This window comes from Stigmatopora argus, chromosome 19, assembly GCF_051989625.1.
Source record: "Stigmatopora argus isolate UIUO_Sarg chromosome 19, RoL_Sarg_1.0, whole genome shotgun sequence".
NCBI classification, from domain to species: Eukaryota; Metazoa; Chordata; class Actinopteri; order Syngnathiformes; family Syngnathidae; genus Stigmatopora; species Stigmatopora argus.
In genome coordinates this window covers 6,764,515-7,019,335 of record NC_135405.1, presented here as the reverse complement: position 1 = coordinate 7,019,335, position 254,821 = coordinate 6,764,515, and the positions used below count along the sequence as shown (strand labels likewise).

The following is a 254,821-nucleotide window of genomic DNA, read 5'->3' as shown; positions in this document are numbered from 1 at the left end:
CCTTTGGCTACAAGTAAAGCAAAACATTATAACAACAGAATTTAATTGTAATCCAAGGAAACTGGCAAAAATGTGTTGTCTGTCTTATATTTCAGTCAGTAACTTAAATCGCTAGCATGACCCAAAGAAAAGTTACACATTTTACTTTGTTATTTTTCACACCATAGGTCTAAAGCACCATTGCGCAGAATCTAAATTGGGATTCAATCTATCTCACTGAACATTAATGTTACCAGAACCCTGACATCCAGTTTGGATTAATTTGGCTCTCTTTATCCGTGAATTATTTACAATTGGTTTTATTATAAATAATACTAAAAATTGAATAATTTCTTTATTTTTGGAAAAAATGTTCTCATAATAATAATCATCATAATAAAAACACTACTTCCTATATGATTTACAAATTACCCAGCCCATCTATCTGGTCTAGAAACCTTGGTTCATCCATCCCAGAATAAAACATGCTGAGGGAGGTCGTTGAGAAGAGAATATATCTTGAACAGAGTTTGAAGAGGAAAAGCTGTAACTTCCATACATGCCCAAGGTAAACATTTTCAGCTTTATAATACACCAGTACTGAATTTTATCTTTAAATTCAATGCATCAACACATTTTAATCTTGTGTTTTCTATCTTGCACCTAAAAGTATAAATGCTGTTCTTCCTTACAGCAGATTCATGACCAAATGGATTCACCATCATCCTTTGAGGGGGAGCAGCGGGTGAGGTACTGGTCCAGTCATAGATAAGAAGGTGAATGCTGACAACCTGTTTCTGCTTTTAAAACCTACCATAGCTGAATTGCCGTTTGAGGTTTTGCTCCATTTTTCTGCGAGCGAGTTGTGCTGCGGCTTATCAGAATATTTACGAGCACCCCGAGCTTTACCTTGAGGGGTGGATGGTATGGGCCTAAGGGCACTTTGCTTGCATGCCTCCACATGTGGAAAGAGATGGTCTTATCAGTAATCTTCAGACTGTCAGGAAAGTTCGGTAATGTGCTACATTTCCTCCTTTTTCCATGTCAACCTCGGTTGAACTGAATGACAGCTCAGGGCATTGTTTGGGGTTAAAGAATTGGGTCAAATCATCAAAATCATTAGTAGTGTATGGTGGATTGTACCATCCATTGGTGCATTAATCTCTCTTTAGGCTTTTTAATACAATTAACTACATAATAAAATATATACGTTTTCTGTGATAAAAAGTATACCACAGAATATAAACACGAAGTGTTTATCGGGATAGTAAAAACTGAATATTATTCTCTGTTTTGGCTATTTTATACTCGGTCATCCTTTGGTTCAAATGTGTGATTGGTATGAAAGGCACTCGTGTAGGATGCCTGTCGTCACCCTCAATCTTGTGTGAGAAATCCGTTCCAATGCATCATGAAGATATTTTGAATGGCATTACTGTCATCTACTTGCTTAACTGGCTAACATGTTTGTCTATGGGTAGGGCTGCAAAGGTAATAGCATGCAAATATGCATTTCCCGTTTGTTTGAGAAAGTCTTCCGCTTTGAACAGCAACATTTCACACAGACGGGCTAACAGTCTGTCTAGCTGGTGTTCCCTGAATGAAACCTGAGCTTTCTGCATGACAGCAAACAAATGCATACAGTACCACCAGCAGAGCAGAACATAAGGGTATGAAAAAGATACCTCTGTGTGTCAATGGTGACTACATGTCTCCTCTTATCTCAGCGGAACTGCCATTTCCACACACTTGATAGCTCAGTCAACCATGGGAACCAAAACGAAAGGGCAGTAAACTCAGTCATTGACACTCCAGATTCATCATTTGCAGCGACACTGGGATGTATACATTAGAAACAAGGACATTAAATAAGGATGCGGGCCGTTCCCCTAAAACGTAAGCTTGAAACAGACAGATTAGAAAACAACCACAAATCGCTTTTTGCGTGAAAGAGGGGAATTTTAATCATGAGCCACTGAGGTTTAAACAAAGAAGAGAATCACACTAAATGATAGGAAGTGATAACGGCAAAAGAATTAGATATTGGTGCAGTGGAAACTGCTAACTTGCACCCAGGGATTTTGAATTTTAAGACAAAATTTCCAAATTAAAATCATCGGAAATAAATAGATCTGTTCTCTTCTCAAATTGTCTCCAACTACAATCTTAAAAATACATTCAAAATTTGTAATGATGAAACTCCCTGAAAACTATCGCTTCAAAGAGAAGGTACATGATGTGATATTGCATCACAATGCAAAAAGTCATGTTTAAATCTATTGAAATTAGAGGGACCTGGAGTTGACACTTGTAAGACACCAGAAATAAGAAATTAGTGTGCTAATCCTTTTCAAACTGCAACATGTAACATAATTATTGAACTAATTTGATCCAAGAAGATGAGGGACATAAAGTAGATTGCAGAGTTGACAACTCTTGAACACAAGTCAAACACTATTATGTTATACTGTAGACCTAATGACATTCAAACACTTCATGATGCCACCTTTGACCTATTTACATGAAGTCTGAACCTTGTCATAAGAACCCCCTTATTGTAAAGTGGTAATCTCTTCACAAAATAAGAAGTACAGAAGAAACAATATAACAATATAGTGAAGAGGAAGGAAAGGAGGGGGAAAACATGAAATTACAAAACAAAGCCACTCTATTATTTCATTCTTTCACACCACAATTTTGTCGCACATGCTATTGTGCTAAAGAGGGGAAGGGTGGTGTTGGGCAGGAAACATATATCAATGATGCTGAAACCTACAACCCTGAGGTCAACACTCAAGGCCATTTATTATTCAAAGTTGAATTTATTCACAGGGGGAATAAACTGCTTTATGGTTCAAATAGTGATGCTTGAATCATTTTTTTTTACTACTACGACCGGTTGAGCCGAACAATACAATGCACCACCAACTCAAGGTTATTTCTATGAATTATAAGCAGGATTATAATTTAGAAACATGAGAATCTTTGCATGAACCTAAGCACATCTTGCCATCATTATAGGAAAAACCTTCTACCAGACAGGAGCACACACACCAACACATGGGCGAGTCCCCCAAAAATGGAGGAGATAAAAGAGAATGGGCCCCATCACTCATATATGTACACTCACAGAGATCTGAAAAGAGAAAAGCCATGAAAAATGAATGAGGTAAGACATCCACTTCATACCCCCCTCCCCATCAACCACACAAACACACACACACACACACACATGCACATCAGCATGGTGAACCCCCCTACACGGTGCTCCTAGTCATCATCCTTCCTTCTCTTACATACACATCAATGTGGAATACTGTATTATATTGTATGCATTTATAATAAGTGTTACATATATCTATGTATCATTCATTTTCTGCAATGTGAAATAGTACTTTACAACATGTAAAATAGTTAGCGAAGTTATCAGTTAAATATACTGTCATCTACTTTTCTAAATCCTTTGTCAAACTATGGGTTTATTATCATGGAAGCCTCAATTTGACAGGTCTGCAGCTTGAAAAAAAAAGTTCACGTTATTGTTGGTGGCCCCCCACGCCTTTTCTAAGTGAACGCAATGCAAGATATTACATGTTGTGCTAAATGATCCAAATAGGTCTTCTAAATAATCATATTAACTTTCACTTCAGTAAAAGGCATGAATAATTACTATAGTTTGTTTCACGAGAGCCTTTGTTTATCAATTTCAGCTGAGTAAAATGTTTCCAGAGAACTATGCCTTGGTTATGTTGTGTTTCCTTGAACACGTTTTTGTTTGTTTGCAGACTACTTCCTGGTTCATGTATGATCACAACAGATGGGACTCGCCATGGAATTCTGCTGGGGTGGACCGCACCATTCATAGCAAAATGACTAAAATATTTTGGGTATAAAATCCAGCATAAATGGCACTTTCTTATATGTTGATTTGTCAAAGTAGACTTCCTAAACTCCTCATGATTTTAAAAAAATATTTCATGCATTTGTTTCCAGGGTATTTAGTAGCGACTTATACTACAACAATACCTCATCAATATTACACAAAATGCGATGTAACATTAAGTCATTGTGTTAGGCTTATCCTACTGGAGGAGGTTAGATGAAATATTTATCTCAAAATTCAAGGTGGATAAAGGTCTGTTTTATTAGTCTTTTTACTTTCTCAACAGACCAAACAATTGTTTCATTGTGAGCACCTATTATACTTGGATTTCCTCAAGAAACAGTCCCATAGCTCAACTAATTCCAAGTTACATTGACCAGCACTACTCAATCTGAAGGTAATTGAAAGGCAGTACTACAATTGTGCCATGTTTAACCACACATACAACCCGAACCAGAAGACGTTAAATCCTACAAAATGAATATAATAGGCTAATCAAATACAAGTAAATAAATACTCCAATGGAAAAAAAGTTTGCTTTGTGAATGCAAGCTTGCACTTCTGATAGTTCTTTACTGGCCCCAACCTTGCAACATTGGATGAATGCATGCTAAGCAAGTGAATGAAAACCAATATGTCGATGGCATATTTAGCGGAATCACGAAAGCCACACCTACATTGTTCCTCAAGCACTCAAAGCCAGGTGTGACAGAGTTTAAGGCACTCTCATGCACTTGTGGCTGTGTGTGAAATGTTCCAGTTAAAGAAGCTGCAGAAGGTCAGCCTATTGGTTGCATTCTTTAAAATTTACCTAACAATCCGGCAACCTTACAATGAGCTGAAAACACATATGTAGTGGATTTGGGGGAGGTGTTTATGTGTGTGCAAACATTTTAATTGAGCTATTTTCCCTAATATAAGAAGCTCATCTACTATCATCGTTTGCTTATTTAAATTCTGTTGAATATTATGTTAATATGGTGGTTTTGAGATGCACACCTTCAATTATCCCCTGTCTACTCATTGATGAACAGTATAATTAAGAGCAAGAAGACACACATGTGCTCATTTTGTTTAAAGTAACATTTGTTTGAAGGTTTTTATTTTAAAATTAGGGTAACATCTATAATAACTTTCATCTGTTTGTCATTTTATATTGCATGTTACGATTAAGCAATGTGTATAGATAATTTTGTTAGTGATTTAATTCAGAAGAGGGCTGTTTTTAAAATTGGAGTTTGGGAATCAAGGTGTTTTACAGGGCTGCAAATGAATAATGGCATTCCGATTCATTTCAATTGGCCAATACATTGTGTGATAAGAGGTTTTGAGATATGGCTGTGATCTTGAACAGGTTCAACTTGTATATCAAGGCAACATTGTTTAATTCTTTGGAGGGGAGAAAAATTCATTCATTTTCTGAACCGCTTATCCTCATGAGGGCTTTTGGGGGTGCTGGAGCCTATTAAAAAAACTTTAATAGAGCCACTTGCTTTACACATTTAGGAACAGCATATTGTAAGATATATTTATAACTCTTTTATGTAAAAGGTTTTTTTATTTGAGTTCCATCCATGCAAAATTCCTTCCCTCTCACCATTTGCCATTTGTCATTAAAGGCCTGTTCAACTGGCTATAGTGCAAATATCATAATGAAGTCTTGTCTTTGTGTATTTACAGTATGGATAAAAATACAGTGTATGTTTTACACGTGGAAAACGTCCAGACTTTTTGCTGCAAAGTGCTGCTCAACCAAAAGAGAAAGTAGGTAAATATTTTAACACTTTTTATTTACTATTTAACATGACACATTAATAATATGAAAAGCTCAATGTCCCACATTGCATAGGGACAAATGCAAAGTTGCCACATCAAAGTTTGACCTAAATATGTTTACTGATCAGATCACATTCTGATCTTGAAACACGTCTTAATAAAAACAGTAGAGGGCGCTCTAAACTGAAGCAATAGAATTTAGATTTGAATTGAGAAACTAGGGCTCCTCTCATAAATCTGAAATATAACTAAAATTAAATTCTAACAAAGATACATAATCCGTTAACAATTACCTGCTATTGTTATAATAAATTGAATAATCTGGGGTTAGAAAATGCTTTAGAATACCTGTTTTGTGTGTGTATATTATAGTTTGCGATGATAAAATGCTGTATTTTATCACCCAAAATGTATTTACGTATACATTTCGGCTTTAATGATGACAATCCACAAAAGTTTTAGCATTAGTATTTATTTTAAATTGGGGAAAAATAGTGTTCTATCCAACGGAAATAATTTCATGGGACGCTAATGGTCCCTGGTTTGGACTTTGGATGCTTCTTTTATAGACAATGTTCAGTGTGATTTAAATATGGCCAGTTATGTTCAGAAAGAAAATTTCACTGATCAATAAGAAACAAACTTTTGCATCCTAGTAAAAGTTGACATTCTTTCTCTTTTGACCACAGTAAATCCACCCTGTGTGTTATTATTGAATCAAGAACTTTAAATAATTTTCCTAAAGTAACTCAAAAATAGAAATAACTCAAAGTAGCATTGTCTTGAACACTTTCTACTATTTGTAGACAGCAAACCTGTTCCAGATAAATACTCAGTTTTCTTCTAAAATACAGTATTACAACTCTGAAACTGTACATATGGATAGTTTTCATTGACAGTCACACTGAGAATTTCATCACATTTGCTCCATTTGAAGTCTCTTAAGCGATTTTTGAACCCGTAGTAATGTCAAATGTTCATTCATTCATTTTCTGAGCTGCTTATCCTCACAAGGGTCATAGAGGGTGCTGGAGCCTATCCCAGCTAACTATGGGCACCAGACAGGGACAGCCTAAATCGATGGCCAGCCAATCGCAGGGGACAAGGAGACGCTCATACTCATACCGGTGGCACAATTTAGAGTGTTCAACCAACCTACACTGCATGTTTTTGGGATGTGGGAGCAAAGCGGAGTCATCCGGAGAAAACCCACACAAGCCCCGGGGAACATGCAAACTCCACACAGTGAGTACTGACGTAGGATTGAACACTCGACCCCAGAACTGTGAGGCGCCGGGATGCCGAAAATATACACAGAAAACATAAAGAACAGAAGTCAAACAGAGATCAGAGGATGTCTTAAAATTTGTGCAAGTGGTAATGTAGAAAATCTATAAAGATAATTTATTCTCGGCTGGCCACCAATTCAGGGTGTCCCCTGCCTCTGGCCTGGAGTCAGCTGGGATAGGTTCCAACCCCCCCTGCAACCCTAATGAGGATGAAGCGGTTCAGAAAATGAGATGAGAGATGAGATCTTTTATCCTCACTAGGGTTTCATGTGTCTAGATGTATTTAAAGCAGGATTATATGATTTATTATGAAAATATCAGACTAGTTGGAGGAATAGGAATAGAAAAAAATCGAGTTTTAGGGGGAGCAAGATTAGGATGGTTGGGTGGGTGGGTGTATGGCTGGTGATGCGTCGGAGGGGGGGATATTCCTAATGTCCGCCCCTTAATCCGGTTGGTTGTCAACCTGCCCCGTGGCCAAGCGCTGAGAGGTTGGCGCAGCTGTCAATCAAAAGCGACGTCCTCTCCTCGGGCTTGTCGCTCTGAGAGACGCCTCAGTCACTTCGCTGTGTACAGAGAGCTCGGACAGAGAGGAAGAGAGCCCACTCGCGTGAAGGTTGTGCGTGGACCATCACTAGCGCGCCGCAGCCTACCCGCCCCTTGCGCACGCGTGTTCTGCCCGGCGCGTTGCGACCGAGACACGCGTGTGATTTTTTTTTGGTCCTTTTTAAAATAGATTTTTTTTTCTAATTGAAGGGGGGCTTGTTTTTGTTATTGTTGCATGTCAGAAGGCTCGGAGCTGCTGTTCGCCGGCTCTGCGGCTGTTTGTCTGCGCTCGCCGTGGCCCCCCCTCCCTCCTCCTATGGGACTCTAATTAATCGGAGGCATGTGGACTCGCACCAGGATTAGACATCGCTTCCTAATAGTGTGCCTGCTGTTGACGTTCTGGGCCAAGGTAAGACGCTTCTCTGTTTCGCTTTGAACAATAAAACATCCATTTAGCACGGCCACGCACGCGCACAAGCGCACACATCCAAGAAACGCTTTGGAATCAATAAGGCAAAAGTTGGGGGGCGTGGGCCGATTTGCACCTTTTTCGCATCCTGATCGTTGCTTAATTGAATAAGACAGACGTCAATCGCCGTGCATACGATCACGACACCTTCACGCGCTCATGTAAAGGAGATGAATTCTAACCCAAGCGCGACCTTTTGCTTTCAATTAACACACAGCATTGGTTTTTATTCATGTTAATTGGCCTGGGCGACCATTACATTGCACCGATTGGCTGCCGCAGCGTGCCAATTTACACGAGAGGACACCAGACGTTAACAGTCACGATCTAACACTTTTCTTTTCATTTTTTTCTTTTGCTATGCCTCATCATGGAAGATGCACACGCGACCAGACGTAATATTATGAGCCCTTGCACAATATCATGACTGTTAAATGTGGTCATGATGTTGTGGCTGCTTGCTGTTAGTATTTACAAATATCTAAAATAGACCAACCACATGGAAGCCTATTTGATTGATCCTTATGAAGTTTAACTAAATTGTACATTGTTTTTCCCCTCCACATTCTGTTAATGCTTAGATTGTAATCATTTTGCATCAGATTGATTAAGGCAAAAGCTTATTTCAAGGGGAAAAAATTAAAACAATTTACACTGACTGTTTATAGGTTGTGATAAACTGTACTGGATCATACTAAAACAGGTTGTAATATTGTTTCATTTGGGAGAGGGCTGTGTCAATCAAGACTGATTGTTTATTTAGAGTTAGCTATTCATCAAGGGCTGTTTTTTTGGATATTGTGTTGCCCAAACTCCGGTTTCCTTCCACATTCCCAAAACATGCATTGTAGGCTGATTGGACACTAAATTGCCCCTAGGTATGAGTGAGTGTGCATGGTTGTCCGTCTCCTTGTGCCCTGCAACCGGCTGGGCACCGATTCAGGGTGTCCCCCGCCTCTAGCCCAGAGTCTGCTGGGATAGGCTCCAGCACCCCCCGCGACCCTAATGAGGATAAAGCGGTTCAGAAAATGAGATGTGTTGCACAAACTTAGTCTCGGGTACACCTGGATTTAAAAGCACATGGTGTGTTTCAAAATTGTCTTTATGGTGAAAGCAGTGCTTGCTTTTGGTTGGAACTGATATTTAACTCTTAATTTTTGTGGATGGAATTTGCAATCTTATGGGACTGAATTCACACAAACTATGAAACAGTATTTAAAACATTTTAAATCCCAACTTTCTGCAGGGCAATTGGCTATTCTGATTTTAATAGAAATGTGATTTTTCTTTCAATTAAAAAATGCTTTTCTGTATACAGTGCATTCCAAGTGCATTCCAATTCAGCTGCAAATGCTGATATAACAATCAACCCACATGCGGATGCCTAAACCATTGACATTTTACTGTCATTAGATCTCAATCTTGCTGTTTACGTGTTTGCATTGGCATTAACACGTTTGTGTTTGATCAGAAAGGACTTAAATGAAAGTTGTGATAGATTGTATGTATACAACTTCATACATATCAACGCGCTCCCTATGATTTTTAGCCAAAATGAGTCACTCAAGCAAAAAACTGAATTCCTTTTCAAACGTGCATCCAAGTCACCTTCAAGTAATTAAAATATTAGAAATATAGTTGTTAAAATTCAGTTTGCAACTGCTATAAACAACTAAAAATAAACCAATAAGTAAATTGACAGCAGAACGGAGCTTTGTTTAGTCTGAAGGTGGTAGCTCTCGTGTAATTGTGGGCATTTCTATAACGTTGTTTCCAGGCGTCCCAGTCAACAGGCTATTTTGAGCTGCAGCTGATCTCTGTTGAGAATGTGAACGGCGAGTTGGCAAGTGGGGAGTGCTGCGACGGCTCCAGGAGGTCCCTGGAGGATCTGAGTTGCGTGGAGGACGAGTGTGACACTTATTTCAAGGTGTGCCTCAAGGAGTATCAAGTGGACATCACCACTGGGGGGCCCTGCACCTACGGACGTGGATATACGCAAGTCCTTGGTGGAAATATGTTGAATTTTCACAGCGCAAAGAACAAATTTGACGAGGCTGGCAAGATTCTCATCCCCTTCCAATTTGCATGGCCGGTAAGAGATTGATTTATTTCTCCACTAAAAGCTTGAAGGTTAACATGTCTGTGTTCTTTCTTTCTTTCTGATGATGATGATTCAGAATTGGGAATGTTTCAAGTTCATGTCCTTGATTATGTATGTGTGCCAGCCGGCATTCTTTCACACCGCTACAGCCATAATTAACAAGATGAAAGCTAATAGTTAGTGTCACTGAAGAAAAATGGTCTTGCAATGTCAATGTTGAAATGTATGAATGGCTTTTTCCCATCACTGGGATTAGAAATTGATTCTTTAGTGCCTCTCGCATCTCACTGTAATGTTTGCCCTCTCAACCAGGTTGCGCGCAATGTTTAGAATGTCAACGATTTCACAGTTAATGGGGTTAAAAAAACACTTGCTTCTGGGAGTGGTGCAATTGAGATCACTTGACCAAAAACATTAGTGATAATTCCATCGGCATTTGCAAGTCTCCTCCCTTGTCCTTTGTTAATTCTAATAGCTACCTTTTGATATATATTATTTTGTCAAAGCTCAAAGTTGAAAATGGATCAAATTTATTTTGTATTCAGCAGACACCGCTTTCACAGACACGAAGGCTGAAAATCCATCCTTGCCCCTCGAGCTCGCCACTAATGATAAGCAAAATAAATTATGAATTAGTTATTTATAATCAATGTTTGCACTGCACTCCACAATACAGCAATGTTGAATAGAAACACATCTCAAAGTGGAAACCACAATTGGGGGTTTGAGACGTGTGTCCAAAACAGGTGGAGCTTGGAAGGGAGTCCAGTTTGACAGCCTTAAAGTACTGCTTGCTTAAAACTTAAATTGACCATGCGGTTTTTGGTGCGTATGAAACTTGGTTTACCACACAGGTCATTTACATGCTTTGGTTTATCCTCCGCTTCATAAAATGCACACGGAGACAAATAGCTCAGTCTTGGAAGGCAAGCGCTAACATCCATCTTCGCAAAATCTGCAACAAGCGAACCACTGCTGGCTGTGAAATTGAAGCATTTTACTGCAAAGTGTTAAAGATATGTCTTGCAATTCATAGAAAATGTGGTTGATTGGTTCATTCATGGCAGGCTTAGCCCAGGGCCATAGTTAGTCATTTGGAGGGCTGTTATACAATTCCCTCAACAACCACATTAGCTCAAGAATTTATCAGTTTTTTTTCGAAATAAAAGATCAATAGAAGGATAAGTTATTTGTGTTATCTATTAAACATTCTCTTTTGTAATGCATAGCAATCTCATCTTGATCAGTTTTGATTCATTAGTTCTTAACTTGCATGAATAATGAGTCAAATCAACATTTAGGAAACAAATATAATCTAAATGTAATTTAGAGTACCAGCCAAATAATGCATAATGAAGAGGAAAAAAACAATATACAAGTCACAGTGGAGTATAATTTGCAGTGCATTTGTTTTATTTAATCAGAACCCAAAAATAAACATTAAAATAACAATAGTAAAATGGAGAACAGAAATGGGAATCTGTTAACATTAATTTTTCAGATAACCATCCTAAAAATAACATAACAGGCTGTACATGGTCAGAGGGAAAACAAAATGATATCACACTTGAGTTACAGAACCTTACCCAAACTATGAAAAAAGTGACTTCAAGTATATCATATTAAAGGCGTATCGCCCAGTGGGACTCCTGTCTGAAACTAGAAACTGCTAACATCTACATACGTGATGATATTCCATGAAGATTTCAGGAAAATTGAGGGAATAAAGGTTTGACATTTAGTTCACGGGTTAGGATTGAGATTGCCAGCTCTTCTCATTGTCACATTGACTGTGGTGAAGGAGTTATGAGACATATTGCGCAAAAACCCCTAACAAAACCAGTTGCTTCTCTATTCATGTTTGGCAACAGCCTTATATCACTTCCATGTCTACAGACAAGAATTTGCAATTGGAATTTTTTTTGCAGTTACCAGTTATAAAATATATTCCCCCTTTACATCATGGATAATTGCTCTGTACAATTGTTTAGAGAGATCGTAGGATTTGTTGATCACTGTGATCAGAAGGGAATGTGTCCAAATGACATTTTGTTATCAATATTTGCACAATTGGCTTTAGATTGTTCTTTTTTTCTGGGGAGATGCTCCTTAAGCGTGTTTTCTTAACGCGCACAATTACTTCGAGCAATGCTGAAGAATGCACACCTTCCAAGGCTCTTGTTTCAGCCACCGTGCGTGATAATTTCACCTGGGTCGTCTTCTAGAGTGGTCCCGATATATTAGGTTTGGCTTTATTCCAGTGCACCACTAAGCACCTGCCAAGGCCATCAAAGGCTAATTGGGCAGGGGGACATGCTTCAATATGCAAACCCTGAAGTAGATCCATCTTGCTGTTTCTACCCAAGAGTGGGTCATATTCCTGGATAAAATAGCATCATTTAACAGAATAATGGTATTTTTAATGATTTTGATCAACCTAATCTGGAGTTTTATTGGTTGATCATGTGTTGTGAGTGAGTCTCTGGTTCGAGTGCCCCCTTCTGCATCCCACTGCTTCCTCCCCTGCTGTGGGTGGCAGGTGGCCCCTTCAGGGCAATTAAGCTAGTCCCATAGTAGAATGTTGATAGATGATGATTTAGTGAATTAGGTGTGCATACTTTGATTGTCCTAGTTCTACTTGCCCAATTATTGTAGCGAGCAGGGGGAGATGCACCCATCTCTGCGTCTTTGATAATGCGATGACTTTTATATAGATTTTGGAGAATGTCATATTGTTTTGTGATTTATTAGGACCACTACACATGATGAAGTATCCTATTAGATCTGATATAAACAGACTGACGTAAACTAAGTATTGAAACTTAAATATTTAAAGCGCAAGAACATTTGTGATGATAAGTCTTTCTTGGATTGTTGAACCAATTGGAGCACTAGGTTTCATGGAAAATCTATTTTTCTTTCGTTTATGGGACTAAATGTTGTAACATTAATAAATACTACTCTGAAAATAAGCCATACAATCAGATAGTTTTTGCTGAAATATTGACATAACGATTGATTCGATTGCTGTTTCCCAATGGAAAATGGCAATAGAAGCTGTTTGAAAATGCATAAAATTGTGCCTGGACAGTAGAAAATTGATTGACCACCCACATTTGTTTTCATTTGAGGCATTGCCTGACACTTTTAGTCACAGGTGAAGAGGTTTATTCTTGGTGTGACCTGCCAAGTGCTCCTGGCTGATAGCACTGCAGTATTCCAGTGACAGATGTCACAGCAAGCCCGTTGGGGTCACTTGCTGTGTGGCGTTGTCACATTGCACACTGAGAAAACAAAGATGCAGTGTACCATTGACTGTGTCATCTGGCTAACGGTCCGTTTTACACATTTGACACACTGCTTTGCCCCTTTCTGACATCACCAGGCTGTAGACTCATCAAGTTTAGTGTATAATAGTTCGTAACCCTCTGACAGTTATGAGGTAGTTGTTGGTAAGAAAATTGGACAAACAATAGCTTTTGACTTCTGATTTTAAGACAATTACATGACTCTTCTAAAGATTGAGACCAATGGCTACTCTGCCTTTCATTTCTATATACACTGCCACATGTTTTTATTTTATTTTTTGTGCCATGTCCCATTCAAAGGTGGTAAAATTAACTAAGTAAGCCTCAGATTACATTTTGCAGACATACTCTTAAATACAGTAAATATATGCTGGTATCAGATTGCACTACTCAGCTTTCATTTCTGGTAAGAGCTGCTTGTTCCATGCTGAAAAATCATCACTTCGTTTTGGTGTAGTGACCAATCGTGATGCTTTTGCTCATATCTGATTGGACTCAGATTGCATAATGTTTTGGAATTCAATTCTCCAGTAAGGCTCTAGTTGTGCCTTTTGTTTTGTTTTTTAATGCGTTTATCTGTGACCAAGGCACCCTGAGATCGTGGATTGGAATTCATCGTAAAAGCACATACAAAACCCAGAATATTTTCACAATGACCACTTTGAGCCCAAGTACACTGAGTTTTGAAAATTCCATGATGAATTCCATAATGTTTTTTTTGTTTCGTGTAATGAAACTGATCCTTCGGGGAAACTTTTTTTGCTTGAATTCTGTCACGTTTTAAAATATCAGTTAAACGTATAACGTCATTATTTCTCCAAATATATAATACCCTTTTACTTAATCAGCTACTTGGGGAACTTCTTAGGCTATTGACTCAAAAGCATCAGTTAAAAAAAGTACTGATTAGATCATAAGGGCTGAAATTTCAAGGGATTCTTCCAGTCAATTTGTCCAAAAAAAATTCTGCGACATTTCAACTTGAATCACATAGCGTTAGAACTCAACTGAAGTGGTGCAAAGGTAACATGATTGGAGAGAAGAACGGTATGAGCAACAGAGTAGTTTAATCTAGTAATCAAATGGTTTTCACTGAATTTCTTTTCATGTGAAAGCCTTTGATGGGTCCCCACACCGATTTCACAAAAAACACTCGTCATGTAGCCAATTTAATACAAAGCAGTAATTAATTTGTTTAAAGGGGTCTGAAGATACAAGTGCTATTTTCCCCCCAGTGTAATTGTTATTTTGGTTTACCTTGTACACCTAGTTTGCCATTCATTCAACCTAATGATTTTGGCATAAACTTCTGAGCCTCCGGGACATGCATGATTGATCCCTCTAGATTCTGCCAAGCAACAAGTGTTCAGCCAAATATTTGACATGCATGAAATGTATTCCATCCATTCTCTATATACTGCCTGCTTTCATTATGGTGGCATGTGAGATTTAGACAACCCCAACTTTGGTTTCGTGGCACACCTTGTCTGTTCACAAGTAGATGCTGGGAAATGTTCACCTGTGAAAAGAATCACATACTTTTTGTTATTTAGTAAATGATCGTTTAAAGATAGATCAAAAGTTAACACACACTAGAAGTCAAGTGAAACAACTGCAATGACAGTGATACTCAATCCAACTTTGTTGTCCATATGCTGATTAAATGCTACTGTTAGTGCTTTGAACAAGATGTATGGAGTAAGTAGATACATAATGTTGTTTGAAGTTATTGTTTTTATTTTATGGAAGCCATAAAAATTGACAGGCTAAACCTTTTGGCCTAATGTTTACATTTATTGCGATATTTTCACATAGCCCCAGGATTCAATTATTAATTGGTGTGCATTATTTAAAAAAAGGATTCCTATTGATGTTGCAACATGATGCATTGAACGCATTAAGCAGTTTCACTTTCATACAGGATCTGCAGCATCTTGTTTTTGAAGGGGTCCCAACAAGTAAAATAATTCCTAGCATCCAAGAACATAACTATAACACAACAATATCCAACTAAATGTATCATATGAACCCTGCTGGCCTAAAATGTAAATATTTGTTCTGCAACTTTACACTATTTCAGCTTCCATTGAACAAGGACAAATGCTTGTCATATTGTCACAGAAAACATTGAGAGTGATACTTAAGGGCAGTTACCACATAATGACAGAGTTGGTAGCAATTTCAGGGACACAAGCAAACAGTTTTACATGATTATGAAAATAGAATAGACATGATCAAGATGACTCATTTCATCATATAGCTTGTTTTGGACAATAACAATTTGTAAAAACTGAAATCAGGATCGTTTAACCCCTTATATCTCATACTATAGCAGCAATTCAGCAGACCGGTGGGCTGAAGATGCTAAAATAACTTGCTTCTAGTAGGAAAAGTTAATTAGGGAAGTACATTTTCGAAAACTTATGATTGCATAGGTATGTTTGAAAAAGGAATACATAAAAATAACTTGGCAATGAGTTATTTATAGTAATCTTGGCCCATTTACGGCAAGGACAACAGGGACAGTACAGCTTATGGCCATATGTCATTTTCAGTTTATAGTGCAAATGCTAGAAAGTTGATTGCAAGGGTGGGCCCACACATTTTTGACTTACAAGTCACTATTCAAACAACCACGCAAAATGACATGCCCAAACAATACGCAGTTTTTATAAACTGAATTTTCTCTGTCTCCAATTTCATTATCTCAGCTCCCTCTTTCTAATTAGTATTAGTGTTATTAAAGTCTCAAATGTAGCAATATTGTCGGGGAGAAAGTAATGGCGATGAGCATGAATATGGTGTTGTAATTCATGAAAAAAAACTTGCTATCAAATTAACGTCAATCAAAGCTAGATGGCTGGTCAAAGGGGCTGTGAGTTTGACTATTTGGAAAAAAATGAAATATCAAGGAGAGATGGATGTATTACTGGCCTTTTTGTTAGTTTTATTTTTTAAACAAGAATGCACTTGAATGACACCACCTTTTCATTCATTCATTTTCTGAACCGCTTATATACATAAAGCCTCAGATTTTAGGACTTGGCTGGACCTGTGGTTTGTTAGGTGAAAGGTACCAATCTATACACAGGATTCCAGCTTTAATTTTCCCTTCAATTGTTTTAATTAGTTAGGATGTATTTCAAGGTTCCATTTTCTCGATTACTTTGGCCGATCAGTTGATGAATGATGTAATGACTGGTGGTTTTTGCACAATTAATTGACTCCCACGATCAAGTAAGGCTTTCCATTACATTGATTTATTACTCAATGTGTTGCTACTGAATGGTAGTACACAGGGAAACTACATTAAAGCCATTAGATACGGTATGGATTTTTTTCCTAACCTGTGAATTAATGTCAAACAAATAGTAGAACAACAGGAAATTAACGCCTTATTTGGGCTTGCTGCATCCTCAAATTGTTGAACCTTCAGCAGGTGAAGAGATGTAGGGTGAAATAGATCTTACTTGCATTTTATCATTGGCGAACACTTTGATTCACGAACGTGACCGTATCAAAAGAGGAAGTGCTGACTTGTATCAAAACCATGTGCTAATCTGCACGGACCTGTATGAGACTGCCTTTACTGGATGGAACTCCAACTATTTGAATGGGTTTGGCTTCCTCCTTAAGCCACGTGTCCGTCAAATGCACGCGGCGTGCACTTTTAAGCAGATGCAGTCAAGTGCAGCCAGCCATGCGTGTGGTTTTTAAAGTGGGAACTGCGGACTACACAGAGTAAACTTTTGACTACTTGCTGAAATGTGGCCGTCAAGTTATACGGTACTACGTTTAACTGTTTTATGATTCGGACACATACAAAGGTTCTGTGCTTTAACTTTCACAAAACAGCTTCAGTTCTGTGTATTTGACGGATTCGGTCCAAATATATTGGCTTTTATTTCAATCTATTCTTTTTCCAACTATTCTTCCATGTACTTGTGAAGCAGACTCTTATCATTGCGTACACAGTGAATCTTTTGTATTTTCATTGATCAGTCTTCAGGCCAGGGTGATGGACCAACCTATTTTACCATTCTATAACATAATGGGTGTCCAAGGGCTGCAGTGGGTGAAGGTTTTCATTCCAACATGGTCAACCAGAATGTAATAAACTGCTTGAAAACCATTAATATTTATTTTCGGGCGGAGATTCTTAAAAATCGAAACAAATATCTTTTTCTATCAGCACCCTTTTTTGTTAAAGGCTGATCATGAGATCGACCTCCTTAAAATAAATAAAATAGTCTCATCTCAAAATCACCCAGCCCTACCACGGCGAACATAATTAAATGTTGTCGTTTCTTGCAAATAAATAGAGCTTTAAAACGTCATAGAGTTAAGCATGTTCAATGTAAAGGAACGAAAGCAACTTCAGACGTCAGCAATATTAAGGCCAAATACCTGAAAATTAATTAAATTGGTAGTGACTAGACAACAGACATCAGGTATACGGCATACTGGGGAGATTGCCAGCTAAACACACCTAGACAGACACACTTGACACCATTGATGGGTGGGGACTGATTCCTTGGTGATTGCAAGTCGAGCACCGGTTATCATGAAATAGGATTATTTTCCTTGAAGGGTGTTTATTTGTTTTCCGAACTGTATAGAAAAGATAGCATTTTCATGAGACTGATGTCCTGAACTCCTGTGCAGACTAGTGTTCTTGACCAAATAGACTATAGAGGAGGTTTCTATGGCTGTTTCTCAACGTTTTGTAGCCAATCTCATGTCGTCCTACTTTAAATCCTAATTGATGAATTGTTAATCAATTTAAAAAAAGAAGATATTGAAAACCATGTGATCAATTAATTGAGTAGGTTTTATTATCAGTGCACAATATAATCTCGGGGAACAATGTACCAGGAAGTTAGGTTTTATTATCAGTGCAGAATATAATCTCAGGGAACAATGTACCAGGAAGTTAGTTTCACTTTTGATTTCCATCAATTGAGTGGTGAAAATGCAGCCATTTTTCTCTCTCTTTTCTTTAAATCTCGTCTTTAATATTGAAGGAATTTCAGGATCTCTTAAAGTAGAAGGAAAAACATTTAAAGCCAGGAGTTTTATATGTATAAAGTCAATATTTACATTCAGGTCAAGAGCCAGTTCATTTATTTTGCATGCACAAGCGTGTATGGTGAATTGTATTCGACCAGGCTATTCTGAAACATATCGACAACATACACATGCGTTATTATACAAATTTACAAGCACCGTATAAACCCTGATTCTCTAACCTTTTATTCACTTTCTTGGAGATCGTGCTAACCTGTGAATAATTTATTACTTTCAATGAATGAAAATGTTAGCCTTAAACTAAAGTCATCACCCAATGAGTTTATTTCTCATTGATTGAGCACTGATTTTTGTTCCTTTAGCCGTCTATGTTAGAATATGAATAATCCAGGAGTAATCTTCAGGTTTTTAGAACATGCAACATGAGCATAATCCAGTTTGTGAAAAGACTTCTTGGTGTCACGATTACTGTGCGCAACTAGGTTTTTGATAATATTCCAGTGGTGAAGGTTTACGGATTGGCATGTAAAAGAAGTTACTGTTTTGTATTCTTGACTTGTACTACTGAGACATCAATTTAGCCAACATTGTTTTAAACATTCCGCAGACCGTAAACAGAAGTAGTATTTAACAATAAGTCAGCTCTACTTTTAGCTATACCGGCCTGTTAAGTGCACATATGAACACGCCAACTGAGGCCGCGTGGAGGCGGCCGTGGTTCAGCCACACCTGATATGGAGCTTGTCAAAAGCTGTTGCTAGGAGACGACTCCATAGGCCTGTGGTAAACAATTATCCTTGCTCGCCACGGTGCATCCCTCCCCCATGCAGTAGTGTGCAAAACCACTCACCTGTGGTTTAGCCCAGCATTGAATCGATCATCTAATTGCCTGGATGGCCCGAACTCACGAGGCTTTGAGCTTAAAGCAGCATAAAAAAGTAGGGCTTGATCCTCTGGTGTTTGCCTTTGATCCTAGACCTTGGAAAAGTAAAAACTCAACCCTTGACACTGCCATCTGAAAATTGAAAGTATAGTTCACCTCTATATTTGAGTGATATTTCAGCCAATACTCATGGCGATCGTTTGGTTATGGTTTTACTGTAGACAAGCATATCCTAACCTTCAACCTTAACACATTTTATTTTGCAACAATGTCTCCTCACACAAACAAATAAAACTGTCCCCTAACAATTATGTATAATTTGAGCAATGCCTATATAGTACTAGTATAGTATATAGTACGAGTGTGTGTCTACATTCTTGGTCAATAAAAAAAATCAAATTTTGATTTGATTTCCTACTAGACACCTGATCTTTTGGAGTAGATTGGTTTAGAAACTCCCTGTTAGAGAGAGTAAAAGAATTTATTGCCTTTGCTTTGTAAAGGTCAAGTCTCATATACCTGCAACGTTTTGTGGGGTTGCAGCCATAGCCTTTATGAATGGTTGGCTTTGATTTATTCATACAGAAGAGTTATCTAAAAAGAAGGAACAAGCAAAATCAATCCAATTGAAGAAATCTTCCCACCATAAGATTCATCTTTGTTTAAGGGATGCCTGGGTAACTATCAGACTTAATGAATTGATTTGAATGTTTTTCTTTTAGGTGATGTAAAAAAAAAAAAATTGAATCTCCTCGCTCAGTTTTTTTTCCCCAGCACGATGTACTCAATCAATTCATTAAGTCTGATAGTTAATGTTCTGTAGCATCTACATAGGATTCTCCTGCCCCTTGGTGCCACCAAGCATTGATACCACATAAGTAAGGTTAATGTCTGATGTGAGCCATTGAGTGCAAGCATCATCACTTGTCGGCTCTTCTTTATCACTGGAAGTTTGATAAACATAACGTTATAGTCAGGATCGTGTACACCTCAATTTTCATTAAATTGTATTCTTAGAATGTTTAATATTTGTTTAGCTACTTTGTACCTGTTTTGAGTGTATCAGCATTAATGTGCTGTATGTGTGTTGTGACTGGCTTCATGCTTGTCACACGGTCTGTGCTTGCAATTTTTTTTGTTTAAACATTATTTTATTTTTGGTCAGAACACCGCAATTTGTGATGTGCATATTCAAATTCCTGAGCAATAATCTTGCAAATGCTCATTGATACCAGCGGTTGCCTTTTCCATTAATGCCCTTTTCAATAAAGGCAGCAACTGTGGTTGTCCATTGATTAAGTTGACTTTTATGTTGTTTTTTCTTAAATTTAAACTCTTCACACTTCATTTGGACTTTGATTGCAGATACTATTATGTCACTAATACCAATTGTGGCTATTCCATTAATAACTAGCTAAAGGTATTCATTACATGCAGCATTTATTTTTAGATCAATTCATGGAAGTGCCCACCCAGTGTCTGCATGCTTTCAAGAAGCAATTCAAAAATAAAATTGGTATCCAGTGGCAAAGTTGTATGGAAAACCAAACCTGCCCAGGTTGGTGCCCAACCTCACTCGAATTGGCCTCGGTTTGAATATGTAAACCACCATTCAAAGTGGTAATGAGCTGTCATGGATACTTCACTACAGAAATAAACTTAAAGCTGGGGTAGTGGGTCTTACTGTCCAGTCTATAGTGTACTCTTGTGGGCTGGCCGGTTCCATTTTTAGAGTTTTTATAGCCGCATTGTGTTGACACCGGGTAAAGATGCTGCGAGGTTTGTGACACGCAACAATCAGCACTGCACTGTTTGAATTTGGCTCCTTGCATTGACCTACCTCCAAATAAGTTTACTGCATTTCATAAACACGGTAATTCATGTCTGTAACCATGTTGTGTACCTAAGCACGGTCATAGTGGGCCCTTCCTCCTAACAGGTGTGCATGTGTAACGGGATTCCGGGGTAGGTAATTGATGCATGTCATTTCATGGGCAGTTAACTCATCACTGTGCTGTTGAACCTGTTTGAAATGATAATGCGTCTCGGTGGTGCTCCATTTCGCTAAGGCCATTTGTTACTTCGGATCAGGAATGAGCTTGTTAATGTTTGCCGAACGTGTCCATTGCTGTGGCAACTCTTTAGTGTCTTTAGGCAAATGAACCACCTTTGGGAGGTAATGGAGCAACAGCCACGCACACGTTGCATTTAAACATAACGTTGTGAAACCTAAGGCGACCATATTCTCTGGCTCTGCATGTCATTACAGCTTGTGATGAAATAGAATAATCATGAGAAATTATTGCAGAGGCATTAGTGACATTTTGTACCGAGTGATCGGCAACATTGCAATATTTGCCCAATGGGTTTGTCTTGAAAGCAATGTTGGTGCTGTCAAGCGCCAGCGTATAAAAAAGGCCTTATGTGATGCTAATTACTAAGATAACATAGTTTCTGGAAAGTTATGTATGGTTAAAGTTTGGGACTTGTTGTTAGAGCGTTTATTTATTCATTTTGCTTTGGTAAAATAGCATATTGTTTTACATTCAATTACTTGTATGTCATAAAAGTGCATGTCAAGCTATGTAGTTTTTCTCGCTGCAAACATTTTTTTTGTTGTTTTGCAAATTGCATTGTCCTGGGATCATGCTGGTTAATTAGCACCAGAGTGTGTTGAATTGGAACTGCATGGTTAATGACCCTCTTGGCATCATAGCAGCCTGTTCAATGGGCCGTGTGTTCCTGTGAGTTGGTGTGTGCATGTGCACAGCCGGTGTACTCCAGTGAGCCAAATGCCTAGCCTTTGCTATTGGCACCCTTACAAGCAACCTGTAACATCAAATAATTCATTTTCTATCTCTATGCTAAGGAGTTAATTCATTTATTGTATATCACGACAGACTTACTAAATTGATTGTTTCGCTTCCATCCTCATCAACCCTAAAATCTCATGACCGATTTTATCTTTGATTTAATATTTCCAAACCCATTATAAAAATATTCCAGGACCGCTTCACATACAGTAAATCAATGAAATAGTTGGTCCCAATATTCTGACAGCAGTGTTTGAATTATGCATGAGAACTGTGACTATTTTTCCCCCCATTTGAGCAATCCTCAGATATGTGGGGAAAGGGTATCACAAAATGAAACCCGCAGGTCTTTCGATCCAGCATAGTCGATGTGGCACATTGCCCTCACTGGGATAGTGTAGACTCAGCCCTAGTAAAACTAAAAGCTGGGATTGACATCACAGATTAATGAAGATTACATGTAGCGATTACTGGCCACGGGATGAATCGTGATGACCTCATGTCCCATCAAAAGGCAATAAATCAAGAAATGTCAGTGACACTCTGCATGGAGTGGCGGAATGTTTGTCTTTTGGGTCACCTTAAGATGTCACATGTTAAATTAAGAGATCTTTGAGTTTCCTCTTATTCTAAATGGAAATGTAAAATGGAATGGCATGGTGTCATTGTGAGAGCATCAGCCGAGATTCAAAATATTCCCGGCAGAAACAAATGAGTCAATCAGTCTGCTGATCCTCATCGCAGACGCTCCCACTGATAGCGGACTGTTGGCCGACTGGGATTTTGCATGGGATTACACAACAAGCCTGGATCTCACATTCTAAGTATTCTTCGAATGCAAACACGCACATCGCCCCACATGCAGAGCGCTGACCCCTCTTTAGAAAAAGAAGCGTGCAGATCCCCATGCTTAGTGACCCCAACCTGCCTCGGCTTCCACTTCCCACTGCTGCCTCCCTCTGATTCTCGGCCCTTTTGATTGAAAACAATAAATGACTCTGCTTCAGCAGCAGCCGTGAAGGCTCCCACCCACAAAACCATAAACCACTCATCTGGTGAGAGAATCTATACCTGTGGCTCTCTGAAGCGATCCGTTAAATCACTTAATTCCAAAGGTATGGGACCACCTGAATATGAGAAGAAATGTTGCAATTATTCCTTTTCAGTTCAAACAAAGTTTTAAGTCCTTGCAAGCCTATTCATCAGGTCATTGACACATTAACAGCCTTTTCCCCCTTCGTAAAAATACCCCATTCACGTGAAAACTAGGATTTCTCTTAAAGTAAATCCTCTAATCCATTTGGGATAGGGCAGGGGAGGGATTTTTTGGGTGGAGATTTGACTGACAGCAGCTTCTTCTTGCTCTCAGATAAAGTATTTGATGTAGCCACCTGAAGATCCAAACAGGATAATTTTTTTTAAAACTGGCAACATTTTTAGACTTATTTTAAAATCCACTGAACAGATGTGTGCCTCAACCTCATGGAATTGTGTTGTCTTTTTTACTGTATCTTACTAATCAGTTCTGATTCGCTGGTGCAAATGCAGATTGCTAATTGTCCTCAAGCGATGGTCTCATCGCGGACAATAGTTTTGATTGGGATGGGGGTGAGTTACGGTATTGAGACAAGGGTCTTTGTTCAGTAGCAACTCTCCTCCCCCACCCCCTCCCCTTTAACCCCCCTGCCCATCATCTATCTTGTTCCGACCATTTGGGCAGCTGTCACTTAATCCAGCTAATCACAGACTGGGATGGTCTGTGGGAAACCAGACTAGTGGCTTTGCTCAAGACCAACACACACGGACTGTGCAGACTGTTTATCCAGGCATTTACAACATGCAGCCGGCATGTAAGGAAGTCACTTAAGGCACCTGTTCATCAGCCATTGAGTCTGAATCATTTCAAAGATTTAACGGTTTCCAGCCCAATGAGTGGCTTATGCACATGGTGCCACTTATAGTACCTTCTCTATGCATTGGTATACACACCCACCCATGCACATGCTCAGACTAGCTCGCTCGATTGTGATGGGGGGGAACGGGAGGGTAAGTGGAAAGGTCAGAAGCCGTGCTACATGTCGTGGGATGATCCACGTTCATGTCAAATAATCCATCTGTGCGAGGGTGGCTTCATTCTGGAGTGAATGGTGTTGGTAGACCAGTTAGTCACCAGAAATCCCAAACCGTCTTCTGCCAGACCTTCGACCCACCTGCGGAAGTATAAAAAATGGAGACATTTCCAACAAGGCCCTCCGTAACTTCATCTTCTATTCTCTCCCATTCACCCTGTGTTCTCTCCACAATAACAAGCCCTCCCCTTCCTCCCGCCACCACCCATTGCCAGACAAGCCAACTTAATCCTGCAGCCCAGCAGCAACCAGGCTACCAGCTTGTTGGTCCCCTTGATCAACAACACACACACATTTGACAGATCACCAACCTCCTCCCCAGATTCTCTTTCCTGCTTCAGTTGACCAACCACAAGATCTAATACTGGTCTGATGGCCACTGCCAAACTCCTCTGGGGTCTTATGTTCCATCAGTGACATTACAGTAGAGGTCACATTGTGGCTACTACAACTGTCTCTTATGGTGATGTAATGAATGCTATTTAGGTCAACTGGTTGCCTAGCAGTGTCCCCTGCAGCACACCAGTTAGATTACGCTTATGGATTGTGCATGTGCCCACACGAGCACGCACCATTAACACATGCATAATTTTCTAGATTTTGCTCTGTCATTACAAACATCATAGTTGCCTAGTAACAACCTGATGTCAACATAGCACTGAAAGTAACACAATAAGCAACTTACCTATGCAATTGTATGTCCTCTTTAAACTCGGTAAGGTTATTCCTCAATTTTCATGGAAAGAGTAGTTCTCAACCAAAATGGTGCAATGGTGAAATTTCCACATCAGTCCAGATTTTGCCAGCATCGCAGGGTGTGTTCGTGCAGTACATATATTTTTTCTTATCCAGACCGAATGAGAAAATGGCATAATGCCTTTTTCGGTAGATCTATTAGCATTACTTACAATAAAGTAAAAATTTGTTTGGAGCAAAAGTGGATGGACTACTTCTGATTAGAGAGAGCGACCAAAATGTATCAACCATTGCAAATCTGCATCCGTTTTAAGTCTGTTATAGTAGAATGTCTGTACTTCTGTTGTGGTCATTTTGATTTCGTGTTGCAATTTATTATTATTTGGTCTTCACATTTTATAAAAAGACGGGCATTATTTTCTTTTGAATCTACCTTCTTGGAGGTAAAAGGAAATATTCTGCACCTGGAAATGTATTTTCCGTATTGTTTTGATTTCCATGGAAGGGATTGAAATCGGCTGCCAATTCCGTTGTCGCCGATTCTGGGGATGAGAAGTAAATGGTACTTTCCCTTGCTGACTTTAATTTCACAACTCAACCGTGGAGCAGGAGTGTGTGACCATGCTTTTTTTTCTAGCAGACTCAGTTGGCATGTTTGTGCTGTATTCCACATCAAGAACCGTTGGGTGTGTTACCTTTACACAAATGTTGACATATTCTATCAACAAGATATGATATTGTTGACTAAAGTACAAACTAAATCTTTTTTAAACCGCAAAAAAATGATTTACAAAACATTTTGTGTCGCACATTATAGTAAATCAAGGGACCCTATACGAATTTGAATAAGTTTTGCACAACAGTCACTCTATTGAGCACACATCCTTTCATTGATTTAACTGCATATTACATTAAAAAAGGCTGGGAGTGTTTATATTAATCCATTGCATGATGTGTTCGGAGCAAAGCATAACTGAAACAAGATAATCCCATTAGCTGCTTATTTATTGTAGCACAGTGTCTGACAAGGACAAAGCCAGTCTGATTTTAGCTCTCATACTGTAGCTAATTATGGCAAAGTGACCTTTTTTAATAAGGCCTAATTTTTTGAAAGAGTGGATAGTTTCCCTTTTGAAGCATGAAGATTTAAGGTGTTTTTGACCGTGTTGTCTTAAAACATTTCATATTAGTGTGTTTGGTAGTGTTGATGTGTAATCAGTCAATATTAAACAAAATTTATCTACGTGTAAAAGAATCTACTTTTATGGCATACAGTACTTGCTAGTCTTGTACACTTATTGGGTTATATGTTTTTGTACCATTTAAACCTTAGTTCACACATTCATTCGTTGTCCGAGACGGTTATCCTAACAAGGCTTGCACAGTTTTTTTATTCTGTTTATTACAGATTGTGTGAACTGGCAATCAGAAATCTTTGAGAATTATACTGTGCTAAATTGTAATTACATATGTTCTAGTACCTGCGATTGGCTGGCAATCAATTCAATCCTTTTAAGGATAAGCAGATCGGAAAACGAGTGGTAGTCAAGGTTACTACAGACAATTTACAGTGAAAAGAAAAACATTGGTTTAATTCCCATGAACCCCACCCACCCAAATTTGACATGGAAATCACATTTATTCATACATCTGTCATACGTGTCCACATTGAAAGTTGGTATATTGACACCAAAAGACATGTGGCTCATTTTCCTGTAAAATTCCATAGATAAACCATCCTGGATTATAAACCGCTGCGCATATTGAGCTACATTTACTTAGTCATGGTTTGGATTTAAGGTGCTGATGATTGAGTCCGAATTCAGTGTGTTTCTAGAACCAGCAGAGGCACTGTCAATTCAAGCTCTGCTTGCCAGCTATTTCCCCGATTGGTATATTCTAAAAGATTATCCATTCTAAATGAGAATCATGCCCAGAAAAAACCCAAAACCAATGATTGATTCCCCTATTGCATAGCCCCAATGATCAGATAAGGGATTCAAATAACCTCCTATACTGGCTATGAATTTTATGTTTATATCAAACCTGAGCTTCTCTGGAGAAGAAAGGGAGCTTTGACTTTATCCACATATGTATGGTTGCCAAATCTTTTTAAGATTGTTACAGGATATGGCCCGTTCGTTTATTAATGCACACAAGATGTGACTATACGGTATTTCAATGTGTATTTTTGTGAGTGTATGCACAAAGCTCTCTTTAAAAAAGAAGGGGAAAAACATGGCCTTCAAAACACAAAAACAGCAGTAACAATTTACCCTAATGATGTCATCTTTTGTCTTCTTTCTTCAGCGGATGTACACCTTAATTGTTGAGGCCTGGGACTGGGACAACACTACACGGAACAGTAAGTGACATATTTCAGCGTCAATTGTTCAATGAGAGTTTAACAAGTGTTTTGGCAAGATAACATTGAGTTGTTGTTTTTAACAAAAAAATATATTACTTATTGTGTTTGCCGCATTTTTTCACTTGAAGATATGTAGCATTGGATATATTGGCCTCCCAAGAGACCCTATATACAATACAAGCAGCTATGTCGGTGGTCACTGCTTGACCAGCTGTATCCTGTTTTCATTCGGAAATGTCCGTTGGCTTGACTCCTGTACATCCCCTTTTTTTCACTCCCGTTTGAGCAATAGCCGGAGGAGGCCATCTTTTGAGTTCTATAAATGTTGTGGCACCCTTGATCCCATGGCATTTTTCACAAGTCTCAAATACCCTTGGTGTGTGCATGGAAATGTGTGTGAGGATGGATGTATTTCCATACCACGTTGTCTTCTTTTGTCTACTTTCCTGCCGTATTTGTAAAAAGCCGTCACATCCTGTTTAGCCCATGACATCAAACATGCTCATGATTGAAGACAATGGCGAAGAAATAGAATTTGACATCATACCTCCGATTAGCTTCTTGACCCAGTCGCCGGTTTCTTTGGGGGAAACCACCAGTAAATGCATGTATCGGCAATGAGTCAGGCGCTTTTTATAGTCTACATGTTTACGTACAAACTTTTGTATATGGTTTTGTATTGGCCTTTCATTTAATATATACAACAAACACCACTTTATATTGGGATTTCAAAAGTATTTAATGACATTATATAAATGCATTGCATCAAGATAAAATGCCCTTCCCACATCCCAGGCTAATTATATATTACTAACAATAGTCACCTGGTTGTTAAATGAAATACCTCTGGCCATTACGTGAAAAACATGGCTGCTACATTGTAATCATGACGTGTATATATATTATTAGTCTTGTAAAACACTAAGATTTCTATTTTTATCCCCTGGTGTAAAACATGCAAATTTGCTACTGCATTTGATAGACAGCAGCTTTCCCTGTGACTCCATTCACGACCAATTATAGCAGTGCCACCTATTTCCTTTATCTTATTGCAAAGAGGTGGCCTGTTAGTCTGTGAAATAACAGCACATGAAACAGATTTGCTTTATGATCTCTAAGAACAAATCTGAGATCAAACGTCAACCTATCGCTTATACTATACCCAGAGAGATGAGTTAAAAACAATACAAATGAAAATTATGATGTGCTCAATGCATTTATTTTTAGTTCAGTAACACAATATCCATTACTTTTTGCTTGAAATACAATAGAAAGTGTGGTGAGCATAGATTTCTGCTTACATCATGATTTGGAAGACAATTGTTAGACATGGTTTGACAAATTATAGTATTTGGAATGATTTCCTGACATTAAATTATCAATCGGATAGCTTTTTCTTCAGAAAAACACCTTCAGTTTGCACAACTTGGAGCAAAGCGTTTGCAAAATTCCCAAACAGGTGCAGTGAGACGACAATCAAGTGGGTCTATTTTTGCATTGGAGCACAGCTGCCCCATCTATGAAAATAGATTCCAAAATGTTACTGGTTTGATGTTGTTGTTGTTTTATTTTTATTTGGTAGTGTACAATCAGTAAGATTAGTATTTGAAGTGATAAAATAGTTGAGTAGAAATAAACTGTTAACTTTGTGGGGCTTCAGGAATTAAAACCCTGTGATTGAGGTTGGTTTATGACACGCAAGTCTGTTTGGCACAGTTAGCCCCTCTTACATACAGCATATTTGTGTCTACAAATGGAAATAATCCCATTTCTATCACAATCTTCATTCATTTTAATCCCAAATGATTTAACATGGTCTTTTTCAACTGCACTGCCACTGCACTCTACTTCACCTAATTGATGGAAAAATGTTTTTTGAAAAGGAATCCGCAAATGTACTGTTAAGTGTTTTGTTCTGTGTCAACGGTCGGTAAGCGCTTCAGAAAATGAATGGGTGAATTAATGTCTATATCATTAGGTAGTAACAGATAATTAGTTTGTATAATGATGTGTCAGGTGGAGGTGATAGTGGCATTGTGGCTAACCTCTAGCGATAATTAAACGGTGACAAGGAAGGAAAGGTTTTTGTAATGGAAAAAAAAACTGGAAAAGGGATGAAATTTTGAGTGTTCATTATAAAAGAGTAAACACGGGTGTCTTGCAGTTCATTGCGATTTACCATAGACTGTATAGAAAAACCTGAACAGAGTGGAAATAATTTTCACCCGGGGAGGCAATATATTACTTTATTACAACAGGTACTTATGTCACACTGAGTGAGTAATAATGTGATAGTAAAGTGTTTTTATTTGTTAGGCTAGGGCAGCTCTGCCCAGCATCAAGGCGCCCCTATGCAGTGTCTTTTCCATTTTTCCCTGTGGTGGTGTTCTTGGGATTTTTTGTTTTTCATGAAAAACTGTACCCTTGGTCAAAAATAGGTTGAAATGCACTGAAATAAGAGATCATTAGTTTCTAGTTGCAGTGTTTTTAGCCTTGTGCACTGCATCAGACCCATCAGCTGACTTCAATTTTAGCATCAAGATTTAAAGAGATGGCTTCAACAAATGTTTATTCCTTCTGTACATAATTTTTAAAGAGTTTTTCTTATGTCAACCAGATGCAAATAAATGTTCTTGTTGCTGTACTATTACAGCCTCTGTTAAAAACTGCTTTAATGGTTATATCCAAACAAATTATTTTTTTAAAGCCACAGTGGTGTGCTAAATTTTAATTTAAGAGAATGTTTAATTCGTTTTTTGTGCACTTGTGGCAATAATACTATTGATGATTCCACAAATAATGGAGACACGTCTAAACTCTATGTTGCGTTTGGAATCTTTCTCCCCTTTTGTTTTACAAATATTTTACACCTATTGCTCCTTGACTATAATCCCATTTTCTTCTTGACTTTGGGTTACAGTGCCATCTGTTGATTTGGATCATACTACATTTTTTAAATAAATGTCAATGCCATTCAAGATATTAAGTTTAATTTGAAAATGAATTTTATACCATGTATGCTGGGGCATATTCTCTATCTTGAGAGATCGGAGTGGATTCCTGGCCTGAGTCAGCATCCGCCTCCTAGCTTGTCCTACGTAAGAGCCCGCCAGTATGTCAGTGAGATTCCTCTCTTCCAGCATCACATCCTCCCACTTGCCTCTCTTCCCTAACACAACCCCCCCACACACCTCCTGCGTCCTCAGGAAAGGCAGTGGGCTGTTTTCCTTGTGTTTATCGAGCAGGAAGTGGAGCGGACTAGGCGGCTGGGCTCGGTGTTTAGACACCGAAGTAGCTGAGCCTGCTTGGGCCCGAGGCCCATTGTTCTCTATCTGGCCACTGCCGGGGGTTCTATTTGTTATTGTTGCTTAATTCTGTCTGACATTGTGTCAGACCCCGGTAGAGGAAAATGCACAAGTGTGTGTACATGTTTGTGTGTAAGAGCTTGCTCGCTTCAAAATTGACGATAGTTGAGAGCAAGTCAAAACTCTAGAGGAAAGGAAATCACTGGCCCTCCACATTCACAGTTTGTTGACCAGTTGCAATCACACTATGATTAATTGACTACCTTTTTGGGTACTTTGTGCTACAGTGCGACCAACAATGAGAGAAATTTGCCTTTATATCCATCCTTATGATGCTGCTGACAATAATCTGTGAGGCCAATTCATAACGTCATGTTAATTGATGCACTAATGGCATCTGTACATAATCTGTATACAAAAGCCTAAACTGTTTCTACTCCCTAATTTGTCAGGGAGTTTTCAATAAAATTGTATTTAATGTCTTTTGTTGTTCATTCCAGAGGAGGACGACAACATGATTGAGCGTTATGCTCACACTGGCATGGTGCTTCCTGGTGACCCCTGGCAGACCATCCATCATGATGGGCCTGTAGCTCGCATGAACTACCGTATTCGGGTGTCCTGTGACGAGAATTACTACGGCAACAAATGCAATAGACTGTGTGTTCCACGTGACGACTACTTTGGCCACTATCGGTGTGACCAGTCAGGTGCTCGAGTTTGTCTTGAGGGCTGGATGGGTCCCGACTGTAAAACAGGTGAGCTACCAGTCAGACAATAAGCATCACTTTATGTGGTTTATGGTGGTACCGGCATATCAAATTTTGTGATTATGCATGATCTGTTATTTTATAGTCTTCCCAACAGTGAAATCGCTAAGGCCAAGATTAGATCACAAATTCGAGCGAATACTAAGCTGTGAAATTGTGGGGGCTGATTGTATGTTTACCAAAAGAAAGTTTAATCAAACCGAAAGTGCAACATTACTCACAGTAACAATATATTCTTTGTGCTTCTTCTCTTCTCATTGTGCTGTTTCTACATCTGTTATTGATACTGCAACTCTAACTTCAGTCTTGTCTGTACTCTAAAACTGCTTAAAAATACTTTGCTTAATTCGTTTTTTATTAAATAGTACTCGTGCCAGAGAAATTATTTACATGCGTTGGAAATTAACCCTTTAACATGGCTTTTTTTATATGTTATTGTTGTAAAGTGAAGTTTATATATTGTCTCATTCTTTCAACCACTAACTCATTTCAGAGTAACATTAATCATGATATTCCGTTGCACTTGATTTTTAATTAACCACCCTCTGACCCCCAAACTTGTTCTCTAAATTTGTTATTTCTAACTAACTTACTAAGCATGTCAACAAAATTTTAATTTTTACATTGTCTTTTTCTCTCTTTCTTAGCAACCTGCAAGCAAGGTTGTAATCTGCTACATGGTGGTTGCTCGGTTCCAGGAGAATGCAGGTAAAACAAATGAACTCACTTATATAATGATAGCCTTCAAATTCAATTTTGTCCTAACAGGCACTTTTTGTGGTCGCTAGAATGCTCAACATTGTCCCAAATAGTACATCACTGTATATAGTTTAAACACAAACCTGTACCACTTCAAAATAGAATTAATGTGTTGTTTGACAATGCACACAGATTAGACAATGCTCCTCTTAACACTTTAAGGTCCATGTCTTTGTCCGATTTTCCATGTTTTTGATGTTTCCTTTATAATTTCAAAAAGAGTCTTATTTGGGCCTGGTTTGGTCCATTTTTTTTCTTCAAAAAAACATAACCTACTTGTCCAACTTGTTTTTTTCCCCACTCGTACTAAATATATCAATATTTTGGGCCCATAAAAACAAAAGGCAGGGTTATTCATCCCATCTCAGTTTAGGGCCTTGCTTAACATATATTTTTTAGGCAGTCCAAATCCCTTACAGAATACCAAGCATCTCATCAGTTTTTTTTACCACTTGAGCCAAAGACGGGGGTTGTCAGTGTGTGCGCTGCAAACGTGCTGAGAATCTCCGTACCCCCTCTTTTATCTGCAATCCACTTTTCTTTTTAAGAGCAAATAAATACTCATTAAAAAGATACGGAATGACCCTGGAGGTTTTCTTAATATATAAAGTATACTGTGCATTTTATCATGTCACCTTCTGCCCCTTGGATGTCTACATAAAATTCAACACTTGCTTTGTGTTATTATTAGTATAAACTATTATTAAGAGGAGACTTGACCTGACAGTATTCTCACTCCAGTTAGCGGCACAGAAAGAAGCGAGGCATCTTTTCCTGAAGTATCAGATCCCAGCAGACAGGAAAAGTGATATGAGTAGAAGAGTAGCTGTAAAGATTCTTCCTGCTCTGGCATGAATTTAATGAAGCCTCAGGTCACAGAAAGCAGGCAATAAATCCCTTGTGATCTCTTGGTACCCTTTCATTCCGTTTATTTCATCAATTTTGTGGGCTTTACACAGTCCCATTTTGCTAGAGGCTTCAGTGCGTGTGTGGCTGCGGCATTGAGGATTTTATATCGGCACACATTAGACATGTTCTGACATATTTGTTGAACTCTTGGTGTATCCTGAGCTGCCTTTGACAAGTCACAGTGCCAGAATCGAACAAACGCCTACTTGCAGATGAATAACGGTTCTAGTGTGTCCTAGATTTTATCCACAGAATCCTGTAGAGAATTGCAGCCTCAATCCACTTTTACATTGCCTGTATAAAAGTGGGTCTTGAAATTCCTCTTTTAGGGATTCTGTTCTGTACAATCAACACAAAATGGAATGGTGGACTAATTCTGCCTTGCAGTTTTCCTTATCTGCGGAATTTCAAAACCATAATCCCTTACTCAATTTCCATGTTCAATGTTGTTCCTCCACATAGTCTATCACACCTTCAACTGGTGTGATGAAGTGTAACCATATGCAAACACAATTCACACATTTTTATAAATATTTTTGTGCACATGTTAAATCAATATTCCAAAATTATACCATTAAACGCTTCTAACTTCCCCAACTACAACTTTTGTCCAATATTTCTCAATTTAAAAAATGTAAGGACTAGTTTTATTTAATATCCTTACTATAAGTGGAATAAGAGGAGCTTCACAACTAATGTATAGTCATGTATTCCTTTAAGGATGCGGCCTACTTAATGACATTAGTCCAATTGGCCCACTTGGCAGCCTAGAAAGCATGTGGTTATAAGTTTTGACCTACTCTTGCAACTTGCGTTTAATTAATATTTTTTACCATTTGCGGTCTCCTGTTTTGTAACTCAGATATTGGCTTGCGTCCCAAGACAATGAAACTTAAAAATTGTTGGAAAATCTGGAGTTTACATACCATTATGTGACTACAGATTGAAATTAAAAGGAGAGCAATATGCCATTTTGCTGGCTTTTGGTGCAATTTAGGGGAATCTGATTAAAATAGCCTTTATCAAAATAATTGACGTTAAATCCCATGAAGCTGATCAAATAGTGGCGCAAAGCATGTCAAGTATTCTTCGCCCCTCCCCAGCCAGGGACCGTTCAAAGACTCTCCCATTGGCAGCGGTGCTGTCTGAAGGAGCCCTGGCTCAAAATAGGAGCCAATTGACAAGACAGCTGGCTCGACGACACCACAGCCTCGGAATAGCCGGGTGTTGTCATGAAGTGGCAGGCGCGTGCGCAGCCTCTGTAAACACACGGCCGTCTCCAGACACCCTCAGAACCGGCCGCACCACCGCCATCATCATAGGCTTTCAGGCACCCCCCCCCCCAAACCCGGTCCAGACAGGAGCCTGCTGGATGTATTCTTAACCCCTCCTGCCCTGGAATGTCACCCAACACTAAGTTTAGTTGTTTGGGGTACTTGGAATAGGTTCACCTAAAACGTGATACTGTAACATGTTTGTGTTTCAAAGGTTACATGTTTTGTGAACATAGCTTGTATAGTTATGGTTTGAATTATTCGCAGGAATTTTTGGTTCACAGTTAGGCTTCGTTCCTTTGTTAACAATGAGGCTCGCTGTAGTGGGTTTGGGGGAAAAATACTTACTGTGGATAAAAAAAAAAATCATCACAAAAGCCAAAGAATGTTATACAGTATATACAATATTGAATATATCCACAAATGATAACTGACTTTTTCACAACACAAGATGCAACTAAATATTAATTGCACTGGCACCAAATGCGTAAAGAAGAGGTGGGAAAATATGTCATGAGAGTACCGTATTTTCTGCACTATAAGTTGCACTTTTATCATTGTTTGGCTGGGCCTGTACTAATACTCAGGTGCATAAATTGTTTGGCTGGTGCGACTTATAGGCCAAATAGTATGGTGTAAGTCATTTTTTTAGAGGAAAGGGCAACTGGAAGTGTCAGCATTCAAGTAATGACAATAAAATGAACAACAGGCATCTGTTAAAGTAATATATTATGTTATTCCGATAACAATAGTCTGAACCAGGGATCCCCAAACAGTTTTCCAAGGGCCGCTGGGGGTCCTGGTTTTTGTTCCAACCAATCCAGCACAGGCAATATAATCAATAGGGTTTCTGGTAGAACATGAAGCATGTGACAGCACCTGATCATTACTACATCCATTAAAGTCTTCATTTCCAGTGTTACTTGTGTGCCTCTGTCTAATGCCTAGCATGCCCTGGCCACTAGTGTTGTTCCGATTTGATACTCTATCGATATCGGTGACTTATACAGCTCTTTTCGGAGTAATGAAGGTGGTCACAAAATTGGGTCTGATCCAGTACTGAAGTACTGAGTCTGTTTTAACATTGTTGTGCTTTTTAACTGCTGTGAATCAAAGCACCAGGCCAACATGTGGGAATACTTCATTTTAGAGACTAAATGGCAGTAAGAGTGTCGTGTCATGTAATATTTGCAAACGAAGCATTTCTCAGGGAGGTGTCAGTGAGGTTACGACCATCATTATCATTATAAATGTATATGTATGTGCGTGTATATGTATATATGTATGTGTATGTGTATATGTATATATTTGTGTGTGTATATATACATATACATGCACATATATATACACATATATACATATATATATAGGTGGGCAGAACTTGTCATGATCCCCCTCAAGTCAGGTTTGTGTTCAAGAATGGGTGTTTTTCTCTGACTGTCACAGGGCTGCTTTCAAGTGCTGACATGCTCGCATTTCTCAACACAAATATCTAAGCCTAAGTTTATTTTGTTATCGGTTGACTTGCACATCTGAACAGGATGTGGGGTGAGCTTCTTGTTCCTTTGTTTAAGCAAGAATGTAATGTTTAAATGTTCAAAGGGTTGGAATATCATTTATTCTTGGATAAAAATGTAATAAGGAACTGTCCCTATGTTTTTCTCCTCTGGTCACTAAGATATTTACCGTATATTATGTTACGTCTATTGTAAAAAAAATAGCATAACTTTAAGTCTGAGAGGACAAACACTGTATTTTTGTGCTATAGGTGTAACTACGGCTGGCAGGGTCAGTTCTGTGATGATTGTGCCGTGTTCCCCGGATGTGTCCATGGCACTTGCAACAACCCCTGGCAGTGCAACTGTGAAAGGAACTGGGGTGGCCTCTTGTGTGATAAAGGTATGCAAAAGGTTTTGTCATCAACTTCCTTGCTTCCAAATTTGGCACAGACTTCCTGCAAGTACCCTCAAGCGATTATTCCTGTCCTTTATTCCTTTCAACACACTTGTTGCCATTTTTTTTTTGCCTTCGAGACATACTGCACATGTCGGGATCTTGTCTAAAGAATAATCAATTCAATAATCAACTAAGTTACATTGTATGACTTTGATGTGGAACAAGATGAAAGCCCTATTCTGAATCTCATCAAACCATTTTTGGAAAAGTTAACCAGAGGGCTAAGCTTTCTCTCATTTCTTTAGATGTAGTTAATAGATTTGTATTGTACATGCGTCCCTTAACACTAACAAAAATGAATCTCAGTCACTATATCGTTCCGCAGTAGTGAGCTATACCTTATGCAATGTGACAAATTTCGGGGGGTATTAAAAAATCGGTAATATAAATGCAACAAAATAGTATTTTTTCAAATACCTATGCAAATGGCAAAAAAATGCAATTTGGCTAGACAGAAGGTAGAAAAATGAACCCGTTTCTGCATAGTGTTCCGTGAGCTTTGTTTCGATGTGAAATATGACTTCGCTGAATAAAGGTTAAGAAACGCTGCTTTAGGTAGATGTTGTTTGTATGTCAAGGTACTTCTATGGGGTCGCAGACGTCTTCTCCCCCTTCTGTGACTGGAAAACAGCAGCTGTATAGTTTTACTGCTCGTGTGATTTGAGCACTGGTAGGGACACTCGATCCCCACACATCCTCTTCGTCACTTGAGTGCACTTTGGGGGATGAGAGTGGGTCCTAAGATCCCCAGTGAAGACTCATCCCTGTTCATTTATTTAACAGCCTCGAGTGTGACCCGTCGTTTAGGCTAACACAGGTTCTCAAGGATCAAATGTGTTCAGTTGAAGTGTTTTTTATGTGGAAAAAAAATACAAAGAAACGATCTAAGCTTACGATATCTTTTTCTTGAATAATTAGGATTCCGTCGCTGTTTAATAATTGAAAGGGAGACGGGGTTCTAACTCCTAGAACACATCCTGTAAATCCTGTGCGCTCGCTGTCATGGTTCCGAGCAGCAGAGTGGTTGAGGAAACACTCAGTGCTTCCCATCAAACTGACAGCTGGTGCTCTATACTAAGAGAAGACTCCGACATGCTCCCGCGGACTCCTGGCACTGAGCGGATGAATGTTGGCAGCCAATTAGCAAAGTTGAGGATGCCGTGGAAGCTGATATCGCTCCAAGAGCTTGTCATGTTCAAAGAGAAATCTTTCTCTGCTTTGAATGTTCCCGACACACTCATAACTTCAAAAGCTTTGTTTGTTAAAATCAAAGAAAAATTATAGGTTGCGTTTAGCCACATGTTGCCATTAATAATGCGACTTGAGTTATGTAACATTAAATTGAAACATGAGGTGTCTTGGCCGCGCCAATAATATTAACAGTATGTATAGACTCGTCTGTGTACATATTCTGGGGTTGCCTTGGCAATTTCCGCATATAATCAAAAAGTCCTGAAGTGTCACTATTGCCTTCTGACAGCATAATTGCACTTTGAGAGGAGTATGTATTTCCTTATATTCATGTTCTGGTGCTGACCTAGGAAGACCTTATATGTACTGCTCATATGCATCTTACAAGTAATGTAAGAGTGATGGAAAAAAACATGTTAAGAGATTGCTTACAAGAAAAAGTGGTGGATATTGTTCAGAATTTGTCTTATGGTTGTCTCTCATTCATATGAAATCTATGCTCTTTGGTCTCCTCCAGATCTGAATTACTGTGGTCGCCACCAGCCGTGCATAAATGGGGGCACGTGTATGAACACCGAGCCAGATGAGTATCACTGCGCCTGTCCTCAGGGTTACTCTGGAAAAATGTGTGAGATAGGTGAGTGTTTCATAATGATGGCCCCCTCTTCTGGAATTTATCCCAGATGCTCTGAGATGAAATTGTAAGCCATTTCCACCATCTTAATGCTGTTTTATATATCGTTGCCCCCATTAGCTGAGCACTCGTGTGTTTCCAGTCCTTGTGCTAACGGCGGCACATGTCAAGAGGGTCCATCAGGTTTTGAGTGCCAGTGTCTACCAGGCTGGGAAGGGCCTAACTGTTCAAACAGTGAGTTTCTATTTGCCTTTTGTTCATATTTCTGTCTGTTGTATTGCAATTACCGTATGGGTCAGACTATAAGTGGCACTTTTTTGTCATAGTTTGCAACTGCAACTATTAAATGCAAGATGTATTTTTTTTTCTCGCTGACCACCAACCGCCTGTTTTTTTTAGGCTATCGTTATCTGAAAAACGTATTTTATCAGATGCCTATTATCTAGACGTTTCTTGTGAATGCTGTCGCCACATTGAGTATTTTGTTAAATATTAAGGTCAGATTCTACTTCATAGTATGTGAAACTAAAATATGACAACACCTCCATTATATCGTGCACCTATACTAGATTGCATTTAAAACCCGATAACAATATAGATACACCTTTCTTCGCCAATTTTCAAATCTATAAGAGCAATAATAAACAGTTAAATAAATACTTAATTTTATGTTGTGTTTTCAGATTTAAACAACTGTGCTTCCAATCCATGTGCTCGGAGTGGAACCTGCATCGACCGGGAAGATGGCTTCGAGTGTGTTTGTCCACCTGAGTGGGAAGGAAAGACTTGCCAGATTGGTGGGTACCAATGTCAATCTATGATAAGCGCATCTCCTTGCAATTGTGTGACCTATTTTTTCCTCCCCCTGTGGACCATCACTTCTTCCTGTTTGTATAAAAAAAATACATATCAGCAAAATTACTCGCCGTTCTGAATATTTAGATTCTTGCATGGGGGAAAATATACAATCACTAACTACCTTTTGTAAATACTCTGTTAAGATGGCAGCTGCCTGCATTTTTTTAATGAGCTAACATTGGGTCTATATCGGTCTGTTTTTCTATGGTTCCTGTCAAAAGCAGGCATGACAGGCGTAAAGTCAGAAAATTTACAACTGGTAAATAAAGTCGGGTGCGTAGGCCTGTGTGTTAGAAGAGGGTGTGGGGGTTGTCCAGGAAAACGATCCCAAGAGACCTTCTCATTTTACCAGCTTAGATCTCATCTTACAAGCAGCAATCGGCTTCCAGTTTTACCTGGCCTTGAGTGTGTGCATGGGTGTGTGTTCTCATGTGCATTTTAAGTGTAGGGTTTCAGAAAAAAAGACAGGTGTGTGTGTTTGTGAATGTGCATGTGTACAGCAGGACCCCCTGAGGACTGCCCACCCCCACTTCACCATGCCTTTAGATATGTGAGCAGCAGTGCTTTGTTGTTCGTCTTAAAAATGACTGTGAAGGTAAATTTCCTTTTGTTGTTTCCCAAGCTTGTAGAATACAATTTATGATGCTGGGTTTATTACTCAGAATGACCCCATAAATATCAGTGTTATGTTTGTATTTAGTTTTTGCTTTCCAAGGAGATTTAAGCACCAAACTATTGGGTGGTCTGAAATCCACAAAGAAGCAAAATAACATCAGTAACTTTAGTAATAAGGTCTGATCAACCACCAATAGAATATCAAACACGTTATACTCATTCCTAAATGAAATATTAAATGAAAATCCAAATTTTGAATTTGAAATGGGTCTCAAGAGAAATTACTGTTGGCTACTCCTAGGAAGGATTAAAAATAATTTGACCATAGGGACATGTTTAACCAAGGTGTGTCTTGTCATTAGCTTCACAGGGCTCTTCGAACTTGTAATCAGTCAGTCGGTCTGTTTTAAGGGTGATGAGTAGTCACTTTGCTGTTTCTTGGTTGACATGTTATGTACCACACTTAACAAAGACAAGAGGAAGCAAAGGAGAGTTGTTTCAAGGAGATTACAAGAAAGAGAAGAAAATTATAGACAAGCCTGTTAAAGGTAAAGACCATCCTCAAGTACCTTGATGTTGCAGTTACAACCGTTTCCCATATTGTTCTGAAATAGAAGATCCACAGGACTGGAGCTAACCTCCATGAAAGGTTCAACAAGAGGAAAATGGAGGACATTTTGATGAGACTCATAACACAAATGGTGGCAAGATACCATTAAGGGCTGAGATTTGGATGGAAAGTTAGGGTTTTCAATTGTAGTATATTTGCAACTGAAAGCATGGAACGCAATTTTTGTCAGGCCAATAAAATTAAATCAAAATTTGCTTGCCATTTCATCCACCCCTACCTCTCTATGGCCAGTTATATGTTTAGGGACAGCCCTCAACATTGCAACATGAAATGTATGCAACCCGATTCATTGCTGTCCTTATTTTTAAGTTTACTTAAGCTGCAAGTGTGTGTGACTACAAAACTGCATTATGCGACAAGCTAGGTCTTTTCACCTGACTGGTTACCTTTTTTGTGCACAGAATATCTTAACCAATGTACGCTGGTACCTTTCCTGTTCTTTTTATGATTGAAGCTTCATTTCCATGGTAATTGCTGTTCTTTTGGCATGGGTGCCGTAAAGTCGAAATGTCATTGGTTGAAGAGATTGTGACTTGTGGTATCCCTGTAAGCACCAATCAGATTTAAAAAGAATGGTTTTGTGCGTGTGTTTTGGTGTAAAGTTAACGATATTTTTCGACATTAAATGAGTGTAACTCTTAATTTTTAAGTATGATTTCACCTTGGCGTTTTCACTTTTCTTTCAATGTGAAAAATGGGCAGCAGACAAAATACGATCATTCTAAACCATAATTCCACTTCTTATCCTTGGACTTTACTTTCTTTGTCCCAATTTATGGACGTTATGTCCTTCTACTTACTGCTTTTACAGATGCTAATGAGTGTACAAGAAAGCCTTGCGTGAACGCTAAGTCTTGCAAAAATTTGATTGGTGGATATCACTGCAACTGTTATCGGGGATGGTCTGGACAAAACTGTGACATCAGTCAGTATTTTCTTACATCTTAGTCACCGCCTTCAAATGTTTGTCCCTCCAATCTTTTAACAGGCAGTCTCATCTTTGAGTTGCTGCTCTTATTTAAAACAAAAGAAAGTTTACATTTTTTAAATGCCTTGACTCACATTCTGGACTCACAACATAGGTGAAGTTTAGTCTTATTCATTCATTCACATGTGACAACTTGTTCCTCTCTTGTCTTGGCAAATCAAATGCTCCTGTTCTGTCTTCACGAAAGCAACTGCATGCCCACTGGATTGAATGCATGAACAGATCCTAAGCTTTACCCGTATCTCTACCTTTTTACAAATTTAGCCTTGACTATAAAGATACTATTTTAAACCTATGCTGATATGTTTTTTTTATTGCTTATCAGACTTGAGCAGCTGCCATGGTCAATGCCAGAATGGAGCAACATGCAAGGTTTGTGATTTAGAAAACATCTCATGTGACTTACTGCATTGTTTTCTTGGATTTAGATGACACCATTTTTTTTCTTGTTCCTTTTGTCTCTATTAGGAAGGCCCACGCGGATACCATTGCCAGTGCCCACCAGGCTTTGTTGGTTCTCACTGTGAAATCCAAAGGAATAAGTGTGACAGCAGACCCTGTCAGAATGGAGGCCAATGCCACACTTTGTTAGGTGGCTTTGTGTGCCAATGCCCAACACAGTTTGCAGGACAACTATGTGAGGTACACATTACATTTTGATTTGGTAGTAGAATTCATTTTAAGGCATACACGCATCATAGTGCTGAAGTAACATCTCTTTATACTAGTTGAGGAGAAAATTGTCTAAGGCATGCTCTTATATTTAGGACACCCACCAATTAAATTAGATTTCACAACTCAGATGCCCATTGGAAATAATGCATGTTGAACAAAGTTCTGCTACCTTGAGCCTTAATGTAGGCAGTAGCAGTTTAAAATATGTCACTATCAGCCATGCAAATGCATAAACTTGTGCCAAAAAAAAACATTCCTGCTAACCTGTGCTGTTTTGTCTTTACTGCGCAAGCATGTTATAAAATTTAACCAGAAAACCACTGCCAGTTTAGTGTTAGAGTGGGTTAGGTACACCTAATTATGCATAAAGACAGGGACTATGGCAAAACCAAGCCACCTGTCCTGGGTGTACAGACATCACTATCACATGATGTCTCTGTCTCCTTGCTGTAATCTGTTATATTTAGTGTGTGTTTGAAGCCAATGTAGGTTAGCTGTGAGGAAACTGATTCTGTTCTGCTTCTCTTGGGGGCTGAATGGAGGACATTGCTGGTCAGGCGCCAATCCTGATTTAGCTTCTCCACTATATACACCAACCTCGCTCAATGAGGTGACGCTGGGTTGTTGCCGGCTTACTACAAAACATTCAAGTCTGCTGTGGCATGGTTTAATTACCTGCTAAAAAAATACATTTATGAGCAACGTATTTAATTACTCATTTAAATGCTGATAGAAATAAAAATACCACTACTACATCTAATAATAGTCGTAATAATGCTAATAACAAGCAATTCAAACATAATGGTCAGTAAGTTAACTGTAATAGTTTAATATGCCTAGTATGTTTTTTAAAGGTTTTTTCTACATATACTTCTAAATCATTTTTGTTAATGCATTACAATGACTATAGTTATTATTTTTTGCTTAAAACTTAATTCTTAAATCCCCCAAGTATCAAACACCAAACGTGCAGTCTCTTACTAGAAGTGGTTAGCTTGTGGCTGTAAGTGCTTAACTAGAAAGCACCACAATGTTTAAATCAAAATAAACATGTAGGGTCGTATTGGTGTTATAATGCCTTTATTTACCAAACATGTTAAAGTAACAATAGTAAAATGGAGAACAACAGGATAAATGGGTATCAAACATAACAGGCTGCCAGTGGCCAGAGAGAAAAAATGGCATATATGTCGTGCTAAACTATGAAAAATGTGATTTATAATCTAATTTTATAAATAATTAAATAGAATTTGACATTGTCCTCCAAAATGACATTCATAATGTGAAGAAATGCAACAAAAACAGGAGAAAAATGCATATATGTCGTGCTAAAATATGTGCGATTTATAATCCAGAAAATACAGTACTCTGATTTAAAAAAATATATTAAAAAATAGTATTTTACGTAGTCCTCCAAAATGACATTCATAACGTGTAGAAATACAACAAAAACACTCGAATGGAATGATTTAGTTCTCCTTGCCCTGACCACACACATCCAAATAGTAAAGAAAATTGGTATGTGCGCATGACACTTGGGTTAAAATAAACTATATGCGACCACAGACTTCACTCACTTTGCTGACCCACTAAAACGTTCCTGCTCAGCACCTTAAATGGCAGCGGCTACAACCCAGCTTGTATGTAAAGTAGTGATGTTTACAAAAACCTGCAGATTTTTCCCTTCAACCTCGGTAATGAAAAGTGAAAAAAACAACACGCCGCCGTAGTTACTAGCAGGGTGGTGGTTCATTGTCTTAACTTTGTTTACTTGTCCTGCCAATACATTACCCTACATGTCAGTGAGTAACATCTTCGTTTTCCCCTTCAAGCCTTTGCCTTGGGTTAATTTAGCATTTCAGTGATGTTTAAACAAGAAAGTGACTCTTTTTGACGAGTTCAGGATAGGATTTTGAGTCTTACTTTTAACATTTGTCTTCAAAAATGAGTAAAGCTGAGCAGCTCGCTGGCCAAACAACCAGTTAGGTCATGTGAGCATAGTAATTGTGTTCGCTTCTAACTTTACTACATACTATTCCTTGTTTTATTTTGACTTAATTCTTTCCACACCTTCAAAGATCCAGATCTCCCACCATTTGGACACATGCAACCCCAATCCATGTGAGAACAATGCCAAGTGCCACAGTATGGTCCAGGACTTTTACTGTGCATGTCCTGAGGGTTTCGAGGGAAAGACCTGCGAGAAACTCAAGGAGGACTGTAAAACCACCCCTTGTCAAGGTGACTATAATCCTCCATTTAAAAAAAAAAAAATCAAAAATCTGCCATGTGGCAAAATCCCCTATTATCTTCAATCATTTAAACTGAGAAAAAAATTGGCCAAATAGAGGAAGTAACTGTTCTTTATTTGCTCGCAGTTATCGACAGCTGCACTGTTGCCATAGCGACCAACGACTCCACAGAAGTACAGCGCATCTCCTCCAACGTGTGCGGACCTCGAGGACACTGTGTGAGCGGGTTAACAGGGAACTTTACCTGTATCTGTGATCCAGGGTTTAGTGGCATCTACTGTCATGAAAGTACGTAGACCGGCAAAGCTGATTTGGACCAGTACCAACAAATTGCTGTGGTTTTCTAGTTTTTATTTAACCCTGGTGAAAGTCTAATCTCAGACTCGTCTTGATGTTTCAGACATTAACGACTGCCTCAAAAGCCCGTGTAAGAATGGAGGAACCTGCATTGATGGCATCAATTCCTTTCAGTGTTTCTGTTCAGACGGTTGGGAGGGTCAACTCTGCGACCTCAGTGAGTTACTAACATCTACATTTCCACTGTCGGTGAACACTAGGGGTCAGATTTACTAGGATACCAAACAACATATGTTAAATTTTGTGTTATTCTGATCGTTTTGGGCTTGCCCGCAATCACCCAACAGACTCATTTTCTTTTAAGACACCCAAGTGTGTGGGAATTGAATGTACAAGTAGGTCCTCATTGCAAAAGAGCAACACCAAATGTCACTGAAACAGATTTTTTTCATAAGGCATGACTCATTCTTCTGACTGGATCGAAATGATGTTACGTTTCTAATTTTTTGTATTTAAGAAAAATACAAAAGAAAGCAGTTCTCTGTCGTCTTGTCCCTCCTTTTGCGTAGCCACTCCATTTTCAGCCACCTTTGAGATGCAACAAAATAAGCCATCCTTGTTTGTATCGGGTTTCATTAGTCACATTGAATGTGCTAAATTAATCTATTTGAACATAATGACTAGATGACATTCCCCAGTTAGATTTCCACATCTGGTATCATTGTGCCTGTTTTTTGGCAAATATAAACCACGCGTAAATAAGGCCTGTGGTGATTTATCCAGGTCCAAATGTTGTAAAAGGACCTTTTTTACTGCTTTTCTCAGATGTCAACGAGTGCAGACACAACCCATGCAAGAACGGTGGCCACTGTGTCGACCTTGTGAATGACTTCTACTGTGAGTGTGCTGACAACTGGAAGGGAAAGACCTGCCATTCCCGTGAGTAATGCGTTTCGCACTTGCCAGTGGCCTCCAGCGCTCTGTTGTTCATCTTTATGTTGGACATCCTTTTGGTGTTGTGGATGTCACATGCGTGTGTGTCTATGATATGGGACAGGCGAAAGCCAGTGTGACGCGACCACATGCAGTAATGGAGGTACATGCTATGACCACGGGGACGCTTTCCGCTGTGCCTGCCCACCTGGCTGGGAAGGAAACACATGCAACATAGGTGAGGATTTTGGAGTTTTCTTTTTGTTTCTAGTGGATCTGAATGCGAGAAAATGACTGAAAGCACAGTCAATTTTTTTGACTGTTTGTTTCTATTTCTGATACACAGTCGGATTTCCACTCTATCGATTTTTCATTTCATTTACTAAAAAAGAAAATCATGAGTTTTTGCGTTAGTGTCCATGTTTTTTTCTTTGCCATCAACAAAAAAGAATTGCTTTTTAGAGAGCATAAATAAAACGCCTTTTTTTGGGCAAAACTGCCATTTTTTAAAATCTGGCGCTTTTTTTTTTGCCCCATTGCAATGGCATCCAAACCTTTTAGTTTTAGTGTTAAGGCCATCCATCATTGTTGACTATTTGCTGTATTTGTTGCTAATTACCCCTGCCTAATGAGTAGACTGAGCTTCTATTTAATTTAGGTTGTGCACACATTGCTTGTTAGTGCAAGGCTTTTAGCAGTAAACACTGAGAAAGATGGCTTTGAAACCAAATTTCTCACTAAAGACAGTTAACATGTTTGATAGTCACTGCAGAAAACCCTTTCTGGGATTTTTGAATGAAAGAATTTGCCAAACCAACCGTGTTAAAAATGTATACATGGTTTCTTTTTCACTAAGCTTTGGTCTGTGAATCTTTTGACAGCCAAGAACAGCACATGCACCTCTAGTCCTTGCTTGAATGGTGGAACCTGCGTGGGCAGCGTTGAGACCTTAACTTGCATCTGCAAAGAAGGCTGGGAAGGACTCACCTGCAACCAAGGTAGGTTATCTTTTTCCATTTATCTTTTGCAAAATGGCCCAAATGAACCCAACAATGTGAGATGTCTTAACATCTTTGCCAATGTAAAAAAAAAGAAGCAAATTTACTCTTCCTGTTGTGTTCCTCCAACAGATATAAATGACTGCAACCCTCATCCATGGTATGTATCGTTTCCTGCCTCACACACTCCCATGGTATCGTCAAAGCTACCCCACCCATCCTCCTCTTCATTTATCCCAGCCTCCCTCCTCTGTGCACTTCACACAGGCCTCACAAGGCTCTCAGGGGTGCAGGGACACCCTAAAAGGAGTGGAAGTTGTCCTTAAATCAAGCCTCAAAGGGCCATCTCGCCAAGCAGAGAGCTTTGGGAATTGAATAGGACAGGGAGAGGTGGAGTAGTACCAACTACCCCGCGGTGAATGCAGGTGGGGGGTGGAATAGGCAGAAGAGGAGGAGGTAGTGCACATGGCCCTTTTCTTTCTGTGCGACCTGGAGGGGGAAGCTGGGATGGGCTTTGAGGAGGAATGGAAGAGTGGCATGATGAGAGGAGAGGAGGGGAGGGACTGGACACGCCTATTAGCATCTGAAAGGTGGAAGCTTGTATTGATGAGTTGAACTGGGCTTTGTAACCCTCCTCCCCAAACACACACACACAAATGATGGGCTTTGTTGCAAGTAGATGTAGATTTGCACACTCATCTAATCATCATTTATGTCTGCCCTCTCTCAGTTACAACGGTGGTATCTGTGTGGATGGAGTTAACTGGTTTAGATGCGAGTGCGCCCCTGGCTTTGCTGGGCCCGACTGCCGAATCAGTGAGTACCGACACATGGTTTATCTAATTATACAGCACACTCATCAGTCCAGTTCAAACAGGACTCCTTTGACTATTGTGGGTCACATCAACACCAAAATCCAAGCCCCGGATGGCGCCCTCTCGGCTTTTTCTTTGTCCTTACATGCCTTGAGGGGTCAGGGGTCAGCCCTCCTCTATACTCGCGCAGTCACACAAATGCCCACATAAGACAAATTAACCAGTGACCCTGAAATTCTTCTTCTTTTCTCCTTTGTTAGGGACAGAAAGTGTCCACCTTTTCTGTCCAGCTTGAATTTGAGCTTTTTCATTTAGACTGTTTGTGTGAATTTCAAATGACAATAGCCAGTGTTCTTACTGATCATGGGAGCCACCGCGGGAAAATAGGAATGAGATGTGAACTATAGTCTATTGCTTCCAAAAAGCTTAAATTTTAATCGCCATGGCTTAGTTTGTGTAATTAACTCATTCCTTGCAGATTTGAATTGTCAAGTTTTACTGTTTTTTTTAATGATGGCTAGGTATTCTTCTAAGGAAATTCATATTACAATTTGGAAATGTGCCACACGATCTATTGACACGGACAAAAATGTTAATGACTCATATTTCTGTCTGATCTTGTCTCATTTGCAGTGTCAAATTATTTATTTGCAATTTAACTATTAAATCTAAGTTAACATGCTCCGACACTTATCTTCCTGTCATATCTCATTATGGTTGTATGCAATTTGTTGTGCCTACACTGTGTAAAGTTCACATACCAAAGTTCAAATGCCAGGATTTCTATCATCTTTAAAAACCCAAATAAGAAAGGCTATTATGTCAAAATTTAATTACAAACATAAAACCTGCTTACTACAATGCCGGGATGCGCAATTTTCCCAATGCATTTGACTTTAACACCTTTTTCTTTTTCCTTTTGTAGCAAATGCTGTTTACACACTAGTACACACTCTACATTTTAGCCTTTTAAAGATGGTCAAAATACACAATTGAGATTGTTGTTAAACAAGTGTGCACACCAGTGATGCCCGGATGCGATATGACTATTTTTTGAATATCGGATTTGGTCACAAGATCGGATCCGATCCAGTAGTCGTGCTTTTTGGCTGCTGTAAATTAAACCACTGAACAAACAAACTGCTGAGTGGAGTAACATCTCCTTAGAAACTAATGACAGTAACATATCATAAACAAAGCATTACTTGACTTTACTACACAACAAAGCGATTCAACATTAACTAGTTACATTATATTACAATATTTTTACTGGTCTAAAAATAGGGACACCGGTATCGGCAAAACATATCTTTAGAAAAATTGGACTGGATCAGAAGTATAAAAGTCGGAATCAGGACATCTCTGGTGCACACCCCCTTATATGTGGGATGTGGCTTTGCTTTGTTCACAGTACACTATTCACATTTAAAAGAATGTCAAACGAGTTAGCCAGCATTCAATGCAAACTCACTGACTGCCATAATGAGATCCTCATGTCAAATGTGTCCCGTTGTCCCTCAGACATCAATGAGTGCCAGTCATCCCCCTGTGCCTACGGCGCCACCTGTGTGGACGAGATCAATGGGTTCCGTTGTATTTGCCCAATTGGTAGAACAGGAGTCAGATGTCAAGAATGTAAATATCCTTTTTTTTTTTTTTATTCTTGTTTAAGACAATTGCATTTCAGTGATATGTTGTTTCATTCATTCATATAAACTTGATTTTGACTGTCTATTTCATGCGTGTGTGTGTTAAGTCATAGGTATTGGCAAATCGTGTCATTATGCCGGGCTGCAGTTTCCTCATGGCAGTCGCTGGGAGGAGGAGTGTAACAACTGCTACTGTGGCGACGGAAAAGTAGAGTGCACAAAGGTAGTATGTCCGTATATTCAACATCTTTAAGTTCGCAAGTACGTTTATCAACAATCTATTCAGTGAATGAGGTCCAAGCTTCCATTAAAAAAAACTCTGTCTCCAGAATAGAACGCATCAAATGAGATGTATAAATAGTGCACATGTATTGCAGCATAGTGACTCTTCCAGTGCCCTTGCTATTGATAGATTTCCAATCAGGGGCCTGAAAGCTGCGGTTTGAGAGCTTCACATGGCTCTTGTCATTCTTCTGGTGTGAATTTTTATTATTCTGATTATCCATGTTAGTTTGACGTGTTTCACGGTCAATGGCAGCCAATGAGTTAAGTGTATTTAAAACCATCTGTACTTGCTACATGACTGTGTAGCGTTATATAGTACTCACACTATTTATAACAGGGACTCCCTTTTTGTTTGAATGAATTGGAATTGTATGGTAGACATTGGTAGCCAATGGATTAATGCCTTCAAATTTCCCCTTTAGTTGTAAAGTTCATTGTAATCTGGAGCTCATCTATGGGCTACAAAACAAGGTTCAAGAAGTCCATTTGCTGTGCCCGCTAACCCACACTAGAAAATTGGAAGGGTTGAATTAACCAAGTCTTAACTGGAACTTCCCTTATTTGTCTTAATATATTAATAGATTTTGTTCTATTTTTGAGACCAAATGTGTCCACGTCACTGCAATTTTAATCCATGTAAAACAATGTGTAATGACAACAAACTTGACCAAAATGTTCATTTAACAACTTTGACCAGGTTCAGTGTGGTCGACGTCCATGCCGCCTCCAGTCCTCAGACCGAGACCAGACCAGTCAGTCCTGCCCTGCTGGACGCGAGTGTGAACCACACCGATACCTCACATGTTTTTCAGCCCCTTGTCATCAGTGGGGGGTTTGTTCTCAAGCACTGACACAAACCACCACCAAGTGTCAGCCAAACAGTGGGCACCTGGACAACAATTGCGGCCGCATTACACTGGTTTTCAACAAAGACAAAGTCCCACTGGTGAGGCCGGTTGTCCCATGCAGTTTGATCTTTTTTAGTTGTTTTGAAATTTCCAGGAAGGTTTTTTTTTTATACTATTGCTTCACTATTCCAATGTTTTAATGCTTTGGTCTCAGGGAACAACCGTTGAGAACATCTGCTTTGAGCTGAGGTATCTTCCTGACACCAGAACTTTGGCAAAAGATCACACGCTCCTTCTTCTTTGTGACCTTTCTCATTCCAGTCAGGATGCTGTTGAAGTAGCCATAGTAAGTTCTTGTATGATCACTCTTAACCTTGCAAGGTCCAGTCTTATATCTCATTTTCTTATTTACATGGTGCAAAATCACTAGTATCTAGATTCTATAATACATATGCTATTTGAATTAACAGTTAGATGTTTATAATAAGCATGTCTGTGACAAACTGGACTACTGTGATCAGAATTTGCAGTGCATTCTACTATTATTGCCACGAATGGCTTCTGTTACTATGAAAATGAAGGTGATTTAAAGAATAATAAATACAAAAAAAGTCAACGCAACCTTAGCTCAATTTTCACCCAAGGAAGCAGCACCATATTTACCTCGCATGTTTACTAGTATAGCCGATAAATGCTTGCTATTGTTACTTATCATAACACAAGAAGAACTTTTAACAGTATTTATCAAAAATCAAGCTGGAACCATGAGTTAATTCATCAGAAATAGTTGAAATATTAATGTGTTGCACAAAAATATTTGAAAGCACTTTGCAATAGTATAGGTAACGACTCTGTATATGAACATTCTGACTATATCCCCAACTAACAGTTTTTGAGATATTCATTTAAGCAACTATAGTGATTTGATCTTTTGAATATATGCTCTTAGTTCCAATCATGGGATTCACAATTTTTGCATATACTCATTTGCTTTTTAGTCTTTTCAGCCCGAGGATCTCACAGACCACAGTCTTATACAGCAGACGGCCAACACCATAGTGGACACCTTGTCAAAGAGGCACAACAGCTCCATCATGTTGGCAGTCATTGAGGTCAAAGTGGAAACACAGGTCACGTCCCATTCACTCGGTCAGTACTAAGCAACTCGCGTGTGAGAGTTTTTGAACCACATTTATTAGACAGTTACTTAAGGCACTTTCCATAAAAGGGTTCAGGTCACTTGATATGTAATGACACGGTTTGAAATCGTAATACACTAACTATCAGAATTTCCACGCAAGTCCAGTGCTTCCTCAAACTTTACTGTACAAAGGTTCATCACAACCCCCCAAAAATGTGCCAAACTGCTTTTATTAGTAAAGTTTGCTTTTAATTTGATCTTTTTGGGGGGAACCGACCCATGGAAGCTGCTTACTGGATCTGTATGAGCGTTTGTTCAAGAATCTCTTGGGATATGCAGGGATGCATTTTAAATTATATGCAGATCTAAGTTCTGTTCTGGACTCCTGATTCTTGTCTGGGGCTCAATTTTATACAAAGTATGAATAATATTGTTTCATTTAACTCAAAACTTTACTGGCTTAAACTGGGTATTTTTGGCTTGAAGACAAAACTATTGTTCTGGTATATATTTAGTAACAAAGCTAATGTCAGGTTATGTCTGCTTCTTTCCATCCTGTATTGGAAGAACTTGACTACAACAGATCTTGCCAATGTTAAAGCTCTACTATTTTTTTTCCCCCAAGCTGTGTTTTATTAGGACAATCATGGTGACTTAAATGTTTTAACTTCACTGACTCCTTATTTTATGTCTGTTATGTCAACAGACTACCTGGTGCCTCTACTGTGTGTCATTTTCAGTTTGCTCTGCCTCTTCTGCATCATCGTTTGCGTTTGGTGGACTCGCAAACGGAGAAAAGAGCGGGAAAGGAACATACGCCTGCCGGCCGACGACAGCGTCAACAACCAATGGGAGCCGCTTCGGTCCGTTGTGGGACGTCAGCAGCAGCAGCAACTGCAGCAGCTGAAAGAAAACAACAGGGAGGCCGAGCAGGAGCGTAAAAAGCTCATGAAGCCCTCCTATCGGACGTGTGATGAAGGTGAAGAGGAGGAGGAGGATGAGGATGATGAGGAGGAGGAGGAGGAGACGGAAGGTGAGCTGGAGGAGGAGATGTGCGGAGCGGAAGCGGGAAAACAGCCAGTTTATAAGTACTCAAAGACTGCAATGCAGTCAAGTGGGGGGCTAATCTGCACCACGCACAGTTCCAATTCGCCCCTCAAAGCACCCCATCGGACCCCAGGCTACAGCCCCAAAGACAACCGCTGGAAAAATGTCAGTGCCGTCATGACCGGCCAAAAAGACGTCAGAGACCATTGTGTATAAGACATTTCAATTATAGACTCGCAAAGTGGAAGCGAGAAACTGTGAGGCAGTTTTTTTTTTTCGTTTTTTTTTTATTTTTTTCTGACTACCTTTGGGAAGGAAACGGCTTTGTGTTTCAAGAAGCCTTTATTTGCTTTGTGAACATCTTGTTTGTCACTGTCCCCTGACATTTGTATTTTGCGTTCAGGCAGCACAGTGTATTGTTGTTGGAGTTTTTTTTTTTGCCTCCATTTTCTTTTTCTTTAATCATCTGCTGAACTGAAGTGTAACAATTTTCAGTAGGTGAAAGAAACCCATTGCAAATTTTGTTTGTTAAAAAATGTTTCAGAAAAAAATGAATCATGTGAAAGTATAAAGCAAATCTGTATAGTTTGTTTCTTTTACAGGCTGTTATGACTTTGAGTAAGTCAGCAGGCGTCGATTTGATGTCTATGATGATGCAATGGGGACAGATACAAATTTGAAGGGCCAAGAAAGGGTCTTTTCTGGGTTGCTGCTGTCAAAACTACAGAGGAAAACCCACCCTCGGCTTTACCCTCGAACCTGCCTGAGGCCATCTCACGCCAGCCTTACCAAAACACTCGGCTTGGGGGTGGGCACAAACCCCAGGGCCTACGATGTGGCCTTCAATAATTTTGTCCTGTCTCACTATTGTCTTGGCTGAAAGCTCTGTTTGAGAATTTCTTTTGCAGTATTTGAGTTGGTAGCAAGTGCCTTTCTACGAGCCCGTTCCAGGCTCCAAGTCGCGCTGCCCAGTTTGACCTCCTTGTTTCCCAATCTCAAATGTCTTCGGGTGCATTTAAAGAGTTCCATTTCACAGCAACGCTGTTCAAGGTATTTGATCCAAACAGAAATGATTACTCTGTACATATGTGTAAATAAATAAAAAAGGAGTCGCTGTGTATATTTGAAATAAGTAACTTAAGACAAGTCACACATTTTTATTATTATTGTTATGATTAATATTATTTGTATTTTTTTTTTTTTTTACAATGCCATTCCTTTTATTTATGCCGGTCAAAATAGGCAGGTTTTATGTCATATACAGAGTCACACAGTAAAGAACCTGTACAATGAGGTACCGCTGATAAAGGACTTTTTGAAGGGTTTAAAAATGGTTTGTTAGAGGGACTGGCTTCACTTTTTCCCCTTTCTGGGTTTTGTTCACTAACTTAATTGTGAATACTTTACTACTATTTGAGTAATACCAGGCCAAATCATTGCTGTTTGTCAACTTGGACTGCTTAAATGTGTGCTGTATTTTTCCACGTTAAAGTTTGATCGTTAATTTACTCCCAACTCCACACTAAAAGTGGCATTTGTCATTTTTGTCTTTTGTTCTTTGAGGATTTAGCACAATATAGCAGCCTTTGTGATTCACCATTGCAACACAAACCATTTTTAAGCCCATCGTAAACCCTTTTTGTTTCAGGTGCCTTAGTGTATTGAGTGATTCATTATTTGTGTAATCGGTTGTCGTCATTTTATGTTTTTGTTTTGTTTTCACAAGTAACTCTTTAAACATGGTGTGTTGTATTGTGGCGTGTTTTATTCGCCTTCGTAAAGTGCTTTTCTTGTCTCACTTTGCTTTCATGGAGATTTCTGGCTAATATGACAGAATTGCAAAGGAAGAAAGAGAAAAAGAAGAAAAAAAACACCCGCAAAAAGTTTCAGAAATGTGGATAGCTGTATGTCAAATGTGGACAAAAAGCATCATTTTCATGTTTGGTTTCAAGGCTTTAATGAAGGGAACAATGTTTGCAGATGCTACCTTGCAGGTGTGTTTCAGTTACCAACTCAGTCCAAAAATGGATCATATCCAAGTTCAACTAAATTTTTCATATCATGTAAGACCATCCATCATGCTTTCTGTTAATGGGTCACAGCAAAAATAAAGAATTAAAGCAGCATCACTGCTGGTGTAGAAACTGAATATTCATATTTTATTTTATTTACTTTATTACAGCCCTCGTAATCGAATGATCTGGGTTGTCCTGAGACAATTTTCATATAAGCTGGTGTGCAATCAACATGATTTTAAAGTTATTAAAAGCCATTTTTAGCATAATTGTGCTTCAAACAGGCCCAGAAAATAATATGCTTGAAAGCGTTTAGCAGTTCTCAGTTTCCCTTTTTGCTATGATCAGCAGAATTTGATCCACTTTGTCTAGGTCCCCATGATTGTTCATATATATAATTTAATTCATTGGTCACAAAAGGACTACTACTCTGTGTTTTGCAAACTATTAATGTTCAACATTGAAATTACTGTGTCGAATACGCTTGAAATTCACCGTTCTAGCCCAATCTATCACGTCAAAAAATATGAGGTTGTACATCTTAGTTTTATATGTGTAAAGTAGAACTGGCCATCTCCGTATTCATCCTTGCCCACGTCTGTGTGGGCTGACTAGGCTGAATCAATCGATAGGAAATTGCTCAGCAGCCTCCCAGTAAACCAATACAAACTCATCTCCTGTTCTGGGCCCATCCTGTCTCCACCAATAGAGAGGCTGGCGTGATGTTGTGATGTTTCCTGGTCACATGAAGATGTGAATGTTTTATGAGTAATATTATAATGCTTAGCAGGGTGGGCTGCCACCCCCACGGACTAATGGGACCTCCCTTTGTCGTAAGATCAACTTACATAGAGCATTATGCTTATGGGAATAATGTGTAATGGAAGTATTTGGATGCCAGAAAATGGTTTCACTCATGATACTCAAAAGGTATCAAACTAAAAGTCCATTTATTGTTGTGGTTGGAGTTGGCTCATGTCCTGTCCCAGAACAACTTGAGACATCCAAACAAAAACCATCAATTCATGTTTATTTATGGTCATTTCCTGGCACAAAAGGTTCTAACTCCTGTACATCCTGCTTGCATCAATACACCGCACTGATCCCAGACTGCATCAGTAAACTGACACCGGCGTTAAGGGGTTGCCAAGGACTCAAGGTATACACTCTACGCCTGTAGTACTACTCTGAACATGTACCTACATGTATCATACTATTTAATCTTTAATTTACTCATTTATATTACATTAAGTGTACATTTTATAACTTCGACTTGTTTCTGTGTTCTGTGTTATTTACAGTACATGTTAACCATGGGAGTCATTTCATACTTAGATGACAGATTTTGTTGCACTGACAACAAATAGGGCAAGGGGGTAAACAAACTGTGAATTTGCTACAACTTTCTATCCCATGTCCCCAGTTCGTTTCTATTAGCATGCACAGGCATGTTGAAATGTACACGCATATGCACCCAAACACATACACTACACTTCCTTCAATTGGTCAGTTGAACAATAAATGGAGAGAACATAGTCTATTCAGTTATTAAGACACGACGTGGGAATACTAACAGGCAGAATATATTTCTTCTCAGTTTGTTTGTTTGTTGCTATGTACTCTGCACATGTCTGTTTGTGCTTGCTCAAATGTCAGTGTGCAGTGCAACCCAATCCCTTGTACAGTGATATGTGGAAGGTCAATTTGCACCTCTTGAGCTTGACTGACATTAGACCGTGTAAAAGCTCTGAGGAGTTCAAAGGAGATGAGTTGTCTTCACTTCAAAATAATTGATAATAATAAAGCCAAATTGTTGATATCGACATAAGTTGAAATAAATGGTTATATAAAGCAAAATGTCATACCCTAAACATGAATCCTAAAATAAAATGTAGATCTGGAAAGGGCTAACACTTTTTTTTTGTAATTTACAAATATAAAAACAAAGAGAATAATAACAAAATAGGTCTTGGTCTTCATCTTTTAAATGCAGGCTTTGTGTTTGTATAAGTCTAGCATCTTCGACCATTGACAAATTGTGAAGTGAACTTAAATAGGATAGAATACAATTGGCACCTAAACATATATACTTAGAATGTCGCCAAAGTTATTCCCTTTCAGTCGTTTTAACAGGTTTGTGCGACAATTTGCATTGAAAATGCCCACAATATCCTTTTACACGATTTTAATTGGCCCTTTTGCCTGGCTCGTATTTCTCATTAATACGCAGCTGACGGAATTGAATTTGAACATTTATTGCTTAAAATCAAACTTGGCACTATGATTGGCCATTGGCAAGTAGAAGAGTTGAAGAGTTCACTTTAGCAACATTTATATACCAAATTGTCCAGACAATAATTTGCACACAAGTGCAACTTAAATATGTTTTATGGTTTCTGGCTATAGTTATTTGAAAAACTGTTATTTTAACAGATGCTTATTTAGTCTGTTGTTGTCTATTTCACTATGTTACTAGTAGTTTAACATGTTTCTGGTGAAATACAAAATTATGACTCAAGTGCGACTATATATTTTTTTCTTCTCTTTTTCATTGTGTATTATTTTCCTGGCGCGACATATACTCAGATGCGACTTATAGTCTGAAAAATACAGTAGTTAACATTGCACAATGTACTGGTTAATCAATTTATTGTAGTATATGTGTGTTGCTAACCATTTTGCCACTGATGCACAACCATCCATCCTTCCAATCCTCCGATTATCTGAGGTTAAGTCACGAAGGCGATAGTTTCAGCAAGAAAGCCTAGACTTCTCTATCCCCAGAAAGTTTATTCAGAACCTTCAGGTTTCCTAACCATGTTCTGGGTCGACCTCCTCCTGGTGGGATGTGCCCAGACCACTTTACCGGGTTTATCTGAGCCCATCCTGGATGATCGTAAGGGTTAAAACGTAGCTCCTTTACCATGATGGACAGCTCCAGATTGTAGACGCTGACTCCATTCATTTCCTTATTATGAAATAATAAAAGAAGATTTTGCAACAGAGCACATTCCTGTGTTTGTCAGGACATGTCAGAGAGTTGTGCTACGCTATGTGAACAAATGCAGTACGTTTGACTCATTCGACAAATAAGCCACACTAATGTCTTAGATCTGCGTTACTGACTTTCTGAATGACATAAAAATTGTAGAGAAAAAAACTTGTGCCCTCCGGCGGCTGTTTTACCCTTCATTAAATATTAGGTTTGTCACAAAAGGGCTAAAGAAATGGAATTGCTCAATTTATTATTTTAATAACAGCACTTCATTATATTTAATGGTTTAGCAGCTTGCCCACAATACAAAAAGGCAGTAAACTTTAATGCCCACTCAATTCTCTTTCTGATTATTTATTCCACAAAATTCAGATATATTTCAACCTTGACTATTTGTGATGAGGCTCAATTATTAGACTAATTACTCTAGTACAAAAAAATGCACATCAAGTGGTGGAATAAGAGATTTTGTAGACCATATCTGTTTTTTAAAATGCTGTAGTGAGACCAAGTGGGGGAGGAAAGACTGCATCAATAAAAAGGAATCCCATTTGATCCTTTAATCAATTGGCCCAACTTGACACTTGACAGGAATGACCTTGCAAAAATGATTGGAGGTCAACTCCATCTGTGCTTTCTAAATTTAAATAAAAACGAATAAATTGGGAGGATAATGAAAAGATGCCATTTTTCAATTATGAAAAATAGCCTTTCTAAACATGGGCTTTTTTCTTTTATCCGTGTGATAGAATGCTATCAAGATCACTTAATCCCAATTTTATTTATTGGGGAGAATGTAAAATAAAGAGGTGGTTTGGGTCCTGAACACAACTAGTTAAGTTCTAATAAACACTATCATATCCTTCTATCCGCCTTTTCTATCCTTAATGATATATTTCAGTTACACCTTGCCAAACGGTTTTCCATAAAGCAACTGAGTAAACAAAGGTTGATAAGAGGACATGGAGGACATCCCCCTCCTAAACGTAACCGTCTGCCTGAGTTCCTGTTCCCGTCCACCTAGGAGAAGCGCAATGGCTGGAAATTCAGAGTAGAAAACACTTTTGTTTTACGACATTAAGGGAGGCGACTATGTCACAAAGCAGCCTCGTCTGACAGGGAAATTGGATCTGGACTTGAGAGGGGGAATCTGATACAGTTAAAGACATCATGATAAAAGCAGCAGTAACAGCATTTTGTTCTCCATGAAGTTCAGACTGACTGTTGCCGTGTGGCCAGTCATTATGGAAAAGTTCATGCTTGTGTAGTATTTGCATGTGGGTGTCATGTGTGTCTACATTTGTATGTCTTGTTGTTGATATTAAACTTCCTGTTGATCCATAGGTATTTGGACTGGAAGGGTTTTCTTAAATGTGACTTTAGAAAACGACACATTTGATTTGAAAAAAATATATATTTATTATTTTTCCCCTCTGCTGACTTCGAGCACCATTTTCCATACCTAGGGGTAATTTAGCCTACCAAGGATGTTTATGGGGGAACATGAAAACTCCACAGATGGCTATGCCAATATTTTGGGCGCTGGAGTCTATTATAGCCATCGGGTGAAAGGCAGGGTAGTCGGTCGTTTGGTCGCCGGTCTTTTGGTCGCCCGGAAGGTTATTGATAATTACCATTTAAATCGTTGCTCAAATTCCCTAAATACAAACTGCAAATTATTATTTAGTCATACTTAATGCCCTATTAATTATTAGGCTAAAGAAAAGCTCCAAATTTCCCGTACTTTTATTGTGTTTTGTTGGAGAACTTGTTAAGACCCTGACTGACATAGCTTCTTAAAGGGACAACGCATGTACATACAAACTCTTATACACTCACCTGTCGGCTCGAGTGAAACTGCTCATGACCATTGTTGGCTTTTATTGATGCGTAGACCGTGTTGTTTTACCTTGTTCTGTCGCCGGTCTTTTGGTCGCCCGTTGTTTGGGTCCGGGCGACCAATCGACCACACACGGAAAGGCAGACTACACCCTAAACTGGTCGCCAGTCAGTCATAGGGCAAAAAGAAAGATAGAAAGCCATTCGCACTCACAATCACACCGCCACCGAGTGGGAATCGATCCCATGCTGCCCACACCGAAGTCAGTCAAAAGAACCACTGCATCATTGGTTGTCTTTGCCAATTACAGTAGATTTTGTATTATTTTTGTTAGGCTGCATGTTGGCCATAGATTTTGGTGTATTGATTTTTTTAAAATTTAATGGGTGAGATTGTCCTGTGTTTGCCATCATAGATTCAGGCCTCCAATTGTATGAGGTTTTTTTTTATTTTTTATTTTTATAGCTTATTATGTGTCCTCCAAAACGACGGTATGTGTTCATGTTCCGTTCAAAACAATCTTAATAGCTTCTTGCCAAGGTCAGCGCCTTAACTGTGCTATGTGTGGAATGAGCAAAGTCTTGCGGTACTCTGCCTTCAGACGACTCCAGAGAGTCGCTCTCATTGTGTGGCAGTCGAAGGGGAACAAAGACATTTCCACTGGAGGAACTTTGGGTTCCTGTTGATAAGAAGGCAGCATTCTGCGCCTGACTGTGTTTACATGCAAGCATACAGTGAGGGCCCACAGAGCAACACAGGCCCGCAGTTTCCAGACAACAAGTGGTGACTGTACTGTATAAATAGTTACCCTTGGAGAAACATCAAAGGGGGGGACAAAATTCCAGCCCAACATCAAGATTCCCAGTTTAAATTAAGCTGGTGTATGGGCATAGTTTACCTAAAACTTGTTCAAAATGAATCTGCTTGGGGATGCAATTTATGTTCAACACATTTGGAGTGTCCAAACTACATCTCTAATACTGGACGATATTGAGGAGAAATTTTGGTTGATTATGAGTGGATTTTATACGTCAGAGAGATTATTTTGTTTTTGTCTTGGAGACGCTTCATCATTTGCAGCTCTATTAATTTAAAGCTATCTTGGAATACTGGTGATCTGTGTCATTTTAGACGACTAACATATTACTGCTTGCTAAATATTTTAGAGTTTAGCATATATAAATCTGTAATTCCATTTAAAATTATATTTTATCGATCAGCTAATATTCATTTCTATGTGTACAGTATATGACATAAGTTGTTGAGCCTTCGATATTGAGTGTCCTTTACACATGCCATAATTAGAAATACTTTTTTATTATGAGTGTAGAAGCTTGAATATCTGATAACAATAATGAGCTAAATGTGATCCTTCTTTTGGGAGGATTTTCTGACGTTGAAATCTCAATACTGTGGTGTAAAAAGAAAATGTGCTTCAAAACTGAAGCTTTCTTCTCAGGCATATTAGAGATCCTCAAGAAATAAGCTATTGACTGGTTTGGGATGACTTTACCTTGTATATCCCTGAATTTAGATGCTGTTAGACGTGTGATGTCTGGCTTCCGTTGTGACATTCCCACAGTCTGCTGCCTTTCCTGTCCACTGATCAGCCACTAAATGCAATAATGTGGATGAAACTACATTGCATTTCAACCATGCGTTCACTTTTCCTTTTAAGTTCCTTTATTCCCACGGCCGGCCGTGGGACTTTCCTAACCGTGCAGACAGTTTGGATTGGGCATTGTTAACACAACTACACTTGCATATTACCTCGGAATAGGAATTTAGATTGCGGACAAAGGATTGGAAACTCTTGACAGTAGCTAGTATTCTTCTGTTCTTACACACATTTTATGATATGTATGGAAAGGATGATAATTGATATATACCCGTGTGTATCAAGAACACTCCAATTATGATTAAATAAAAAGAAATGAGGCCAAATGAAGTCTAATCTGGTCAGACATAGTGCAATCACAAACTATTCTTCACACTTCTTCCACGATTCTTGAACGTGTTGTAGACGCTTACATTTGCCTACTGTCTCACTTTAAAAAGCGAGGTGTGAAAGGAAACAAACACGACTTCGGTGACACCGAACCCACAGCTGACACCTGATAAAGAGCTTGGACACCAGCAGGCGTGGAGCCAAAGATAAATCCAGGCCGGCATATTCACGGTGAGGAAAAAGCGTGCTGAGAGGTAGAAGGCATGTGTGGAAAGGAGAGAGACTCGTGTCACCCACAGAAGCCTATCAGAGGCTTCCTGTGTCCATCCACAAGCTACAATTTAACTTACTTCAAAGACAAAACAATAATAGTTCTCTTAGCAGCATCTTCTGGCTTTTCACCAAATACCGCTTTTTGCAGCACATCAGAAATTGCCTGTGATATATTTGTCAATTTTGCTCACTAGAAATCAGCAAACTAACTAAAGAACTGTGAAGATGTGCAACACATTTTATATTTGACAAGCTAAAATAGTGCTCAATTAAAATTTAGGGCTTTGACAGATCAAAATGCCACGCTATATCCTATTGCTCACCAAACACATATCAACATATCTGTAAACGTTTTATAATTCTCCTATACTCAGTGCCTTTTGTGACCCTAGCCCAGGGGTCGGGAACCTTTTTGACATAGAGAGAGCCCTAAACAATTCATATTTTCTAATGTTATTTCTTGAGAGCCATTCTCAGAATTTAAAAGTAAAAATACATGAAAATGTGTGATTTTTTTGTCATTTCACCACTTTTAAAGTACAAAAAAGTCTCTGAATTATTTTGACAACATTGTTATGCTGTTGCTAATAAATCAGTATCAATTATATTATGCACGGGACTCAGCTCTCTCACCAGTGATTTCCATATTTTACTTCACAGGTTAGTGAAGAGCCATATGCACCCATAGAAAGAGCCACATATGGCTCCTGAGCCATAGGTTCCCTACCCCTGCCCTAGCCTATTGAGCTGAAGAAATCAATACATCAATGTGAATGACTGCTGCTGGAAAGGGGGTCAGTAATTGTAGAGGCAAATGATGGCATGGTTTCTACAACACATGAGACATGGGGGCAAGGTGAAAGCGTCAATAAGATTTTTATATACAACCATACTTTCCCTTTTTGGTAGCAGTTTTGAGAGAAAATGGATTACGTACACGTGGCTGCCACATTTAAATTTTTTGTCACCTTGTCGAGTTTTTTGCTCATTTGTGCATTGAAGAGTAATATGATATGAGATATTTCATTTTTACATTTAAAAATCAACAGCGTGGCAAATGTAAAAACCAAAAGAGAAAACATTTAAAACAGGTGGTGATAAGTACTGTTATCCCCCGTCCTCATTAAATACTTAAATTTACTACAATTTTTCTGTGTACATGAATAGAGGCATATACTACATCTTTACTACACTTGATAATACTGCCCCCTACTGCCGCAATTTAGCCCTAATTATGTTCAGCACTAGGGTCAGAGGTCAAAACATTTAGATAAGGGTTTGGGGGAAGATCAAAATTGGAAAAAAAGGGGAACATTTACATGAACTCTGCATTTTTTATGTATATCTCTGTGTTATACCCTTACAGGATGAATAAAGTTAATCTAACTCTAAAATTCAATATACATTCATTATAGATAATTGTGTGTATATAATGGGAGTAAAAGAATAGCTTAATAATTAGCATGTTCCTCTATGAGCACAACACACGATCCAATCAATAGTGTTCAACATTCCAGGCTTTTATTCTACTGGACAAAGGGATCCTTTTTGGGGGGATGCAATAAATTAGTGACCACCATCAATCCAATGACAGTGGAGCACAAGATAAATCATGCCACTTTGGCAACGTCAGCATCACAGATCCGTGACCTCCAAAGTTCATAGCCTTTTAGGGTACCCAATAGTGTCAACTGTCACATTAAGCATGACCATAGGTTAACCGTTTACTAGCATTCATGTAGGCTCTTTACATACTTGATTTACAGTGGGTGGAAAAAAGTCTTCATACATATTAACAAAGCTCAATTTCTCAACACATAACAAAGGAAAAGTGTGTTTTGAACTGCAAAATTATCATGATATAAACATGATCTCTGTTTTAGGAACCAGTGGCTGGCTTTGCAAGTTGAGGAGTACACGTAAACATGGTGGTGACAGTAACCTTATGTGGGGGTGCGTGATTGCCGTGGGATGTCAATTAAAATGTTACTTTCCAAAGTAGGTGTACTCAATTATGATGTGGATTGTAAATCAAGTCCAAAATGCAAACGTGTAAGGCCATAATTACAAGTCAATTTGTTGTTTTCCCAATTGTTCTACAGTGATTTGATGTTAATGAAAATAAGTAATACACTAAGATTGGTTGTTCACAAAAAAGGGACAATTTTCAATTTATGGGCCTTTTAAAACGAAAGGATAAGCTCGCTCTCAGTGGTCTCGTCTTCAGAACAAATGTGTCATCCCACTGAGCGTAAGTTGTAATCACAACAGGCAGGTGGTAAAAGCTGCAACTCACATACATCAGACAGGGGGATTTATGGCCCAGCTGGTGTCAGGGTCCCACTGGGAAGCATCACACATAACTCTCTGCATAAAGGCTAAAAATTAAAACATAAAACTGTAGGAGCAAATATCAGATGGCAAGAGATTGCACCAATATGCATTAACAAGTTGATCATTTTCAACTAATTCAGGGTGTCCCCTGCTTACTGCCATAATGAAATAGGCTACAGCACCCCCACAATCCTTGTGAGGATAAGCGGTACAGAAAATTAATGAAGGAAAGACTGATTCATTGTAAAATAATCTAATGAAAACGTGAAGAATATTACATTAAAATGAAATGTTTATTTTTATTCATGAACAGTTACAATTTAATTAGTTTGGAAATACTTTTTACCATGCAAACAGATGTTTTTATTAGAATGAACTATTACACATATTCTTTATCTTGACCCACATGGGTCTAGTCCATTAACCATTTTTTAAAAAATCAAAAGAAGAATTTAATAGACAAAAATGTAGCAAAATTCAGTCCTGCAACTCTTCCCAACCCTCAAAAAAAGGAAAGACTAAAAGAGATTAATAGATGTAAAAAAAATGGTAAGTGTTGGGAAATATGCAATACACTGTTTTTTCAAATATACTATCACAAACGTACTTTATGGTAATTCCATACTGTTCTCCACCACTGCAAATTACAACAGAATTTGTGTAGTCAAGTGAAATGTTATGAAATAAAGGGAATATACTGTTAGGAATGAATCACTTGAATTTCAAGGAAGGGAAGAGATAGAATTGTTAGAATAATAAAGTGCTCGTCTGACAATTTATTGGCTTACAAATGATTTGTACTCATTGGAGCTAATGACTGTGGAAACAAAACATAGAGGCTGTAAGTGATCCACAAAATGATGAAGGACTAAAATGGAGGCAAACAGCAGCAGATGGGAGAGCACTGCGTACACTGGGGGGAGGGGTCTCAATTTGGGGAAGCCAGTGGGTGTCTGGTGATGGACTGCTGTCGTTTCCATCAGCCTCATTAGTAAATTATATTGTCAGAAATCCCATTAGTGTATCACAGTTCACTGAACTTCTCCCTTTGTATCAACATCTACTCCAGAGTGTGCACGCGTTTCAGTTTTTAATCAATTTTAGGGTTACAGACCCTAACAACTATAAATTAAAAGTCCTTGAGCGACTGTATTGTCAATAATTTAAACCTTTAAAAAAAGCTTTAAATCAAAAGGATCATATGCAATGAAATATTTCTCATCATGAGGTGTTTTTTTAATATCACGGATCATAGTTATGTGTAGTGTTTAAATAAATAATGAGTAATGTTTACTCAGCCAAGATCTAATTTAAAAACACTGATTAGTCTTGTCTAGTGATTAATATATAGATTCACCCATTTCTGAACATTTTTATTGTTAGTTGGCAGAGTTCATTGCTGCTCTTGAGTGAAGCATTCATAAGTATAGTTAGACTTCAGATTAACAATGAAACAATTAAACTATTTATTAATTATCATAATATCAAATTAGCATTTTTAAAATAAAATTATAAGTACAATGTTAATAAAAACAAATTAATTAAATAAAAACAGAAATATACTCTAGTTAGGGTTAAGTAACAGCCAAAAGTTGATTTTCTGCTCTTCAGGTTTCAGCACCATTGAGGGGGACAGTCGTCCAATCTATTTTGACTGAGATGGTCGAATAGTGTGCAAAAAAGTCATTCATAACTTGTGCATGAAAGGGTTAATTAAACAATTCAATTGCATCAACCATTGTTGTAGAAGTCACTTTCATTTGTCTTGCATTGACATGTTCATTATTATTGTTTCAAATTAATTTATCTATGATTATTTTTCCTATGGACCATGGCTCAATTGATGGTGGAAAATCCTGTGATTCAGCACCAATAAAAACATTCAATTCAATGTAATACAATTCAATTCAATTCAATTCAATGAGATGTATATCCATACATCATGACATGTATTAAATTGATCCAGTTGTATACAACTGCAAAACACTACAACAATATCATCAACTTCAATCAATACAAGGCTATTAAGCAATAATAATATCTGCTGATAACCAGTCTAAAATGTAAATGCCTTCTCTCCTAAGTCTAAACAGAGAAACAGAATTAAGGTGCCAGACCCCATTGTAGTGTCCCGTGTTGCTGTATGTGAGAAAAGTTACCACTGGAGGGCAATATAACACAGATTGTGCAACATGAGGCCTTAACTGTCCATCAGTCAGTTTTAAAAACATTTTCAACATTTATTCATTCATTCATTTTCTGTACAGCTTATCCTCATAAGGGCCACGGGGGTGCTGGAGCCTATTCCAGCTAACTAAAGGCAGCAGGCAGGGGACACCATGAATCGGGGGCCAGCCAATTCCAGGACATTTAGATGATTATTGTTCATCAGAAAGGCCTTGTAGACAAATAATAATACAAATAATACAAATAGTAATAGTAGGAGTAGTAATAATAATAATAATAGTGATGATGATGATAATAATAATAATAATAGTGATGATGATGATGATAATAATAATAACAATAATAATAATAATAATGATAATGGTAATAATAATAATAATAATAATAACAATTATGATAATAATAATAATAATACTATAATCATTTCTGCCTTTTTCTAAGGTGGAACAAATTTGCTAACTAAACAGTAAAAAAAATACTTGACAATATTCTCTGTCGCGGTTGAAAATTATTAATCAATTTATTTTTATATACATTTTGAGTTGTCAGTGAGGGGGTGGCTATACTAGGGAGAGAGGAGTAGTACACCCTGTACCTCATGATTTCCAGCCAATCATAGGTTATAAATGAGCAAAATGCATCCACATTAATCTGAAGCACCCTTTCTTCTTCAAAAACCTAACATGCATTTCTTTGGAATATGGGGGGAAAAAAACCCACTCCAACATGTGGTGAACACGGATCCTTCACACAGAAAGGCCAGAGTTGACGTTCAAACCTTGAACACCACCACCTTTATTTATATTCTAATAGTTATCAACGTTATAGTTAGGTCTGATTTCAGAAAACCATATAAATAAAGTTGATAAGAGCATTCTAGGCACAAAATGTTTCTCATAAGCTTGAGAACAATAAAAGTATTGACAGTGCAGAGCCTGGATTCACTTCTGACTGTTTTTTCCTGGATGATTATAATTTATCATGACACACATAATGTTGTCTGTTTATTAGTGACGCATAGTCTTGCGTTAATCTGCGTCTGAAACTGAACTGTGACCAGTATACTTTAAATCTGTCAGCCCGCGTCAAAACAAAACCTCGTAAACACGTCCCGCGTCTCCTCGCTGACGGCGTGATTCATTTGCAAGGAAAGTCTCAGCCAAGCCATTAAATGGCTTTTAAGTCCAGGCATAAAGAAACACAATCGCTACATTTTATGAATTCCTCATGCAGAAAATCAGTTGAATTTTCTGGTTAAGTGGTTATGCAGTCGGTTATCTTATCCTTGAACTTTATTTCTGTATTTTCAGGATATATCTGATCAGAGGACGCTTCTAGGTTACCAACTAGCTCATCTTCACATCAATAGGGAAAAGTTCCTTCAACCAAACTACATAAAACTGACTGTCTGCCATTATCCACCAATAGAGTCAGTGTTACAATTCCTGAGAAGAGACGAAAACCAAAAGTACATTCTGGCTTTGTCCACTACATCTGCATAATGTCCTTGTTTGCTCTCTTCAAGGCTGAGTTGTAAATTTCAACAAGCTTTTAGGGAAGCAATTGATGGATTTTATGTGATCTCCAGTTCAAAGGGTTTGAGTTCGTTGGGGTCAAAGGTCTAATGTGTGCATAGTTTTCTACATTTTCAACATGTGTTCAAAATATGAATGTCTCCACACACACACGTATAAAATCTCCAAAAGAAAGATACATTTCAAAGGTCAAGTATGGGTTCAGTTGCCGCTTTGTGCTCCTTGTCAGATAGATTTATTTATTTATTTGCATTTTGAGAACTCTTTTCTTATGAATTGGGGTATCCTGCAGAGAGAAATACTCAAAGCTTCAAAGGCACATTTCCAATCTCATCACAATGATTGGAATTAGATTTTTCAGACTGCAATGACCTCCTCTTGTATAAGTCATCAACCAAAGACGGAGATCTATTCACATCTTGTGACTCTCAGTAATTTAAGAAGCAATCCTAGTACCATATTTTCCAGATTATGAAGTGCATTTTTCACTCCAAAGTTTAGGGTCTGCTTTTTATACCAGGTTACAACTTATAATGTTTTTGTTTTCCACATTGGTAACGCTCTACAGACTTTTTCCCTTTCCTATTTTGGCGTCTTTCACATTTTAAATTTGGCTGAAAATGTTAATATTTCACGGGTGTGCCACAGTTTTGATAGATTTTCTTTGTTTTGTATGCAAAGAGTGAGTGAGGTGGATGATAGAGAGGTTTTGGCTTCTTAAATTGTAAGGTTCCTCCAGCACAATCTTAAACAAAGTCTATATATAAAGACATGGTAATATAAATGGAATTTTTCTAAAGTAAAGGGTGTCTACCTCCTGGAAGGAGAGACAAAAATGATTTCCCGTGCGAACGTGATTTCTGTGGAATAGCTGATTTTGATTTATTCTCATTGGCTTTGTTTTAAGAAAGTGCAATAAAACTCTTAAACCCACTAAAATAACAGTCTTCAACCTGTGAAATAAAAGAGCTGAATATAACTTCTAAGAAATCAAACGTGGAATAATGTGTGGGTTGTGTGGTTAGTTTTTTTTTTTTAATACTGTGGATGGTTTTAATTGCTTTTCAGTGGAGCTGCATTACTCCCACATCACAACATGTACCAAACGAGAATGTTAGGCACGCCGCTGTGCGGCAATAAATAACCTCTTCAGTCTATTGCAGGACACAAGCGGTATATATCCAAAAAAATGACATGCAAATCTCTCCTCAGTCTTTCTCTAACATACACACTAACACACTCGCCCTCTCCCACACACTCGGTGAACTTTTCCTTCTTTGTGATCAAAATGCTGGACAATTATTAATGGACTGTGCATAAGAATTGAACACTGGGTGCCTTACCCCAAATTTCAGAAACTGGACTTCTTCTACGTACATTTAACGTGTAATACAAATGCAAATGTTTTGTAGGTTTAGGAGTTGAATTGTTGTTTTAAAAGAAACCAATGCAGCAAAGGAGTTGCCATCCAGGATTGGATATCTAAAATTTAGATGAAGAGTGCAGCTATTGAACTGATATTATTAGGAGATATTTACATTGCCAAAAGAGGGCAATGTGAAAAGTAGAGGGCCTAAACGTCATCTCTGCAGGATACCAGTTTTCTATTGTTGCATCAGCCAAAGAATAAACAATGAAAATAAAAATTTATATGTATCTAGAGTATAAGTCACATTTTTGGGAGGACAAAGCCATCAATCAAATCAATCATAACTAAGGGCACGAGGCGGGGCATATCCTGAATCAATGGCCAGCCAATCACAGGGCACAAGGAGACGGACAACCATTCACACTCACCCTCATACCTAGGGGCAATTTAGAGTGTTCAACCAGCCTACCAAGCACATTTTTGGAATGTGGGGAGAAACTGGAGTAACCACAGAAAAACCATGCAATCCCCGGGAGAACATGCAAACAAACTCCACACTGTTAGGTCGGAACCCACCTGGGATCGAACCTTCGACCACAGAACTATGAGGCTGACGCACTAACCACTCGTCCGCCTTCCTCAAAGTATTAAAATGACAATTTATTATCTTCTTCAGACCGCCCATATTACTTTTTAGAAGCTTTAGTCATGGTGCTTTTTTGATGAGAGCAATTGATACGTTTAAAAAAACATCAATGATGAGCCATAAGATGTTTTTTTTTTTAAAAAAGGGATATTGTAACAGGATATTTAAAAAGCATGTGGTGGGATAGGAGTTGGTTTTGCATTTGGAAAATTAATCATTAAAATGAAGCATTTTTCTGTCAAAATACTCAATAATAGAACCACATGGGGCAGATCAAATGTTTTCAATAGCCATTTATTTTACATTTTAATGTGGATTGCAAACATATGATACTTAGTTTTATTGTTATGATCATTATTTCTAAGGGTGAGAAGTTTTTTTTTTTAACGGAGTAATATTGGTTATTGACCTTTTTTACTTTCCATATTTAATTCCATCCGTTTTTTCGATATAGCTTATCCCACAGGGTCCCCTGAAGCCCCTTTCCAGATTTTATCTGCTCTTTGGACAAAAGATTGCAATTTGTGCGGCCCAAATCAATTCATATGCCAATAATTCCAAATGTATAGTATCATTGTTGGGCTTTACTGATAAAAAAAATAATAATAATTGACAAATCTGCCAGGCTTATTGTTGTGGTTCATCAATATGTTATGTTTTCTGAATTTACTCAGTGTGATAAATCTTAGCATATCTGTTATGTGAATCAAATGCAGTACACAATGCACATCCAAGCAACATAAAACATTTCAGAGCCGATATAAAGTTTTGGGCCCTGTGGAGAAACAAACAAAATTCTAAACCATCCATACTTTATGGATACAGTGTTTGTTTCTTCAAATTTGCGAAAGGACAGTTTTAGAGCGAAAAAAGATTATAGGTAGTCATGTTCCAGCTGTTTAAGTGCTGGGACATAAATCTGTGGATCACAGTTTGGTCTGGCCTTGACTCGTGTGATCAAAAGAATTCTTTGACTCTTTCTCTTTCTTTCTTTTTTTTAAAGTTTAACTATAGCAGACGGCCTTTTTCTAAGACGTGATCTACTAATAGTGAAAGGGTATCCGTACGCATTCAAGCATTTTCTTTGAACTTTGCTTCAAGATATTTTTGATGTTATTTTATTGTTTAATAGTGACTGCTCAATGAACCTTATCTCAAGGCCAATTATCACAAAAAATAAAAAATAATAATCACCAGATCCAACTGAGTATTGATACACAGGTTTTGAGTATATAAAAAATTACATCATGTTGCAGTATTGTTTTGCAACTTAACATTTAACAGGAAACACGCTACCATCTGTAAAACTACAACAACTATTTAGTTTTTCTAATTTCATTGTTCCAGTCGTTATTGGTGAGTTATTAAAATTGTGGTCAGACCCCAAAGTGAATTGAATGTACAATCTCTGCATAACAAGAGAAATATTCAGAATGGACAATTTCTTTATTTGTCTAAAACCTAAACGCAGTTGTTTATGATAATAGTAAAACAACCTTGCAAAATGGTTTGAATTTATTCTCACATATATTTATATACTGTTCTTCTGCTGATGTTTTATAGTTCTTTTCAACAGGGAATAATACCCTTGCATCATGGAAAGTCTTTGTCTAACAGCTCAAGATTTTTCATGACTTTTTCTTGTTTTAATGATGCATACTGAAGTTTTTCTTCAGCTTTCTGCCAATAAAATGAGGCTTGAATCTTTAAAAAAGTGCTTTGGTGTCATTCTGGAGTACATCAATTATTTTATTTTATTACCCATAATAACATATCATAAATTTGTCCTGCAGTTTCTCTCAAGCACTTTGTTTTTATTTTCCATTTCAACTGGCCACATTGGAAATTTCAAATCATAGTTGCAAATAGCAGGCAAGGTGAGTATCATGCTGTTGCACACAAAAGGAAGCACTCAGAATCGATCAGATGTAATATTTGTGACATTAAGAGGAGAGAAGAAAGAGGGTGAAAATCAGAGTAGGAAGCAAGGAAAAATTGCCTAAAATGCGAAACAAAATATAAAAAATCAATTTTAGCAGTACAATAATCATCACCGGGTTTAACTCATTGAGCTTTAATTTAATACAGTTAATTAGCATTGGACAAAAAAATACTATACTACTAGAAATCTTAAATGAAGGTTGGATGCAAACAGTCAGTCTTTTATTCACAATTGACGTCTGTTCCTCACCAAAATTAATTTAGTTTTTGTCCATCCACCAAATTTAATGGAAGCCAGTTAAATAATATTCTCATAGCAGCAGTGGCGGGCCATCAGGGCCTTCAAGGCCTTCTCTGCTGGCCTAAGAAATATCTGAATCATATATTATATTTTGTCCATCAATACTTATTAAATAATTCCAAATTGTCTGTTAGCTTCCTTTCATTGCTTTTCCCCCTGGTTGCAATGCTTCCAGATGTGTGTGTTTTCATATTGAGGAATTTAACCAATCACATTTCAGCCATTATTTGTTGCCAGGGTCAGAAATCTACCTCAAGGCCTTCACAATCAGTTCTACTGGTTCTGCTGCATTAAACAAGCGTCGATAAGACTGTTGTTTTAACCAAGCAGAATTCAATTTGGTGACACCAGGCCTTCTCACAGGTGTAGGGATACGTCATCGCTTTCACCAACTATGATTGGCTAGTGACAGAGGAGGCGGGCCAAAGCCAGAGTGAGCAAACTCAACCTACAATGGCCGACGGAGGAAAACAAATGGATTTGTTTGCAGATTTGCTGGCAAAGCCATTTTCAAGACAGACTTTTCATGAAAAAAAAGCTGGACATCATTAAGAAAGGTCGGACAACCACAAAGTAAGCAAGCCCGTCGCAACCGGGAACGAACATTTTCAGCACTAAATCAAATAAAAACGTATGCCAGAAATACGACAGGACAGGCTCAACTTTCAGCATTAGCTTCGATGGCGATAGAAAAGAAGGAGGAAAGAAAGGAGGATGGATATTGTGTACAGTTAAAAAGGATTTTTGGTGCGTAAAATATGGCTATATTCCTAAATAATATTTCAATTCCATGAGGTTATTATTGATGATTTTTTTATGTGTCGCAGCTGTAGCTGCAGTACAGGTTTTATAGCCATAAAATAGTTTTTGAGGGTTGGATTGATTCGTTGAAGGCGCTACGGGAAAATGTAAGGACCGCCACTGCGATAGTTGTCATTTTAAATGAAAATATCGATAAATGGCTTGCAAAGCTAGTCTAATCAATCATTTCTTTTTCAATCAAATCCTGCTATTTCAACCCAGGACTTTTCAGAAGATGTATTTTTGGATGTTGCTTTTCTATAAATAAAATTTTTGAAATGTCATATTTAAACCGGTTTCGCTCAGGATTACTGATGATCTGTCACGGTACACTGGTTAGGAATGCATTACAGTGGCTGGCAAATGGGAAACCACAGGGGTCTTTGTTTGAGGCCAGCTTCACAACAAACAGAGCTGTGCCCTCACTGTCACCTCGTGTGCCAGATCACCAAAATATGAGCAATAACTTCCCACTCTCACTTCTACAAAGCTGGCATCATGTGATGCTGTGCCCTGTCCAAAGTCTAAAGGGTCAGCATGAACCTCTGACCTTGTCCTGACCTTGCCAACCTCCAGGTCAAGCAGTTTTAATTCCTGCTTTTGAGACTAACCCTTTTTCAAAGCATCAAATCTGTTTTTGTTTACAGGAGGATGTTTTTAATTCATAGCCGGACACTGACATCACTTTCTTGAACATTTGCTTTGCAATGTGAATTAATAACATTAAAGTGAGTCACTTTGTCAAAGGTATTTAGATGGGAAGTCCATCATATTTTAAACAGCGTAGGGCTCCAAAATTAGGCGTAATGGAGGGCAATTCTTTGGGATAATGAATATGAAATAGAGGTATAATCATCTGTCTTCCTCTTACTGATGGTTCCATCTCCCTGTATGGGTACACAGGACTTCTCCTTTCTCTCTGCCAGCTGTTTCCGCCCCGGAAAGCCCAAAAAATATGTAATAAATAAATATGGACATCAACTCTGTTGAAAGAGTGCATTTTGACAATTATGAAAGAGCCCTCACTTACAATATATGAATTGTGCATAGGAATGTTTTTGTTTTGCTTACAGAATTATGTTTTTGAAGATTTTTTATGATTTTGTAAAGTGGTTGGTACATCTGCCTCATAGTTTTGAGATCGAGGGTTCAATTCTGGGCTTTGGATTTGATATGTGGAGTTTGTATGTTCTTTCTCTTCTCTAGCATCCCAAAAACTTGCTTATTAGGGCCATGGAAAACTCCAAATTGGCCATGAGTGTTTGTATATAATTGTGGCCTGTGATTGGCTGCCACCCAGCTTAAGGTGTACACTACCCTTTGTTAGCTGGGATAGGCTCCAGCCCCCTTGCGAGCCTTGTTAGGGTAAACGGTTTAGAAGAGCATCGATATGTGGAAAAAAATGGACTCTTAACTAGAAACAAATCTTAAACCGTCCATTTTTTTTCCAAGCCAATTGTTAAAATCACAAGTTGAGCAGAAAATTTCCCATCAGAACCAGATGACGGGTGACAAAAATTGCTGCCGCAGTGACTTATAGCACAATTTCGCAGCTCCCAGCTAGGGGAGTCCAAACGTAAAGACGGGAGTCCATTACGTGGCCACGTCAGATGAGCCACTGGAGCAGCGACAGATTGTGCAACCACAAAACGTAATCATCAAAATTGGCTTTTGAGAGGTGAGAAATGAGTGCATCGTAATTTAGAAAGATTATCTTGGCAGGTGAGGTGGTGGTCCATGTTCGGTGGGAAATTACAAGGATGAAATGCTCATTTAGACACACATCATGACTTGTGGTAGTGAGTAAGCGTGGAGTGGGGAAGTGCAGCAGAAGAGAGTAAGTAATACAGCTCATAAATAATGCATTTTTATCCTTATTGGCTGGGATTTTTTTTCATGGCTTGATTTTTCTTGATAAAATTTAAAAAAAAGAACTGCATTTATATTGTAATTGTTTTTTATTTCATGTATTTTACACACACTAAATGGCAAACAGCAAAATTTAACAGCATGCCCGTTTATGGAAACTCTCTACTTAATAACAATGTTTTAATTTCATGCAGTCTTGGCTGGAGTATCATTGGCAAATTTCCGTTCTGCATGTTGGCCAATGAGCTGAGAGGAAAGTAGAGATGACCGTCCACTTCAGCTCAATTTGATTATTCTTCCGGATGAGTAATAACAGTGTCAAAATGAGATATGGCACCCTCTGAAGGAAAAGTGTGCATTTTATTTGAGGAGGATGAATGGTTTATGAATAAAGTCAATAAACACTGTCCTATTGTAATCTTCACATTAAGATTTTCAAACTAAAGCTCAGTTGGTCAGCGCTTTTGTAAGGAAAACTACTTATAAAAGGCCTCTATTTTTTTTTAAAGAAAATGTAGAAAAGTTCATGCTAAATGCAATAGCTTGAGCAGCAACATGGTAGTGCCAATTATACATAAATTAATATTCTATTATTGTTATTCATATTCTAACCGGTTTATCTGAAAGTATTGTTGCCCAAGAAGATAATAACATCGGTGATTTTTTTTAGATTGAATCATCATGAATTTTCTCAACATTGAAGTATTAAAATAAATGAATACTTTTATTGGATTTCACCCTGATTCACAAATCTACAGTGTTTGTAAAACCCAAATTATAGACAGTGAATTATGAGGTACACCTACAATACCAGTAAAACCACCCAAAAAATATTTTGAAATTATCTAAAACAATTTGTAATTATACTACCGTTTGCATGGGTACTCTCATTGTTTTCCTGTTCACGCCAGACTTCCCACGTTTACAGTTATGAACAATTTAGCGTGTGCGTAAACCTAACATGCTATTTCGATTGAAGGAGGAACCGGGACCACCCGTACCAGTTTTCATGTTTATGGCAACACAAAGAACCTTGTGGGTAAGTCTTATTTTCATTATTATGTAAATATCCGCCAATCCATTTTTTTTCCTAGTACTTTCCCCCATTGGGGTCATGGGTGAGTTGGAGCCAATCCCAGGTCTTATTGTGCAAGAGGCCAATCACAGGGCACATGTGGGAAAACAAACATGACATCCAAATTCATTATTCACAACTTTAAACAATTCATAGTGTTCACTGAGCATAACAAACTTTTGGACGGTGGATGGATACTAAAGAAACCCCTAGCCAACTCTCCATTGGATTGGAAAAATGAATTGGACGGCTATCGCTGTCAATGGCAGTCAATGAGTTAATACGTAAAAATACATACATTTATTTTCAAAATCTGGGAAGGTTTGTGGTTTTTTAACTGGTGCAAAAAATTGTGAACCTTGTTAGAAAACTAAAACTGGAAAGTGTCAACAGGGAGGGTGTGTGTACAGTTGCAAATGATTCTAAATGATTCTAACACTGTAATAATACTGTAAAAATAATATAGTAATGTAATATTAATAAACACCTTCAAAGTGAATTGCACATTAGACAACTTAAACAGTCTGGTACTATAAAATGGGTAATAAATCGCACTTTGTTGAGAGTGGATGAAAAAAAGAACTGGTTCAACAGCTCTGCCCTTTGAGTGGGGGGCACAAGCCTTGTAGGGGGTGGGCACTGGCTCAGATCCATACCCCAAACATTGGGACTGATCTAACCTGGTTTGCTATGATATTATTTCTAGTCATAAAACACCCAAAATGAAACGCTTCAAAGGCATTTATAAGAAAACAAGTTCATCTGTAACTTGGTATATCGTCCAAAAATAAATTAAAAGAATATCATTCCATTTTAAAAACGCTGAGGCCAAACTTTTATTTTGAAAGAAATAGCCGGTTCTTACGCAATTTTCATCTGTCTGCTTGACCAGGTTGCATTTGCCCCCCCCTTTTTCGGAGCTCGAATCAGTCGCTCCTTTTTAACGCAGTCGCTCTTTTTTTTACGCAGTCTTTCGGTAAACTCCGTCCACTGACTACTTTATCCTTCACTTGAGCTTTTCGACAGATTTTGGAGTGACTCGTCCTGGACAAGCAAATCAGTGACAACTTTGCGCTAAGGTGAGTGTTGTTGTTTTATTATGTGCAATGTAAAGTCCTGTTCCAGATTACATGGACACCACGCAGGAGTAATGTTCCAGCTGGGCAATCAAACATTTTCGGCTCAAGCAACAAGTGGAAGGCCTTTAATTACATTACATTTTAACGTCAACATTCAACAATAATATTTAATATTCCATAAGAATATTCACTATTCAGCTTCTGATTTCATAGTAATAATAATTCATGGTGTTGATTGTACTCTGCGCAATGCTGCTTTATTCGAATTTTAAATGTTCTTTTTCCTGTATACACGGTGATCCTTGGGTGTAATGGCAATTTTTTATATCTATAAAAACATTCGGGAGGAGTGTAGGGTCATCCTGGATAAATTTCAACAAGTACTTATCGCTGTGGGTAAACAACAGTCTGTTATCACTCAAGCACACAGGAGATATAAAAATTATTTTTTCTTCTCATACTTGGACATTTCGTGGTCCTACTTTTTCAACTAATGGTTAGTTGTGTATATTTTTTAAAAAATGATCACCATATTTTTGTAATCATTTGACTGATCTATGTTAAATACAATGCACATGCTCTCCTTATAGTTGGTTTTTATAAAGATTTACCCCCAAGCGTCACGTACGTGTGCACTGTTATGGCTTGCAAGTGTTTTACCGTTATTTCTAACTGTTTGGCAAGATTAAAAGCATGCATCTTTTTTTTGGGACTATATCTGATACAAATGTTAATGTTATGTCTGCATATCCTAGGCTCTCCGTTGCTTAATAAAAGATTATTAACCTGTACAATGTTGGTAGCTCACAGAGTATTATGGCATGTCATTCATGCAATCATTTTTTAAAGCAATCTTTTTCATCAAAGTAATATCATGGTGATCAAGAAGTGTCTTTGTGATGGCACTGGTTTATTCTATGACTACAAGGACACACACAACAAGATACTTTGTGAACTTTACAGTTCAGACTTTGAGGTTTTTGCACTTTGTACAAACCGTGACGAGACTTTTTTTTTAAAATGTTTGTTCAGTTAGCACACACTGTTTATTCATTAGCTTAGTAACTTCTGACCGAGTTTAGTGCATTAAAATACGTAATTTCTTGCTGTGGATTTAACAGATATCAAGTATAGTTTTCTTTACGAACTGGAGTCAAACTAGAGTGTAAATGTCTTTTTTTCTGTTCTAAAAAAAAGGCACGATGATGACAATTTCAAACTGCATCCCGCTCGAAGGGCGGTGAACCAAAGTCATGCTTTACTTTGCTTTCTGTTTTCAATAGGTTAGTTTTTCCTCTTTATTAAAATTCCCACTATTCACTCCCACTGGCACAGTTCAACATCCACTCCTTAACTGAAGAAGGCGCAGCTTCTTGATGCACAGCCGTTTCATATCCGCGATATTGAGGAGACGGGAAGGGTTTTTTTCTTTTTTGGAAGGGGGAGGGATGGATGGGAAATGGCAGTGGCCTTGAGCTTTACTGTTCAAAGCATGGAAGTGTCTTTAATGGCTGGGAAAAGTTTTGTCATTCATGGCTTTGTTTCATTAGGCTTTGACCTTTTGTGCACGTGGTGGGAGTGTGTGTGTAAACAAAATATTTGCAAATGTAATTAATGGAGCATGCAGGTGTTCAAGCTTGATTTACCATGTTGTAATGTATATCAAACCCTTTTGCAGGAGCCTTGTTTGGATACGAGTGGGAATTGGACATTATCCATGGACTGCAGTGGTCGAAAGGAACTTTATATTTTACTCACCAATTTAGGTATTGAATTTATTTCATGATCTGGCTATAACAAATGTAATAGTCTCCTTTGAATACACACATACCGACACACAATGCAACTATGACAAGAAGGGAGGCTAGTTTAAAGTCAAGGTCGAAGCTTCCAATGTGGGCGGTAAGTCTTCCACATCAGCGTTTACCCCCAAATGGCAATTTAAGAAGGACGGTCCCGCCTGCCATTTTTTCCCCCCTCATTTTTTTTTTCTTTTACTTGCATGACTCCTGTGATTTAGTAGTCACGCTGATTAAAATAGTTTGAACTTGAAACAATGGAATAAGGCCGTTTGGTTTTTCAAAGTCGAAGTGGAAACCCTGGTTCTTGATTTATTTCAATTACCTCTTAGCTCCAGTGCAAAATAGTGAGCTGTCCGGCAAATTTATTAAACATCAAGCCAAGTGCATATCCGTAAAAGTTCTGGTGTTCCGTGACATTTGTACATGCCTTCAGAAATGCTTATGTATCTGAAATAAAGCTAAAATCCAATATTAATATGCTGTATAGGGATGTCCCCTATCCGATAATTAAATTGAATTGCGCCTGATTTTTAATCACAAATTTCAGAGGGTCGGAATCAAGTAGAAAAGATTGGGTTTTTAAAAACGTGTTCATTTGCATTTTTAAGTATATTCCCTCAGCAGCCATTGATCGTGAGAGACGTCCAATAGTTTTTTTAACGGAGTGAACGATTGCTGCGAGGCCCCCAGTCAAATTGTATTGGACGTTTCTTGCTGACAGACGAGGGGAATATATAATATATCAACTTTACTTTACTTTGTATATGCATGCCTACACGGAACACTGGAAACACGAGCACATGACAAATTTTCACATCAATTACTGACAGACCCTCTGGAAATAACCAGTGGGTCCAATTCTGATGTCAAGTAGTGACTCACAAATGAAAAACATTAGTTGCATCCAGTTGGATTTAAAAAAAATAGCACATACATTAGAAATGGTTGTGACACTCATTCAATTCTTCAAACTCTTAGTGGTTGCTTTTCTTGCTATGCCTAGGAAAACCACAAATGTGCCATTTAGATGGCAAAACCCCCTTTTCAATAAAAATGTGTAATAATTATGTCTATTAAAATGTTATTTCCCAATTAAAATAATATGGTGTTACTCCCTCTTCAGTGACGCAAAGTATTCTCATAGTGAAAAAGTTAATTCAGTCAAAAAGTAATGGATCCCTGCTTGTTGGCTCTCTTTATAAACTATATCTATAGTATATTCTTGTACTTTTATGTGACCTATGTCAGATATCATTGCGTTTACGTGTATCCCAAACACTTGCCAAAAACATATTTAAACAACACCAAAAAGAAATGGATAAGCATCTGGAAAAAAAAAATGTTGGTTGTCCTAAAATTGATTTTTCAGTTATTTATTCAATGAATTCTCTTTTTTTCATACTTAGCTGTTCAGTATGTTAACATTAGCATACACCTTTAAAAGTTCAGCCCTACTTATTATATATGTATATATAATGTATATATGTGGAAAAAGGTCCTTGTAAGAGGTATGGGGAAAAAAATAGAATTTGAAGGTCAGAGGTTAATTTAAAAACAAATCTTACAACTTGGAATGAGTGTTCCTTACTAGTAATCAGTGATTACTTCTCAGGGTCGCTGTGATCTTCGAGTGTTCTGAAGTTTAATTCCAATGTCAATGTATAATAGATTTGAGCATTGTCCCAAATGATGCTGGCAACTCATTGTGAAGCTCGGATAGATAGATAGATCACTCCTTAGTACATGGTTAACCTTGACTCGTGTAGAAATAAGATGACAATAAATGAATGCGATGCCAAAATGGAGCAGAAAAATGTTCTCCAACTGGGAGTGAAGACGAGACAGCTGCCACCCAGGAATGATTAACTCTGCTGGGTATGCTGTATCAGATGTTGTAAAAGCAAACGAACATGTCCTCCGCTTTCCTGGGATCTCGTGTGTGTGTGTGTTACCTATTGATCGAACCGGTGAATGTCTAAAGTACATTATTAATCATATTTCCTGTTCTGGCTAACGATGCTAGTGGATGCAGCAAGTAAAATATGCAAAGTGGAGCTGGCAATTGAGCAACTTATCCATACTTGCACATTGATTTTTGAACTTTTAACAACATTAACTTTGCCAACATTGCATGTGGTTATAAAATGGATTCATCTGATTCGTCAAGGCTGCATGTTTTTGGCCAAAATAATAATCATGATTACAATTGCCCATGATTATTAATTAAATAATCACTTTCTGGAAAGGTTCTTATTTTATTGCACTACTTTTCAACGAACTATGTTTTCAATGCAAATGTACTAATCATATTTTTGGGAAATTTATGCTAATAGAATTATTAAAGAAAGCACAAATTGAAACTTTAATGAATGCCAAACTATATGTTCAGAAATTGCTTGATTTGGCAGTTTCATTTTAAATGTAAATATTGTTAATAATCAAAGTCATCCTGACAGCTAGAATCGTTAAATTTTGCAACCCTAATTCAAATAGTGTTCTATTACAAAATAATTTTAAATATTAAAGTGTCATAGGTAAAACTTCAGACCCATAACAGTAACAGTACTGAATTGTAGTAATAAAAACAAGGGCATTACAGACATTTGGAGAAGATCCTTTTTCATTGAGAAATAAACTTAATAGGTTGAGCGTATTTAATGGAATTTGACGAGTAGTTTTAATGCACTCGTTCAGACGAGGGAATCAATTTATCCACATTTAAATTTCCTCTCACAAGGGCTAAGAATTGGATATGACAAAAAATACAAAAATTAAAAGATATGTGATGTATAAGAAAAGTTATGAGTTCAGGTGGAACTAAAGAAATAAAGCACAATTTTGTATGTTTTGTTCTGTCAACAATGTTTAAACATTCACAAATGTGAAAATTGTTTTTAACAGAATATGCAAATATATTGTTCACAACCTGCAAATAATATTTATACTGTAATCCACAAGTGCACTGACAGTACTGGAGTTCACAAGTGTAAAATTTATTTGGGTGTGTCTTTTGGACATCTCGTGGTTTTTATAACGATTCATGTTTTGTCTTTGCAGGGATGTCCTGTCTGTTTCAGTGACTCTTCCTCACGGCTTGCCTAAACACTGAATTTCATCCCATCGTTAGTGTAGACTGGACATTTCTCATAGTTCTGGGATATTTTGGAACATCAATCCAAGATTCTCTTCATTTGTACAGAATGCATGGCAACACTGGAATACCTCAGCGAATGTAATCAAGAAAAAAACAGTCACAGGGCAATTGGAGCTCAGTCTTAATATACTGTAATCACTTTATAGGTCTAATCATAACCAATTGAGTGTTTACACTACTGAAGTAGAAAAGTTTTATTTAATTCTAGAAGAGTTTACTCTACATGGATGTATATGATGTAGAAAATCCATCAATAGAGACACATCCCGGTAGTTCTGATGGCCACCGACAAGGGTCAGTCCCTCGTTCAGCTCCAGGAGGTAGACTCCAGCCGAGTGGGCTGTCACGTCCTCTCCCCGATCCTCAACCCTTCCTCTCCGGGTCTGTCCCTCGAAACCAGCCAGCCCATCTGTATCCCCTCGCCTTACACCGAGCTGAGCCATGACTTTCCCACCATCCCTTTCTACAGTCCAACTATCTTGTATGCCGGGCCAGGACTTTCAGAGTGTTCGCCTGTGCACCAGACCCTTAGACCCTCCTTTTTCTGGCCCAGCCACGGCCACATGGGCCCGTCTGGATCGCTGCACCCCAGCGAGGTGCGTCCGCAGCAGAGCCAGCCTGTTCAGAGTCAATGGGTGGCGCTGTCCCCAGGGGACAGTGAGTTAACTGTAAGGTAGGACACTACATTTCTTGTCCATTATGGTTCAACAAGAGGAATGAAATCAGGTTCTGATGCTTCACTGTATGTATCACCATATGCAAACAGCAAAATAACAGAATTTTATTGGTTATCTATAGCGAATGTTTCAGAACACGTCGAAGTAAAATGTTATTATCTCGTGGCACACTTTAACACACTAAAATATGCTGTTTTCCAGTAGGGGAATCATGTGTACTGAGACACAAATATGCGTCATAAGTTTTTCATTTTTCCACATTCGTCAACTAAAGATTTGACCAGCAATGCTGGAACCCTGCTCATCTCCCATTGCTATTCTGCAGTTCTACACATTCTACAATCCTTGCCCTTTCTCTGTTTATTTCACACTTTTTGAGCAAAAACATTGATTTTGATCATTGATTTGATACTAAGGTGGTATCCATTCTACATTGCTGGAGTTTATATCCAAAGGTCAAGATGCTTATGGTATTTATCTCCTCTATCTCTAATTTCAACCATTATTCACTAGTGCCAGAACTTGGTTGATTTGAATTCCAATCCAAACCCATCTGAGAATGGTCATATTTCAAATCAGTCTATTGACACGTCCTAATTCTTGCCAGATTATTCATATTCCTCTGAGCAAATTTACGGTATCATATCAGGCAATTAAAACTATTACATCTGAACACTGATTGAAGATGCTAGGGTAGTAGGGTCCAAAGTCAAGTCTTTTCATATTCATGGTGGCCTCTCTACTGTTTGTTCCATGATATTGAACCACCTCTGTGCAAGAACTGTAATGGCTTTGAACAATGTTCAATGCGAGATGTTAGTCTACAGAATTGCACTATGGTCAAATGTCAAACCAATATATGCTTTTGTCAGCACATTAGTGGTGTCCTTCTTTAACAAATGAAGCACCCACGTGTTTAGTGTTGCCTACTATAAATCTGTACTGACTCACGTGTTTGTTAGTAAGCGCAGGCGTTCCCAGGAGAGCGAGGAAGTTGTGGTGTCGTCAGGTGGAAAAGCAGATCTTCACTTCTGTGCTGTTTGCCAGGACTACGCCTCTGGCTATCATTATGGCGTCTGGTCTTGTGAAGGGTGTAAGGCCTTCTTCAAGAGGAGCATTCAAGGTTAGGCAAAGAGAAACATTTCTTCATCTACTTACGATTGTTTCAACATAAAAAAAAATCAGGTGATAAAAAGCTTTACGTATTTTATTGTTATAAGATACAATAATTTTTCCAAGTCACGAAACACCACCCACCCATCACTTGGCCACAATTGTGAGTGACAATAGAGAGAGCAAGTTTTCCTATATTTTTGCATGTATACATATCGAGGTGGGGAAATTCCACTGTTGTTTTTATCTTGTGGTTTCAAAAAGATAAGCAATAAGGCACTTTCAAATGTTACAATTATTGTAGAATTGCTTGACCTTCAACTTACGTATTTCATACAATGTATCATTTTTAAAGGGTTTATAGTGGCTAGTATTATAAATTGTGGACCAAATTATGATAAGTCAATATAAAGTATGCCTCTACTTGTGACAAGTCCAATTTACAAAAATAAATTCTAGAACCAATTAATTTCGTAAGTGAAGGTACCATCTGTATGTATATTAAGCAATGATTGTTTGGGTTTGAATTTGCCCTCACTAATTGATATCGGTGATCTGTTTTCTCATTTTTTATTCAGGCCACAATGACTACATCTGCCCAGCAACGAATCAGTGCACCATAGACAAGAATCGCCGTAAGAGCTGTCAGGCGTGCCGTCTTCGCAAGTGCTATGAAGCCGGCATGACCAAATGCGGTGAGGCATCTTTGTGTCTTTTACCTGGGTTTCTGTTAACAATGATCTGACATACTGTGGTTGTAAAGATCAAGCAATGTACCAGTGTTTACAGTGACAGTTTTTTTAATTTTGCATATTTTTTTACGTTTATGACTGATTCATTCTATTTTTTACAGTAAACTAGTATTTATTAGCCCCCCGATGGTGCAGTGGTTCTTTCACCTGACTTCAGTGCAGGCAATGTGGATTCCATTCCGCTCAGTGATAGTGTGGTTGTGAGTGCGATTGGTTGTCTCTGTGTGCTCTACGCTTTACTGGTGACCAGTCTTTGTTGTGGTCTGCTTTTTGCCAGAAGTCAACTGGGATTTGGTCCAGCACCCTGCGACCCCATCAAGAATAAGCAGTGTTAAAAATGAATGAACAAATTATATTTAGAAAATGTCATAACACACAATTTTGTACCATTTACACACACATTAAACGCACTTTCAAAAGTATTCTTGATCAAAAAAATGTTCATTCAAAATGATTGAACTTTATTACCACCTGCTCTAATAACAACACAGAGCAGGAACACACAATAATTATGCCTTTCCTGTATCTGCATTATCACCCTCTTGCTACTGTCACAATGAAATTTCCCGAATACGGGATGAATAAAGTTATCCAATCCTATCCAATCCAATAATCCTCACCAGTCTATTGCATATTCTCTGGCTTCTGTTTGAACAACGGATATGCAAAATGGCAAAATGGAATCCACTGAAGGTGTGCCCTCTTATCGTTCTATTATTTGCCTTGCATTTATTCATGTTTTATCTTGTGTTTGCTGACTCAGGTATGCGCAAGGAACGTGGAAACTACAGGAACCAGCAGAGGAGGCGAGTAAGTGCTTTGTCCACACACAGCAAGACTCAAGGGGCAAAGGCGTTAAGTGAACCAACAGCACTACCTGAGCTCCACCCACCTGCGCTAACTCCGGAGCAGCTTATAAAGCAAATCATGGAGGCGGAGCCTCCTGAGATTTACCTAATGAAGGATATGAGGAGACCCCTCACTGAAGCCAATGTCATGATGTCTCTGACCAACCTCGCTGATAAGGAACTGGTTCACATGATCAGCTGGGCCAAGAAAATCCCCGGTGGGTGTGTCTGATTGCTCTATAACCAAGTATGGATTTTTGCTCTCAAAGTGGAAATTTAATCTCAATCAACTATTCTGAATTAGTTTCTTATGCATAAAACAGCATGTTAGGAAAGAGTGAAAAAGCAGATCACAGGACGTGTTCAAATGTCATTTGCAGGTGCCTAAAATAATTGCTACTCCCTCCCCAAGGTAAAAACATTTGCTTTTAAAAAAATATATATATATTTCTTAACTTACTAAAAATGAAAGTTTAAAAAAAGACCAATAAAATTCAGCCAAACTAATAAAACAGGCCTAAAAAAATTCATATTTCATTTTAAACTATATTCTAAGTGTCACACAGGCAGCACATTATCATTTCTAGTATAAAAGTGTGAAAGTGTCATAGTGCCACATGATGCCTGCCACACTCCTGCCCCTTATCTCGCTTTCATCAAACAGTACTAAGGGAAAAAAAGACACTAGACATGCTGTCTTTTTGTTCCCGTTCCCTGGAATAGTGGTATTATAGGCAAAAATGTGTTATTAGTCGTTCGCTCCATTTACTTCAATCGTTTCATGAGTCTGGCACATTCAGTACGGGAGACATTGAGATGTGTTGCAGTTAAAAAGCCAATCCTATATGTTCATAACCAATTCACCATTTCTTTTTTTTCATTTATTATGCGGGTTTACGCTGTCATTTCCTCAGTTAGCCTATTTAGCAGTTTCTCATTTGTGAAAGCTTTTTATTCTAAATATTGCTATTATACAGACCCAAATAATACTATTAGTTATTAAAATACAGATATTGCTGTATTTTGTGCACCACCAAACCAACAAGGTTGATTTTTACAAGCGTCTAAAGATGCACCTGATTATTATAAGGAGCTGAAATTAGGAAAATGTTGCCTTTTTGCCTTGACTGTTTAGGATGTTTGACATGGCTTAATATGACACACATGCTATACTGTGACATCTTCAGGGTTTGTGGAATTCAGTGTATGGGACCAAGTGCACCTCTTGGAGTGCTGCTGGCTGGAGGTGCTAATGATAGGACTAATGTGGAGGTCTGTCAACCACCCAGGGAAACTCATCTTCTCACCCGACCTCAGTCTGAACAGGTATTTTTTTCTCCATAAGATTTCAGGATGTAATTTTAGCCATTGTTTTAAAGAAAAGAAAAATCGACAGGCTGTTTATTTTTTACCTTTTGTCATAGAGGTTTATAAATACTGCGATCGGCTAGCCACCAATTCAGGGTGTCCCCTGCCTCTGGCCCGGAGTCAGCTGAGATAGGCTCAAGCACCCCTGAGACCCTAATGTGGATATAGTGGTCCAGAAAATGAGATGAGATGAGGTTTATAAATATTCTTGCGGCTACAGGTTGTCTTGGGTTATTGCTAGAGGGTTCCATAATACATGGGGTATTTAACTTGAATTCATTTCACAAGCAATATCATCCCTTATTCACATCTCTGATTTTTGTCTAATTTTTAAGTCTTTAGCGTGTCGGCCTAACAGTTCTGAGATTGAGGGTTCAATCCCAGGTTCCGAAATACCTGTGTGGAGTTTGCCTGCTCTCGCTGCTTACGTGGGTTTTCTCCGGGTACTCTGGTTTCCTCCCACATCCCCAAAACATGCAGGGTAGCCTGGTTGAACACTCTAAATTTCTCCTAGGTATGAGTGAGTGTGAGTGGTTGTCTGTCTTTATATGCCCTCGATTAGCTGGCGACCAATTAGGCTCCAGCACCCCCGATGAGCCTTGTGAGATACGGAAAATGAATGAATTAATATATGAATGATTGATTAAAATATTATTCTCAATTTACTAATGATAAAAAGTTGGGGAAATTAAGTGGCCTTAAGTGTGTGTTGGTATATTATATATCAACAAAACAATAAAATATCTCTCAAAAAGAATTTTTGGAACTTGATGTCGGCAGTTGGGGCGTTCATAAGTCAAAGTGCCACGGAATTTTTTTCACCGTTGCATTGTCCATGTTACTTTCGTTTCATTATTAGGAGGAAATAACAACGGTTTTGTTTGTGCGGCAGAGAAGAGGGCAGCTGCGTGCAGGGCTTTGTGGAGATCTTTGACATGCTCGTAGCCGCCACATCCAGGGTGCGAGAACTCAAGCTGCAGAGGGAGGAGTATGTCTGCCTCAAGGCCATGATCCTCCTTAACTCCAGTGAGTCAACACACTCGAACACACACACGCACACACACACACACACACACACACACACACATTCACTGCTTCTCTTAGATGTGAGTCAGACCGTGCCCCTTCCCAACGTTTTTGTGCACGCTGTGGGCCAGGTATAACAGGACACAACTGCGTATGTTTGTGTCGGTGGCAATCGGGCGCGACTACAAGGTGAGCCGTGTTCACAGCATTACCGCCGAGCTAACAAAACTGAACAGGCAAGGTCCGTCTTTTTGCGTCTTCTCCTCCAGCACTGCTTTCATCGTGTCTCATCATTTGTGTAATGGCCGTGCGTCAGAAAATAAAATGAATACGTGTTACCGGAGCTCTGTAGAGCACATGTAGCACGATCCCCGGGAAAAAAAATGGACATGATTTAATGAATATCTGGGCCTGGTTTTAATGGCTCTTCCTGTTGCCGCTTTGACAGCTCTCGGAGGTTCAGCCTGGCAGACAAACAAAGTTGGGTTTTTTGGAGCATAAAGAAACAATTTTTGAAATGGATTGTGAGACAAAGAGAAACTTTGTTCAAACACAAGAAAGAGGGGCTGGAATAATACTAATAGTACAATGACAATGCCACGGAAATGCCGCAACAAATGACATTGTTGAGTGATTTGAAGTCATTTTTCAGTGCAGATTCTAAGGTTTCATCAAAAATCACATGAAATAAACAGAGATGATTGAAATGCTATAGCTATTGAGGTTTTTGTAAATTAAAAAAATCGTTAATGTACATATTGTATTAAACTGGTACCATGAAATGGATTCGAATCATGACACACTTGATAATATATCGGCAAATATCTCAAAAAATCGTTGTGATTCACACCCTTAGTAACGATTTTAATTAGCCCCTGATGTGTAACAGCGAGGTAAAACTGCAGAACGGTTCCCGCAGCGCCACATTTATAAAAATAAGTACATAAAATATTTATGCGGTTGTTTAATTTTACCCTTGTTACGTTGGCACACGTGCCGAAGGCCCGACAGTTTGTATGCAAACAATAAAAAGTCCATTTTATTTTCATATGAAATCCAGCTCTTGAAGCGGAGACGTTTATTGAAGTTTTGAATGAAAAAGAGTTTCTGTGAGGACTTTTTATGGCAAGCGATATATCAAATGTCACTTTTTATTAAGATTCGTGGTTTCAACATCTTATTTTACAGGCCCAGTGAAGTCATTAAACAGGCCGTTTTCACTCTGCAGTTACTGTTTAGTGTCTTTCAGTTCTGCTCGTTTGGAGTATTTGAGGAAAAATAACTCCAACTCTCTACAGGTGGTGTGAATGCCCATAAAAATTATTTGATATGGGCATTCTTTAGTAATATAAAAAAAAATGTGAGCATTTTTTTCAACATCTTTGGAGCTCAAATACAGTAGTTCTTGTTTGACAGGAAATAGTGAACAGTGTACAGAGCTAATGACTGAATGGAAGATCCTCTGATCTGTTTAGCTGCTGAAAGGACGGAAGTGTTCCCTCGTGACTTGACGAAGACCAAAAACAGATGTTGGATTTAAAAGAATCTCCATGTGGACATTAAAATAAAACGGAATTTGAACCTGCTAAGAGATAACATCTAACTTTCATTGTTCCAGTTCAAATCGGGTGAAAGGGAAGAACAATTCCAAACACAGTGACTCTTTAATCCCTTCATTTTAAATAATTTTGCTCATGTTTCGACTTTTGAGGAACATTTACTTTGTACATATGACACAAAGAGAACTCTTCATTTTAAATTATATCAACCACAAAGATAGCTGGGGAACTTGCAGTTAAATTTTGTAGAAGTACTTTTTACTTCCTGGAATTCTAGTGATCAAGGTCAAATAGTGACTATCCCTTTTCAGTATTCTATATTTAACCAGCAGTCCTCAAATCTTATCAGTGTTGTGGGAAAAAACAGTCCATCGTGAGCTGCAGTGGTGTCATACATGATTTGTTTCTTTTCCTAGACATGTGCCTCGCCTCTTCTGAGGGCAGCGATGAGGTGGAGAGTCGCTCCAAGCTGTTGCGTCTTCTTGACGCTGTCACCGAAGCCCTGGTGTGGGCCATCGCCAAAACCGGTCTCCCGTTTCCACAGCGATGCACCCGCCTGGCTCATCTTCTCATGCTGCTCTCGCATATCCGCCATGTCAGGTGAGAGACAACTTTAAAGGTATAGGAAGATTCTTTCGTGTTTTACTACCTGCTATTATACACATGGGAAAATATGGGGAATGGAGTCAGCTTTGAAACAATTAAAAAAAAGGTCTCAGTTCAGATTAAATTTAAAATAATGCCCTACTTCATCCTTTTGTTTTCATGACCAGCTGCCATTTACTGAAATCAGATTCAACAGAGGATAAACATTATGTTTAAGAAAAATGGACAAATCAACCAAACCATGTTTTTGTACAATAATCTGACATAAAACTGTGTCAGATGAGTAAGGATGAAAATTGATTGAATGTTGTTCTGTAAAAATCGATTCTAATTTTAATGTCTGCCCACCAACCATCAAATATCACGTTTTTAAACGTTTGATAGTAATTGCACAATGTTGACCTCAATTTATTCTCTACTCCAATTGATATTTTGAGTGCTTGGAAGGAGTTTGACTCACCACAGTTCACTATGGCCTCCACATCATAGTTTCCAGTTGAAACTCCATCTGAGACTAAATGCGTGTAATAATTAAAAATAAAAAAAAATTGTTTGCTTCACAAAATCTTCATCTCTATTGTTGATCATGGCCACTCATTTTGTCATATCGCATGCTGTGGGGCTTTTTTTCATCTGGTTGGATTGGCACTGAAGCATTTTTGTGATCTATTTTTAAAAAAATAGGAGTTTGGGCATTGGGGAGGCACAGTTGAACAATAATTTGCGTTTTTACCTCTTCAATGCACAGCAACAAGGGCATGGACCATCTCCACTGCATGAAAATGAAGAACATGGTGCCTTTGTACGACTTGCTGTTGGAAATGTTGGATGCTCACATCATGCACAGCTCTCGGCCACCCACCAAGGGTCCGCAACAGGAGACCTCCGAGCAGGTGGAGATTTGCGCCAAGCACGAGAGCTCTAGTAGCGCCTCCTCCAATAGTTGCACTACCCAAAACGGAGGTGATACTCAGTAGCTATCAAGTGACCTCTTGTCTTTCAAATGCGTCGATATGAATCTCTTTGCCTAAAAAATTGGTTGAAAAAAAAGACTGTGATAATGTTTATTGAATTCCGTCTCGTGAATGTAGATGCTCATAATTTTATTTGCACGACACATCGTCCAAAACATAACTCATGCAGTACTGTACTGTATTTATTGCCGTACCGTATCGAGGCCTGTAAGTACTTCTAGATGGCAACTGGTTCCATTGCGAAAAAGATCAGCTTTAGAAGTAACATGCAGACAGGTCGTGCAAGACGAAAAATATTGATTAACAACATTGTTTACTCAATCACATATTTATGCCCAAAATGGATCCAAGCTGGTGCGATTTTGGAATTCTTTTTATTCTAGGCCAAGTTTTTAATTAGCCAATTATTGATTTTTCCATGGTGCTGCGGTTTCTCGTGTTTATTATTAAGAACACACTCGTTCTTGTATAAAAAAGCATCATCTGGAGGTAGTGCCTTATTCCCTGCTACTTAAAAAAAAGAACAAAAAGACGATGAATGAACCCAACATTTGCCTTAATAATTAAGACAAGCGAACAAAGTAGAAGCTCCAATTCTATGGAAGAAAAATGTCTGGGACCAGATATAGAAAATAGAGGAGACAGTGAAAATTATATTGTGTGTGACTGTGGATGGAGTCGAAGGCAACATTTACCGAACGCACAAAATATGCTTAAAGAAGGTCATCAAATCAGCTATGATTAGAATGGCACGTATAAAGAACAATAGGCTGAGTTAACATGTGGTAACGATACGGTTCCTTTTTTTAAAAATCATGTATAAAGTGTAGATGTAGCCTCAAAACCTAAGCCAATGTGAAAAGTGCCTTAAACCTGTAGAATTGTCCAAATTGCCAGCAGAGGGCGACCTCATTAATTGCAGTATGAATTAATTACTCGTTCAATCAAGTTAGTTGACGTTTTCCATGGGAAAAAAATTAGTGTATAACCGATAATTATGGATAGCCCACACAATATAACAGGTTGAGCCGTAACGTCTTTCTGGGATGGTAAACAGAGGTTCATCTCACATCTCTGATATGCAATGTTCCTTGATGCGTTCAAGGTGAATATTGGAGTTATTGGTGAAATTCAGCCATGTAGATAATTGATTTTTGGGCCATTCTGCGACACGCTTCAACAAAAAGACGTCGGCTTTGTTAGATGGCGCCATGGTGGAAGGATTGTCTCTTTTCTAATGACAGAAAGCTGGGAGGGCTAGCATGGAAACATAGGATCTGGAAACGAGGACCTAGGAAGTTGTAAATAGAGACATGAGATGAACCTTGAAGTTACAAGCATGTGCCAAGTTTTGTATAATAGTGGAAAGCTCAGCTCAAGTACCATTATTTTTCAGCTTCTTCTTGCTTCAGTGATCTAAGAACATAAACCCATCATTCAATTTGACAAGGGGTGTGCCTGTTTGCTGCTAATTAATAAGAAGCATGAATCGCCAAATGGTGCAAAAAAAGATCTTTTTCATGTGTTGGATTAAAAAAAAGGAAATAAGGATCTGTAGATGCTTTTCATTGGACAGCAAAAAAAGGGCAGTTTGTCTTTTTGGTATTTTTCACCACGTTCTTACACCGTGCATATCTCACAAAAAAATGTGTTTAACTAGGCTTTTTTTATTTTGGTCAGAATTGTGTGACTAATTCTGACAAAGTTGCACTTACCTGTTGGAATTTTGATTGAAGAAAAAACAAACTATTTTTGTATATTGTTGCTAGCGCTTGTTGTATGCATTGGTAAAATATTGTAATGTTCACTGAATGTTTTGTGAGAAAAAAAATCAAAGTTGTTCCAACTCGTCTGCGTTGTGCTATTCTAACGTGAATTATTACTGCTTCATATCTGGTGTTCACATACTGGACCACCATGTGTAAACAAATAACAGTTGAAATGAAAAGACTGCTGGGCAATGTGTTAATCATGAATCATCTCGCAAACACATTCTTTGTTGTACAGTATTAAGACCTTTAAATGGCAAGAAAAGTGGTTCTTTTCACAATGATTGGCTTATTTGTCTTTAAATAAGCTTCATCTTACAAATACTAGTCATGCTATGCTATTCATGTTCATAAATGTAAACGTGTTTTTTAAATGCACATAGTACACTTAGACAATAAATGATCGTTTCCTTGGCAACATATGATTTATTAGTACGTCTCCAAATTTGTTACCACTTATTTATCAGTGTTTTTGTGGTTCATCATGTTGGGTTGTGGCACAGTAAGCCACCATCTTTCCCACATTCAATATGGGCGTGGTTACGCCTATTGCCGTCACAGCTGCGTAAATTACGCGCATGCGCAGGTTCTCGCCCTTTGGATCAGCCATTTTTATGGTGATGGCCGACGAGCATGCCAACAAGGTAAGGCGCTGAGCAATTTACTGGCCTAAGTGCATTTTTATCACGCTACCGGGAGATTTTTTAGGAATCAATTGAGCCCAAAACGACAACAAATCTGTTAGTTTAATGCCGGGTTGGACACACCGTCGACAATTTAAGTTTGAGCTCCCTTTCCCCACCCGGCTGTGTTCCGCATGTGACTAGGTTAGCTTAGCATTAGCGTCACGACGACGCTTTCCATTTGACTTAAAAGGCATGTTGCTCGTTTTCTCTTCATTATTGAGTCGTGTAGAAATACTTTTAATTTAATCCAACAAAGCCTAGACATCAACGGACAGTTTGCTGGGTAAAGGTTCAGTCCAAAATGCCATCTAGCGGCATGACTTCGTTTCTGGTGTTTTGTATTTAAAGATAGATTTCACTCCGAGTGGTAAACGCCCGTTTCGAATTTGTAATTCTTCTGATTTCACAAAAAAATCATTGATACAAAAATTGTTAAGCCAACTTCCTCCTAGCTGTTAACATCAGTCTGTATATTTAATCGCCTTGTCTGGAAAAGGGAAACGAATAACATGGAGCACTCAATAACTTATTTTCATTCTTTATCTTGAGCGTATATTAAATTTCTTGTAAGATTTCCCTATCATGTAATCATTGTTTGGCAACTCCCAAATAACCTAGTTAAATCAAGTTTTCCCTGTTAAGCAACAATATGCAGTTCTTCCTTGAGGAGACTGGGCCAGAGCAAGGTAAAACTACACTTTGGCCTATCTGTTGAATCTCTGGTCTTTACATATATGATAACTTTTGCTTTTCCCCCCACCAAGATTTCCCTATTTAACATCAACTTGCAGCTCTTCCTGCCTGCCCACGCCGTTGAAGTCACAGAGCAAGGTAAAACTACTTTTTAAAAAAAGAAAAAACAAGCCTATCTGTTGAATGTCCAGTCCTAATATATGTTTACTTTTGCTTTCTTCTTTGCACGCATCAGGCCCACGTCCAGACGATCTTCCTTGCAGATGGTGTGGCATATCTGCACTTTGGAAACTGCTGGCAGGCTTCTCAAAGGTCAATGTATGTTTATTGCATATTATCCAAGTATTCATTCAAACTAAATAAAAGATCAAAACATAATCTTGTGAAATCTGATCAATTTTTAATGGTGATATTTCCTCCAGCTCTCTGGCTTATGCCACTCATGTTTACATAGGAAGAAATATCAACTTTTAAGTGTAAGGGGAAAAAAAATCTTAAAATTGTACTTAGTTTTTTCCCCCAAGATTTAATCTGAAGTGTAAAATCTGTTGGTGCAATTTTAACGAAAAAGTACCTAAAATTGGACTAACCGATTTTACACTTAAAATTAGATCTTGGAACACAAATATTAGTGATAAAACAGATGATATTGCACTATCTGTTTTATCACTAATATTTGTGTTCCAAGATCTAATTTTAAGTGTAAAATCGGTTAGTGCAATTTTAGGTACTTTTTTGTTAAAATTGCACCAACAGATTTTACACTTAAAATTATATCAGTGCAATATCAAGTACTTTTAAGATTAAAGGAACTTGATAATAAGTACTTGATATTGCACTATCTGTTTTATCACTATTATTTGTGTTCCAAGATCGTGATCTTGGCACACAAATAATAGTGATAAAACAGATAGTGCAATATCAAGTACTTATTATCAAGTTCCTTTAATCTTAAAAGTACTTGATATTGCACACTGTTTTATCACTAAGATGTTAATGAACTTTAAATGTCTTGTCTACAGGTGGAGAAGAGACTTGCCACATGAATCAACACTTCCATGTGATGACAACTCATTAATGTGCTCAAGTTAAAATGTTTTGTTAATAAAAAAATGAACCTAAAATGGTACTTGCATTTTTTGCTATATAAAGGAAAGACACGAAGAATACATTTAACAGCATTTATTTTTCCACAAAAAGGGCCTTCCAAGATAGGTTTCTGTTGTGCCTTCATCCACTTTCAGATGGACAATGAATCTTTCTGCCCTTGGGTGAAATTCTGGAAAGAAAAAATAAGTTAAGTCAAAATTTGACAAGAAAAAAATGCTACTAAACTAACTTGGCAATGTTTTTTGGTCAAAATTTGACCAAAAAACATTGCCAAGTTAGCTTAGCAGCAATGTTTCTTTTTCCTATCAACATCAAAAAGATACCCGTCATCGGGAAGGTCACACTCAAGTACCAGCTCTCCTTCATTCCACTGCAAAAAGAAAGAAAACATTAAAGATAGGAATAAAAATTAATGGAAATATTAGACCTACCCCTCTGATGACTGACGCTCTGTGGCTTTTTTCTTTTCGGCCGCTACAGAGGCAGAGACTCAAAAATAATATAACAGGGGTCTTCAAGGCCAGTCCTTGAGGACCCCTATCCAGCCTATTTTCCATGTCTTCCTCCACCAGGACAGCTCGCTGATTAGTTGATTCAGTGGTAGAGATTGGAGACCCCTGCTCTATATCGTCAAGTAGCTGAGGGGATGTTGGTGTCAAAGACTCACCATTCTTCTATGTCCTCATATACCAGCAGCTCAGTGTCACCATTCTTTAGCACAGATTTGGGAAACATGGATGAACCCTGAAGAGAAGCAAGATACAAAATGAGTAGGTTTAGCACACCTAACATGAAAGTAATAAATAAAATACCCTGAAACACTTCAATCCGGCCTTGACTTCTTTCAGTTGATTTTGACAACTTTCACCTCTTCCATCATCTCCGTGGCTTTAAATCTCTACAGCAGGGGTCGGGAACCTTTTTGACAGAGAGCCATAAACAATTAATATTTTCAAATGTTATTCCTTGAGAGCCATACTCAAAATTTAAGAGGAAAAATACACTAAAATGTGTGCTATTTGTAGTAATGTCACCACTTTTAAAGTACAAACGTTCTCTGAGATCTTTTGACAATATTGTCGCGGTGTTGCTAATCAATGATAACCAATGGGAGTATGCATGCAGAAGAATCTAATGGAAAAAAAAGTTTAAAGCCGCACTAGAAGTAGTGTCGGCGCCACAATGATCACATAACGCTCCTACTGATGCATTGAGGACTGAGCTCTCAACAGTGGTTACCATATTTTACTTCACATTTTAGCGGAGAGCCGTATGCACCTATCAAAAGAGCCACATATGGCTCCCGAGCCATAGGTTCCCTACCCCTGCTCTACAGCATGATTAAGTGCTTATTTAACCATTTTGAAGCACAAATAACCCACATTCATTACCCTTATTTCATCCTGGATGAATTTTTCAGTCAATCATTTCAAATCCATTAATTTTTTTAAATTAAAGATCCCAAAAAGTCATTAGTTCTGTTTTTCTCATCATACACCAAGGAAAGAAACGGTTATTTTACCATATGTTTAAACTCTAGTCAAAATATGACCCCTGTGCTATTGTTGAATGAATGCCTTACCTAGGTTTTGTCAAAACCACATTTAAAACTAAAAATGAAAAGGTCCAAGCCCTAAGGTCTTGCTTTAAGTGAAGGGAAAACAAGCTCAGGGTAAACGTATATATTTTATAAGTGTACTTTTTATTCCTCACATATCCACTGGTGGCACTTCTGTGGGTGAGTTATCCACACAGGTTCTTGCTATTAAAAATCAATACCAGACCAGTTAAAATGTGCTTTCATTCAAAATAAGATTGTATCATAAAAAACGAACTAATTGAGCAAAGCCTTAAATACTGAACACTGACAATTGTTACACGGATCGAGAAAATAAACTATTTAAAAAAAATACTCACATGGCTCACAAACATTTGTTTGTTATGGCGCCGACACCCTGCTACTTTTTGGCAGTTTCGGCCACATTCTTGATGTTTCCCAACAGTCTGTCCTCGTTGAGCAACTGAAACACACAATGGAATGATTTATTTTCAAACAAAGAACGATCGGTAACGCAATGAAGCCAATTTGTTTGCAAACATTTTGCTGTCTGCACACACATGGGGCTACATCACGCTAACGAATCATGTTACCGTCAAAAAATCACTCTTAGGACGAGAACTGGGGCTTCGAAATGCCCAAACGACAACGTACCGAATGTGCTGCATCGTCCTGGGAGAAGTTTGTCAGGCTTTCTTCGGGAAATCGTCACTTTTGAGCTGCTCTGCAATGCACGTCCGCTCTGCCTCCTGGCTCATCCGCCATTTTGAAAAATGGCGGAAATGGCGGAAGCTATTTGAACTCTGATCCCGGATATGCATATTTAAAATAGCGGAGGCTATTTGAACTCTGACCCGGACATGCATATTTAAAATAGACATACAAAAAATACATTGTTTTCACAATAACGCGTATTAGACTACGCAATACACGTTATTATGAAAACAATGCAATTTTTGTGTCTATTTTTTGTGCATTTCACAACTCCGCCTGAAAATGCCAGTTTCCTGTTGTGACAGGCTTGAATAGTGTCCAGCTTTTCTTGAAAAGTCCATCTTGAAAATGGCTTTGACAGTAAATCTGCAACCAGATCCCCTTCTTCTCCTCCTTCAGCCATTGTGGGTTGAAAAAAACACTATTAAATAATCTCACCCACCGCTTTATCCTTATTAGGGTCGCGGGGGGTGCTGGAGCCTATCCAAATCCCCTTCTTCTCCTCCTTCAGCCATTGTGAGTTGACAAAACCACTATCAAATAATCTCATCCACCGCTTTATCCTTATTAGGGTCGCGGGGGGTGCTGGAGCCTGTCCCAGCTGACTCTGGACCAGAGGCGGGGGACACCCTGTTTCAAAATACCATGCACACTCTGGATTTGAACGCAGGACCCCAGAGCTGTGCGGGATGTGAGATTGCAAAGACCTACAGGTAGATTTCTGACCCTGGCAACAAATAATGGCTGAAATGTGATTAGTTAAATGCTTAAATATGAAAACACATTTGGAAGCAGCGCAACCAGGGGAAAGCAATGAAAGTAAGCTGACAGACAATCTGGAATTATTTAATAAGTATTCATGGACAAAATATAATTAACATCAGTCTGTGATTCAGATATTTTAAGGTCAGCAGAGAAGGCCTTGCAGGCCCTGACGGTCCACCACTGGGTATGAGAGCAATTCGTTTCTTTTCTCATATCAGATCCCTTTTACTGCAAATTACAGTTGCAATAATAAACAACCAGTTATAATAACCCTCTACAGAACATATTTTTCACAGCTTAATTTACCGCCCAAATAATGCCATAACAAATAGTTGTTAAAAATACAAGACCATAATCCATCAAAAGTGATGATAAATTATATTATTTCTGTACATTATAAAATGTAAAACTCCCCAACTCTTTAAACTTTAAGTCCAATTCTAATATATCATCGAGTATCAAATATCTCCTATATAAAAAATAACCATTAGAATGTGAAAAACTACTTTTCCTTGTAAATGATATTGGTAAATTATACATCATTCAATGGGCATACTAGTAATGATCATAAACATACCAGGAAACCTTAGAAAAATAATTCCAATAGTGCTCCACTGTTTCTGTTGCTAATTTTGGTATATACACCAATACATGAGCTCCTTGTAGAATTAATATGTACAAATAATATTTGTAAGCTTTGGATACTTTTGTTTGGGGAAAAGCTACTAGTTCGTCACTCTGATGCCAGTTACAGTAAATTACAGGTGCCAGTGTAGAAAAAGTTCATTCCAAAAAACGTATTTCGTAAAAAAAATGCCAGGAAAATTTCACCTCATATTCAGGTGGGCGGAGGTCCATTTGTATAGTGAAGCATGGGATGAAAAGATCGGGCAAAGTTGTTGGCGACAGTACAGTTTGAGTACCTCTCCGATTGGGGGAGCAAACACGTGAGAAGCAGCAGGAACAACAGGAGAAGGTGAAATGGGAAAGCAGCTCGCAGGACCCGCCTGAAGAAGGACTGAGATGGAGCCGAGTGCCCGCTTTCTCTGGTGGCACACACAGATGTGTTAAGAAAATTGGCTTCGGGAATAAGGAGCTATTATACTAAGAACATTGAACCAGAATGTTTCAAGGGCATTGACATACATTTGCGTTTAAACTGGAAAAGTCCCATATGGAAAATGCTAATTCTGCTAAAAGTATTACAGGCATCTCTGTTCTCGTGCAGGTGAGACGTGGCCAAAAAAAGGGGTAATATCGTGCGGCATAATTTTAAGATGTTTCAGATCAACCACATGAAATGTAATGCCATTTTAAATTCATGTTATCAAGATTAGTACATTTACTGCACAAATGTGTAAATGAGTCCGTTTAAAACTTAACCTTTTAGCCACAGATTGTTAATATCTCCGCCCCTTGCAAGATTTTAAGGGATTGCGAGGAGCCTCTTTGATTGGCAGTGAATGAAGTTGGTTGTGTTATGCTCACAGCATAAAAAAATGGTAGTCAAATTGCACGTGGCAGCAAAATGACCAACAGCGGACTTGTGCCATCCACGAAAATCAAGTCCCAACGGTTAAAAACAATCAACTTTCTCAACAACACTGACTTAAAACTGTTGTACCTTTTAGTGAGAGATGTCATTGCTTTTGTGACCTCCTGAGACGAAACTGTACGGATATCTTGACCTCTGGAATCCTGCAGAAACGCAAAAGTAATATAGTTTCAAATTTTCATATAAATAACCATGAAAGAGATGATACTAGGGTTAAAAATGTGGTTGTTAAGAGGTTACCAGACACTGTTGCAGGGTGCTTAAGTCCTGCGTCACATCACTCAAAAGTAACTTGAGTTTGGATCCCGTCACGTGGATCTTTTCCTGGGCCTCATCGCGTTCTTCGTTTTTGTCATCAGGCTGCAGTTGAGACCACAAAGTCTGGAGCGAGGCCTGCTGCGTCTGCCTTTCTAGTAACTCATCTCGCAGCACCTACACAACATGACAACATCCTTCTTAGAACTACATCCTTCTTAGAAAGAAAGGGGCAACAGCACATCGAGCTCTTGGTAAAAAGAAATAAATAAAAAAGAATGTTGGACTGCTTTTATCACTGTCCATTTTCATCTAACAATATCTTATTCCGCTCAGGGTCAGTGCCAGGCAGATTGGGATACATTCCATCCAAGGTTTTTTAGAAAGGTTATAATGTAGCTACATAGGAGATTTTCTAAATGGGGAGAGGGAAATGTATTTTTTCATGATAGAACCTATCCTTAAAAACTGAAAGATGAATTGTTCAGTCTATTATTCAGACAAACAAATAAATACTGTACAGATGTGAGCCTTGATTTTTTTTTATTCATTGTATAATTACAATAGGATGGTGTCCCATTTACACTGTTGAATTTTAACTTTAGCTGGGTTGCACTGCAAATAATCATTTTACACTGTTCAAGCCAAACCAGCAAGGGAGCGATGTCAATATGAATGAGCGGTTTGTTTGGATTTCCTTGAGAGCATTTTGACTAAAATATGCTGCAAAGCATCCTGCCAAACCAGCCCCAAATTTCACATTAGGGTCCAGAGCAGAATTCACTCTGGCTATTTACTATGTGCTATTCACAAACAATCTTTAATCTGTAACAATTCTTAATCCAATTTGACATACTTCTCTAAACGACTGTGTGCGGTCGACCGGTCACCGGTCTTTTGGTCGCCGTCTTTTGGTCGCCGGTCTTTTTGTCGCCGTCTTTTGGTCGCACGGACCGCGACAATGGGCGACCAAAAGACCGACGACCCAAAGACCGGCGACAAAACAAGGTAAAGCAACACGGTCTACGCATCAATAAAAGCCAACAATGGCCATGAGCAGTTTCACTGAGCCGACGTGAGTGTATAAGAGTTTGTATGTACATGAGTTGTCCCTTTAAGAAGGTACGTCAGTCACGGTCTTAACAAGTTCTCCAACAAAAAAACAATAAAAGTCCGGGAAATGTGGAGCTAATAATTAATAGGGCATTAAATATGACTAAATAGTAATTCACAGTTTGTATTTAGGGAATTGGAGCAACGATTTAAATGGTAATTATCAATAACCTTCCGGGCGACCAAAAGACCGGCGACCAAAAGACTGGCAACCAAAAGACCGGCGACCAAAAGACCGGCGACCAATCGACCGTGTACCCTAAACGACATATTCCAATAATTTGCTTTCTGTGTCACTATTATATTCTACGATTTTTTTAAATACTATTTTGATGCAGAGTAACAACTGACACCGCACACACTTGCGTACTCATCAAACCAATTTGTTAGGAATGGCTTGATTGGAAAGCCAGTGGATGATACTTGAACATTTTGCAGGGGGTAACATATGGGCTTACTGTGAGGGAGCGATGGTGTTGTTTGAGAATTTGGACTGGCGTCTCCGGGTCCCTTATGTCCACTGCAAAGCGTCTGTTTTCAGCATGCGCCAACCACAGCAACAGGGATTGGAGGCTCTCATGAAACTCCTGCGTGATGGATTTTCTTAGGTGAGTGCCTCCAAAGAGGGAGTGTTCTCAAACACATCTGTTAGCTGCTCTGTCCGCACGACTGTACAACATGCTGGATCCACTTTGAAAACTAATAAATTATATTTTGTCTTAAAAAGTGCCAAATGGATAAATCTATGTTTATTACGTCATAGAAAAAATATTTGCTGGAAACACTTTGCATCCAAGTAATTCAAAAGCCCTGCTAAAAATGAGGGATCATCTCTATTTATATGATGTACTCGTTTCATGATAAATGACATTTCTTCTCACCTTGCAGCGCATCAGAGTTCTTCTCAAATTTGCCTCCCAATGGTGAAGAAGTGTAGAAGCTCGACTCCAGGCTCGGTTCAAATCAATGAGTTTTTCCTTCTCCTCTGGGCCTTCCAGAGCATGCAGGTTGGCAGACATCATGATAGGCTTGTAGTGTGCAAACATCTTCTGCATCTCCTGAAAAAAAATACAGATTCAAAAGTTTTTTTGCTATTCACCTATGATTAACATTATAATACCTCTTAATGTGAAAAAGAGCTGTTAATACTTTTTGGATTGCAGCTCAGGAGCATTCAAAAACACTTCCTATAATCCATTACATTTTGGTATAAATGTGCAAATGAAAAAATGTCAAAGTATAGGAATCCCTGTAAGAGCACTGCACACATGTTTTTTTCCAAATGTAATTTTGCATTTTGGCTAAAATTTCATCCTAGAAACATTCACATCAATGTTTGAATCCCCTGAAGTTGTGTTTAAAAATGGTTGACGGTCTTAAACGTTAAGAAAACAGCAAAAAATATCAATTTAAAGAAATATGACAAACCCCATTTCTGACTAGCTTGCAATAAAATTGGCAAATTAATTATAAAAGGTAGCGGTGCCATTTCTCCATGAATGATCAAAATAGGGGTCAGAAGACATGGTACCTAAGGCAAACATGTCAGATTTTTGGGGGGTCATACTACCTTAATTTGAAGAACACAAAATGACAATGAAATTTCAGAATTAATAAAAATAAAGAAAAGCTAAAAATCTAGTTGACTAAGTAACAAACTCTCTGGTTTTGATGGAATGGCTCACAACTGTGGTGCGACAACTATATCACGAGGGATATGTTCACGCCACTGCAGATTCATGTATATGGTAGTACGATTTCAACATTTTAAGTATGTTTTCCTCCTTACACCACATTAAAGTCATAAAGGTTAAAAAAACAAACCAAAAAGTTTTTTTTTTCATCTACAGTGTTGTTGTCAGAATGACTGCAAAAAAACATTAGCCTTGAAAAAGCAAATGCAATGTTGGTGGAGGTCTAAACTGCAGTAATGATTTTATTTTGGACTTAATGTTACCTTCATCTCATTAGCTCTGGTTGCCATGTCAACAATTCTGTTACTTGAGCGCGACTGCTGGAGGCGGTCTAGCACCGGATGAATGTTGTCCAACCAGGAAATGACATCATCAATGTCAGGTGTGACAGTTTGTGGATCCTGAAGGTCAGCGTTTTGGTCATGGCTGGACTGAGCTTGGAGCAGCTCCCATCGTTCAATCACACCTGACAGATCAGACGCACATGCTAAGCGAACCTATCCTTCAAAAACATGGTCCAATATGAATTGTCATATTCAATTGCTCACCCGACTGTGTGTCCAAGACTTCGAAGTTTGTCAAAGAAATCTCAGGCTGTTCCTCATCATTGAGCATGAAAGATACTCTTTTAATCTCTTCAATGTGGTCCCCACACTGAGACATTTGATGCAACTGGAAACAAGGTGATACACGCTTAATAAAATGTCACATAACTGCATGACTGACATGTGACTTTTCTCACTAGTTGTTCGTTGTGCAGTTTTCATTACGTTTTGCTGTAGAAGATCACCTTTAAAAATTATACTTATTTTTTTACCGATAAGCAATGTTCCCTCTAATTTTTTGTTTGTCTGGGCAGAAAGAAAACCTCCCTGAGCACACTGAGTACCAGTGGGAGCAACATCATCATTGCTCGCTATGGGCACACACCAGTATCACACCTGCCATAAGCATTTATGTCTACTACACATAAATGATTTAGTAATAATAAAATGTAATGATTAATATCTATGAATGGGCAGCCCGGCGGATGAGTGGTTCGCGCGTCGGCCTCACAGCTAAAAAAAAAATTGGGATTTTATTTTGTGCGCTCCATATGATTTGCTGTGCGCAGAGAAGACGAGAGTAGTGCGCAATTCCGCACGTGCGCAGCTTAGAGGGAACATTGCCGATAAGCCTTTTGCTTTCACTGGTTTGTTTGGATCTCATGGAAAAATACATGTGAAACGTACATAGCTGTCCTTGCTGGTGATGGTGATGGTGGGATTAGTGCTAGTGTCGCTCCCCGCATCCGTTTGGTCTTCTGCAGCTGAGTGCCATGTCGGTGAGTCATAGGAAGCCATCGACACTGACACAAGAAAACAAGGTGAACCCAAAAACAATAATAACCTTGAGATGTAGCAGAGCCCATTCGCCTAAAATATGAGTATTTTCTCACCCAAAACATGTTCAAAGTGTGCCTGTCAAACCTTTGTGAGCTAATAAAAATACCTCATGATTAATAGAGTACAGGTCAGCAGGAGGGTCTTTTAGGACTCATTCAGCAAAGGCGTACGAGAAACACTCATGCTTTGTAGAAGCTTCTTTTTTGAGGCATACGCAGATGGCACTTTTCCTACATTGCGCATTTTGTCTTTTGTTGGAAAAATTTGGACCGAAACATTTTTAAAGTATTCATATGAAACATGTCTGTGTTTTGGAATGGATTCCGATTATTTTGTTCCTTTTTGAGGACAAAATATTAAAAAAAAACCTAACAGTATTTGGTGGGAGAACAAAATGACAAAAATAACTTACTGTCCAACAAACCTAATTTGTATTTTTATTAGAGCTCTGCTCTGATTAGATTCAATGGTTGTGTAAAAAACAGTTTGCAGCTGGAAACGTTACGATGAATGTAAAAACTGACAAATGACTTTAGAGGCATTTGTGAAAGTAAAGTGACCTCATGAAATGTTTGTGAAAGACAGCAGAAGGGGACAGTAAATAGTGGTTTATGCTGTTTGTTATTGTTGCTTAACGGTGAGGAAGGGGAGCTCACGAGTATTGGCATATAGGAGGGACGAGGATCAACATTAATAAATTGGGAGCTTTTATTGTGGAGGAAAATAAAAGGGAGCGCGTGAGGAAAGAAGGTCAACTTTGTAGTAGAATAATCCTAACGCACACAGTTGACCCAGTTCACGTAACTTTCATAATACAAGAATGTGTCAAAGAAAAGAAAAACGAGTGAGAACATTTTGCTTGGCTATAAATGTTTTTCAATAAATACTAAGTTACACGAAGTAAAGGGGCGTTAAGAGTCAATTGAGCCAGAAAATGTTGAAAGACTTTTCTGGGCATAGTAATGGACACATTCATGATCTGTCCAATAAAACCATGAACATGTTAAGGAAAGCAGCCTGTGGCAGATGTGCAGAATCCTCAATCCTGATCCAATTCTATTTTTAATCTCCTCTATTGTATCTAGTAAAAAATCACTATGCAAATACGTTTGAATGTCGGATTTTTATTTTTCAATGAAACCACTAATTTTGTCTGTTGCACTTTCTGTGCCTAGCGAAACACTAAAATAGGTCAACTGTAACAAGTCCAATAAGTGTATTTATGTGATTTATGGCAATTTTAGAGTTGGTAAAAATGGTCTTTTTGGAGGTCAAAAGCCAAATATTCATTTTAAAAAAAATACACAAATTTAATTAGCATGTCTATCTTTTGTTTATGCAGTTTTTCCTAAATTCAACTATTTATTGATCATTTTTATGTTGTTGATGAATTGTTGTGTTTATAAAATATCATTTTCATTGATTAATATCAATTCATTCATTTATTATATTAATAATAAATATATATTAAAGTAATACAGCTGACAGTGTGTATTCCTAAAAATCCTCTTGTGTGACTTCATTAAGACGGACATCTGTTTTATGTATTTAGATCATGGCTGTCCAAATCAGTCCTCAAAAGTGGGTGAAGGTTTTAATGACATTTTCACCAAACTGGGCTCTTGTAATCAGTTGATTGCAGCCATATGCTGCTTCTTTCAGAAGAAACCTCACTGGTTAAATTGTCGGATCAGTGGGGAATAGTTTGGACACCCCCCGATTTAGATTCTGGAGGGGTACCTAACAAAGTGGCCAGCATGTCGTGAAACTGTATTCATACCTGACAATGCACTGAAGTAAATTCCCTCATCGTCGAGTCGTCCGTCATCCTCATCGTCCTCATGGGATGACGATCCTCCAACATCCCCCGTGTGGTCCCACTCTAAGGGCAGAGAGTCCACGCTCACAGGTGTCTCTCGCCCCGATTGCTCAAGGGGAAATGCCAGTAGGTGTGAGGGCGTGGCCGGAAGGCTCCCTTGGCTCCGTCCGAGCCAAGGCCGTGCAATCAGTTCCAAGCTCGACTCCAGAGAAAAGGTGGTCTGGGAGTAGTACTCTGGCTCTATAGTGATCATCTAAGATGAAAAAGAAAGTTCTTCATTTTCAACTTTTCTTATGCGGTCTGACAACCTAACCTTAGCATTCAAAATATGACCTGATACAGTTTCACGCCTGATGAAAAATGACTTTACCGGCGGCTGGCTGAGACGTTGATGGAAGCGAACCAGTCGGCTGAAAACCTCCTGACAGTAGCTGTGAAGCTCCTCCAGCTCTTCTTCGATCAGCGCAGCATCCTCGGGTGAACTCCTCTGGATGAGACTTTCACCAAATACGATCAGCCCGTCAATCCGCTCCGTGTTTACGATAATCTCCTTCTGGAAGCTCTGCACCCAGAAAGATGAACAAAACAAAATCATCATAGTTGGAAAATGCATTTGACCGCACATACAAATGAAGTGTATGCCTAAAAAAGAACGTAACAAAAAATATAGACACTTTAGTATATATAAAAACAATTTCAGCTTGCATAAAAAGAGCACGAAAGCAGTCAAATGAAAGTATGGTTCTCACACTAAGCTGTTGTATCTTGTGATGGACGTCGCTTTCGGAAAAGTGTTCAACGTTAGTAAGCTGCAAGTCCAGTTCTGTCAGCCACACCAACATGCTTTCTCTGGTGGCTTCAAATTCCTCTCTCTGACTGGTGAAATGCTAAAAAAAGAACAACAAAATCATACTTTTCAAAGGCAGAATTAGTTTTACACTGTTCTATTTCAGTTTTGATCGAAATTGAAGTTGATTCACTAATTCAACTATCCAATAGTCAATACTAGCTTGCATGGTGGGTACAAAAACGTATCTAAAGTTTTCTTCTGATTTGAAACACAAAGAAAAATTACTTCTCTCATTTTTGTGTTCCAGGTAGAATTTAACCACGACAAATTTGTGGTTAAATGTCATTCAATATTGCGTTCTTTGATGCTACCTTGAGCCTGCGAAGTATAGCGGCCACTCGTCGATGCAGAATGTCCCAGCGACGGTTACCCTCGTGGACCATCGCTTTAAGCTGGCTGGAGCGGTCGGTACGATTCTCCCTTGCCAGGCGGCGATACTGGTTGTTGACAAGTTCTAATTGGGTCAGACGCTCGTGCACTTGCCTTTGAAACCCCTAAAAGTTGAAGGCGGAATAAACAAATTTTGAGCACTATTGTCAGAATACAAAGTTGTTTGTATTATTTTGTTCTTATTGTATTATTGTCTTCCTTCATTTCTAAAATCTGTTAATGATGATTCATTTCTATCCTAAACTATCAAGTGAAGTATGCCTGAATAGTCAAATTCGATACAATGCAAACTTTTAGCCAATCTTTTCAACTTGCCTCAAACTTCTTTAGTTCCTCCTTGGCGACTGTGTAAAGAACATCTCCAGTGTTCGGGTTGGAGGCAGCTTTCTCTGCTATCTTTAGCCAGTCCTCAAATTGTGAATAGTCCTCTAGAAACTTGCACCACAGTCTCCAGGTTTCCTCAATCCTACAAAGTCAAATAAAACCAAAGTGCTTAGCGTTAGTGATAGACTGAAGGCACAGTTCCCAATTAATGTTTTAAATGGCAGTTTCACTGAAGTTTTGATCATATTTTCAAAGAACTATTCTATTTTTTGGACTTTAATTCGCACCGGAGTATACATAGGTTGTAAAAATAAAAATGCATAAAGAGGAAGCAAAATAATAAATAATAATAATAAATCGTACCAGAGACTAGGAAAAAAAGTGACTTAATAGCCCAAAAAATATGGTAAACTCTGCTAGGGTTAAGAGACTAATACACATAATAATAGTCTAGTTCACAGGTGTCAAAGTGGCGGTCCGGGGGCCAAATCTGGCCCACCGCATCATTTTGTGTGGCCCAGGAAAGTAAATCATGAGTGCCGACTTTCTGTTTTAGGATCAAATTAAAATGAAGAGTATAGATGTATATTACATTTCCTGATTTCCCCCCTTTTAAATCAATAATTGTAATTTTTTAATCCATTTTTTCTGTGTTTTTAGTTCAAAAATCATTTTGTAAAATCTAAAAATATATTAAAAAAGCTAAAATAAACATTGTTTTAGATCTATAAAAAACTGAATATTCAGGGCTTTTAATCTGGTTCTTTTAATCCATTTATAAAAATAATAATTAAATATTATATCTAAAATGGTCCGGCCCACGTGAAATCAAGTTGACGTTAAAACGGCCCACGAACCAACCCGAGTCTGACACCCTTGGTCTAGTTGAAGTAAGAAAGTTTTTGTTCCGCTATTATATCTAAGGTCTTACACACATTTGCACCCGCCATTCTACGGTGATGTTGGGAGTTCCTACCTAAGTCTCCTGTCTAGAGCCATGACACAGATGGTCCTCCAACGTTGGTCCAGGCTACGACTGGTTTCCTGCAGGGAGTCATCTTCCATCTCAGTGGCGGCAGCGGCATCTTCGTCCCTCAACAAAACGTCGCAAAGGTTGAGGACAGAAGTTACGCCTTCCGTGTGCTGCTCAATGTCCCGTTGCAGCTCCTGAACAGACACGTGTGCAGCAAGCATGGCTTCAAATCCACAGTTTACCCCACCCAAATTTACACAATGGATTCATATCAATTAATAATTTAAAAACACACACCCACACACACTCATGCTTGGAACATTATTTTTAGGCTGGAAAAAGATGAGTGACATTGAACAATTGAGATTGAATGGCAAAGTATATTGATTTTTTTTTAGACTAATAATTCATTTATAATTTAGAAGCCTTGTCTTTTTTTCCTCTTTAGTGAATGTTTGTTACCTGCTGCTCAGCCAGCCTCTTCTGGATCTCTTGGTGATGACACACACTGTAAGTGATGGGCCTGGACAGTTCAGCCTCAACACGCGAAAGCCATGATCGGAGGTTACTCATGTTTTTGTCCAACTGCTGCACTCTTAGCAAAGTCTCCTTCAGCTTTGTCACTCTAAACAAGCACACATAAAGCAGATTTCAAAGTCTCTACTACTCCACCGAAGACACGAGACGTATTAATGGAAGGAACAACTGATGTGATCAAAACTAATAAAGCAAATTAAATATGTTCCAACCTACCTCTAAAAATAGGCTGCAGGAAATGAGCATATGAACTAGGTTGCATTTTTAAGAAATCTGCATGCAATAGTAAACTAATAATATGAAGACGGGCAGAAAATTGTCCTCTTATTTGGTTGTTTTCTAAATCTGATCATTTGTATAGAAGTGTTTTAACATTTGCTTTTAATTAGGAACTGTGGTATACCATATGCTAAAGGTGCTATGAAATGGTGACATGTCAAAAATTAAAATCACTGCACTGATATAATTTTACATGTAGAAAACAAATTGAAACCTCAAATCCGTCCAATTGTTTTAAAACTATTACCACCGATTATTCCATCCAAAACACCTTTCTAGTACTGCACACGCTAGTATACGTAAAATGACAGAATAGGAGACATAGCTTGTTCTAGGAGATTTCTTAGTATGCGGGGCTAAGGCATCTGAAAAAGGAAGACTAGGATTTTATTTCACGATTAAGCATTTTTTGCCACTTTTGGATTTGCATCCAAAATATGGTCTGCTACCATTTCATTGCATTATGATTGTAGTATTTCATAGTACCTGTAAGAATAACTAATTTCGGAGACATAAATTATGTTGAATATGTTAGAGACACCAGTATAGTAATGGCATTGCCATCTCATTTTGACTGTTACAGGAAATGGATGATGCTCAAAATCCCCCATTTTGAAAACAATAGGTAATGTATAAGTTATTTGTATGCTTTTTCTGGTGTGGTGTGGACATTCCTCTCTCAAGGAATAAAGGGGAGATAGATGTATAGCACTATTCAACCATTTTTCTCTTTTGCTCTGAATAAGTACTGGGGATTTTTTTTTTTATACAAACAACTAGGACTACGACTCTTGTTGAACATACCACTAAACAAAACAACAACAAGTTACAAAGACTTCATTCCAATTCACAGGTGTCTCCCCCTTCCAAACCCCTAATATTCCCATGGCAACACACCCCCTGACTGATGTCATAGTAACGCTCGGGACAAAAGTTCTCCCTAGAGACGAAGAAAGCCTGAAGTGTGTCCCATTCACGAGTTTGAGTTAATCTCCCTATTTGATCCCTTTTCTCCTGTTTACGTCCATCATGGCTGGTCAATGTGAAGAACTAGACGCGCTCAAACCAAATAGTGTCGATTAAAACAACACCAAGTGAAAAAGAATGGTTGTAATGGTTCTTAAAGAAGCAAATCGTGAAATATATAACCAAACTTTAAATCCCAAAATTACATGACTCAGAGGCGACAGAAAGATAAATGAAATCTAGAAAAGTAGCATCTCATTCAGCTACTTACTGATGACACATGCGATCCCATGAGAACATAGTGTATCTTGTGCAACAATATAAAGTATGTCAATATGGTCATGAGGAGCTGTAGATCAAACCCAGAAATTTAGATGGGTTTTCTCGATTGTGGCCATGTATGAAATCAAGTGTAACATTTGGAAATGCATATTTTACCCCAAAGTTTGCTGTGGTGACACGTGTAAGGCTTTGCTCTTTTAAAACTGAACTTGATTAAACAGACAGAGCTCAGAGTCACACAATGCAAGTCACTGCTTCCACTTGTAGCACTTGACATTTCAGGTTTTATGGTGTGAACTAAAGAGAGTAGAGTAGGCGTTAATTTTCCCCGGCAACACCACCGTCGTGTAATATATTGTCTCTTGGACTCATTTACCTTATCTAACCTTTGGCAACCCAACAAAAGCTAGAATCTTAATGTGTATGCTGCACAAAGAGACAAAACCCTGTCAGGGGTCCATTCCAAGAAGGACAAGAGTAGAATGGGTGAAGGAAAAAGCTGCAGGATCAGTGAGGATATTTGGTTGGAGGACAAAGTTTGAGTATCTCAGGAGGGCTTGAACTAAATGTTAAGAACACTATGTTACTGTATACAGTACATGGACTAAATAAACACCCGATAAAATGAAAAATAATCTCAGGGCCAATATGAATTTTTCAGCAACGTGAGCATAAATCTACCGGCAATCCCCCATATTTATGCATTAAAAAAAATGACCAGTCCACAGTATACTGCATAATCTAAAAATGATGAAGTGCTTAGAAAAATGTTAAAAAATGTAAGTTTGAAGACAAAAAAATATGTTAAAAAAAGACAACAACATATTTTTCTGGTAATTTTTCAAGTAAATGCCAAAATAAGTTGCAAGCATTAATGACACACTTTTTTTACATAAGCTTTTAAAAAGAACTTCTTTGTTAAAATTATGGTAAGCTGCTCAATTGAACCAAGTATTCATTTTCTGAATAATCTAAAGATAATATCTACTACGTATTATTGTCACTGAAAAGAGATAACCTTTCGATGACACATTGTTTGCCAAATCTTTGATCGCTGATACGCTCTGTTTGCTGTAACAAAAAGCAGCGGTTGGCCTCTCTATACTAAACAAATTGCCAAACACAAACAAATGACCATCAACCATCTTAAGAAGAGATTAGTGGCATTTATGGTTAGCTCGGATATCCTCTGTCTATTAACCACTGAGCCTCTGCTTCTCGATTGGACTTTATCAGACAATGCCAGGAAATGTTTCAGACATTTTCTGTTATTTTGGAAGCAAATTCCAGACAATGAAGCATTGTCAGCGTCACATCTTGCCAAGGGTATCCCCCGAAACCTCATTTAAAATTGTCCTTTCAGGATCACTGTTAATTGGTGCTGACAGGTCACGCCCATGGAGCCCACCCTCCCCTAAAGGTCCTGAGTTGGAGGGGGGATCCCCGTGAATATAAGGACATATGGTCCTGTCTGAGAGTCTAGCAAAGTTTTTTCTTTTTTTACTTGGGTTGGCTGAGTGAGTAGAGCTACCAGGCGATTGAAGCAGCTGCTCCAGCACAACATTGTCTAGCAGGGGCCATTTCATGATTAGGGGGGCTTAACCTGCTTTGTGTACATCAGGAGTCAGGTTTGCCTGACAGCTGCAGAGCAAGCGGCAGCAGGTGGATGGACTCACATTCAAACTATTGTGTTTATTAAAGAGGACTAGTCAGCTGGCATAGGCTCCATCCTCACACAGCCTTGAAGGGCATGGATGGAAATGAACTAATTATATTAACTTGAGTGCTTGGGGAGAATTGCCTAGTCTCTGTGAATGCCTTCCTGCTGTTAAAGAGATTGGGATGGGGGGGCTATACAGTAATACCTTGACATACGAGTGCCCCAACATACGAGCAATTTGAGATAGGAGTAAAATTCTGAGCATTTGCCTTGAGATATGAGACAAATTTTGAGATGCGAGCATACGAGACGCGAGAGGCTGCTTATGATTGCAGTCTTTCTCGCCGCATCTCCCTCGTGCAAAGATATCTACGAGCACTGGGTGGAGCATTGCCTTTTTTTCGGGTTTTTTTTTGCATTAGTCCGTGCAGAATTAAGGGAAAAACAATGGGTCCAAAGCAAGCTGGTGCAATAAAGGGTAGCCCTCTGCGTTGTACTAAATAATGTCTCATTTTACTATTAAACATAATAACCACTAGTTATTTGTTACTCTGTTAGTAGATGGTGTATTACAACCAATAAAAATGTTTTTCCATTGTAATATCCAGGTTTTTTTCAGAGTATGGGAACGAATCAGTTTGTATTTACTTCATTTTTATGGGAAACGTTGATTTGAAATACGAGTAAATCGACATACGAGCTCGCTCCCAGAACGCAATAAGTTCGTATATCAAGGTATGATTGTAGTAACACGCACATTCATGTTGCATAATCACCTGGTTTCGATGTGGCTGAAGAGGTTGTGCCATCTCTGGTTAATCTCTTGCATAGATCCAAAGACTTGGGTCTGCTTGGCCTCGTCACTGGCCAACAGCAGCTGCTCTCCCAGCTGCTTCAAATGGCTTTTATTCTCACTGAACAAATTGATTTCCTCCATGCAATCCTACAAAAATTAAAACATTATAAAAGGTTAGGCCGATCCATGAGTTTTGTACTGAACATCTTGAGATAAGCATTCTTCATATAAAAGTTCTGATGTAATGAACGTAATGGCAGTATTCGGCATTTATGGTGATTGCGAACATATTTGAAATAATCACTTTCAGAAGTAGGCAGGTGCATTAAAAAATCAAACATATTGCAGGTATATATTTAAATATTAGATTTACCGTTTGTGTAAATCAAAGATTGGAAACGATGATTAACAGTAGTTATAAATTCACCCAAAAATGTTCTATAAAACGTTTGATGCTTGCTGGCCATAGTTATCTGAGAGCCCTACAACCCTTGTGAGGATAAGCGGACTGGAAAATTTATGAATGATAATTTGTTTTTAAATGCTTCTTGGAAGCAGTATAAAAATGAGAGCTTTCAAAGAGTTGGCTTACTCCCCAAAAACTGACAAATAGGACCTCAGCTTTCGATTTACGCTATTTTCCTTCATTTCCACAGAGTAACCAAGACAACAAAAATTCAACTTTCCAGCAATTACTTTGTCAGCTGAATGAAAGAGCTTTTGTATGAGACACCAAGGTACCAAATGCTCTGTTCGCCACTGAAAAGACAACTGTTACGTGTGAACAACAGCATTACATTCCAGGCTGTCATCTGTTACAAACAGCATCATAATGTCGCTTATGTATTGATTTTTTTTAACTGTACATTAGTAACATGCATACACTGATTTACAGTCCTGATGTTGACACAATTCAATAAACAGGCAGCCCATAAAAGAAATCCGTAATATGAAAACATGAAGGGACCTGTAAATATCCCTTAATTACCTTTTTTAACTTCTCCACCATTTCTTCAATGCTGAGATCTGTGCTCTGACACACCTTGTTCTCAATCTGGGTGAGCCAATCGCAGAACTCTTTGTTTTTGTCATTAAAAATAGTCCAGGCGTTGAGGTAGTCCGCGATTTCCTGCCTGCGCAAAGATACCTGGGAAAAGTGACACATGATGATAAGAGTCAGCTCGCAATTGAGAAGAGACTTTGGACTGAAACATTTCATTTTAAAGTACCCAAACCTCAGCCATAATAAATGTGTTATTATGCCGCAAGAGCAATTTTATATGGCTTAAACTAATACTATTAAATTATGGTAACTCAACTCAAAAGTTCTGTGTGAATGATGAGAGTTAATGATGCCAAACTGAAATGTCAAACCAGTAATTCATGGAATTTAAATAACACTCATCTTATGACAGCAACCAACATACTATAAAATTAAATGAACCGATGCCTGTGAAAAGAAAAGAGATGACATCATAGTAAATTAATCAGATATTTAGGTAGTGTTTTGCAGTGATGCAATGGCATCATCGTGGCGTCATTGCTTTTGTGTCTCTGATCTTTCATCTTACTAAACTTCTGAATTTTTAAGTGTTTGGACTAAGAAAATGTTTTAATGTAATGACTAATGGCCATAACATTGAGCTTGATTAACAAAAAAACATTTAAAAATAATATTATTGCTTAGCATTTACACAAATATACCATAAATGTGTCAGACTTGCCTTGAAATTTATCCATTAAAGAGGTTGCTAGAAATTCACGAATAATGTATTTTTCCCATCAAATAAAGGAACCAAAAAAACATCAGTCTCAGCACTGTTAAGGGAATTAAAGATGAGTAAATTTGTATTTTTTTGAAAATTCATTATTACTTTGGTTGTAAACTATAAGGTCTAAAACCGAACAGAAAGCATATTTAGCCAATGCTATATTACAAAGGAATATGAATTCTCTCAGTAATCATCTGAATTGGTGAACATTTTTGATTGACAAGGTTCATTTTCTTACTGTTAGCGCAAGACCATGAAAACATCATCACATTGCTCAGCGGAGGCGGTGATGATCTTTTGCTAGGTCAAACGTGATTTGTTTAAAGGAGCTATTTTTTTATGGTTAGTAGGCATTTATTTGATTGAAATAACCTCTGGTTCTGTTTTAACCCAGGATTTGTGGGGTATTCAGAGCTGCTGTCAGCACTGTGAGGACTTTGTGCTCCCCCCTTGAAAACAATGGACCCTGCCCCCAGAATCCCTTCAGCCCAACCACACCATCTGGTTGTCAGGCCCATTCCTGTGGCTTCCCCCAACATAGTACAACCTGTTGGCTAGGCGGAGGACACTGGTGAGACCAAAAAAATAAGTTACAGCTAAGTCCCTAAAAATGGAAATTGGTTAGTATTGTTTAACAGTGAAAAAGACACAACACAAGAATTTATTTTATAGAGTATTAGTAGTAGTGTTCTAATCTTTATCCAGAGAAATGGGATGGTTAACAAGTTCTATACTGTTTTACAGAAAACCCCACTTCAGTGGTTGTAGTTTTACAAGCACTGCCCAGAGAGAGCCAATCACAAAAACAAAAGCTGATAATTGGACACCGTCCTGCTGCTGCTGTTGCATTTGTGAGTGCCATTCATTGCTGCCAAGGTGGAGCAGGTGACAGCATCCATTTCAAATGGAGGCCCAATTAGTAGCAGTGTAAGTGACTGTGCAGGGATATTTGTTTACTGACAAGATGACATAATCGTTGATTTTTCAAGAACAAGAGTGTGTTTGTGTTTGAGCCAAAAGACTTGAACAGTAGGAATTTGAGCCTGCATTAATACTCCAGAATAGCAAGTTTCATTGGAATAGCAAGCATAGAATCAGCTCTGCTCCAAGTGATTACTCAGCAAGCAGATTGCGATTGTAAAATGCTGAATCCTGGAGTAAAAAGTTGGATTGGACTGAAAAAATTGTCAGCATTTTTACTGTGAAAAGCTTCCAAGCAACCATTTCAGCAATTTGAGGGGCAAAAAAAACCCCATTAAATTGTTTATGCTCATTGTTGCCAGGGAATCAGTTAATTGCATCCCATTGGTAGCCAACTTTTTAAAACACAATTGTTTTTTTTTGCAGAAACATGTTTGGATGGGGGTACTGATAGCTTCCAGGCAAAGATAAAAAGATAGGGCAGGTTTTCCATTTTATGATTAAATCTGTCAGTCAACACAACACATTAACATCTGATTATACAAAAAAGCTATCTAAAGTTTCATGATGACAACTACCAGTTGCGATATCAAAATATTTATGTGTTGTTTTTTTGTTGAAAGGCAAGAGTATGTTTGAACTAAAATGTGTGGTGCAGTAGAAACATATATTTCAGTTTTATATAAATGAGCTGAAAAGTACTTTTCACTCTCAAAACGTTAAGTGATGCAAAGGCATTGTGCTGCTGTTGACCCCCAAGACACCACTGGAATTAATGTCCCCCTCATACTCTCGGTGCACCTGCACCAACACTATAATGCTCCCTTATGTTGACAGTTTCTGGGTATCATCTCTCAGTCTTTCCTCACCTTGGTACACAGTTCTTCCCACTGGATGTGAAGTTGTTCCAGCTGCTGCTCCAGCAGAGCCGAATCCGCTGCAGCGACGTACTGAGACAGGTCAGTCTTCATGAAGGCCAGGTCTTTCAATCTACCAGCTACGAGGCGCAGAGAAAGGTCCGTCTTCTGCATAGCACAAACACAATCATGTACAAAAAAACAAAACAAACAAAAAACGCCAGGGCGCCATAAAAAGGCAGTATGCTCCTGTTCGCTCCGACTGTCCAGATTAAAAGGGCTATGGACGGGACAGGGAGAGGATGGGGGTCGAGGGCCAAAAGGGGGAGGGGAGCAAAGCCATGAGGGCATTTAATAAGGGGAAGGGGGGTAAATGCAAAGTACTCTGGTGGAGCCGACAAAACAATTGGAAGAGGGGACTTTGCTGTGTTTAGTAAAGACAATGTTTTACTACATCTATATACCACTACTAGTGTAAATGTGTTTTTTTGTCAACCATTGAAGAATTTAAAAGTTCATGGGCATGACAGTTAAATTTGATTATGGTCAACACCCTATATAATCCTTTTTTATAATAATTAGTCTTTTTAGTAGTCAACTCTTGAATAAAAGCTGTGCTAATGTGAGATTTGTGACTAGACATCTGCAAATGATGATTTTTTAATATTGGTGGACCAACCTGCAAAATTATTATTTGTTGTTGTTTAAATATCTATTTGTTTGCATTCATTTAAATTTATTTTATCATCATTTTAACAAGAGGGGAAGGCTTTAGAAAATATAGAAGTTAAAAAAATCTGTATTGGGCTTTATTTTTCCTAAAGAAGCAGATTTATACATAAATCATCTTTGTGCAACTATAATTGAGGCAAAATTCATTGATTCGCCTTCCACTGGAATGAGTTTATTTAAATTATACTACAATAAAATAATTGATTATTGCATGCTTGTATTGTAATTACCTTAAGGCGCTTCTCCTGATCAGTGGGGTCCATTTTCTCAGGTTGCTGCCACTTCAACTGCGTCCTCAGTTCATCCAACTCACACATTATGGTGCTTATCCCAGTTTGACATTGTGACCAGTTCTATTAAGTAAAAAAAAGATGCAGGATTTCATTGAGGTGTCTGATCTATGAATCCTAAATTAAGGTTTAGATTTTTTGTGCTTATAAACTTGAAAATGATGCAGCTAACCGTCAAAAACATAATCTGCATCATTATGTATATTTTGAATACGTGGAATTCAATTTAGGATAACAAATGACATTTATTATCAATGACTGTTTAGCATTATTTCCACATTTGTCAGTCCTATTCTGGGAACATAATGTCTCAATACTGCGACATGACAAACTATTCCTATGAATGTAGCTTGTTTATTTGGCTGATCCAAACATATACCTCAAGCATCGCAGGGTATACTTACTGCATCTAGTTTGTTTTCTTTTTTTATGAGCGAAATGTTTCACATTTTTCAGGAGCTACTGTGATAGAATGAAATGACAGTCAGTCCTACCCCAGCTGGCTCTGAATGTGGATCACTGATAGATTTGAGCTGTACTTTGATCCCTCTTGGCAGGAGCTTTGCGCCAGAGCTCACGCCATAGCTGAGTGTGGGAGTTTTGTGTGCAACAGTGTGTTTTGTCTATGCGTGTGTTTTTGTGTTTATGTTGGGATCAGGGCTTGGATATAGGTCATGAAAAAGCTGACCCCGCCCCCTCCTACCACATTAACATTATAACCGATGTGCAATACAGTAGTATTTGAATTCCTTCAGTCCATGGCTTGCATCTGCTCTGATAAAAGTGCATTGATGATTATAGCCTTCCTGTGTCTCACCTTGAGTAATTTTCCCATAATTGCTTCATATTTCTCTGGACAATCAAGATTTCTCCCGCATTCTTCCCCAAAACAACACTGAACATTTTCTGCTCTGAATGTTAATAGCGTTTTTGAAGAATTGCATGAATATCGCAATTACCTGAATATTGGTGCTGAGAATGGATCTCCTTTTTAGGACCACTGAGTTAGTGATTTCCCAGGCCCCTTCTATGGCCTGGATATCTGACTCCAGTCGACTCCGACTTTGTGAGTCTGACGTACTCTCGCGCAAATTTCTGCCAGCCTCCAAAGTTTCTGTGAGCGTGGATGAGTGGAACTCGAGAGCTTTTCCAAGACACTTGAGGAGATTGAGAGAGAGAGAGAGATAGAGGTTGAACGTCGATGTAATAAGTCGCTCAATAAAAATACACGATATATTGCACTTTTTTTTTCGTGTGGAAGGTACAGCACTTGACAAAATCTGTGCAATGATTTAAAACTTAAAGAAATCTCTAAAATGAAGTCAGTTTCCAAAACTAACTAACCTGGTAGCATTCTGCAAGCCGTTGCGATGTGACAGGGAAGAGAGTGAGTGAAGGCTGAGCAGAGAACAGCAGAGTTTCAGCAGTTCTCAGAGTCTTTCTCAGATGCTTCATGCCTTGTTTATAGATCCTGCACTGGTGGATCTGTTCTCTTGTTTTGGCCTGGTACTGACCAGCCAGCGACAAGGAACTGAACCATCTACCTCGCAGTTGGATCAATTGTGTCAGCTGATCAGATCTATGGCAGAAGCAAAAGCTACATTTGGTCCAGACTGCAGTGGCCACATTAAGAATATACTGTACAGCACACATTGTAGCTACTCCTTAGAGTTGCATTGGTTTGTTTTGCAGAGGAGGTGCTTAAACTTCCTTTGCTCAAGATCTACTTTTCAGGGAGACAATCTTCCACAATCTACCTTTTTTTCCCTCGGCCACCGACAAACCTCAGCAGTTACATACATAAAGGGTGATCACACTTTTTCAGCAGATCTAGCCGTATCATATAATTGCTCACACATTTGAAATGTCCAAGATCAATGTATCACTTAATGAGCAGCTGTCACAGCTCACTTATGATAGGTGAGGCTGTCATCCTGACGCATGATGGTGCGCTCATTAAAAGAGACAGATATGAGCGTTCAAAAATATATGTATAATAAATAAATTAAATAAAAATATCGATCATCCTGTGGTGTGAGTATTGCAAATGTGCATCGCAGTACAAACGAGGAATCCTTCAGGCTTAAAGGAAACAAACAGACGGATCAAATCTTACTGTCATGCAATCTACCAATAGTACTGTTCAACTTTGATTGATATTAAGCAGGTCTGATTTACAATATATGACAGGTTTTGCAATAAATGTCAGGCCCCAGACGAGATTGGTGGCTGGTTGCGCCCGCCACCCAACCACAGGCCCTGCCTCTAATGACTCGAGGGCTGCCAGGTGTGAGTCATTAGCCAGTGAGGAGTATTTAAGGCCACCTTGAACAGGACCACGCTGCGGGATCGTCTGATCTGCTCACAGTGAGGTACCCGCTTGTATTTTCTCACCTGCCCTCATTGATATACGATCGCTTGTTTTGCTCCCAGGATTCCGACTACGCTCGGCCTCCACGACCACGGATACGCCTAACGACACGCCGACGCCGTCCCCTCTGGTGCCTGGCTTTTCACTTGGATCATTCTAATAAAGATTCGGGAACCTGACTCGCAGCCCTCGCCTGCTTTGGGGTCTTCACCCCCCGTTCATAACAGCACGATCCCGCCAACATGGACCCCGCGGGCGCAGGCCAGGCCCCCTCCGACCAAGTTTCGCAGGTCGTGGAACAGCATACCCAAGCTATTGCGTACCTCTATTCTAAGGTATCGAGCATGGCTGATACCCTTGATGACATACGAGCACAACTCACTTCCTTGCCTCACTCACCAAGTGCACAGCTAACCCCCGCTGCTCCCCTGGTAACACCGATATCGCCGCCAGATGGACTTAAGGCCCCCCCACCCGCCCCCTACGGTGGAGATCTTGGCGCATGCCGGCGCTTCCTGGTTCAATGCCAGTTGGTGTTTGAACAACCAAGCCGTAACTACACCTCGGACCGAGCCAAGATCGCTTTCCTGATCGGCTGCCTTTGTGATGAGGCCCTAGCCTGGGCGAGCGCCGTATGGGAGCGGGGCTCCCACATTTGTACCTCCTACGACTTAGTTACCGCAGAGATGCGAAAGATCTTCGACCACCCGGTGGGCGGCCGGGAGGCAGCCGGGCGCTTAAGAGCCCTCAGACAAGGCGTCCGGAGCGTCGCAAGATACTCGGTCGAATTCCGCATCTTAGCCGCCGAGAGTGCCTTTAATGACTCTGCCCTCCAGGACGCATTTCTGGAGGGGCTGAATGTGGAGATGCGGGAGGAGCTGGCGATCCGAGAGGAACCAGGGTCCCTCGACGCGCTCGTGGAATTGGCCATCCGGATCGACAGCCAACTAGAGAGACGACGAGGGCAGCGGCGAGGTGACTCGCAGGTGGGCGCCATGGTTGGCCTTCGGCGCCTGCTTCCTGGTTCCCCCGCAGCGGCTGCGCCTCCTCCTCCTGTGGCGACGTCAGAACCCATGCAAATTGGTCACGCTGGAGCGTCCGGGGAGGAACGCTCGCGCGGCCGCCGGCAGGTCCTATGCTTCTATTGCGGCAAGGGGGGTCATCTCTCGCCATCATGCCCTGCCCGCCCGGTAAAAGCAAGGGCTCACCAGTAGGAAGGGAGGTCATGGTGAGCCTGGCCGTGGGGGAAGCCTCCCGTCGATTTGTTTTACCAGCATCTCTTTCCTGGGGGGGAAGAGATACCAACACCACGGCCTTGATCGACTGCGGTGCGGACGAGAGTTTTATCGACCGCTCCGTGGCCGCTAAGCTGGGCATCGGGACTCGGGTTATAGAGAGACCCCTAAGTATTACGGCACTGGATGGGCGTACCCTAGGCAGAGTGGAGCGACGGACGGACCCTGTTCTACTCCGCCTATCCGGCAATCACCAGGAGATGGCGTGCTTCTACCTCTTGGACTGCCCGGAGGCATCTATTGTTCTGGGCCTACCATGGTTAAGAGAGCACAATCCGGTGATCGACTGGGGGGGACCCAACGTGGTAGCCTGGAGCCCGGCATGCCATACCAAGTGCCTCCAGGCAGCCCACGTACCCCCAGTGTCACCGCCGAGGAGGGATGCCCCTGACCTAGCAACAGTGCCCGAGTGCTATCGGGACCTTTCACGGGTGTTTAGCGAGGACCAGGCCTCAGCACTCCCCCCACATCGCCCTTACGACTGTGCCATTGACTTATTGCCTGGTGCTTCCCTTCCCAGGCGCCGGATCTATAACATCTCCAGGCCGGAGCGGGAGGCACTGGATAACTACATCTCCCAAGCGCTGGCATCTGGACAGATTCGCCCTTCCTCCTCCCCCGTCGGGGCGGGGTTTTTTTTTGTTGACAAGAAGGACGGCTCGCTGCGCCCCTGTGTCGACTACCGGGGCCTGAATGAGATCACGGTCAGGAACGCGTACCCGTTGCCACTCATCGACTCGGCTTTTACCCCGCTACATGGTGCTTGCATTTTTACGAAATTAGACCTCCGTAATGCGTACCATCTGGTCCGAATTCGGGAGGGGGACGAATGGAAGACGGCCTTTTCCACCCCCCAGGGGCATTTCGAATATCTGGTAATGCCCTTTGGGCTCCGCAATGCCCCGGGAGTGTTCCAGTCCCTGATCAATGATGTCCTCCGGGACATGCTAAACCGATTTGTATTTGTTTACCTGGATGACATCTTGATTTTTTCACGAAGCCTCGAGGAGCATGTGCAGCAGGTGCGCCAGGTGTTGCAACGTCTCCTCGAGAACCGCCTATTCGCCAAGGCTGAGAAGTGCGAATTTCACGTCTCGGAGACCACCTTTCTGGGGTACGTGGTGGCCGCCGGGGAGATGCGGATGGATGCCAAGAAGGTGGAGGCTGTTACTCAGTGGCCCAGGCCCACGGGGAGAAGGGAGTTGCAACGTTTTTTGGGGTTCGCTAACTTCTACAGACGTTTCATCAGGAACTATAGCCGCATCGCCGCACCCCTCACAGCACTTACATCCACGAAACTCCCGTTTTGTTGGTCTGACGCAGCGGAGGCGGCGTTCAGTTACCTGAAGTCCCGTTTCACCGTTGCTCCTGTCCTCTCCCACCCCGACCCTAAGTTGCAGTTCCAGGTGGAGGTCGACGCCTCGGAGGTGGGGGTCGGCGCTGTCCTCTCCCAGCGCAAACAGGCGGATGGGAAGATGCACCCCTGCGCCTTCTTTTCCCGTAGGCTGTCTCCAGCTGAACGCAACTACGGCATTGGGGACAGGGAACTGCTCGCGGTGAAGATGGCACTGGAGGAATGGCGACACCACCTCGAGGGGGCTAGCCAGCCGTTCACGGTTCTGACTGACCACAAGAACCTGGAATATATCTGGTCGGCCCGGAGGCTAAACCCTCGCCAGGCCAGGTGGACCATGTTTTTCAGTAGATTTAATTTCACGCTTACCTATATCCCGGGTTCCAGGAATGGGAAGTCGGATGCGCTATCCCGTGTTTTTCAGTCCCCGGACACGGAGGAGGAGGAGCCCCCAACGATCCTACCTCCCTCCTGCAGGGTGGCTAGCATGAGGACGGGGCTGGAGGCCGAGGTGGTGAGGACCCAAGAACTGGAGCCAGACCCAAGAAGAGGTACACAGAAGGACCTGTATGTTCCGACTTCAATGCGTTCCAAGGTACTTGAATGGGCCCACACCTCCCGTCTGACCTGCCACCCAGGGGTTGCCCGCACACAGGCGGTATTGCGCCGACGCTTTTGGTGGCCGACATTAAGGGCAGATACGCAGTCTTTCGTATCCGCCTGCCAGGTGTGTGCACGCAACAAGTCCTCCACCAAGCCAAGCTCCGGTCTACTCCTCCCACTCCAGATTCCTAGTCGTCCCTGGTCTCATATTGCGGTCGACTTCGTTACGGGCCTTCCCAAGTCCCAGGGTAACACCACCATACTCACCATTGTCGACCGTTTTTCCAAGGCCGCCCACTTCATCGCCCTCCGAAAACTACCCTCAGCCCAGGAGACAGCCGACCTCCTCACGCAGCATGTTTTCCGCCTGCATGGAATTCCGGCCGACATCGTTTCCGACCGGGGTCCACAGTTCACTTCACATGTCTGGTCTGCCTTCTGTTCAGCCCTGAAGATCACCCCAAGCCTCTCCTCGGGATATCATCCACAGTCTAACGGTCAGTGTGAGCGCACAAATCAGCAGTTGGAGGCAGCAATTCGCTGCGCCACCCATACCGACCCGACCACTTGGAGTGAACATCTGCCCTGGATAGAATATGCCCACAATTCCCACCCTAACGCCTCCTCCAACCTATCCCCTTTCGAATGCTCCCTAGGCTACCAACCCCCCGCATTCCCTTCCCTGGAGGCGGAGATTGCCGTGCCCTCCGTCCAGGCCCACATAACCAGATGTGGCCGTATCTGGGAGAGGGCCCGGGCCGCGCTTCAGCTTGCTTCCGACCGTGCCCAAGGGCAGGCCAACCGCCACCGTGCCCCCGCACCAGCCTACGTCGTGGGTCAAGAGGTTTGGCTGTCCACCCGTGATCTTCCCTTAAAGACCAAATCCCGGAAGCTGTCTCCCCGCTTCATCGGCCCCTACAAGATCGAACGGATAATAAACCCATGTGCCGTGCGCCTCAAGCTCCCACCCCCCCTTCGCATCCACCCCACCTTCCACGTTTCCCAGATCAAGCCGGTCAAGACAAGTCCTCTGTCCCCCCCTAACCCTCCCCCACCCCCTCCGCTGATGATTGAGGGGGGCCCGGCGTTTCTGGTAGAACGGCTTTTGGACGTCCGCCGCCGGGGTCGCGGCCTACACTACCTGGTGGACTGGAAGGGATACGGTCCTGAGGAGCGCATCTGGGTTCCTGCCCGCCACATCCTCGGCAGGGACCTCATCAGGGACTTCCACCGGGAACACCCGGGGGCCCTTCGTCGCGGGCCAGGTGGCCCGCGTAGGGGGGGAGGTACTGTCAGGCCCCAGACGAGATTGGTGGCTGGTTGCGCCCGCCACCCAACCACAGGCCCTGCCTCTAATGACTCGAGGGCTGCCAGGTGTGAGTCATTAGCCAGTGAGGAGTATTTAAGGCCACCTTGAACAGGACCACGCTGCGGGATCGTCTGATCTGCTCACAGTGAGGTACCCGCTTGTATTTTCTCACCTGCCCTCATTGATATACGATCGCTTGTTTTGCTCCCAGGATTCCGACTACGCTCGGCCTCCACGACCACGGATACGCCTAACGACACGCCGACGCCGTCCCCTCTGGTGCCTGGCTTTTCACTTGGATCATTCTAATAAAGATTCGGGAACCTGACTCGCAGCCCTCGCCTGCTTTGGGGTCTTCACCCCCCGTTCATAACAATAAAGAGTTCAACACTATGAATTTATTTGTTTCATTAAAAAAATATATACGTAAAATACAAATGAAGCAACGACCAACGTCATACACGCCGGCAATAGTTCTTTCAACCACTTTCCAAATCAGCATAAAACCACCAGGATTTCATGACTATTAACAGTCTTTGGCACTTCAAACAAGCAGATGAGGAAAAAAACATTCCCTTAGACCTCACTGATAATCCTTGGGCTGTCCAAGTATCAAGAGACCACAAACAGGATTTATAGAGGGATCAAGGAGAGGGACATTTAGCTCTTCCAACAGCGGAAACATCTGCATATTATTACACTTTATCACAATGTGTGTATCCAGTGTCTCATACCCGACAAGCAAAAAAATGAAATGCAGCTGGGAAGTTCACTTTATTGATGATGCTGTCTGACCCCACAAATGCAAGATTGGGTGATTGACAAGCCTGCAGCTTTTCTGTACCAAACTGTACTGACTGCTAATGGAAGATAATTTTTGGGTGTCAAACAAAAGCTGCTTTTGCAGGTGTTGTGATACTAGAATCAATAGAAACTGATTTCTTAGACAGGGAGATTCCCCAATCTATTCAATGCAAAAAAACACAGATAAACATACATACCACTGTGTATGTAAATCATAAATGAGCTGTGACAGCAGCTTATTAAATACACTGAGATACACTTGGTCATATATTTGTTTGATGATCTTTCGGTTAGCTTCCTTTCATGGTGATGTAATGACATCATTTTCCCCCAGTTATGTAAAAGAATCTTAAATTAAAAATTATATCCTGATCATCACCCAAAAAAACTGGTTCTTTTTTGGCCCCTCTTTAAAATGTTTTGTAAAACAACTGTTTAAAGTTAAAAATAATTTTACCACATACTTTGGCTCTGTTGTTTGCTTTTCCATAGACTTCAATGCGTTGCAGAGCAGACTTTGAAGAAGCTCTTGTCCAGTAATCACGTCAATCAGATGCCTCTTATTGGGCGAGAAAAACCAATTAGGTATAATAACATAATTACATGGGATAAAAATACCAAAAATATATTTTGAATGTAGAAGATTCACTGGTGCATTAAAAATAATTTTATGTTTGGAGTGGTGATTCATCTGCAGTTGTTGAATGAACATATACATACATAAATACACATTTTGGAAAAATAGGGTTATATGTATGTATATATATATATATATATATATATATATATATATATATATATATATATATATATATATATATGTTATATATATTATATATATGTGTGTATATATATATATGTTTATATATATACACATACACACATACATACATACATACATATACACATTATTTTACATTTAGAAATGGGAAAAGAGCTTTTATTACCCTTTTGTACCTTTAAGATACACTAAGCAATTTGACAGTCACCTCCCACGCCTCCAGGTTACACAATCTAGAGCACAAGTGTCAAAGTGGTGGCCCGGGGGCCAAATCTGGGCCGCCGCATCATTTTGTGTGGCCCGAGAAAGTAAATGATGAGTGCCAACTTTCTGTTTTATGATGAAATTCAAATGAAGATTGTAGATGATTTCCTGTGTTTCCTCATTTTAAATCAATAATTGCAAAAAATTGTACTAATTTGAATGTCCAAAAATGATCTATCGATTAGCACGATCGAGAAAGCTGTCAATTTATTAATCGATTAATTTTGGCAGCCTAGTTGGAAGACATAACGGCCCTCCGGATGTAATCGAAACTACCATGTGGCCCGCGACAAAAAATGAGTTTGACTCCCCTCATTTAGAGCAACTGGGAGTTCAATATTTTACTTAAGATATTACTTTGCACAGAACTACCTGCTGGACTGCAAGTATCTCTTGGACGTTTGATCCCTTTGGAAGTTCGGACGCTAGCATTTCCAGAATAAATGTTAGCTCCTGCAACTTGAGGTGAAAGTCTTGCTTCTGCTGCAGTTCACGCTGCAGATTTCTGAAGAAAAAAAGAAAAAAATACAGCATTCATTCAAATAAAAAAGGAATAGAATTTTTGGGCTAAAAAGGTATTTTAGAGCGTTGAATGACACTCCTTATAATTCTTTTCTACCCTATTGGTTCTATTCTCCACATGCTGATCTCATTTCACTGTTACTCTGATTAAAAATTCTCACCTGTACAAAAATGACATAAGATTCACACAGTGGGTCCATTTTTTGCTGAGCTTGTGCAGTGTGTCTTTCCCCTGCTTGTCAATGATCACATAGCCGCTCATCTCGCTGACATCAACCAGTGATGGAAGTAATTCAATTAATTTCAAGAGCTCTTGCTATTTATCCAAGAAATAAAACAGAGCCCATGATTGGATCATCTTGTAGAGAAAACTTTAATAGCAACTATTGCTCACATACTCAAACCAACCTTCACACTGTCTTTGTCATTCATGTTAGACTTCTCTCCATGCAGTATATTTTGGATCTGCTGCTCGAGGGCTTCCAGCTGCGTGTGAAATAGTGTGTAGTTTCCTAAATCTTCCTGAAGAAAGAAATGGGACAGAGTTATTAGCACATCTGTCTCACTGTCAAGATGTTCTGTGTGCAAATCTCATCCAGGGTGTTGGTTTTCTTTCGAATTCCAGAAAATACACATATTTGCTTAATTGACCTTTTTTTGTGTGTGCCAGTGTATGAGTTTGAATGATAGTTTCTTTTTCTTTGCCTTACGAATGACTGGCGACTCTTATTTAAGTCTGTACATTTCTTTCAGAAATGTTAACGTCAAACCAAGTTGTCTATATGGTCACAATCCAATGATTTTGCCTTTTCCATTTCATTTATCTGGTTTACAATTAATCTTGTGCTGTAGACAATACCTGAAGACTTTTCTTTGCTTCTGACATCACTCGGTTTAGCCGGTGGACCTCAAGTGGCAGGCTCATGTTCTCCAATTGGACCACATTTTGGGCCAGTGGTTTGAGACATCCAATGAGAGGCTTTGACAGGGCCAGCACATTCTCCACGCTGTTTTGCAGATCTTCCGCCAAATTCTGAAGTTTCTTTGGATTTATGAAGCAAGGTCAAGAGATGCGATGATCAATTACAGAAGAAAAAAAATCTTGTAATGAAATTGATTGATGACACTAGCGAGTAGGTACGCTTGATTATTAAGTTAATGATCAAAACATTTACAAACAGGTTTAAATTAACCTCCTAAATAACAGAAAACATTGTTTGTCTATGTTTGAGAAGGGATGTGGAAAATGTTCAAGTTTGAACCCTCCGCCCCTCAATCTTGTTTTTCAAAACAACCTCTAATGCACCATGTGGAAAATACAAAATGAGGTGAACCAATGCTGCACAGCAAAAGAGGCATAACAGTCATGAGTTCATCTTCTGAATCAATAAAAGGTACACGATGAGTCAAGCATGTAATTCAATTATTCTTTAGAACTAAATGACAGAAAAAGAAATGAAGATATGGTCTAATAGTTAAAATAAATTGATTGCACTCTGTGACCATGCATGCACGTTTGGTAAAAAAAAATAAAAATTAAAAAAGGGCAGTTTTTGTAACACTGTTTTCTGGTCTGAATATTACTCTAAAAATCCTCCAGTTAATAAAAACAATTTAGGTCAGGGGTGTCAGACTCGGGTTGATTCGCGGGCCGCGTTAACGTCAACTCGATTTCATGTGGGCCGGACCATTTTAGATATATTTAGATTTTTTTTATATAAATGGATTAAAAGCCCTGAATATTCAGTTTTTATAGATCTAAAACAATGTTTATTTTAGCTTTTTTTATATATTTTTAGATTTTACAAAATGATTTTTGAACTAAAAACACAGAAAAAAAGATTAAAAAATTACAATTATTGATTTGAAAGGGGGAAAAGCAGGAAATTTTATATACATCTACACTCTTCATTTTAATTTGATCCTAAAACAGAAAGTCGGCACTCATGATTTACTTTCCCGGGCCACACAAAATGATGCGGCGGGCCAGATTTTGCCCCCGGGCCGCCACTTTGACACCATGATTTAGGTGGACCACATGAACTAACCTCCACTGAGTGGATAGTGGCTTGTGGTTCCTGTTGGAGTGAAGAGGAGGAGAACTGACACCAAAGGTGTTCCAGCTGAAGAGAACTGCTATCAAAGGCCTGATTATACTTCTGCCAGAGGATAAAAGTCTCGTCACTTTTCCTGTGTTCCTCCTTTAATTTTTTCATCATGTCCTCCCACCTGGAATTGGATGAAGTAACTTTGAATTTATACCTTATAGTCAACTCTCAAGTCCTACTCCTTTGGACAACACAATGCTCACCCCCCCAAAAAAACCTTAAACATTACAAAAAGAATATTTGATTGTATCACTGACCGCTTTCGCTCCTGTTCTATTCGATCATTCAGTGACTGGCTTGTTTCCGCATCAAGAGTCTTCAAGAGAATCTGAAAGGATTTGCTGATGTCTGTCCAAACATTCTTGACTTGTTTACCCATCTCCTGGAGTTGCTTTTGCACAAAATACAGTTTTTTTTCATATAGCGAATGGCCAATTAATCACAAAACATTTGGAAATTCACCTTTTATTTGGTGTGATTAAAACATTCACAAATACAATAGACTTATAGGGCTCACCTGGAGAAGCTCCAAATAATCTTCCGTGAGCTTAAGTGAAAACAAGGTTCCTCTGTGAAGCGTCATGGTACAGAGAACCCTGGTAGTATACAGAGAAACCTCCTGTATAGATTTGTCTAAACAGGACCATTCCTTTACAACATTCTGTAGCACAGGTTTCAAAGCTTGGATCTGTGAAGCCAAACAAAACCAAATGGGTGAATATATTTCAGTCCTTAATTTCTGTCAAAAAATGCTTTCTAAAGTGAGTGCTTGGTCTAATCGTGCAACAATAATTTTACCATGTAATGACCCAGTTGGAATAGTGGCAAAACATAATTACAGTTACAGTTCAGCAGCAGTTATAATTGTGTTGTTGCTTGTCTGAGAAATGCGTATGGTAGTCATACTAATCATTTAATTTTACGTGCACTCTCCCAGCCTGTTAAGTTTGGTTCATCGCTTTAGATATTTGAATCATTCATTTATTTTCTGAAATGCTTATCTTCACGAGGGTTGCAGAGGTGCCGGAGACTATCCACAGCCAACAACAGGCACTAGGTAAGGTACACCTCAAATTGGTTGACAGCCAATCGCGTGGCAGAAGGGGACTAACAACCATGCGTGTACAGCTTGGGACAATTTGAGTGATCAATCAGGCTACCATGCATGTTTTACAGATGTGGGAGGAAACCGGAGTACCTGGAGAGAAGCCACGCAGGCAAGGGGGGAAAACAAAACTCTACACAGGTAGTCCGGAACGCAACAGGGATGGAACTCTCAATCTCCGAACTGTGAGGCGGACGTGCTAACGACTGATTATTACCATTTATGCTCAATTTCTACCTGCTGACTTAGTTCCTCACAAGCAAGACTGGCAGTCTCTGCCTCCTCACAAAAAGCGACATCACACGGATGCTCCTTTTCAACAAAAATCTTTGTGGTTTTCACCGCCCGCAAAGCTTCGGCCACAAGCGTTATCCTTTCAACAACAGCCTGGAGGAAACAATCCAAGAATATCATGGCAGAAAACATGACACACACACATCATCTGTAACCACATCACATTTACATACCTCCCACTCTTGAAGAACTTTTTGAATCTGTGTTTGACTGGTAAGATGTTTCCACTGGTTAATTTGCTTTTTCTGCCGTTCAATTGAGAGACGGAGATTCTTCAACTTTTTTTCCCTGGCACGACAGGTGTAATGGAGCTCTTGATCACCATTAATCTGCAAAGGAGATCAATGATGTAAAACATAAAATTATTGAAATAATAAGTAATATTGAATCACAAATTACTGTAAATCCCTCACTATTAACAGGCTTAAAAAGGCATCACTATTCAGTACAAAAGAGTATATGTATTTATGTAAATGTTGCAAAGTATGATAAAGCTTTCAGAGGGGGGAAAAAGACCTGATTCTCCAGCGCCCCCTGCAGCTGAAGCCACCGTTCCCTGAGGGCACCAATTTGCTCCCCACACATTATCCGTTCGGCTCGAAGATTCTGCACATCCACTCCCATTACTTCTGGACGTATTTGCGAGAGAAATTCCAGAAGAGGCTGTCCGTTGACCAAAGACATCTTTAATGCCTATACGAAGAAGAAAAAAAATATCAGTGGAATTAGAAATATTACATTCAGTTAAGTAAAGTCAGAAAATATCCCATCAGAAAAGTTCCATTGGAAGACTTTTGACTAAGCATCACTTGATCAAATGTATTTGTACATTGAACATTTCACGCTTGATTGCATCGGATGTGATTTCAGAATTTTGGGGAGGTGATGCTTCCACTCCTTATTTAAAAAGATGAGATATCTGCACATTTTCAACGCTTAGTCACAAAACATCTACTAGTGCTGCTTGTTGGAAATGGTTAGAAGGATAGGACCATAAATTAACATTTTTATTGTAAACTGGAGCAACGTGTCAAGGAGCTAGAGGTGCTACGTGTACCTGATAATACTGCAGGGTTTTCATGATATGAGCAGCATCTGTGGCCTTGTGGACTTTTTCTATCTCCTTTTCCAGTTGGACCTCCTGCTTCTCGAGCCAATCCGCTAAGTAAGCCAGCAGTTGCATCGGTGGCCACGTCAGCTTCTGTTTACACAAGCGGCAGACACTTATTAAAATCGGCTCATCGTTTGGTTTAAATCGGTATGTAATCAAGTGTTGAATAGATGGGTTTATAGTGGCTGGTGATAAATGGTCGCTAAAAATGAAAGGTTTCCTCCCACTTGGACTTTACGCTTAATATGTGACTGAAGGGATTTGGACTCCCAAGGCTGGAGGAGATCACCAAAACCCTCATTATTTTTGATGAACTGCAGCCTTTCAATGTCCTTCAATGAAGAACATTCAGTCACTTCAGGCATGTTAACAGAGTTCACTCATAATACATCAGCATCAGCATGGCAGATTTGCTGCTCCGCCAACTGGGACCAATTTCGAGTTTAGTGTTTTGCCAAAGGACACATCAACAGTAGGAGGCTGAATTCTAACTAACTATTATGTACACGCTAAGCCAGGGTTGTCAGACTCGGGTTGGTTCGCGGGCCGCTTAAACGTCAACTTGATTTCACGTTGGCCGGACCATTTTAGATATAATATTTCATTTTTTTTTAAATAAATGGATTAAAAGAACTGGATTAAAAGCCCTGAATATTCAGTTTTTTATTGATCTAAAACAATATTTATTTTAGCTTTTTATATATATTTTTAGATTTTACAAAATGATTTTTGAACTAAAAACACAGAAAAAAAGGATTAAAAAATTACAATTATTGATTTAAAAGGGGGAAAATCAGGACATTTAATATACATCTATACTCTTCATTTTAATTTGATCCTAAAACAGAAAGTCGGCACTCATGATTTACTTTCCCGGGCCACACAAAATGATGCGACGGGCCAGATTTGGCCCCCGGGCCACCACTTTGACACATGTGCTCTAAGCATTTACTATATAATGGTAGTATGAGTAGGAAAGTGGAAAGTGAATATTCTGTAACGTTATGTTTACGTGCAGTCCTATGCACCTGTTGTAGCTGGTTTTGTATATTTTCCAGGTCAGAGGTCAGCTTGCACCAGCTATTCTCCAGCTCTGTGAGACCCCCTCTCAGTCCAGGACATTCCATTTCCCTCATATGAAGAAGTCGAGTGGCTTCTCTGGAGGTGGATTCCTTGAGGACAGACATGCTTTCCATCTCAAAAGAGAAATCCTACCGGACAGGAAAATCATCTCAGGAAAATCACGTTATAAATTTGACAATAGAAAAATGACTGCACAATTGACCTCTTTACTAGTAACTCTCGTCAGACATCGATTTACTTGTTAGTGACTGGAGTCTTACCAAAAGCTCTATCAGTCTCCTGCAAACATCCTCCTGATTCAAAAGTGAGGCATCAGTATTCGGTTCTGACCAGATTGTCAGGCGTTTATTGGCGTCAAGGACCCATTCACTGACACAGGCAAAGTCTGTCTGGAATCTGTGGGGAGTACAAATAGAACACATAGGCAGTTCAGTTAGTGAAGCGGAACATGACTCGGTTCTCTAAGTGGGAGAGGAGGAAAGAGGCTTCGATCCAATACTGATAACAAGACCTTCTTTTAACTCTCTGTGATACTATGCATGCTCTACATAAATCTTCTAGATACAATGTGATTAAAGAAAGGAACAAAGCAATGCACAAGTGTAAAAAAAACATGTTGAAGTTGGTACCAGTTTGTTATTGTTGCCAGGTTAAAAAAAAGTGCCATGTTCCCATAAAATATCAGAACCAGGTCAGTCAAATATTTTAAATATACTTCTGCATTATACTATTGGGTATTCCAACCTCTACCTTTAGTTTGTTTCGAGTTCAAATGTTGCCCTCGTGTTTGTGCAGGTTTTTTTTGTTTAACCAGTGCTTCGACCAAGATTTACCCACTTTAAGGAACTTGCTCTAGGGAACCTATGGCTTGAGAGCCATATGTGGCTTTTTGATGGTTGCATATGGCTCTCCGCTAACCTGTGATGTAAAATATGGAAACCGCTGGTGAGAGAACTGAGTCCCGAACGCACAAATAGGAACATCACGTCAGCACTGTGGCGCCGACACTATCTCTTTAGTCATAATTTGAAAATATGAATTGTTTATGATTCTCTCTGTCAAAAAGGTCCCCTGTTCTCGGATATGAATTGTTGAAAAACATAACTACAACAGCAGAACTGTGTATTGTCAGCAAGCCCACCTGACCCGGCTTTCCCAGATGTCACTCCAGTGCTGAACCTTCTCCTCCACACGGCTGCGAATCCTTCGCCATCGCAACTCTAGAGCACCTCCTGCCTGTCTGGCTGAGGTTGCAAACGAAGGATCTGTCTGCAAAACACATCCCTGATCTACGAGCAGTCCCAAGGCAGCTCTGCTCGCTTCCACTTCGACCAAAGTTTGCTGATTGAGAAAGAGAATCAACAGCAATCTTAGCCAACAGCTTCTACCGATCAGCACTTTAAATAGATACTAAGGCCAACTGCTGGCATGTTCAGCTGATCGTAAAACTGCAGGACAGCAAGGCAGCAGTGGAAATAATTTTGTGAATTTACAGTATCACGGTAATCACTTAATGATCATAGAAGTAAAACATGAGAAAAACAAGCATGGGGGAAAAAACTAATCGAACAAGCACTATAAAATTGTCAAAAATATGTCAAGGACATAATTGGTTGGCCAATCCTCCTTTTCATGAGATCAGTTTGCCGAAGCTATTTTTGTCCTGTGTCCCAGATGAAAAAGTCCTGACCTAATTTTTAAATTGGGACACTAATCACATGGTCATTCTACCACGGTATAACTATGGGTCCTCCTTAGGTGCTCACTTACTTGAGAAGTACGTAAACATTGTTGTAAATGGGAGTCTTCTTCATCCTTTCCCTCTGCTTCTGCTCTGCTGATGCAGACTTCAACATTGTCTAGCAGTCTAACCAGCCCACTGCTATTAACCTCCCAGCGGGTCCAATCCTGCAGGAAGTGAACATTTATTTTGACATTTAATAAGATTCCCTCAGCAATGAGATAAGAGACAATGAGGGGAAAATGATGATGGGATTCACATACATTTATATTCAAGGACATTCTTAGCTGCTTAATCGTTTCCAATGTGTGACTTTATATATTGCATATTCTTAGAAAATAACAGACCTGCATCCTAAATTTTGATGCCTCTTCCTGTTGTAGCATCTGTTGTAGCAAGGCTTTCCCCCTAACATCCAGCTGTGCCTGCTCATCATGTTGAGCCTGGAGTATCTCTGGCTTTCGATGGAATAGATATCGTATAAAAGCCAGGTGAGCTCCCAGTACTTGCTGGAACTTCTAGATTAAGTAGATTTTAATTGAAGATGGTTAATATCATATAGCTGGTAGACTGTGACACAATATTATTTTTAACACACACCTTGTCTGCATGGAGAGTACTGTGTAGATGGATAATGTTTTGAATAGGTCTCGCCTTCCTCTCAGCCATGCATTCTTCACCAAGATCCAGAAGACTACTTAACCCATGAAGCAAGGATTCAGTTGCTTTCTGTAACATGGTCTTTTCTACTGATCTCTCTCTTGCATGCCTTCCGAGCACACACTGCTGAGACAAAGATTAGTGTGATTTTATTTTGAAAAAACACATCCATGAGGTAACAGTAGTTTGTTTTACTGCGAGAATACAGAGAAAAGTACTAGTTCCAATATATCACACAATCTATTCTTAATTTATTCTGAATACATTATAAAATGTGTCATACCAAAACTATTACAAAGCGATGTAAAAATCCCATAACATTACCTCCAACAAAGAAGCTTCCTTTTGATATGGCACAATTTCATGATGCTCCAGCTGAATCCTCCCCATAAAACAAAGCTGAGTGGAGAATAATTCCTGAGTGAAAAAAGATGTGTTCATTGTATCTGGTGCTTATATAGATTTTGTAAGCCCTTGCTCAATGCATTTATGGATTTCAAGCTGTATGACTAGATACAAGCAGATAATGATCACCATCATAATGAAGACATTTGCATCACAAAAACCTACAAAAATATGCTATATGCACAAATATAACACAATGTTTCAAATTTAGAATTTTCAATCACATTATTTTACTAATTGCCACTACCAAATCAATCAGAATTGTTAAACTCCACCGTAACACACATTTAAAGAAGTAATAATATTTTTCAATATTGCATTTGACATTTTAGTATACCAACTGTAAAATACGTCTTAAAAATCTTCAATTATTAGGCAACGCAATTGTTAATTATCTATAAAATGTCACAAAGACTTAGAATATAAGCAAACACAATGGAGATCTGTGAGGTATAGTCTACCTTATGTTGGCTATTAACATCCAGAAGGTCAGAGGAGGGATCACTGAAAGAATTGATGACCGACAAAACCGTTTTCAGACTTTTCTGCAGGAGTGTTAAGCAACTCAATGCGTCTGGTTCATCATTTTGAAGTACAGGGCTGATCTTTGACTCCACATCATGCAGCAAGTTGGCCAGAGTCACCAGCTCAAATGATATACACTACACAGGGATTGAAGATGGAGTCATATAGGGCAGCTATGAGTGAGACGTTCAAAATTTAGACTCATTGTTATTCACTTCATGCTGTAATATCCTTAGCTGGTTCTGTTTGTCCCCAAGACCTCCAGGAGTCGAGAGAAAGTCTGTCAAAGCATCCAGGCATCGAAGAACTTCCCATGTGATCAAGTATAGCCGTTCCTTTAAGTCTGGATCATCTGGAGAAGTCACCTAAGAATCAGCACATTGTCATCATAAAACTGGTGAAGAAGAAACAATGCATTTCTGCTAAATTAGATACAGAACTGTGATTTAAATATCAATGATACAACTTAGGCCCTTAAAGATACGCCTGCAAAGTCTAAATTTGTATATAAATCCAATACATCTTGTGTACACTGTGTGAATCTGACTTTGAGACTGATGGACATACTATTTTACTCAGCATTGTGATGGACTCATTTGCATGCTGGAGAACAGCTGAAGTTGACCCAGTTGACACCATTTCTCCTTCTGGAACCTGAATAGAAATGTAGGTATCAAAAAAGTGATGATTTTCATTTTACAGTGGGATCCATTTGAAATAAAGTTCAACCTTTGCAACCTTGCCATAAGTAATTTGATGCTCTTGTTGAAATATTTGTAGCGTCTCCAACTTCTGGGAGACTTTGAGGTGAAGCAGGCTCCACTGTTGCTGGTCTGTGCCATCTTTGCTGGGCCTGGCCAAGGTTAAATGGAGATGATGGATTAATGTTGACTGCAACATTTGTTATAGTTTGAAATGTATTGTATTTGTATCACAAATGAGGTTTTACATGCTATACACCGCTGAAGGATTGAAGTCATTTTGTTCTTCTCCCTCCTTGCAATCACTGATAGTCAGTCCACTTTGGTCCTTTAAATCAAAGAATAATGTAAAGAAAAAAAAGTTTAAATTAATACATGACAGTAATGTGTCAAATTTTAAATAATATATTTTCTACTACTTACTTTGTCTGAATTGGTAGCCATAGATTGTCTTGTTGCTGTGACTATAGTAACAGGGTTAATGAGAGGCACGGCAGCCTGATTAGGTATTATTTTGGTGATTGGGGGACATATGTCAGAAATTTGAAGTGTAGAGGCCACGACTGATGTAAAGTCGCCATTGTCAGGTGCCATCATTTTGACTCCATCTCCTTCACCACTATCAGCTTCTGCATCTACTAGTTTGGTTTCTGGCTTTATTATTGCATATTGAGCAATTACTTGGCCTAACATCTTGGAATCACCGCCAGATAATTCAATATTACTTGAACTTGTCTCTACTTCAGAATCTGCCTGGGCAGAAATTTTGGCAGTCGCCAAGACCTAAAACAAAAACACAATTCATCTCTCAGTGAGTCAGTCTAAGGCACAAATATTAGGATCGAACAACTTTGAAATGCCACAAAAATATTGAAAAAAAAAACTCGGAAATCTGAGATCATCGTGGCATTGACATTCAATTTGCAAGCCAATTGCTTTAAAATAAACTTTTTTTTAAACACAATATAAAACCATTCAGCTTTTACATGCATTATGTGGCTAGGCTCTCCCCATAAAACAAAACCATATGAAATGCAGAGGTATCTTTTGCAAAACTATTTAATGTTGAATGGCTTAAGAACCATTGTGTACGCAATTAAAGGATTATTTACCTTGGCGTCAGAAAGTCCCTCCATATCAGTTATGTCATTGCGTTGCGCCTCTGAATAGAGTGTATCCTCTGGTTCCTAACACACAAAACATGAGTCTTCAACAGCTGCTTTTGACAGAGGAAAGAGACCACTCACTGCCTGATAACAAAATGTGTACGTTAGTTGAATTACCAGAAATAATAGAAAAACTAAAATTATTTCTAATAAAACCGCATGTGAATAAAAAAATGTAAACTATGGGAGGTTTATTAGAAATATTAAAAAATATTGTTGGGTTTCATTGAAAAATTTAGCGAATTGGGATGTAGCCTACCAGAATGTATCAAAAATTGGGCTCAATCACGTCAATTTCTGAAGAATGGAATTGGCTTTTTAACTTGTTTTGTTATGGCAGTTAATGAACCATAGGTAGGTATAATGGAAATATATATATATATATATATATATATATATATATATATATATATATATATATATATATATATATATATGTATATGTATATATATATATATATATATATATATATATATATATATATATATATATATATATATATTATTTTTTTTTTTTTTTTGGGAATAAAACCCAAATGAAAATGTTACCTCAGGAATACTAGATGTTAGTGTGTCAGAGGATGACGAATGACAGCTCTCATCATCTAGATCGTCTTCTGAATTTGAGTCTTCACAATCCTCCTAGTTTAGGAAATAATAGTAAAGTAAATAGAATTAATTATTTGTTTATTTATTTGGGGGGTCAGCTTAATTAAGAATGTTTATTGACACAATGTTTGTTATGTATTGTATATTATGATGAAATAAGCATGCAATTGGCATGCAGCTGGCTTGCTGAGTGCATATTGAGGATTAGTTAAACCGGATGATATTAATATAGTTCTCGAGTTCTTCATTCAAATTTAGGACCCAATTTTAATTGTTCAACATTAGGTTTAGTTTCATTAACCTTGACCATGTAGTTTGTCATATAGCTTGTCATAGTTTGTCATAAGGCATTTGTCCAAAGTTTCCTATGTCCAAATTTTCTAAAAATCCCAATAAAAAAAACTGTTATTTGCCCCTAACCCCCTCATTGTTCTGTTATTTATTTATTTATTTTACAAATAATTTAGCAATATAAAGTGTCAAAATGGCTTCCTTTATTTCGGGATGCAATGTTAATGCTATTTTCTGGTGAATTAAAAAAAATATGTTTATCAAGGTACAAAGATTTGCCAGTCCTTTTCTAAATATAGTCTGGCCTTTTGTAAATTTCCCTTATTAATTGTTTGTTTACATCAGTAAAGAGGGAATGTTTCACTGTTGAACTGACTTTGTGCAAGAAATAGGGTACACTAAATCAGTTGGAACGGCAAAATAGAAATTCACAGAGAAAGTTTTGGCAAACAAGTATTCAAACCTACAGAGAAACTAAAGTCTTCAAATTAACCTAAACCAGAGTTACTTAGCTATTGTATTTCTCAAATGAACACCCGATCAAAAGAATTACTTGAGAATAGTCAAATTATTTCAAAGACAAGAAATGACTTATACACAGGCTTTAATTTCACCTCGCGTTGTTGAACCTTTTATGCATGATCATTGTTACCTGAAGCAAGTGTCTTTGGCCATGTCCATCTAAATTGGAGACATCTCCACAACCTTTGGCGCTTTTATCCTTTGCCAAAAAAAGATAAAGACAATAGACACATTCTAATAGAAAACTGTGACATCATTAGGACTACTGTACACTTCCATAGTGCATTAAAGACACAAAGAGAATCATGTTTACGCCCCGGATTCATTACAAGGTCAATTTCTCCCCATTTGTTGGTGACCAGTAGAGAAAAATGTGAGGATGTATAATTGGATGCCAATCCAATATGTTTGGTCTTAAATAATTTCAGCACTCAATTGGTTCTCATATTTTGACAATTTGCAGCTGTAGTTAAAGTATAGGATTTATTAGAAGTGTAACATCGCTGGCTTTACCTCTAGAAGAGCATCTTGTGCCTGGGTGAGATGTTCCAAGTCATTCAGAACCTGAAGGAGAACATTTATGCGGGAGAACACAAGAAGACTGGCCTTTGTTTCCTTTGGGAGGCATAAATCTTCTTTGTAGTTCTCCATCTCCTCTAATGTACTCTGCATGGAGTGGACATTGTCCAAAATCACCTTTACAGTGAAAAAGAAAAAGAAAAACAATCATGTTTGGGCTTGTAAACGCACAGGATTAAATTTGATTATCCATCCATCCATATATGTTTATAAACCTTATTTCACCTTTTGGTTTTGAAAGTGCTCTACTGGTGTGATGCTGGAGTTTTCCATAGAAGATATAATAGTTCTGATTTTGGGGACAGTCTCCTCTAAGGTCTGTAACTCGTCTTCAAAGGTCTTCACTATCTGAAAAATGTATAGAAAAATCTTGGCTTGGATTTCAAAAGTAGTATGTCACTGAAAACTAATCATATTACATTGTTACTAAAAACTTAATTCTGCATTAAATATAACAATAATAATAATAATGACAATAATACTAACAATAATAATAATGATAATAATACTAACAATAATAATAATGATAATAATACTAACAATAATAATAATGATAATAATACTAACAATAATAATGATAATAATACTAACAATAACAATAATAATAATGATAATAATAATAATAATAATAATAATAATTTGTTTGTAAAATGTTAGCTGTTTGTTTATCATGGTCTCTTTTGGGTCTCAGTGTTGTAAAAAGGCCAATTCTAAGATTTTTTTTGCAGCAGAACTAAAACAGTAATTTTGTCATCAAAAGGCAAACAATCCATAAGATCAGATGTTCATTTTCCATATTTTGCGTTTTACATTTGCATCAGGCATATAACTGAGAAGCCTAATGTGCATTTGATTTTCCATCTTCTCTCAATTTCACAATTGACTGCTTATCACCCATAAAAACTAGCTTGGTTGCATGTTGGGTCAACCTTTACAGACAAAATCTAATTCAAAGACATTTAGCACTCTTTTATGGTTGCGTTATCAACAACATATGTTACTCGCATGTTCCAATGCAAGAAAAATAAATCAATTCTTACAAGTACTCCAAGTAAAAAACATTCCACCACCACCCCAAAAAATGAATGGCCTTTAATGTGTTGGATTTAAAAACATAAAGCACCTCAACTGCATGTTTAAGTTGCTCCACTTGCTCACGAATGCTCTTTTGCATCTTTTCAACCTGTTGATCTGTACTGTCCATCTTCATCTCTTCTGCACTGAGATCACACACAGTGGAAACCTCAGCCAACACAGGCCGAAAATCCTTCAACGTGCTCCTGATTCTAGTTGAGTCATCCAGGACCAACTGGAACAAAAACAAAAAGATATATATTTTTCTTCCAAAGATACGCATTGAAAAGATGTGCCTATTTAGTTGTCAAATTGCCTTAAATTGCATTTTCTGGCAGAGTGACACCAATCATAAATGCCTTTGTTATATTCCAAGTGCTTTTAGTTATGAACCTGTAGGGACTTTGCATGACTATGGAGGCCTTTAGATGTTGTGAAAGAGCAAATGGTACTCAGCCATGCTTGAGCCTCATCAAACCAGCATTTGGCACTGGAAAGCAAATCTTCAAACTCTTGAAGAAAGGCAGGTATCTATAACACGGATTTTTAAGGAAACAAAATGGCATTATCGGAAAAAGAAAGACGATGGCTGGATGAACGGACAGACTGACAATTTGAAAAAGAAGAGCAATGTATTTTTTTGCCTTACCTTACTGAGGAAAGCAGTGCGGTGCTCCGCCATTTGCACAGCTTCTTGGTACAGCTGCATTGGACGTGTCAGTTGGTCCATAAATAAGTGAGCTTGGTCCGATTTTTCCTCTACAAGATCTTGCACTTCACTCTCCAGGAGCATCAAGCGACTGTGACAGGAGTCTAACTTGTCCCACACGTGCTGGAGAACAGAAAGTTAAGTTTCTCGCAATGTAATTCTGGTTCACTCAATGAGGCAAAGGCAAAAATGACATGACACATCATTGACTTACTTTGAGAGCATACTGGGCGTCAGTGAGAGTGGAGCTCTTTTGCTCCATACATATTTTAACTTGCTCCAGGCCAGAAATCAACTCTGTCGTTTGACTTGCCAGTTTCCGAATGATCTCACTCTGCTCAATCAGCTGCAGGAAGGCCGTAATAAATACACACGTAAATACTGTAAAACATTTGGTTAAGAAATGATTGCCTTCTATAGGTTACCTTCTTCTCAGCTTGCTCCACTGACTCTTGAAGTTTTTGTATTCGTTTTCCAGTATCAGATGGAATATCAGCGTATTTCTCCAGCATACTCACGAGGATACTATCGAGTTTAACCCTCTGACTGGACAGATCATTTGTGAGCTCCTTTTTGAAGATTCGGAAAGTAAAGGGAACACAAGGGTAAATTACAGATTAGGAATTCAAGATAGTGATTTGTGGAAGTCCTGTTTAAATTTTTTGTAAGCAGTTTTGATGCCAATATATCAAATAAACAATGGAAATGTAATTGTGTCATGTTGCATAACATGCAATATTTTCACTTTGCATGTAGCCAGATAATAAAAGCAGTACTTTGCTAGAATATACTTTTTGTATGTGACTCAAGGTGCGGATTTCACACTGGCAAAAGACAGATTTTATGTAACGGTGGGAAATATCTTTAATGACTTTAATGGTTCTATTTTTAGAATTCTAGCTATGACAAAGCTGACAAAATACGGTAGGATGACAGAATGGCAGCTTGTGATTGGTCATCAACATGTCCGTCAAGACTAGCTGTGACAGTATGATACTGTTTAATACCTCAAACATGTTTTGTTTTTGTTTACCTGGTGTTGCGACAAATTCAAATCTTTATCCAACATGGGAAGAATAGTGATCATGCTCTTCTCCACTGCTCTTATGCTCTCTTCAAATTGATGTCTTTGCCTCTGCTCTATATGGGCGGCAGCTATGACATGGAGATTTCTTTCTATTGAACTGCAGAGGTATTTTTTTTTAGTCTGTCTGCTTAGAAGATAATATAAAGCTATTTCCAAATATACAAACCATTTGATATTGTCTTGAATCTTGACAAGTCTAATACCAATTGGCCCTGGCAGATTGCTGGGATCTTTGGAAGAAGTCAAACCCAAGGCATGTCCTAAACAGTGTTCCAAGGATAATAACGTCCGCCTTTCTTGTTCCAGACCAACCTGATGCATCTCTGCCTTGCACACAAGCTTCTGGAGCTCATCTTGTGTGAAAATAGTTCCAGTCAAAGAGTCAGGAACTTTGGCCTGAAGTCTAGACAAAGAGTTGCAGCATTGCTCCATCTAAAGGCAAATTTTAGTGAAGAAAAAATAATAATTTACTTGAAATTCATACAAAAGTACACGTTAAGATTTTATTTCAATTTGTTAGAAGTACCAAAAAATTGTAAATGCAAACAGTTTATCATTTTTAGATGGTGAGAAATCAAAGTATAAACCTGAATGCATTAGAACTAAGTCTGAAATCAAATTCAAATGAATCCTCTGTGAATGTGTGTGCTGTAATGGATAACAAACGTTTGAATAATAGGTTTCTTTCTTACACTGGTTGTGATGTCCGTCCATTCCTCTACTCTCTGATCTGCTTGTGCCATCAACAGACCAACGCTACGACGCAATGATACCCATCGCCTCCAGAGAGCACCAACTTCCCCATCTTTTCCAACACCACATCCCTGCATGGGGCATCTTGCTCGTAGTTCTTCAGTCTTCCTAGTAAGGTCATAAACCCCCTCCATCAAGTCCTTAATGGAGAGACAATAGTATTGTTCAGCATTTTAAAAGTTTAATGACTTTAATTGAAGAAATGTTCTAAACTGGGCATGGTTCGAACTTATGGGTAACGTTCCATTGGAGTTATGTGGCATTTAAAAGGTTTACTGGGCAAACCTTTGATTGTTTGTGTTGTACAGCACATTTATCATATGATGTCACTTTTTCTGCAGTGCATGCTGAAAGTTTTGTTTCAAATTCAGTCAGGCGCTGTTGTATGTCTCTGTGACAAACCCTGTGACTTTGTTGTCGAAGTTCACATCTGAAAAATAACTGTTGTTACTTAACAAAAAATGAATAAATAAATAAAATGCATCATAATAACAACCAGTACCTCTGTAAGGACTCAAGTCTGTGCTGAGCTTGTGCCTCGAGTATGGCTCGTCCCACTAACAACTGGCTGAGGATGCCAATGTGAAGGTCTTGAGTCTTTGAGCAGGAAAGGCAATCCTGTTGCGGCACCAGTTGTACAAGATGCTGGATATGAGCAACAAAACCTTCTTCGAGAGCTTCAATGGCCTTTTGCGTCTGAGTTTGTTCTTCCGTACAGTCAAGAAACCCACCGGGAGCTGACAAAAAAGTCATTTCAGCATTCTGAAGGAAGTGAATAGCTCCTTGGGCAGCCCATTGGTAATCTTTTATGCCTTCTCGAGCCTTGGATAAACATTCCTGTAGAATAAGAATTTGAGAACTATATGGTTAAAATGTATACTAACCATCCTTCAGTTAAGTGTTTTGTGATGTTGAAAATGGGTGGGTTATAGATGGTATTAAACTGTGATTGACCCTTAAGATTGTACAATGCATAACATTAATAATGTCTAGACTTACCATCTGTAAATGGCATTCCTGCATGGCAGCCTCTCTGAATAAATGCAAATCACTCTGACTCTGTAAGTTCAGTTTTCCTTTCCGAGCTAGAGCGTGCAACACCCGCATGCCAGACTCCATGTTTCTCCACATCACCCAACGCCTTTGCAGTGCGACATCTACGGCTCTCTCATCTGGACTAACTGTTTCCGTGCTCCGTAGCTCTTGGGTAACTCTTTGGAAGAACGCCATCAAAGTAGGAAGCTCAGATTTAAAGCGAAGTCCCAGAAGAAGCTTGCCCTCCAAATATTTGATCTCATCTGAGACAGTGTCCTCCCAAGAAACAAACTTGTCAACAGCATCGTGGATATGCTGCCTTTCTAAATCCAGCTCTGTTGGGTTCAGCTCCTGAGCAATCACCTCCAGTTGGTCCGCTGCTTCTTGACACTGTGTCTTCATCAGTGGGAGGTCCACTAAGAGAGCTTGAAAAAGTTTGAACCTTTCACCCAAACTTAGCATTCCATCTCTAGCCTGCTGGATTTGCTCTCCAGAAATGTCCATTGAATACTCCATCTGCTTCTTCAGTTGCAGATATTTGTCTTCCTCAAAAGCATAAACACTCAGAACTTTGCACCTGTCTTGCAGTTCCCCAATGGTGCAGAGCAGAGCACTCCGCTCAACCTCCTCGCAATGTTGAATCTCTTGTACTTGACACTGATGTTCCATTAGCATCTGCTCCAGATGTGCAATGGTTAAAATTGCTTCATGTTTCAATGGAAAATGATGTTCGTCCAAACAAATATAGATGTTGTTCAGACTATCCTTGATGGTAGAGAGCTCCTCACCAGATGAGGTACGCTCGTGAATCATCTCCGCCAAATGCCAGCTGGTTGCACGCTCTTGGGCCAACAAACCATCGAATACTGTACAGATGCCTGAGAGCCTGTTCACAATGTAACGGCTCTCTCTGGGGCTCAGGCTTTCTGCGACTTTCTTGCACTTTGTCTCCAAAGAATCTACCAGAGTTACATGTCTTTCAATTTCATCAGCGAATACTTGATGACTTTTTAGCTTGTTCTCCAGTGAGCTGATGTCAACACTTGTAATATTCTCAACATAAGCACTGGGGTCTTTGTTCGCTTTAGTTTCTACAAGCCACACATCAATGCTATCTAGGTGGTCTAACAGTGTCTCTCTCTCCTGAAGTTTCTCATCCATTGAGTGAAGAACATTATTCACACTTTCAGTCAGAGTTTGATACAGGTCTTCCACAACTTTGAACCCTTGGCTATAGTCCTCATTGTTCATGTCTGGCATTTTCTCTCTCATTTCTTCTTCTTGCATCTTTGATCTTCTGATCATGATATCTCTCTGGTTCTTCCTCATCGCAACCATCTGAATACGAGCTTCTTCTGGGAAAAGCGACAACTTTTGTCCAATGGTAATGTAGTATTCCATCTGTTTTGCCCATGTGATCCATTCTTTAAACTGCTTATTAGCATTATCACCACATATGGAGAGGTCGGTTTTGATCTGTGCATTTTGCAGTAAGGTCCTCAGTTCTTCAAGATGATATTTCATGCTAATTTCCTCTTTCTGGCCAATAGAATACTGGTGAAAAGCATCCGATAAAGAGTGCAGATGTTCATGCACTTGGTTGCACATTTTTAGGTCTTCGCTCAGACAAAAAAGTGTTAGAATGCTTTTGGTGTCATGACATTCCCCAAGCGATTTAATAGATTCCAGAACATCTAAAATCTTGTCTTTAAGATGTCTAGCGTCTTTTATAAGGACTGATGATTGACAAGAGGAGTTAGCTGCCTGCCACATGGCCCTTTTGATACGGCCACTCAAAAGCCTCCGTGCATCTTGGACGTCTCCGAGCTGAGCAAGTAGAACACCTGAGCTTTCCGCATCACTCAAGTGGACAGCCAACTGGCTACTCAAAGCAAGGAGCTCTTCCCACATTACTTCGCTTTGTTTTACAGTTTGCAGAAGGGCATGTAGCTGTTCAGCTTGTAATGTGCTGCTTTTCACGGTATGTCTAACAAGAAACAATAGAAAAGAGGATTCAGAAAAGTGAAATGTCATGGGGATGTATATAAAGCTCATCACTTTTTGAGTGAAAGATTAAAAAAATTAACAGCACCAAAAATAGTAGTTTTAAAAACAATCGCTATGCAGTTAAATATCCTAATCTTCTGACAGAAACCACTGAGCTGCATGGATGTAATTCAGTGTTACTCACAAGTTATTCTTTTTATTCTGACTATCCACTTCCTCCAGGAACACTTTTATTTTTTTGAGCTGTTTATGATACTGTAAGACTTCACCCAGCTGGGCTGTTTTGACTTGCACTGTGGCTGAGGCATCCAGCATAGCTTTACTCCACTGGGCTTCTAGTCTTTTCAAGACAATTGGAGCAGGAGGTTGAGACAAACTGGTACTTTTCATCAAAGCAACTTGTTCCAGGACACTATTCTTATAATCCTACAGTAGTCAGAATGGAGAAATTTTAGATTGTGTGATTGTGCAACAGACAAAAACATACATTCCAAGATAAAATGACTAAAAACGAAACAGCTTATCAAGAGGAATTTGTACTGTGCGATAAACGAGTAAAAAATAAGCTATACCTCTGCCTCGTTCAATTGTTCGGTCATAGTAGCTACATCGAGCTGTGCTGGAAGATATCGACAAGCCAAAACTTTTTGCACTGCTCTGACCAGCCTGATCTCTGCTTCACTCGGTGAAGACTGAAGATACCAGTTTAAATCCATGCGTGTTGTCCTCTATAAAATAAACAAGATTTAAATGCATCTTGCTACACCTGTGATATATATAAATTAAGAAAATAAACACAGAATACACAGAAATATTAAACGTGCAAAACGAGAAACATTCATTTAAAATAACATTCCATTCATTGTAAGTGTTAAAATAAAATCTGATTTAATTGATTTTTAAAAAAATATATATAAATCATGATCCACTTTACATTTTGGGGATAGTGACAGTTTAACCCCAGAACAACATATTTTGATTCCAACTATGAGTTAGAGAAAAAATATTTTTAAATCTGAATTAATCATAGGTTGACCAATGTCACAGACTTTGATGTTTATGTTGATATTGTAAGGAGACAACAAATCCTCAGTTGTGCACTCTTGGGAAGTTGCAGGAAATCAATGCACCTCTTATAAGAGTCTCGATAGGAATAAACACAACAGAACATCTTATCTTCTCAGTGTTCCATGACTCTAATTATTGCTTATCCGTAGGTTATATGGGCATAACAACATTTTTAGGTTAAAAGATAAATATGAGAGATGTGAAAATAATGTTATAACAGAATAAATACCCACATTAATAATGTCATTCCTTTCTACCAGTCCCTGGATCTCAGAGAAAAGATCTTGCATGGTAAAGCTGTGTTGGTATGAGGGCTTTCCAGGTGATTCCCAAGTCTTTTCCTGGTCAGCCTCCAGCTCTTCAACCCTTATGCTGGAGGACATTTCTGCCCCGACCTAAATGCACAAACAAACACTAAATGCACAGAAAGGCATGGGCAGTACTACAAAATAGCCTCCCTCGGTTGCTGTCAGGGCCCAGATAATAACAGCTTCCTGTTAATGTTACGATGTTGACGGTTGCCAGGCGAGTCAGTACAGTGAACTGCAAGAATTTGCTAAGTGAGCAACAGTGCGCCTCAGGGCTGAGAAACTGCTATGAGCTTGTCAGATTTAAACTCTAAACATTTATAACAGAAGTGGGTAACATGACATGGTGTCTAACATTAGCACTTTGTCAAAATGTATTATTCTGATATTGTGCTTTCCAAATGTAAAAAAATAATGGCCAAGCTTTTATAGCGATGTTGCTTTTAGAACGCCAGCTCTAACAACAAAAATTATTAGATTATGGCACCTCACTCACCTATTGATGACTCCTAGATCTATTTTTATCTATGTTATGCATCTAACAGTGGAATCCATTGGCTATAAATGTCATGTATAGTATTCATATCAAAATTATTTTAAAAAATGATTGCAAACTTTTATTTTCAGAGAAGAATCTGTAATATGTACTCTAACTGAGCACATATTAGCTCACCTGATGCATTGTAACTGCCACATTATTGCGGTATTTAAATTCATTGGTCTGCCCTGATTAATTGCTTTTTTCTATTATAAAATGCAGATTTTTATATTGTACGCCTTTGAAATTCAAATATGTAATGCACTTAAAATATTAAAAAGGGTCAACAATCATGTTATTCTAACAATTCAGTGCCTCATTTTAGGAGCTGAAAATACCAAAGGGTGCTTGAAAAATAGTGTTCTATGGATTATTGCTGCCAAATGTCAAATTAATCGGTTATACTAAAGATCAGGCAATAAGGTGGAGAACTCTTTAGAAATGTCAGTGACAATTTTTTTGACATTTAAAGTTATTAAGGCAAAGATGCCCAGCATCTGCTAGCTGAAATCTGCTTAAAGTAAAACTATTCTTACACATGTAGTACAATATTAATTCCTGACTTATATCGAAAGACTCAAGTGATGGTATTTAATAACAAAAAAAAAACAACGTTGATAAACTTTCCTGAAAGCAGCCAACTGAATTTAAGTTAAACAAATTGGCCAACAAGTTTAAAAGGAGGCATTGAATCTTCTCTCCACAACACACAAGTCATCATTTTAGAAACAGAAAAGCAGCATACTACTAAGAACATGCAAGATAAAGATCAGAGAAAAACATTAAACTTACTTCTGTCATCTCTCTGGCCTCCAAAAACAACAGTGAGTCACTTTCCTCCTTTGCTTTTGAATCGCTCCATCTTTTGGGAGTCAAATATTTATTTTGGTGCGTTTGCCTCTTGGGGAAATCTGTAATCTTTCTCTCTTTGGCATCCGGAAATGTTCCTTTTGAGTTTGAATGAACAAGATTAGACTCTTCTGTGGCAACACTTGACTCAGAGGACCCTCTTTTTCCTATCAGTTCTTGGTATGATGAGAATGGTGATTTGTCTTTTTTTAATTTGACATCTTTAGCAGGCCTCTCAAATGATGTCACTTCATCTTCTCTTTGCAGAGTTGTGACCATACTGTCATTCTTGCTCTTTGTACCCATAAAACACATAGCTGCATTTGATACTTTGCTCCTACCTTCTTCTGAATGTTGTATGTGATGAAAGGCTCCTGCATCCAGTGTTTGCTTGAAATGATCTGAAGTATATGTTCCACTGATTCCTGGCTGTGGTTGGACTGGATTCCAAGTGTGTACAGTATCCAGAGCATCCAAAGTGTGCTTACTGGGTTCTGTGGGAGCATGCTGTCTCGATGTTTTGTTGTTTGGCGTAAAGATGTCTTCCAGATCTGTGTGGCTGTCAGGTGTGCCAAGCATTACTTCTGAGTCCACTTCTATTTGACCTTGACTCATTTTTAAGCCTATTATTTGAAGAAGAAGAAAAGACTATTACAAGATACTGGTATTTAGGCATCAACACATTAATCAATGTGAGTTTTCTTTAAAATTCAAGTCATTAACAAGTATCTTTATAGAAAAAAATATTTACAATGTATAACTTTTTTAAATCATATTACCTGGTCAAATTAAAATGGATCTGCTTGAACTGCTTGTCTCCTAAATCATAGTTGGCTTAAGACCTACTTTGGATCATCATTCATGTTGTCAATACATCCCTGTTTCTCTCGTTGGCAAATGGATCACCGTCTACAAATAGAGCAGAAAATGTTGCGTTTTTTTCTGAGATCGGTTATCTTTTAAAGCAAAAACACAGTCACTTTTATCCATCAATTTTTATACTACTAGTATGTCTTCTCATTGTAGTCGCGACTTAGCAGGCCTAAATTGACAACTCTCAGAAAGGTCTTTTTGACAGAATACATAGTGCATAATTTAAATTCTTGCATAATTTGTATACATTTTGATGTTGTTCCTAATTAGTGCTGTTTGATCTTGAAGTAGGTATGCACAGTTCTGTAGCATTCTTAGTTTTTGTTTTCCATTTGTTTCAGTTCACTCACCTGAGACAAACTTGTGCAAAAGCAGAGCCACCTTCCTCGTCTCCTTTGTTGTCTTTTTGGACTCCTTAAATTTCCAGCTTCTCCTACAGCTCACATTAATATAAATGAATCCCAGTGCCTTATTCAGTGTCACTTGAGTGTAGCTTATAACTGCAAATGATTTGTCAAGCCCATAAACACCCAATGTGTGGTTCCAACACATCTGAGTGGCAAATCTGGCTTTCCCAAAACGTTTTGAAGCAACAAAAGGGCACACCTTTGTGAGCATGTGGAAACAAACACGGGAAAATCGAAAAGAGAGCGGTTTGAACACACCCTTATGTGATACAATAACACACTAGCCAAGCTTGCCGTACAAAACCTCCTGTGGCACAATTCTTTGTGTCTTTAAGCTGGTGGTGCAAAATATAATTTATTTAGCACATATTGTACCAGTCCAAATACATTTTTATTTTCAAATAACTTTCATTATTATTTCATTATCTGAATTTAATGTGTTGAATACTGCAGCATGCATGCATCATGCAAACACTCACTCACATTCTGCAGCCAGGAACAACACACAACCACAATGAATGTAGGAGTGAGCATATTAGTGACGGTACACACACACACACAATTCAACTTCAGCAAACAAGTTGAACTAGTCACACTGCTCATTTGTAATCTCAAACTCTTTAACAAAACTATCATCATCATCTACGAAGGACTGGTGAGAACATGAAAACTCCACACATGTACCAACCTGGATTTGAACCCAGGACCCCAGAACTGTGAGGCCAACACGCTACCATCAGACCTCAAGTATCTAATACATTTTTGTCTATTAAAAGGGTTATTTTTCTTGCACATTTAGAAAATTCTTGCCTAGCCATAGATACTAAAATACATTAACTGTGGCTCTTGACATAAATAGAGTGATGTAAACTGGCATGTTGCCTGTGAAGAAAATTATTATTTGATTGGGATAGGCTCCAACACCCCCGCGACTCTTGTGTTGGATAAACCATATGGAAAACGAACGAATGAATATAAGTTTCTTCCTCTATTTCTGAATTTTGGGCTTCCACATGTACCTATTTTCAGAACAGACTGATGGATGGTGGAGTGAGTGGTTAGTGCGTTGGGCTCACAGCTCTGGGGTCCTGGGTTCAAATCCAGGTCGGTCCACCTGTATGGAGTTTGCATGTTCTCCCCGGGCCTGGGTTTCCTCCGGGTACTCTGGTTTGCTTCCACATTCCAAAAACATGCGTGGTAGGCTGATTGGACACTCTAAATTGCCCCTAGGTATGGGTGTGAGTGTGCGTGGTTGTCCGTCTCATTGTGCCCTGCGATTGGCTGGCGACCGATTCAGGGTGTCCCCTGCCTCTGGCCCGGAGTGAGCTGGGATAGGTTCCAGCACCCCCTGCACCCTAATGAGGATAAAGTGGTTCAGAAAATGATGTGAGATGAGACTCTGCTGGATTTCTGAATTCAATACGGTTATAATGTTTGGATTGCTTTTTTTAATTCTCACGATGTGTACTGCTCCCTCTGATTTTCACAAAACGTCCATTTGAAAATTCTCATACAGATACTTTGGGTGGAGCAGGTGTCTATCAAATGAGTCATAGTCTGACTATGTGGATCATCTAACTGTTTCCATTGACATTATTAACAACAGTGTTGTAAATAACAGTCCCCTGCTACACTTTCGGTGATATACAATGATAAAAACACAACATATTATCTTGGTCTCCCTCCCTCTTAGCAAGTTCCAACTTCCATTATTTTTTGGACGACTTCCCACAAGATTTGGTGTTAGTGCCCTAGTAGTCCATCGGAGGGCGCACTGTTACAAATCCAATGCTTAACTGCGCATTTTACTTTAGAAGAAGCTCTATTACCACGACTTTGACGTAGGCTGTCTGGTGTAGCTTGACCTTCTTTCGGTTACCTGACTAACTCGAAGGTAAACTAACCTCTTTATCTTAAGTCGTATGATCGTCCATGGCGCTCTTGCTTAGCTGATTTTTCATGCAATGAACGTTTTAGAATATAATGCGTGCTACAGTAAATAGTGCACTCTTTCAGCTTATCCTGTTAGCTTAAAGCTAGCTGGGCTAGTCATGATAGCAATGATTTATAAAAACAAAACCAGTTAGTCTACGGTTGCATTGTAACCAAAGTGACTCTGCGTGAGCTGATGGTCTTAAATGTAATAATTTTTCCAATATGAACACTTTGTGGATTTTCATGAAAGCACATGCATACCTTCCTATAAATGGCAGAAATTGTGTTATAATATAAAATGTATGCAAAAACATTTTCCATTTAGTTTTTACTGTGCAGCATGTAATATCTCATCTTAGTCGTTGCTAAAACATTCCTAATTTGTATGACTTGACATTGAAACCAAAAACTGGTACAAATTTCATTGAAGATGAAAATTATGTTTCTGATGATGATTTTTTTTTTTTGTGCAGATGGCCGGAACAATGTTTTCAAGGTGGTGGACCAAGATGGGCCCTTACTACACCAAGGCATATCCAGAGATATGGGTTGGAGTTGGCATCATGACTTGCGTCTATTACAAATTGTCTTATGGAGGTATGTAAAAAAGAAAAAAAATCTACAGTTGAAATAAAATCAATCTGAAGATCTGTTGCACTCATCAGATATACCATTTACTATAATAAGTTACTATGATGGAACATATCTTACTGTTATGTTACTTATGTTCTATTTGTTCCTTTCAGGCAAGAAGGCAGTGAAGGACAGTAAGTATCCAAATTCAAGTATATTATTATTTCCATTTTTTTCCTCTCTTCTTGTGGTTTATTTTGGAAAATTGTCTGAGTAATAGCTGCACTAAATGAATAGATTTTGTGTTGGTTTGGCTGTTTTAGAAAGTACATATATTCTCCTCTAGATGTCACTGTAACAACAGCTAATCAATGTTTCATAGTGAAGTGCCCTTTTAATCTATTTCTTTTTTTTTCTTTTCCAGAGCCTGCTCATTAGGTTTCCTACCCTACTGACCAACCCCTCCAGCTGTAAAATTTCCCTATTCACATTGGACATCTTGTTAATACGGAACAAATAAAAATGTCAACCAACAAATCTTTTGGGTGTTTTAATGAGTGAACCTTTGCTGACATACCCTTAGGGATTACTAAATGATTCACTGACTCCCCTATTTGATTGTAACCCAATTAAAAGGTTTATTGCTGTTCTGCAGAAGTTTAAGTGTGCATTTAAAAATGCTTAGTGTTTGAAGTGCTGTCTCCTTTTTCATCCCATTTAACACCAACGGAAATGGCATTGCAATGACTCATGCAAAATTCTAAATAATTGGTTTTGTTATCAAATTATACTGAAAGAGAATTCACATATAGATTAAGGTTTGAAAGAATGGTATTTTTATAGACCGATAAGTTAAGATCTATAGGTTAGCAAATGCCATTTTTTCGTCTAACAGACTCAGGATTTTTCAATATACACAGTAGAGACTACGATACATTTAAATAAAGACAATAGAAAGTACAAATCTTTGGTTTTCCCTGTTGTAACTACTTTTGTGCAAACTTTTGACCTTGAGGAAAATTTGAAATTCTCAATATTGTGGCATTCAACACAACTTTTGATAATCCTAACTCACCTAAACCTTGTAATGTTTGGTTTAATTTGACTTCTGAAAGTAAAATATAAAATGAGATGTGTTTTTATGCAGTATATATGTATATGACCACTGCATGTACACTTGGTCTTTTATGGGGTCAAGTTATTTTTAAAATTTCCCAAAATAGTCACTTGCCCTAAAAACACATGTTAAATACAACTGGAGTTCATATAAAAATAATTCATTGGAACAAAATAAAACGCAGATTGTGAGCTTTATTTTCCTTTGAGAGTTTACTACTTTGCAAACGTGCATTTTAGAGTAGAGTTGAATTCCTAAAGAAATCCGGTTATATCACTGCATTTTGTTAGTGTTTCCTATGCAAATTTGGAAACAAATGGTAGGAAATTCAGGGGGTTCAATTTGGGGTTTGCACTGTGCTAGTTGAGTGTAAAGTGGGAGGTGTGCAAGGGTCTTTGGCGCCCTCCCTCAGCTGCTCACAATCTACGGCTTTTTTTCTCCCTACCACATTCAAACATGGCGAAAGTCTTTACGGCCATTTCGCTTCTTTCAACTCCATCCTGCTCACCTTCGTTCATACAGTCCACTTCGCGATCTTCAGCCTACTCCTCATCTCCGGCACAGTGATGACCCGGGAGGATGGAGAAGTTGTCGGCGAGCGTGTCGGAGATCTCCTGGAGCCCCCTCGCGCTGCCGTTGGACGCGGTGGTCGGCAAGTTCCGTCTGCCCACCCTGGTGCGCCTGGCCCATGGTAAGAGACATCCAATTAGTATTTTTTTAAAGCCCTCCTGGAGATATAAGACTTTTTTTTGTATCTTAGTCGTTCTTTTGGAGATTTTTTGACTTACTCTAGCGTGCAGGTGCAAGAAATCCGATTTATGTGTGATTATTAGGACGCCGAATTGACGTTCTAAAGTTGATCGGGTAAATTGTCGACATGTGGTATTGAAACATGTGGTGTTGAAAGTTTGAAAATCTACGCAGGTGATATTTTAAGTTTTAAGTGTTTTGATTGCGGCAGGTTAGCGAAAATGTATAGTGTGGCGTTTCCTGTAAACTGACAAAATAAAACACTCATTTTTGTTTTTATGGGGTGGTGTTTTGATTGTTGTACTATTATGTCGTAACGGGTTTAACATCATTATGAATACTTTAAGTGAATTTAGGTGTCAAGAATGAAAAAAAAAATCATTTCCGTCTGGCACATCACTTAAACTGCTGTGATGTCACGATCGTCCTTTGCCTCCCAGAGTTAATCTTAAACGAGCCACTCGTGGGTGGAAACATTTGCAAGTCTTCTCGTTGATTCTTATTGTGCATTGCTTATTGCCAAAGTGAATGTGTCGCCTGCACATCAGGGGGCTTGACTTTGGGAACCAGCGGCGTTGGTGTTCTGTCCAAGTTGTTCTGGTCCAGAACTGCCCGGAAAAGCCACAAAGTGTCTGTTGTACTGCGAAAGTGCCGCTCAAGCCCTTTCATATGTAAATGATGCATCGTGTCGGTGGGCGCGCTGAATACTAAGGACTGCGAGGGGAAAATCTCAGGCTTTGCGTCTTCCCGAAAGGCGCGCGACTCATGAGTCTCAAAGCGCACTTTGCATGCGATGGGTGATGTGCGCACCCGCACTTTTTGGCAGCACTATGTATACGGATATACCTCCGCATGGATGATTGTAAATTATTAACATTGAGGTGTTTTTGTTCCGTTTTTTATTGAATCCAATTTAAAAGGGCACTTTTTTTTGGCCTGGGTCTGGACAAAATAACATCATGAGGAGCAGTACTGAGTGACAGTAGTAATAATGTTTAATAGTTGAAGTAAAAGATGTAAGGGCTGTGAAGAGATTAAGTGGGCAAACCGGGTGATCATAGTTCATTTGAAATTGTTGTTAAGGTCATTAAAAATGGTAATAAAAAAACACTAACTGACCACTTGTTTGCATTAATACTAATAAATTCAGGATTGCTAGAGAATACATTCGTGCTAACTAAATCGAAACTTTAAATTAAACTTGACTAATTTAAATTAAAAGTGTCTTCTGATTAGCAGTTTTCCCACACTACCTTCTACGTGGGCGGTCCATAAGATGAGTGGTTAGCGCTTCGGCCTCACAGTTCTGGGGTTCTGGGTTCGATGCCAGGTTCATCCTGAGTTTACATTTTCTCCCTGAGCTTGCGTGGGTTTTCTCCGGGTACTCCGGTTTCCTCCCACATTCTAAAAACATGCTGTGTTCAATGAGCACTTTAAATTGACCTAGGTATGAGTGTGAGCGTGAATGGTTGTCCGTCTCCTCATGCCCTGTGATTGGCTGGTCACCAATTCAGCGTGTTCCTCTGCCTGGTGTCCAACATCAGCTGTGATAGGCTCCAGCACACCCTGCGACCCTTGTGAGGATAAGCAGTTCAGAAAATGATAAAATAAATTGCTATCTGCATGATTTATTTATCATGATCACATTGTCTTTATATTTTCGAAACTTTTACTCTATGTCGCAGTCATAAAGCAATCACAGTCACACGCTGCCTGCACAAAAGTCAGATGAATGAATTACTGCGCCATCAGTGACTCTTGTATTCAATTTAGCACTGTAAATGAAAGGGTATTATGTAGAATTGGGTTAAGAACCAATTAAACATCGGCTTGTTTTTTTTGTTTGTTTTTTTAAGTGTGATTAATGTATGGGCATGGGCGTGTTTTTTAGGGGAATGTGTTGAGGGTCTGTCCGAGGAGGATGTGGTTCTGCTCCACTCTTGTCGTCAGTGGACCACAGTGACGGCTCACAGCTTAGAAGAAGGACACTACGTCATCGGGCCCAAGATTGACATCCCTCTGCAATACCAAGGTGACAGGATACAGTAAACATGCATATACATAAAATTTGCTACCATCCACATTTCAGATACATGTATGTTAAGTTATTTGAAAACTACTATGTATACCTCTCCACATTAGGCCAAAAGTCAAAAATTTCCCTTGTGTCCGCTCGTGGAGAGTACTGCATGCTCCATTGTGTATGGAACTTACCTCAAAATATTGTCTGTTGTGAACTAACCACACTTTAAGAACAGGGCTGGTCGTCATTGAATAATGTTCAGAAACAAAAGACAAAAAGTATCTAAGAAATGAATGCAAGATGCATTTTTCTAAGTATGTTCCAGACAGTCTCACAAAACCTGCACTGATAGTTTTTTTCACTTCATTTCATTGACTGAAACGCTGTATGCATCAATTTGGTATGACCTCACTAAAGCTCATCCCTGCAATCCCATTCTTCCAACAAGTTGTATTATTCACAGTGTAACTGGAGCTTTATGCCTCCTCTTCACTGCTTCCTCTACTGATGGAGCGCTGATGTCACCTAACATCGCCTCACTGGCTCCTTTTTGGAGGAATGGACGGACATTTAGGGTCAAGTAAAGAAAGACTAAAAGCACATTTAGAATCAAGCCTCACATAGAGTACTCAATGAACTTTCACTGTTATATTTTGAGTTTTGCTGTCTGCTAAGCATGGCTACACCCCTAAATGTATTATTTTTACATAATGTGGAATGATTTAAAGGAAAATGCACCTTATGTACATATAGTTATAAATAACTGTAGTATAATATTTTAGTGTGTGTATATGTGTGTGTATGTATATATATACAGTGGGGGACCTGGGTTCAAATGCAGGTCGGTCCACTTGTGTGGAGTTTGCATGTTCTCCCCGGGCCTACGTGGGTTTTCTCTGGGTACTCTGGTTTCCTCTCACATTCCAAAGACATGCATGGTAGGCTGATTGGACACTCTAAATTGCCCCTAGGTATGAGTGTGAATGGTTGTTTGTTTCCTTGTGCCCTGCGATTGGCTGCTCACTAATTGTGGGTGTCCCCTGCATCTGACCTGAAGTCAGCTGGGATAGGCTCCAGCACCCCCCGCGACCTTAGTGAGGATAAAGCGGTTCAGAAAATGAGAATATATATATGTATATATATGTATGTATATATATGTATATATACATATATATATGAATATATATGTATATGTATATATATATATATGAATATATATGTATATATGTATATATATACATATACATATATATATATATATGTAAATAGAGATATATATACACATACACACATATATAATCACTGGCAGTGATGAGCTCATGTCTGTGTGATGACTTCATACAGGAAGTCCAAATATGCTTTGGAGAAGTGCAATATAGGTTGTCCCCTGAGGATACACAACAGGATATTCCATCACTCTCTCTCTATTTCTTCCCTTCTTCTCAAATGATGAATGAGGTGTAGAGAACAGAAAAGCTGAATGATTCAATACTATGAATTGGTCCCTGAAAGTGAGTGAAGTCTCATCCATTCCTGGCCTCAAATGCTCGTTGCGATTGAAAAGATGGATAAAAAGATGTCAGCAATGATATGCTTTGCACACAAAGATGATGTAATGCATGGACTGTAAGTGTGCTCCCCAAAAACTTGTTCATCTCAGTATGCCTTCTGATTGCCTGGGAACAAATTCAGGATATCCCCGCCTGTTGCATATCGTTTGCTGGGATAGGCGCCAGCACCCCCATGAGTATAAGATGTACGTAAAATGAATGAATACATTTCAAATCCAGGAGCAATCCTTCATTTTCCACCCAGGAAATGGTTGTTTTGAAGTACTACTTCATGGTATTGTTCTGTCTTGTCTCAGCCTGGGAGCTGTTTGGCTTGATCGTTGGTTGGGAATTGTGGGGGTGAATGCAGAAAAAAAGGGAGAAAAAAAACTTCCAGGCAAGATGTTGAAATTTAGTATTCTGCTATGCCTCTGAAACATAAAAACATATCATCTTTCACACATGCCTTTTGGGGGTTATCAGGATTAAGTGCAATGTCTAAGCAGCATTCAAATTAATGTTAAAGGCATTTGAATTGATCAAAGTCGAAAACAGCACCAATCTAATCAAAACAAAATTAGTGTTACTAGTCTGCAACGTTCCCTGCTCGCCATCACTGATTGGGGCAGATTTACAGATGGAGGGGACGAGGAAGTGAAAGAAAGGCAGAGGGTTGTGTGTGAGAGTGTGTAAGTGTCTCCATGGTGATGTGTGTCTGCTCTGCGTGAGAATGGAGGTCCCTTACCGGTTTCCATGACGACCCCTGTCGACTGTTGATTGGCTCGAGAGCTGGTGCCAGGTCAAAGGTCACTGAGGTGTCTTTATACTCCCGTCATCCAAAACTGTGTGCGCTGCAGATGTGTTGTTGTAAGAAGAATGTTGGCAGACAAAAGGGACACTCAACACCTCTTGCTTTCTTTTGTAATCTACGTTCTGCACCGTGTATCTCCTCGATCTTATAGGTCAATAATAGCTGCTGGGAAATGGCCTTAACTGCCCTTTGACCCTTGTTCTTGTTGCCTCCACAGGGAAATTCAAATTGTTGGATGAAGACAGAGACATCAGGGATCCCATCCAGTATTTTTCAAGTGTGGAGGAGGTTGCTGGAGTGTTCCCCGACCGAGTATTTGTCATGGAAACAATCACTTTCAGTGTCAAGGTTCGTGGCCCGTTGCTTCTCCCTAGGAATGTGCAGATTTTTTACTGGATTGTCGACATTATGTTGGCTTACACTGGCCAACATTTGGTACGCATGCACAGTCACAGAGCTGTAGAAGGTTAGGCTTAACTAGAAGGTCATTCAGGAGAGCGCAGAACCCTGCCAAGGTGATAATTGCTAAACTGGATCAGCAAAAAACCCTAACTAACCACAGCGTGTGCCTGAAACTTTGTTATAGAGTAACTTTCATGCATTAGTTTTATGGGCATTTGACAAATTCACTCGATCAAGTATGGAGAGTTTACATATTCTCCCAATGTTTTAATTTTTTTTCACCAAGCACTCTGGCTTCCTCATGCATTCCACAGACATGGACATTAACTACATTGTCGACTCTAAATTGCTGAATAGTGTGCATCTGAAAGTGGTTGTTTTTCTGCCCTGAAATTAGCCTGTCCATGTCATAGCTTTTTCTCAAATACGACCCCAAATGAGTGGGAAATAACTTTGTGATCTCATATTTTAATGAAATAAATAATAAATACATGTCCCTAGATTATCCCTACTGATTTTCATTCTGATCAATCCACAAATAAAAACGGTTTAGCAATTTTAGTCTGAGGGAGAACAATGTAAACAAGAACTTACAACCTCCCACCAAGGCCATTATTATTTCTACAAAGACCAATTATTATTGGCTCAAGCCCATTAAACTGTAAAGGTCCGGCCAATAAAAGAAGTAGCAAGTCTACATACCACATTGGTGGTAAGAATAAAGTCCACCTGCGTGTTTCACATACATATGTTGTGCATGCAATTTTGATCTAGGTCTACAATGTCTTCTGTGTCTGTATTGCTACTGCAACCAGGGAAATTTCCCGAATAAAGGATGAAATAAAGTTCTAATCTAATTGTGCAGGTGGTCTCAGGAGAGTTCAGTGATGACAGTGAGCCATACAGCTTCACTCTGCAGGCTGGAGATGAGCTTTCACTCATGGGGAAGGCTGAGATTCTATGTGCCACGCCTACAAAGGAAAAAACAGGGCTGAGTGCACTCTTAAAACGCCTGGGAAAGACTCCCCGAAGTAGGTTTGTTTTGTCAATCATGGTGTATGTTGCTAATAAATTGTACCAACTAAATTAAGAACAGGTGACTGTCTCAATGTTTACAAATGCTAATGGTATAAAAGGTGTACTTTAATCATAATATATACTATACCCTTATCATATAAATTTCCTGCGCAAAGTGCATGCCAATATATTGGCATTGTGGACATCCCGAATTCACATCTACTCATGCCCACTTTAAATATGAATCTATAAAATATGTACAGGTGAAAGTAATGTCGCAGTTAAACCTTTAAAAATATTATGACTCACTCAATGTTGTTGTTCTTATGGATGTTTTGAATTAGTTTGGGAACAGAAACGTGAAGAAGCCAATGAAAAAAGAAAAAGGCCTTCTTTTAAAACCTTATATAATTTGGGGGGTTGCAATCATTCAATCTGGATCCATGTATCCGTTTTTGTAAGCATAATCGAATTAAAATCGATCAAAACTGTCTTTTTATTGTGTACAGGTAAAACTCCCTGCCTAGTGTGTATGAACCATCGCACCAATCAGAGCGTCAGCTTGCCCTTTGCCTGCCGTGGACGCTTTTGCACACGCTCGCCACTGGAGCAAGGTATGCTGGGTGGGGAGCATACGGTGCGGAGCATCATCGAAAGGGTCCGCCTCCCCGTCAACGTATCGGTACCATCCCGCCCGCCAAGAAACCCTTATGACCGCCACGCGGTACGAGAAGGCCACCGCTTCAAGCTGCTCAACATTGTCAGCAAGACGGTGGTACTCTGCATGGTGCTTCGCAGACAGGAAGTGTCGCCCTCCCACTTCCTCCTGCTACGTTGCATGCCCCGGTTCAACGTGGCCGACGCCTCCGTGCACACGGCAGCTCTGGAAAGCCTGCTTTTGCGATACTCCTTTGACCCGGACGCCTACTCTCGAGCTGTGAGGGAAACCCGCCCAGAGTTGGAGTGTATGACAGAGGAGTGTGTGAGCCCACGACACTCGCGTAGTTATAAGACAACGCAGGACTCCTTGGCGCCGGCCCTGCAGCAGCTGTCCATGTGCAGTTATGGGGGCGGGGTCTCAGAAAGCATATCGCAACGCTGCAGGGACTCCCTTGGGGTTCAGTTAGGGGAGGGACCAGATGAGGAGAGGGAGTACGTTACTCCTGAATGGACAGAGGCTGAAATGAGGACCACTGAGGAGATACCTTATGAGGAACTTTGGACCAATCAAAACACAGATGGCCTAGGGAAGGAGCCAAACCTCATTTCCTTCCATTCTTCTTCCTCAATGGATGGTTCCCTGGGTACCATGGTGACAACTTTGGCTGGTCCGCCGCCCGTGCCACCAAAATCTGATGCTGTGAGTCTTCCCCCACAAATCCTGTTTAAGGCAACATCGGCTTCCAAAGAGTGAGGATGGCACTCATGAATTATCCGTTTATCACTGGGGATGCTCTGGACATTCCATCAGCAGTGATATATTTTCAAAATATTTCTACCCCACTACAAATTTAAAATACATTAATAAGCACATGCAGCCCAGTGCAGCAAGTGGTTAGTGCGTTGGCCTCGCAGCTCTGGGGTCCTGGGTTCAAATCCAGGTCATGTCCATCTGTGTGGAGTTTGCATGTTCTCCCCAGGCCTGCGTGGGTTTCCTCCGGGTACTCCGGTTTCCTCCCACATTCCAAAGACATGCATGGTAGGCTGATTGGACACTCTAAATTTCCCCTAGGTATGGGTGAGTGTGCATGGTGGTCCGTCTCCTTGTGCCCTGCCATTGGCTGGCCACCGTTTCAGGGTGTCCCCCGCCTCTGGCCCGGAGACAGCTGGGATTGGCTCCAGCACCATCCGTGACACTAATGAGGATAAAGCGGTTCAGTAAACGAGATGAGATGAGATATACCTATCTATAAAAGCATTCACAAATGTGTTTTAATTGCATTATATAATAAACTGTCCAAATATTTGAGAGGGCAAAAAAGCAAGAAATATTTGCATTAAAATCACTGTTCTCCCTGAGTACCTGGAGAAAACCCACACTGGAACGGGGAGAACATACAAACGCTGCATAGGATAGCTGGAATCCAACAGGCATTGAAACCTCAATCTCAGAACTATGAGAAGGATGTGGTAACCACTCTTCCACTGTGCTGCCTGCCTCAATTGGGTTCTGTAAAAGCAACAAACTGCTGACTTTTTAAATTCATTTTGCATGTGCTGTTACAGGGCTCACAGTTCTGGGGTCCTAAGTTCGGTCCTAGGTCGGTCTTCCTGTGTAGAGTTTGCATGTTCTCCATGGGTTTGCGTGCATTTTTTCTGGGTACTCTGGTTTTCTCCACATTCCAAAAACATGCAGGATAGGCTGGTTGAACACTCTAAATCAGGGGTGCCCATTATGTAGATTGCGATCCACTGGTAGATCGCCAAGGTACTATTTGTAGCTCGCACGACAATAACATTTTGATCCCTCCCCTTTGTCCATTTCCTTAGCTAGGCTCTTATGAATTTGGCATGTTCGCAGTAAGCTTTAGTATGAATTGAGAGTGGATTTTCACCCATGTTACCTGCCGCTTCCATACATGTTGATAGAGTCTAATGCGAGGTATATCATGACATAATTGCTGAGGTTTGTCAGTGGACTGTAAAAAAGATAGGTCGTGGAAAGTTAACTCCTTGAAAAGTACATCTTGGAGCAAAAAAAACTTTGAACACCCCTTCAGTAAGTTATGTGTGATACCTTTCTACAAATATGGTATGTTAGAAGTGCAATAAGTGGGTTGAAGTCAGGTGCTTCTGGTTTCAGCACAACCCCCATTGGTTAAAGTGTCTGTGGAACAAAAAGCTAAATCCACCCATAGCTTTGCCAACCCCTGAATTCTAACCCTAACAACAAAGTAGATCGCGGGAGTTTGTCTCATTGAAAAGTAGCTCTTGGATCAAAAAAGTGTGAGCACCACTGCTCTAAATTATCCCTACATATGAGTGTGAGCGTGACCCCCTGCGACCCTTGTGGGGATAAGCAGCTCAGAAAATGAATGTGCTGTTCCAAGGCTTGTTTTTCTACATTTGACTTGTACACTTTTAATTATGTTGCCTATCAGCAAAAATGAATTGGTGTGTGGAAACTTACATCGTAATTTGATTCATAACGTGCCTCACGCATGGTTCCTCATTCCTGACATTTAGTTTACCAAAATTAAGTTGTGTACACCTGCGGTCCAACATTTTGAGACACTTTCTCCATCTACTGATCATCTTAAAACTGTTGTGTCTGAGTGGGCTTGTGTGTATTCATGCATCTGTGTGGAAATAGCATAGTTAAGGAGTTTTTCTGGAGTCTAAAGGTCACCCATGTTTGACATTAAGCAACGAGGAGAGAGTTATAGTTACCAAAACCTGCCCACGTGCACACACACACACACACACAAACACACACACACACACACACACACACACACACACACACACAAACACAGACACACAAACACACACACACACACACTCAAACACACACACACACTTACACACATACTCAGCTGCTGCTATTGTGGTTCACAATTTTTGTATGCTTATGCTTCTTGACTCTACAGGTCAGAGAAGAATGCCGCTACTTGATTGCTCCTCCAGTCCCTCCTCGTGGCTCTAAATTGGGCTCCATCTCAAGTCCAGCCCCCAGCCCTCCTGTGCCCCCTCGCTTTGCCAAGGCTGCCATCTGCCCGAGACCCAATCTTTCCTTCTACTCCTCAGGACTGCAGGAGAGGTTGTCATTTTTTCTTGTAATTACTGAAAATCTTTTAACTCTATATCAGTATTATCATACAAAAGATCCAGGTTCCCTTCTGGATCCAATGTACACTTCATGATAAAATCTATCAGAAATAATGTAGAGTTTAAGGTTCATGTTAAATTTAATTTATTTCTAATGGATGGCTTTTTGTGTGTCATAGCTGCTCGCTCTCTCCAGACGCTTCCCTCTACTGTTACCCATGCTCCTGGGGTGACTGTCCCGGCCCCAATCCCGAGTCTCTCTCAAGTATCCCCACGGAAACGACAGCCAATCCCCAGACAGCACAAGCCACCTGGGTCGAGCCATGGGTGGACTCCTTCACCACTGGCCCACGGCTGAGACCGCCACCTCCACAAAGTCGCTTTGCACCCTTTGGTGCTTTGAACCCTTTCAACCGTCAGTCCCCTTGCCCATCACCTGAGCTCGGGGACGATCCGGAATCCTCTAGAGGGGCAGAGGGAGGCGGGATAACTGAAGGCTCGGCCTCACCAACCGACCCGACATGGCGTCCCCCCTCTGACTTGTCTGCACTGTCATTGGAGGAGGTGTCTGCCTGCCTGCGTTTCATTGGCCTGTCAGAGGCCGCTGTGTCCATATTCCAGAGGGAACGCATTGATGGTAGCCTTTTGGTTCAGTTGACAGAGGACATCCTGTCACATGACTTTCACCTGAGCCGACTACACGTCACCAAGATCTCACAGTTTATACAAGGATGGAGGCCTAAAATCTAACACATACACACACTATTCTCTGTCTACAGATCCACAGAATTGATTTCACTCCAATAGAAGCAGGTATATTAGTATCTATCATTCTGGTGTTATTAACTCATTCACTGCCATTGACAAGTATACTTAATTCTATACGTGATTCTGCTCCACTTTTAATTTCAGGCATGCAAAAAAATGTTTACATGGTATGGCCCAAAAAATAATGCATGAAAAAACAACAGATATTTTGGATGCCATACTGAGGACAACGGTTGCTTGATAAGGAGCCACTAGAAAATATGACCCCTTGACCAGTGTTGCCAGATTGGGCGGGTTACCTCAATGTTGGACTATTGTCAAAGAATGGAGAGGGAGAGATGCGCATTGGGCGCCTTGACAAAATTTAGGCTACCTTTAAAAGGACTTAGCCGTTTCAGAAGGAACTGTTTTGATTAGTTTAAAAAATTAAACTTGTCTACACGTATTGGTATTGAGACTAAAGAACTGCCATTTTAGTGCTTCACGATGTGTAAACAATGAACTGCATATAATTTATGATTTATGGGGACACAGTCAAATGGAGCAAACTAATTACAAAAATGACATCACATTTCAGTGTATTAGGTGCACTCTTACTGGTTTCCGTTCACTATTATTGGTTTGCATATTATGGTGTGTTCACAATCATTTCGTGACTGGTGGATTTGCTTGTGCTTTTGATATCAATTGCAATAGAAATGCTTCCAAATCAGCTCTGGAAAATGTTATCAAAGTTGTACTTTGGCAGTGATTTCAATTGAATAACATGTAACTACAGCTCCCATGAAGCTTACTGGCAAAATAGGAATGATTCTATCAATTTAAAAATATACATAGGATTGTGTAAGGGAAACATCTTATCTTAAACAAGAGGTTCAATTTTTTTTTTATAGAACTGTGTGGGTTTTATGGTGTGATTGGGCTGAAAACTGATTTACCATTCTGGTAACCCTGTTCGTGACTGACATTCATTCATTCTCCATGTTTTCTTTCACAAAATTATTTTTTCTCCAGTTATACAATTCAATATTTGGTGGATGTTGAAAAGAAATAGTCAACATGCTGAAAAAGCTTTTTGAAAACATTATGTTGCTATTTTGAAAGTGGCTGGCAGTGAATGAGTTGATACTGTTTTGCAATACCAGTGTAGACACTGTACACTACATAACAACCTGAGCCAAATTGGACTACTTGGTAAAAGCTGCACAAGAATGTGCCTTCTTAGCCATCCTAAATGTGCCTTCCACTGTGACCAAGTTGAATGAAACTGCTCTCCACAACTGACATTGCCTGTCACAACTAGACTTTGTTTCTGTCTGAAACCTTGGCTGGAAGTGGTCTACTAACAAATGTAATGCCATTGTATAAATATTATCTTGTGTCTTTTACACAGCTTCAGTCAAATATGTTCAATGATGATGTCCAAAATACAAAACCGGTATCGACGCCAGATTGAAATACTTTACGCATAAAAATACTTGGCTGTTCAAAATGTTAAATGTTGAATTATATTGCTCACAGAGGAGTATTATGATGCCCTTTAAGTGGCCAGAAGTAATTTTCAGGATTTTTCACAAAAACTGAACCCTCAAAAGTAACTTTTTTGTGGCCAATAACTGTCTGCTGAAAGCTATTTTTTTTAAAGCTAATTAGAAGCCATCTGAAATCAGTAGATAATTACATTTGCAATGTTCTGTCATGGGTGACATTTTCTTTTAACGTTCCCTTTTGGATAACACATACTGTTCTGTTTATAGTCATGTAAAACTTGACTGCCTCAATATAGTTTCTAAAATGTACCTCAGATCACATTGAAATGCTTGATTTAGCCATGCATAAATAATAAATTAAATCATGCTTGATTGTACTATGTGGCTACATTTGAATTTCATCTCATCAGCAAACAATGTTATGAAGTATTGAACCATTTTTTTTAAAAATATAAATGTTTGCCCCAGTTTTAAGTTTCTCCTTCATTTTTCATAGCGTACACATGTAAAAAATGTTAAACAGTTGAATGACACATAAATTGCAAAGTATGAAATAATTAAAGGCTGACCAGAAGATATGAATTATAATAGAGCACCATCCCAAAACATGTTAAAGGCAGAATTTTTCAAAAAAAGTGTTTTTTTGTTTTTTAATGAATGCCATGCTCTTCTATATTTATTCATGTCTAATTAAATTATTGACTCTCACCAACAAATCTGAAGATGGATGGCTGGTTCAATTGTGAAACTTCTTGCTGGCGTCTCCAGCATGATCCAGTAAAAGCTGGCATGGTGTGAACTGGTTTCCATACTGTTCCTCAAAACGCCTCATATAGGTGACTAGACGTTCAGCGCCGAACGAATCCACAAACCTGAATGGACCTGTATGTGGGCGAAGAAATAAAGTCTATTAAGTCATTGAATTAAACAGTGCAAAGGCACTGCTCACTTGAAGATAGCCCCAACCAACAGGTGTTCTATATAGGTCAAAGTTATCATCATTCTGTTTTATTTTATTTTTTTAATTGTGAGATAATCCTGTGAATGTACATTCATGTGACATACCACCCAGGCAGGGAGGAAAGCCAAGTCCAAACACGGCTCCAATGTCTCCCTCTACTGGATTTGTTAGCACCCCCTCTTGGAGACAGAACAGGGCCTCGTTCACAAAACGAGACACAAGCCGGTACTGGATGTCAGCGTCTGATGATCTGCAACAAATAGAAAAAAGGAGACCTTTAAAAAGAGCTAACAGACTAACTTACGACCAAGTACAAATCACAGGATGTCCTCTTACACCGTGGGAGAAGCAGAGAGCTTGTATTTCTTAAGAATTGCTTCAGCTTCAGGATTCACACTCTTCTCTTTCTTCCCTTTGCCGTAGATGAAACAGCCTTTTCCTGATTTACGACCTACGCAAAACAATAAATACATCGTAAGCACTTTCACATTATCAAAGTGATGTTAAAACCCACTTTCTAAATGGTACCCCATTAGTAACTAGGACAGAGAAGGAGAACATTTGTATGGAAATGAGAATAATAAAGCAAGAATGTGACTCGTAAGAACAAAAATGAATGAACTCCTAATTGTTTGCGAAGGAGGTGCTGAAATATTGACATGATCATCATTCACTGTAAGGACTCAATTTAAAAATACTGTGGACACATGCGCTACTCCCCCTAAAAATGGAAGGTAGGTTAATACAACAGACAACATTGCCCTTGGGTGTGTGTGAGAATAACGATATGTGCTCAATGACCAGTTAAAGGTAAAGCAAACCTTTTTCACCCACAAGCGGTTTTGATCAACTCCCCCTCATTGGTGACCCAAATGACGACAAACCTTTCATAAAATAGACGTTTTTTTAAAAATGGTACCTTTGAAGCCTTTTTCCACCATGGTCTTGAGAACCTCCACGTTTCCACCTCCAAACCGTGAACCAAAAGCTTTTCCAAGATCCTAAACAATAATGCACTGTAAATGTTCTCATCCACGTTTCAGCAAGTCTGGACAGTCGTGAGAGCAGTGTTTAATACTTGCATTAAATCCCACGACTTGCACAATATTACCTCGGCCACATGAGCTGCCACATCAATACCGACTTCATCTGCCAGCGTTGCCGCGCCGACGGGAAAGCCAAAGCTTGTAGTCAAGTTGTCAAGCTTCTTTGGACTAACACCCTCCTGTGTTGGATACGTAAAGGTCACGCTAGAGAAGTATTGTTGTTCAGTGAAAAATGAAGAAATAACTTCCTAACTTAATTATTTAAAAAAGGCACTTTTTTGTGTATATATTTTGCTTGCCAAATTTGTAAAATCTTTTTATTTACCTGAAGCACCCTGACCGCTTCTGCCAGCATGGGAGCCAAGCAGCGAGTGGTGTAAAAACCAGGACCATCCTAAAGTATTTGAAGTGAGCAGTAGTAATAAGGAGTAAAAAGTTATTTATATTATTCACACCTATGGCCTTCTCACCCACACAATGGAAACACAAGTATTATACTGGACAGTTTAGAGAGGAGATGTTCTTACCCCGACAACAATGACGATCTTTCCCTGTTTGAGCCCCACACTCACAGCTGAAGCCAGAGTGTCCTTGGAAGTCTTAGCAGTGGTGATGATCTCCAACAGCTGCATCTTGTCTACTGGTGAGAAGTAGTGCATACCAATCACCTGTGAATCACATTATCACCTTCATTTTTGGCAGAAAAAATGGATATGCTTATACTTGTAAGTACATTTGGAGCCCACATTCAAGACACCCTGTTCTGTATGAGTTCATGACTTTGTTATTTTTTTAAGTTTGTTAAGAACTAAAAAAAAACCACTAATCATACACACATTTTTTAAATTTCAGTTTAATCAGTTACAAGTTCAAATTCAATTTCAAGTTATTTATTCACTGTTGGTTTTTCATTCTGTACCAAAGGCACTAGGATACCTGCTATGGCATGTATATGAATAATAATAATAAAAAATGCTGTACCAACTACGAAACAAGCAGCAGGCGTAGTAATGTTCTCAACCTGCTTTGCTATATATCTTTTGTACGGGTTGTCCCATAGCCATGATTTGCAGAAAAGAGGCTTAAAACGAACAAGGCAGTCTGGAGCAAAATGTGCAAATCAGTGTTTGGGTGTGGTGCCAGATTATCCACCAAAAATGAACAAAAACAAAAATGTAGTCAACCTTGTTATACCATTAACAAGTTCAATTGCCACTTATGGAAAACATTTGATTGTAGACATTCCCTCAAAAAGTATTCTTACCTTTTCAGGTCGTTTGCTTGCAGCAGCAATATCCTTTATAGGCAGTGCTGAAGTGTTGGACGCAAACACGCAGTGAGGAGGAATAACCTACACAGACAGACGCACATAAAACAACAACAAAATCTGAATAGCAGAAATTCAATACATTGAATTCAAGTGATCATTGGTTACTTACTGCTTCCATTTCCTCGAGGACTTTGTGTTTAACAGTGATATCCTCAAACACGGCCTCTATCACCATGTCGGCAGATGAGAGGCCTGTTAAGTCGAGCTGGGTTGAGAGGTTGGAGAGCGTTGCATCGCGCTCAAAGGAGGACAGTGCTTTCTTCTTCACCTTCGTGTTCAGACTGTCGATAAAATCATAATAGCATGAATTGCCACCTTTGTGTCCTTTGCTGCATACAGATTAGATGGAAATTGTCAAATGAGTGAAAATATTACCTGTTGTAGACCTGTTCTCCTCCTCTGCTGATGCCTTCAACTGTAGTGTCCTTCAGTATTGTTTTAATTCCCTTGTCTATTGATACTTGAGCAATACCTGCCCCCATTAGTCCGGCACCCAGGATTACCAGATTCCTGGGAGAAGGCATTGGGAAAATGTCAAAGGGACTTTGCATTAAAAGGACACTATTTCATACACCAAGATGATCTAAGGTGCTCTTTTTATGAATCAAAATGAGGCACAATATTCAACAAATAGGGTAAAGGTTTACAAAAAGAGTGTATTGCTGCATGGCTTTCTGCGATTGGCTGGCCACCGATTGAAGGTGTTCCCAGCCTGATGCCTGTAGTTGGCTGGGATAGGCTCCAGCACCCCCTGTGACCCTTGTCAGAATAAGCGGTTGGGAAAATGAAGGGATGCAAGCCTCTTACTTGACTTCCTTTTTGGGGGCGCCAACTCGGTTCTTCTTACAAGTCACTTGACCATGATAGAGGCCAATCAAGGCTTTGGATTCTGGTGTCAAAGCGAGTTTACCAAAATTCTGTGTAAGAGACAAATGTAGACAATAGTAGTTTATATTAGATTGTAAAGAGCTTCTTGAGTTCTTTATGGTCAAACTTTTAAAAACTAGACTCCTCTCCAGTTGAAACATCTTGATTCTCTCCCCCCAGGTAGATAGACACTGCTTTTATATTTCAGAGGCCTTTCCTATTTGATAAATTTATATTTAGGACTGACTGTTATAGGCCTAGACTACTAAAGGATGTCCCATGGCACAATAAATTCCTCTCCTACAATTCATCCCTTTGGATTTGTTTCAACAGTAACTTTACCTTCTCCCTACTGTAGCATTTTACTTTTTCATTCATTCTTATTATATCCCGTCATATGAATATTCTTATCATGCAAACTGTGTACACGAATAAAGACAACAAACATACCTCAGCTTCAGTCAGATAACCCGCTTCTCTTCCAAGTTCCACTCCGGTCTTGATCGTCTGCTCGTTTGTAGACGCACATGCACACACATGAGCATATACACGGTCAATAAATCTTGTTGCTTGAATTTATTAATGATTGCCACATTCCAAATTGACTACCTCAATGATTTTGACAGGAGCAGGGTAGAGTCCTTTGGTTTGATTGTGAACTTTCTCACTGACAGTCTTGTAGATCTTTTTCTTCACTGGGCCAAAAGCCATCAGTCTTTCCTGTAGCACTACACATGTGCAAAGTTAATCTTACTTGAAGTGAGATTTCTCTCAAAATATTGAAACTGAATGTTAGCTGTATGTTGTGAAGAAGGCCACGTATTCGAATGAGATTTGGGAGAGCAGGACTTTGCTTACTTTGCATGACACTTTTCTCTTTTGAGAGGGATACTTTTTTATTAGCAATGCCTTTAGCAACGTTTACTGCCACTTCTTCCAAGTAGTCAATTGTTCTCTCCTCTGCTGGCTTCAAACCAGGACCTGAAGGGATTGAGTACACTCAGTCAGAGATTTTACATTAATTCAAAACTGGATTTTCAACCATTTCCTCGCACATCCCAAAAACATCCATGGTAGGCTGGTTAAGCACTCTTAATTGTCCCTAGGAGGGAGTGTGATATTTCTTCGTCTCATTGTGCGCTGCGATTGGCTGGCAACTAATTCAGGGAGTCCCCTGCCTACTCCCTACATTTGGCTGCGATCGGCTCCAGCTCCCCCGCGACCCTTGTGAGAATAAACCATAAGGAAAATGCATGAATGAAAGCTGTAAAGGATGATGTAGACTCTAATAATATATTAAACTGTTAAACATTATCATGTAGATCACATACCCAGAGGGTCCACAAGCTGGTCAACTAGGCCCATTTTCTTAGCTTTATCAGCACGGATGTTTCTGCCTGTCAGCATCATGTCAAACGCTCCAGGAAGACCCACCTACATGAACACACAGACATACATTTTTTTTGTTTATTGTCAACTAATATTAAACTATGCAGCTTTGTGGCAGGGATGACTGTAAAATATACCCTTTGGTAATACAGCAGCCACTATTGGAATGAGCCTAAAGTGATGATTCACTGAAGTCACAAATGTCACATGACACAATTCTACCCAGAACCTTCCACCAATTTGGCCATCTAACACACTGTGTTGAATGTAAATAGGATAGCATGTCATTGGACAATAGTGACGGCTTAACGAGATATGTATCGGTTGTGTTTTCTTTCCAAGATCAAGCAGATTCAACGTACTTGTTGCTGGGAACGTGTTCGAAAGACATTTTGCTGGCTTCCAAAGAGCCAAATTTGGAAGACCTAGCTATATAAATGACTTGTAAATGGCAATAGTATTTACACCCACCAAACTCTTAAAAGTGTACAATAGCCCTGATGCCTATAAGTCTTTAATGGAGTCGTAAGAAGGAGTCTTTTTGGCAAAAAATACACCACATGAAAGACCTCTATAGGATGATGAGCAGGAGTGTGTAGATTAGTTACCATTTGGGGCAATCTTTGTGTACCACCTGCTCCAGGAAGCAGTCCAAGCATGACCTCTGGTGTGCCCAATATTGTCTTCTTACTTTTAGTGGCAATTCGATACTGGCAAGATATGGCAAACTACAGGAAAACACAAATTGAACAGTTTACCTGAATCAGATATTTCCAATTCAACATTACTTGTTTTGGGGCAAACACACTCTTACACACCTCAAGGCCTCCTCCCAAACATGAACCGTTGATGGCAGCAACAATAGGAATGGGAGACTTCTCAATCTTTTCAAACATCTTCTGTCCTTCCTCAGACAGACGGGTAACCTCATCGATGCTCTTACAGGCCTGGATCATACTGAGGAAACAAAAATTAAAGATCCACAGTGGACTCTGTAAAGACCAATGCTTGTTGGAGCAGTGTGCTCCTTAAATAGTAACCAGTTATAACACTTATACACAGTTATAACACATTTCTAATTCCCCTATTTTCTAAAGACAATAGTTTTTGACTGCAAAGAATCTACGATTGCAAACAATTTTGTTAGCTTTGAATCACATTTTCCTATTTCCTCTAACAGGTTGAAAAACTGTCAAAATGCTTACTTAATATCTGCCCCGGCAATGAAGCAACCAGGCTTGCTGGATATAAGAACGGCACTTTTCACATCTCCATTTGACCAGATCTCCCTCATCACTTCTTTAAGCTCAGACTGCATCTGCACAGAAAGCGTGTTCACCTGCACAAACGCACAAATAATCATGTCAATGTCAGATAAAGTTTGTGGTGGCCCACGGTCAGAAACATTCACCTTGGAAGCTGGATCATTAAGTCGAATAACTGCAACATCGTCCTTGAGCTCGTAGCTGACGTGTGTTCGAGCTTGATTGTTAGAAAAAAAATAGAAATGAGAAATCTCAGACACATGCTGGCCGGTCTTGCATTACATGAAGATGTGAGGATTACAAATGTTCTGAAAAATGTCCTTGCACAATAACAACGTTTTACAAGTAGGAGGGAGCCAAGAAAAGCCAAGAGTAAAAAAAGCTCGTCCTTGTCAGACCATCAAGCTCATAGTTACCTGCCAGCAAAGAGGACACAGAAATGCAGCGTCTTGCATAACCTATTAAAAAAAGAAGGAATTTAGACCCATATATCACAGGTGAACTCTTTTGTTTTTGTATCGCTTAATCATGTTCTTTTGTATCATATTAGAGTCTTATGAATGTAACTTTTGAGTGTTTATACATTTAACTGTCCCTAGTGTAAGTCTTTATTTCGGCCAGTTTAGTTCATATTTTCCAGTTTTTTTGCATTTTGGGAGGAAAATAAGAAGTTACCTAATGACACAAAAAGGTGGTTGAATAAGGTAACATTTCATTACATTATGCATATGCTTACTTATTTGTTCATTTACAATGAAAGAAAATTACAGTAATACTGAAAACATTCAATTTCAAGTAATTAGTGGTGCAATCACAGCAGATATTTTTTTTATTTAGACCCTGGTTGAAAATAATCTGCAAGGTTTGCTTTAGTCTTCCTTTACTTGTTCAATACATAATATTGTGGCTTGTTATTTTTACTTTACTTTTACTTCATGAACTATGTTTCTATGAAATACCAATTGGATACATGGGAATGACAAAGTAAAAAATATAATTTTAACTGTGTATTGTGTTTGCTGTTCGTATGATAAACACTTTTTATGGGCGATATCGTCAAATCAAAGCAATTAATACTGCAGAAATATAAGTGCATTTGGGAATTTAGCAATTATAGCACCACCTTGCGACATTTTTAATTACTGCTGCTCTGATCTGGGTGAATGTTCACCTTGGGGCTATGAAACAGTGAGCCAAGCACAATGGGACGGTGTGAATTTGAAGTAGTAGAATATTATGTTTGATTGTGACACGTACCTGACACCAGGAGGTATTTTCTGATCGTAACACTAGTGAAACAACCGGCAGCCATATTTAACTGAAACTGGGAAACGAGAGAAATGCAAACAGTAGAGGGCGCTAGAGATTTTGGTATGCGTATAGGGAATGAAATAGTAAGCACAAAACAAGATATCGCCGTAACATAATATTATTTCTATTTTTGGTGGGCTGATATTTTAAATGGACAAAAACACATAATTTATGTTTCATATTAAAAATCCTTTATTACGAACTCCGAAACAACGCAAATGTAATTTATAACATAAGTGCTAACCAGTATATGTGCTGGCATATTTTTGGTCAGCTAAAATAGACCGCTGGGTCCTAATATCGAGTTTGTAGTCCAGCTACACTGTGACAGCCAAGCCTGTAAGGAAGCGCCGTTTGCGAACACCTACTAGAAGTACTGTACAGGTAAAATCGAATTATCATTTTAGTATGAGTGGCTGAATTTAGAAAGTATTTGGAGTATGTTTTGATCGCCCAGAAATATTTATTTATCAATGGGTAACGTGACAATAAAATATACAGCATTGCCTGCAAGCTAATAGTCGTGTCATCAGGTTTTACTGTAGTAATACAGAATGACTTGATTCAAATATGAGTTTGGTAGTCATTGCTTTGTACATAAATAGATCTACAATCGTCCTTGGAATGCCTTTCACCATGATCGGTCTATAAATTCCCAAACTAGAAAATCTGGGTGAAGGGTCACAGACGGGTAAGTAAGGTTGGGCTAACTGGGTGACCGTCAATGAGATAAAAACTACATTTAAAAAAAATAAGGTTGCAATTCCGTAAATGTCTGCGTTTGAATGAGTTTTTAAACGTGTCATCTGTTAGCTGCATAAGCAGCAATGTATAATGACGTGTGTGATCATCATTTTTGTCTATATAACCAAATTATCTTTCATAAATGCAAACTACAATTGGACCCATGGAAAACTGTAGCTGTGTTGTTTGATTGTTTAATTGAGAGCAATATTGTAGAAGAAAGTCATATATAAAGTAGTTTCTTAAGGTGTATGGTGTTTTAAAGCTGATATGGGCAACTGCAATGTCATTCAGGATTAAAACAGGTCAAATCTAATGGTAAATGCATCAAGTAGTGCTGCAACCTAAAACTATCCATTGTTAACTGAAGATGCACAGTATCAACATAGTTTTGCTTAAATATATAGATATATAATTATCTACTATTACTTATTTGTATTAGTTAAGACTTTTAAGTGTGGGTTGTGTGATTCCAATTTAATTATTCTTGGATGCATTACTCAATTTGTCAATTTTCAGGAGATGGGGACATTTTGACACAATTGGTGGTACTGGCATATGGTGGAATCCCAAATTAAAGCAATTTAGCGCTGATCAGGCAGCATCTGTTGACTAAAATGTGCATTGCAGGAACAGGTCTATTTTTGGGGCTAATGACAAGTCATGAAATATTGCTAGGGGGTTTTATTCAGTTTTTTTCACCATAATGTACAGCACTAGTGTTATACCGTGTTATACAGTGCAAAATTTAAATGAGGGGGGGAAACTTATTTAAATAGACTCGGGTAAACACTTTTTATAATACTTCTCAGTTATCCAGTGGTCCTTGTTATCATTGTTTTTTTCCAGGTTAGCTACCCCTGTCGGTGTATTGAAACACTGTATTATCACTTTGCTTCTTTGCAGAACGCAATGGCCTCCATGCTGCTGAAGTCAATTCGTAACTCCTCTGCGAGCCCTTCTTGGGCTCTGCAGTTTGGTAAGCCATGTACTATACATCCAAATGCTTGGTTCCTAAACACTTTTCAGTAGCTGACCCTCACTTTGTGTGTTTCAGCCACACGATCCCTTAGCACGACAACTCAGCTACAGGCTCAAGGTGCTGCCCGAGACTGTTTTCATAAACCGAAGCTTAAGGCTAATGACTGTAACCGTGTGCGAAACCTTTTGTTTTCCAGCCAAGACAAAAAGCAAAAAGACACTGGCTCGTCCTGGTGTGAAGAACATAGTATTGGTCGAAGGAGTGCGAACCCCCTTCTTATTGTCTGGGACTACGTAGGTCTACTCTTATTTGTTTAGATTCTCTTTATTTGTATAGTATTTTTCCCACAGAAGCTTATCAATTTTCAACAATTACAAATCAAATGTTGCAGATATACGATTTCAGGAAAATGATCTCATTAGAATTCTATTTTTTTTTTTACTGTTTAGCTATGCTGACCTGATGCCTCACGATTTAGCCAGAGCAGCTCTCCAGTAAGTGTGTCCTATAAAAGCTACCATTTGTGCAATACAAAAAAATATTTTCATAAAGTAAATCTTATGAAGCTCTTTGATTAAACAAGTTACTATTAAATAATTACTTCATTTTTTTGTAGGGGTCTTCTCCACAAAACAGGTCTACCCAAAGATGCTGTGGACTACATCATCTATGGAACAGTCATTCAGGAAGTGAAGACAAGCAATGTAGCAAGAGAGGTATTAAAAATTAAATTTAAGCCTTAATATCCCTGTGTGTGAATCTACAAAATAAGCAACCATTTATCCCATGTTAATGCTTTACTGTGTTCTTAGGCGGCACTGGGTGCAGGCTTCTCTGATAAGATTCCTGCTCATACAGTCACTATGGCATGCATCTCCTCCAACCAGGCCATGACTTCAGGTATGCCAGTGTCTCATTGACCACTCATTACCTAGTGGCCATCTCTAATCGTCATTGTCAGCGTGCTTAAAATATTGTAAAATGCATACTTTGTTCTGTTGTAACAGTCTTTAGACCGGGGCTAATTCTTTATATAAAAGCACTGTAGCTAAAGTTTGCTGGTAAAAATAAGAAAGGGCCATTGAGTTGAATACATGCAAATGAAATATGGTCCTGCTCTGACCTAAAATTGGCATGTAATTGTAATGCATTATCATATAACAAGGTAATCGTGGAGAGATGAAAGGCAGTAATTTATTATAATATTTTTTGGCGGAACATAAATGTACGCTTATCTTACAGTATTTTACTGACACTGGACAGCAAAATGAAAACTGATCTCAGATAAACAAAAGATTATTAATATTTTTCTGTTACTGTTTAATCTTTTTTTTTTAAATGTGAAATAACTGATACGTCAGTCAGTATGGGCATTCTCAATTAGCATATGTCAATCAACGTCAGCACAAATTCAACTCGTGTGAGCACAGTTGCTCACTTTAATCTTTTTCTGTTTCTCTTTTCACTCTTTATAGCTGTTGGCTTAATTGCTGCGGGCCAATGTGATGCCGTGGTGGCTGGCGGGGTCGAGTTTATGTCTGACGTTCCTATTCGTCACAGCCGCAAGATGAGGAAGACCATGCTGTCGCTCAACAAGGCAAAGACCCTTGGCCAGAGGCTAAGTTTGATTGGTAGCATCCGGTTGGCACACCTCTCACCAGAAGTACGTATCCAGTGTATTACTTTTAAATTTATTAGAGGTGGCCAATATATCGATTGCAATCAAATGATAAAGAAATCACATCAATTATAATGATGCAATTTTACTTTATGTGCCTAAAGCTTCCGGCTGTAGCTGAGTTTTCAACAGCTGAAACAATGGGCCACAGTGCTGACCGCCTTGCTGCTGCATTTGGAGTTTCCAGAATAGAGCAGGATGACTTTGCGCTAAGATCGCACAGTTTAGCAAAAAAGGCTCAAGAAGCTGGATTGCTCGAGGATGTCATCTCCTTTAAAGTGCCAGGTAAATATTTCATCACACCTGAGCTGTACTAAAAAAATTTCACTACTTGGGGAAAACAAAATAGCTGAAAAGGTCACACATTTGTGAATTGTTTGCTCTCTGAGATCATTGCGGTTAAAAATAAAACTATTTTAAGTAATTAATCTATTTTTATTACTTTATCCTCAACCCCTGTGTATTTAGGTCGCGATATTGTTTCCCAGGACAACGGCATCCGTCCATCTTCCAAGGAACAGATGGCCAAACTGAAGCCAGCCTTTGTGAAACCTCACGGCACCGTCACTGCCGCTAATTCTTCCTTTTTGGTAGGCCAGATATGTAGCAGGAGCTCTTAACCTTTGCAGTTGTCTCTGTTTAAGTGACGTATTCTTACCAACCTATATCATATTTGTTCATGCTCTCAGACCGATGGTGCATCTGCTGTGCTGATCATGTCTGAAGAGAAAGCTCTAGCAATGGGCTACAAACCAAAAGCGTATTTGAGGTAAGCATCTCTTATGGGCTTAGTGCCTCCATTTACGCCCTATTGTTATTTTATTTATGCTTCTTTATGGCAGAGACTTTGTGTACGTGTCTCAGGACCCCAAAGATCAGTTGCTTCTGGGGTGAGCCTTTCTTTTTCACATCTCATTTTTTTGTTTTACCATGAGCTAATTCGCTTGATTTTAGAGTAACAATTATTCTGATATCTGATGCTTTTAGCCCAACGTATGCTACACCAAAAGCCTTAGAACGCGCTGGTTTGGCCATGAGCGACATTGATGTGTTTGAGTTCCACGAGGCATTCGCAGTAAGTGATCACGAGAAATTTGGGAAATATTTTTAGAAGAATGACATGATTTTGTATTTTCATTATATACTAACACTCCTGTCGCATGTGTTTTTCAGGGTCAGATCATGGCAAATTTAAAGGCTATGGATTCTGATTGGTTTGCCCAGACTTATATGAACAGGAAATCAAAGGTACACTTACTTATTTTGGTAGTCCTAATCTGTTCATATTGATGCAATAATTGCAATCCATATAGGTGGGTACGCCTTCCATGGAGAAGTTCAATATCTGGGGAGGCTCTCTATCCTTGGGTCATCCATTCGGTGCCACGGGTTGCAGACTTGTCACCACAGTTGCACACAGACTGCAGAAAGAAGGAGGACAGTATGGACTTGTGGCCGCATGTGCTGCTGGAGGACAGGTAAGATATGACTATATTGTGTTTATAGTCTTTACATTTGTATTATATAAATATTTCACACTTGTTTTACAGGGACATGCTATGGTGATTGAAGCTTACCCCCAGTAAAGCATGTAAATTAATACAATTTACCATCATGTTTCTCACAAAAGCGACACTCAAAAGCATTCAATCCTTAACAGCCGACTGTATAGTATTTTTGCACCATTTTGCCTTGATTAGACAAAATGAATCTAGAGTGGGGGTGAGCCTCATGTTAATTGTCTGTCAATGATAGCAGTAAAATGTTGTGGAAAGTCATCTTTTGGTTTAGGAAGTTGCAGGAGCATAATGTTAGCACTTTTGAGTTCAGTGTACCATTGCAAAGTTAAGGCCTTCACATTACATAAAGATTATGCTAATGTTTATACTTTTTTTGAATGTTGTTTTTCTAACAAAACTGATGAGATTAAAGCATGTGATGATACAGAATGCCTCTTTTTTTAATCCATGAAAACACTCATTTTACATTTATAATGTTCATGAACTTACACAAGACTAGTAAAATTTTATATGCATACAAAATACATACATTTTAAATTGTGTATAGTAGTTTATCATATCAAAGATTAGGATACTCATGTAATGAGGTTTAAAAAATAGTAAACATTGTAATTTCAACAACAGTCATTTACATTGACTTTTCTATTTGTGTATATGTGATTATATGCAAATTTAATATATACATTTATTCCAGAAATCATTGTATTATTCACATTGCAAATTCAAAATGCGGATTGCTTTCTTTTTGGGGGGTATTTGCATGTGGCAGCACTGACTGCAAAATTAATTGATAGAATATTGCTGTCTCTGCCTCTTTGACTACATGACTGATGGTAATGAGATGGGAAAAATGGATGCTCCTTTCTGGTGATGTTTAAACAACACAAATATGGAAACCCCTAGGCGTGAGTGGCAGGTGACTTAAAAAGTTGACTTCACAGAAAAGATATTTAGGGGGTTGCTGAGCTGATGTGTTTGTCTAATTCACCTCGGATAGCTAGATTTTTATCCACATTTCCTCATTTTTACCCCAGCGACAGAGATTGAATTCAACACAACACACACGCACACTCCTCGGGTTGGAGAAGCCCTGTTAACATAACTTCAGACAGACACTTCCGTTTAAAATGTATTTAAAGATTTAATTCCTGCAGTTGAAGCCACGCTTCTCGAGAGTCGATTATGCAGCCGAAGCTGTCACCGGCTCCAGGCGCGGGGAATAAAACCTATGTTTTACCGGCAAGGCAAAACGCTGCTCAAATGTAAATAGCGAGGAGAGAGACAGGCGAGGTTTTGTGTTTTTAAAGCTTCAACCAAAAAAAAAGCGCCTCAACCCGAGACACGCGTAGACATGGCGGGCCGCCTTCCTGCCTCGGCGGGCTTTGATCACGCTCAACCTTTTATCGGGGATGACTGGCGGAGGGACCCGCTGCTGTCACTACAAATCTACACGTCTACTTGGGGAGGATGCGGTGGGACTCGTGTGCAAGTGGAGGGGTTGAGGCGTATATATATCAGCACGCTTTCATCGCGTACTGCTCCCTAGCACACCTGTTCAAATGTTTGGGGCGGCACGTGCACATCTGCTCTGCCTCTGATGCTAGAGCCGGGGTACAGTGGTTTCCCTTTTAGGGTGTAGAGCAGGGGTGTCCAAACTTTTTTTTTTTTATTCTCCGAGGACTGCGTTCAGGAAATGCATAGCTTAGGAGGGCCAACTTGAAATACTTTCACTTTCATTTGTTAGAGAGAGATTTAAAATCAAGGGTGAAAAACAGGGTTTTAAAATGTATTTTTAAGAGTAACTTATTGGTTGCGACATTGAAAATAATCCTGAGGTACAAGGATGTTGTAAAATAGTATGTCATCATTTTTGCATTTAACGTGGGGAAAAAATGTAATAGATGTGATTAATCACGATCATAAATTGCAATTGCTCAATAATATAAGAGAAAATATCAAAAAGTCAAGAAAACCAAGATATAACTATACTTATTTGATTGGATTTAAAAAATAAAAAAAGAACTAAATACTGAAATTCTAGTTTCCTACATTGATTAGAAACACGGGAGATGCACTGTTTAAGAGACTATCTCCATCTAGTGTTAAACCTGAGAATTGCAACATAATGTAGGCTGAATTTATGATTCTTTTGTGGGCCATATTGAATGAATATTAGTAGGGCTTGGAGAACTTTTGTGTAAAGTGCCTCAAGTTCTGTTAACCTTTAGTTAATTTTTTAACATTACTATGTCATTAGGCTACTTCGTTCTTTCATATCTTGTTACAATTATCTGACTGCATGAGAAGACTTGCTAAAAACAGATTCATATCTATATGAGACTGCAGTGCATCAACCATTATTTAAATGTTATATTGTAATATTATTGTCAAAGCGAACAAAGACACAAATTATTTATGAGAACTACTGACAAATCAACAGTCCAAACTATGACCAATCCCATGTACCCAAATTTCAGGTTTCTTTTGTTATTTTCCAAGCTTTACAGCATTTCAAGCGGATCCTAGTACACACTTTGAAGCACACCTCAACACATTCTGCAGTGTGCGCCTGGGCAAGTATAAGTCTCTCAAGTCTGAAAACATAAAACAGGCACTTCTCTTCCTAACAGGACAGTCTTTGCAAAGAGAACAGGTAAACTAGCAATTGGTCTGTGTACTTAAAAGACTGACTTTGTGGATTTTCCAGGGAATTTTGTCATCCTCAACATTAAGCACACAAATACACACTTGCATTTTCTGGTAGCACACAGGTGGAGCATCTTGGAGCAGACTAGTGGATTATGGGGAGCGGTAATTGGCTGTACAGAGAAGCCATCCATATCTATCTTCGTGTGTGTGTTGGTAATGTCTGGAGTTCATCATGTTCTCATAACGGACAGTTAGGCTTATTGGTTGGGCTCGATCTACTGTCGGGATTTTAAGTGTTATTGATCTGTATTTGACGGAGACACTATTTGCATGCTTACTCTTCGGTCATTAGGAGGCATACACACCTCCTCATTAACCTCAGTGCCTGTTCATACACTAAATATCTACACTAGTTGGCAGTGTGTGGGAATGCTTGGGGGGTCATAAAAAGGTCTGTTTTAGAAGCATATTGTTTTGCACGTATACAGCAACGTGTTTGGTAGAGATGGCTGCCCACAGCAGTATGTGCGTGTCAAGGAGCATGTTTGTGTGCATCGCATGTGTTGGTGTTGTGTGGATGGCATGTGTCAGAGTCTGTCAGCCGCTGCGTCTCGTGTCAGGGCAAGAGGCGAGACATTAACAACTTCTGTCATTCTGCTGACAAAATGGTGGCAGAAGATTTCCCATGGTGCCCTGATGACTGCTGGCGTTTGTCAACAAGCACTGTCACTGCAGTGGTAAGGGGAGGGTGGATTGGTGATGGCGTTGGTGATGGCGGGGGGTGCGCTTTGACAGGCCCCGGACCTGTTCCCATGAGCACCATGGAGAGAGGCGAATGTGTGTGTGTATATGTTATGCCAGTGTGTTTTAGAATCGGGGGGAGAAGAGAACGGGATAGGTTGTCTTTCTACAGCTTTCATACCTAGACTGCAAGAAAACCAAAATGAGCTGTCACTGCAAGTCCCAGGATGCTTTGCTGTTTAGCATAGAAGCAACAGCAGCGCTGAAAACTGCACACGCGTGTGGGCCACTAAACCGATAAGATAGCACCGTCTCGCTCTCTTACACTCACACACACATTTTTCGTACATTTTCTCTCTCACACACACACACATGCATTCACGTACACACACATTCACGTACATTCACATACACGTACCCGGATAATTAAGCAGAGCAGAAGCTCCCCCTGACGCGAGGCAGTCCTCATCTGCATTTTGGCCTCCGGCGCGCAGTTAGGAGCAATGCCTGATGGAGAGAGAGAGAGAAAGAGAGGGCAAGCAAGGGAGGTAAGTAGAGAGTGAGAGAGGGAGAGAGAAATAAAGAGAGAGGAGGGGTAAGGAGCCAATTAGCCAGATGGATGGATGAGTGACTGACAGCACTCTTGACACAGCATACACTGACATGCTGCTACTTTACAGCTAATCCACACACACATACATTTGGGCAGTCCTGCTCATGTGGTATTGGTGTTCCTTCTTATTTTGCACTCACGTCCTACCAGGAGGTCAAAATGTAGTCAGGGCTGAAGTCATTATAAACAGTTAAAATATCAATGTTAGGGCTTGGGCTAGAAAAATAAATGACAGGGAAATCCTGCATAAAGTTTAAATTTGGGATAAATCTGAGGCATTTTAAATGGTTGAAGTTGTGTTTCTTTAACAGGGCTTTATTGAATGTGGTTATTTTTAAAAAAAACTGTTGGCTCTTTTCGGCCAAAGGATTCACTAACAATGAAGAAAAACTGAATTTTCACTATTTTTAATCACTGAACATGGCTTCTAAGCAGATGTTTAGACTTTGGATATTTACTGTAATAGTCTTATTTCAAATATATTCCATTTTGACTACTGACTGACATCAATTTAAGTAAGTATGCGGTATTTTTGTTGACAAAACATAGCATTGATGTTTAGAATTCAGAAATATATTATTTTGAAAGCAACAATCCATCTATTCATTGTCCAAGAGGCAGTCACAATACGAAATATAAATAAAATAAAATGTAAATATAAAATATTACAAAACAGAATACACCAGTCAAATAAAAGGTTAAAAAAAAGGAAAATCCGCTGATACTTTATTCACCCACATTCCCTTGTACTGTATGTATTTTCACACAGCCAAATTAATGAAAAATATTTTCCAAACATGGACGTGGATTGGATTTTCCAAACACTAAACTTAGACTCACACACACCGAGGACAAAAACAATGTCAAAAAAGTAAACAAAATGAGGTATCTTACAAAATGTTTAGCCTCTCTTTCAGCATCAGTTTTACATGAATATGATTGCTCTCAGGTGTGATCAAGGATGACATGCGGAAAAGCGCTGAAGTGAGGACGGTAACACCTTCAAAATAAAACAGAAAATGACAACCGGTACGCCACGAAAGGACAAACCACACCACGGCGTGACAGGCGTAAATAATAGGTAATCGATGTTTTTAAATTCCCCCTAAATAGTTAAGTTTACAATGAGCCCTGTTAAACTTTTTATTTTTTATTTTTGATGGAAGCAGAAGAATAGCCTCAAAATTGCTAGATCTATAGCACTTCCGGGTGTTAGCCCATATAAATCATAACTACATATGTAGATCATTAACGTGTATTTTTAGTCAAATCAAAGCCCATCGACTAGCACAACGTGTACAGAAATTCATCGTAATATCTTTTAGTAAGCCAGGTAAGTGTGTGTAAACCTAATTTAAGTATAGCTTTTCCAAAATGATGCCATACTTGCTAAAATGTATGCAAAACATGTTGTGTTAACAATTCTTAGTCTTGCCTGAGTCGACTGTGTCAATAATATCTATACTGCATTTTGAAATTAATTTATTGATGGTCTAAAACGTTTTTACCCTGATAAAATGCATATTTCTTCTTGCAAGGACCTTAACTCTTTTTTTATTTGGGGGGTTTGTTATCAGTTTGATTCTCAAAACATTATTTAGCGCCCGGCAGGTGAGTGGTTAGGGTGTCGGGCTCACAGTTCTGGGGTCCTGGGTTCATATCTAGGCCGGTCCTCTTGTGTGGAGTTTGCATGTTCTCCCTGGGGCTGTGTGGGTTTTCTCTGGGTACTCCGGTTTCCTCCCACATTTCCAAAAACATGGATGATAGGCTTTTTGCACACTCTAAATTGCCCCTAGGTATAAGTGTGAGCATGAATGTGGTCAGGTCACCCTTGCGAAAGAGATTTTGAGCTCAACAGGTTCTATCTGTTTAAATAAATAAAAAAATTACACTCTCACTCTCTTTCCTGCAAAAAAAGACAATCTACAAAAGAAAGATCTCCCCTAATTAAGATATATCTGGACACCAAAGCTTTGAGAATTCTTAAACTAAACTGACTTCATTTGTCTTCCCTTAACGTTGAATAAAACCCTCTGTTGTTTTCCTAACTATTGATTTTAAGAACCAAATGACTAGTGATGGAGAGCAGTAGAAGACCAGAAGAAGAGGTGGAGGGCATTACAGGTGTTGGCTATGGATGGAGGGGGGTGCCGGGTAATATCTAGTGAGCTTGTAGTGTGCACTTTAGACGCAGGGATGGAAGGAGTAAATCCTTTTCTTCATCATTACCTCCTCTCTGCCATTGACCTCACCTTAATTAGTCTCAGAGCAGCTCGCTCGGCCAGGAGTCTGCCTCATCCCTCCATCCACTTCTCTATCCTCTTCAAACCCCTTCCATCAACACCCCGTCCCTTTAACCGCCATCGCTTTCTTCTTCTGCTCTCTCGTTTTTTTTCTCCTCCAGCAATTCACGCTCTTCCTCTTCTGTCTCTCGCCTTGTTCTTCATCTTTGTCTCGGTGGAAATTGACTGAAATACCAAACCCCGTAGCCCCACAATATCAACAGCTGTGCAGCTCAACACACACAGCAAAAAAAAGAATAAACAGTTGGTAAATACACACACACACACACACAATGCATGCACACACATACAGTGGGAGAAATACATGGCTGCTCCAGGCTTGGCAGCTATAAATACAGAGGGTAGTGATGAGGAGAAAACTCTTTTAAAAAGTTAAGTGGGGAAAAGAGCTGCACTGTGAGATTGACATCCCGACGTCTCAGCTCTCTAGAGGCTAAATTAGGAGATCTAGGTGCCACACAGGGTGCACACAGGTTTTTGTGTGTGGGGGTGTGCGTGAGTGAGTGTGTGTGCACGGTATGTCTTCTCTCCATAGGCCTCTCACTGCTTCTCTGCAGTCAGCCATTGGGAGCCCATTCCGTGTCACTGTTTTCTCCTCGCTAGCTGAATACTGATGGCCGCTGGGACTTGAATATGGTTGGAGATACAACGGCATTGCAGTCCGGCAATTTTCTTTCCTTACACTTAACTATTGTATTCGGAAAAATAGGGGGAAGAACAAGTGTAATTGCATCCCTTAATTTAAAATAGTTTGAGTACTATGAAACCAACCACTTAATTAAACTAGATATAATGACTGTTTTCTGTGTGTTTACCCCAAGTGTCCTTTTCAGGGTTATTTATGCTCATGTAAAATTATTAGGCCAGTTTTGTCATTGAACTGTTGGGTTGACAGAATGGGTCAGAAAAATGGCTTTGTTTGCACTTATCTTCTCTGCTATTGACATTGTGGATTCACAATTTTTTTTTCACCTGTGACTTGAATCTGCTTTTGACCGCATCAAGTTAACATGGTTAGTTGAACACTATAAATGGCCCCTAGGTATGAGTGTGAGCGTCCGTCTCCTTGTGCCCTGTGATTGGCTGGCTACTAATTAGAAGCTACTTTAAGAGGAGTAGCAGAACAGCAACACATAAACATAGTTTAAACAATATATAAAAACATAGAGTGTAGTTATTTTATTAAAGAAAGCTAGATCATATAAGCAGACGAGTGGGACAGAAAATATCCCCCTTTCATGATGTGGTTATGGATGTCAAAATAATCACTTCAAAATTAGGCCCGCAGGGGGTGCTGTGTACATGCAAGTAACTACGGATGTGACCTCTGGTCATGATGCTGCCATCAGCCTGATGAAGAAGGAATTTGGCGTTATATTTAAACCGCTAGGTGGCGTTCAGACTCTTTATGGTTTAGGTACAAAGTGATTACGTTTTCAAAACGGATTGCTTTTATTTAATTGACCTTTACATTTTCATGTATTTTTTTGTTATAAATAAAATAAAAAGTTAACATTGGGAAAAATATAAATCCTGTTCATAATATATAAGGATTGTAACTATTTTAAGTTACAGGAGATTAGTTGTTTTTACTCTTTGACACACTGGATTATGTTATATTGTAAGATAATTAAAGATTAAAATTCAGGCCAGTAAAGATAAACTTTGAGAAAATTCACCCAGAAAAAGAACTTTAACAATCAATCTTGTACAAACTGCAGCGGATGGTAAATTTGATATCATATACTTTCAGTATGTAGCTGCTGTGTGTTAGTTGGTGGACTTTTGACTTTATCCCCTTTGTAGATATAGATAGATCATCAAATGTGTGTTGGAGAATGCAGCCTCTCTACTCACACACGCACACATTCACACACACATGCAGAAGGAGAGCGCCTATTCAGACCATTCTTGCGTAAATCACTTGGCCTCGGGGCTCTCTTAACCCTTCCTCTTGGTGAGTGAGTGTTTGTGTCTCTTAGATGTTGCTTTTAAATCGCTAATGCTGGTGGACACTGCTACTGTTTGCTGTGTTGCTGCTGCATATCAACCAGTATCTTCGGGATATCCAAAGTAGAATCATAAATCTTTCCGGGCTGAAAAATCCTCATTCAACAAACTATCATGCACCCACTGTACCTTTTATGTACACTGTACACTCCTAGAATTCAAATAAGATAATGTTTGTTATATTTTTAAAGCACTTTGCAGTGATGTTCAAGTGCACGACATCACAGTGAGTTTTTTTTTTATATATAGGTGTGTGTGAATATGTTGCTTCTGGAGCCCAAAACTACGGTAATTGAAAAATGGTTGAATTAATGTGCCACTTAAAATTCCATCAAAATTGAGCATGGCTATTTTGGTAAAAGTGGAATTTTAGTGATCATTTCAGTTATCTTTTCCAAATGACTGCTTCTGTAGACTTTTAAACCACCTTTGTTTTACAGACTAATAATTTAAATAATCCTGAAGATGTCATTCACAACAGTATAATTGTAGTACATAACTTTTTATACGCTGCCTTTGTTGATTGTCTTAGAGTAATTGCATCGTTCTCGCTTATATGAGCGTCATAGCATTCTTATCAAATAAACTTGGGGTCATGAAGTATAGTTAATGGCACCTTTCCTGTAAAACTACTGTAGTACAAACACAGTGAATTCAAATGAGGTTTGATTTTGTGTGAAATAAAACTACTATACCTGGTCAGTTTTACTTTTTTGAGGTGTGCGTTTGTAAGACTTATAATAAAGATTGGAAAAAGTAATCCAAATAACATAAATACCTATGTGCACTCGCATAACAATATAACTCAAACGCACCCAGCAAGTTGTCTTTGGTTTGCCGAAAACCCCTCTAATGGTCCTATTAGCAGCTTCAGTTAAAATGGCATTTCATCAGGCAGCTGACAAGTGAATTATCTCCCCAATTTTCCTCTTTTCCCTCGCTCTCCCTCTGTCTGTCTGCCTAGGTCTCCCACTCTCCCCCCGGCTCAGTGACAGTAGCCCTAGGCCTGAGATAAAGAGGAGGCGCGCAACGCTCGGCACACTCACACACACCCGGTAGAACAGAAGTGACATCCTGTCAAAACAATAGTTTACTACCACAGGAACTTGAGTGTTCTGTCACACCGAGGCTTAATTTCAACTTTAGGACGTATAGAAATTGTTTTACAAATCGATCTCCTTTGCCCCCGCGCTTACTTTGCACACGTTTCTTCAGGACAGTGCATATAAGTCCATAGATAGAGTGAAATTTTGGGGTAGAGTCAGAGGATGTTATGTGAGCATAAAAACTCAGAGGACAGTTTAGATGCATAAGATATCCTCTGTAGTGCTCCGTGGAGAAATTGCCATGGCAGACAAATCTTTTCCTTAGCTGCTCAGGCGCACGCTCGACTGCTGTGCGCATGAAAGAAAGTTTTTCTTTTAGAAATCTGACTCACAAGAGAGGTTGGAGATTGCTGTGTGAGACGATGGCTGGTGGTTTGCTCTCGTTCGGCCTTGTGAACTTACAATAAAAAGTCACATTTTTCCTGATTGTACTTCAGACGTACCCTATTCGCACAAATAGGGGTCTATAGTTCGTCATAAACAATAACAGTTTCAATGTAGCATGGAGGTATTTATCAAAAATACACAGCCCCTACAGATATGACATGATAACTCAAAAGCGGCATAAAGCAGAGTTTCAACGCTGACCTCAAAAGAAATAGGAATTCCGAAACTAAAAGAACAATCTCAAATGTAGTGACTAAAAGATAGCATGCTGCACTTGAGGGAGGTTATAACAAGTGTGTCAAACTTTTCAAATGAACCAATTCCATTTGGGACTAAAAGAAATAGACTTAGTTAACCAGGCTGGAGCTGCATTGAAATCTCAGGTATAATTTTACACATAAGTATTTCAATTGTGAGATATTTGTGGACATAATGTATTTAAGTTGGGTTTTGCGCCACTTGCTCGGTTTTGAACTCATGCCTTCTGTATGGAAAACCCCCCAGCAGCATTTAATACTACAGTGCCATAATATGTGATGTTCCCTACGATATACATCATTTCAAAAAGGTCCACATACTAATACTGCAAGCACCATCCCCTAAAAAACTAGCGTTATCTGTGTTGAGGAAATTAACTACATGAGGTTTAGTTGGTTGAAAAAGGAATAAATATTTCAAAATGATAAACGTTCAATTTAACAGTGCTATACACTTTAGAAACACAAAGTTATGGAAAAAACAGCAGACATCCAGTCAAAACTTCCAAGTTTAGATCTCAAAAAGACCCCATGTCTAGACTGTCCCAGAGATGCCAGTACAGTATTGCCCTCGTTTGCAAACCTGCACATGTCCACCAGAGGGAATTGTATAACAGATTGTTGACGTGCCTAAGTCCAGAAAGTAAAAAAAAAAAGTCTGACCATTGACTATAATGTCACTTGCAATGTCACTTTTCATGATAGCTTAACAGATTGTACTTATTTTCTTAGTAATTTAACCCATTCAACCTTTGTGACACTTATGTGAAGGGAATGTTGTTTTTGGTAATCATATCTACAATAAGAATTTAAATATTCTGCTATTCTAGTAAGTCGTTGCTGAGATGATTTTACAGGTCCGTAGGAAAATCTTCACCAGGTCCCCCATATTGGACGTAAAAGAAGGCTTGGCTTCCAATCTCTTTCTGAGTTTAGCCTAATCATGTTTCAAGTCCTATTTTGAAACAAACAGTTTGGCATGCAAGCCTTTATTGAATGCATTTCTGTCTGAACTTTAGTGCAGTCAAAGGCTGTTCCCACAAAGTTGGAAGCACGCGAATTGTCAAGCATGTTTTGAAACATGGCAGCCGTAATTTTATAGTCCAACAGTTATCTGCCCCATCACATTACAAACTCAATCATGACTTTTGAATTTGCACACACTTGAGTTTCGAATCGCTTGAACATTGACCACAATCCTGCAAAGGCGAAAGGATGCAATCTGGCGGCTAGAACGGCTTGACGATCAGATGGCAAAATTACACGTATCGATACAAAAAATGAACACAAAAGAAAAATCAACACCCCCACACACACACAAAGACACACATAGACAGACAGTAACAGGCAAAGAGACAGACACATGGGTCCGCATATAATATATTCGTGTGTGCACGCGTGGGCCCAAATCCGATCCGTGTGTGTGTATGTGAGGAATTTGTTGTGTGTTACGAGTGTGTGTGCTACCTGGCCAGCAGTGGTAACAGGCTCTGAGGCCTTTAATGGGATTTAGCCCGAGGCTGTTTTATTAAGATGTCGGCTTTCCCTGCTGCCTGCGCAGCTGACACCATTCCCCACTGATACCCCACCCCAGTCCACCAGCTCCAACCGTCGTCCCTCACCCCCACCACGCAGCAACCTCCAAAATCCCCCGCCCACCCCCGCCACATATCCTTCACCCCGCGCAAATCCCATCAACCATCACCCCACTTGTGCAAACCCCTTTTTGGTGGCCTGCAAGGGGCAGTACATAATGATGCGCCATTGCCAAATACCTCACCTTACCACCCGCTCTTACTTAAATCCTCACCCTGCCCGTATTTTAAAGTGGTATTCTATTAAAGACAAGTGGGCACAAACAAAGTTAAAAAGTATATATAACAAGCTGGATAAAAACTAAACAAATGTACACGATAACGGAAGGAAAAAAACGCACATAAACTGCAACTTACAATGGCAGATCTTTATGTAATAATACCAGTTGCTCATCAGTGGGAAAAATATTTTTTATTTTTTAAAATTGGATTAAAAGAACTGGATCAAAAGCCCTACATAGTCTGTTTTTATAGATCTAAAACTATGTTTATTTGAGCTTTTTTTTCTTAGTAATAGAAAATGTCTTTTAATCATGTTTTTTTTTAATTTCAAATGGAAACTAAATATTTTTTAAAAGTGGAAAATGGAAAATATTTGTGTATTTATTTTTAAATTTTACAAAATGCTTTTTGAACTAAAAACACAAAAGAAAAAATATAGGATTAAAAAATTGCAATGATTGATTTTAAAATGGGGAAAATCAGGAAATGTAATGTGCATCTATCATCATTTGAATTCGATCCTAAAATAGAAACTCATGATTTACTTTCTCGGGCTGCACAAAAGGATGCGGTGGGCCAGATTTGGCCCCCGGGCCGGCACTTTGACACCTGTGTTTTAAAGGGTTCTAATGCGGTGTATAGCTACATTTTAGAAATCCCACTTTAATTTATGATCTTGTAGTGATTGCTCTAAAGCACTGCAATCAATATCCATATTATTAACATATATATTTAATTAATACTCTCTGACGAAGCCACCTGATGGTGTAGTTGTTCACTTGCCTGACTAACGAGCGGGCCGGCGCGGGCTCAATTCCTGTTGGTAGCGGCATGATTTTGAGTGTAAGCATTATTAGTATTAGTATATATGCCTTGAGTACCAGTTGTTGTGTAGGATACCTTTTACGTGAGACACCGAGAATGAAAAAATAAAATACATAACACACTGACAACCAAAATTACATCAATTGTAATTGGCAACATCCATCAGAACTGGGCATTATTATTATATTTACTCTGTAATTGTCTGGTATACCAAATGGTGTGTAGGATAACATTTACACTGATAATAGAAAATGAAATACATAATTTAATGTGGGTAGTGACACCAAAATTACACAAAATTTAATTGGAATGTAGAATAAAATGTAATATTTGAAAAGTTTAAAATTCGTCATATATATAATATTCACAAGCCACAAGGGTCAAGCCTTTTACATTCTCCGGCATTTCAACAATTTTCAACTCTTACACATAAACCTCCCATGGCCCTATTCTTTATTTTTTAATCTATTATGATGTATTTTCTTCATCTTACCACCGAACTGATGCTAGCGGTTGCATCTTCTAATCTACCTCTCTTGCCACTATTCGCTTCCTCTTGAAAACCCCTTATCGCTTTGCCTTAAACAGAGCCCACAGCAGTGACTCTGGACCTCTAGGCACTTCCCCTTGCTGTTGCCCCCCAGGTACTCACTTCCTGTGCCCTACACCCTTTAGCATCCACCTTAAGGTAACACAGACCCTGCAGGCACTGGTGCAACTCTAAGAACGGTGGCGGTGAGGACGAGGCTTGCCTTTGTAATTGCTTTTTATACATGTACTTCTACATGTGTATGTTCCTATTTTTCTTTTGATGAACACAAATAATGATGATGAAGAAGTTGTGTAACATGTGGAATCATTCAACTTTCATTTTGCCTATGAAGCATTTCTTTCTCGTGATAAATTGTATGCTCGTAGGGAGTTTTGCTGCACGGTGAAGTTTCGGCAGCGTGTGTTTTGTAGCTCTACGTGCCTGTTAGTGTTGTGTCTTGTATTTACGAGTGTGTTTTTTTTTTTTCTCCCTCTGTCCTTGTCTTGAGTGCTTTTGCTGTTTTTCCCTGGCAGGCTTTTCTGATTGGCTGGCCCTGGGGAAAGGAGATATCATGTTTAGCCCCAAACCAACATGCATCCTTCATCCAACATCCACCGCCGCCACGATTGTGTGTCTGTCTGTGTGTGTGTGCGAGAGAGCCACTGAGCGAGTGAAATAGCACAACAGAGAGTCAGAGGGAGGTCTGCGCGTTCAGGCGATCACACACTTTGCTCTTTCTGCTAAAGTGCTTCTCGTCTTCTTGGCCAAGGCTGATAAGGTATGACATCACAGCACTTTGTTTTATCTTTAAAATATGAGCAGGGAGCGATTCACTTCCCCTTAATGAGGTTAAGGTGCCCACACACTATACTTGAGTCTGTGTCCATGATGCCCATCCTCCCCCAGAGTGGCGTGCAAATGGCATGCATAGGGGTAGGGGCGTTTCTGGTTTACCGAACGCACTCGCCATAGCCATGGCATTTCCTGTCCTGAAGCCATATGTCAGACCTCATTGGCCACCGCATCGATAAAAACAAACCCACTCCCAACACCACAACCCACCACCAAAGTATCAACGCACAAGGCTTTGGATGTTTTTGTAGATGTTCATAGTTCTCTCAGTCAAGTAAATATATCGCTCAAGTCAAACACAATCTGCCCCATCTTTTGTTTGCTCATATAATTGTTATTAACTTCATGATTTTTGTTTTTATTGCTTAAACCACGTGTCAAAGTGGCGGCCCGGGGGCTAAATCTGACCCACCGCATCATTTTGTGTAGCCCAGGAAAGTAAATAATGAGTGCCGACTTTCTGTTTTAGGATCAAATTAAAATGAAGAGTATAGATGTATATTAAATTTCCTGATTTTCCCCCTTTTAAATCAATAATTGTAATTTTTTAATCATTGTTTTCTTTTTTTTTAGTTCAAAAATCATTTTGTAAAATCTAAAAATATATTTAAAAAAGCTAAAATAAACATTGTTTTAGTTCTTAAAAAACTGAATATTCAGGGCTTTTAATCCAGTTCTTTTAATCCATTTATAAAAAAAATTCTAAATATTATATCTAAAATGGTCCGGCCCACGTGAAATCAAGACGAGTCTGACACCCTTGGTTTAAACAGTCCCCATATTTGATGATATAGCACAGGGGTAGGGAACCTATGGCTCGGGAGCCATATGTGGCTCTTTCCATGGGTGCATATGGCTCTCAGGTAAAATATGAAAATCAATGGTGAGAGAGCTGAGTCCCGAACATACTAATAGGAGCATCATTGTGGCGTTGACACTACCTCTACCACCACTTTAATCATAATTTAGTTTTTTTATTACACTTTTGCATGCATGATATCATTGATACTGATTTATTAGCAACGTCATAAAAATGTTGTCAAAAGAATTCTGAGACTTTTTATACTTAAAAGTGGTGAAAGGACAAAAAGATCACACATTTTCATGTAATTTTACTTTTCAATTCTGAGAATGGCTCTCAAGAAATAACATTAGAAAATATGAATTGTTTATGGCTCTCTCCGTCAAAAAGGTTCCCGACCCCTGATATAGCACGATGTCTATGGTAAACTACAGTGACTGGTAAATATCAGATATGGGTGCGGGTGAACTGTCATAGCAAGATTCCAAGATTTATTATGAAGTTTTTGCCATTCTGTGTCCAAATTTTGTTTGAAACACTCTTGTTTCTTTCATGTTCTCACATCTGCATGCAGAGTTAATTGATTTTCAAAAATTCTAATTCCAATATAAACATGTATGGGTCATGAGAGAATAAGCCCAAGTGAAAACATGTCTTGTCAAACAAAATTCATACGCCACAGTGGTCGATAAAAGATAGATCAACCTCCGATGATTAATCTGAGATTAACTACAGATATGTGGCCCAAACAATCCTTGCTCCTAATCCTCTTGGGAAGCTTCTCGATATGTATGCCATGTTGCCAGACGTGACAGTAGCTGGCTTACCCGGCTGTGTTTTGAGATTAACTAGTGTTAGCCATCATTAGCCTTCGCAAACCAACGCATCAGCAGGCTGCAATTAACCCGCTAATCCGGTTAATCCACTAATGGAGCTAATCTGACTGGATAGAGGGTTTTTATCAATAGGCTATGCCTGGAAGTACGCACACAGGATGCATTCATGCACACAATTGAGGTTTTAAACACACTAATATAAAGTTATTGCAACAGATGGATGGTTAATTATGTGCAATGTGTACATTGTTTAAATAATATGCATGGATAAATCAGATTTTCATAAAATATTCCTGCAGCCAAAAATTGAAAGAGGAATTTAGGCTTTAATATACACTAACCGCCCAAAAATCTATGGAGGAGGAAATAAATGAGGATTTACAAAATGAGAAAATGTAGATTTGTGCGTGTCTGGTATGAAGTGCACTAAAAATAACCAAAAACGCAAAGATTTCACTTATCGTGTTGACACATATTGAGCCAGTCTATAACGTACCAAAAAAAAAGAAGAATCGTTGTAACATGGTCTTAAATGGTTAATAAGATCTGAGAATAAATCAATCATACTCATCAAGCTTTCACCGCAGTTAATGTCAACAAACATGAAAAAATGATGTGCTTTTAGTGAGATTCTACTGTAGCTGATTTTTTATGTCTTTTTAATTAATTCTCAGAGGAGTTTTCAAATCACTTGTGACTTTCCTCTTTGCAGTGGGGAAAAACATGGGAAACTTTTGATTCAAAGAAATTCTACAAAGGATTGAAGAGCACACTGTAAATATTAATTTCTCTCTGCTAGATGGTCACTTTTTTTTCCTTTGCCTCTCTTTGGTTATTTGCCCTGTGTGTTGTCTCGCTCAATGTTATTTCGGGGCTGTTGAAGAGGCAAAAAGTGGCACCGTGTGAGTTTAGTTTTTAGAGAAATTGTGCCTTCAAACAATGACCTTGGCTACTCAACGTTAATGATGCTTGCTGGCCCAATGACAGCGCTCTCTTAATGTGTGTGTGCCGTGTCAGATAGTTAACTGGTGTATAAGTGCATGCAGGGGCATGTGAAAGTACCATAATCAGAGCTAGCTCTTTGAAGAAACCAACCCAGAAAGGGCTGCACTCTTGCTAGCTCATTAGCTGACCTGAGGACTGGCTGATTAAAGTGTTTTTGATGAAAATTTCAAGGATTCCCCCCCCAAAGGATAGACATTTTAGTGAAGTGAGATAAATATTGCACTAGTCTTTTTTTTTAGTATGGAGTTAAAGTTGATGGAGAAAGTGGGAGGTCGTTTACTAAGAAAGCATCAAAGAGCTCTCTGAAGAGTGCCGGATGAGATTGATATGCTATTTTTATTGGCGATGAAATATACAAATATATTTAATGGGAGGAGAGAGGAGCAGAATGTTTCCTTTCACTCTTCAAACACCCACGTGTCATCTCTGTCTGTATTTCTCATCTTCACACACATGCACCAACTGATGAGCGCAACCTGCCTCTGTTGAAGTCAACAACTGCTTTGCTGTCGTGGAAGAGTGGTGCATACATGAGTGAAAATGTGGGTAAATTGGTCTTCAGGAGAAACGAGTAGGACAGGTTGCATGGCGCTGAAATTCCCATCTTAAAAGAAAGAAGACAAATACACATGCTCAAACGGCAAGCTCTTCTCAAGTTGAGAATATGTCATACTTCACGTAAATTAAAACAAGTGATTTATTGCATAACACGGTGACAGTAAAGGAGCGCATGTTTTGTCATATTGGCCAAGAATAGGAATGTGTTAGAAATAATCCGTTCCGTATTTGCATCCCAACCTGGGGGTGTGCACTTGTTGACACAATATGATGCTACTGAGAATAACAACAACTTGTTGGATTTAGTTGAGAATTTCAAAGTTTATTTTTAAATTAAAGTTGGCATTGAATTGCAAGAATCATTTCAACATTTTTAGTCGTCACATAAGTGGGCAGGTTGCTGAGCAGAGTGCCCTTTTATAAAAGGTTTTTCTTAACTCCGTGTCAAACTTTACTTTGTTGTTTGCTGAAGCGAAATAAGGGAATGTAGTGAAGCATGCTGTGGTTAAGAAATGGCTATGTCAGTAACCTCTGCCCTCTGATGCGGAAGATGCTAAAAAAAATGCACAATTGTGTAATGGTGCCCTTTAACCTCGTGGGGGCCCAACACAGTGCATTACATACATACATTTGAACTAAAAACACAGAAAAAATTGATTACAAAATTTCAATTATTGATTTAAAAGGGGGGAAATCAGGAAATTTAATATACATCTATACTCTTCATTTTAATTTGATCCTAAAACAGAAAGTCAGCACTCATGATTTACTTTCTCGGGCCACACAAAATGATGCGGCGGGCCAGATTTGGCCCCCGGGGTGCCACTTTGACACGTGCTCGAACCCATTCTTTTACTCAGAGTCAACTGTTGTAGGCTTCAATTAAAGAAATCAACTGCGATATAGCACTTTGATGATTGATTAAATTGTTTCAGGAGGTTTTCGGGTTGTATTAGTTTCTGACTGCATAGAAAAGAAGTGTTTTTTGTAAACTTTTCAAGTGTTCGTGGATGTCTGTTTGTGAGCAGGTGTAAGAACTGTTTTTGTTTGCGCGTATGTGAATCTTAAACTGAGGTGTGTGTGACTAGTAGTAGTTTAGGCAGGCAGTGCTGGGTCTCTCATAGTGAATTTGGACAGACTGGAGTCTGCGGGGCAGTTCAAAGACTGCAGGCCCACAGGCAACAAGTAACACACTGATCAGTGTACGTGCGTGCGTGCGTGTGTGTGTGTGTGTGTGTGTGTGTGTGTTTGTTTAAGATCGAACAAGGATGTTTGGTCTGTGTATGTGAGAATGTTTTTCTCTTGACACTTGTGTTGATTTCCTTGTGCTTTTGCCTTGATAGTGCATACACTAGTCTGCTTTTATTTTACAAACTTCACTCTCTGATTGCATCCCAACCCGGAACACACACACTTGCACACACATACACCTAATCAGCATTATCTCATCATTCACACCCCATACCAGCAACAGCTGTCCTAGGCTTTGACCCTGCTATAAGTTATTCACACATACTGTGCTCCAAAAACACCCAAGAATTCATTATAGAAATGTTTCCTACTAATTGTGGAGCTGTAATTAATGAGATAACCTTTGGAGAGTGGTAGAGGAAGGTGGAGAAGGAAATTATTCATGTTATGTTTGCATCTATGAATATGCAAACGATAGTCTGTCCCTCCAAGGAGGGACATTAACATGCACCGACATCTCTATCAAAAGCATATTTACTGCAGTTCATATTTATCATTTCTTCTGTCATTTTCTCCATCACTGTGTTTAGCACTGTAATGATGGTTCGGGTCATGAAGGGTATCAGATCAATGCATATTATACAGAAGGTAATTATTAGTCTTTTGGAATGTATGATAAATGTAACCTCTGTTAAATTCCTTTTGGAAACTACTTTGTAAACTGGTTGGCAGAAAAAAATATTGGTGGCGGATTCTCATTTGCATCAGATGCTAATGTTGTCGTTTAAACTTTCACTTCATCTCACTAATTTGTCATTTTTACCAAAACTCAGGCTTGATTGTTTTTGGCGCTCATAAGGACCTTTGCATTTGATGACACTTATTTGTACTACATTTGATTTAGCATCAAACTGAAAAAAATGAGAATGCTGACACAAATTTCTTTCATTTTCCATACGTTTTATGGATAAAATGACATATACGCCATTTCTGTTGGTGACGATGGATATTACATTTTACATCTACTGGACACATTGATTCATCGGGTTTGCTAAAGGAGAAGAGCGGCTAATTGAATAGATGAATAAAACAAGTCTGAATTTGTAGATTTGTTTTATCAATGAATTGGCCCTAATGAGCATTCATTTGAGGGTGCTAGCGGCAAATTAGATATGTGCTGTGTTAGGGCGCTCAAGAGAAATGTCTCCACATTTTTCCAGTAAGGAAGGAATAGGAAGAATGGTGCAGCAATGAGCAAGCGCCGATTCTTCCAGTGAACAGAATTCTCAACAATCACATGGATAGTGGGTGATTTTACTCGTACACTGACACACTGCCAGCAAATTCCAACTCTAATTTATCAATTACATATAACTACACACCTCAGTGACCATGACTTTTCCTCCACTGGCTTTATTTCACGGATCAATACCTCTACAACCAAGTTTTTCCTGACACTAACCATAGTACACAGAAACTTTCTTCTTTAATTGACTTTCATGCTGGCCACTTTTTTTATAATGTAAGTGAACATGATTTAATGTAAGTTTTTCCAGCTATTGTTTAAATAACAAAATGCACACACATAGTAGCCATTGTCAAAGAAGGGTCTCTCCCAAGTGGCCCCTATTAAGTTTTCATACATGCCTTTGGGGCAAAACACTTATGCCTTAACCATCTTTTTTTCCAGTGGAATTTAAAGTGATGAAAGTCTGAGCTTTTTTGAACGCTTAACTCTACATATTGTGCACCTTTATAATATACTGTGTATTCTTTGGAATTAATCTTTAGTGTATCAATCTGTTTTCCATAGCTATTTAGTCAATATTGAGGTTCATATAAACAGAGACATTCACACTGAGTGCAATGTTTGGCAATGCAATCATTGATTTTAAATGCACAGTTATTCTTGTTTTAAAATTTGGTTAATTTTAGGTTAGCATTCTTAAACAATAGAGTCTGAAACACTCCCATTGCTTACATATTGTAGTTTATTAAAGTGTCCCATTAAAAAATACATGCCCCTGCATTGCAAACACTGAAGCTAAGAGAAACTCTCCAAAATGTAAAGACTGGCTCATAATACATGTATTAAAAAAAAAATCCCTACTTTTTTTGCTATTCTTTGCACTAAGTAGTTTTAGGGGAGATGGGGCCTATATCAGTGCGGACTGACCTTGACTTTAACCAGTTTTTTTTTAAACTGAAAAGAATACCCACAAAAAAACAAACAAAATCCAAACACTGACAAAAGCAGGCAAATCTTACACGTCCAAACTAAACTGTCAGACAGATTTCTTAAATAATGACAGAATTCATCTAATATGATTAAAGTCGAACTAAATATTGTTATTTCAAATGGGATAAATAATCATTTTTTTGCAATCTCCTAATGACAGCCAAACATTTAATGATTAATAAAGGAATGCTTCTTTTGGATTGAACAAGAAGAGACATTTCACCCGTAGAGCTCGTCACCAGGAATCTGACAGTGGTACGTTGAAGGTTGACAAGGCCGAGTTTCGAGGGTCCATCCGGCTGTAACACATCTGTCAGTTGTGGGAAACCTTCCCGCGCCCATAGCGTGTTTTGGAATCCAGTCAGACATGCGAGACTGACAACGCAGACACACAAGTGCAACCTCACATCAATCAAATGGTGCTTGATGATGATAAAAACAGGCCAGTATCTGTCAGCCTGATGATGTTTTTAATTCGAGCTGTCCAAATTGAGCAAAGACACTTTATTATTACAATGCCTTCTAGTTGTGTTATTGTTTTAAATTGCAGTTTTAATAGCTTTCAATTATTGAAGTACGGATACGTCAGATAGTATCACCATTCTTTTACTTTCACTTTTACTGTTAAAAGGATTTCAACAAAAAAATCTTAACATTTCCTATGGAGTTAATTGTAGTCTGTAATCCGTAACAATATAGAATAGAAAGTATCTCACTAAACCTTATATACTGTGTAGTTTTAGGCAGAATCTGTTGTGACATCATGGTAACTTGTAACATGGTTGTCTGTGTGAGTACACAATTATTTTTTCTGTTTTATTGTACAATTATTAACCTCTTTCTTTATTGTTTCTTGGTTTAGATTTTTTCAAGAGCATTGTTATTGAACCGGATTAACATTTAACAAGCCATCTTTTGTAAAGGTGGTCATTGGGTAAGTTGCTTTATTTTAGTTTAAGTTTGTGTGTATAGTAACTTTGTATGAGTGCAAACATTGCTAATATCTTAAAGGATACATAGAGCCGAGTAACTCTGCATAATGCATTTTTCTAGAAAAAAAAAATGTTTTGGAATTTGAACAAACTTTTGAACAATCTCAAACCTAATTGTGTCCAAACTTCGACATTCATGGTCCATATACCTCATTTTACCTGTGTACTTGTGATTGGTTGGTTGTTGTTTGTTAGTATTCATTTTATTTCAACTTTGGTTTGTTGTTCTGCACATTTTAATATTTCAACGATCAAATCAACTTGTCCATCTCCAAACACTGGACTCACCAGTCTTTAAAAAAACTACATAAAAACTTTTTAAGGAAAAAAAATGTAGTTCAAACTAATCTAATTGTTTGCCTGCAGCCCTCGCCCAGCTTATTCATGCCTCAGTCACCATTGGAAGCTACCAACCGGCCAATCACAGCCAAGCGAGGGAGAGAGGAAACCTGCGAGAGAGTGAGAGGACACAATACGCCTTGGCAGCTTTAAGCAGGTGACAGAGAGTTGTGGTGACACACACTCTTCCACACCAACACTGGGAAGGTAAAGCAGACGCAGACACAAGTGCACGCGTACACTGCAACACTGTACACAAAAAACACACTGGAATACTAAGACACACTTATACATGAACAGTGACATAGACGCATAGTGACAGGGCCTCTACTCTGGCTGGGAGTGGCAGATCTGAAGGCCCCCAGGCGAAAATGCAGTTACTCGGGTTTAAAAAAAATGCAGACTATCCTCCCACAGCCACTACCCTCACTCATCGCTACTCTTTGACTGCCTCAATTCTCCCTCCCCCACGCCTTTCCCTGCAAACCCCGCCCTGTCAATGTTAAATGCGTGTGCATGGCTTCTGTCAGGAAGATGCTAAATGGCTGAAGCTTTCTGCCTCTGAGGTTGCATGTGTCTGGTGTCAACTGTAGTTTTGTAGCCCGTGTGTGCATTTGTGTGCGTGTTGCGCGTGCACTGATGGGGCTGGTAGAGGGCCTGAGGCAAGCGTCCCCAATGCTCGCTGGAGGGAAGTCAATAATCATTAGTTTTCCAGGTGAGAGGTGCTCACAGCGTAAACTATTGAGCTTTTTATACCTTTCATGTCCGATTGCCCATGGCCCCCCGATCATGCGTCAATGTACTTTTATAGCTATACAGTTTTTATTCATAGACCTGATGACTACCCCATCTGTCATGGTATTTTTTTCATTTTTTTTTTCAGAAACGATACACTTAAGTAATAAACAATCAAGTACAAAAATTAAACCTAGACCACAAAAAGACATGTATAGACATGTAGGTAGGGCTGATCAAAAACAAACTAATTTTGATATTGAATGTTATTGTAATCCATTTTAATAGTATCCATATATTTAGGATACACTCATTTTAATGATCCTAAGGAAAGCTATACTACGTTCAATTGCGGGACTCTTAAATCTTTATTTTCCTGATACATTTCACAAAGTTCAAATTTGATTGTATTGATTGTATTGACATTTATTGATTGTATTGCAACAGGTCATTTTCCGCAAGAATCACTTTGTCCCTGTAAACAAAGCAAGAGCCGTGAATTAAAATAAACAAAGCAGGAATTCATTGTGATAGAACCTGGCCTCAACTCATGCACTCAATTTGATATAACCTACGTTAGATTAGAGATAACAATTTGGAACATAATGCTTCCAGCTTTTTAACCTTCAGAAAAGCATTCCGAAAAGCTACAATTGCCATCAATTTAAAGCTATACTGTAATTAATACACAAGGTCCCACATATCACTTCATTCTCATGTTAATATAAATTTAGACAATGGAGAGGTCCAAAAGGGTGATGAATCATTTAGTCAATATCTATCAGACTTATAACTCTGGACAGTCCAAGTACATTTTTCTCATATTTAAAAACAGGTTAGCGGCCTGTGCATGCCTCTATTACTCACAATACTTCCTCGTGGCAGCCTCAAGGCTCCCTGGCTCTGCACCCTGAGGCTACTGTTGCGTCCAAACCTGAGTAAACTAGCCGCTGGAAAGCTACTGATTTCCAACAAAGAGTGCTGATTTGATAAGAAATTCCGCAGGCTATTGATTGATTCTTTATTTGGGAGGGACCGCTTCAAGAGTCACATGATACCCTCGTAAAAGAGTGATGGGTAAATCAAAAAGATTCATTCTCAGAACTGACAGATTGATTTTAATAAAATAATGAAAGTATGTCACCTACATGAGACTAGTGCATCTTGCTGACTCTACCTTGTGATTTATTCCCCCCATTTATAGGTGTACTTTAAGATTACGTTCATTTAAATATTATTTGATTTGTCATGAACTACTTTTACCTCCATGATTATACATTTACTCAGCAGGTGAGTCTTTTTGACCACAGGCTAAAAGATAGATGTTTTCCTTGGCAATGCAAATTTTATAATCCATAAGGAAGGAAGCACCTTGCATGATCTCCTTCTACCTTGATTATTCCCTAGTGAAGTCCTCCCAATTGTTTATTTGGTTTAATTTACCACTCTTGACAGTGTATCGCACAGGTGTCAAAGTGGCGGTCTGGGGGCCAAATCTGGCCCACCGCATCATTTTGTGTGGCCCGGAAAAGTAAATCATGAGTGCCGACTTTCTGTTTTAAGATCAAATTAAAATGAAGATTATAGATTTATATTATATTTACTGATTTTCTCCATTTTAAATCAATAATTGAAATTATTTTAATCCTTTTTGTGTGTGTTTTAGTTCAAAAATCATTGTGTAAAATCTAAAAATATATAAAAATATTTTCTATTTTCCACTTTAATATGGAACATAGTGATAAAAAGAGATTTTCCCTTACTAAGAAAAAAAAGCTCAAATAAACATTGTTTTAGATCTATAAAAAAACTGAATATTCAGGGCTTTTGATCCAGTTCATTTAATCCATTTATTTAAAAAAATATCTAAAAATTATATCTAAAATGGTCTGGCCCACATCAAATCGAGTTGACGTTAATGCGGCCCGCGAACAAACCCGATTCTGACACCCTTGGTGTATCGCATCAAAATATAGTGACTTTTTTAGTGTAGCTGTGGATGATTCCCGAGCTCTATGTGTGACTTGTGGGTGGGCTCTATGTGACTGGGTGTCCATGAGAGTATGAGACTGATAAGTCCAGGTTTTAATGTGGTACGGCCGACATAGCCTCGGGTCATGCAACAGGCCTATTGTGGGAGGCAGGGAGAGAGAAAATGAGAGAGGATGAAGTGAAACTGAAATGTGTGTCTGTGTGTTCTGAAAGTGTGTGTCTGTGTGTATGTTAATGTGTCTAATTAAAAGCGTAGGGGATCATGCTCCGGCACTGAGCTCTAGCAGCCGCTTGACGCAGATATGACCTCGGGCCATGGTCTGTCTCTCTTTCACACAAACACCCATTCGCACACCCACCAAAGTTATTATGCAAACCGCAACACGCGCACACACGCATTTCGACCACACGTACATTCTTCCAGCGGTAGATCGTCATGCACGTGAAAACAGTCTTTTGTATTCATCCCAAGTATTTTTCCGTATCATTCATTTCCCGGGTGTAAAGGCTGACTTGAAAGTGAGGAAAATTAACTGAAAGCAATGAAATATTCAGTAATGGTGAGCATACATCATTGAGTTTGTGATTGTAGAAATCATTGTTTCAGCAAGCAAACAAGTTGCTCAAAGTGTGAGTTGTGGGCTGACTGGCATATGAGTATACCGAGGATTTCCTCGGTGGGCCGTTGGGCTGTCCTAACGGGCAGCTCTAACAGGACTAGAAAGATTTGGATTAAAATCCCTGAATATTCAGTTTTTTATAGATCTAAAACAATGTTTATTTTAGCTTTTTTAATATATTGTTAGATTTTACAAAATGATTTTTGAACTAAAAACACAGAAAAAAAATTATTACAAAATTACAATTATTGATTTACAAGGGGGGAAATCAGGAAATTTAATATACATTCATACTTTTCATTTTAATTTGGCCCCCGGGCCGCCACTTTGACACATCTGCTCTAGACTAATGCGTGGGTTTTCTCTGGGAACTCGGGTTTCCTCCCACATTTAAAAAAGACATGAGTGGTAGGCTGGTGGGACACTGAATTGCCGCCAGGTATGAGTGTGAGCGTTAATGGTTGTCCTTCTCCTCGTGCCCTGCCATCAGCTGGCCACTGCCTGAAGTCAGCTGGGATAGGGTCCAGCACCCCATGTGACCCTTGTGAGGATAAGTGGTTCAGAAACTGAATGAATGAAAAAAGATTGTTTTGCTTTATCATTATGCATTCTACACTTCTTACACAGATTCACATCTGGAAAAAAGTAGTTTCTTCCCTTAATATGCTGTATTAGAGGACACTTTTATTGGACTTTATCAAATTGTGAAGATCTATTTTAGTCACTTTTAGATCTTTTGCAATGTAAAAATATTAAAATACAAAGATCCCTCAACTGTGGGTCCATATATTTAAGAAAGGTGTTTTTATTGTATTTCAACTAGAGTAGTAAAAGAGGGCGGGGGGCACTGTTGTTGATGCCAGGTCGGTCATTAAGGGGAGGGCCGGCACGAGCTGAAGGAAGGAGATGGAAGGAGCAATACGTGTGACAGGGCGCTTGTTTTCTGTCGCCCAAGGCGCTGACATTATTACACTTCTGCTGTGTTTCAAAAGAATCCAATCTAACTGACGAGTGAAGTAATGAAGGCTCAGTGTGTGTGTGTGGGGGGGGGTGCATTTTTCAGTGTGCGTATAAGTTTTTTATACGGTGCATGTGTGTCTAAATGACTCCTGCTGTGATATAAAATTGAGATAATATGCTGTGACACACTCCTTTCTGAAAGGCTTGTGTTCTTGTTACACCCACTATCAACTGACACTCGGTTGCCAAAAGGGTCTTTGTGTGTGTGCGCATGTGTGTGAGGCAGAGAAAGAGTGACACAAAACTGACATTAATAGATTGATTGACAGATAAATAGGTTGCATGAGGGACGCATAATCGAGTTTTCTGCCGAAGTAAGCAGCGCCGTTTTTAGCGTCACTTGACAGTTTGAGGGTTATTGAACGCTTCAAATCAGTTTGCATCATATTTAATTGAAATCCTATAGACAATTTAGAGGTTATACTCCCTGGATTTACTGAAGTCTGTAAAGGCAACAAATATGGACAAAATTATGATCGACAGGCAAGTTTTATAATATTAGAAAAACATCAAATATTTTCTCTTTGGCTTTACTGATACCCTTCTGTGATAGTGCGCACACACACACACAAATATATTGCAAAACATATTTCCACAGTTATTGTTTTACATGCTAACTAAACTGATGTATGAAAAAGAAATCTGCGAAATTGTCAGATTAGGTGGTGGCTTCTGGTGATATTTCAGGAATGCTTGTCCGTGGCATTGATCTGGTCCGAACATGTTGTGTATGGAAATGTCCAATTAGAATTTTGTGAACGAGAATACAAGTGTTGGTATGCAGTCATGAAAAGGCTAGTAATTTCACACATGGCCTAGCGGTTGCCTTTCAGCTTTAGCCTGGAGTGTAGCAAGAACTCCTTAACTGTTCAATGACTTTGGCTTGAGGCAAGGTCCGCATACACACACGTGCATACGCACAAAACACACTCACACACAATTACCTCCATCTACGAGTGTTACTGCAGCTACCCACCTACTCACTGAAAGGTGGACTGAGAGTAGTTGTTGGACGCCAGAAGGGATTCTGGCTTTGTCTGTTTGATAAAGCTGTAAAGTCCATCTACTTCAAAGAGCACCTTGCTGATCTGATGCCAAGTGAGTGTGTTGATGGATTTGACGATTACGTTGCCCAAGGCACTTAGCAAAAACACAGATGATGAAGCGCATGCAGCAAAATAGGAGGGATAGCCCCAATGGCTTGACTAATGGAGTTAGAATACGAGTGAATACAAGTGTAATCACTGAACGGTGCAGTTTGAATCGTTTAATCAAGACAGAATGTGCTTACTCATAGTCCCCCAAATAAATAGTCTTTGTATGTGATAGAATATATTCATACATCAAGCATTTGCTTCTATTAGTGGTGCAGTGTCCTTTCATCATGCACAAATAAGTCTAAGAAGCACATTTTCACATTCTTTGTCATACTTCTGGATCGTGACCGGACGTTTGGTCGCCGGACGTTTGGTCGCCGGACGTTTAGTCGTCCGGGTGAATATAATTTTGAGAGCTGGTTTCAACAGTAGATATTTAGATATTAAACTCTCTCTCTCATGAATATAATTTTGAGAGCTGGTTTCAACAGTAAACTCTCTGTCATGTTGTCAAACGTCCGGCGACCAAACGCCCGGCGACCAAACGCCTGGCGACCAAACGTCCGGGCGACCAAACGTCCGGGCGACCAAATGTCCGGCGACCAAACGTCCGAGTACCCTTCTGGATAGGTGCGTTTAGGATTGCATGTTCCTGATAGAAAGCTGCTCTCTTTTGAGTTCTACTAATAAACACTTTTGTATGTGCAATGAAGTTACAAACTCCCTAGCAGGCCGAACATTCTGTGTATATTTTAAATTAATTCCAGAGCCTAGGCTACTTCCTAAGGTTGACAAGCTGCTCCACACCGGTTAAGCTACTAAGTCTGTCAGTGAGTCCAACGCTACTTATCAACAGAAATTGGAGCGCACCTGATCTCCTGGGCTTACAATATAGGTGTGAATGTGTGTGTGCGCACATCTTCAAGCCGTGGCTGTCTTGAGATGGTCTGTATATTAGAGTGGAATGCAAAAAGTCTCTCGAGTTCCACACCTTACTCCCGTCTAACACGTACCTGCCTAATGAGAGAGACAGAGAAAGATAGAGAGAGCAGCGAAGGAGATGGAAAATACAGACAGCCTCCCCCACGACCAAGCCCTGACGTATTGACATGCATGCCATGGATATACTGCATGTGTAGGTGTGCGCGCTGGAGTTTGTGTAGTGGTAGTCTTGCTGGGTTAGAGGATAATTGCCAAACCATTGGGACCTGAGCTCTGCCCAGCCTGTCAACTCAGGCGTGACAAAACCTCCAATCAAGCCTGTAGCCAGCGGAAAGCGGAGGAAAAGGCTACACTAGCCGCTACAGGAAAGAGATGTAGAAAGGTAAAGAGAGTGAGATAGCAGTAAACTTATTTTCAACACTTTTTAGGGGGAAAAATTACAGTCCTGTAGTGAAGTCGATGTCTAGTGGCAAATTACTTTATTGTGGTCATTATTATACCTATCCATGTCTATCTATGCATTTATCCATGTCAAAATTGGTAGATGTACAAAACAGATCACATGTGTATTTCTAAAGGAAAATACACATTGGCACAAACACACTCAATGCCGGTGGTAGTGACTGTGTCGTGTGGTTATTACTGTAATGCCGCTAGGCTGATGGTTTAGGGCAAGCCACAGCTCTTACTCACATGCATACGCAACCATGCACTGGTACATGCATTTATACTTTGTCCATGTGTGTGTGTGGGTTGTGATTGTGTACAGTGTACACCCACAACGGTTTTTGAGTGTCACTTACTCTCGAGGGATGCAACTGGCGGTTTTCCCGGCGCTGCCTTTTTTTACCAAAGTGCTGCAGGAGAAACCTAAGGAAGCAGAGATTGAATTATTAGTGATGCGATGACAAAACTATCGTAGCTATTAAAGGAAGAAATACCAGTGTGTTAACTTATGTAACTACTTAAAGTTGTGGGAAAGTCAAATATGCAATTGCAACACATTAGGTATTATAAAAAAGGTTTAGCTACATAAGAGCATGAGGTTAAGTATGACAAAAAACTGAATTTCTGTATTTTTTAGACTATATGTTGCACCAGCCTGAAAATATATTTATATATATATATATATATATATATATATATATATATATATATATATATATATATATGTATATGTATATATATATATATATATGTATATATATATATATATATGTATATATATATATATATATGTATATATATATATATATATATATATATATATATATATATATATATATATATATATATATCGGTTACAGCTTTTGGGAGAGCCTTTTATTTTTATTTGATCAGAAACCAGCAACAAACATACATTAAAATAACAATACTAAAATGGAAAAGGCTAAATAGACATCTACTAACAGTTTTGGAGATAATTACAGTCTCAAAATCAACATAAAAGGTTGTCAGTAGTCAGAGAGAGAGAGAAAAAAATATTTACGTAAGTCATAGGCCCAGCCAAACTTTTTAAAAAGTGTAGTCTGGAAAATACGGTACTTTCGTTTCACATGAATCTGAATTCTCAGGTGCGTGTAGTATGTCTACCTCTCAGAGGTTCTTTTTTCAAGTAGATTTGCAGTGAAGCCAGGCATTCTTGGCACCATTTTTTCAGCTTTATGATTGTTCAGAACAAAATAATATGCGATTAATTACCTTCTACCACACTCCCTTTTTGTCATACAAAAAACAATGTCACTATTTTATATCATTTGACAAAAGAACGTTTGTATGCCACTGTGCAATATATACATAATGAAGTGTCTGGAGATTGTGTAAACATCTGAAAAGATGCCGTACATTTTTATATTTGGCTCTTCTGGGATTGGACCTTGATGACACTGTCGTCAACGGTGATCGAAGTTCTGGAACCAATCCAACACATACAATCGCATACACCCGGGACAATGTTCACAAGGTGTCTATGCTGTGGGGTTACTGAGGTGAATACAGAGAGGAATCGCACTGGGAATAAGCTGTCAGATGAAACACTGAAGAACTACTGAGAGACACACACAAGAGAAAGAGTGCAGGAGAGAGCCTGTGAGACTCTTTGCACTTATATAAAGAGTATAAGCATGGCTCATGCGCATGGTTTCGTGTAGTGTCCACTTCTTCTTTTGAACTTGGTGTGAATGTGTCTGTCACTTTCAATGTGTATTTAGTGCAGTATGAACATTATCCTTTTATATGTGAATCTGAATGCACTGTGTTTAGGAGTGGCATCCAATTGAGCACTACTTAAAAGCAAAATGGAACCTTACTCTCTATGGACTAACTTTAGATTAGAACGTGCCTTCTCCAGAGTTCAGTGTGACAAGCTGAACATGCACATGCACATAATGTATGTACAGACAATAAAATATCAATATTTTACTATCAATTCAGCTTCATAAGGGTGGTGTATTTGTCATTATTTTGCTCCAATAGATTTTGGGAATACATGATATTTCATATGCAATAAATACGAAGAGATGTATATGCGCACACTTGGATAAAGAAGAATGGTCTCTCATCTGGTCTTTTGTCATCTAATTCTTCTTAGTCAGATTTCATTCAATCTTTTCAAAGCCAATCTCAGTTTTGACTTAATTCCCACCACTGGTCAATTCCATTTTTTTGTAGTATGTGATGTTTTCATGCTGAATGAACATTCCAATCTTCCTATCTTTTTCTATCCGACCTGGGCCCCTTTCATATGTGGACATAAATTCAATATGTATATAATGCCTCACACACAGTCGCATTCCCAAAAACACTCGACTATGTGGCAGACAATTATTACATACATGATACATAAAAAAGTTTTTCTACTGTCTTTAAAAGAAGCCCATAATACAGTCTGTAACTGCCTCTTGAATAAACAGTCATTTTGTAGAAATTCATTGTAATTTTAAACTTGAAAATACAAAATCACCAAGACTCCTATACATGTTAGTTCTTGGATGCAATGCTGGTCATATCAATTTATTTAAAACCCCCAATCCTAGTGAAGTTGCAAACTTGTGTAAAACAACTAAAATCAGAATACAATGCTTTGTAAATCTCTTTCAACCTAAATTCAATTGAATCCACCACAAAGACAACGTTTTTAATGATTTAAACTGACCTGCCAATGCAGTTAGTATTCACAGGAGTGGTCGTTCTTGTAAATAAAGCTTGATGTTGAAATTGTTTGTTTTATTTTACATCATCCCATCAAGTTATAACCTTAAAAGGTAACATGTTGAGCACCACAGTCTTGGAGCGTGTGAATATCGTGGCAGAGACGTGTGTAGAAGAGATGAGTATGCAAGTGGCAAGGCGCTGAAAAAAAAATGTGTGCATGTGTCCCTCAGGTAAAACAGAGGAACATGGTCTCGTATCTGAGCCAACATCCTGAGATTGTTCCTGTTGATAAATTGATATCATGAAATATAGATGCGGAGCATTTCATTCCCGACGCAGCAGGCCTGGAGCGCAAAACGCGATTGCTTTGAATCCAAGGCTAGAAATTTCCCCCAAATCATCAAATTTGACAACAAAGGAAAACTCAAATGGACTGCCTTAATGAGTTAAACACGCACGCCCACGCACTTACACATGCTCTTGATCTGGAGAATCTTTTAAGCAGTTTCCTTATCCATCTGCCTTCACCGACACACACAACGCAGCAACACTCACATTTTTGTATGATCAGTGAGCATCAAACACCAACTCATTTAAATATTCATATGAGGTGTTAGAAGATGGCCGACTCTGACGCTCTCTGCAGGTATATTAAAAATTCCCCCTGTCTCTCCACCACACAGAGTTGGAGGTTTTCTCCCCTTCAGACAAAGTTTCTCGAAGTTTCTATAAATTAATAAGAGTGTGTTCTCTGTGAAGCCGGCCACTTTGAACCGTGCGTATTGATCTTGCAGGTGAGTCAGCCGTGCGGAATTCTGACTTCAAACAGAATCCGGCATTCCTGCAGATGGGCAGGCCTAGCCGCGAACAATACCCATTCTGTACTATTGGTCCATTCTCAGGCTGACGTGGAGTTGGGGGCCGTACTTTGCTAACCGGGTCTGATTAAGCCTTTGGGAAAACAACATGAAGTTATTAGATAGAATGCAATTTAAAATTCTATCATTAATCATTTACTGGGCAGACTGTCTTTAAAGACTGATCATTTGTCAATGACTAGAATACATTGAAATGTCATATTGTCAAAGAGACAGATGTATTTTTTTAAAATTACTACTTTACGCACAGTGTATATGACTGCTTTATTCTGAATATGGAATAAGTGATCATCTCCAAACTTAAGTCATATCTTGTCTTTTTTATTGTTGCATGTAAATGTTTAGTGATGTGAATTTGTTGTGTTTCCACTCGCTCTCCGATGAAAGTCAACAAAAACTGTTAACACATGCCTCTAAAAGATGGTGCTGATTGTGAGAAAGTTTTCCTCTGGAGTTTAAAATCCTAAATGTTAATTCAGTTTATTATTTATAAAAAAAATTCAAATAATCAAATCAAAAGCCTTTATTGTCATCATACACAGCTGCGTATAACGAAATTGGTGGTGCTACTCCACAAAGTGTGTTTTCCCAGTACGCACTTTGTGGAGTAGCACCACCAATTTCGGTATACGCAGCTGTGTATGATGACAATAAAGGCTTTTGATTTGATTTGATAATTTTAAAAAAAACATTAACATAGTTATATATGGTAATGTAACGAATGGGTCATGTGTTAGTCATCTTGAGTACAATACATAATTATCTATCTATTCTCGCATGTTTAACAAAATCTAAGTTAAATTAAATTTACTGTAGTACTGTATACTGTATCTTGTTCAGATTTGTGCAGAAAAATATTTATTATTTTCTCTCATTGTATAGCCTTTATAAAACTCAATTTTTACAGTTTTATTTTATTTGTTTATGCTCTACCTAAACTGAAAAAAAAAATCAATTGAATTGCCCCAGTTTGAATCCCTAATATTTAAGCAGTACGGTACGGATAAGTCAACTATTTTTAGTCTAATATTGAAATATGTGTCGTGAATGCGGAATTATTATCATTTCAGTGTTGTCTCGAGTTTAGTCTGAGCTGTTTTTCTTTTTTTGGAGTGTCATATCTTTGACTGCATACAAAAGACATTTGTGTGAAGCTTGAAAAGTGCATAATTTAAAAGTTTAAGACGTTTTATAAACAGCAGTGATTTGCATTGTGTCGTGTATGTCTGCGTGTGACTGAGTGAGTGAGACAGAAGCAGTGTAAGTGCTGATTAGCGATTAGCAGGTCTCGAGGCTGGCGGCAAAGCTGATCAGTATTTCCTTTGTGCGAGAGCTTTAGGGAACAAATCCCAACATTAACCCGGCTCTCATCTGCCTGGCAGAGTGCTAGCAGCAGCCTGCCAGCCATAGGCCGTACATCCATCTACAACCTGGAGCTAAAGTACGAGAATCCCCTTTTGATGGTTCCTCCTTGCCTCATTTCAATCAAAACCACATGTAATCATTACAGAACGCTTAATGCTCCACCCCACAACAATCCTGATGGGCTGTGACATGTTGCGTTTAATAAGGAGTCAAAAGTTTGTCACAATGTGCTTGACAAAAATGACATTTAAGTCATACCCCTTGAGGGACAAGTGAGAGATTTCTATAGTTCTATTAAAAATGCACTTTCTACATAACGGTAACTGGAGTAAAATTGTTTCTTTCAAGTGTTGATGTGTCTCTCACAAGACACCAGAGGTGTAGTGTCACAATTGCTCCTGTTTAAACTGATTAAATAAGTAAATAGCTCACAACTGAGGTTGACATTTCTTTATTCAAAGTCACTGTTAACCATCTATGAAGCTTGAAGAATAGTCCTATTAAAAGGACATGAAAAACAAATGATATAGTAACAGTATTTCCTCATTAAACATTTGTATTCCATTGTCATTAAATTAATATTGCAAAGTGTAAAAAAAATAACGTTTTATGAAGAGGAACATCATGAAATCATCCTAAAAATCTAAAAAAAAGACCTAATTTCCTTATAGAGTTCATAAATATCTACATAGGGAATCTCCAACTTGGCAGTATCAGTATAAAGATAATTTCCTTTTGTGCTAATTTTGTAGAGTTGTGTAGATTTGTAGAGTTTAATCATTTTAGTTCATTATGCGCTAAAATTAGACAACAAATACTCAGTGTTTTTTCAATAGTACACCATATAGCAATAACATCATTTGTTTAGACTTAGTCTCTGGTTGTTCTATTCTTTGCGTGTAATTTATTGTGGGCTACTGAGGATATTGTCAGAAAACACACTGTATAAGTGGTTCCCCCAATACACTAACATTAGTATCCTCAACAAGAAAAAATAAAGGCCGAGTCAGTGACGTTTACCAGTCTAAAAAGTGCTGAATACAGGAGTGAATCTCGACTTATTCAGACCATTTAGAACGATTAATAACGTGTCCTTTAATCACCAGCAAAACGCTAGCACGTTTTACTGCACTACTTTAACTCAGCCTGCCAGAAATAGAGAAACAGGGACTGTTGAAGGCAGATAACCTGAATTATGCCGGTGATATCAGCTTAGTGAAATGGAAAGTTAGAAATCGCCATGCTCCCTAATCAGTTACGGCAATGTGAATGTCCTTGTTTATGTACAGGTGTACCCAAAATTTGGTGGGTAATATTGTCAATGGCGTCACATGTGAACATCGCACTTGCCTTTCGCCCACTTGTGGCCAATACCAGGCTGACTATTCGAGCTGCTGTCAGTCGCTCATCATTCAGTCCTTTTCAAGTCAGTCTTCTTTGTGGTCTGTGTGCGGATGAGAATGAACCAAGTTCACACACGTGCCAAGACACACACACACACACACACACACACACACACACACCAAAGAGACTCCTTCAGCTCATAGCGTCCAACAAGCTCTGTGTTGCCTATCAGGAGACCAACATCAAACAAGCATAGCTGTGGGCATGAGAAGCCTGGAGAACAGTGAAAGCCTGAGGAGGGAAGCGTGGCCTGCAGGAGCAGCCGGTCCACCACCCAGTGGTCATGGGTCTCAAGAATGAGGAGGGTGTTAAGGGGCAGGGGAACACGCCGGGTTGCGGATCGAGCCAAATGTGGTGCGGTGTTCTTACTGAGCCAAAGGTGGGCCTGTAGAGCACAGTGAGTTGAAGAGGGAGATGAGGGTCTACAACAAGATGATGGGGGGCCTTGAGATTGAGATGCAGCTCTAGAGATGTTGGATTTTATTATAAAAAAACAATCCAAAGGAAATGGAAGGCTTGGAAAGAAAAAGCCTGAATAGTGAAGTTTGTCTGAACTGTGTGGATGTCACAGAGATCCTCCTAAATACACTGGTGGCCCTCCACAGCATGTTTATGCACAATGTTCTTTCTTGTGTCTCCATCGACAGAAAACAGACCCCTGGTTTGTCCCCTTTACTTGACTTTGAAGAGATTTGGTCCTTTCTTAATTTGCTGCAGGCCCATGTAAGAGGAGGTCGGGCAGGAGGCCGTGACAGGAGGTGGGTAGGGCAGCAGAAGGAGGTGGGCAGGAGAACACAGGACTGCCGCTGTTGCCTCTGAGGCACACGTTGGCTCCCCGCTCTCATCAGCCGTCAAAGCTCTTCTGAGTTGTCAGTCAAAATGACGGACAGCTGCAGGCTGATAATGGATGGAGGTGAGCGTTTTGAAGAGGCTGACTGATGCAGCATGTTTGCACTGTGTGTGTGTGCGAAAGAATTATTGCTGCCTGTATTACTGTAAGGGATATAGTGACACCTTGATTTTTTAAAAGCTCCAACACACCAAGTTTTCCCTAAGCCTTCTTTGCTCGATTTTGTGTGGATTTGTCATGGTCTCCCTTTGCTTGCATGCGTTTTCCTCCTCCATCCCAAAAGTGTGAGCATGACTGGTTCTTCTCGTTGTGCCCTTGTGAACACACACACACAGCTTGAATAGGCTCCAGCACCCCTGAAACCATTGGGAGGATAGGTTGTATGGAAAATGATGAATGAATAAACTGTGTTTTTCCACAGTTGATGAGTGTATTAGGATAATCGTACCGTAGAAAGGGATTTTTCAAAAACTCTGAAATTATCCCAATTTTATTTTTACAAGACAAAATATCTAGTTTTGTTAGTCACAACAAGTGATCAATTCAATGACCATATCAATAGTCCCAAGCATATTTAGCCATCATTTCAGATTCTTTATTTTTTAAATCAAAATTTTAAATAAATCTAATTTCTCTTCATAGAGTTACAATATGAAGATAGATATTGAGATGAAAATGCGCTTATTTTCAGATATTTTCTTATCAGTAATTGATACCACTTCTTCAATTTCACTTTCAATCATTTTATGTTTTCATATAGTTGCAATATAAAGATATTGATGCATATTAAGGTGAGAATGCGCTTATTTTCAGATATTTTCTTGTCACCATTTGAAACCACTTCTTCAATTTCACTTTCAATGAATTTTTGTTTTATCACATGGATAGCAATGGATCAACAAATAATATTGCAATTACTGAGAAAATGTGTGTTTGTGTGCATGTGGAGCATCGGGATTCTAATGAGGAGAGACAAAAAAAAATCTGGATCTCGCTGAGCTGTTCATAGAATTTTCACAGAAAGATGCTAAGCATCCCGGAAAGAGGGGACAGCACTAGTTGTGGGGGGTAGCAGAGGGTTCAGACTGGTGGCAGTCAGTGCCTTAGGCAGGGTTTTGGGGTCAGCCCCCCCCAGACAACCACACTGGTCTCTGTGGACTTTGAGAGAGGGACACCAGGACCACATTGGCCATGGGAGAGGTGCTCAATTAGGGCAGCTTTCAATGTTTTAGCCTGGTGCTCAGTAACAGAGAGCCACCTGATACCTGGCACCTCAAACCCCTTAACCCCGACTAAGACACTCACAGTTGATTGAGGCGGTTGACTTTGAACTTTTTTTTTTGTCTTCTGCCTGAAAAGCATTTTAAGATGAGCCATTATAAATTGAATTCCAAATTAGTTGGATTTAAAAATGTCTGTTTTTTGGTGATCTTTTTGGGCATTGCCTTGTACATACTTATATTCATGCACCAATCATAGTCAGATTGTTCTGTTTAATTGTGCAGTTGAATATCTGTGCTGATAAGGGGAGAAAAGAAATGATGATTCATAACAGATCACTATCTAAATTAATATATTCAATTTGTGATATTACGGCCCGGGGGAAGAATGGTTAGCACGGCCGACTCACAGTTATGAGATCGAGGGTTCAATCAGTGGGTTCTGATTTTCCTGTGTGGAGTTTGCATTTTCTCCCAGGCCTGGATGGGTTTTCTCTGGGTACTACGGTTTCCTCCCACATCCCAAAAACATGTTAGGGTGGTTGAACACCTCAAATTACCCCTAGGTATGAGTGTGAGCATGAATGGTTGTCCTTTGTCTCCTTAAGCCCTGCGATTGGCTGGCCACCAATTAAGGGTGTCCCCCCCAGCTACTGCCCATAGTTGGTTGGAATAGGCTCAAGCACCCCCCCCCCCTCCTAAATATTATATATTTGGATGAATATACATATACATATACACAAGGTTTTGCCTTGATCTTTGTGGAAAGATTTTTAAAGAAGCGCCTTGCATTCCTTACTGACGTGCCATAGTTGAACTGCTTTCGGTTTCACCATTTTCGTGTAATTAATTGGTTCTTCTGGGGGTCAAATGGTTTCATGTCAATTCAGTCACGGTGTACATACGTCAAGCTGCCATTTGTGCAACTGTTTTTTTTTCTCTCGCCAGCTGCCAACTGGGCCTGCCAAACGACTATTGATCCCTACACCCACACGCACACACTGAAGTGTTTTATTTGTATTCTCTAATTAAATTTTCTGAAATAACCTTCAACAGTAGAGAAGTTCAACAGGGCTTTTCAGTAATTTCTTGTTTGTATCCCAGAATGATGCCTCCGAGACCACTTAACTGTTGTAATACAATATTCAATATAAAATTAAACTAAGCATTAGGTTTGTTAGAATTCCACATATATTCAAGACACAAACATAAAGAAAACAGTACAGTGAACTTTTTATTATTGAAGCTTTATGATCATATAGTGAAGTATTATTGCATTGTTGCCACAGGGTCAGTATTTAACTGCGGGTATACATTCAATTGATTTTGTAGCTCAGTAAATAGGGTACTGTATGTTGTTTTTTTTTGTATCCGTTTAGCAAAATTTGCATAGTAGCACACTTTTAAAAAGAAAAAAGAAAAAAGCACAGCTTGTATTTCATTTTGTCTGGAGGAAAAGCCGAGCCAGTTTGTGTCAAGACAAGAGAGAGAAATGAAGGTATCAAAACAATCATCAGAAAACAAGACGTAGAGTTCACATTTAGGTCATTAGACACACACACATTCCCGCAATACAACATTTCCATACCACCAAGCGACAAAAAAAGAGTAGGGGTTGAGGCTATACACTCCTCTTTTATTTGTACTGCTTCTCCCCGTTGAATGTGAGGATTTCTTGTGAAAAAAGGTTTTACCCTGACGTTTGGTAGAACGGACGTTTGGTAGAACGGACGTTTGGTAGAACGGACGTTTGGTAGAATGGACGTTTGGTAGAACGGACGTTTGGTTGCCGGGTTGTTACTGTTGAAACCATCTCTCAAAATTATAATCATGAGAGAGAGAGAGGGAGTTTAATATCTAAATATCTAATATCAAAATATCAACAGTAAACTCTCTGTCATAATTTGACAGCGAGCGAACCCGGCGACCAAATGTCCGTTCTACCAAACGTCTGTTCTACCAAACGTCCGTTCGACCAAACATCCGGTCGACCAAACGTCCGGGGACCAAACGTCTTTCGACGAAATGTCCGGTCACGATGTAAGACAGAGAGACTAAACTTTCTTTCTTGGTTCTACCACACAATTGCAATGGACAGGGTTGTGAACATACATCTTACCAAAGATTGATAAAACCAAGAAAGGAAAGTTAAAACCTATCCAGTTCAAAACAAAAATGTTTCTAAATAACAAATTCTTATCTAATTATGAACTTGTATTGTTTGTGCAGCACTGAGTAGCCATATGCCCCACAATGTGCTTGTAAATTAAAAGCAAACCGCAAAGCATGTCAGGATGCCAAAAGAGATTCTGAAGAGAAAGTTAAATTAGAGATTGTCACGGGTCACACAAACACAGGGACACACACACACTCTCTCAAGCATGGCAAACAACTCTGCGCGTTTTAAGGCTCATCTGCAAACTGATTCTGTCAGGGAGACTTAGTGACGTGCGGCTGCCTCCTACAGCTTTCCTCCATAACGGCACCGGGCGGGATCAGCGTTGCGAGGCCCACAAGGGAGAAGGAGAGGCGGCGGGCTCTAAATAGAGCCTTCCTCTGTTAAATATTAACACTCAGCCTTCCGTTGACAGAGAGCAGGCCGCCATGTCGCCTTCCATCTCCACCCAGAGAAGATGCAACATCGCATTGCACTCAACCGTACACACACACGCAAACACACTTGAACACAACACAAGGCTGTGGACACCCCACATGACTACAAAGTATGTACTGTATGTGCTTTGAAGGCTGATAGTACTTCTCTCCACCTCCAACCAAATGATCTTATTATTCTAGACCATATTTCTAGCTTTCAAAAACAAATCCCTCTTAATGTGCATCTTTTTTTTTCTTTGAACATTTTGGATTTTATTATTCCAAGACTACACTGATCATAATTTACAAGACAACGGTCCTTGAAATGAGCTGCCAAACTGTCACACAAATGGAAAGTTTTTGGACTAGTCATTAAAAAAAGATGGCTTAACAATAGCTTTGTGGTAAATGCTAATGCGAGGACACACAAGTGATGTGTTTAGCTTGGCCTTGGGGAAGACTGGTTGTGTATGTGGAGATGTGTGTGGATATATATGTGGTAAATTGGGGAGATCATCTTTGCTAATAACAAGAGCAAGCATTGATGTATTTGACTAGTTTGGAAAAAAAAGCATAGAGTGCAATATGTTGCTTCACATGAACTATTTTGAACACAGTGATTTTTACTGTCCAAGGGCAAACAATGCAAGCAAAGCAAGTGAATCTGATCCCTTGAAGCAGAGGATAAAGCTGCTAGACTACAGTATATATTTATAAAAAATATTTGTTTAGTGAAAACACGTTTTGAATGCTGCCATTGTGTCATATTAAAATGAAGAAAATATCATTAACTGTAATGGAAAAAAAAGACAGATTTTTTATTTGCATTAGTTTCTCCAGTTCCCTGCCATAAAATGCATCTCCATCTAAATGTATGAATCATTCAGGTATAAATAAAACAGCATTTCAAACTTAGAGGTAACACTGAGAAAAGTGTCTTTAAACGAGCGGGCAGGAAGTGGGTCACTGTGAACCACAAGTGGTCGGTTTTCGACATCCATTTGTCAGTTGCTGAAGCGCTTGGCAGGTTTTGTGGTGATGTAGCAAAACCTGCCCTCCACACCCCTCCGCTTTCCATTTTTTACTCTCCTGTTCACTGCCCCACCACATTTTCCTTGAATTCTCTTAGCCTGCTCCCGCTTCTTGTTCACTCTGGAATTTTAGAATCTATTGTTTTCCTCATTTCACATGCAAATAATTACTACCATTGACACCTCTTTGTATTAGGAAGGCGTGTAAATGAGTTTAAGGGAGAGACGACACAGAATTTTGTTAAATAAGTTGAAAAGGACATGCTTTTTTAATGAGTAATAGTGGAGACAAAATGTGAATTAATACCAAGATTTCCAAAAACTGAGCACTTGACATTGAGACAGACATTTTATCAATACTGACACTATTTTTGCCAAGTATTCCAAATTACTCACCCTTGTTATATCTGTTATCGAAGGTCTACGAAAGTTGTGATTTAATTTTAAAGACTTTGAGCAACTTTACATAACTCTCATTTATAATAAGTGTTGTTTGCCCCTTTAACAAATTCACAACATTCAGTAGAAAGTTTTATTTCATATGCTTTAATTAAACATCAACTCCTTTACTGACGCTGCAACATAAATCAAATTTAACTGGAGGGCTGACAGTGATTATTCACTATATCAGTATTATACACTAGTAATGTGTAAAAACTGTATAGCAAGGCCATATTCTTATTGTAATTGGTGCGTAGTAACAATTAAATTACAATACATCCAAAACACAATTATTCCTGACCTTCAAGGTCGAGTAATTCCCTCACCTGTTAAAATCTCCTGCCTACATTGGCATCTTTGTGAATCATGGCAATGATCAATTCATTCAAATGTTCATCAGAATAGCACCACAATGAAGGGTATCAATTTTCTTTGTCAGTGGCTCGGGGTATAGAAAATCATAGAAAAAGTGGAAGGTTGAGATAGCGATTGACAAATTCGCAAAAGTAGACAAGGTGCAAGCTGAGCGAGATCCCTTCTCTTACTAATGAACCATCACTTCCTTGTCTAAAGCCATGCCCTCCGAATCCTAACAGCCGTCGTACCTAACCAGGCGTCATTCTGACAAACCTCAACTAAGCCACACATAACTACCGACATCCAGCTTTTACAATCATGCACGTTTTGGCGGGCACATTCTATTGCAACGCAAGGCGATGGTGGGAAAGTCTGCCCCACTGTACTTGTCACATCACATCTACGGCACAGCGGCCAAGAACATATGCATGTGTTGTGTGTGTGTGTGTGTGTGTGTGTTTGGGGAGGGGGTCTAGGTCTGGGGCTGTGCCTCAGGGCCTCGCCTGCGCTACAAAAGACTCTACTCAACTCCGGTTAGTCCCTCTCACTAGCATATCAACACTGACGGATTGCACACAGGCACAAATACACATATTCACACAAATATAAGAGTCTCTGTGATTAAACGCGTCCCCCTCGACCAATAAACACACTCGCTTTGGTATGGACAGGAGAGTGACAACATCAGACGTCGTCAAGTGGGTTGCTCACCTGTGTTGTCTGATGCTTTGTGCTCATGCGTACATGAAGAAGAGGTAATGAAGGTGCGTAAATGTGTTGAGTACTCTATGTGTATGTGTGTGTGCACTGCGTGCTATCACTCTCTTGCTAGGGGTGACAGGTTGGTTGGGGACTAATGCAGCGCGACGGAACTGAATGTGGCCTCGAGCAAAGCAGCTGCCTGCAGCCAGTCCTCATCTGAGCTGTCAAACACACACATACATGAACTCATTCCAATGGTGAGAGTTTAGGATCAACACACACACACTCCTAAACACACTCGTGAGCATTATAACCCCCGTCGCCCCTACTTTTCTGCCTGTGTGGCTTGCAGACAGTAATTCCTCTGCCTAGATGAAGTGGTGGACATGACATCTCACTATTGTTTCACTTTTACAATCCTCCTTTTGTTTCACTTAATAAAGTTCTACTTAAAGCGTTGTAATGTAGAAGAACACATTTTAACAACATATGAGAGTTTATCCAAGATGATATCAGGGTAGAGAAAGTTTATGTTGGAAACCTCAATGGACATATTTCATATCACTGTGTTATTGTGACACTGACATGCTTAAGAAGATGCATTTTTTTTAATAAAAAACAATTTTAGGATCAGTTTTCCCAAAAACATCCAGGGTAGGCTGGTTGAACACTCTAAATTGCCCCTAGGAATGAGTGTCTGTCTCCTTGTGGCCTGGAATTGGGTGGTCACCAGTTTAGGGGGTCCCCGGCTTGGTGCCCATAGTTGGCTGGGATGGGCTCCAGCACCCCCCGTGACCCTTGTGAGGATAAGCAGTTCAGGAAATGAATAAATGAACAACATTCATTGACTGCCATCCCTCTAAGTTCAAATTGATTAGAGGTCTATTGTTGTAAGTGGCAGCAAATGATCAAGATTTTATGGTTGTCTATCGGAACTTAGTGAAGAGAACAAAATTAGGACAGTTAGTGTTGACCTTTTAGACAGAATAGAAATCACATTTCCCAACAGCTGTTAACGGTGGCCACTTGATTTTTATATCATAAAACAGTGGGAGTGGACTCGTAATTTAACTTTAAAACTTAAGATGCAATGATAACTCAATTAATACTCAAATAAACAGGATTGAATAAAGTGTCACATACCACCAATAAAGAAAATAATACACATGAACATGTCATTGTTTAGTACAGGTTACAATACGCTTAAAATTTCATTTCACTTGGACTGAGACATTCCAAAGTTGTAATATTTCAGGATTCATGTATTATTTTCACTACTGTACAGTTCTGTATTCATACCTCTTTTTGAATGCAGTGAAAGTGGTGGAAGAGGAGGAATCATTTTTTTCATGGCATAATCAATACAGCAATATTTTGAGTGTTGATTTACCCTCCAGATTACCCAAACTGATTTCACACTAACGCAATTCTCTCACATCCTTGTCCGTGCAATCTTATCTTGCATGTAATTTGCTTGGATATCACTTCATTGTGGTTGATGGTTTAACTACCCCTGTGTTTACATCAGAGCTGGGGTGGTTACCATGGAAATGGAGTGCCCCTCTTAACTGGTGCACTCAGGAATAATGCATTGTTGAACATTGCCCGAGGCTAGGCACACACACATCCATACAAACACACACTAATCCTTAACATCTGCTATAGCGTATGAGTATAAGGGTGTGTGTGGGTGTTTGTGAGTGTGCGTGTGTGTGTGTGTGTGTGTGTGTGTGTGTCTGGCTTTCTCAATGCAAACTCATTGATAATGAGTTAAGGTGGGCTCTATTAAGTTCATTGGTTGTAGTCCGCCGTACACTTGACTGTGTGTGTAGGGGGGTTCAATTGAGCACTGAATGAGCCTTCCACACTACTAGTGTTCCCTCTAGTGGCTGGGGACCATTACCTCTCACACATGCTCTATTGCTCACGCATAGACTATTTAATTCCTTTTGAGAAAACAATATTACTCCACGCTGAACAAATTAATATTGTTTAAATAGTAAGGAGTAGTTATGAGTTTAAAAAAAAAATCTAATTCAATTTGGAAACATCCTGCTGAGCGTGAAGCATCCAGAGACATTTATCCATTCATTTTCTGAACCGCTTATCCTTACAAAGGTCGTGGAGGGTGCTGGAGCCTGACTTCGGCCCGAATCGGTGGTCGGCCGAGCGCAGGGTATGAGGAGATGGACCATTTAAACTCACACTCATACATAGGGGCAATTTAGAGTGTCCAACTCACCCACCATGCATGTTTTTGGAATGTGGGAGGAAACCAGAGTACCCAAAGAAAACCCACGCAGGCCCAGGGAGAACTTGCAAACTCCACAAAGGTGGACCGACCTGAATTTTTGAATCCAGGACCCCAGAACTGTGATGCCGATGTACTAACCACACATCTGCCAGGCCACCCGGGCATCCAGACACACAATACCTGACTTAATCTGGTGTGGAGATAATTGCTGGAAAATCTATATACTGTTGCTACCCTCCAAGGACAGAAGTGGCATCATTAGTGAGTTCCAACTTGCCTGGTGTAGTTAAAGTTGACTCATAATGAAGCTCATCATTCAGGCTGTGAATCAAATGTCTCCAAAGTCTAATTGGAGAAGTTACTTCTGCAGTGCTTGTGGCAGAGCAAATTAAAAAGTCAAACTGAAGAAAGTAACAAACTTGAATTAGATTCCTACACTAAAGATTTTAAACCGTCGCTTTCAGATGTGAAAGCTTGCTGCATTTAGGCGACGCTTTCTTTGTTTGTTTGCAGCCTCCCAGAATCAACACAAGCTCTTTTCTTTTGTGTGCCGCGCATTTACTTTTGCCATTATTAGGTTGCTCCTTTCATGCCAATGAACCTTGTTTAAATTTGAATGTGAATTTGAATTTTAGAGAATAAATGAAGGGGGGGTGAAGAGCAGGGGGGAAAGAAAGTGGGGAGAAAGGGCGAGAGAGTGAGGTTGTCAGTTGGCTGTCTGTGTTTAATGGAGGTCCCTGGTGTCGCCCTCAGGCTCCTTCACTTCACAATTAATGGAGGATCTCTCTGGGGAAAGCTGTGCTTCTCAATAACACCTACTACACACACACAAATACACAGCTATAAACCTTCTGGTTTTGCTGAACTCTGCACAGGAGCTCTACCTCCATGTGAGCCCCACCACTGAATTTGAGTACTGGACCAACAGCACCGGCTGTTGGTTTGTCACCAGAAATCTTGAACAGTTTCTACCAGTATAACCATTTAGCTACATACACACACACTGACAAAAAACAGAAAGTGAGGGTGTGGTTTTGAGATGCTATGGAGATGAGAGGAGGTAAGAAGACTTGGAAGGAAGAGCGAAATTCTTTTTTTCCTCAGAACTCATGCTTGATTATATCTCTGCTCTGATCTGTCCACTTTGGTTTTTCTCTCTGCTCCCAATATGGATGTGATTGCGCACACACACCTTTGTGTGTGTGTGTGCCTGGGCATGTGATTATTCATACATAACTAGCGGACTTTCATGTAAAACGTGTTATAACAAAACAAATGTTGGAGCAACCATAGCTAATTTGACAATTCAAATTATTTTTGGCTATGCCATTGCCTACTTCATAACTAAACATGTCATTCCTCCATGGTTAAATGATAGTTTGTATAATTGGGAGTTCCACTACATATGCCTCAAAGTCACAAGAAATCTTGAAGGTAGAACATTTGTTTTAGATGATGTTAAACAAGAAGCTTGCTTTTCTTTGGCTTTTTATTTTCATATGGATAGTATGAGAAAGTACAAGTGACAAAAAAGGTACAGAACGGCTATTATAATGTGACTCTAAAGAGAACAAAATTGAAATACTTAAAATACTACTTGTTCAATATTCAAAATAGTAAGAATTTTATATAAATATCAAGATATGAGTGTAAAAGGACAACATTTTTCACTAGGTAAACATTATCAAAGTTTACATTTCTCCGTTAGAACAATCCTTAAAAAACGTATTGTTATTGTTTTATTTGTTATTCTTAGTACAAGTATTCTTAAATGTGTGCGGTCGATTGGTCGCCGGTCTTTTGGTCGCCCCGACCGCGACAACGGGCGACCAAAAGAGCGGCGACCAAAAGACCGGCGACCAATTGACCGTGTACCATTCTTAAATACCTAATGTTAAAAAATCTTCATTTTACAATAAAGTGAAATTACTGTAAAATATGTCATCACATTAATGTGGGAAATCTATCAAAATTATCCCTTGACTTTGCCTAGCATTTGTTTATTCTATCAATACATCCATTTTTTTTAGCACTTATCCTCATTAGGGTTGTAGATGTAGAGGACTTTGGGCAATTTCTGACCAATTGCAATGAAGGTAATATTTGTTATAGGCATATGTGCTCAACACTTTTACCCTTTCATTGGTTTGCATCAAGAACTGCTCCCAAAAATAAAGTTTTCTGCAGACACCTGTCCCAGCATGGACATAAAGCAACCTCTGATTGGATCACGCTGCTTTACCTGCATAGCGCCACTTTATTCTCTGCATATTCATCAAACCAGTCATAAATATTGATGGCTGGCATCGGGCGCAGCGGTTGCCCAGTGGCTGCAGGGCATTGTGGGAAATTAGCCACATCACTAATTGTGATCCATTGCCCCTTGAGCATGTCAATCAAACTCAGGGAGGATGCTTTTGGGGGCACCTGTAGATCTGAATTTGTATGCATGAGCCGGCGGGAAGAGATCGAGGGAGAGCAAGTGCGCTTGTGTGTGTGGTACATCCAGGGCCACAAGACCACACCGTTGCCATGGTAATCTCTACCATCTGAGCACTTGAGACTCAGGCCGGTGATCTCCGACAGTGATGGAGTGAGGCTAAGAAATAGAAATGAAATGAAGTGATCCATGCATTCTCCACCAGAAATTGACCAGAAAAAAATCGACTTTTAGTTGTTTTTATAATTATAGTGCTTATATTAATGTCCTTATTCTCACATGTTTACTTGGTTGTTCACCAGCTATATGGTTTCTTTAAAAACATGGATACGTAGTTTATATTATGTATGCATTAAGGCTGTCAAAATCAACAGATTAAAACAAATACCTTTTTACACTAAATGAATACCAAATAACAACCATACTGCTCTCAGGGAACCCAAAATGTTAGAACCCCTCAAACCTCAATATTTATGGGTTAGGGGTTAGTAAAAATAAGTAGTAAAAGTGAAGTATTGGCTTTCTTGACAAAATATCTGCATCCAACATAACAAGGAAGCAATGGGTCTGCAGAATTTTCTTGCAACTGAATTAAAAGCTAACACTTTCCAATCTAACTTATTTATATTTACCTGTTAATTGTGAATATTCATAAAAGATCCAAATGTACACATAAATCTACCTAATAATAATGCACACCTTGATACATTGTGTGGATCTCCTTATGTCACAAATATACTTCATTTGATATGCATTACATCAAATAAGCATGAAAGAAAATGCAATCTGGATTTAGAAATCATGGATGAAATGAAAAATAATCCCTTTCTTACCAGTGTATTTATTGTATAGTGTCCATTTTTTGGGTGAAAATTCGATCATACATTTGCCCTTACTCTCTTGTGAGTCAAAATGTAAGTTTTTCTTTTATTTTGTTTTTTTTCTCCATTGGATATTACAAAGTAGAAATCTGGAGATTTTCTCATTTACGTTAAAAAAGAAAAAAGATATTTAACTTCCCTGCACTAATCAGTTACAAACAATGCTGTTTACTTGCTCTGAGTGGGGAAATATTCTCTGATATAATAATTTAAAGTATACTTACAATAGGTGTACAATATAAGATCTTTTAATTTCTTCATGGCTTCTATGACCCTGATAATCATAATATACTCACTTTATATAGTTGAAGACGAAACAATCTCGATTTAAGACGTTTACCCCAGCAATCAAGTCAATTTGCTCGTCAGGCTTACATTTTTTTTCTCTTTTAAAGTGGATTTCTAAAAAATATATATGTACTACATGTTAAATATATGTAGGGCAACATGCTGTTGCTTTCTGTAGTTTAAGCAAAGAGATGTTAAAATATACATACATTTAATTATGCATGTATTATCCAATATGCATGCATATCAAAAGCTATGACCAAGGAGATCTTTATAAATTTATACACTGTGCATAGCTGCTCCCTTTTTCTATCTTCACTTCCTTGGCTTGTCGGGTGATGACTTGCATCTTGTGCAAAAAATAAGATATGAAATTGCACCATAAACGTGGTGAACCTTTTAAAAACAGCAAAACATCTCTTAAAGATGTGCCAAAATTCCCCGCCATCTTGCATTTCTCCCACTTGATGTGACACTCTTTGACATATCATAGCCTTCGCCGTTATTTCACCAGGTTTATTTCTTTTTTTTCCCTCTTTCTCACAGAGTGCCTTGATGAATTTCATATACCTCTGTTTGGAAATGCAAGACACAACAGTGTATTGCAGGTGAGTGAAGTCATTAATATTTCCTCTGTATCAATATCACCGGTGGAAGAGTGTGTGCAAAAAGTAGATGTGTGTAGAATGTGTGCTTTAGATTGACAGGTGGATGATCTCAGTGAGTAGGGCACCCCGGGATCGACTGCATAATCAGGGAGACAAAGGAGCAGAGGAAGAGATGAAGAGAGAGAGAGAGAAAAAGAGTGTGTATGTGTGTGTGTGTGCGTGCGCCGCGCGTGAGTGTGAAGGGGGATGAGAGAAGTGCAGAATAGTAAAATTCCCAGAGGGTTGAAGGGGTTGTGTGCTCTCGTCTCTGTTTATTTCCCTGCATCCGTTTGAAATGGTTTGTGCGTGTATGTGTGCGTATTCTAACTCCTAGCCTGTGCCAGTGTGCGTGTGTGCTCACTCTTGTATGCAAACCATCAATGTGTGTTTGGCAAACGTTTGATGGTTTTCAGCAGTAAATGGGTTCATTGTGAGAATGGCAAAGGTTCCACATCAGGAGACTTCCCAGGTAATTACACGGGAACAGGCAAGTAAACCGCGCACACAACGAAACAACGTTGTACACGCAACACCCACCTTTTCATACACACCTATCCGTGTTGCCTTGTATTGTGGCGTGTGAGGCTGTAATGTGGCTGTTTGTCTTGCCATGAAGCAGCAGGTCTGTGATCTCAGTTGAGCACGTATACACACTGACTAGCAAATATCCAGACATTGTTACACGGTAAACAGGTTTAAAGTGAAATGACTTAACCAAGACAACAACAAAGGTCAACAGGTAAATAAATGGAAAAGGAATTCATGGTCACCCAAAGTCACTTGTGTTATACAAATTGGCCAACATGTATTTAGTTCATCAGACTTTTGGGGCTCAAATGTAGACCAAACCTTGATTACATATTCATGTGAAAAAAATGGAACAGTGACACAAAGTACAATGATTTATTTTTCTTATTTTTCAGCATTTAATGAAATTTTGCACATGCACAGGGATTTGGAAGACAGATTTTCCTTTTGGGCCAGCACCTATTTAATTAAGGTTTACTGAGATAAATGTATCCACAGAGGCCACTTAAGTGCCTTCGAGGAGTCCTCAGAGTCCACTTTAACAAGCACTGCAGCATCTAATATAGTTTAAAGTCACATTCAACCCTCAGGTTGCCATTGGAGCATTGGGCAATGCTATAATGACAATAAAAGAGTGTTCTTCCATTTCTTTTCCCAATGTTAAAGGTAGGTGGATCCACTGGAATAAATGTATGTAATCTTGCAAGTGAGTGGCAGATGTTAATTGTATTCTGTGGAGTTATAGGCCTACTTTAGCGAACCATTTTTATGTACGTAAACAGGACAATGATCTATAGATCAGATCTGTTTTCATAAGGATAGATAACATAAAATAATACCTTTAGAGCAGATTGCAGAATATGCCAAACAGAATATTGTTTTATTAGAATATTATTTCTACTTATTTTTGTAATTTCGGTATCTTGGTTAAAACTAAAAGGGCATAACTACCAGTTACATTTTTGAACAAATGAGGAAAATGGATGAGCATTTGTAGTTAGTACTTTGACAAGTTTTCCTGTTTCTCAGGTGGACTTTTTGGTCAAATTAAATGCCCACACTTGAACTACACATCCAAGATTATCAATCAACCACACAGTCTGGACTTGGATGCATCATTGCCCTGCACCTTTTCAGATGCTCCTCATTACGGGGGATCGTGTATGTCGATTACCAACTGACTCCAGGTTATTAAACCTTGTATTATTTTAAAATAGTATGACTGCTCACCTAATGAGCATGCTAAAATCCTTGCTAAAAATACTATAGTTTTACAGCAGCATATTCATACCTGCTAATGTAGTTTAAGATTCAACTTATATATCATTTCAAGTTTTCATTCATTTTGTTTTTCTGCTGTATTTCTATAGCCTGTTTCAATTCATTTTTTAGCTGTCTAGATCAAGGGTGTCAGACTCGGGTTGGTTCGCGGGCCGCTTTTACGTCAACTTGATTTCACAAGGGCCAGACCATTTAAGATATAATATTTAGATTTTTTTTAATAAATTGATTAAAAGAACTGGATTAAAAGCCCTGAATATTCAGTTTTTTATAGATCTAAAATAATGTTTAATTTAGCTTTTTTATATTTTTTTAGATTTTACTAAATGATTTTTGAACTAAAAACAGAAACAAATGATTAAAAAATTAAAATTATTGATTTAAAAGGGGGAAAATCAGGAAATTTAATATACATCTATACTCTTCATTGTAATTTGATCCTAAAACAGAAAGTCGGCACTCATGATTTACTTTCCTGGGCCACACAAAATGATGCGGTGGGCCAGATTTGGCCCCCGTGCCGCCACTTTGACACATGTGCTCTAGATGATTTAATGGGACTTTTATATATCTGTCATTTGTGTTTTTGACTTTCAGAACTTGGTATATATATTTTTTCTCCTCAAGCATGAAAAAAGAACCAAAAACCAAATCAAAAGTCTCCAAAAATACACAGAAGTGAATTAATGATTTGAACAGAGCTCAACAGTGATACAGTATTGTTATGTCTTGCACGATGCCACAGAGGACAACAGTTTGGAGCAACTTTTCAGGTACATTTTCTTGTAAGTATTAGTAACTTTTTTATTCTCTTTACACCGAGGTAGCATGATGAAATCAACTGTTTTACCAAATATACTCAAGATCAACTTTAAATGCTAGAAAAACATTTTTTAAAGGGCCGCAATCTAACAGTAATCTGCTATTAATGCATATCATATTAGTCTTCACAATATATTATCAGCAATCTAAAGTAGCTTTCCTAAGGTTCAAACCAAAAAAAATTCAAGCTATCATTACTCATATAAGCCCTTTTTTATTAGTCTTTTATCTCCCTAATGCAATCTACACATTATCACTTACAACATATACCATAACAGCTCTGTGTTTAAAGATTGCAGTTATTACTCAGGAATTACACAGTGAAACCAATGTAGAGCCTGTTTGCATGTGTTAAATATGACGTGCATGTGTGTATTATGGGCAAAAGATTGCCTTGAGAAAGCAGTGGGTTAATCTCCCCCCCAGGATGCACTGCCAAACTAGCGTCCTCTGCTGGCTAGGACATGTACAACATAGAGAGAAAAAATATTGCCAATTCAAAATTTAACGAATTTATTGACCTTCAAATTAAGTGCAGCCTTGCGTGCCATTTCAGCGATGACCCCCAAAAAAGCAGTGTTATGTCTTTAATCAAGGAAATATTAATCTCTTTATTTACTGAAGCCAAAACATTTTATTTTGGAGGATTTGCCGTTAAATTGTATGGGACAGGCCTTTATGTCAATCAAAATCGCTATATTTTTTCGAGTGATTGCATCGCTACAATGTAGGCATTTACAGTTAAAATGTTTGAATAGGAAAAGTGCATGAATGAAATCATTCCCTAATTGCATTACTATTCATTTTACAATAAAAGTAGATGAGAAATATTGGCGAGACTTTTGGCTTCCGTGTGATCTTGAAAAACTCTGGCAAAGAGAAGTTAATAAGCATCGATCCACGCACAGACGCACGCGCACCAGGCCCACTGAGCCAACAGCTGCTGAAGTTAAGTTTTAAGATCAATTTTATAGCATCGGTTGCGGCTTGATGGCTGTGGACTTTTATTAAAAAATATTGTTAATCACTGACCGTGTGGAACAGCGTGGATTGATTGCTTGGATGGAGATAAACAACTTTGCTGCGCAGGAAATGGCAATAAAAAATGGGCTACTTCGGAGCGCGCTTTATTATTAATATTATTACCATCATTATTATGATTATGAAGACGAAGGATTAAGCCTCTTCAATATGGTTGAGTTGCTGTCCGTTGGTGGCAGATTGGCCTTTACTGCACTATTTCAGCAGCAGCTGACACGTGTCTGCCCTCAATAAACCTCTCAATTGACTTCAGGACTAATTACACACACAAAGAACAACAATTAAACGCACTAATTGGCAACTCTGACCACCAATGATACCCAGACGCCCATCTTGCTGAAGTTATCAGATAATAGGCTAATAAACCGTTTGGTCACGTGGATGATTTATTTCATTTTCAACGAATACACTATTGAAGAGCAAACTGGTCAATAAAGATGTCTCTCTCTCTATTGGTCAATCTGTTTCTCGCTGACTATCAGCGACCACCTGTTTCCTGCCTCCTCACCTCACGCACATGCATGCATGAACAGAAATTAATTTGCTGCAAAACAAGGCGACGACCCCCCCAGAACCCCCTCCCCTCTGCAAACTGACAACTAAATCCCTACAATTAGCAGATCCATATTTGCATATTAACCTGTGCTTCCAGTCCGAGGCGCATCCTTTATCTAGGTCAGACACTATACTCTTAATTGCTTTTTTATTATTATCATGAGGACCAACATCGTCGAGTCTGTTTGTTTATACTCCACACCAGTCGTTATTTGTGATGAAAAAAGTTGGGAGTCCACATGCACACAAAAAAACTCGCAGGTTGGGCGTAACGGACTGATTAAATTAAATTAAAATAGGCACGAAAACAAGACGGGCGCATGCGCACTGAGGTTATAGACGCACATAGCACTTTTATACTTTTTTCTTTAACACGCACAATGGTTATCTACTATTTGATTACTACATAGAACCTGGATATGCCAAATTTGTGGAACAAAATATATGCACGCCTCTCAATGTTGTGCATTTCAACCTTAAAGATAAATATTATTAAATTAATACCTCTGACTTTTTATGTGAATGGCATGAAAGTATAACTAATGAAGAGACCTGTAATTGCATGGAACGGACAAAGACATTAAAACTCATTATGAGTTCCACACAATAAATTACTTAAACCTAGAGGATTTAAAAAGAAAAAGAAAAAAAAGGAAATATTAAAGGAGCAGTTGGAATTTCAATATCCTAATAAAATAACTATGCAAGCCGTTCATTCACATATTAAGTGGACCTTATTATTATGCACATTCACACTTTTAACTGTAATCCTCAATTGTTTTCTCACACTTGTTCTAAAAATATACCAACAAACCCCTTCTGCAGTCCCCTGCAGATAAGCAATGGCCTGATCAAAATTCTCGCCTGTGGGCTTTACTGGGTTTGGGGCCTTTCCCTGCCTCGTCAGGCAGCAGATGGACTGGCTCCTGTCCGGAGATCAGTTCGCATCTGGTGCATGCGGCACTTCCAGTCCCCGGTACAGCAGGACCACTATATGGGCACCAGTTTTAGGACCTAGGGCAGGGGTGGTGAACAAGTTTGATAGAAAGAGCCAAAATTTTAAACAATGAGAGTCAAAGAAGCATTAAAAAAAATCCAATCTGCGAAATTATTTTTTAAATGTAATTTATTATTTGTTATTAATTGCTCCCAATGAATTTGAGTGTGTTTTAAGAGAGAATAAAAATAAAAGAAACATAAAACGAGGGAAAGAGCCACAGTATATACAAAATATGATAAGAAAGCACAGAGCCGCATTCATTTTAGACGGGAGCCGCATGTGGCTCGAGAGCCGCATGTTCGCCACCCCTAACCTAGAAGGACCATGCAAATGTCTCATTGCTTATAAGTCCTTTTGCTTCCTATTCAGTAATCAGGTGTTCAATAATCTTGCTTAATTCGTGGATTACAAAGATAGTTGTAAAATGAATAAATCTTCACATTGCAATATTGGATGTCCAATTGATTATTTTTAGTTTAATTTCCCAGAACGCAACTTTATCATGCATCCAAGGAAAGTGAGAGCATCACATTGCTATATCCAGCCCCCTCCCTCTCCCACATTCATTCATCCATTGCATCCTTCCATTCTACGCGCCTCCCTGTTAAGTATTACATACCTAGCCGGGATGTGACAACCGGCCTTCGTGGAGCTGATGTGGGAAGCTAGAGGGCAAAAAAAAAACAATCTTTCCAATGCTTAATTAAAATATTTTAAAAGGCCTTGATAACTTTTTAAATGGATGACATGTGGAAGTGTTACTGATTCATACAAAAAGAGAAAAACTTAAGTGTGCAACTTCAATTGCATTTTTTTCAAACAGCACGTATAATATAATCATATTGTTTAGACACATACTTTTATTGTTCTGGTGCAGTATGAAAAATATTGTTGTTATTATTTCAGTGATGGCTGTGTAAGAGGGGTGCATGTAGGCAGGAACAGATGGGAGGGTTAAATAGTTGCTTAATTAAAGTGTAGAGTCAATGGAGGCATCTGGGCGTCAGCAGTCTGCACTTTTAATAATATCACATGAAGATTGGCTTTGCTTACAGCTGACGAGCAAGAAAAACACCAAACAAAACAAGACTGATTGGGGCTTATCTCCACCATTTATGCCCATGCGTTTGCTCTGAATGGGAGAGAATGTGACAGTTATTCGACAGTGCGTGTTCCTCCCCTCCCATCTCCATCTCCACCATAGTACTTGCTCCTCTCCAGGCTTGTGGCCGCAAGCTTTACCTTCTCGCCTTCACGTTTTGTATTGCTGTTTCTTCCTAGGCTGCCCAAGGGCAACGTCTACAGCTATATGTATTCCTGAAACGGGCTGCAGATATCCCACGGTGCACCGTTGTTTCATATTAGCCACTTTATTCGTGTGCATGTTCACCTGCTTTTGCATTTTTTTATTTTACAGTGTAAAAGTCAATGAGAAACGAATAAGGCAAAAAGAAGAAGAAAAATAGACCGTGCATTAACATATCCTTGCAAGAGCTGTAGACTCCCCCCCCCCCCCCAAGGGCGCAAGCAGGTGAGTAAAGAGTAAAAAAGATTCACAGAAAAATCGAAAATAAAAGGCATAAGAGCAGTTAGTAAAGATACAATACGATGGGAAATTGATATTGTTTTGAAATGAATTTTATTAACAAAATGCTTTGTGCATCGATCACTCCTTTTTTTCCTACAATGAAAAATAAATTGCATGTGTTCTGATATGAAATCATTACAGCAACAATCGAATCGGAAAGATTTTGTCCAAGCATCAGAAGTGAAAATAGTATTTTGAAAATATAGTTTAAAAAAAATAACAGTAGTAACAATGAAAATACAATTCAAAATTACATATGCAATTCATTGTTTTAGCAAAATGGTCCACAAACCTGTAAGAAACGTTCATAAATGCACTCCTTTTGTTTAAAAACCCTCTTTTGAATGCAAAATCCTCCCCATTATTAAAAACATCCCAAATCCCCCCTGCTCTCCATCATAAGATCTATTCTAAACATTAAAAATTCAATTTTATTCACCTGAAAATATTCGCTATAATACACAAAAATCAACTTACATTTCGAGTCCAAAATCCGCACTCATTTGCAAAAGAAAAAAAATGCAATACAATCATAAGAGCATTATAAACAAAACAAAAACCTCACAGTGAAAGCGAGCAGAAGCCCATGCATGCACAAACGGGTGAAAAAAGGAAATGTCCGCCCAAAAAAACGGGGAAAAATATTGAAATCAGCACGTGCTTCCTTATCAAGACGAAGATACAATATTTATTCCTGGTCTCTTGGGATGCTCCGCTCCGTCTATTGTCCTCCCATTCCTCAGTGCTGATGCTTAATTTTCCAAACTTCTATATTACCAAGGGACCTACGACATCAGCCGAGAAATACCCTGCAAGTACAAAATCCGTGAGCCAGCCCCGTCCGTGCAGAGGGGAGACGCTCGCCTTGCACCAGCTTTTCTTACCCTTCTTACCCACACACAGCGAGCGAGGGGGGAGACTTTTTTTCCATTTAACGCACATTTGGGGGATTTTAACGCGTTTTTTAAACCATCGTCGGAGAGGAGAGGGACAAAACCGGTTCATTTGGAGAGGAAAAAAACACAATGTCAGCGACCTTCCCGGGACTTGTCCACGACGCAGAGGTAAATGCGCTTTTTAATTAATTAAAATGGAGTCAATTGAGGTTTTTACTAGGGTGGATTTGTTTGTGGGGTGTCGGAGGAATAGTCATCGGAGTATTTAAATAGAGAAAAATATATTTTTTTATTTTTAAATAGGGATAAGGACATGGAGAGAGCAGGAAAATGGTTTTTATTCTTATGTAGAAGAAGATGTGATTGTGCGTGTATCCATTTGGGAGTAACTGGAAGCAGCAAAGTGTTGGAGAATATAAGAAAATAATAATTTTAGTTTTGAAAGGCAGCAAACGGGGTGTATAAAAGGAAAGAAAAAGGAAAATGATAGCTCCTGTTGCCGGTCGTTGGAGATGACATCTCCTTTAGGTGCTTTAAAAGCGAGGAAGAACGCACTTTGTGAGTTGTGTATTTTTTTGTCAGGGCGTGTGTTGTCATTGTTGTTGTTTTTCTCGTATTATTATTTTTTTACCCCTCTCCAAGCCAGTGCGAGGAGACGGCGGCTGCTGCTGCTAAAATGACACGGTTCCCACAGCCCGCTTGTGTTTCTTTATTCCGCAGATACGTCACGACGGATCAAACAGCTATCGGCTCATGCAGCTCGGTTGCCTGGAGTCCGTGGCCAATTCCTCGGTCGCCTACTCCTCCTCGTCCCCGCTCACCTACCCGGCGTCGGCGGGCACGGAGTTCGCCTCTCCTTACTTCTCGGCCAACCACCAGTACACTCCCTTGCACCACCAGTCCTTCCACTATGAGTTCCAGCACTCGCACCCGGCCGTGGCCCCGGAGGCCTACGGGCTCAATTCGCTGCACTCGGGCCAGTACTACCAGCAGATCCACCACGGGGAGCCCGCAGACTTCATCAACCTGCACAACGCGCGCTCGGCGCTCAAGTCGTCGTGTCTGGACGAGCAGCAGCGGCGAGAGCTGGGCTGCCTCGACGCGTACCGGCGACACGACCTCTCCATTATGACGTCACACGGATCGCAGGCCTACGGCGTCGGGATGCACCATCCGGACCAGAGACTCTTGCCTGCTGCCGGCCTGGGCCTTGCCACGGGCGGAGACGACTTGCAGGTACCCGTTTTTCAAATCCCAACTAAAAATAAACAGACACACAAATCCCAACTCATCTGATATAGGATGATACACTGTTTACATCATTCCTCGACCTAACACACACACACACACACACACACACACACATCACTTCTTGCAAGTAAGCAATTTAATGACAACAAACAAAAATGTGATAAAAGCTTATGGTTCATTAAGAACATCAAAATACATTAATTTTTAATTTAAAAAAAAGGTTCTTAAATTTATGTTTGGCTAGCCCTACATGCTTTTTTTCACATGCAGCATCACAATACATTTGATGGGCAACAAACAATACATTTGATGGGCACTGCCTAATTCAAACATAAACATTATATTTTTGTAAATAGTATATTAAAAGGTTTTTTTGTTTTTTTTATTCTGACAAAAGGACAAATAGGTGAAAGAATGTCACTTGTGATCATTAAGTGAAATCATTCACTCATTAATTTCAGAGACACTACAATAGGGGATTTTAAAGGATATAATTAAAGAAATACGTAGATTACATGATTTTGTTTTAAAATAGCAGTCTATCCAGTGAAGTATATTGTGCGATATTGTCTATTGCAGTGTTATATTGTATACTATAGCCAACAATTGTCAAAATATAGTCAAGAGCACTGCAGTGTAGTTTATGGTGTTTTGTTGGATAGTGTTATATTGTACAGCATGCTAGTATAGCATGGAGTATCAAATAGCATGTCATAACATGGCAGAGTATATATAGTACGGTATGGTATTGTATGGTTTGGTATGGTATGGTACTGTATGGTATGCTGTGATACGGTATGGTATAATACGGTATGGTACGGTATGGTATGGTATAGTGTGGTATGGTGTGGTATGGTATGGTGTGGTACAGCATGGTACAGTATGGTACGTTACGGTATGGTATGGTACGGTATGGTATGATACAGTATGGTATGGTATGGTACGGTATGGTACGGTATGGTATGGTATGGAATGTATGGGATGGTATTGGTACTGTATGGTATGATACAGTATAGCATGGTATGGGATGGTATGGTATGGCATGGAATGGTATGGTACTGTATAGGGTAGTATAGTATAGTATCAAGCAAAGCAATATTACAATGAAAATTATCATAATCTAGTTGTAAATTAACCACACACTTCATTAAATGTTGTCCAACATTGTAGTATGCCTGCAGGACCCAAGTTTTTGTAATCTTTTAAGTTGCAGCCATTTTTAGGCCAAATTTGACACGTGGGTTCTCTAGGCATATGGCCAATTCTGGTTCCTCCTGTGGTTTGATCCATACAAATCCTGTGGGCACTGGAAGTCTTTTCCAACAAATGGCAGTACTGTTAAGATGTCCATAATAGTTTGGCAATGCGGTCAATATTTCTTGTATTCTCGTCTAGTCAGGTAGTCCCCATTTAGCATAGTCTAGTCTACTAAGGTCACCCCACCCAAGCATCCATGCTCCACTGGCCCACTATTGACACCATGCCCCCCACCCCACTACAAGCATAATTCCGAAATATGAGAGGCAAAGAGGACGCCAGATGTCTGCCAGTCTGCTGACTTGGCTCGCTCGCCATGTGTATAGGTTCTTTTGCAAGGTCTATGGAGAAAAAGCGAATAATACTGCATATCATCTCGAGATCATTTGCTCGCCAGCAAGTAGCGAACGTGACCGTACAACAAGTAAATGTCAAGTCTGCACGGGGGCCGCGCCCCTGAAAAGCCAGGCGTCTGTTTTCTAAAGGTTAATTGACTGGCAGTCTATACAATCCTCGTCAAATCCGCCCTTTATTTTTCCACGCGCACACGTGACCCAGATTTTACATAAATCTTTTGGATGTAAAGAACTCGTCGGGAAGAAAAATGGCTGGATGTGAATGTGAGTGCGTGTGTGTGTGTGTGCGCGCGCGCGTTTCAAGAAAAGCGGCTAGTTTCTATTCTGCGGTCAAGGGCGGATTAACGGATCGGGCTTGTGGACACAATGCCCCTGCTCGAGTGCCATAAAGCACCATAGTTTATCCAATTACCGACTTAACGTCAATCAACTTTGTTACTTATACAACGACATCTGAGCTCATTTAAACAAGCCTCTAGTTAAACACGTTGACAAATAATGTCGCCTCTGTTAAGTATGTTGACCAACTTTCAACCATATTTGAACATGATGGCATTATTTACAAAATTTGAAACAATTTCCCTGACATTAGGTTAACATTAATGAACAAATAGAAATGTTATGTTCACGCATCAAGCTTGTAATTCAATATTACATTTTTTTTTAAATTTAAAATGCAGTATTTGCAATTAGTTTCTCCAGCTAATTTATTATTATATTTATATATTATTATTTATCTATTACAAGCAATAGATTTGTACATTTATGGCATGGCATTTAAAAAAATGGATATTCTGCATCTTGCATGAGGTTTTTTTCTTTTATTTAATTATATTTTGCGCCTTTGGATGGTATAAAACCAGCTCCGGTTTGGGGAAAAAAAAGAAAGAAAAGCTCTGTGAACCTGAGCTCGCACAAAGCGTGGACGGAACAGATGCGTCCATGGTTCCGTGGAGCCCACTGTCATCTTTTGAGAGACTTAAAGAGATTTTCATGCTGAACAAAAGCAGCTGCCACACCTTTCCACCATTACTAAGTTAATTCATGCAAGATCTCTGCATTTTGTATATTGATTTAATAATCACTTTAGCTCCGCAATGGAATAAAAAGAAACAGAACAGGAGCCGGGTTTATATGTAGCCTTCAAACCCCCCAAAAAAGACCAACTACATACAACAAGCTCCCTTTTCCCCGTTTTATTATAATGGGGGGGCTTTTTTTTCAGGAGGAACAGGCCTCCAGGCTCGCACGGGGGATTAAGTGTTTCTGAATAAAAAGAGCGTGTTCTTCTTTCTTGATGACAATGTTGATAGTGCTGATCTGGACTAAAATGCACACACGAGCTATTAAGTCTACAACAGGTTGGACCTTGTAGATATTATATATTTCATTTTTTTAATAAATGTGAAAGGCTATTGCTTTTTGGGAAGTAAAAATACATTTTTGAAAAATAGTCAACCTCCCAATGTATAGGTAGTTATTTATGTATATGGGCATATTCAGGGTAGATTGAAATTTTGATTTTATATAAAATATTATTTTGAGGTCCAAATACAATTATTCATCTGTTTAATGATAAACAGTCTGGGATTTTTTTTTAACCAAATACAATTATTTAATCTGTTGAATGATAAACAGTGTTGGATTTGTTTTATATTTAAAAATGTTTTTACGCTATGAAATATGTAAAGGTAAATCATTGTGCATTATAGGATGTAAAGGACAATTAATTTATCAATCACAATTATAATTGTAAATGTAACACTCAAGCGTGCAGTGTGTCAGTTAACACAATTCTATTCAACAACTCAATCACATCCTGTAAATTTAATTCAGTAAATCTTATATTTGAAAACAACAATTTTATGGAAAAAATGGCTTTTCCCTTTCACATCCACAAGTTAAAAATAAATACATTGATAATTGTTCGTTAATGATAAATAAGGGAACAAATAATCTGCAATTTCCATAACTGCCCTTCTTCACTGATTGGGTGCCAGAAATCACACGCTTCCCAATTTTTTGACATCATTATTTCATGTTTCTTGCCTTAAGATTTTCTCTTTATTCTATTTAGAAATTGATGGATAGTGATTGCTTTGTGTCCATCAGACAATAAAAAAAATGTTAAATATCCATTCACTATTTTGATCTGACGCTCCATGTGACTGTAGCAATTCACACATAGATTGCACTTGTTGTCCTCGATCACCCCAAGTTTGCTCAAACAAGGGGTACAAAGTGATCGTCAGCTAATGAGCGCGTCTCCCTCCACAGGGCTCCGTGGAGGCACAGTGTGGGCTCGTGCTCAACGGCCAAGGGGGCGTCATCCGGAGAGGTAAGACCCACTTCCACTTGTCTTATGTTTCCTTGTGTTGCTGCGTTGTATACCCCAGGCCGTGAACACTCGTGTTCTGACACGACAAGACAAGAGAGCAAACACTACTCCGGAACACTCGGCTGGTGTGCTGTCAGTTTATTACACTTTCGCTTGGGTACATGCTGATGACGCCTATTTCCAGCCTAAATCACTTTAGCAGTCACTAAATGCCTTGAAAAGAGAATCCCCTTTACTAAATATTTTGTTTGGGATTTATTTATCATGGTTTATATCAGTACGGGTCGTTTTTTTGACTGCAGTCTTTGTGGGGTATCAAATATAATATTCTAAATTTGATATCCCATAAAAACTGCAGATTGGAATACCTACATGCACAATTATTTGGTTATAAAACTGATAAGGCTCAATTTGGTCAATTGAATTCCTAATTTTCTACTAAATTGATGAAATTCATGAAAATGAAAACAACAGATGGTATAAATAATGACTGCAGTCATTATGGGATATCATAATGTAGAGTGTGAGTATTGTGAGTATTTTAAAATCAACAGTATTTTGGAATAACTGCATGCAGAATTATTTGATTATTATATCATGAGGTTCAATGCAGCTTAATCAAATGCCATTCTGAACATATTCTTAGAAATCATCAGATTTTATCAGATGTGAAGTTAAAAATCAATTTGTAAACAAATGCAATCAGTGTCAATTGTTTATATTTGACTTATTGGAAAAAAAAAATCTGAAGGATATTGATCATTTATAGGTCCGTTTTTTGGGACGACAATCCTTCCTCTGGTTTACCAAAGTGTTGCGATTTTTGAAAGAACTCATGCGTGTGTTTGTTAGAAAAATCATCAGGCCGGCGCGCTTTTCCATACGGAGAGGAAAGCTGCGTGTCTCCACTTTAATTTTTCATCAGGCGGGCCTACTGAGGTGTTGGGGGCTTTTCTCTCGGATTGACGCGGGAATCCCTTCGCTATCACATTCGGTTAATGGTGCGCAGTATTTGGCCCTGAGCTCAGCCGCCGCAACCATCACAACCAATAATCTTTGCTTTAGTTCGCACTCCTGTATCGATAGCTTCTCTCGCCTCGGGCGCACGCTTTGATATGCTAATGTAGAGCGGGGCCCCGGATTCAGCCGAGATCATATTAATGTTGTTCTTTCTGACTACGGCTTTGCAGGCATGAATATTCACATATACAACCCCCACCCTCCTCCTTTTGATGAAAACCAGTCAAGGAACGCATTCGCCATTAAAAGCCGGCTGCACTTTTAACTCTTTCACTGCCACCCCATCTACGGTGTGTTTTGAAAATAATATCATTGATATTAAAACCCACATCAACAGAGACGTCCAATACATTTTGACTCCACGTCAAAATGGATTGGACGCCTGTCGCCGTCACCGCGAGACAACGAGTGAACCACCGTGCGAGGCCTACTTCCGGTTCCGCGCGTGACATCACCTCGTCGTTCCCACGTTTTTCCGCCAAGCAAGAAGCCGCGTGTAAACATTGTTGTTCAACTATGAGAAGAATGACATTGGGCCCATGTTCTTTTTCTTTAATTTCCCTGGCAAACTGGTTTTAAAAAGGCGCTTGATTCCGCGTGTGATCCCGCCCGCCGCTCGCGCCGCAGCCCGAGGCTACTCTCCGTTGCTTAAATACCGTTATCGCCTCTGGGCCCGCACGCTTCGCTCGCTGCACTAGCAGCAATAGCTCGTTTCGATTGCCCTTGGCAACATAAAATACAAACTACTTTGTATCAAAACATTTTTAGGGGAATTAATAGGATGTGAACCCGCGGCTTTCAGAGGCGCGCGCCCCCTGTCAGAGCGCGTGATTCTGACAGACAGGTCACATACTAGAGTGGAATCGGACGCATGCGCAGATTAAGTAGTTACTGGTCATTCTACAATTACAAACATTCGCAACCATCACATTTTAAATCAACCATTAGTCTGCATAGGTTTTGTCCGGGTACTCCAGTTTCCTAAAAACTCAAAATTGTCTCTAGGTATGTATTTGTGTGGAGGCATTATTATTAGTTTTTGATTGGCTGGCTGGTAATTCAGGGTGTTCACGGCCTAGTCCCCATTGTTGGCTGGGATTGGCTCCAGCACCCCCGCAACCATCATGGGAATAAACAGCTTTGAAAATGAATCAGTGAATAAGAATGTAACAATGTTGTCTCTTGTAACTATGAGAGCATTTCATTGAAAAAATATATAATAAACATAAAATTTCTAATAATTATTGAATGTATGTCGCACAATGACTTAAGGCATGGGGTGTCAGACTCGGGTTGGTTCGCGGGCCACGTTAACGTCAACTTGGTTTCATGTGGGCCGGACCATTTTAGATATAATATTTAGATATATTTTTATAAATGAATTAAAAGAACTGGATTAAAACCCCTGAATATTCAATTTTTTATAGATCTAAAACAATGTTTATTTGAGCTTTTTTTAAATTTATTTTTAGATTTTACAAAATGATTTTTGAACTAAAAACACAGAAAAAAATATTTAAAAATTACAATCATTTATTTAAAAGGGGGAAAATTCATTTTAATTTGATCCTAAAACAGAAAGTCGGCACTCATTATTTACTTTCCCGGGCCACACAAAATGATGCGGTGGGCCAGATTTGGGCCCCGGGCCGCCACTTTGACACATGTGATTTAAGGGATACACTGAATTTAGTAATCACAGTTTTTCAAAAGCATGGGAACAGCAAAGGCATTTTTATTTTTTCCAATTGTTTAACCTTTAGCTTGATTCATCTCACTCTATCTTATGAAAACGTGTTATTAGTATGATCAGAATTGGAGCAATAACATCTAAATATCTTCTATTTAAGATCGATTATTATAGAATTAACAGTTCCCCTACAACCCAGTTGCTGTATAAAGTATTGCAAATCATGTTATAAAATCATATACAATGCATTGATCTGTGCTGAGGATATCAAGACTATAATACTTTAGCACCTAGATATTATTTATGAGTATGTTTTGAAATAAGGTCCGCTATGTTTCCTAGAAATAAAATATATTCAACTGCCTTCTCGTAATGTAACACACACTGGTGCTGATTGTGAATAATACATTTTGAGCAGTAAAATGTAGGTTAGAGAGCCTATCTTGGTGGCCAAATGTACCCACATTGGCCACCCAAAAATGACTGGCGTGGGCATCTTTGCCTGCAGCTCTTGTTCTCTTTGGCCTAAATGGCATCTTTCTCTCCATTTCCATCACATCCGGCGTGGCCTGATAACAAAGCGACACACCCTGCTGTTAGGTTTGATAATGAGGCAGATGAATAATAGAATATAGCCCACAGTACATCAGACATGCAGCAACCTTGTGTTTTAGATGCTTGGCACGTTAGTTTAAGTGAAAGTTGATTAATAATAGGCTCTCTCATCTTGAACAGTCGATACAATATATTCCAGGAGGAAAGCAAAGACTCATTCAGATACAGTTAATAAATAAGAGCCTTCAGTGTTTTATGGAAGATTTTGCAAGCACCTGATAGCAGCTTATCAATGTAAAGTGATAAAGTGAGGCTTTGTTTGCTCACACATAGAAATATTAGTTTAAAGCTCAACTTTGCGTGTATGAAGTCTGCATATATAGGAATATAAAAAGGAAGTGATTGACTGAAAAAAAGGAGGCTATTAGTCAGCTGTCAAGCGCAATCATATTTCTTGTCACAAAACAAGAATGGAAATATGGAAACAGTGTAGTCAGCTATAATGGAGGAAAAAGTCATTGCAAAATGACTATAATAAATCTATGGTATAATGGTATTGGTTGACCAGCCAGGTAACAAATATGGTTTATTTGGAAAATGTATTCATCTGCATTGTTCTTAGTACAAAAATTCTGAAAGCGTTTTTAATGATAAATGCACTACTGGATGGAATTCAAATTTATAACCATCCAATCACATGATTGTTTTGGGTGAGTTAAATGATTTTTGAAAACAATATTAGTATTGTCTGACAGTAATTTATAACATTTTGCTGGGTTGTAGATCTGATGTCATGAATTTTATAGGCTCTTATGTTTACTCATAGAAGCTCAGCGGGATCTTGGCACATTCCCACTTTCTTCTCAAATTTTGTTGTTATTGAGTTTTTCAACTAAATCACTTGCACTTTTAAATAGTGCTCTGCTTTCTGTCACAGTGAAAAAAAATCTTACGTGGTACTTTTGTTCTGACAAATTGTTATGTATTTTTGTGCAGGGGGAACTTGTGTGGTGAATCCGACAGATCTGTTTTGCTCGGTACCAGGTCGACTGTCACTACTCAGCTCCACCTCCAAGTACAAAGTCACCATTGCAGAGGTGAAAAGAAGACTGTCACCACCGGAATGCCTCAATGCCTCTCTACTGGGTGGAATATTACGCAGGTTTGTGAAGAAAAAACTAACAGAAATGTCACATTACGTTTACAGGACCCTAGACAGCGCTTATACGTATAGACTAAGGACACACAGTATACTTTGCATTCATGCACACAGTTAAAACAAGTGTTCTTCAATGATATTGATTTAGAGGGGCAATAGTAATTGAGGAAGATTGTCGAGCACTTTTCAAACGTTAATCTATTTAATGAACTTTGAAGAGCGCTACATGAGTCTTTGTAGAGCTCAGATAAAAGAGAGGATATGCCGGTAGAGTAGCGTTCAGCACCACTATTGGCGAGTCTGAGGAAAAACCGTGCGAGGATTAGAGGAACCAGAGGCTTGGCTGTGTTATCGATGCGGTTACGAGACAAAGAAAGCGCAGACAGACCTAGATTGATGGTTAACTCAGGTAACTTCCAAATTATGAAGAAAAACTATGATGATAATGAATAATACTGTTCAATAATAAAGATTAAAGTAATGTTGGTAAATATTAAGTAAACTAACAACCCATTTCAGAGACAAACACTTTACACAAGTTTGATTTAAGTGTCATATTATTATTATTATTAGACATTTGGCGGCACAGAGAACAAGTGGTTAGCAGGTTTCCCTCACAGTTCTGAGAATGAGGGTTCATGCCAGCTATCCTGTGTGGAGTTTGCATGTTCTCCCCGTGCCTGTGTGGGTTTTCTCTGGGTACATCCAACAAGCATGCATGGTAGGCTGGTTGAATACTCTAAATTACTGCTAAGTATGCGTGCGAGCTGAATCATTGGACGTCTCCTTCTGCCCTGCGATTGGCTGGCCACCAATTCAGGGCTACTGCCTAAAGCACATGTGTCAAAGTGGCGGCCCGGGGGCCAAATCTGGCCCGCCGCATCATTTTGTGTGGCCCGGGAAAGTAAACCATGAGTGCCGACTTTCTGTTTTAGGATCAAATTAAAATGAAGAGTATAGATGTATATTAAATTTCCTGATTTTCCCCCTTTTAAATCAATAATTGTAATTTTTAATCATTTTTTTCTGTGTTTTTAGTTCAAAAATCATTTTGTAAAATCTAAAAAAATATTTAAAAAAAAAGCTAAAATAAACATTGTTTTAGATCTATAAAAAACTGAATATTCAGGGATTTTAATCCAGTTCTATTAATCCATTTATTAAAAAAAAATCTAAATATTATATCTAAAATGGTTCGGCCCACATGAAATCGAGTTGACGTTAACACGGCCCGCGAACCAACCCGAGTTGGACACCCATGGCCTAAAGTTAGCTGGGATGGGCTCCAGCTCCCCCACAATGAATGAATTAATACAGGAATATTAGACATTTTAACATACAGCCAAAAAAGCTACGAATTAGTAGTTTGATGAATCTCAATCCAAACTCAAAGATCCCCCACCAAATGCCCATCATATTCTTAATTTAAATAGAATTAGCAACATGTATTGTCACATATCCATGTGGAACAAAAAAATGAAAATGACATGAATCCAAAATAGTATGTATTTCATGAAAGATAAATGCTCAAACAAGAGACGTAAAGAAGCTCAAGGGGAATTAAAACCTGAAAGCATATTAAATATGCAGATATGCTTGATTAAAGAAGTGATAGTTGTACAGAAAGTGACACATTTTAATCTATTCCGACTTTCATTTATGATTATGATGTTGTCATAGTAGTGCAATGAAATATTGTCTACGTACTGTATTCCTTTATCTATACTCGACTCTTCTAGCCAAGACGAGTTGTATTTTGGAACAATTCCCAAGAAAGAGAGAAATCTAAATCTTCTAAAAATATAAAAGACGTGACATAAAACTCATCTACTCTTTTTCAGAGCCAAGTCAAAGAATGGCGGTCGCTGTCTTCGGGAGAAATTGGACCGTCTCGGCCTCAACCTACCGGCAGGACGGAGAAAAGCTGCCAATGTCACACTGCTTACCTCCCTGGTGGAGGGTGAGTTTTTTTAATGTTTTCATTCTGGAATCGTGTATTTTTTTTCGTCTGCATCCCTCTCATCAGTCTGTGATGTATATGTATGCAGGAGAAGCGCTCCACCTGGCAAGAGACTTTGGCTATACCTGTGAGACAGAGTTTCCCAGCAAGGCGGTGGGCGAACATTTGGCCCGGCAGCACAATGAGTCGAAAGAAAGTAGCGCACGGAAAAAAATGGTTTTGGCTACAAAGTGAGAAGACACACAAGCACAACACACACTCAGCACACATCCAAAAAAACAGGTTGCGCTCCATTCTCTGATTCAAATACATTTGCATGAGAGAATGTTTACATTTAAAACACAGTAAATTACTGACAGGCCAATTCATACTGAAATATTGATACTTTCAATACTGAATTTTCGAATTTATATGTATTAATATATGTACCTTATTGATCATAATTGCATATACCATTTGGAAGCACTGATTTTCATTGTTGCAAAATAGTCAAATATCTTAATTTGTTTTTGTCTGTTATTGGTAAATGTGATACATTTTAAATGATTGCAGGCCAATTCATATTCAAATATTGATACTTTCAATACTGAATTTTTGAATTGATATGTATTAATATATATACCTTATAGATCATAATTGCATATACCATTTGGAAGCACTGATTTTCATTGTTGCAAAATAGTGAAAAAGCGTAATTTTCTTTCATCTGTTATTGGTATATGTAATACATTTTAAATTATTGCCACAAGGGTAAAATTAATTGCTGTTATTTCTGTCTTAAATAAACCAAATCCCTTCTTTAGCATAACCTAACATCAGACATTCCTCCCCATACACTAAATAAATTTATTTAAAAAAAACAGTATAGCGCTTTAGATCTAGGTCACTAAATTTTGTTTTATTTCTATCAGGCAAATTTGCAAGGAATTCCAGGATTTGTTGAGCCAAGATCGTTCTCCTCTGGGCTCCTCCAGACCAACACCCATCCTGGACCTGGATATTCAGAGACACCTTACACACTTCAGGTAATTAAAAAAAAAACAGAAGAAAATACTCTGTAACACTGAAATATTTCTTTTTTTGAGCTTGGTGTCGCTGCTAGAGCAGAATTTAAATTTAGCATCAATTAAAGTAAACTATTGTTGTGTCAGTTTGGTCTCTACTGAGCTATTTGCCATTTGCAAATGTGGCAGCTTTGCTGTTTCTTATGGGAACCTCATGAGGGAGGCTCAGGTGGGAGGACCAGTTGTCTGATCAGAAAGGTCATGAGTGATGCCTCCCTGTGGAGAAAGTTTGAGTTAATCCACAACCAGGCAAGAGACATGAGTCATTTATATAAGAATTAATTAGAGTGAGTGCTATGAGATCATGTAACAGTGACTGATGAGCATAATGTTAAACATCATTGACGGCAATGAGTTTTCTTCCTACGAAAAACGTAATGATGAAAATAAAGACAACTTCAAATTTCATTTGCAGTAAAGCAACCACATATTCGTCAGTAGCTAGTAGTACTGTTTAAGCTGTTTTTAGTTCAAAAATAATTTTGTAAAATCAAAAATATATAAAAAAGTTAAAATAAACATTGTTTTAAGCTTTTATTTACTAATATTAATTGATTTCATCCATTTTTTAACACAATTTGCTTTGTTTCTTTAACTGTTGTCATAGTGCATGTTGTAAAAAAAATCCCAATTTGCCATTTTCGGTGACGAATGGGTGATCAAATTGCCGGATAATCCCCCTGATTTATTGAATACAATTTCACATAAATGTATAATTAGTTAGAGCACAGGTGTCAAAGTGGCGGCCCGGGGGCCAAATCTGGCCCGCCGCATCATTTTGTGCGACCCGAGAAAGTAAATCATGAGTGTCAACTTTCTGTTTTAAAATGCAGAGTATAGATATATATTAAATTTCCTGATTTTCCCCCTTTTAAATCAATAATTGTAATTTTTTAATCAATTTTTTCTGTGTTTTTAGTTCAAAAATCATTTTTTAAAATCTCAAAATATATTTAAAAAAAAGCTAAAATAAACATTGTTTTAGATCTATAAAAAACTGAATATTCAGGGCTTTTAATCCAGTTCTTTTAATCCATTTCTAAAAAAAAAAAAATCTAAATATTATATCTAAAACGGTCTGGCCCACATGAAACCGAGTTGACGTTAATGCGACCCGCGAACCAACCCGAGTTAGAGAGTCTGCAAAAACACACTTGCTATAGTTCTTATATTTGATTTACCATCTTCTTCTCAACAGTCTAATCACTCATGGGTTTGGCACACCGGCTGTTTGCGCAGCTCTCAGCACTTTCCAAACAGTCCTGAGCGAGATGCTCAACTATCTGGACAAAAACTCAAGTGGCAAAACAAGCGGACCAACCGATCAACAGATTAACAGCAGCTCGGAAAAATCACAACTCCGGAAAGCAACTGAGCCGCAGAGCAAAGACGGGAAAACTGAAAAGACTGAGTAGTCCCAACTGCCTGCTCCCCTGTGCCTTGGAGCTGTGTGTGCGTGTACGAGTGTGTGAGTAAATATGTGTGCGTATGTGTGTATTTATTTCTTTATTTAATTAAGTTAAATCATTCTGGACTTACACCGGGCATTCAAAATCAGTATTCCATTGCTGGATTGGTATTTGCACAACACAACATTTCCTGACAAGAAAGGATTTGACCATTTGAATGTGTTGAAGATTTATAAGCCTCATGTTTAATCTATGATCTTGATTGACAGGTTCCTAACATTTTGAAGAGACAACACAATAGCATACCTTAAACGCACAAGGGAATGCTTTTGCAATTCCTACACTCCACAAACAGAAAATACACAAAAGAGCACTTACTGACTGTTTTTTTGTTTTATTGTTTTTTGTTATTGTTTTTTAAGTTCACAAACCCTACTACCAGTTTGTTTACCATGTGAACAGCAGAATATTCGACTGTTTTTCCAACCAAGCCTGGAATGATACAATACTTTTTTTTACGAGAGTTTAGTAAGATTTCTTATGAAATTGATATTAATATTGAAATCTTCATATTTGAGTACACATGTGAGCTGTTCCACAAAAAAAAAGATTATCCTCTGGGGAAAAAATGCGTGTATATACATTTGCTTGTAGTATACATATTTTTAATAAACTCTCACCTCAGAAAGTTTTCAAATTTTGCATTCAAAAGTGGTTTGAGTGTGTTTTTATAACAAAAACATACATAAATATTCTCAAAGCTAAATGCAATGCCTCAAGTGGTAGCATAAATCTACCATACATTATAGTATGAGGGCTAAAGGTCACTTTGTTTGAATAAAGGATAATTGATAAAGACTTTTGAAAACCCCAACATGCTTTGTAATGTGCTAAAATATGATGGAGAGAAAAAAAAGTGCCTCTTTGCCAATTCTGATGAGATTATAAATAATTTTGAAGTTTTGGAAAGCACCTCAAAACACAATAAAGACATATTTTTTCCAAGGTGTCCGTGGAATAGCTCACATATGATTAAATAATATCCAAGATAAGATTCTAAATTTTAGCAAGGTTTAATGCTTTGCAACTAATATATGATCTTAATGCAAATTTTGTGTACTAAAATATTGCATCGCTGCAATAACATCAAATGAAAATAGTCAGATTTGGACATTGTATATCATAACTTCATACGATTTCTTACTAAATTCTCCTAAGAATACATTGAATGTCACAACTGATGCTATAGGCTCCGTTGTGATATGTGTGTCAAGATGTTTGAGTATGTTTGTGAGGTTTTTTTTAAATTTAATTTATTTTTTGTAAAGCGTATGATGGGTCCAAGTGAGCCATTTTGTGACAGTGACTCAGCAATGACTATTTCTTGTGCATGTCCATGTCTATCTTTGTACACTCTCCAAAACCACAGTTTTTGGTCAACACAAGCTCTCTGACTGGCTCATGAACATTTGTAAAGATATATATAAATATTTAAATTACTTTTTCTTGTAGGATTTGGATAATATATGTGTAAAACCCCTCCATAAAAAAAAAATCTGGTGTTCAATAAATACGAGTTGCTATGTGTTCTATTGTTTACTTTGGCCTCCATGTGTGTTACATGTGGTACAAATTCAGATGCACACACCCAAACAAATACAATAGATAGAAAGTAACTATATAATGCTGCCTTTATATCTAAAAGTAGTTTCTTTTAATTGCAGTGAAGTGAGGATCTTCCTCCATTTCAAAAGCCTGTTTTGTTTGCATGTGCATCACGTTTTCTTCTTTCAAGCTGAGTTTTGTCAATTCAACTGTTTATAGAAGAAAAAAGGTTAAGATTAGGATAGGATTGCAGTTGCCTGCTGATGTCTCCATCCATATATTTACTTGTTAATATTCCAGTCATTTGAAAAGGAGGTCATGCTCACAACTTGGCATTAAAATACAAAATCAGTCACTTTCACAGAGACACCTCCACCGGTTTGTCACATTCACTCAATACCGAGAAGCTTCAGGTGGGTACGTGATCTATCAGGGAAGACAGTGATATGTGATGGAAGGGTGTGCCGTGGGTGTACAATTGTCATATGTTACACGTTTGCTGCTATTGTTAGATTTCACATTATACTTGTTTTCCGGGATTGATATGGCAGGAAGGATTATACCAAACAAACACACAAGACTTAAAAAGTTGAATTTACGTAACATTTTAAGGGAATATAATTGTTCCATTCACTAATATTGTTAAATGATAACATAACTATGTGCGTAAATGTCAGTTTTATATCAATTTCACAGGTTCACAGACCAGGATTGATTTTTTACCAATTTCATCATACGCAGCTGGGTATGATGACAATTATGTCCGATTATTATTATTAGTAGTAGTAGAGATTTAAAGATACATTTTATTATTAAAAAAAAATGTTGATTTTTTTTTGTCACTTTAACAATAGACACATTTGCAATTTAACAGAATCAGTAGAGATAAGATTAACAGGTACTCACTAATAATGTAGTAGTTTAAAAAAATAGTCATTATATTTTACTTTAACAGCAATAATTATTATAAATGACGTTCTATCATTACTTTTTAAATATTGTAATTGCTATTTCAAAGTCATGTTTACAGTTCATTGACATTCTGGACCAATATATGAAGTAAACTTTTGATGATTTAAAAAAAACTAAAACACCCCAAACTGTTCAAGTCTGTTTAAAAATTTCCCATCACGTCCTTAACATAATAATGAGCAGACGTTTGTTCACCTTTCTCTTTGTTTTCTCTGTTGCTGTTTGGCTTCAACAGGAAGGTACAGACGAACTCTTCTTCATAGCTTGCGGGCTTTTCCTCATTAAATCAGCCTGTTCCCAATATCCTCTAAGCAAAAAATACAACTCTTTGTGTCAAGATTCTTGCCCTGTTAGTTGAAATGTGTGCCTAATTGATTATTTTGATATTTTACAGCCTTTATGGTTGAACTATAGGAGTCCTAGACGTATAGCTGTATATATATATATATATATATATATATATATATATATATATATATATATATATATATATATATATGTATATATATATTCATATATACACACACCGTATTTTCACGACTATAAGGCGCACCGCATTATAAGGCGCACCCTCAATGAATGACACATTTTTATTTTTATGTGTTTAGATTGTAGTGGTGAATTTAAAATAGATGTTTTATTGACTATATGAGGACACTCATAACACAAAGTACATCTAAACCTCGTATCGTAAGTTTACACTTGTAAATTTTAACAAAAAAATCTTTCAAAGAGTTTATCGAGTGTGAAAAACTTGTAAATCAGGGCATGCGTATCTCAGAGCACAATTGTACTTTTCACCTACACTTTGTTACAATTACCTGGAAATGAGACGTGATGAACCTATAACATTTACATTTGCATCGAGTGGCAGTGGATAGAGCAAAGCAGCTTTGAAGGAAGCGGCAGCCCACAGGAGAGAATGAATGTCAACAAACAAATATTAATGTTCAGACAGTATATGGCCCCCTCCAACGTGAACACTCTGTTCTATGCAGTACGTGATGTAAAATGATGTTTGTTGCTGTGAATCAAAAATATCTGCTTTTGCTGGAGGATTTTCCCCACTGACTCACATTAGAAACAAGCATCTTGATGAAATTTAGATAAAAAGGAATCCATAGATTATGCCTCAAATTCTGTAAATGGGCAAACTTTAAGAATGAATTGAAATGAATGTGTGGCAGATATATTTACCATCACATCATAAAGTTGGTTGGATCTAATGATGATCCAGTTTCTTGCCATAGAAGAAAGTTTGCCAATTTGAATAGACATTTGAAACTGACAAACGCATGTTTGCAATGATACCACAGCATAATCTCAATACATTATATCCTATTTGAACCCTTTCATGCAGGAATTATGATAACCTAAATCAGGATTATTTTCTCTCGTACTTTTTACAACTCTCTAGGATATATTAAAATTTATAAAGTTGCTGTCAACTGTAGACACCACTTCCCTAAAAGGGCATGAAGCATCCAACACAGGTTTACTCCCTCCAATATGTCTTCCTGAAGTAACTTATATGATAAACACAACACAACAATATCATTTTGTAATCTCCATTCAAGGCTAATTAAACACTCCAAATTGACTCTAGACTAGTTACTGCTCTCCTTGTGCCCATCATTGGCTGGCAACCAATTTAGGGCTCTACTCTAGCACCCCCGCGACCCTCAGGAGGATAGGCAGCAAGAAAGATAAATGAATAAATCAATTATCTGTTTTCTACTTCTTGGTGAGAGGTCTGGAAATTGTCATTTCATGTTATTAACTAGGCTTTAGATCACAATTGTATTGGCTGAATATAAGGCAATATTATATTTCAAGTCATTTAAGATATGTTTCTACCTTGTGTCCTTGTTACTGGCCTGTTGCTAGTTCATATGATGCTCTAGCGCGACCCAGTGGCATTATATTAAACTACAATATGACTGCAAAACCTTTAAATTATTTGAAGACCATTCAATGCCTGTATTTATGATAACATAGCAAAACAGAAAGGCCAGATCAGGTAGGAAAAATTTAATACCCCACCTGAGATTGAAAAAATTACAAATGTGGCTGACGGGTATAAATGCCACAAGAAAGCCACATGAGTTGTGTTATTGTGAGTAAGCGTGTGTGGTATATGTTATGTATGCTGATACATCGTGTGTCAAAGCCCTGCAGGACAGCAACACAAATGCCTCCAGACCTCCAGATTGTAAAGACATCTGCCATTGCTATCAGTCATATGCACCCTTCCCCATTCCTCCCTTTTTGTTTGGATGTGTGAGTGAATGTGTGTGTGTCGGTGGAATAAAGACACCAAAAAATGAATGAATCTTTGGCAGCAGGTCATTTCAAAGTCCATGCAACAGC

General features: G+C 39.0%; 8 protein-coding genes and 4 long non-coding RNA genes across 22 annotated transcripts; 7 read left to right on the top strand and 5 right to left on the bottom strand.

Annotated features, from left to right (window-relative positions):
- The first annotated feature begins 7,484 nt into the window (after positions 1-7,484).
- jag2b (jagged canonical Notch ligand 2b) lies at positions 7,485-54,247 on the top strand. Its single transcript, XM_077587038.1, has 26 exons — positions 7,485-7,882; positions 9,720-10,034; positions 27,211-27,265; positions 31,074-31,331; positions 31,991-32,051; positions 36,054-36,184; positions 37,950-38,069; positions 38,187-38,300; positions 38,750-38,863; positions 40,982-41,095; positions 41,484-41,530; positions 41,627-41,800; positions 43,912-44,074; positions 44,212-44,373; positions 44,486-44,599; positions 45,208-45,321; positions 45,440-45,553; positions 46,197-46,313; positions 46,446-46,473; positions 47,044-47,129; positions 48,650-48,763; positions 48,885-49,000; positions 49,760-50,008; positions 50,125-50,256; positions 50,909-51,059; positions 51,758-54,247. Exons 1-26 carry the CDS (start codon positions 7,814-7,816, stop codon positions 52,312-52,314), a joined length of 3,789 nt encoding a protein of 1,262 aa, XP_077443164.1. The 5' UTR covers positions 7,485-7,813; the 3' UTR covers positions 52,315-54,247.
- Positions 54,248-76,131: 21,884 nt separating this feature from the next.
- Positions 76,132-92,025, top strand: esr2a (estrogen receptor 2a). Its single transcript, XM_077587340.1, has 10 exons — positions 76,132-76,306; positions 77,985-78,072; positions 81,166-81,935; positions 82,902-83,062; positions 83,631-83,747; positions 84,568-84,870; positions 85,840-85,978; positions 86,913-87,046; positions 89,022-89,205; positions 89,960-92,025. The coding sequence occupies exons 3-10, from the start codon at positions 81,541-81,543 to the stop codon at positions 90,186-90,188; spliced, it is 1,662 nt and encodes a 553-aa protein (XP_077443466.1). The 5' UTR covers positions 76,132-76,306; positions 77,985-78,072; positions 81,166-81,540; the 3' UTR covers positions 90,189-92,025.
- Positions 92,026-92,550: 525 nt separating this feature from the next.
- LOC144064656 (uncharacterized) lies at positions 92,551-94,457 on the top strand. 2 transcript variants are annotated; one of them, XR_013296859.1, is made up of 5 exons: positions 92,551-92,598; positions 93,283-93,326; positions 93,405-93,471; positions 93,569-93,645; positions 94,356-94,457. It is a non-coding gene; the product is annotated as an uncharacterized LOC144064656 (long non-coding RNA). The 2 variants fall into 2 exon arrangements; XR_013296860.1 differs by having other exon boundaries at positions 93,569-93,651.
- A 43-nt stretch (positions 94,458-94,500) lies between these two features.
- Positions 94,501-95,024, bottom strand: LOC144064657 (uncharacterized). Its single transcript, XR_013296861.1, has 2 exons — positions 94,767-95,024; positions 94,501-94,612 (listed from the first exon to the last, which is right to left on the bottom strand). It is a non-coding gene; the product is annotated as an uncharacterized LOC144064657 (long non-coding RNA).
- A 2,521-nt stretch (positions 95,025-97,545) lies between these two features.
- syne2a (spectrin repeat containing, nuclear envelope 2a) lies at positions 97,546-147,254 on the bottom strand. Its single transcript, XM_077587923.1, has 65 exons — positions 147,100-147,254; positions 146,371-146,526; positions 145,983-146,224; positions 143,756-145,778; positions 143,259-143,593; positions 143,042-143,186; positions 142,696-142,896; positions 142,170-142,435; positions 141,950-142,100; positions 141,342-141,485; positions 141,131-141,262; positions 140,857-141,039; positions 140,601-140,738; positions 140,257-140,442; positions 139,359-139,481; positions 139,068-139,250; positions 138,685-138,753; positions 137,682-137,774; positions 137,079-137,153; positions 136,390-136,749; positions 136,215-136,294; positions 135,995-136,118; positions 135,833-135,919; positions 135,481-135,630; positions 135,202-135,402; positions 134,660-134,752; positions 134,276-134,461; positions 134,023-134,193; positions 133,705-133,842; positions 133,076-133,275; positions 132,195-132,330; positions 131,880-132,062; positions 130,798-130,941; positions 130,257-130,433; positions 129,914-130,069; positions 129,684-129,833; positions 128,859-129,029; positions 128,599-128,732; positions 128,282-128,462; positions 127,093-127,275; positions 126,642-126,755; positions 126,395-126,549; positions 126,084-126,216; positions 125,131-125,225; positions 118,275-118,509; positions 117,890-118,087; positions 116,871-116,993; positions 115,921-116,076; positions 113,347-113,505; positions 112,339-112,505; positions 108,301-108,463; positions 107,842-108,032; positions 106,857-107,007; positions 106,463-106,645; positions 106,051-106,188; positions 105,672-105,863; positions 105,263-105,554; positions 103,330-103,445; positions 102,646-102,769; positions 102,361-102,563; positions 101,285-101,461; positions 100,862-100,990; positions 99,276-99,467; positions 99,105-99,178; positions 97,546-98,526 (listed from the first exon to the last, which is right to left on the bottom strand). The coding sequence occupies exons 1-65, from the start codon at positions 147,247-147,249 to the stop codon at positions 98,319-98,321; spliced, it is 12,468 nt and encodes a 4,155-aa protein (XP_077444049.1). The 5' UTR covers positions 147,250-147,254; the 3' UTR covers positions 97,546-98,318.
- A 1,264-nt stretch (positions 147,255-148,518) lies between these two features.
- On the bottom strand, positions 148,519-150,102 carry LOC144064934 (uncharacterized). The gene is made up of 3 exons (XR_013296927.1): positions 149,785-150,102; positions 149,341-149,470; positions 148,519-149,184 (listed from the first exon to the last, which is right to left on the bottom strand). It is a non-coding gene; the product is annotated as an uncharacterized LOC144064934 (long non-coding RNA).
- Positions 150,103-151,606: 1,504 nt separating this feature from the next.
- On the top strand, positions 151,607-152,886 carry atp5mj (ATP synthase membrane subunit j). Its single transcript, XM_077587492.1, has 4 exons — positions 151,607-151,735; positions 152,250-152,373; positions 152,523-152,543; positions 152,774-152,886. The coding sequence occupies exons 2-4, from the start codon at positions 152,250-152,252 to the stop codon at positions 152,785-152,787; spliced, it is 159 nt and encodes a 52-aa protein (XP_077443618.1). The 5' UTR covers positions 151,607-151,735; the 3' UTR covers positions 152,788-152,886.
- Positions 152,887-153,881: 995 nt separating this feature from the next.
- gareml (GRB2 associated, regulator of MAPK1-like) lies at positions 153,882-164,566 on the top strand. Of its 2 annotated transcripts, XM_077587379.1 has the most exons (7): positions 153,882-154,157; positions 156,108-156,248; positions 158,818-158,948; positions 159,868-160,033; positions 160,529-161,379; positions 163,610-163,779; positions 163,967-164,566. In XM_077587379.1, exons 1-7 carry the CDS (start codon positions 154,046-154,048, stop codon positions 164,535-164,537), a joined length of 2,142 nt encoding a protein of 713 aa, XP_077443505.1. In that variant the 5' UTR covers positions 153,882-154,045; the 3' UTR covers positions 164,538-164,566. The 2 variants fall into 2 exon arrangements, with proteins under 2 accessions (XP_077443505.1, XP_077443506.1); XM_077587380.1 differs by lacking the exons at positions 153,882-154,157; positions 156,108-156,248 and adding an exon at positions 158,618-158,751.
- hadhaa (hydroxyacyl-CoA dehydrogenase trifunctional multienzyme complex subunit alpha a) lies at positions 159,349-174,228 on the bottom strand. Its single transcript, XM_077587382.1, has 22 exons — positions 174,161-174,228; positions 173,320-173,361; positions 173,050-173,120; positions 172,844-172,977; positions 172,457-172,595; positions 172,247-172,366; positions 171,581-171,683; positions 171,108-171,230; positions 170,859-170,977; positions 170,700-170,756; positions 170,190-170,299; positions 169,758-169,892; positions 169,492-169,663; positions 169,317-169,403; positions 168,580-168,720; positions 168,378-168,446; positions 168,118-168,231; positions 167,926-168,007; positions 167,343-167,457; positions 167,111-167,256; positions 166,755-166,927; positions 159,349-159,973 (listed from the first exon to the last, which is right to left on the bottom strand). Exons 1-21 carry the CDS (start codon positions 174,213-174,215, stop codon positions 166,782-166,784), a joined length of 2,280 nt encoding a protein of 759 aa, XP_077443508.1. The 5' UTR covers positions 174,216-174,228; the 3' UTR covers positions 159,349-159,973; positions 166,755-166,781.
- Positions 174,229-174,439: 211 nt separating this feature from the next.
- hadhb (hydroxyacyl-CoA dehydrogenase trifunctional multienzyme complex subunit beta) lies at positions 174,440-179,567 on the top strand. The gene is made up of 16 exons (XM_077587381.1): positions 174,440-174,598; positions 175,865-175,937; positions 176,016-176,057; positions 176,137-176,233; positions 176,390-176,434; positions 176,557-176,656; positions 176,753-176,840; positions 177,416-177,603; positions 177,723-177,903; positions 178,087-178,208; positions 178,308-178,387; positions 178,461-178,508; positions 178,606-178,693; positions 178,792-178,866; positions 178,932-179,096; positions 179,169-179,567. Exons 2-16 carry the CDS (start codon positions 175,871-175,873, stop codon positions 179,202-179,204), a joined length of 1,422 nt encoding a protein of 473 aa, XP_077443507.1. The 5' UTR covers positions 174,440-174,598; positions 175,865-175,870; the 3' UTR covers positions 179,205-179,567.
- A 1,861-nt stretch (positions 179,568-181,428) lies between these two features.
- On the bottom strand, positions 181,429-184,118 carry LOC144064908 (uncharacterized). Its single transcript, XR_013296926.1, has 3 exons — positions 184,036-184,118; positions 182,947-183,035; positions 181,429-182,714 (listed from the first exon to the last, which is right to left on the bottom strand). It is a non-coding gene; the product is annotated as an uncharacterized LOC144064908 (long non-coding RNA).
- Positions 184,119-184,378: 260 nt separating this feature from the next.
- On the top strand, positions 184,379-251,461 carry tfap2d (transcription factor AP-2 delta (activating enhancer binding protein 2 delta)). 9 transcript variants are annotated; one of them, XM_077587346.1, is made up of 15 exons: positions 184,379-184,474; positions 192,912-193,156; positions 200,724-200,795; positions 201,220-201,349; positions 228,004-228,065; positions 229,662-229,819; positions 230,511-230,698; positions 234,749-234,862; positions 236,536-237,051; positions 240,957-241,017; positions 245,279-245,444; positions 247,283-247,401; positions 247,490-247,631; positions 248,313-248,426; positions 249,664-251,461. In XM_077587346.1, exons 9-15 carry the CDS (start codon positions 236,569-236,571, stop codon positions 249,878-249,880), a joined length of 1,302 nt encoding a protein of 433 aa, XP_077443472.1. In that variant the 5' UTR covers positions 184,379-184,474; positions 192,912-193,156; positions 200,724-200,795; positions 201,220-201,349; positions 228,004-228,065; positions 229,662-229,819; positions 230,511-230,698; positions 234,749-234,862; positions 236,536-236,568; the 3' UTR covers positions 249,881-251,461. The 9 variants fall into 9 exon arrangements, with proteins under 9 accessions (XP_077443472.1, XP_077443469.1, XP_077443468.1 ...); XM_077587343.1 differs by having other exon boundaries at positions 201,220-201,399; positions 230,511-230,686; XM_077587342.1 differs by having other exon boundaries at positions 201,220-201,399.
- The last annotated feature ends 3,360 nt before the right edge of the window (positions 251,462-254,821 follow it).

What these genes read in the sequence shown, in the direction of transcription:
- esr2a (XM_077587340.1), top strand. Translation starts at nt 81,541, where the DNA reads ATGGCCACCGACAAGGGTCAGTCCCTCGTTCAGCTCCAGGAGGTAGAC. An exon ending in CTTCAAGAGGAGCATTCAAG is followed by an intron (nt 83,063 to 83,630) that starts GTTAGGCAAAGA and finishes TTTTTTATTCAG; the next exon opens with GCCACAATGACTACATCTGC. An exon ending in AGCCGGCATGACCAAATGCG is followed by an intron (nt 83,748 to 84,567) that starts GTGAGGCATCTT and finishes TTGCTGACTCAG; the next exon opens with GTATGCGCAAGGAACGTGGA.
- atp5mj (XM_077587492.1), top strand. Translation starts at nt 152,250, where the DNA reads ATGGCCGGAACAATGTTTTCAAGGTGGTGGACCAAGATGGGCCCTTAC. An exon ending in TTACAAATTGTCTTATGGAG is followed by an intron (nt 152,374 to 152,522) that starts GTATGTAAAAAA and finishes TGTTCCTTTCAG; the next exon opens with GCAAGAAGGCAGTGAAGGAC.
- jag2b (XM_077587038.1), top strand. Translation starts at nt 7,814, where the DNA reads ATGTGGACTCGCACCAGGATTAGACATCGCTTCCTAATAGTGTGCCTG. An exon ending in TGTTGACGTTCTGGGCCAAG is followed by an intron (nt 7,883 to 9,719) that starts GTAAGACGCTTC and finishes CGTTGTTTCCAG; the next exon opens with GCGTCCCAGTCAACAGGCTA. An exon ending in ACAAAGACAAAGTCCCACTG is followed by an intron (nt 50,009 to 50,124) that starts GTGAGGCCGGTT and finishes CTTTGGTCTCAG; the next exon opens with GGAACAACCGTTGAGAACAT.
- hadhaa (XM_077587382.1), bottom strand. Translation starts at nt 174,215, where the DNA reads ATGGCTGCCGGTTGTTTCACTAGTGTTACGATCAGAAAATACCTCCTG. An exon ending in CACAAAGATTGCCCCAAATG is followed by an intron (nt 171,684 to 172,246) that starts GTAACTAATCTA and finishes GTGTTCATGTAG; the next exon opens with GTGGGTCTTCCTGGAGCGTT. An exon ending in GCCCCCAAAAAGGAAGTCAA is followed by an intron (nt 169,893 to 170,189) that starts GTAAGAGGCTTG and finishes GCCTTCTCCCAG; the next exon opens with GAATCTGGTAATCCTGGGTG.
- syne2a (XM_077587923.1), bottom strand. Translation starts at nt 147,249, where the DNA reads ATGTCCTCCAGCATAAGGGTTGAAGAGCTGGAGGCTGACCAGGAAAAG. An exon ending in GTACTCTCCATGCAGACAAG is followed by an intron (nt 134,194 to 134,275) that starts GTGTGTGTTAAA and finishes TACTTAATCTAG; the next exon opens with AAGTTCCAGCAAGTACTGGG. An exon ending in ATAGAACAGGAGCGAAAGCG is followed by an intron (nt 128,463 to 128,598) that starts GTCAGTGATACA and finishes ATCCAATTCCAG; the next exon opens with GTGGGAGGACATGATGAAAA.
- gareml (XM_077587379.1), top strand. Translation starts at nt 154,046, where the DNA reads ATGGAGAAGTTGTCGGCGAGCGTGTCGGAGATCTCCTGGAGCCCCCTC. An exon ending in CCTGGTGCGCCTGGCCCATG is followed by an intron (nt 154,158 to 156,107) that starts GTAAGAGACATC and finishes CGTGTTTTTTAG; the next exon opens with GGGAATGTGTTGAGGGTCTG. An exon ending in TCCTCAGGACTGCAGGAGAG is followed by an intron (nt 163,780 to 163,966) that starts GTTGTCATTTTT and finishes TGTGTGTCATAG; the next exon opens with CTGCTCGCTCTCTCCAGACG.
- hadhb (XM_077587381.1), top strand. Translation starts at nt 175,871, where the DNA reads ATGGCCTCCATGCTGCTGAAGTCAATTCGTAACTCCTCTGCGAGCCCT. An exon ending in TTAGCCAGAGCAGCTCTCCA is followed by an intron (nt 176,435 to 176,556) that starts GTAAGTGTGTCC and finishes ATTTTTTTGTAG; the next exon opens with GGGTCTTCTCCACAAAACAG. An exon ending in CCGCTAATTCTTCCTTTTTG is followed by an intron (nt 178,209 to 178,307) that starts GTAGGCCAGATA and finishes TCATGCTCTCAG; the next exon opens with ACCGATGGTGCATCTGCTGT.
- tfap2d (XM_077587341.1), top strand. Translation starts at nt 235,945, where the DNA reads ATGTCAGCGACCTTCCCGGGACTTGTCCACGACGCAGAG. An exon ending in AGGGGGCGTCATCCGGAGAG is followed by an intron (nt 241,018 to 245,278) that starts GTAAGACCCACT and finishes ATTTTTGTGCAG; the next exon opens with GGGGAACTTGTGTGGTGAAT. An exon ending in CTGGGTGGAATATTACGCAG is followed by an intron (nt 245,445 to 247,282) that starts GTTTGTGAAGAA and finishes ACTCTTTTTCAG; the next exon opens with AGCCAAGTCAAAGAATGGCG.